The following is a 281,359-nucleotide window of genomic DNA, read 5'->3' as shown; positions in this document are numbered from 1 at the left end:
AATAGGATTTTGTATTCTGTACTTTATTTGTTCTTCTTAACCATCTGAAATGTGACAATCATTTTGTATAGCCATCTTCAATATATTTTACTGATTTAATGGCAAATGATATAAAGGGTGTCCTACAATTTACGCAAGATTTGAATTTGCCACTATTCGGGTGGTAAGTGTTGGCCAGAGGCGGCGGTAGCAGGGGGGCAATTTTCCCCCTGTCTTCAACGTCTTGCCCCCCCCCCCCGAGAGATTGAGAGTCGTCTGCAGAAGTGTTCACTATTTCAAAATGATTGTAGAGAGGTGCGCTTTATCGAATATGATTATTTAGAAACAACCTTAATATATTGTAAACAGTCAAAATATCGAAGTAACGGTTAAAATGCTTTGACTATATTTGGCAAAATAATGGATAGGGTGGTAGGTCAATACTATGCCGTATTTTGTGGACAGACTAGGAACTGAATGCAATGGATGTCGAAGACATTAAGTTCACAGATTTTCATACATCTGATTCAAATGTCTTTCATTAAGCTTATAATTTGTAGTACTTTTGGCAATATAACCGACAAAATTACAAGTGAATAAGATATCGACATGTGATAGTCTCATTTTGCTGGCAATTTTTGGTCGGCCGACTATGAACTGAATGTGATGAATGTCGAAGAATATATCCACAGATTTTTAGACATTGGATTCAAATGTCATTCATCAAACTTTTAATTTGCACTACTTTTGAAAATATAACCGACAAGGCAACATGTGAATAAGACATAAGACATGTCGCATTTTGTCAAAAAATTTTGATCGATCGATTAAGAATTCAATGCGATGGATGTCGACGACGTTAATTTCAATTTCTCAGTCATCCGATTTAAATGTTATAATGTTCATTCAGCATTTAATTTATACTATATTTAGCAGAATAATTAATAAGCTGGCAAGTGAATAAGACGTCACATTTTCCCGACTAATCTTTGCCTTTCGGCTAAGGTTTTATCATAGATTATGGAAAAAAATTGTTTTCATCGGGCACCTCGATTACTTACCAGTGTAATTATTAGAGAAAATGATGCTTTTATATTCATGAATAGGACGATAGAGTTGTTTTCTATAATTCAAATTCATGTTCTAAAATTAATCGTTATCTTATTTATATAATTGTTACTTCCTTGGTAACGAGCTGATAAATTTATTTTATTCATTTCACCATGAGAATTGTCTGATTAAAATCTAGTAAATGGGTATACATTATGGGTATACGAAATGATATAGTACTGAAGGTTGAGCTTATTCTTTCATGTTAAATAAGTTTCATCTTAAGGCGTGCTTGTAATAAAAGTTTTAAATTTGGTTCTTGCAATTAAGATTTAATTGCAGAATTATTTACAATAGAAATTTTTTTATTTTTAAACACTTCTGCTGTTTTCTGCCATATAATTGGATGTGTAAAGATATTGATAGGAAATTAAGGAAATGCATAATTCAGTGAAAAGAACGATGCAAGATTTGCAAATAACTCATCTTATAAATGTTTTATATAACGGATGTATCTATCAAAATTTGGAGTTTAAAAATATTTATCCAAAGAAACCTTTAAAATCAAGTTACACAAAATGTTTTCATTAATTTTTTTCCCAGTAATAATAATCTAGGCGAATTTACTGGTTGCCTAAATCGGCTATCTATACCTATAATAAAGCTGAATGTGTGCGTGCGTCGGCACTTTGCAGACCATGGATCTACTGCTACCAAATTTGGTACATGTATACCTTGGAGGTCAAAAATATGCACCTCAGGGCTTTTTTTTGATTTTTAATTAATTAAAAATTAAGCGAATTTTTGGTGTTTCTTCGCAATAACTTCCGAAAATATTATCGCACAAAAATAATTTTTACATCAAGTTAAAATTCAAAAAACTTTTTTTTAAATGATATGAATATTTGACACATAAAGTAAATTTACGATTTTTAATGAATTTTTAAAAAACATTTAATTGTATTTTTCAACAATTTATTTCACGCAAAATAAAAATAAAATTTTACCTGCACGAGCACGTTACGCATGTTTGGGAAAAAATTAGTTTCTATCAATGTATTGCCATCACATTGACAAAATGCTAATTAATTGTTACTGAAAATTAAATCTATAAAAATGCAATTTTCAGCATGTGTCTTTATGAAATGAAATTAATATAAAATGTAGTATTTTCTTAAAAAAAAAAAAAAAAAAAAGGTGAAAAAGTTTTCCGTTATTTTTAAAATAGCTATAAAATTAATTCAATATTTCAGTTTTATTTCAGGCATGCGTAGATTAATTATACAAAATATCCACTCTAAACAGGGTCCAACAGCTAATTTGTAAACCTTTATAGACGCTAACATACATCTGCTAACAAAATCTTCTAAATGAAGTAAATAATAATATTTTATACTATTTGAATCAATAAGTGTTTTGATGAATTACCAAGTTAAAATTCTTATGCGTATCCCCTGTTTTGTGAGTCATGTTTAATAAAATATTGAGGCATTAATATTTTGAACAACAAAAATTTCTCTCCTTTGCAATTTAAACTGATTGAATTATAAGAATTCGAATGCTTCTATTCTATTTCTATAAAAACTCCCGGTTTTAGATTCTCCATCGAAAGTCTTTAAGAAAATAGCCAATCGGGGCTTGGACTTTTCCTGAGACCGATTATCTAAAATAATGAAATTAATGAAGACCTAAAATAATGATATACAAAGCTTTACATTTCGGTCAAGCTTTATTGCAGAAAATTGAAACGTAAGTTTGTCAAGATAATTTTACTGAATATTTTTTATAGGATCGAAGGATTGTATAAAGTTTCATAATTGTTTCAGAAGTACATTTATTGATTGAAATAAAATAAACATTATTTTCCGGATTTAAATCTTTTTGAAGGTAAAATTGAATCTTATGATGATTCAAAGAAATTTTTATTGAATAATTCTTTAAAATATTGCATAAATTATATATAAAAAAATTAATTTTGTGACACACGTAAGATTACGATGTTGAAAGATTCGATTTTCTGTAGTGATTAAAAAAAATATATGCTTGTTTTCAACAAAAATGTTTTTGTATTTATTGTAGTTTTATATACTCTATTTCAAATTCAAATTTACATTTTACGGCGACTGATAGCAATTTAGACATATATATAACCCAATGAATAAAATAATGTAATGCTTCTATAATTATATCAATTATATGACTACCGAAATATGAAGCTTAAAAATATTTTTCTGAAGAAGTTGTTAAGAGACCAAGGTACATAAACATTTAACTGAAAAATTTTATAAAGCATTAATCGTGGCGAATCAGCAGGTCGCCAAAGGCGACTAGTACTGTATGAAAGAGCTATCATTATTTGTCACTCGTTAGATGCAAATATTATGTGTCTTACATTAGGCTCAGTGATATTTCTGATCGCATGCTCTTTTTTTTATTTATGACATTTAAAGATTTAATTTTTATGATCAAATATTTACTATATATTCATTTTTGTGTATATTTTATGCATATGAAAGAATTTTTTAGAATGTAAAAAAAACTATAAATCAGTCAGACATAAAGCAGCTTTAATTATGATGTTATTAAAATTTCAGTTTGAATATAAATTGTTAAAAAGTATGAATTAGTTACAAGTGACTTTGGCACTTGTAAAATAAATGGTATTTATAAAATAGAATTAGATTTTTGTGAATAGAATTGAAAAAGTAAGTATATATAATCTGAAATAAATATAAAATTTCTTATTCACATTTATCCTTTTCGCAATTGATTCTATTTTGACAATGAGTTTCGTATTTGATTTTAGTATATTTTAAACTTAAATAAAATTGTAGATGTATCATGCAAATGCCGCTGGCTTTCTTGTCTTCGTGCTTTGACAAGGGCGTCATGAATTTTGATGAAGATTTTCTCTTGAGAATAAAGAGAATCATTTTCAAGTAATGACCTTTCCAAACTTAAGTCGTGGAAAATGGAAAACCAATATATTTTTTAGAAGTCTTTGTCAGTACTTTACTAGCAGTGAATTAAACAGTTTGGGAAGGAAAGCTTGACATGTTTCTACTCTGTTTTTATTGTCAATAAATAAAATTTCGTTACTTATTCAGATGATGTTTAGCATTGCATTAAAAATCATCAATTACCATTTCGAGACTGTTTTTTGAATATTGAAGGATGCATGCATTTTAACGATGTAAATGACCCTTTTTTTGGTATTCTAAAATTATATGATCCCTGGATTTTTACTTTCACGTAAATGAAGTACACATGGAGGAGGTATTATAATTATTGAAAAATTCGACCACGAAAATGTAATAGATCTCTATGTTTCAAACTCCTCTGAACGAAGAAAAAGCATTTTTGCAATTATGTTTACCTGCCTGATTGTTTGTGAACACGATAAATAAGAAAAAGTATTGAGCTAAATGTATGAAATTTGATATGTGGTCTTAAAACCATATTTGTAGATGTCTAAACGAATTTCTATTTTAAACGAAATTTATTTTAAGATTTTTTTTATAAAGAAATGAGAATGATAATAACAAAATCCTCAGTGCTAGATTTATAAAATTTAGTATATAAATTTAGAAATTCTCATAATGTTGATCATCTGTCGGTTTGTATGATAGCATGTACGTAAATACCATAATTCAAAACTGAAACAGTTTAAATAATTGAAATTTACTTCGTGATTTTTATTACTAAAATTGTGGTTCTGTTTTAAATTGCAGTTTCAATTGATTGTTAAAAAGCTTCCAATATACTTATTCAGTTTTCTTCGTTATAAAAAAGATAAATAAAAAAGTTATATATAAAAAAGAAAAATCTGAAAAGAAAATCCCGGAAAAAGAAAATTTCGGCTGACCATTCTCGCTATTTATTTTTATTTTACATCATTCGCTTTTGGCGACCAGCTGGTTCGCCAAGTGTAATACCCTCAAAAATTTTCAATTAAATAATTATGTTCCTTGGTTTCTTATTAGCGTCTTCAGCAAAATACTTTTAAATTTCAAATTTTGATAGTCACATAACTCATGTTATTATAGAAACCTTATGATATTTTGTTCATTGCACTATGTAGGTCTCTAATTTGTTGTCAGCTGAATTTGAAATGGAAGAGATAAAAGCTCAATAAATACGAAAAGATTTTTGCTGAAACCAAACATCATTTTAAAAAAAGATGACAGCAGAAAATTGAATCCTTCAGTATTGTTATCTTATGTATATCATAGGGTATTCTTTTTTTATAATTTATGCAATATTTCAAAGAATTATTCAATAAAAATTTCTTTGATTCATCATAATATTCAGTCTTACTTTCAAAAAGATTTAAATGAAGTAAATAATATTTTATTTTATTTCATTAAATAAATTGAACTAATAAATATTTGATATCAATAATTAAAATGACAAATATCTGAAAACAATTATGAAGTCTAAATTTTATACAGTTCTTCGAATTTATAAATCATATTCAGTAAAATTATCTTGACAATCTAACGTTCCAGTCTTCTGCAATTAAACCTTACCGAGTTATAAAGCTTTGAATATCCTTATTTAGGAAACAATTTCATTGTTTTAGACAATCAGTCTTGGGGAAAGTTCCAGCACTGTTTGATGTATATATATATGTTGTATGGAAAGGCCTGAAAATGCGCGTTTTTATAAAATAGAAACATTTAAATTTTCGTAACTCAGACCGTTTTAAATGCAAACAAGTGGAATTTTTTTATTTGAAATATTAGTGTATCAAAAACATTTTATTAGATATGACTGACAGAACAGAGGATATGTATAAATATTTAAAATTAGTAATTCATAAGAACATTAATTATTCAAACTGCATTAGTTATTTATTTCATTTAGACCATTTCTTTAGATATATAAGCTGATTAATACAGTGTTTGAAATAAGCTGTTGGGCTCTGGTTAGAGTGATATCCTGTATAAACCACGTTTGCCTTAAGTAAAGCTTATTTATTGAATTAATAATATAGATATTGTAAATGATCATAGAAACTTTTTCTTGTGTTTATTTTTTAGAAAATATCTTGTTCCTTATTTATTTCATTTCATACAGACACTGAAAATTACACTTTTCTAGGTTTAATACGCAGTAATAGTTAAATTATTTTTTTAATTTCAGCTTTTGTCAACATGATGGCAATACGTTGATAAAAGCTGATTTTTCTTCTTCTAATGGATGTTGATGGGCTGCTGCAGGTTAAATATTATTTTTATTCTGTGTGAAATAAGTTGTTGGAAAATATTTTTAAAATATATTTTTAAATTAATTAAAAATAGAAACTCAATTTATGGGCTAAAACATTAATATCACTGAAAGGATAATTTTTTGAACTATAAGGCAATGTAAAAACCATTTTTGTGCGGTAATATTTTCGGTAGTTATCGCGGAAAAACGCCAACATTTCGCTTAATTTGTAATTAATAAAAATTACAATTAAAATTTAAAGAAATCTCTCTTAGGTGCTCATTCCCGTCCTTCAGAGTATATATGTACCAATTTTGGTAGCTCTAGGTCAAACAGTTTGGCTTGTAAAGCGCCAACACACACACACACACACACACACACACACACACACACACACACACACACACACACACACACACACACACACACACACACACACACACACACACACACACACACACACACACACACACACACACACACACACGAACTATAATTGTACTCACATATCAAATGTTTAAATCATTGCGTTTTTGATTAATAGCTTTTACATGTTAGCGAAAGTATTGATGAAAAAAACGCTGATCTCTTGACGAATTTGATTAAAAATGTTAGATATATCTACACTTTAGAGGTTAAATATATTTATCAAATTTTATCCTTCTAGCTGTTTTCGTTTTATAGTTATTATCTTAACTTAAATCCGGGTAGCTGGGCCAATAGATTTCGTTCGAAATTTGATAAAATATGGAAACTGAATTAAAGACCGTATACCAGATTTCCTCCATTTAGCTCAAAGCATTTTTGAGTTATCATATCACAAATAGATAGGCAGATGGGGGACAAAATTTTTTAAAAAAATGTGTTTTTCGTATTCAGAGAGGTTTGAAACGTGGCTCAAAATATTGAGTTCTGAATTTTTGTTGATTACAATACTTTCTCTTTGAATATATGAGAAAGTAAAAATGTTTAAAGAAAACTGTAGGAGAAATGTCGTTAACAGTGGAGTAGAATGAATGAAAACAGAAATTTGTTAAATGTTAGAAATCAAATCTGATGCACGACTAAAAATTAATAATCCTAAAAACTAGAAATGTATTAAATTACTGCATATAAATCAATGAAATTAATTAAGCTTTTGTGTACTTAAAAAGAATATTTAAGTTTAGATTATTATTTTTTAACACATTTTGGAAGTTTTATAGAACATTATTGGAAATTAATGCAGAAAAGTTTCAGATTTAATATTCGATATTTGAGGACATGTTCTTTGTGATTTTAAATTTATACATTTTTTATGACCTAAAAATTTCAATTTCATTTCTAAACTATACCAATAATTTCCACAGATATTAGTTTGAAAGACAGCAGAAAAATTTCCTGAAGCAGAATTTTTCTTCTTTTAATTTGATAATTTTTTAAATTTTTAGCTGATGCTGAAGAGAATGATACGTGTTTTATTTTCTGACTTATAAATCTCTGTAACGGCTTTGTTAAAACGTAGTGATTTTCTTCCGTAAAGATATCAATTGTAAGAGCTGACAAAAACAGTCACAACAGGGTTGTCCTGCATTCTTTAAAATGATAACAAAATGCAGAAAATAACATTACATTATATTTTGAACAAAAAATTACGATGTAGTCTTAAATTATAAATGTCGTCTAGCCCAACCCTTTCGGGGTTCTCTAAGAGAAAGGGGAAAAAATCACAGACTATCAGCAACAGCTTCAGTTTTCTTAACAGGGTATTTATATTTTCTTTATATATAAATATATTTCTCAATAATAAATTATATTTTTGTAGATTATATTAACCGATTTTCAACAAATATTTTTTGCTTTATATTGAAGAATTCTTTATCTCTTATATTAATAAACTATCCACTTTCATTTTTACCTCATTTTTATTCCCCCCCCCATTTTACATTGATTTCTCATTGCTTTATGCTTTCATCCTTTGTTGTTCATAAATCAAATATTTTTTCTGCTTCTAATGTTGTTTGAAAATGATGTAAAAAGAGTTTGTATTTTCTATTATTTATTTATTTTAGAATTTACAAAATTGCTGAAATGGAAGGCATTTTTCATTCTTCGAATATTTACTGGAGCAGATGTTATGTCTCTATACAAATCGCATAATCATAAGTCAATACTGGATTTCTTATAAATGTACGATTATTTAATTAAATTACTTTTATAATTATTATGAAAAAATATTTTTTTAATAATAATTATAAAACTTTTTTTAGCCTTTTTGACATAAAATAGACATTAGCTTATATATTTGAACGTAAGTTCTGATTTGATATATATTGCAATTTAGAAGCATTATATTCTGCTATTCAAATTATAAATATTTTAATTGAAAAATCAGGAAAGAGGATGGATTTAAACAAATTGTAATTGAAAATTGCCTACAATTTTTTTCCTTTACTTTCCTATGAAGTTATAGAATTTTTGTGCCAATTAATTATAATTTTCCAGATTTTTTTCAAAACTATTTAGAAAAGTATAATAAAATATTTTTTTAGAGTTTAGTTTTTTTTTTTGAAAATTCGGAAACTTTTAAATACTTATGATCCTTTTCCTATTGAATGTAATTAAAGCATTTAGATATTTAGACGAAATTCATATTCGATAATGTCAAAAATTATTAGTTATAAATTTTGCAACAGTTTTACGAACTACTTTTTAATAATAACTTTTTAAGTAAATACTTTCTCCTGCAAATAAAGTATGAGTGTTAACTGTAAAGTATTTACTTATAATGACAAAAGTACAGCCTCCTCACTGTATTAATTCCATTATTTATTTTTTGAAAGCACTATTGTTGAACTTAAACATTAATAATACAATATATTTTAGAAGTAATTGGGGACGGAAAAGGACAAATTGATCTTTACATAGAAAGCCATTATGTGTTTTAAAGTTTTATTTTTTAAACAAGTTCCTATTAATTCAAATTTACCATAATTGATAATAATATGGTAATGTTAATTTAAAGTAAAATTAGAACATATAATTATAAATCAATGAGGAAATGAAACTTGAAAGTAATGTCATTGTGGTGTTGTAATATTTTTCATTGAGGAGATGATAGAGTATGCAGGGAAATATTTATAAAAACAAGTGTGTTTGTGCAGTTAATATTTCTTTTTTTCAGATGTCAATATTTTCGCAACCAAAGGATTTGTACATACAAAATTTATATAAAATTACTTTCATAACCAAAATGTTATGATAAAAATAGACAATTTTGAATAAAGAGTATAAAAATGAAAACATTCTTTAACTTTCCTTAAATTTATTCCTTTTTTAAATTAGTAAGTAAATTTGAATACAGAAAAAAATCACGAAATTTCTTTTTTAATTTCTTAAGATATTCAGAAAATCCTATTAAATAAGTAGTTGGGTCGTATCTAAGCTTCCTGATTTTTGACTCGGGTGTAGGAAGCAAAAGTTGAACAAAATGTCTTCTTTTAATCTTCTGAAATACTCCGGATTATAGAACAACTTTTAGCTATTTGTAATTTTTGAGTAAAAATTTACATTTTTTTCTTAGAATTTTTTCTTACTTAATCTGACGATTTTTTTTTCCTTCAGCACTTTTCTTTTCTTCTTTGACTTTTTCTCTTACTAGAAAAAGATTTTCTCCATTATTAACTTAAGCAGACGATAAATTTTTAATCGAAATGCTACTTAATAAGATTTCTTTTTCGAATTTCAAATAGAATAAAATTGTTCCATTTATAAATTTACTGCAAATAGAAATAATGTGATTTCTAACAAAATTTGAAACTAAAATTATTTGAATTTGAATCATGATAAATTAATTTATGAATTCACAAATTAACTAATTTATGTATTCATTTTCTTACAACAAACGATTTTCTAGGAAGAAACGATTCGATTTATAATCGCTGTTATATATTTTTATCCAGATAATTTAAATGCCAATTTCTTCATTTGCTTTCGATTTTTGTTTTGGTACTTTTTAGAATTTATATAAAAGAAGATAACATATTCAATGACATAAGAATATGCAATGACAACATAAGAAGTGAACTGCAATGAAAAAAAAAAGCAAAACAGAAATGAAATGCAGCCATAAATTAAAAAACAGAACTGTAGAAGTTTGCTTTATTAGAATTTGGTTTTGGATATTTTGAAAGCAGAATATTTTAAGGTAAGTTTTTGAAATTTTACGTTCGAAATTATTTTGATTTAGAAGTAAAAACATTTGAAAATATGGTCGAGAATGATTTTTGTTCGGACACCAAGTTACTTATATATATATATAACTTTACATTTTCTTCTAATTAGCGAATGATAATAAGTGCATAAATGAAATAATTATGCTCAATTATATTTCTTTAATTAGCTATAACAATAAATTATTTCAGCCACTATTTAATAATGCTTTCCCTAGTGATTTTTTAAAAAATTAAGTATGTGTGATTTTAATTTCGTCATATGAGGCTTGATCTTTATTAGCATACAATATTGACATCAGTTTTACTGCAAATAGATAAATGCTTCAAATGCTTCAAACTTTAACAAGGTTATAAGTAACATATTTATTGCATATACCTTTTAACTTACATTCCATACTAGTGTAAAAAATTTTATGAATGAGTATTGATGCGACATATATTACAATTATTCCAAATGACTGAATATGTAAGATAGTACTGATTTTCAGAGTACATTTTGCAAACAATACTTTCAAAATATGCGCATAATATGGATATATATTGTAAAGGTTGTATTTTAATAATTTTGAAATTTCTCTCTTTTAATTATTAATTTTTGAGTCTAATTTACAATCAGTTTAAAGAAGACAACAAATTCATGATTATTAATTTTTTTTAAAATTTAATATTTTTATTTTTTAAAGACAATCTAGCTGATCTTCGTAAGTTAATAAAATAGCGGATAACGTAAGATATTTCATATAAAAATTTGATTTAGATAAAATACTAAATAAGAAAAAAAAATAGCACTGTTTTTTATTTCAGTCAAGACATGAATTAGGGATTTGCTACCTTCTTAAAACGATTTATTTAATTTATTTTATGTCATTAAAAAGTAATTTTTTTAAAATTATGTTAGTGATAGCTTCATTAATTTACTTTTTTTTATGTACTCCAAAAATTCAGCTTATTATCTTTTTAATGATGCTAATATTACTACAAAGGTATTACCTTTGGATATTGTAATAATGTATTCGTAGGCCCGATCATGTGAAAACCAAATAAAGTATTTAAAATTATCACTGAATGAAATGTTAACGCAAGTGTGAATAAATTCAAAAACTCAAAATGTTTATAATTTTGGACTTACAAATTAAAAATGCAGATAAATTTTGAAACCATACTAATTTTTCATTTAAATTCAATTGATTTTGAATGAAAGACACAATACTCGCATATAAGATTTAAAATAATCCCGGAATTATGCGCTTCATAATAATAATTGTTTTCATTGCCACCAGGATAATTTTAGAAAATTATCATAGATAAAAATTATATTCATCACGATATAAACAAATGCAAATTGGAAGCACAAAACTTGTACATTATTATAAATGCTCAGAATAATGTAACAATGCAGTCTATTTTATTATTTAGTGGAGTTAAAAAATTCGATGAAGATTGTTTTAGCAAAGTTATTTGCGTATGGTCTGTTTGAAAGTGTTTAAGTCAAAGCTTAATATTAATAATTCATATATGAGGAAATTAAATGTTGTTAAATGCAGAAAAATATAAATTGATGTTTCAATTTATATTTTTCTGCATTTAAATGATTAATTAGAAAACTATAAACTTTTTTTGTCTAATGTTAAGACAATCAATTTAAAAGGATCAAAATACTAAGCCATAGAAATTAAAAAAGTAAGGCCCATAGATTTAAACTTTAATATTAAGAACTAAAAGGGGCAAGATGGGACTAATGAGTTGCGTTCACTCTACAAATTCATAAAGGAAGTTTCCACTCATCCTCCTGCTTAGAATGTTAAACATTCTAAATTAGAAAAACAAAATATTTCCTTTTCAACCACTAGTGCACAAATTAAAATGGAAACAAAACATGTTGTTAAAATTCTGATGAATATTAAAAAAAAACATTATTACATATTTTTTGAATTTTTGATGAAATGCCTTAATTTAAAATAGATCTCTCAATTATTTTTCTTTAGTAAAGTTGAAGAATTTAATCGAATCATGCATTATTAATATTAAAAATTTATATAAATTACTTTGCTTAAGTCAGAATTAATGAGTTTAAGAAATCTTAGACAGAGAAACTGAACATCTCTATGAACAAGATAGAAATGAGTCCAAATTTTATGTTGGATATCCTAATAATTGTCTTTGTTATTGAAGAAAAAGATGAGCATTGTTCGTATGCTCTACGAATTCGGCACGAGCTCCGAATTTTTCGATATAAAGATCATTTTCGATTTCTTTCTTTTTGTAATATGCTATTTTTAAGCCTCGGGATTGTTTTGCACCTTTAGTTGCTACATTTTATATTGCTACTGCCAGCAAGTATACACACGTTCGCAGAAAGCATAAAATTAGAACCGCTGGTTCGGAAAACTGTGAGCAAAATTTTCATTCGAATAACCCATGTCAATACACATCCAACCTGAATTGATTCGTTTTTAGTTCTGGCTAGGCGTGATTCCGGCATCATTTACCAACCAACCAGTAGAAACCCGCCAGCTCGTAAAGAATATGCCAAAGTTGTCGAGACCAAAGCTTTCAGCACCATTAATTATTTTTGTTCCAAGCTGTGTGAAAGCTCTAGAAGTCATCGAAGACATCATTAAAGATGCGTAACTCGCTGAGAAAGTATTAATTTAGTTCCGCTGAAGAGTTGGTCCACAGCTTCTGTCGCTGGGGGATACTAGCCCATTATTTTTGGTCGGGAAAGGCCATTTACTTCGCTCTTTACATAGTCATGGTGACGAGAAATGCGTTTTCTCGCCAATCGCTGTTACTTCACTCGGGGAGAAGCTGAAGGGTTCTTTAGCTTTAATGCATTAATGCTTTTAGGGTTCCAAAATGTTTGAATTTTAACGCTTCGATTTTGTTAGACAACTTTTCCCGTCTTCTAGGGGAATTAGGAAGTGTCTGGGAAAGGGATTCGATTATTGTTTGGAATATTTTAGAGTTGAACTTTGCTATGCTGTGTAGGAGATAATTTACACTACGCGGAAGAATAAAACAAAAGCAAACGATCTAAGAATTATCGAATAAAGTTTAGCATAAGAATAAAATTTGTACAAAGTGGTGATAGAAATGATTTTTTTATATTAAGAAGCTGTTTAAGATTTTAAAATTGGTTATTTTGAGCAATTAAAATTATAAAAAGGAAAATATGAATTTAAATTTGTTCCTTTTCACATTTACAATTTCTAGATAAAATAAGAAAAAGACAAAAGCCAAGGAAAAAAATTCACAGATATTAAAAAAAAGCAAACAACAACAACAAAAGAAAGAAAGAAAGGGGGAAAAAACAAACAAACAAACAAACAAAAAACTGGATATTCTAACGTAGAACAAACAAGAATGAGCGGCGCAGTCGCAAAATAATTTATGAATTTTTTTTTTCAGAACAAATAAAAACAATTTAAGTAGAATTTTAGAAGTATGTTTAGTTAAAAAAATATTTTCTTTTAAAGAATTATTAGCAATTTTAAATCTGTAATCTTTTAACTTTAAATAAGAATGGAAAATTAAAAAAAAATATATGATTATAATAGTTTACTAAAATTTCTATATTTTAGTAAAGATATGAAATGAAAATAATTTTTATTTATTGTACTTTCAAACATTTAAAACCTTCTTCATTTATTGTTTATGATTTTAAAGTCAGCTTGGTTTCAAATTTTAATAAAATGAAGTGCAATTAAACATGAATTTGCGATCGTTTAACAACTTATGTAAAAAAGTACATACTGGAGCATTTATTTGTAGTTTATAAAATGATCAAAAATTCTCTGTGAATTTTATTTGCAATTTGGATTTTCTGTCATTTAAAATGCTGATTGATTGCTGAAATATCAAGAACACAATCAAATGAAAATGCAATGATTGGTCACCTGTTAGTTTTTATTTTGCTAATATAAAATGAAATCATTATTTTCTAAAGTGTCTACAGTATCTTTTGTAAAATCATAACCAAGAGTGCTTAAAGTTTTTTTAAATTCTGAAGTGTCAACTTGTTTTTAGAATGTAGTGTGCTTTGAGTAATTACACATTTATTATCATGTGAAAACATGATGTTGTTTTCGTTACGGGGTTTTGAATAATTGAAGCTCGAAATTGCGTAGGCAATGAATAAAGCATAAATGGCAATATTCATCTTCATCTGCTTCACCTGCTTTTACCAGTATTACATTATTATTATGTATGCTTCTCTGAAAACAGATGCGTTTTCAAAAGGTTGACTTGCTGTTAGGGACATGGGGTTTCCACCATAGTAATCCTACGGGACTATAGAAGACCCCCCCCCCCCCCATGGATTCATCTACTGCGCATGCGCAGATGGTTTTCGTTATATCCCGTAAACTACATATTTTAGAGACCCAATATGTTCAAGACCTACATATGTTAGACCCATTGCGCATGCGCAGTACGGAATTTGCTTAATACTGGTCAAATCAATGTCAGATCGATACCATAGAGTTCCTATGGATTTTGGGATGTCGATGACGTCAACTTCCAGTTAGATCGGAAGTTGTTATATCTCGGAGTTTATGCTATGTAGAGACGACCGTCTAATACTCGTCTCGATGAATCGAGTCGAATGACATTTTTACCGAAACTCTGATCTCGTGAGGGTCTGAGACTGGCTCTCGAAATTTACAAATTCCAGTTACATTGCCTTTGCTCGTATCGTTGAATAGTACTCGCCGAAAATGCATGTAACAATACAAGTTTCACGTTGCTACTCTAAGTAATTCGCGAGTTACGGGCTTTCAAAGTTGTAAAAATTTGAATTTTCGAGCGAGGTTTCCGACCTCATTTTTGCAAAAGCTCTCTTTACGACTGGCATCGATACACTCTATTCAATGTCCTTCCTCTATTGAAGGATACCACACTTACGTCGCTTACGCTATTAGGAGGCGAGAATCGGAAATGAGAAAGGAAAAAGAATATGATGTTGTTTTGGTTAGGGGGAGGGGGTTGAAGCTCGAAATCACGTAGGAAATGAATAAATCATAAATGGGGGCTTCCTAAGTTTTCTCTCAATGAAGCCTTGCAAAGAAAAAAATGAAAGGAAACGGAAGAGCAAACAGAGACCGGAACAAAACCTTCAATCAAACCTTCAGAGTCAAAACCTGCTATCAACAAAAACGAATGATGAAAATTTAAAATTAGAAGCTGATCGAATTAAACATGAACGTAAAATAGCTTTACAACGGGAACGAAGAAAGCGTAAACGTATGCAGGGGGTTGTAGATTCTCAATCGCAACACACAACTTCAAACATAAAACGTGTCCATTTGGATTCTGAATCACAACCGTCAACGTTCAACGCAAAAAGCCGCCGTTACGATTCTGAGTTTCAAATATCTCTTTCTAGCTCTAAGCAATTCATCGAATATAATGTTTCCATATGATAACTTGAAATTTGCTATAGCAGATTTCTTTTTTTTTTTTTTTTTTTTTTTTTTCCTTTTGGGTATACATGGCACAAACATAGTGCCATTAGTGAACCCAAAAGATGATTAATAAATTCCCTTGTTTTTAGTTTGGAGAAATTCCGAAATGAAAGGAAAGGTTTGCTTCTTCTTATTGTTTCAGTTATATTTATGTTCCTTTTAGTAACATTTGACCAAGTGCGTATGAGGAAAATAAATTGTCACAATTTATATTATATTCCTAGAAATCACAGAAAAATCAACACCAACCTTAAAAACTTGATTTTTCTCATGTGGCTTGCTTTTTGGCCTTTCAAAGTATGATTCGATAATTCTACATATAACTGTTTTATTGTAGTAGAGAATCAAAATTTAAAACCCTATTTTGCTGGGGTTTTTGAGGCATTTACTGTCAAAATGGATATTTTTTTTGAAAAAACTAATTGTTCATTAAAAAGTTTGGGCAGTGTATCCAATAATATATCTCATAAGATAGCGTATGGCTGCAATCTTATTCTATTTTCTCCTACATAAATGTATTTATCGATAATCATATATCAAAATTTTTTATATATGAAAGAATCTTTGCTCATTATGCTTTCCTCATCCCCATAATATTTCTGTACATTTATTGTAGTATTTGAATACACCAGCAAGCAAAAATAAATCAATAAAAGCATTAAATCCAGTATGATCAATGTATTTCTATTTATCTCCAAACGCATATTTTCCTTCCATCTTTGAGTACACGATTGTAATTTTCACGATATCTTTTATAATAAACAATCTGAAAGCAGAGAGTTTGTCATGAATTCTTGATATACCGTATCTAGTAAGTCCGGGTGTAAATTCCTATTGATTTCTAAATATTTATATCCAGACTTTTTGTCACTATTACACGTTTTCAGCGATAAAATGTAACTATAAAACAAATATTATAAATATACATATATTTATATTTATAGTATATATTAATAATAAATATATTTTCGATTTACAAACATATGTGGGCTTCATATTACAAAAGACAACATTTTACTTTTTAAAAAAAATCTATGCATTTTTGTATAAAGAACCAAAAGGACCTGAACACAGAATATGCAATTATTTTTTAACAAATCGGCTTATGTTGCAATCAAAACAAAAAGAGCGAATTTATTTCACAGAACAACAAACATACAGCATAATAGCTATGTTACTTTTAATTATATTACAAAATTAAAAAGCTTTTGGTCGAAATGGACTGCTATGTCAAGCAGAGGGTTAAGCGTTTTGAGAATAGCATTATGCATTGTTTGAATTAAAGAGCGTTTGTTTCATTTTAATTATGACTAAACGAATTCCAATATTTTTTTCATAAAGGCAGGTATTTTAACAGAAAAACAAGAATTTATTTTTCTTTGATTAAGCTTATAATGTATGCAGTCCCTTTAGACAGCGCTAAGGGATAATCTGTTCTTGTTTTCATGGTTTTCCTTTCACTAGAAATAAATCTATTTTAAATATAAATAAAAGTCATTGTGACTATGTATGTATTTCCCATATCTTCTCCTAAGCAACAGAGAGGCAATTTCAACCAAATTTTACACACTTACTATATAAGACAAAAGGAAGAATACTGTTAACTTTTTCAAAAAGCAAATGTTAGTTAAATATTTAATTAATTAGAATTTTCTCCTTTTTTTATACTTCAAATAATTTTCTCTCATTTTTTTAAAACTTTTTTTTTTATTTTAATATTTTTTTGTCAAAGTTTTTTTATTGGTTTAAAAATAGTGATTTAATCATGTTTAAAAGTAATTTTAAGTCAGTTGGACAATTAAGTTAGTTGGCATATTCTTATTAATTTAAATATTCTTATTATATTATTCTTAAGAATACTAATTTCTTATATTTCAGTATTTGCAGTACTAATATTACAAATGTTAATACCTAATGGAGAAAGCTAGATATCGGGCTTTTTTTTTTTAAATCATCTGATTCAGTTGATATTTTTATTTCGATTAAAAAACGTTTTAGAACTGTAAAAGAAATTTATATATCATAATATTTATACAAAAGTAATTTTTACGTTAAAATTCTTGCGCATGAAAGGATTTTAATTCTGAGTAAAGCCGGATATCAACTAGTAATAAATTAATAAAAACGTTAAAATAATAAAATATACTCTCAACATAGCTAAAAAAAATAGCATAAATTAATGTTTATGATTTGGATTAATCCAAACACTTGTTGAAAATGTGAATTGGCCAGTTTATTAGATTTCATATTTTGCATTGCCTAGGCTACAAGATACCTAAATCCGTTTCTGATATCTTAGAAAGATTCATTATATAACATTCTCAGCAAATTTAATCTTACAGCTTGTTTATATAAAACAAAGGCTTTTTTAAAGCTTAGGATACCAATTTTTATACACTAATACATTTCCAAAGTGCCATCTTTTAGTTTGTAAATGTCAATAAATAATTTCAAACTAATTATTTGAGAAGTTAAATTGTAATAACTTTATTCATTAGTTCGTTTTAAAATTCGTATCAAGATATTATTAAATCCTTTGAGCCATCTTTAATTAGGTAAATAAAATATAATTGACTGGAAATAATAAAGTAATTAAATTCTGCTGTAAGAACACGGAAGGAAAAAATTGCTGTTATATTAAATGATGGTAACATCGAAACTCTTTTAGCTAGGAAGCTCTAAGAGGGAATAAATATATACATACATAGGAAATAATATAGTCCCTTTATATATATAAATATATATGGTTACGAAACTTCCGGGTTCGTTTGGATAGTGGGAGTTACATGGTGTGGAGAACGCTCAATCAGCAGGCGGCAGTAGAAAATAAAACCACGACGTTTATTTACACGAAGACACACAGCACAGCACAAAGGCGACAACCATATACAGAACAAAAGACGATTATCTTCAGCCGAGACGTGCAGCATACAACAGCAGCAAACAATCAGACTCTACTGCAGACAGTAGCGCACAGCTTAGTTTAGCACTAGCTTCACTCCGTCGCTGCTCCGCTTATCTCTAGAAGACCACTTTACCGTCGATTCCGACTACTCTCTGGTTCACGACTGCCCAGCAGCTGCGGCTGCTTCCTTTTATAGGTCTCAGAAGGCGGGGCTAGAAGCCTCTCAACCAATCAGGAACGTTCGAGGCGTATCTCGGTTCCTACTGGACGGATCGGGAAAATTCTCGATGTTTCGGGTATAATCTATTTTGGCGCCAAAGTCTCCAAATTTGTCGCCAAGTCGCCAAGCTCTGAGACCTCCTATGGAACCAACTATGCTGGGAAGCCACATCACAGATTCGTAATAATATATATATATATATATATATATATATATATATATATATATATATATATATATATATATATATATATATATAATCTTACTTTATAAGAAAGTTATTCATAAGAAAAGTTAAGATTCTCAAGAGAATGTTAAAAATATCTTCTCAATATTTTTGCCATTTTTTTATAATGCCATACTCAATAAATTGTGTATGGCATTATTTATTGAGTGTATATTCTGAAAACTAAATGTTGATTTGATTTGCATGATTTTATTTTACATCATATTTTCAACGAACCAAACACACTTTGCAAATTGAAACATTCGTAAAGTTACCATCCGTATCGAAAGGGATGCTATTAATAAATAACAATTGCCCGGTTCTGAAGCACGAACTCCCCGCGATCCTGTTTCTGATATCCGCAAAGAAATGCCCAAAGAATAGCCGCCTTTCTTTTATCTCTCTCGCTCGAGTTGATGATGCCCAACTTTCATCCTTTAGCTTCTCTGGGACGGAAGTGCTCACGGCAAACAGCGGAAGCGTGGCAGACCCGTCGCCATGGAAACGGCTTCTCAGATAGCAGCATTTTGTCCCGCGTGCTTGATCCAGAGATGTCTTGGAATAATCTGCAGCCGCGAGGATTTCTGTTTTTGAATCGACCGACCGCTCTCCCAGAAATATATATATGTTTTTCCTGCTCCCCTACTTTCACTTCCTGCGATTGTTCAAGGTATCTGCCAAAAGAGGACATTCATGGGAAAAAGAAAAGCAAAGCATCGAATAGGTCACAGCAATCGTTCGGGTTCCATCCTTTTCTTTACAGCTACGGGTGTTTGAAGTGTACGTAAGATCAAGACGTAAGTTTGGGGGATTTCTTTGTTTGGTAGGAAGAAAAATTTGCGATCAGGCATCGGAAGTTTGCAGACGAAACTGAAACTATCCAGAAAGTTTCGCTGTCGTATTTTTTCATTTTTATTCGAACTATTCGTTCTTATCTATAACACAGACAGATGTTTTCAAATAAATTCTACTGAACCATTTATTGTTTTTTTAAAGCTTCAGGTCATTTTTGTGATATTCATCATTGAAAATCGCTACACATATCACACTATGATGTGACTTTGGAGTGAAATATATTAAACATATATGGGTTCAAAACTCAGTTAACTTAACTAAAATGGGAGAGACCATTTCGGATTTCGATTTTACAGGACGAACATCGATTACAATTTTGTATCTAGTTATAGTAAGTAATTCTAAAGTCTTTTGAGCATAAAAAGAATTCAGAATTCTCTTTATAGATCTTCTCTAAAATTTACATTTTTAGAGAATATGCACTAGATGCAACAATGCAAAGATTACACTAGATACAGTAGACGCAAAGTGATGATTTATAGCACATGAATTATTCACATGAATTATTCATACAAGGAATTAAGCAATTTTAGCTTGTTTCTTGTGTCCCTTCGAATATTTTCGAATAGCTATGTTCCACCATTTTTACTTTAGAAGGATATCAGCCATTACTGAATAATTCATATTTTAGAATAATTTCAAATAACAACAACAATCGTTTTATAGCTTTTTGTGCTGTCTTAAAAAAGTATTAATGTGCAATATACAAATAAGTTACAGCTGATATAATATTCATTTTCAATTTTCACATGGAAAAAGTCAGGTTCTTAAATACTGTAATACGTCATTGAAAGACATAATAAAGTTATAATTTAATGCCAACTTTAGTGCTCCAAAACTAGCATCAATTGTCACTTTATCATCCCCAAGCTCTTCAATCGGTTTATAAATTTACTACAACACTGTTTCTACATTTTTCTCAGTGATTTTCTAAATCGTTCGCGACAACCCGCTCAACCACCTCGCACGCTTCCATGTCTTCGTATTCAGCGTTCCCGCGTCATACAAAATGTGTGTGTGTGTTTTTTTTTTAAATTTTTTTTTATTTCAGAGACATTTCGCGTAACCTGGGTTTTGATTAACTCGAGTTCGGTGAACTGAGATTTTATTATACTTGGAATATTGAATCCCATTGAGGGCATAGCAAACCCACCATCCATTTAGTAGTTGATTTTCACTTCCTAGATAGGTACTTTCATTGGGAGATGCGCATTACGTTTACGAGGCCTGAAGGCTTAAAAAATATGTCACAATTTGATTTTTCAGTAAAAAAACTCCAGTATCACAATATTTGCATCCAAGTCAGTATTCTTCAGGTCATTTGAAAGCTGACCACAAGCATTTTGAGAATCTTCCCTATTTTCTTAACTTAGAAAACATATGTCTGAGCCTTTGAAGTCTGACGCGCAGGCTAGGTTTCACTATTGAATTACTTAGAAGAAGATCGTAAATAAATTTTATTTTGAATTTAGTAATATTTTTTTATTATTAATAAATAATGATTTCAATTTAATAATTATTGCATTTTTTTCATTTCTTAAAGTGTTACTTTAAGTTATAGTGTTATTTATTAAAGTTTTAAGTTTCATTTCTTAAAGCCTTAAAATTCTTTTCAGAGCCTCATGATTTTGATATTTTTAAATGTGGAATATTAAAACTGAAAAATACGTGAAAACTATTTTTTTTTTGTATTTTAGGCAGTAGGCATTAGCACAATTAAGGTTTCTATAAGGCATAAATGTAGTTTTCTTTATGTTTTGTTAAGGTGAAACTTCTCCGGGCCTGAAAGGCCGGATGCATATCCTCAAATTCAGCTATCGAAAATTCAGAAAGAATATAGATATTTAACTAAGAGAGAAACTAAACTCCAGATGAAATTTTTTATGCGGTCTTCTGACTAAATTTGTAGATTTCTGCCAAATATTTTGAACGAATATCATTCATAGAAAGCTTGTCTTTTTTCTGTTCGAATGCATGGTAAGAGAGAGAAAAAAGATGTTTTCTTATTGTAAATTCTGAAAAGGGAAAACTATGACAAATATATGCAATCACAATTATTGAGTCAATTTTGGGAAAACTTCGACCAACTAATAATACAGCATCTGTTTATTATTATTTCAAATGAACCAGGCTATGGCCAAGTTACTAACGTCGAAAACGCTTTCAAACACATCCCATTGAGTTGTTTAGATAAATTTAATCCTGGATATCATTAAGAATTCTGTAGGTAGGTTAAAACTATAAATGCTCCGTGAATAATTGGAGCAAAGTAAAGTTTGTTAGGTTTAAATTTTAGAACTCACGTTCGTCTCACTTTATCTGGAATTCCATCATTAGCGATAGAAATAAACTCTGAAATATGTGAGACTGCATTCGCTGTTCTACGGAAGGTAGAACTGACGAGACAAGTTTAGTTAAAATCCTATTACTGTAATGATCTACCGAAAAGGATAGATTTAATAACAGTTAAAATTCCTGCCTAATTGCGCTTTTCACCGCCAAGTTAGAGCAAACGCAGAAATATTTCATTCAAAGCAACGCTTTAAAATATTCACAAACTGGTTGATTTGGCCTGGAGTCACCTGGACTAAATTATAAAGCATGACATTCGCTTCTTTGCCTTCGCAATAAATTATCATCAGAATCGGATTTCGTACGCCGCAAGGGGGATAGGGATAGTTTGCTGGATTTACAATTTTAGAACTATGATTCAGAATAGGATGAGATTGGAAATATATCATGTCATACACTGAATTTCTCATTTTTGAGGTTCGAAGATTCGAGTCGCCATTCCACTTAAAATCTACAGTGAAAGAGGAGGTTGTGCATGTTGAATCCATTGAGTTCAAGTGCAATCTCGTTGGCAGAACCGCTTTAACAAACTTGAGCTTTCTAGACAAAAGCCAATTAGCGCCCCCTCAGAATCGTAGTAGAAATTTGAAGATCTGTGGGCGTAAGCAAATATTTAATAATAAAAAAAAAGAAATGAAATCTGCTATTCCAAATTTCATGTTATCATGTGAGAATATTATTTTTTAAAATCACGTGGTATGGATTTGAGACAATAAAAAGCGTTAAATTTGAAGAGGAAGACAAGATGATAGACACTCATCTTGCAAGCATCCATGTTTTACATTTTTACAAAGGATAACCATCTAAAATTTTTTCTCGAGGCCAAAGTTTTTTCAGTGAAAAATCAGTTTTAACCGGTTTGAAACAATCACGTGACTATCGAATTACGCAATAGTCGATACTTATTTATTTTTTTTGCTGTTGTGGAAATTTGGCTTAAGTTGGTTTGAAATTATTACGTGACTATTGTATTGCGCAAACGTCACCTTTTAGAAAAACAATGTTTTTTTCTTTCCCGCCATCTTAAAATCGTTGGAGCTCCAAATCATTCTTACCAAATAGAAAAAAATGTATATATATTTATATATATCCTTTAATGTATCACTCTATGAAGTGTTTAAAGCACTAAGCCAGAAGTGGCGTTGCATTAATATAAAATAATTGCACTAATATTTTAATATTTTGTCCCGACGGTGCCCCATAAAAATAGACCACGAAATTTCAATACACTCTTGACTTCGGTAGCTATTGTAAAGTCTAATGATATATCATTCAGTTACATACTTTATTGTAAGAAGGGTAGGTAATTTTTATTACTTGCATAGTTAGGATTTTTTTAACCGATTATCACAGTATGAATACCTGTGAATTGATATAACGGTTCATGAAACACTATAAATTAAATATAGTAAATTATTAGAAACCTGTGGATATATGAATTCTTTGATCAATATACGAATTAGCCTGGAAGTGTGTGTGGAAGTTTGGAAAATGAGAACCTATCTAAGATGTTGATTTTTTTCGTTGATCATTATTTAACATGATGAGAAATGTTCTAAAATAGTTCTTAAATATTTTCAAAAAGGAACACTAAATTTATTAAACTTAACGGACTTAAATATACAATGCACTCCCGAGTATCCGGTTAACGACTATCCGATCTAGTTTTCTTTTATCGTAATTAAATGAGGAAGGCAAAGCTTCTAAGTAATCTATTAAGATCTTTTTCAAAACTTTAAAACTAAGTTTTGACTCTTATCTTAGGGTTACCTTTTCATAGCTGTGTTATCATTTATCAGTGAAAAATAAAATCATTTTGAGTTAATTTTCTTAAGAATTAGGCCTACTAATGTTTTGTTAATATTTCTTTTAGTAAGTTGAGTATTACAGAATTTATGTTAAAATGCGAACAGTTTATATACTTTAATTTACTTTTTTCTCTAATAAATTTTTGAAATGTGCAGTGCAATATATAAACTTATATTAAACTACCAGTACGGAACCTTCTATTTTAACTCGACACGTTACCGGCAACTGCTTCTATGATTCACCGGGCCGCGCTGCTTTCGCATTGAGATAAATGGAGGACTTAGTATTCAATAAGAAGTGAAAAAATACTTATTATGACAGTGAGTTTTGGTATAAAAACGTCTTCTAGCATTGGTAGGCTAAGAAAGGAATTCATAGAACTCCAGCCTATCCAGGTTTTTTTTTTTGTTATCCGGCCAGTCCTTCCGCCACATTAGGCCGTATACTCAGGAGAGTACTGCTTTAAGATTTGAATTAATTTTTAACGATTTTTTTTGTAAATTCAAAGTGATTATTGTGAAAAATTATGTGAATTATTATTTTTCTAGGTATTGTCAATAGCTAGTCACTACCTTTCACATTTTTCTGGCAATATATGAATTCCGCGTCGAAAGAATAATTTTCTTTGATGTTGTCCAATACATCGAATTTCTTATTTTCGCCAGAATGGAAGTGCTGCCAAGTAATGTTCCATGGATCGGAACAAACAGTAATCCAAGGCATTATTATCTGATGAATATGGCGGGTAGATAAAACATTCCATTTCAACGTATCGAAATATCTTTGACTATATGAGTAGCATATAGTTGAGCATTGTCATTTTGAAAAAAATTACTTATTCTTACTTTTTCTCGATTTGTGGCCGTTTTTCCATTAATGCTCGGCTTAATCGCGTCAGTGATGTTTGGTTGTGTTCACTTGCAATAGTTTCACTAGGTTGAAATAAATTATGAAACGCAACACCAAGCCGGTCCTATCAGTAACAGAGCATGAATATTTGTTCCTCCTCGACGTCGATGTTGATGCAAGATCAGGTAAAACTAAATATTCTCTAAATTTAGTTAAATCGTAGCATATCCAGTTTTCTTAGCCAGTGACGGTGCGACACAAAAAAAGAATTTCTTTTTTGACGTTGAAGCAGTTGTTCAACGTTGAACAAACGCTCAGCATCTCTTTGCTTAATTCGTATGAGAACCCAATTTCATTGCTTTTTATATCATACAGAGAGCATTTAAGCATTTGGAAAATGTGCAATCAACATTCACTGATTCAGCAAATTCATCTTGCGTTTGATTTAATTCTTGATCGAGTAATGCTTATAATTTCTCATCTTCGAGTCTTTACTGTTGACCAAGGCGTTCTCTGACAACTGTATCGAAATTACCATTTCAGAAACATCGAAATCAATACTCACACATTTATATCAATGATAATCGACTGCAAATTTCCAATAGCCCTGTATAATTTTCAGTTGCACTTTTCTTTGACTTAAAATAGAGAAAATAAGATTTCCCATAAATGATATTTTGCTTTCTCGTAATTCAATATCTTCGGAACTGATTAAAAATGTTTTGTTAACATTTCAGTAAAATGACACGTAAAAAAAAAAGTAAAGTCTAATGACAGAGCTTTGAGGTGAATATAATTACAGAAGTGTCTGATGCAATACAGCATAAGTTACGCCATCTGTTATAAATGTCTCAAAATTAATTCAAAGTCTTAGCATCTTGTTATGTAACGGAGAATTCATGTTCTCCAACAATAGAATGGCATACGGGAAATGCTGGGGATTCGAGAAATAAATTCTAATGTTGACAATACTCATATTTACGAGTGGTTTTCTAAATTAACGAGCAGCTTACAATAGGGATTTCGAGTCCATAAAATAGTGCTGGTCCTTAATTGCATAAGGGTGGTCCATCGCCATCGCTGTACACCATCTGAAATCTCACAATTCTCTGTTAAAACGATTGTATAGCTAACTGTCCGAATGTCCAACTACCTCATCGTATGAACTACATATTCAGCGGGGGGGGGGGGACGAGAGAAGGGAAGAGCTTAAAGTATATTCTAACAAGGTGTTCACGGTGGGGATTGGTATGAAACTAGGGTGGAGCCCGTCTAAATTAATACTCTGAAAAACGGAATGGTGTGAGTGATCAGGACTGACCAGCCTAATTGTTTGTATATCTTCATCTGTTAGTCTGAAGGGGGGGGGGGAATCTCAGTCCTTGTAGTATTCTCATTCACTTAATTACCGAGCATTAGAAAATAACGCTTTAATGCTTTGAATAATTTGGAAATGAGATGGTAATGAATTAAATCAAACTTCTTCCAACTTTGGTAATTCTCCAGGCTAGCAAAAATGTACAGGTTACAAATTTATCAATTTATTTTTGTATCAATGGTTATATATAATTTTTTCTAAAAATTGCTATAGAAAGTTTTAGGTAATGTTTGCAAAATATTGTGCGATATTTCATGTTAAAAAAATGAGATATATGTGAAATCGCCGAAAAAAATAAAAGATCCAACCCCTTTATGGGTTAAAGTATCAATAACTAAAACATTTTTATATATATATTTTGTAGAAGATTATTTATCCCTGAAATTCTGTTTTCATTTTGCTTCTGCCAGACTTTGCAAAATATGCTTTACTAATAGAATAAGCGTATTCATCATCATAACTAACCTTTATCAGTAGAATCTCTGCCTATGCACATGATTAGATTCAGATAGTGTGTTATTAAATAATTAAGATTTCATCATATCTCTCCATCTTCTAATCACTCTACCGGATGGTTCAACTTTTACTTTTTAGACACAGGTCTTACTCTTGAATGTCCTGTAGAATTGTCATGAAAAATATCAAAATGTTGATAAAATACACAACTGCAATTTTATTGTTTTAAACTATTGCTATTCAAAATAAACATCTGAATTTGCGCCTGGATATGTTACTAGTTAAGTGTGTGGAGGGAGGTGGAAACTTAAACATCCGTTTTTCATGTTTAAATAAAAATTTATTAAGCTAAATATAAGTTTAAATTACCAAGTTGTAAGCATCAAAATCACCTCTGAAATGGGCTATAGTCATGATAGTTTAAATGGATCAGGGATAAATTTAAAATAAATGCAAAAAATAAAAAAGTTTTCATAAAAAAATTTTCAAATAAATTTTCGAATTTATTCTAAAGTTTATTTTGTCAAGAAGAGAATAACAGGTAAAATTGCTCAATCTGCTCAATTTTTGAAAAATTCGATTCTGTAGAAAAAAATTAGAGTTGCTAGAGAGAAAAATGACTATGAATACTTTTCAATCAGTCAAAATTTACAGAGTAAAAAAAAATAATCCTACTCTGTAAGTGTTATTATGCGATTTCAAATTATATCAAAATGGTCAATTTAAAAAAAAAAAAAAAACACAGTGAAAATTCAATTTGGGAAACAAAAAAAAAAAAAGATTTATCTTGTGATTATTCCTTCACAAAAAACATTAGATAGTAGGTTTCCGAGTGAAATGGCGATTGGAAAATAAATTTCGGCTTAGTAATTGAAACAAATATTAATTTCAAATTTTATTTTTGAAATTATTTTTTTAACTCGACTAGTTCGATTTCATTTGAAATCAAAGAACAAATCTTTCAGAAGAGAATTTTTTTTTCTTGATTTTTCTGAATGATAAAAAAAGTATTTATAAGTTACTTGTTTTAAGACACTGTTTTTTTCAACAAAATTGACTTCGTAAAAAAAATAAGGTAAATATTAATCAGAAATCTTTACTTATACTTTCTTTTTATGAAATACGTACTTAAGCAGAATTCCTAAAATTTCACTAAATGAATTTTAAAATATTTTTTCGATTTTGAACTTTTCTAAAATTTACATCTTATTAATTAAATTATCATAATATTCGCCAACTCATTTTATGGATAATTTTAAAATCTACCACTTTGCAATCACATTTTTTTCTTTTAGCTTAATAACTTTTTATTCAAACGCAAAAAAATCGAATTCTCAACTTCCATCCTCTCTCCACCCCTTTATCTGGCAAATTTATCTTTTCTTTCAACATATTCATTTTTGTTTCATTATACATTACTATATTTTGACTATATTGCTATGTTTTACTATATTTATATTATATATTACTATATTTTGACGATGGTTGATCGTCAAAATATAGTAATCAGTAGATTAGTTCCAAAGTATACTAAAGTATGCAGCGTTACTGTGTGAAAGAGCATGCTCTTATTTACATTTCCTATATCACAATTTAAGTTTCTTTGTATTGGGTAATCGCAATTTTTAATGAAAATTTCATTAATAAGTAAAATACCACGAATCCAGAAAGATTTAGGATTTAGATTTATCTCAAGCGTTCATATTCGATACTTCTGCTGCCGAAATAGTTGATGCAGAATAGCAACCTGCATTCCAGAGTAGATGCTATTCTAACATGAACTCTAAATGCTATACAAACAGCAGCTGTTCTATATTCTACCATCCTCATCAAACAGTCATGATTAAAGTACATCGTGATTTCCCACACGATTTCAGACACTTATATTTGCATACAGTGATTAAATTGCAGTTATTGAAATATTTGAGAATAATTTTCAAATTAATTCCGTTTTGACATTCAGCTTATAAAATATCTAATTAATAATTCATTAATAATAAACACTTTAGAGCTTTTACAGTATGAATTAGAGCTGGATATGCTGATGTCCAATAAATACTGCAAGCAATCATATTATTATGAAAGTACAAACTTACAAACTACATTGCAAACTTATAGATTAAAAAAATCATATCTTTGCTTTTCAATATTTCTTATTATGTTTTTAGAACAAAATGATTTATACAGGGTGCAGCAAAAAAACTCGGACAAAGTTATTACATTATAGAATAGAAATTAATTAATTTCTTTTTAATTTGTGTTCATTTCCTTTTGTATACCACTTCAATTATAACATATTTTATAGTGTATTTTTTAGTTCACGTATTGTTTTTTTGACTTTTTTTACAATGCCAAGCAAAAGATATACTATTTTAGAGTTGTTTAAGCAAGGAAAACGATAGTATGAAGTCGTTCGTTCGCTTAATATGCCTCGGCAAACAGTGTCTGATGCAATCTATCGTTTCAAAGAGCTTTGCAATGGTAGTCAAAGTCCAGGAAGTGAACAAAAACGTATGTTGAACAGTTTCAATAGCTGTAAGGTTATTAAAAAGCGAGTTCAATGAAATTCGAGGGTTTCCATGAGAAAGATGGCCCGTGAACTGGGAATATGGGACTGATCAATGCAACGAATGGCAAAAACAGAACTTGGTATAAAGCTGTACAAGTTCCATAAAGTTCAGCTTCTCACTGAAGAAAACAAACTCGTTCGGCTCCAAAGAAGCCGAAAACTTTTGAGACGGGCCGCGAGTCAGAGCTGAGAGAAATTCCTTTTCACTAATGAGAAGCTCATAACTCCTAGAACTAAAGGATCTAGTCTGTAGACACTTCAAGCATTTCAGCAATTTTAAGCATCTCAAAATCCGAAATCGGTCATGGTTTTGGGGCTGTATTTGTGCAAGCGGCAAAACATCTCTGGTTTTTGTGAGGGCGTTAAAATAAATCAAAAATGTACCAACGGGACATTCTAGAAAGTGTTGCATTTCCGTGAGCCAAAACGCACTTCGGCAATGTAAAGTGGGAGTGTCAATAAAAATCCGCACCAGCTCACAAGACTAAATAAAAAGACAGAAGAGTGGTGCAAGGCGAATTTTCAGGTCGTGCTATCATCTGAAGAATGGCACAATATTCGCCGAATCTCAATCTCATGATTATAGTGTATGATCCATTTTGATGTCTGGAGTTTGCACTAAATGGCATAAAAGTTTGGACTCTCTAAAGTATGTAGTCGAAGTATAAAACTACGCACCAGCTCACAAGACTAAATAAAAAGACAGAAGAGTGGTGCAAGGCGAATTTTCAGGTCGTGCTATCATCTGAAGAATGGCACAATATTCGCCGAATCTCAATCTCATGATTATAGTGTATGATCCATTTTGGTGTCTGGAGTTTGCACTAAACGGCATAAAAGTTTGGACTCTCTAAAGCAATGGCTTCGCCGGGAATGGAATAGACTAATAGTAGAGGACTTGCGGCCCATTGGTAAAAATTTCAATAAGCGATTGAGCCTCTGCATCACCGAGAAAGGCGGCCACTTTGAAACAAATTAAATTCATTTAATAGTAAAACTCTACTACTATTATTATTTCTTATATTTTGTTAATTTTATTCATTTTTAATCAAGTTATGTTAAAAATTGTTTGTACGGTTTTTCTGCCTCACCCTGTATTTGTTGTGTAAAATCAGTGGGATTTTCCTTGTTACAAGCGGCAAAGGCAGATCAAAAATTTTATATTATGTAACAAGAAGTTACTACATTTAATTTTTTTCTTAAAAATTAATCTGTTTTGGAAACATAGTTTCTTTTTCAGATTATTTCTTTCGTTTCTCAAATCATTATTATTTAATTTAATTTATTTAAGAATATATTATTTTGTAATTTTCATCTTAAATTAAATTTTAACATGGGAAGACATTTAGCTCAAAATGGTTTATATTAAAATGTCATTATTTCAAAAGAAAGTGCAGAAAAATTATTTTGAATTAATTTCATTCGGTATTAAATTCCCTATTTTTAGTTTTATAAAATAAAACTGAAATTTCCAATAGTTATACATACTGCATTAATAAATTAAAAACCACGAAAACCAATAAATTTTACGAATAGGCTGGTCATTAAAGGTCTTATCACCAAATTCTTTTCAAATATTGTTTCATTTTTATTCTCCGCCAGTGTTCCGAAAAAGATTTAGCGGAGCGAGTTAATCTGAAATTTCTCGTTATTTTTCTTCACTAGACAATATATATATATATATATATATATATATATATATATATATATATATATATATATATATATATATATATATATATATATATATATATATATATATATATATATAAAAGATTAAAAAAAAAGGAAAGAGAAATTACTTAGAAATATGTATATATAAAACGCATTTTGTTTTTTCTTTTCTTCAAAGAATGTGTTTAATACTTGGAAATACTAAGCAAGCACCTCAAAATTTATTTAATCAGAGCATAAATTACATAATTCTGTAAAAAAATACTTTTTGAAAGTTATTTTAATTCTAATAGCTAATTGTTATAGGATTTTTCAGTGCTGATTCTAAAAATAAAAATTAACTTTTTTCTATCAAGTAAGATTTTTCCCCCTCAAAACTGGAAAAATAAATCAAAATATTTTGACAATTTTTTTATGATTTTATTTTGGATTTATATATGAGCTTTGGCACGATTTAAAAGATAAATTAATTTATGAAAACGTTTGCAATTCTTTATTGGTTTCTCTTCGAAAATTCTTAGACAGGACTGAATTAAGAAAGATAATGTTGAATAAATAGTATATCTATATCTATATCTATATCTACATTACATCTATATCTATATCTATATCTACATTACATCTATATCTATATATATATCTACATTACATCTATATCTATATCTACATTACATCTATATCTATATCTACATTACATCTATATCTATATCTCTCTCTATATATATCTGTATCTGTATAGTATCTATATCTGTATCTGTATTTACATTGGAAAAGGATGGTAAAATGTAGGGAAAAAGGAGAGGACCAAACGGTTATTGAATCGGTTTTAATTTGGTTTCTGTTTATTAATTTCAGAGTGTTATTAGTTTATTAGTTCATAGAAGAAAATTACAAATAAATACTAATTCATTTTTTCATAGATTTCATGTATACATATATTGTATAGATTTCATGAAAAGCGAATTATTAATTAAAGTACACAAATATATTTAAAAAGTCCATTTATATAACATTATGCTACTATTAAATATGCAAAATTAGAACATATTTGCATCGTTTGTGATAATTTTTATAAAACTATACGTGATGGAATTTCCGAATTACTTTGAAAATGATTAGTGCCAAAAACCAATCAAAACATTAACTATTTATATGAATTTTTTTTCATTGAACTCCTAGGTTATTAGATAGTAAAATTGAAACTGAGGATGTTATGAAATATCTTTCCTTTGTTGCTCAAGAATCCTAAATATTTCTTAATATGTCGCCACAACTAGCAAACAAACTGTCATGGGAATATTTCGATGAAAACTGGTAGAGAAAATAAGATTCTATGAAATGCACTGGATCCACTAATAATAAATACTACACAGAACATAAAAATCGATATATTTGTTTCACAACCCATAATCGATAACTGTTACAGTACTAAAAATCCATTGTTCAGAATTCTTTACTATTTTGATTCATTCCAGCTCATCTTCAATTTATTAAATCGAATTTTCTCTCAATCTTGCAGAAGTTGTTATATCTATTTTGGTCTTTTTCTCAACTGGATTAGTCTAGGAATTTTTTTCCTTTTTGCTTTCTTTCATGATATTTAATGATAGTTGTTGTGGCAATTGAATTTTTTAGATAATAGAACGGTCGAAAAACTGAAACAACAAACTGTAAGTAATGATGGTCGGTTCAAAGTCCAACATTTGATTTTGCTTTTTATTTAATTTAATGCTTGGGATTATCTTCATTTTTTTCCTTGATATTATTATCTTTGCAGCTGTTGCCGATACAGTCCAAAAACTCGGAGACCTATCCGCTTTTCTTAGAACATGTGATAAGCTGAGTGACACTTTTTGATAGTTTGTATGCAATTTTTATCAAATACTGAGCTGAAAATTGAAGACAAAATGACTTAACTTCGCAATTTTCTTTCGTTTTTTCCCTTTATGAATGGTTGAATTTTAATTTCTTCACTGATATCAAATATCTATATAATATAATTTATAATCTATAACAAGAATAGCGATTTTTTTGCTAAATTGAGTGTCAAATGTAATCATAATCCTATGAAAAGCAAATTCTACAAAATTAGATGTTGCTCTTTAAAAAAGTTACCAAAAAAAGATTCAGAAATAAAATAAAAAAGATTAATTAAAAATAATAATAATTATTATTATTATTTATAAGCTGTAGTAATATCTCTTCATAAAAAGCATTCGAAAAAAATATGCTTAATAATAAAAGAATGCATAGTTATAGTTTGAAAACGTCGTTTTAGAGTTCTTTCGAGACCTGAATTTAACTGAAAAATTATTCTAAAATAGTGATTTTCAACATATCATAACTTGATCAATTTTATTAACCGAAGTAATTTTTTAAATTTAAAATGCTTTAGTGTTAACATTTTTTTATTAAATATCATTTGAAAGGCCGAAAGTCTTCATAAAAAGTTTTTCGGATATTGTGGAAAAATACATTTATTGAATCAAACAACATAAAAATAATTCTTCCCGTTTCTTTAAAGTATTTGTTTCATTTGGAATTAAATGATTTAAAAATTAGCTATTGAACCATGACAATAGCAGACAAGCAGCCGCTGTATATAAATGTAATTTGGTTTATAGAATTCATATACTAAAATTTGCATATCGGAAAAGAGAGTAAAAAATAATTTTTTTGTGCTATTTTACTTTAATTTTTTTTTGAAGAAATGAAAATATAAAATAAAATGCATAAGAAAAAACTATTTTTTGTTTTCTATACCTTTATAACTTTATTCCTCTTTTCAGCTAATTGTTGTTTTGCTTATCAACTTAATCTCATACTATTTTATAATCAAAATTTGCTAGCAGACGCGAGTTTTATGAATTCGAATAAACTATATGGAAAAATGTTCACAACGTACAATTTCTCATATCAGAATATAATTCTAGTTTTTTTATTTGTTCGATGTGGTTAAGAGTTTGTTTATAAGCGTTATCTCATAACGAGTCTATTGACGGATTATTTTTAAACTTTTTTTAGATATTCGAAGTAAATGTTATTTGCATGCTAAATATTGATCTACCAAAACATTTCTACTAAGTAATGATCGTTGCTTTTTCTGAATGATTATTGCTGGGATGTTTTATTCACTTCTTTCCTCTTTACTTTTCCATTGCGATTTCCTTTATAAGGTAAAATAAAAAAATAATAATTTAACCTATATTTTATACAATCAAATGATCTAACTACGAAATAATACAGGTTAAAGCATCTGTAATGGTTTTTGACGATTGTCAATTCCGTTTTTTGGTTTCCTAGCAACTTTTATGTTTATCCATTATAATTTCGAAATTATTATTCAAAGAAAATATTTTTTTCACAAGATTTTAAACAGAAAAAAGTCTATTCAATAATTCAGCTTACTGTACAGCCTTTTTTAGTTTCCAAATTTTTTTAGTTAATGTCGATTGGACATATTTGCACGTGTTTGATATTTAAACACAAAGGAATGGCCATGAGCATGTATATACGAACAATATTTAGAAATATATATTATAAAATACTTTAGTTCATTACAAACACCCGAATCCGCGGTGGCCTTGAGGTGAGATCTTGACTTTAAAACTGCAGAACTTTCTGCTCAAAAACTGATTATACCGAAAAACATTCGGCAGAATGAGGTTCTTGATATAAGGCTAAATGCTATCTCATTGGCGTGTCATGGAACAGAAGGTTGAAAAGGGTGTACTGGCTTAGATGTCGTTATGGCCATCTGACTATTCTTTAAAATTAAGAGGTGCTATCCTATATAATTTTCATGAATTTCTCAACGGAGTGCAAATATAACTAAAACAACGTAATTGGCTTTGGGGCAGTTATTGATTACCATTTGATGCATCCGCCTACAGAATAAAGAAGATTTTACTGCCATCGACGTCAGCTTGAGAAGAAGACATGTAAATTTGTCTTTACCATTCATTTATAAGTATGCTTTGAATATCAGTCAGCTTTCAATCTGGATTTACATTGTTCCTTCTTTTTCTTCTTTTTTATTTGCTTGTATTGTTCCTTACTGAAAGATTTTTAGTACAGGCTCATTGCTCCTTTTGAGTAAGATTTTATGAAGGAGAACCCTCATGTCGAATTATCTTAATTATTTCGCTTCAAACTATTTGAATGATAAAATAATTTTGTAAACATGGCTTATTTTTGTATATTGTATTGAAAAAAAAATTGAGTTTATATTTAGGATCCTTTTTTCATTGAAGTAATTGGTTAATTGATTTGGAGGAATGCGGAAAAATAAGTACATCTGTAGAGGAATTGGAATTGTTTATCATTATTTAAAGGAATGCGTAGAAATCTCAGATTTAAGAAAGAATCTAAAGGTTGAAAATATTGATTTAGGTACAGTACTGATGGCGCCAGAAAATCTTAAATCGCTGAAAGACGTGATGTTTAAACTTCACAGTTTTTTTTACCTATTATTTGAAAGTTTTAAAGTTTTTGGATTTCTTTTGTTGTGGAACGAGAATTTGGAGGAATATTGAAAACTTTGAGGAGATTTTCTTTAAGTGGTGGCCTGCTCTTTGTTTAACAGGGTGATATGTATAAGGGAAGCCGAGGAAGGAGGTCAGTGATTGACCATTTTGTGGATGGGAGCCAACTGCCTCGAAGAGGACATCGGTTCGGTGAATCTGCCGGTGTTCTGGACGAGTTATGATAGACATCAGTTGACCACAACCTGTGGATACTGCTTCGTTCAGTGGTGGCGGGGTGGTCAGTTGTACACAAAAAAAAGTAATTGGTTAAATTTATTTCAAATCTATAATTTTGATGAACAAAACATATGCCAAATAGGCTTTATTTAAAGGCGGAATTTTTTGAGTTTTACATACGAATGATAGAGAGTTATTGTTTTAAATAATACATTTATTAATGTCTAAATAATTGTTTCATTATGTGTAACTTGTGAACAAGGAAAATATGAAAGGGGAGTTGTGTTGAAAGTGTCATCACTGCAAAAATTTAAAAGAAGAAACTGATTAGGGAGGCACAATATAAAAGAAACATTCAAAATTTTATTTCTTTCCTATATACAAACAGTAAAAGACACACCGTCTGTTAGAAGGAAGACATGAAATGCTTAGAGACTGCGTCCACACATAAGTAGATTAAAGCAGAGGAATATTTGAATGATACACATTTGATTGTCGTGATAAAAAATAGTGGAATTTTATTTTTAGTGAAAGTGAGGATATGCACCAGTGCAACCACAGAACTCAACACAATTGAAGCAATATGAATGGACAAATAGAATTAAAAATTTTATTCGCTTTAACAATTTATAATTAATAGTAAAACTTCAATGTTGGCACATTTTCTTTGTGAATTTTAAATTTTCAATGCTGATTTCAAAACAAAATTTTTCTGCTTAAGCTGACCTAAACTGGTGGGAAAAATTTAGAGGACTTTAGGAAAATGAAAATCTGTTTTTTTTTATTTTATCAGAAAGCCATTGCTTGCCTCATATATAAATTCAATAATTTAATATTTGCAGTAGACATGGCATAATATTTTCTAATAGAATTCTAATATTTATTTAAAAGCCATTTCATTAGTTACATATTCATTTTATTCTTTAACATATTTATTGATTTTCCTGAAATTTTTTTAGATGCCCATATTGTTGAATCGTGTATGTTCTTTTTTAGCAATTCAGTATATGAAAATTTCGGGAAAAAATATATAATTACTACACATTTTTAAACATATTTACTTTTAAACTGTTTTATAACATTCTATATTAGATGGCTGGGTTAATGGTTTTATTTCAATGACCAAACCAAACGGAAACAAATCGAATATATCTAATTTCTTTAGCTTAATAAAATGTGAAAGTTCTTAATTAGTTATATAATGTTTAATTTAAAGTTAAGAAAGTTTCAATTTAAATGGCATAGGATATATGAGGTTTTTGTTAAAAGATGTAGACCTTTAGTGTAATAAATTATCTTTATGAAAGAAACCTGTCTATGATCCAAGTGTGATACTAATTATAAACGTTTACAGGCTAGAACTTTATGGTATGAACAAATTTTAAGACACAGCACTTTAGTTGAATAAAAATAAAACTCATTTGAGAATAAGATTTAATGTTAAGGAAATACATCGAATTAATTTCGAATTCCTTTTTAGTTACGACGCACATAAAAACAAACCATTTTTGAAACAACAAACACTTTCTGAATTTTGAACTTTTGTGATCAGTTTAAGGAACAGCATAACCTCTAATTCAACTGCATGTTAAAAAAGAGCCAGTGATTTAAATAATATCTCGAGCTTCGTTTTTCCTTGTGAAAATTCGTTACTCTACTGATTTGTATTTCTAAATAATTATTTTTAAGTTTTTAAATTATTTTCCACCAAAATGGTTTCTTTATTTAAGTGTGATGGGGAAAAACAAAAATATTACAAAATAATAGTTTTTTTTATGTCAATGCATTTAATGCAATGAGAAGTTTATAAGAGCCTCGTTAATTCGAACAAATTAAAACAAGAATCTATAGAAAATTAGACTTCAATTTTAAGAATAATCATCATTTTTTGTAAATGTTTGGATTGAAATCATGCTCGCATATTACATGAATGTCGTAATGCAATCAAAAACCAATAACCATTCTTTTTAGAATTCAGATTCTGTCGAAATTGCGTTCGAGTATAAGTCGTGTATCAGGTAAAAATGACGTATTTCCAATTTCTTGAGCATCAAATTGGAAATTAACTATTGAATTTTGAATAAAAAAATGTGGCACCGAAATTCTTTTATATAGTGTTGATAAACCGATTACATTCCAAAATATGAATTTAGAATTAAATCTAAACTGCTTTAATATGTTCATATATTAATTGCAAGAATATAATATAGAGAGAGAATTTTCAACATTAAACATTTTCATAAATATATCGAGAAATTCTTCAACATTTTATAATGTCATATATAGGCAATCTCTACTAACAAAATTCGACAAATAATGCAACTGTCCTGTTGAAAAGCCTGTTTGAATGGTTCAATACGCATGCGAACTTACAGGAAAGAACTTGTTAATACCGTCAATCAGGATAAAAGAAATTATTTTTCAGCCAGAGTATCGCATATCAGAAACAGATGTTGAAGTGACTGTTAAGGAAAGCGAAATTAAAACGAACAAGGATTCAAAGAATGCATTTTCTGAAAACTAGTTTTAAAAAAGGTTTATAGAAATGAAGGTGTCTTCTTATAGTTTGTTTCAAGGACATTTTTTTTTGAATTTCTAAGAAAGAAGTAAATAATGTATTCAAAGCTATAGACCAAAGTAGACAGTTAGTTGCAGTACACACCAAAAATAAGAAAGGGAATCAATATATATTACATTAGTAAAATGAACTTTTAACTGTATGGTACACTGATAATTTTGTATTATAAAAATTATGAGACATGTTATAGCACTAAAATCTCACTTTTGTATTAAATAAACATGGATATTCCTTATAAAGTATAAATTTTTCAATTAAACTAATTTGATAATTTTAAGCACTCCTTAGAACGGTTTGGTAGAAATTTAATGTGTTATAAAATTTGAATTTAATATTTTTTTTATAAGACTCACAATCAATTCTAATGTAACGTAGAATTTCTAGCAGGCTAACTGCAATAGATCCCCCCCCCCTTCCTACTCTTTTGATTGAGCTTGCATTATAATTGTCATCTGAGTAAAAGGGATACTGAAATATTACATTTATATTACTGCAAAGATTTGGTTTTATTAGATTATTTATCTGTTTCTTCGCTTTTTGGTTATGCCAGTAATAAATACGCCAATGCAAAGAATCCCTGTAAACATCTAGAAGCGCAATTTTGACTGTCTATATCGATGCATCGATGAATTTTGGAGATTCGTGTAATCGTTCTGAAAGATATACTATGAAAATTATTTTATGCTAAACTCTATCATTGGCTTCCTATAAGCCGTTTTCATTAAATATACTATTATGTTATAGAAATTCAAACGTTGATTTAGAGTTCTTATTAAGGGTTACTCTATTTCGATTTCTATTTATAATATTTTAGGTTTTATTCATTGGTCTAGAAATCAAATTAGAGGAAAAATAAATTGGATAGGTATATATTCTTTTCTTTTGAAAACTATTAAGCAAATGTTTTGCAGTAACCCTCGCCTTTTATGTTGATAACAAAGGGTGTCATATTCATTATAAGACAACAAAGAAAAAAAAACAATAATAAGCATTTAAAAGAATTGTCGTTATATTCATTTAATTTCTTGAGTAACGAAGAGGCAAATGATAAAACTTCCACTGATGAAAATAAACAAATTGAGTTTCATTAATATATTGTATTGTTTTAGATCTTAGTTTTTGAGCATTACAGTGCTGCTATAAATATTAATGTTGTATTCAAGAAATAATGTTTCAATATCACATTAATATATCATTAAAATTGAAGGTTGTTTTTATAAACACCAGAGATAATTAAATGCTATATGCTTTTAGAATTTTATTTTTAAAATATGGCTAATCTTAGTTAATAAATATTTTTATTTTATTTTATTACTTCTACAATAATGTCATACTGCATTTTGTCCTAATAGTTTTTACATTCGGATTAATGGGGCTCTGATATATAATTTTTTTTATCATAAACTTTCAATTTGTGAACTCTCAATTATACACCAAACGAAACGTTTGTGCAAGGATTTTAAATTTACACTTTCATCAAGTCTGGGAAAAACAATATTATTGACACTTTTTAGATGGCCATTGAAAATTTGTTGAATGGATTTAAATTTTATATTTTCTAAATGTCATAGCATAAAAAAATGCTTACTCCATAACTTTTCTCGAGTTTTTCTGACTCAGTTTTATTACAGGTATTATAATTTTGCTTTAATGAAATGAAATAGGTGATGACTAGCATCATTTTATTAACCATGATTTCATGAAGGCGCAGCACTACCGGAGAAATTTTAGCAGAAATTTCACTGCTTTGATGAGTAATTATCCATATTTAACGTCAACTTATGCCTACAATAAAGTTATTGAATGGTACTCCAAAGATTCTATAATAATTCTACCATTTCAACTTCTACATTAGCACATTTTTTTGAAATATAAAGATCTTAGTGAAACTGTTTAATTTTATATAAAATATGAAGATTAGCAGAACATGGAAGTTTATAATTTTTTCCTTAAAGTATAAAAGCAATGCAGAGGACGTTCTATAAGATTATACGTTGCTCATGAGGATAATTTCAACTTCTACATTAGCACAATTTTTTTCAAATATAAAGATCTTTGAATGTATGAAAATTGTGGTATAGCACTTTTAGTAGCACATGGAAGTTTATAGTTTTTGCTTTAAAATATAAAAGCAAGCCAGAAAACTTTCTATAGGATTATACGTTGCTAATAAGGACAATTTAAGTATCAAATAAAGAAATGTCCAAAGAATCGAATGATTGAGGCTTATTATATTCTACAAAAATGAGTTTTATGATTATAAGATATTTTTTTTTTATCAAATTTTATTGATTTTGTGCGGTGTATACAGCGACACCAAGATCTTTGGTATGGCAAGCTGCAGCATGTGTTATATGTTTTTAACATATAACACATGATGGGAGATCAGGCTTTTGATTTACCTTGATAAAATGATAGTTGATGAAATGTTGCTAGTTTTTTAAACATACCACATTTCAGTTTTCTTTTACTTTTAAAATATATGGAAGTCACCTTTATTCATATAATTAAAAATTTTATTCTATATAATTGGTCCTTCGACACATACATTTTAAAGATTTAAAGTTTTTTCCTAATTTTATAATATTTACAATAATGTAACAGATAAAACGTGTCTAATATATACACAGTTACAAGTAAATTTCTTTACAAACTTACACTGATTTGCAACACGAATAATGCAATAAAAAACAGAGTTATTAAACAATTTGAAGTATTACTACAAAATAAGTTGCTTTTAATTTAATGACAAGTAAATATTTATTAAAAGAGGCACACATAAAAATATGCATGTGCAAATGAATCAGTGCAACAGTCACGGTAAACATGTAACATGGGATCAAACATTCATCAATATTTTTTCTATAATAAATCTTAAAATGCTTTTTTATAAAAAAACATAAGTAAAATGGTTATAACGTATATGACAATCATTCTGCTGATTTCAGAAACACTATTTCTAAAAATCTTTTGCACAGCAAAAAATCAAAGAACTGAAAATATAAGAGGGGAAAAAAACAGCAACAACTAAGCCTTTTCTAAAGGATAATTGTTAAAAAAAATTGTAAAGATTTCTTAGAGAGAAATTAGAACAATAATATGAACATTCAAAATAAAAAAGAAGCAACTTTATGTGCTTTTGCTGTGCTAGGTCATATTTAAGTCCATATTTAAGCCCTGAAGAATTTATCAAAATTCAGTTAAACAGCCGAATCATGTTTTGAACTATTCAGTCTTTTTTACTAAATGACATCATAATTCAGAACATATGGTAGAGTTCCAAAATAAGTTCGTTCGTAACAACTGAAAACCACAGATATAAAATGAATACATAAAAACGAATCCGCTGTGAATTATCATGCATCTATTTAGAATTAGTTCTTACATACACTGATTGATTGTTCAGAGCAGTGTTTCTTGCCACTAGAATAGCTGCATTGAATTTTAATCAAAGCATAGAGATTTCTGCATTCTTCAATTTGATTTCAAAAAACATCTTTTTGCTGATAAGTTGTATATTCAAGTGTCTTCAAAAAGGCTGCAAGTGGATTCCATACTTGGAAAGTTTCAAGCCAGTACTTGCACTAGAACATTCGTTGGTTAAGAAAGAAGAAACCAGGCTGTCGTGGAGAACACTTGGACAAAGATGGCAGCGTAGTGAATGGAAGCTTTGGCAACGCATATGAGCTGGTCGTTCGAAATCTCTGCTAGAGGCAAATTCTGGAAGTCTTCTGGGGTCTCGCATTTGGTCTCTTGAGCCAGTTTCACTACGCTCGCGCCTTTGTTCTGCACCCAGTCACGAAGCCAAGCGATTTTGCAGTCGCAATGGATTGGATTATCTGGAAATATCAAAGAGGTAAGAACACAATCATTATTGATCTTTGTTGTTATTACATAACAACAATATTCTGCGAAAAAAGTTATAAATAATTGGAATCATTCCTTATTTTTCAAATGCTTTTATTTAAGTATGCAGCTGATGATGTGAAGTTAAAAAAATTTTACTTATGGGTAACCAAATATTTTTAAATGTTATCAATAAAAATATCCCGGATTCGAGCCCTGGTTCGGGCATGGTTGTTATTTACCATGTGTTCTATTGGTGAGGTGTGTGAAAGAATCCCCTTGTAAAAAGAGGCTGTGCAAGCGAGTATGTGAGTGTCATCTTATTTATGAGCTACAGTCACACTTCTGTCCTCGAGTGCTCAGGAGTCTTTACTCTCAGAAGCTACCGCACCCCTCTTTCTCGATCTCTTCGACTTGGTCTGAATTGGTGTTCGATCCAAGGGGATAAGCAACAACAACATAGTTTAAGGATATTCAGAATTAAATTTAACACTGATATATCGCTATCGACGTATTTTATCTTTGCTGATGTTCAACGATCAAAAGAATTTTTATTTCTATTTTTTTTTATGTGGCCTGTGTACAGGGTACATTTTAAAAATCCTTATAAGCCTTTTAAAACTCAGAACGGCGTTTCATATAACCAAGAAAATAACGTGTACCTATAATAACATGCTTATGCTGAATTTATAGAGATAGGTTACATTAATCGAGAGATAAGGAAGCTACTCCCCCCCCCCCCAAAAAAAAAAAAATTAAATATCGATAAAAAAATCCAATTAAAAATGTACGTTTCCTTTCTCATAATCTGAAATATGGGTGATCCTTTTAATATTTATTTTTCACTAGATTGTTTTGAAAAAAGATAATTAATACATAATAAAATGTGCTTTTGAAGAAAAATTTAAAAATTTTGGAAAATTGTTTAAAAGAACAACATTTTGTTACATTTCAATTATTACAGTTTTGTATATAAAAGTCTTTTTAGAGCTGTGTAGAAATATCAAAATTCAAGCCTATTAACATGCGTTCTACATTTTTTTAAAACTCCTAAATGATCAGACTAACAATGTCAAAGTACTGATAAAGGAATTTTTTTTTCCTGCTTTTGACAAAGTAATCTAAGAAGAAAAAATCAGTCAATCATAATTTAGCTATAACTCAAATATCCGTGAAATTTTCGGTGATATATAAATTAGAAAAGCTTTTCCCCCCCTAAACAAATTAATTAGTTTCATGTTTGAGCTCAAAATAAATTGGTAGATAAGGCTTACATAGAGAACTGAGCATAAAATGTCTTTTGAGATATTTTTCTTATGGCCTTACTTCATTTTAAATGTAACTAATTTCTCAATAAATAATTTCGAAATGGGACATTTTTATTAAATAAAATTGTATTACTTCAGATTAAGAAGGTGTTCAAATTTTATGAGATGGGATTGGGGATAACACAAAACATAAATGTATCGCAACAGACATTGACATGTGTGAAAGCATGGTATTCATATATATCTATCTAAATTTCTTACCGTGAATATCAAATACTTGTAGCGTGTTCAAGATTGGTGTGTATGTTTCATACGGGAAAGTGTTCAGTTGGTTCGATTGCAAATGCAGCCATTCCAGTGAATCCAATGAAACAAAAGCGATTGGATCCACAGTTGTCAACCTGAAAAATAAGTTTTAAAATAAATAGTTAAAAATATATTGTTAAAAAAATAAGTGAAAGAAAAAAAATCGCAAATAACTTGAAAAAAAAAATCTGCCAGTTTATTATGTTTTTTCCAATGTTAATAAAAGAACTTAAAATGAGATGTGAATTAGTAACAGGAAAATTTTTTATTCATTTTTAGAATTTCTTTAAATTAAAAATACAGCATAAACTAACTTTGAAAATTACATCAGAAACATTGAAAAATTCATACAACCAAGAAAATGCAATAGTCTAATAAAATATTTTATTAGGTATTTTATTTGTATACACCATTATATATATATGGAGAGAAACGACAACTTTTTCATCAAGAATTTGAACTTAAAATGAAAAAAAGTTAATCAATTATTTAGAAACAAATTTTTGTTTTAAATAAAATGTTAGTAAAAGAGAAAATATTTTTCAGAATAGTCATACTCAACAAAGGGAATATCAATTTTCGTTCATTATTTTACCAAGTAACCTTCAATGAAAATGCAGTTTTCTGTTATGTTTATTTTCGTGTCTAATTCATGCCTTTACTTTGTAATTTAGATTCATTATTTTTTGTAATTTAGATCGCATATTGCATATTTTGGGATAAATTTCATAAGCTTGAAGCTTTATCAATTGGATATAACGACATTAGAATATCTCCTTCATATTTCCCTATAAAACTAACTGAACCTTAATTGTTTATTTATTATATTGGAGTTTTTAGATGCAATTCTATCACATTTTTTTGTTATAGAATAAAATAATGAACTAATATTAAAACTAAAATACAAGGAGAAGATAGATATTTTTAAATAGAAAAGGCGAATTTTAAATTGCTTGAAATTTTATTCTAAACGTCAGAAAATTCCACAAGAAAAAGACATACGCTCTGGCACATTTTTTTGATGCTAGGAATTAAAAAACAAATAAAAGAACTTCTTAAATAAAGTAGACAAAGGCAACATAAATTGAAAAGTAATAGAAATTTGAGCAAGCACTTTTGTCGTTTATGGATATTAATAGCAATTTTTAAAATTTCAAAAAATAAATTTTGATTTAAGAATTAATTTTAAATTAATTCTTAAATTTAATTAAGAGAAATTAAAAATAGGAACAAACTTTTTATTTATGATATAAATCATAAGAAGAAATTGAAAATAATGTAAAGAATCGTATTAATATTTTATTAATTAGAAATAGTCATAATTGAAAAAAGAATAAATTACCGTTTGAAATGGGAGCTAAGTGTACATTTCATTTGATAGAGTTTTTAATTAAAAAATCTTAATATCTGATATTTTTACCAAGATAAATATATTTTAAATATTAATCTCATAACATGAAATTTCTTTATACTTATAATCGCAATTTATAATGATATGATTGAAAAAAATCACTGAACTCCTGTATCAAATATACAGCACATTTAAAATTATTTTTAATGGTATATTAATTAAAAAAATTCCATAGAACTAAATTAAACCATTTAAATCTTAAAAAGCAATTTTTGTGTGTGTGTTTTTTTTAAAGATATAGATTCCTATTTCAATGTAACTCAATTGTTGAAGTCAGATATTACGTTAGTACAAATATACAGATTCGACAGAAATGTATGTTTATATAAGCATATGTAATAAGAGAATTCATGCAGATAAATTGTCATTATTTTATGAGTTTGGATTCATTAAATGAAGATAGTATAAAAATATGCACATTTTGCCGTGCAAGAGTTATACAAAATTTATCCAGTTTCTGTCCGTCACGTAACAAATAACAATTCATTCTAGAAAATTGCATAATTTGAATTTTTGAAAAATTTTGCGAAACAAGCCAGCTCTTTTGCTTGCTGTCAAGCTATATTTTAAAATTTATTACCCTTCGCATAGTTTCATTTTTTCTAGAAGGTAATATAGACATTAGGAATTGGTACAAAACCTTTTACAACTAAGTAGTTGTAACATTGCATTTTTGAGTTTTTAATTAGCTGTATTCGGCAGTTATTGTAAAAGAAGAATCAAATTGATAATCCAAATAACACAGCTAAATTCAGTTAGATAATAGCTCTTACCAGTTGTTTTGAAGGTAAATGAATTTCAAGTTTTTTCCATATGGTGTAAAATCGTCCTCTCTGACTTTGGAGATATTGTTTCCCCTCAAGTCCAGTTGTCTCAGTCGACTCAAATTCCTAAGAGATTGGGATGGTATTTCCTCTAGACGATTAACTCCTAACTTTAACCACTCCAAAGAATCTGCAACAAAAGAATTCGATGAAAATTTTATTGACTTATCATAAGGAAATTTTACTATTACAAAAAATATAAATTGGTTAATTTAAAAACAAGATATTTTTTAAAATAGATATTACTCTAAAAAAGAGGATCTAAATGAGTCGTCTATACTTTTTCATGTATGAAGTATACAAATAAAAAATATTGCAATCGTCAAAATATTTCAGATGGAGAATTTCATGAAACTTCATTTTAAGATCTTTCTGAGTCTGAAAAAAAAACCTTTTTGGAATCATACTTTTCTCTTTGTTTGCATAAAACTCAAAAACAGGATTACAAGAAACAACAAGCAAATCTTAGTTTCAAACTTTAGACGAAATACATTTGAGAGAAGTCTGTCTGCCCTTGTAAATGTCAGCAAACAAGATCAAAAAGAAAGGAATTAGTTAGTGACATTTAGAAATAGGTTTTTACAATAGAATTGCAGATTGAGAAGACATTTTTCTTGTTTTTTTTAAATAAAATGATCTTTATCATTTTACAACTAATACTTATAAAATGCTATCTTCTTATAGAAAATGTAAGAAAATATAAAAATACTTATGCCAAAAGTTAAATTTTATCTTTTTTTGCTATTTAAATTAATTTTGTGAATGAAATGAATTTAAATTTTATTCATTTATATATATATAGAGAGAGAGATACACTTTTCTTTTACTTTTTCAATAATTTTTGCGTAAAACAACTCGTGATTAGAGAAAATTCCTAGATGTAATTGATGTCAAGTGCTCTGAAATTAGAGAAATGTTCTTTACCATATCACGTAGCCAATGAAATTTTGATAATTTTATGAAAATCGAAACTACTCTCTGCACACTCATATCTGCAAAAATTCTTATCGAACTTAAAATTTTAAATTAGGAAAAATAACAATATTTCGAAAAACTTTCAAATATGTGTTAGAAAAATTAAAAAAGTAAAACTAATCTACGAATATTTAATTAGCAAATTATTTTAAACTAAACAAATTCCATTAAGAGGCTTTGCTTTTTAGGTTAAGTAATTTTTTTGATAAATTAATCAACAAATTGGAAAAACTTATTATAAGTGCTTCTATTGTCATATATTCAATATATTTAATATAATCAACATAGCCAATATATATTAAATGTAAGGCATTAAAAATATTAAAACTGCTGCAATAACGGTTGAAGTTGAATGAATTTTAAGAAAATATTTTCAATTAGTTTTAGGAATATTGTATGAGTGGTGTGTGATTGTCTTTATGTGTACATACACACACATATACCGATAAAAGTTTAATTTTCAGAATAATATTAATTATCTTTTAATTTTCTTACTGTGATTTCTTAAAGCATTCATAACTTTAACTATATTTAACCCTTTCCATTCGGACTGTGTCTTTCACTCAGAATTCGAGATGGTGCATCATTTTGAAATTTTGTTTTTAATTTTGATTTTTAAAAAATACATAAAGAATGACTGAAAAATGTAGATTAATTTTTTGATAAAATTCAACTTAAAATTCATAAATATTTTTTTCATAGCAAGACCTTGTGTTAGCTGAATAACTTTGCATCGAATTACTTTTCCAAGAGCAAAGGGTTAATAGATAAATATTCTAAATGACATCTTTTTTACTATCGAAAATGCAAGAATTCTTGTTGGTTAAATAATTACTCAGATAAGCTTTATTCACTTGCTTCAGAATTGTATTTTCTTTTGTTGAATTTCTACTAAACAAATACGGCCGTTCGTTCCTTCTTTTAAGCTATCGATTTCGTATAGAAAACTAAACTAATTATTGAAAACAAATGTTGGACCATGTTTGACCTAATTGTCGTCAAGAGCTGCAGTTCATTACGGAACTAACCACTAGCAGTGGGTATCACAACAATTACTCATAATTAAAACAATTACTTTTCGAACGGAAGCGAATTTATTAGGGGATATAATGAATCGATTATCATCAATGACGTTTTCCCTACTGAGAATTATAATTAAATTTACATATTTCCGGAACGATTTATAAAAGAATAACTAGAAAATATAATGAGGAAAATTATATCGGAAATGATTTATAAAAAATATACTTATGGATTATTTCATTTACAGGAAGCTTATAATATTTCTGCCCAATAAAAATCTTACATAAATTAAATATTAGAAAGGTTATAGGTTTATAACAAATATTATAGATTTAAAATAGCATTAAATATCTTGAATATTTAGATTTTATAATATGCTAATCATAAAACTTTGTAAAATACCTTTCTTTACATAAAAAAAAAGAGGAGAACTTTAGATATAATTCCTGTGAATAATATATATTGTTAAGTATTTTTGAAAACTAGATAGTTTTTTTGTGTGCATATTCTTGATAATTATTAACCGGAATAAAAAATGTACACAATTAATTTTTTACCATTTCTGTATTTTGTCTTTGAAAACTATAGTTGAATATCGCAGAACATTCTATTAAGTAGAGTAATAAATTTGATATTGAATGTTTGATGAATTTACTATTTTATATAATTGTACTATTCAATTCAAATGCACATTAGAATGCAAAATTAATTCGATTAGATCTAGAAATTGCTCTCCAATTATTTTTCAATAGCTACTTCAAAGATGGTTCAATGTATTTCTGTGTAAATAAGTTAGAAATATCTATTTGTTACCAATAAAGTTGTTTTTGTGTGCACGAACTGCAAAAAAAAAGAAAATATAATTTCAAGATTGTGAAAAATATCAATATTTTATGCCTCACAGACACTAGAAAAAACATTTCTGGATATACATCTATCTGTGAACATTGTGATTAAAGTTTGTGCATATCCTTTAAGCCTAATTTGTAGGTCTATATAAAATTAAAGAGGAAACCCGCTGACAGGAAATTATCCGCTTCATTTTCCGTGTGATGTGAACATGATAATACGAAAAGTTAATTAAATGTGAAATTTGGTACAACCTTGTACCAAAATTGCAGATTTGTGTCAAATTTTAATCTAAATCCATCACAAAGAATGCCATGTTTTATTCTATCAATTCATGCGTATGTTGATGTAGTAACTCAAAAATTTGACCGACAAGAAAAAGGAACTTCATTATTTAGTATAGTATTTTATTTGTATTAGTATTATTTAATATAATATTTTCATTCTTTGCCGTGTTTCGGTCTATCAATTAATGCATATGTTGATGTAGTAAATCAAAAATTTAATCAACAAGAAAAATGAATTTCATTATTTAGTATTTTCTCTATAATTGCTGATCTATATTAAATTTCAAAGCAGGTCGTTAAATTGGAAAACATTTAAAATCCATAATGAATCTCTTCTTCATCCGATGTAATGAATCCGAAACGTAGTGTACTGTAAAGTCGAATGGGGAACAATCCCAAGGGTTGTAGATTGCAACTACTCTTGTCTTAGAACAATATCCTATCAGCACACGATAATAAAAATATCAAAATCATAAAAATAAAAATATAAGAATCAGAAAATACCATAATCATTGAAAAATACTTTTCTGCCATTTAAAAGAATTGGCAAAAAGGATATCTAATGGCACTTTACCCAAGAAACCATTCAGAAAATTCTTGTTTAAAACTCATCAGTTTGGGAAGCATGTGAAAAGCTTCTTAAGAATAAACTGTTTTACTTAGGATGTTATGATGCAAGTTGATTTCGTCATTTTACTTTAAAACATTCTTAAGTAGCCAAGGATTTCAATTTATTTATGCATAATTTTAACATTAAAGATATTGGATATTTGCATAAATCAATTTTTCTTAAGCAACTACGGCCAAAAAATAATTGTTTAAATTTTTCTTTTCTGCAAAAACCAAGAGCTATAGAGTAATGAGTATTTTTTTTTCAAAAGTTAAAGAAAGAAATTTATTCAGACATTCTTCTGATATGGCAAACATCTATTTAAAATTTTCTGCCAAAAAATAAAAGAGTTTTTTCTCTTAAATAACAATTGTTATATATATATATATATATATATATATATATATATATATATATATATATAACAAGTTTAAAAATTCTAGAAGTGTCCTTTTTCTCATACAATTTCTTTCTTTTCGTTTTGATTTTACTTAAAAGGGGTGCATGATTATGGCTATCTATTATGCACCCATAGATTCCTTTCTTTTGTCTATTGAAAAACTTTTTGCAAAAAATAAATTGCCTTTTCCACAAAGTATCTGTTCTCAACTTTCCGATTTCATTAGACTGATATTTCGCATGTATAATTTCAAAATATAAAATCCCTTTCGAGTTAAAAAATATTATAAATTGAATGATGACATTGTACAATGAAGCTATTTTTTAAAAATTTCATTTCTCTAGGTTTTTTTTTTTAATTCGTTTTTATTTTAGCTATAACATGGGCAGTCTTAAAAGTACATAATATTTTCCCTAGAGGGAGCTGTAGAGGTCAAGTAAAAATAATTAAAAAATGTATGTAATATTTACATTCAATGAGAATAGAGACATGTTAAAATAAAATTTATAAATATGGCACTTATTGTATCTCTTAATAGATCGTTGAAAAAAATAAAAATTGTAGAAAGTGTTCCACTTCTCATTCACAAACTTAATGCAAAACTTGAAATTGATTTATCTTTTTGAAGTAGGAATAACATGTCAAATTTTATCCTTTTGGTATTTTGAATCGTTATAATGTGCAGAAAGGAAGACAGACAGGTATGCACGTTTACATAATTCTTAAAATATTTTATTTTGGATTCATTGGAACTTGAGAGATTTGTCAAACTATCGAGTGTAGAATTTTTGACGTTTGCTATACTTTAAACACGAGAACATAACAATATATTCTTTGAAATGAGAGATTTGGAAAAAATCATTGATCTGCAAAGCATACCTTCAATTCCTTGAAAAGCATGGATGTGGATTGTTGAAATAAGATTCCTTTCTAAATCCAGTGAATTGAGGACTTGCAGAGACATGAATGCTCTCGGGGGTAATGTCTGGACCCTGTTGTTGGCCAAATCCAGCACGTCTAACGATTCCCCTCCCATGATGGCAAACTCCTCCGGCAGCAGCGCTTCGATGTGGTTCTCGTGCAGCTGTAGCCGCTGCAGCTGGGACAAGTTCCTCAGGGGTCTGGAGGGAACCGCAGTCAGCTGATTAGCACCAAGGTTGATGCGGGTCAAGTTCCTACCAACGCCCACGAAAGCCAGGTTATCGATGAACTTGATTCGGTTGCCGTACAGGGACAGACGCAGTAGGGATTGAAGACCCTGAAAAGGATGAAAGCTCGATTCTGATATGGGGTAGGTCTTTATTTGGAAGTAATAGAGTCAAATAATGAGGACAAAAAATAATAAAATTAATTCAACATATGCAAGTAACAGTCTTTGAATCCAAGACAAATTGATTGTATTTAACATATGTTGATTAAAGGTAAAATAGTTTATCAGGACTCTTTTATTCGGTTGCCCGGATTCAATTCCAGTCGAGAAGCTTATGTTCCTTCTAGTATGGATACGTTATTGGGTGTAAGTTATGGAGTAACTTTATGCAGAATCATGTTAAAATTCGCCAAGTACGATAGAATGCAGCTACAATTTCGTGCGTATTCTAAAGATAAAATGCAAGAGCTGTTTAGAATTCAAACTTAATACTTTTTACTCTGTATTCAGTTTGGGAAATGTGGATGTACGGTCTACAGTAGAAGCATCCATGAATTGATGGAATATAAATATCAAGTATTTTTTTTATTATATGCAAATTTTAAAATGATTTTACATTGTCCTGTTCTAAATAACCAAAGATGCTTTAGAGAATGATAACTTTGATAAACACCATCCACAAATAAGAATTTAATAATACCTAAACGCTTTATTCACTTTAAATGTATACTGGCATCATAATCAAGACAATATGATAACTCTAAATTTAATTGGAATAAAAAATTCGATTTACTCTTTTTATAGTAAACAAAAAAGATATATATTAATATTTAATTTTTAATTAATAACTCATTAACGTTGGAAACTTTTTAGAACAATATAAGGCACGACAGCTGCTTATATTAAAAATAACCGCTTTAAGTGACCATTTACTAAAAAAATATATTTAAAAAAGCATGCAAAAAGATAGGAATGAAATAAATTCCGTTTAAGCAACAATCAACATTTAAATTCATGTTTATATAAGAAACTGTAATTGTCTTTGCAAGGTTGTTGGTTATGTATTTATAAATTAACATTTATAAAAGTGGTAAATTTTGTTCCGTGGTATTTTTTAAGCCTATTTGGAATAACTCTTAAACATTTTTGAATCGTTAAAAATATAAATAAATTAAATAAAGACTTTCTCTAGAAAAGATTGGAGCGCTTTTGCATTGATATTTCAGGACTGTCAGAAAACGAGCAATAAAATATAACATATACTTATCTTACTGAAAAAATAACGACTATTTTTAACAAGAAAATGAGCAACGGCAGTAAAAGCCCATTAATAGGAAAAAATATAAATATTTGCATATATTGTTTAAAAATTTGTCGAGTTTTGTGAACTTATTATGCAGTTCAAACATCTTAAATTATTAATTTAATTTTAGAGAATTGCTATTTTCTTTTTAAAGGTGAATTGCCAATGTAAATTAAAACCAATTTCTTTTCAATACAAAAATTATTTGAAACTAAAACCAGACATACCTTAAAAGCCTCTGCATGTAAGATTTCCAGCCTGTTGTAGTTCAGATTCAATGATACCAAGGCAGTCAAATTCTCCATTGCATGACTGGGCACTCTCTCGAAGGAATTCTGGGCCAAGTCCAGGGTTTCCAGTTTGTCCGCGATACTGGAAAAGGCTAACTCATCCACAGACGACAGGTTGCAATGCAAGGCTATGAGATGTCTGACATCCAGCCCCACCATGAGATGCGCGGGGAGAGTGCCTAAGTGGTTGTTCCTCAACTTCAGGTACCAGATGGCCTGCTTGGTCTGTGCCACGCTGGCCAGAGCCTCCCGCAACTGATCCACCTTGGCGTTTTCGCACGAGATGTCCAATCCTCGGGACTTCTCGTTGCAAAGGCAAGGTTTGATCTGGACCCGGGTGGGACAGCCAAAGCGACCGCACTGGCAGAGGTTGAGGGTAAGAAGTATGGCGATGAGAACTGGCAGCGTCATGTCCGTCACATCATCAGTGGGACCTGTAAAAAATGATCATCATAATAAACATCATTAGTGGGACCTGTAAAAAATAATCATCATAATAAGCATCATCAGTGGGACCTGTAAAAAATAATCATCATAATTAGCATCATCAGTGGGACCTGTAAAAATAATCCTCATAATAAACATCAACAGTGGGACCTGCAAAAAGTAATCATTATAGTAAGTACTATCAGTAGGACTTGTAAAAAATAATAATCATAATAAGCTTCCTCAGTGGGACCTGTAAAAGTAATAAGCATCAACAGTGGGACATGTAAAAAATATTGAAACAATTCTTGCTATTTTTCAGTAATGATTTTAATGAATTAGTTATTAACTCTCTACATTGAGAGTAAGTATCAACTAAAGTAAATTTAAACATTGAAAACTTTTATTATGTCATTATAGTTATTAATAATTCAAATATTGACAAAAGTTATGAAGAATAACATTATTTCTATTTAATAGCCCTAAACATGATCTTAATGTATTTAAAAGTATTAGATATATTTGAATATGGTCTTAAGACTTTCATAGAATAATTTATTCTAGGCGTGTTATTTAATTATTGATTGAACCCCTTTTCCCTTTTTATATTGAAAGATGTGATGAATTAATTAGCAATAATAAATATAAAATAGCAACAGAAATAAATAAAAAGAATGTCTTTCAGATTTCTACTTAAATTTCATTAAAAATAAATGTCTAGCACAAAATATACAAGAAAATTAGAAGTGTATTTATTAGAAAGTGAAAAAAGATTAACACTAAACGCGATAAAAATAAACATTTTTTAAAATCTTTTCTTTTTGCAGTTATGTAATAGATAAGAAAGCTTATTTATTATTTAGCTGCGGTTTGGTCACTTATAATATATTTTTTAAAGTTTATATTTTTATAGAAATATAGCATCATCATAGGAGTTACCTTTCATATATTGTAGACTTTTTTCAGTGGAAAATAAATTCTCTCTCAAAAAGATTAAATGAAGAAAAAAATCATATATCTGTGTTTTTTTTATACAGAAATATTGATTAAAAAAAGAATCAAATCAATTGCAAAAAAAAAAATAAAATAATGCATACAGATGCGTAAATGATATTATAATTATGTTCTTTAAATTTTATTGAGTTAAAAGGGCACATGTATCTAAATCAGGATTGGAATTATACGATTTCATTTTGCTTTAAAATTTATTGGATACTGCACATTCAAACTAAAATCCTTTGTCTTCACTGAATTCAAGAAAATAAATTTTTCTCACCAGATTAGAAAAAGCTGAAGTGATTCCGGAACATTTTCTTATTCACCAAACACGTGCTTTAAACAGGACGAGCAGATAATTCAAACCAATTTAAATTAATCGAAGAAACCAAAACAACATCTTCACTTTCGGTATAAAGCATCATTTTAACATTTCCAAAGCATGAAGGAATCTATATTCTTTCATTATTAATGGTTTGAAAGGCCTTTTGTGGGGCTAGTGGAGTACGTATCAGATGCAAAAAGGAGGGGGGTGGGAGGCCACCGATGACGACAACATCCTGATTAACTCAATCAATTCAATAAAGCCGAAAATGTTTAAACTGGCAGTTCGCCATGCTTGTTAAAAGATTATTTTGAACTGATAGATTTATATAACTGTTTAATAGAATAAAGCTGACTTTGCTTAAAATTTCAGTTTGGCAATTTAATAAAATTTAAATAAACATTATTTGTTCATGTATATGAACAAATTTATCAAAGCAAAAGTAATTTGATTTAAGATTTGCATTACCTTAAACATTTCAGAGAATCTGAATCCCAAATCAAATTTTGGAATTATTATCATATATTTGTCTCTCCAATTCTTGATTGAAGAACATTATAATTTGTTGAAAGCCATAAGTTATTAATGAAATTTCTTATAAAGTCTTTAGAATAAAACTATAGGTCAGTATTGAATTTTTGGTTGAATCTGCTTACGAGAGAAATATTTTTTACTTTCTCGTAAAAGGCATATACAAAGAGAAAGTATTGTAATCTTCTACGAGATTTTGATTACTCTTTCCGTTTCAGATTTCCCAGAATCTAGCACAAAAGACAAATATTTGGAATTATATCAATCTGTCTGTTCTCGAAAACAACTCAAAAATACTTTGAGCTAGACGGATGAAATTTGGAATATGGACTTGAAACCATATTTGTAGATTTCTGTAAAATTTTGAATGAAATCCATTTTAAGGAAGTAGCTTGTTCAGTTCCATTTTAAAGAAGGAGTTTGAGTACAAAATTGAACACTATAATTACGAAGTAACATTCTAAATGAATAAAATTTGGCACCCAAATTTAGCATCTAAAATGTAGATTCGTATCAAATTTGGAACCAAATCTGTCAAAAATATAGATGATATGTTGATCTTTACTTTTGCATGCATGCAAAGGCCATAAATCAAAAACAGAATGATTTAAGTAAATGAAATTTAGTATATGATCTTGTGACTGTAATTCGCCGTGGCATTCACAATCTCTCCAAACTCCACAATTTTATGCGGTGGAAGGAAGATTAGACAAGAAAGTTTTAGGAAGACTACTCTTGCAGATATAAAGCATAGGAGGAAATGACGAAAAATTGTATGAATTAATTACTGTACATGATATAATTATGTTACACGCTAGTCGTTTTGATTGAAAGCAAATAATTTATAGGAAGGAAAAAATACAAAGCAAATTAAATATCAGTTGTTAAACTAAAATGCATCGTTTGTTACATGATTAACCTATTTCCACCTAGGCATTTAATGGATATCGGATTCCATTGAAACAATTATTATAATTAACAGTCTTATTGGGCACGTCAATAAAATATAAAGCAGATATTAAGCAAATTTTTACAATAACTCAAGTAAATCTTATGTTTTTCTACCATGTAAATGCCTCATTAAATTCTGTAAGGCCAATTTCTTTTTTTAGCTGCTGTGGTTATGTAAATGTATTGAGAAGAGGTTAATTAGTGCGTTGTCTTGATCATCTGATCGCAGCTCATATTAGCTTCTATTAGAAATATTTATCTAACCAGTTGAAATGAATGGTTTAAGTTTTAGAAATATGTGGTAATCATTCGAGCATTGTATTAGAAAAAGAAGAAACATCTATAACTGAATGATGTTGGAAGAATTTTTCTGAAAATGCGTTGAGCTTAAACTTAAACTTATTCGTTTTTCCAATTGAAATATAAGCAGAAAGATATGAAATCAATATTTTAAAAAAAGAGTTAAAGAATGAACAATCGAAGAAAAGTTAGTTGATGTTATTTGAGTAAAAAAGTAGCTATATGCAAAGTTTTTTAATCCTTATTCAAAATTTCTTATTTATGTTTACAAACATTAAATATTACTTAAGGAAAACTTAGATGGTGCATGACATTTAAGTTTTAAAAAAACATCTTGAAACAATTGGAATATTCTGAAAAAAATATGTCGCTCAAAATATTCCTACGGTTTCAATTACAAGCATTAATTTTTAATATTAATTCTATAAGATTTAAAATGAACTGAATAAATGGAAAGTAAGATGATGTGAACAATCGAAAAAAGTATGAAAAAAAAAGAACTTAAACTAGAATCACTTATCGTTTCAAATTCTAAAGGGTTCTTTAGATTTAAATGATGATAGAAGAAAGTTTGATTGAAAATGAAAGGATTTTTGAAGATGATTTCGTGATACAAGATAATTTGATTGATACGGCATTTAAGATAGGGCATTCTTTCAAAAAACTATTTAATTATCTAGTTATATTCCTTCAAAGATAAAGACGAACCACCTGAAAATATGGCTGAAGAACGCTGAATTTTGTTCTGATAATCACATATTATGACTTACATTTCGAATTCTATGCATGTACTTATTTGACTTAACTGCATTAAATCCGGAGCTCATAAATTCAATTCATTAACATATCAAGAAAAGAGTTTGTTACATTTTCTGTTCAGACAGAAATGAATGTTTAATGCCTATCTCGCCATTTGGAATTAAGCAGATACGTATTCATATAGGACTGCAAGAAATTTATATTTTTTCTTTTATATTAATATAAATGTGTTTATACATAAAACATAAATAAAACGTGGGACAGAGAGCAATTTGCAGGGTGTCATACTTAAGAAGACACAATTAATAGAGAAATAATAAATAATCATAATTAATTATTATTTCTCTATTAATGGATGACATGCAGATAATTCGAAATTTAGATTAATTCTTTAACAGGAAGATTATCTATTGGAACAATTTTCATAATGCAATTTTGTGAAAATTCCCACACACACACACACATATATATATATATATATATATATATATATATATATATATATATATATATATATATATATATATATATATATATATATATATATATATATATATATATATATATATATATATATATATATAAGTAACCAATCTAAAGTAAGAAAAAGTTTGAAAACGAAACTAAAATGAAAACGAAACAAAACAGTTTCGAAATCGCAACTAAAATTTATTACCTATTTAAACTAAAACCAAAAAGGAACTTCATAGTATTTAGAGAGCGCAATTGCAGCTACTTCTAAAACACAGATGAATTGATACAAAAGTATTAGAATCAAGTTAATAGGAAAAACAAAAACCAAATAAAAATTAAACCAAAAAAATTATTAAAAAATATTAAAAAAGAATCCGGCCTGAAGACTTTTTCAAGGGTCACCCTCAGGCAGGGATTCAAATAAAGGGATTTTTTCTGTGAGGACATACAGACATTAAGTCTAATAATGATTCCTCGTGACCCGAAAATCCCCCGAAATTATGCTCAAGAGTATACCATTTTAACAGAAAGGAAATACAAAAAAACAAATTAGAAAAAAACCACAAAGTAAAAATACAATAAAAACAATAACAATAAAAACAAAAACAGCATTAAAATTAAAATTAAAATTAAAAACGAAAAGGCCAAGACATACCATCCAACAGTGAACGAAACTTTAAACAATCGATTGTGATTTCCTGTTTTTGAAAGTTAACGGTAAATTATGTCACAATCGATTGTTTAAAGTTTCGTTCACTGTTGGATGGTATGTCTTGGCCTTTTCGTTTTTAATTTTAATTTTAATTTTAATGCTGTTTTTGTTTTTATTGTTATTGTTTTTATTGTATTTTTACTTTGTGGTTTTTTTCTAATTTGTTTTTTTGTATTTCCTTTCTGTTAAAATGGTATATCTCTTGAGCATAATTTCGGGGGATTTTCGGGTCACGAGGAATCATTATTAGACTTAATGTCTGTATGTCCTCACAGAAAAAATCCCTTTATTTGAATCCCTGCCTGAGGGTGACCCTTGAAAAAGTCTTCAGGCCGGATTCTTTTTTAATATTTTTTAATAATTTTTTTGGTTTAATTTTTATTTGGTTTTTGTTTTTCCTATTAACTTGATTCTAATACTTTTGTATATATATATATATATATATATATATATATATATATATATATATATATATATATAACACACACACACTCACTAATCCTATATATCTATATATATATAAACAAGAAAAAGAATTATGTTTATTTTTCAAAGAGCAAAAGTTAATTAAATATTCAGTTAATTTGAAATTAACCGGAATTTAAATATTTTTTTGTAGTAACTTCGGAAAAAAGGATCTTATATGAAATATTTCAATGCCTTTTTAAAATTTAAAATTTTACTATTGCAATGAAATCAATTTCATTTTTATGCATATTTCTCCCAATTATCATTAATTTAAAATAAAATTTGAATGAGTTAAATAAATATTAATTTTGAATAATTTTACTACTAATTTTTTAATTTTTGTTTTATTTAAATAATCGTTCTCAGCGGGCTTTCATTTTTTTCAAGTAATGATTTAGCAATGTCTAAAGACAGGTGTAAATCAGTAGTAAGAAAAGTAAAGTCTTATGAGCAAATGAAACTGATGTACACCTACAGCAGGCGTTTAAAACTATAAATTAATTTATATTTTTCTTCTTCTTTTTTCTCTGTAGAAACTTGAAAGAAAATTATTCGAAAGGAAATTGAATCATCAGGAAATCAGAAGTTTAACTTTTTAACGATACCAGTTGCCTTTTTGGGTAATTTTTCCAATGTTATCAATTCTTTAGAAAATTAAATTCGGATGATCTTGAAATTAAAAGATTTATACGTACTTCTTTGATAGGCAATGTTGAGACTTAATTACTGCCATTATGTTTTAAAATTTTAATTTTATTTTATGATGCCTTTTAACACCATTTTTGATGGTATTGATGTAATATTTTATGATTAATTAAAAGCCAACATAGGCCAATCGCTCAGCCGGTGGCTGCATAAGCAAAGCTTTTTAATAACAAATTAAACAAATGATCAAATTTAACAGCTACATGCATTGAGAAATTAAGTTTTGTCTACTTTTTATAATAACTTTGAAGAAAATTACCGAAAAAATATTTTTATATCATTTTAAATTTCCAAATATTTTCCTTTTCAACGTATCAATTTCATTTCTATGCAATTTTTTTCGATCAAAATTACTTTTTTTTTAAATTTAGAGCAGACGATTTTACAATAAGGAAATTTATTGGTACTACTTTGCTAGGCAACAATGAATAAACTTCTCTACCACTTACATTTCTTTTGTTTTAATGCATATCTATTAACGGTGGTGTTTGCTTGTTTTAAATTAGTGATATATAACGCTGACCAAAAAGAAACATAAGTACACTGCTCAATTCAAATTTCGGAAAAGAGTTTTAACAATTTGTATCAGAAAAAATCGTTGTTCTAGCTCATTTTCATATTTTTTATTAATGAAGAATTAATTACTTGATTAATTGTTTCTTAAAATGATTTTTTTTTGTATATCAGCATTTGTGAACAAAATTTATTGGACTTATGTAACAAATATTGAAAATATTTGGAAAACAAAATTAGCTATCGGTGGTTTTTAAAATCTTCTGCTTCAATTCATTTTTAATTAAAAACATTTTAGACAACCAAAGGATTTCGTTTCATTGGTATTGCAAATGGAAAGATATAATACTGAAAAAAAAAATAGGATTCCTGGGTGATAAAAGTATATCTTATAGAAAAGTAGTTTTTACGTTGAAAAAATTATGTATGGAAAGGTTCAGGACCCTGTATAGTTTTGCTATAAGTGCTGAATTATGCGATATTAATGAAGTCCTTATCTATGATTGTTTTAACATAAATTATTTCTTTGTTTTTACCCCAAGGATTGGAAGGGATTTCAAAATATTAACATTGGAAATAAGGAATCTACTTATACCTTCTATTTTGCCGAGATGAATTGATTTTATATTTTTTTTGTCTTATTCAATGTTTAGCAATTTTCCTATTAATTCTTTTCAGAAAGATAAACTTTTTGAAAAAAAAAATTAATGACTAAAACGATAATCGGTAATGAATGAGATTTTTTTAACATTTAACAACGTTTTAACAACAACAACGTTTGCGTAAACTTACTGTTGTTCATTGACAATTCTTAGGAAATTAAGCTAAATAGACAGTTCACCGATTCTTCTTAGGGATCAACATCACTAAAATACTGCATTCACTAAGACTACTCTAGGAACTGATGCTTGATAAATGGTAAATTACTCTTAATATCTAATAGTGGACATCACCTAAAGGAAAAGTTCACTGCGATTTCTGTAAATCAACGTAATCTAAACTGAACATCAGCTGTTAGAAATGAAATCACCTGGACAAAATATTCCTTGTCATTCACTTTGAACCTATGTCACTACTGATTATTCGTGCCTATGAAGTTCCTTTTTTAATAGAATAAAAATTCCAACGTCATCTGTGTGGAATGTTGGTTATTGTTCATTAGAGATTGGTTAGGTTTAGGCATAGAACGCAAGAGGAGTTCGTTTCATTCTTTGAGAATCTAGAAGGCTTCAAAATCTATTAGATGTATATTGTGTATACTAATAGACTACGAATTCTGGGCACAGGGAGGGAGATTTGAAGCCAATTTTATGTTTATTGCCTAAATATCCGCCACGTGAGTTAATGCAATTTTGAAAGTATTAAATATATTAAATTCGATGCATTTAAAATTTAGAAAGGTCTTCAAAGTTATCTATTTTATGTTGGAAAAATGGATTAAAATTTCAGTTTGATTTGAAAAATTATGCATGAAACTTCCTAACTTAGGAATCGAATTCTTTATCTTCAAGATATTAGTAAAAACTGAGTAAGATATTTTAGTCATTTTTAAAAAACACAAGGAATGTTTTATCTATAAAAATTTATGTATCATAAAATCTGAACTACTTTAAATATTAATTTATTAGCACTGTTTAAAAGTTAAAAAAACCTTTCATCTCATTTGAATATGAATTATCCTTTAAATAAAATAAAGTAACGTTTTTCATATCCTTTAAAAAAGAAAAAATATAACAAGTAAGATCAAACATGCTCTTTCTTTCTGTCTCACCAACTAATTTTTCATGTCCAGTTAAATTGAAGTGCTTAACGAGGCATATAACTTAACTTTATACTTCCATGATGTTGGATTAAATTTGATAGAGCATTTTTAAAAAGACTTCATTAAGATTATTTCTGATTTCATAAAACAGACAAAAACAATTTAAACGAATGAATTAAAAAACAAAAGAATAAAGCGTCCTCTGGGAATTATAATACTAAAAGAAAGTAATAGAATAAAGAAAATCTCCTGCCTAGATGTTAATCCTCCAAATGTGAAAAGATTTATGTACAAAGTTTTGGAAGAAGCTTAATTTTTATCTACAAAGCACTATAACTGTCATGATTTGACAGTCATGGGGCAGTGGAAAAAAAAGACAGCGGAGATTTTTGAGATTTTTTGTTTCTGTTTTAGATTGATGATTGATGAGGCTAAACAAAAATCTTTAATCCTCTTTTAATTGAAGACGATACAAAAAAAGTCTTATGAGTATTTTTTTTTCATGGATGATGTTTCATTTATCGCTTTTTCGTCTGACTTTATCTCTTCGTTCTTAATAAGAACGATTTTAATTTGATGAGAAAAAGTTGCCTTTATTTCATTTCTCTTCGCCTTCTTGGAAAAAATTCATTTAATTCTTTTAAATAATGAAACAAGGGATCAGTTAAGAGCACATAATACGGAACATAAGTGCGTTTTTTATCGTGACAATCGAGACGTTTATTTTCTTTTGTGGTAGCAAAAATTTGACATTTTGAAAGAAGAAGTTTTTCTTTTTTGTTCTTTTCATAGACGGATGAAACACAAGTTTATCTGTTTGGGCTAGTTTATTTATTTGAAGCGGAGGAGAAAAATACTGAAACGGAATTATATTGAAGATTTTATTTGGGAGAAGTTGTTTACTACTTTATTTGATTTAGTTTCTTAAAAAAATTATTTTCAGTTGTTGACAGCCAAAGGTTTATCGTGATAGCTAAACATTCCGGTAAACTGATTATTTGTATTTCGTAAATCAAAAGTGCTGTTTTAAAATTTCAAATGGAGTCACAGATAAAACATATGTCAAGCGATTGTTTTGCTTTCATCTTTGAAGCCCAATATTTGATTCGAGATTGAAAAGTTATTTTTTTATTTTATTCGCATTTAATTTTTTATTCATAAGACATAATTTAGTTAATTTGACAACTTATTTTGAAGTAACATGAGGAACATATGTGAGTGAGTGTAATTTTGACCCTCAATCGAATGATTATGATAGTCGAAAGACATTGTGTTATTGCATTACAATGTAAGAAAACATGCCGCGAAACAAACGTATGGACTTCTGAAATAGTTTAGGCAGGAAGTGTGGGATCACCCTCCTTATAACCCAGACCTTTCACTTGTTATTTCCATGTTTTTGGTGCCATGAAAGAAGAACTTCAAAGCGACGATATCACTCAGATGACGAGGGGAAAGTTGCAGCCCAAGAATAGTTATCGGGTTTTGGATGGGATTTCTTTGCAGAAGGTATAGTTATAGACTGACTACTCCAATCCGCCCGAAGTTACCCGGAAAAACCTTGAATGACTGGACCGACGCAACAGCAATACTGTCGGGAACTGTGGTTGAATCCTGAGGGCCATCAATGGCCACGGTACAATCTTTCTCTAAAGAAGTACGTTCCATCATCGATGGGAAGTAGTCAACCCCCATCTTTTAGTATACCCACAAAGGTGGTGAGAACCAACCACCATGACGGAAGCTTCTCATCCTCAATTACGAGTGCCTCTCTTCCATGGAGCTTAAACTTGTACCACACTTCGAAAATATTTAAATAACGGAGGTAATTACTTGAAAAGTAAATTTTGAATGAAAATTTAAGAGACAAATAAAGTTGTTGTAAAATTTCTATCCTATTTTGTTTCTTTAACCCTTTAAAGGGCCATTTTTTCTAGTCGTATTACGTTAAAATATTTTCAGGCTTGAAATTAGAATAAGAAAAAGGATTTATTTAGCTTATTAGATAAATTTAATTTGATTAATTAATAATTAAGTAACAAAACAAGACACATCATTTTGTCTGAGATAAAGAACTGAAGCATCTAAGTTTCTGACTTACTAAAAAAATTTGTCAGAAATTATGCCAACCTACATAATTTCATACAAAGATTGATAAATTTGGTGGAAAGCATACTTCCCACGGCCCTAGAAAGGATTAAGCAATGCAATTAACATTTTGTCTGAATCTCGTATTTCATGAAATATTTATCGCTCAGTAATGATATTGTAAATATCAACATTCTAGGTTTAGTTACATTGAAAAAAACACACCTTGTTTTCCTTTTCGTCGTCATTCATGAAATTAGTAACATGCTTAGTAAGAATTGAAGATGAAAGAATGAAGAGAAAATATTTGAACCTTAGTAAAAGAAAATTACGTGCCAGAAAATATAATTCCAGCTTTGATATTTGCCATCTATTTCTGTATATAACTTCCTGAATACTAATCCAATGATATAAAAAGTTTGAACAATGTTCTGATTTCGATACTGATATTGAAAAAATGAGCAATTAAACAGCAATTTTGCATATCAGTTTTTTTTGTTTACTTGGTTAGTTGTGGTAGTTCATTTTTATCTAATATATATACTTATTCTACGGATCAATGATTCATAACAAAAGGAAAGTTGTTTGTTGTAGATCAAATGTTCTTTGAAACTATACCACCGAAGTGGTCTGATTTAAGTTCAATATATGAAGGTACGTTAGCTTTCTGGAATTCTTTCAGAGAAAATGAATTTATTTGGTATCAATTTATTAATTTTTGAAGAATTCTCAATAAGAGCAATCCATAAAATAAAACAACTATATCCTTCTCCATTTAACACGTGTTCCTTTCTATGATATTCCAGTCTTAACTTATTAAGCCGTTGATGGTTTATTCAGCTTCTTGTATCTTGTAAAATCAACAACACTCTCAAATTTGTTAAAAAAAGTATATAATCTATTAATTAACAAAGTGAGATGATGATTTATTGAGATTAATGTTATATGAAAGTAACTATATATATAAAAAATGCAATTTATGCGTTCCGTTATGGTGAGTGAAATGAAATTTACCAGGAAACTGAAGATAATTTCTTTTATTTTTAATTGAAGAAACATTTTCACTTGCAAAGTTAGTACCCAAACGCTTAATTTATAATATGGTAATGTTTCCATTTAAGATAATTTTAAAACATCTTTTTGTGCAATATATTTATTTATTAAATTTTTTTAATGAACATTTGAACAGCATTTTAAATTTCATCAGTTATTTGCGATAATTTGCATATAGCAATAACAGTCCATGTATTTTTTTAATGTCAGGAGCGACAAATTTAACCAAGCTGGGAATTAGTCTGTACTTTTTGATATATAAAATTTTTCATTAATTGAAAATTGTCAAAAATTCAGAACCAAATTTATTGAAATTTCTGTAATAATTACTGATTTATTATACAACTATTATTATTATTATTATTATTTAACATTTCCTTATTTAGCATTATGTAATCTACCAGTAATAATTAGGACATTGAATGAAATCCTGACGACAGACTTACAGAGTTTCGGTTTCGAATTCAGAATGTGAGGGATAAAGTCGGCTTCATTCCAGATTCACATATGCTTAGTCTTGATGCATAGTGAATCTGGCAATGGAGACCAGACATTCCCCCACTTGTGCGGTAAGCAAAATTTCAGACTGGGATACTAGTTTCAATATCATAATTTTCATTAAGTTATGGCCTATTATTATGAAAACTGTCTCGAAAAAGCCTTTTTTTGTAGTTTCTAAGTTGGAAGTTTACTTAAGAAATGAGTTAAACAGGAGTGAAATGAATGGAAAACAGCAACAGCATCAGTAATTATTGCTTTTTTTAATCTCTCGAATTTTAAAACTGAAAAATTCGTAGCTCGAAATCTAATTCTTTCAAATGTCTTTTATATATGTAAGCATGGTGAAAGCTAAATTTGACGTGTAGGATCAAATGCCATCAGGCTGTTATGGGTGGATGTTTGGCGACGAAATTTATACTCAGATGCGGTCTTCATATGAGCACATTTCAAAATTAGACGCCTTTAAAAAGCTCTCATTAATATGATTGTATATTATGTATTGTATTAAGATTGTATTAATATGATTGGATATTAATATGATTGTATAGTTAAACAAGAGTGAAATGAATGGAAAATAGCAACAACATCGCTTTTGTGATGACCTGATGATAAGCTTAAAAATTAGACGCCTTTCAAAAACTCTCATTAATATGATTGATATTAATATGATTGTATATTATGTATTGTATTATGATTGTATTAATATGATTGTATAGTTAAACAGGAGTGAAATGAATGGGAAACAGCAACAACATCGCTTTTGTGATGACTTGATGGTAAGCTCTCGAATTTTAAAACTGAAAAATTCGTGCTCGAAATCTAATTCTTTCAAATGTCTTTTATATATGTAGGCATGGTGAAAGCTAAATTTGACGTGTAGGATCAAATGCCATCAGGATGTTATGGGTGGATGTTTGGCGATGAAATTTATACTCAGATGCGGTCTTCATATGAGCACATTTCAAAATAGCTCTCATGAGGCGTACAAACGGGATATTAATATGATTGTATAGATGCTAGTTTTTCTTTAATGATCTTTAAACAGCATATCAGAAAACTGCGAATGACCACTCATTATAAATGAAAAGAGAACAAAGTAACACTTTATAGGATTTGCTACATTGACTATCAATTGCAAACGAGGAATCTGCCGCACGATCTCTGTTGGTTTAATCCGTGTTAGAAGGGTCAGAGGACACACGAGGGAAATTGGCAAACACCATTCCTTTTGATGGATGGAACTGCGGCCCCCGGCTTCCATTTATCAGGCTAACCTACTCCGAGGAGCGATGATTAATAGCGCTTCTTTTCTGACGGACGTTTTCAAATGCCTCCGTGCGCCCTCTGTTAATGGGTCGGTTGAGATTAAACGTAAGCTGATGAAATAAACGACTTCTGAGGACGGTTCACCGCAAAGATGTGTTTTTTTTGTCTCGTCTCTTTTTGATTTACATTTTGTTTGGGTGGTGAAAATATAAATGTAAACACGGTGGGATTAGGATCTTATTTACTGGCTACTTCATTTTCAACGCAGAGTAAGATTGATTGGCTCGGAAATTAAAACTGTGGTTTATTTTGGTTTAGAAGAGCAGAGTATTGGGTGAGTTATGAAAACAGTTTTTTTTGGGGTGCTCTGAGGATTTCGTGGGGAAGGAATAAGCATTTGGTGTAGGTAATTTATCCATTAGTATATGAAGATTATTTTTCGGAGTTGGTTATTTAAATAAATAATTGCTTAGGAAAATTATTTTTAATCAATTAAATTAAAGAAGTGACGTTCTTTTATTAAAAATTTTCTTAGATTTTCGTTCAGTTTAAAATGATATTAAAATTTCAGCTAAACAATATACATATTTATTTTGAGGAGAATTTCAGTCAATCATTTCTACAGCTATACAGCTTTCTTTGATACTGCATGACGAATTACTTTTTTTTATTTCCCTAAGATATAAGATTTCTGTCGAAAGAACAATCATTCATTGGATTTTTTAAATTTTACTTTAATTTTTTATTGTTTAAGTTACATTTTAGTAATACTGCTTTCCATTAATTCAGTGGAGGATTTATGACTTGGCTGCTGCTAGAGCCTTTAGACTAAGTGGTAACAGAAAACAGGTCGATTAAAACCACATTATTAGTCTAACTGGTAAATAAATAAACTTAATTGAGTGATTAATAAAATATTATGCTAATAAATATTAATACTTTATCAAGTACTAATGATCAGATTCTATCTGTTTCATCCCATTCATTTCACTCTTATAGCATTTATGAGATCGGGTTGACAGTTGAAAATATCCATAGTTTTTCTTCAAGTGAAACACAAATATAGGATACTTCTTCCTGAATATCCTTTAAGAAGCCACTTACCCTCATATGCAGGAACTATTTTAGATTCCTATGTTAAATACATATCTAGGCATTTCGGGTCTTCTTTATAAATAAAAGTAATCACATTCCCCTTTTTATCATCAATATGTAACTAGTTATGCTAGATGAAATGAGTTAATACCAACACATTTCTAAGAGAAAAAGTCAGAAATTTTCTTCTCTTCCAGGAGCTGCTTATAGTGTACCCGATGAGTTGTTTTGAAAGTACACGTAAGGAGAGACAATAATAGTCTTGGTAACCACCAGAGGAATTTATTCAATAACTGGAGACTGCTTTCAGTTACTTGGTGATAACAAATGTAAAAATATGAATTATCGATCCTGGTTCCTTAATATTCTCCTTATATTAATTACTAGCCGCCTTTGACGACCAGCTGGTTCGCCAATCTTAATGTTCATTTAAATTTTAATAATTAAATATTTTACGTAATTACCACTTTAATAGATTCTTCATCAAAATATTTTAAATCTTCAAATTTTGATAGTCATATAATTCACTCATAATATTATAAAGGCCTTCAGTCATAACGTAATATGTATTTCTCTAATTTTCTGTTAGCTCCCGTAGAATTTATGCTTTAAATAAAAGTGGAAAGAATTAATCTGCAATTAATATAATAATATTTTTTACTGAAACAAAGCATTTTTTTATAATATGATTACTGATAACAGAGTCACTGAGCGTTTAAACTTTATGGGCACTAAAGAATATCTCTCTTAATTTATGTAATATCTCAAGAATTTGTCAACAAAATTTTCTCAATTCATCATGAACAGATCGATTAATTAACAATGTTTAATTTTAAATGCATCAAACACTAAAAAAATAAAATGAATTGTTTATAATAATCTGTCGAAAACAGGTTTAAAAAAACTACTTAAAAAACGATATACTTAAAACTATAAGCATATACAAAAAATATATAACTAACATAAATACAATTTAATTACAAAAGCATGCAACTAACCTAAAAATAATTTAAATCAAGAATCATCCGTTGATAATATTGTCAACAATCAGAACACAATGCGCATGCGTGAATTTTCTACGCCAATTACAGTAACGCAAATGCGTGAATTTTTCTACGCCAGTTGGGGTAACGCTATGCAGATTAGACATTTTTAATTTCCTTTATTCTGTGTTATTTTAATTCAAAAGTACTTCAGAATGAATCTGAAAGATCGATTAATTAACAATGTTTAATTTTAAATGCATAAAACATTAAGAAAATAAACAGAATCGTTTGAAATAATCGGCCGAAAAATGTTAACCCTAGCCTCATTACTGTTTGAAAAAAATAAAAAAAAATAAAGCCTTACTCATTTGACGGTGGGGAAAATGGAAGATTTTTTAGCGGGAAAGTTAGCTTTTAATTAATAACTAAAATTCTAATTAAAAATCCAAAAAATGGGACCCCAGGTGCACACTCCCGATCTCTAAGGTATACATGTTCTAAATTTGGTAGCTGTAGGTTAAATGGCCTGACCTGTAGAGCGCCAACACACACATTGAGCTTTATATAAGTATAGATAAGGAGAATAATAATAAGAAGAATACTGAATAAGTAGAATATACTTAATAAGGAGAATAATACTTAATAAGGAATATCTTAATAAGGAGAATATACTTAATAAGGAATATCTTAATAAGGGGAATATACTTAATAAGGAGAATATACTTAATATTCTCCTGGTTCCTTATTATTCTCCTTATCGATCCTTGATATTCCTATTTGTAAAGAAATATCTTAGAGTAATAGGTTTATAATAAGAAATTACCTTTTTTCTAGCTATATTCTTGAAACTGTGAAGGATTTCTAGGCAATACACTTAATTTGAAATATAGATCACCCTCTCCAACATAGTCAATATTAGTTATAATTTTAATCAATCATAGTCATATTTTTCTTTTTAAATATATCCTCGAATAATTTTGAATATATGCTTATTTTTTAAAAACAATTTTTCCTAAGCATGGCTTAAATAAGAAGTTTCCAATTTCTCAGACATGTCCTTGAAATTATTAAACTCATCTCTGAACTATGCATATTTTGTAGAATAGATTTTTTCTTTAACAGAACCGAGAGTAAAGGATTTTCAATTTTCTAACTTTTACTTGAAATTGTGAAACTGTTCTCAATTGGGCAATTTTAGTTGAGTAATTTGGCTTTTACAGGAAATTATGTTATCATAATAACCAGTAATTTGAGAACACCTTAGGAAAACAACCGACGTTCTTTTTTATTATGTCTCCGAATATTTTTTTTTCCCTACAATACCAATCTTTGCATTTTTAATCTAATTACCACGATGATTTTTTTCTAAAAAAATGATTTCCCAAGGAATTTGTAGAAAAAAAATGAAGTTTAAATAAAACATACGTTTTTTAAAAAAATAAAATGGATTTCACCAGTTTTTTTAAGACAAAACTGTGATGTCTTCAACACACATGCATATATTTAATAATAAAAAAATGTATATTTAATCCTCTTTGTCACTTCCTTAAGAGAAAATTTATTACGTTTCAGTTCATAGACAAAAAGTCTTTTCCCTAAGTCTTAAAAAGGAGTTAAACAAGAAATATTATTTGTTCATTAAAACTTAAGTAGTTTTTTATATTTCAAATCTGAATGCGATTTTATGGATAAAATTCCATTTAAATTTTTTTTATATGATATAAAAAGTTAGAAATAAGATTCAATTATAATAATTCATTTATTTAGGAGCTTTTATATTTTTTGACTGCATTTATTCCCCTTTGCTTTTGCCATAAAAGTTCAACAACTAGCATAATTCTTTTTAATTTCCTTATATGCTGCAATGCATTTTTATTTTTATAGATGAATTAACGCGTTTCTAATTACATCACGTTAGAATATTTTAAATGTGAATTAAAAAAAAAGGAAACAAATGAATAAAATAAGTACTTCTAAAAAGTTATATAGGATTAAAAGAATTCTCCTTGTAAGTTCGTACTGCAAAAAATTAGTTATCCTACATAAGTAAGAACTAGTGCTATATTTTTTTATAAAAATATTAAGAACATATTCGATATAAAAAATATTAAAGAGCTTAGAGAAAAAAATATTTTTTTATAAGTCTATAGTGGTATTTGTGTCTGTCTATGTTTAAATATAGCGAATTAAAAAAAATCATGTTTAACATAAAAAATAGCCTGTGATAAGCGGAAATTTTTTCTAAAGAAGATTCAAACCTTTATCCCGAATATTACAGCATAATAATACTTTACGCTTGATTCGTCTTTATTTTATCTTTTATATTTCCTGTACCTATCTTTATTTTACATTCTCTAATTCCTTCTATCAAACAGTAATAAAAGGCTCATAAAATATATCTAACATAATTATACAAAATTGAAAAACTGTTTTTCTGAAATGTTGATTTGCCGTTGAGAGTTTTACTAAAAAGAAAGTTTTAATTGAAATTCTTACTGGATGCTAAATGAATGCTAGGCATCGTCCATCGGCTTGGAGACGAATGACATTCTTTTTTCTCACTAAAGTTGCCAGATTCCTTATAAAAATCACTATACAACATCATCAAACACATATGTGTACATACTTCGAAATATGCTTAAGACATTAAAATGATTTACTAAAATTAAAGAAAAAAAATATTTTGAAATATAATAGCCATTGCTGAAAATCTTGTCTTTGAATTTTAACTACGCATAAAAATAAATTTTATGCAATTTTTGAGAAAATTTTTAAATTTTGATTACTTTTTCTCAATTTAAAAATTAAATTAACAAAACATTTTCGGACTGAGCATCAAATACTCAAAAAAAAAAAATAATAATATGTCAAATTCAGCAAAATTAGATTTGATGCTCAGCATTCTATAGCAGTTCGAACAATTTTTTTTATTATGTTTCAGGACTCAATTTACAAGTAATATGTCACCTTTAAATTTTGTAACTCTAAAAAGTTTATATTTGTGCAGATCTATAAAAAATATACTATTCTATCTTGTTAGTATATTTTGTAAATTAGGGTATATTTGATAACACATATTTAACAAGATTTCGGAGTAAAAAGGATCTGTTTTACTACTTTACAATTCTACGGAATGAACGAGATATTGCTAAACAAAACTGTTATGGGATACTTTTTTTTTTAGTTCTCTTTTATATGAATTTTCATTTATTGTTCATTTTCACCTTGATTATGGATAAGATCGATCATATTTAGCAAATGTTTATGTCAATATCCCTATTCAGATCTTTGAAGCAACATGCTTTTGCACTATGATTTCAACTCATCTCGCGTTCTAATCTACATTTCAGATTCTAAATGTGCCAAATTCTTTTTTACTTTTGAGCTGTTTAGTAACTAAATAGCTTCTGTTCAGCCCCAAAGACTTCATTTTTGACAGCATCATATTTAGCTGCATTGCTTTTTTAAAGATTGATCTATATTTTCTCTTTACCATACCAACATATCCAGCCAATTTCATAAACGTAGTAATTTCGAAAAGATAAAAATGGTTTATTTTTTCCATGCTATTTTTCTACTTACAACATGTTTTATATTTGTTTATGAAAAATAAAGTACCCAGAATTGGTCCGAAATTGTATTGCATCCCTTGGTCTCCGATGCATTTGAATGGACATTCACCATGATTAGTTAACACAGATACTAAATGATTAGTTAACACAGATACTAAATGATTAGTTAACACAGATACTAAATGATTAGTTAACACAGATACTAAATGATTAGTTAACACAGATACTAAATGATTAGTTAACACAGATACTAAATGATTAGTTAACACAGATACTAAATGATTAGTTAACACAGATACTAAATGATTAGTTAACACAGATATTAATATAAGTCACCAAATAGCTGGATTATGTACAAACTTTTCATGTAGGAGACCGCCACTACCCGCCAATAGGTAAGAAGTATATGACCATACACCATTACCATACTTTCCGGGGAACTGAGATCCCCTTACTGATTAGGGTACTTCACATTACCTTACTCATGTTGCTTCCCTGTATTTAAGGGAAAAAATGTAATTTCACAGGTTATAAAATGTTCAGTTGTAGAATTTGTATGCTTTATTCTAGATGCATATGAGAGTTAATACGAACGGATAATTTTGTTCTCGTTTGTAACATTATAAAGTCTTTTTTATAATATTATGGGATCTAAATGAAAACCACGTGACAGAAAATGAAACAAAAATTAAAAAAAATATTTAATGATATGTTTTAGCTAATTTTTTTGGAATATATCAGTTTATTTAATATATCCAAACTTAAAACACTCGTAAATTTGATTCAATATAATATCATACATTTTGCTGTTTATGTTATAAAACCCTTAATATTAAATCAGTTATAGGAAATTCTTACCAACATATTAAATCAAGATTTAATTTAAAAATAAAAGGATGATAAAAACGATTTTTTTACAAGCCACATATGCCCAAGCAACGAATTTTAACAATTCGTTAGAAGATAAGATTAATTTCCTTCTGCATTAAATAAAAAAAAAACTGAAATTAGTAGTATATTATTTTTTTGTTAAGTGTTTTATCATAAGTTCGCGCTCTGCATTGGAAAAATTAATCTACGATTATTAAATTTCTAATTAGACACTATTACAATGTCTTTTATTTGTTTCTAACCAGATTTTATGATACTAATTAGTATTTGATGAAAAAAGATAACATTTAACGAGTATTTAATTAAAATTAATTAACGTACATTACATTCTACGATATATCAAATTAAGAGAGGAAAACCAAGAAAATTACTTCTTTAAAACCAAAATAATTTAACTCACGCCCTAAAACAAATATTTGAAATATGATGAAGAGGTTAAATTTAAGCGTAAGCACAGGCATAAAAATAGAATTGCAGTTTAGTATTTAAATTCACGAAGGTTTATTGAATTTTTTTTGTTCTTTTCATTTGCTAACTGCAACCGATATATTTCATTCTAACTTCGGAAAAAAATTTTCATTTTGATTTTCGTTACCAATAAAAAAAAAGAGAAGCTTTTGATTAATGAATTTTACCTTCCAAAACGAATGATAGATAATCTACAAAAACTGAAAAATTCCGACCAACCAATAAGAAGAAACGAAACGAAAGAGGAAAAAAAAAAAAAAAAAAAGAATTCTACTTTATTTCTTTCAAGCTCTACTTGTTACTTGAGCTTCGAAATGAAATGAGCCATTTTGAAGAAAGAGGCTTGACTTCTAGCTCGATAATCATTAGAGAAGATGATGGCCAAAAGATTATTAAGTAAACTTGGAGAATTAGAAAACCGAGTGTGCCATGCAAATATTCTAAACTAGGTCATCATCTTTGGGTCTACCTTGATGACCAAATAATACGATACGTTGAGATGAAGATATTTCTCCGAGGGATTCGGTAAGTTGGCCATGCCTAATCTTTACAAACGATCTGTGGAATTGTGTGCTTAGCGATCGATGCAAGCAAACATTGGCGACTTTTCTTGGCTGTGAGTTTCTCCAGTTTGTTGACAATGAAAGTGGTGTGTTTGACCTGGCGACAATTTACTGGTGCACAAGAGAAAAAAAGTATTATTTGGAAACTTTAGATTTTGAGATTTCTTTTCTCGTAAGTTTATACAAAATTTATATATCTTAATATAAAATATCTTAACAAATTATAATTTTTACAATTTAAAAGTTTCGTGAAGTATTTATTATTGTAAAGCACAGAATTTGTCTTTATCGATTCACAGCCGATTGTAGATACATTTATCAATTAATTTATTTGTTATCCATATACTCTATTGGATTGAAATTATGAGAAATTTCTCCTAGGGGAAAGATAAATGGCTTTTCAAAGACAGCATATGGGTTAAGTACTTCTTTGCAGATTTTAGTTATTTTATAAGATAAAGAGAATTTCATTTCTTCAGCTTTATTACGATGATAGCGAATATTCATTTATAGGTAAATTCTGTTTGAATTAACTGAACAAACATTACGAGCATATACAGTATATTCTCAAACTGCCACTGAACTTGCTGTACTTTAAACGTTATTTACGCATATACAGAATCTCTTCCAGTGCCTTTCTTTTAAGTAATGTTTACTAAAAGGCAAATAAAAACTGTATTATCATTGTGAATACCAAAATGCATAATTCCCTGATGATTCATAATCACTTTAAGAAGAGAAAACTTTGAAATCGGGTTCTGTCTGTAGTTTACTTTAGTTATATCAAATCCTATTGGAAGCAACGCGTTTGCTATTTTGGGACATATCTCGTAATTCTGAACCAAGGTCAGATGACGGGGACGACACCTGAGCTGGTAGCCCCTTCCAAAACACTGCACCAATAGAAGGATGATTAGCCCATGAGATTTAACATGCACCAGACCTTCAAACACGCCGAATTTTAGCCGAAATCCAGTCTTTACCGCTCACCCATCTTGGACTGGCTGTAAGAAAAATAAAAGTATATACGGTTATTTTATAAAAAGTGTTTATTTTTCTCAAATTTTGATTTAGGATATTAAGAAGGACATTCTAGACCCACGATTCGAATTTTAACTGATCTTGACTTCAGGAACCTGACTTTTTCATAAATAAACAAGTTCAGTTCAATTTTCCTTCTAATTAGAAATATTTCCCTCTGGATGTATAGGCAATACTAATTAGGAATTCTAAATTAAGCTCAGAGCCTATACAATATCTGCCACTGATTTAATGCCTCAATTTTACGTGAAATCATAATCATATCACAAATATGAATGTGCATTTTATCTTACAAACGAATGTTTATATAATATCTTACGATGTATTATATCCTTTCTATGTCTAGTCATGTCCTATTATGTCTAGAAGCAGCACGTTGGCTTTCAAAATTCAATTGGTGGGTGACATTTCGCGTGCATTATTGTGCTGGAATTGATCCAATTTTTATATCGTATATTTCAATTCTAAGGACAGTAATCCCAACAAGCTACGCTATTATTATGAGAGTAATTGTTACTTTGTTACAATATTCTATTCTGCTTTATTAACATAAAAAGTAATTCCGCCACATATAAAATATACAAATATTTGAAGTAATTATTCTTTATAAATTCAAAGTTACTAATTATTCTTTATACTGAAATATCGATTAAAACGGTTAATGCCAAACATGATTTATATTGCATTTTTAATGAAATTTTCTGTTTATTACTTCAGCATATTTGGAAACAGCTAAATTCTCATTAAAATTGACTTTATTGACTTAATGTGCTTAAATTAAAAGCATTGAAGATTAATTTTGAAATGTCGAAATGAAAATTAATTTTAAATGTAAATGAAAATGTGAAGACTAATTTTAAAACTTCGGAGATCGTTTTCAATGATATATATTTACTTTTATTAATTTAAAAGTTTTAAAAAAGCACAAGAGTCGACTGTTATTTTCAGGAATTTCTGAAGAAAAATAATAAAATTTGAGGAAGAGGATATATGCCAAAGTGACGAATCAGTCATATTCTATAGCTTTAAACTTTTATAGCTCCTTTTCAATCCATAAAACGAGTTTATTGTCGGGATAATTTATCTGAGTTTACTTTTAAGTTTAAAAGTCCAATAATTGGGCCATTACTGCGGAATAATTCTAAAGCAAATTCCGATAAGAAGTTATTAAACCAAAAATTAATCGATCAAAACTATTAAGCTAAGTTAAAAAGAAGACACCTCTCTATTCATTGCTCTTATAAATTAGAAAAAAAAGTTGATAGCTTATGGAAAAGCGATCAGAGATATGCTTCCATCAGTGACTATTTCAATTTGGAATGCATCCAAAACAAGAGTTTCTTCGACCAGTGGATGTAATGTGACTAAAGAGTGACGTATAGAGTTGCTGAAGTAGAAGAAAAAGAAACTTTTTTTAAGAATGAAGACACGCAAGTTACGCCTACTTATCAAGTTCATTCCAGAAACACGCTTGTAAATAATTAAGTATTCTGCTTCGCATGGACATGAAGTTTTCTATAAAGATGATACATTTACAATATTCTAAGAGAAATTAAAAAAAGAATAATTTTCTTTTAAAAAAGGAAATAAAAATTCTTTCCTGAATATTTCACGAAAGAATGAATATTTTAATAGAACTATTTATTTAGTTTTGCAATAAAACTTATATGAAAGCGAAGTTAAGAATATAAAAAATAGGAAGTCTCTATAATATAATAATGAAAATAAATATATTAATAAAAATTAGTCGAGCGGAATAATTTCAAATTGTCACAAATTGGAAATCTCCACAAAAATTCAAAATATTAATAGGAAAGATAGTTGCGCAGTAATTTACAATCGTTTAAAATAGATGCTTTTAATCAACTTCTAACTTTAAAATGGCGATTAATAAATTTCTACTAATAATAAAGATGCATGAGTGTGTTGACGCTCTACATGATAGACCATCAGATACACAACTGCCAAATTTAACACATATTTACTTTGGAAGGAAATTAAAATAAAATCGCTTCAGGGTAAGCTTTGTGCACTTCGAAGCAATTTTTTAAAAATTTGTTTAGAATTTTAATTTATTAAAAAGGAAGCTGAATTTGGTACTTTTATCTGTGATAAGTTATGAAATATTATTTCATATCATCACACAAAAGTGAATTTTATATTGTTGCAGAGTTTCAAAAATATCTTTTTAATGACATTAATTTAATATTTGAACAAATTTTGGCAATTAAATTTTTTTCCAAATTTCCAACGACAAATTGCATTATTGATTTGTATTTCAAATCGTTTTCTTTCTTTTATCAATTATCTGATAACGTCATTTTTTCTCATTGATGAAAGTTAAAGAAGGATTTTAGTACTTTAGGAGGCAGATAAAAAAGTGAAATTAAAATACTGCAATATTTATAAGATAAATAAATTGCAAATTTACATTTTTAATAGCGTTATAACGTTATGTGACTAGTTTCCATTAGAAAGGTCCATGTACGCAATAAACAGAACTTACTAATTAAGACAACCCTCTTTAAAATCCGGCAATTTAGCTGACTGTGGAACTGAAGTAGTATCTAAATGATTTATTTTTAATTAAATATAATAATTATTCCTGCCGAATAAGCTATCGCCCTAATCTGAAAGTCAGACGACTAGTTGTAGTAAAATCTACCTTAAATGTAGTCACCTCACCTCATTCGGGAATGGACATCAGCAGTCATGAAGAGATACAGAAAATGGGAAGCATTTCAAAAGAAAATGCAGAAAGATAAATTGTATGAAAAAAACTCGTAAATTCTGTGTTCACTTGTTATCTTGACATAGTAGATGAGGATGCAATTATAAAAATCAAATGGAAAACAATTTGGTTAATAGTAAGAAAGATAAACGCTGTTTAATTGATATTTATGAGTGCAATTGCACGAGAATAAACTGTGCTGCTCCCCCCCCCCCCTCAGTCTTTGTAAGTATGACAATGTTGAGAGCTAGGGAGTCTAGAAAAGATATCTCTTTTCACTGATAAATTTAATTATGCTATGAATTTTTTTGCCTGGAGAGGAAATTGCTGACGACTCTTTTCAGCCATTCTTGTTCAAAGCTTGGTGATGGTTTTTTTCATATGCCAAGAGATTGTGAGGATGCATTCCGTAGCATAATGAAGTGCCACGCCGATCCCATCACAATTGCATCTCTGGCAGATTGAACATTTTGAGGTAAGCTGGAAAAAGGCATGTTCTGAGAAGAAAATAATATTCTCTCTGATCCAGTTAGTGGGATGAAGGTGAACTGAGGGAAGGATATTAAAAACCTTTCTGCCTGTATCACCATTGTTCCAAAACCTTTGCCGTTCTTCTAACAAGTTTTTACGAAGGATGTTTTTACATGTGGTTTAGGAAGCTTTGTTTGCATATATAGTTGCCCATTTCGCATTGCGTCCTCCACCAGTTGGTCTGCTTTCTCCTTACCTATGTTGCCTGAATGCACTTATACCCATGAGACTTTTACTGCTGGGTTTGAAAGGGGGATGATAACAATTTCTCTTGCTATTTGGTTTGTACTCTTTGAATTAAAGGATGCCATGATACTTGTTCTATTGTCGACATGTGTTTAAAAGTGCTGATGTTTGGAAGTTGTATATTTAATTGCTTCATGAAGTGCGGTGAGTTCAGTTTGAAAAACAGTATTGATGTCATTCAATTTGGCAGACCAGTGATAGGACCAGATGTCATTGATCAAGACACAAAACGCTGCTCCAACTCTGTGTTCTATTTTCCAGCCATCTATGAAGATATTAATGTTATTCATTTGAGATATATTTACTCCTTCATCTTCCAATGATATTTAGTTGGGATTGAGATGATGTGAAGGATGAGTAGGCTAGCCAGTTCCTTTTTTCTCTAGTTCTTCCGGTTGGATCTCTGTTATGTTATACGCAAGAGGGATTCTTAGACGATATATTGAAGTTAGTCTGGCTTCACAATATAATTGCATGTGCAAGAATGGAATGCCGAGTATGGTTTGTAGCGCTGCCTTTGGAGTTGTGCGATATGAGCAGAAATAAAGAGAAGATATGGTTTCTGAATGGAAGAGAGTTTCCTCTTCATTCTGTAAGTTGGGTTTAGACACCACGCTGAGGAACCATGGGCAAGCATTCTCTCAACTACTGTCATATAAAGAACTCTCCTGTGTTTCTAAGAGATTCCCCAAATGCTGGCAGCGATTCTTTTGAGGCTTTGAGGAATTTTAATGGACTTGACCCTTGTTTTTCTATATGTACCAGTCAGTTGAATTGGTCATCAACATGGATTCAAAAATATTTAAAAGATTTGATTCTCTTGATGATGTCTCCATTCCATGTGATTCTGGGGCCTCTCGCCATTTTTCTGAACAAAATATGGGTTGTTTTTTCCGTGGAGATGGAAAATTGATTATTTGAATATCAGGAGTTAAATTTGGCTATTGCAAGTTGTGTTTCTCTTTCAAGGCTATTTTTTGTATCCTATTCGATGACCATTTTTTGTATCCTATTCGATTTTGTATCCTATTCGAATCTGCGAGGGTTTGGATATGTACGTTTGCTGGCCAGACTTGCTGAAGAATTTCGTTAGCTTCGAGATTCCACAAAGCTGGACCACTGCATCATCCTTGAAGGCAGCCTTGTTTCTGGTCTTTCACTGCCCTACCTTCTGGAGTCAATAGGGTTACTTTCCTGTTCTGGAGGAGGCTATGAAAGAGACTATTGATGGCTAATGATATAATGATAATGAGACCATTGCATCTAAACTTAAGAATCGCTTTGTGTTGCAAGTTGTCAAAAGCTTCTTTAATATTAATAGAGAGATATGCTTGCCCTCTCTTTTTGCAGCTTGAATTTTGTTTTTCTGCTCATGGATGACTGTATCAACTGATTTGCTTTCCCTAAACCCATATTGACACTCCCTAAGTCTTATTGGTGGTCTCAAGATTGTGTGTTAACCTTTGAGTCATCAATTTCTTCAGTACTTTCCCGATTGTTAGCAGGAGTGAAATGGGCCGATATGAAGATTCCAGAGTCTGGTCTTTTCCTTATTTCTGATATAAAATATTTCCTATTTTCAAGAAATCTGGGAAGTAATTTAATTCTAGGCACTTGTAAAAGAGGGTTCGAAATATGTTATGAAAACGCTTGTAGATAATTTTAATAAGAAGGCTTTCAATTCCATCAATACCCTGGAATTTTACCTGACAGAAGACGGTCTATTACCATTGAAATTTCTTGGAGGGAGAATGGAGGGTCAAGTGGCTGCGTCGAAGTGTTTAAGTTATAGTTAATTCAAATAGTAAGTGATGTAAAAATCTGGTCCAGGATGGTTTGTGCTACTTCTTTCAGACATCCTATTGCGTCACTGTTTATCAGGTATGGGATTTGCGATGGGAAAACTGATTTCCAATAAGCGGTTTTGTAATGCTTTCCATATGAGTTTGAGACTGTATTACAGAAATTTCTCCAGCTCGTATTTTTTGCTTGTTTAATATGCTTTTCGTAATTAATTTTCTCTTTCTTGAAGACGGTATTTCCATTGCTTTTCAATTTCTGGTGTTCTCTGAGCTCTTTTTCTTAGTGCTTTAACTTTCTTTTTATGTATTTATAACCTATCTGTACATTAGTTTGGTTTCATTAATAATAGATATTTTTTAATCTTGAAGGTTTTGTTGCAAGCATTAATAATAGAGTTTTGAAGTACTATTGTGGCGTCATTTAGTTTTATAGAATTTCTTGCTGTTTCTATTTTATTTTCTAAGCAATAAATTTCTTTATCAAGTATATAGAGAATGATTCCCATGATGTGTCTTGTATCTTTTGTAAAATTGGTTAGCTAAAGTAGATACTATTGTTGTTTGTATATATTTATGATCACTTAAGGAAATATCATCCAGAACCTCCCAGTTAATGGAAGTGTCTATAATTGATTGGGAACATAAGGCCAGATCTGGCGAGCCAACGCTGTTATTTCTTTGGAAAGTTGGTGGAGCATCTGATTTATTTAAAATATATGTTATTTGCTAAGATAAAATCCAAGACTTCAATGCCTATGTTATCATTGAACCTATACCCCAGGACTGTTGTGTCCATTGATATCAGCACCAATGATGATCTCTTCCTTCGGCAAGCTGGTAATGATTTCTTGGATTTCTTGTCGAGTTGTGCTGTGAGGAGTAGGCAGAAATTATTGTAATGGGATAAGAGGATCTTTGAACTTTTAGAGCCACCATGTTGACTTTTGTTTCCAATAGAGCAGGTTTTAATTTGGCTGACGGGATGCGAATTGAAGCCTTCTGGTTTGAGGAACTAAATGTTTTCCATGATTTTAGAATTCCGGGGATTTCGTTATTATAATGGCATTGTTCTTGCACTAGGATGATAAAGGATTTAATCGCGCTTGCTGTCAAATGAAGCTGGTTGGTGGATGCTTTAGCTCTAGCTAAATTTATTTGGAGAATTTTCAGTGGGTCTTGAGTAGAGGCTGAATCGGATATAAAGCGATATGACGTCATAGAACTGATCTCCATTAGAAAAGTTCATTTACATAATGAACAGAACATATGTAAAATGATTAAAATAATATGGCTGATAATTTAATGGAATTGTGGACATAAAATTTTATCTAATTACATTTTATCTAGCGATATCTAAATGACTGAAATTAAATATAATATATCCGGTGAACCAGCTAGTAACTAAAGGTGACTAGTACTAAAAGATTTATAAGTATTAACAGTCTTTTTTTCTTTACTGCTTTTAATTCTTCATATTCTTTTTATAAGAGGCCAAGTAAATTTTTATTAATTTAAATTTATTTTTACTTTCCAACCTAAATTTTATAATTATAGTTTCCTATATTTTTCTAATCGTTTAAATTTATCTCATTACCCTTTTAACAGATAACGCTTACTTTTAATAATTGTAAAATTGCTTCTTAAATAATTGTAAAATTGCTTCTTAATAACCATGCAAAATTTTATCTAAATACAACCTAATGTCGATGAAGCGATGGATAAAGTTTTATAATCTAGATGTACTATAAAGTTCTATACTGTTACCGTTGCCTTTATGTATTCAATTAGATTAGCTTTAGCTTTTTAGGGTTGGAATCTAGTTAATTTACCTCGCTAAGGATGCCAATAGTGCCAAATCGCCAAAGTTGAAAGTCAAATTGTCTAACAATAATTGTTTTATAGTATTGTTATTCTAGTCTTCTTAATTGGCGACTTGGCATTGTTGGTATCTTTGGCGAGGTAAAGGAATCCCATAAACTTCTTTTAGCATTAAATGTATGTTAGGTTTAAACATGCAACATTGAATTAATTATATAACTAATATAAAATAATTAACTAATTGACTGTATAAACTCATTAACTAATCATATTAATATAAACTCTTATTAATAATTGAAATTAGTATTAGGTTTAACACTATTAGAATTTAACAGTTTACCCAAAGTCTCACGCATTTGGTAGTAGAACCATATTGTGTTTTCAAATCTTTCTCATCAATATATTATCGAAAAGAATAAAGTATATGCAAAGGAAATGTATTGTAATTATTACAGATTTATATATGTAATATATATCCCCCAACATAAAGTTGTAAAAAAAAACACAAATGGAGATTACTTAATACAGATAATATACCGTTGCCGATACTGTCGTTGCAGATACGTTGCCGATACTGTCATGACTCTAAATAGAGTTTGTAAATAAATTTATTTAGGATGATGATTATTGAATGAGTCTGGAAGACACTATTGATGATTTAAAAGTTGTAGATTTGATTTGAATAATGATGCAATTCAGGTGAGAATTTCAGATTGCATGCCTGGCTGAGCGCGCTTGCTAAAAAGGTAGGTTTACACTCAACCAATTATAAGACGGCCAGTAAGACGACGCATGCGCAGAAAGAGACTGATTTAGGTTTTCCATAATTTCTTAACATGGATTCAGGTATTCCACGCTTGGCTATAAATTGCCGTTTTGGCGTTCTTGAATTTCTCTTTTCCACTGTGTATCGTATTAAAATGACGGATATTTACACACACACACAAAAAAAAGATGGAAAAAATCTATATACCTAAATTTGGAAAACTATAGAAAAGAAATGGCAATTAAAATGAAAAATATATATATATATATAGCCTCGCTTCAGAAAAAACAAAAAGAAAAAAAAAATGTCGAAAGTAATCTATAATAAATAATCAATTTTTCAAAAAAAAAAAAAAAAAAAAAAAAACGCCGATCTTTATAAACGCATGTGCATTAAGGGGGAAAAAAAGAAGAAAAAATACAGCGGCATGTTGTCCAATCAGGACAATTACTTGCCATCGACCAAACAGTCTCAGCCTTTCCGCGCATGCGCTGCGTACTGGCAGTTTTATAACTGGCCAAGTATAAGCCCGGCATTTCTGTCTGTTTTATTTTCGTACGCTGATTCAGTATTGTACGCTTTTTCAGTATTGATTAAAATAAATATTTTTTCTTTAAAGATAAGACGATGGAGTACAATTTTCTTAAACAAATTTATTGTTTATTATACTAAATTTCAAGAAGCTAAGGAGGAGGATGGAGATCATAAATGTCCGAATTCCATAAAAGCAATAAATGATACCAAAGAGTCGGTTTGTTTTTTAATGGAATTATCTGATACCCGTCTAGTAACACATGACTAAGAAAATCGGCAGTCACAAAAAACTTATAAATGAATTTTGATGAGGATACAACTATATCAGGAGCAGTGGACTCTCCTTCTCGCATACTCTCCAATAAACTTGTCATGCCATGTACGAAAGGGATTGCGTACAATATGCGTGTATTTAATATTTTTACTGAATCTATTGTATCATCCTTGGCGAGGATTTTGGCGATTAATCTGTAGCATACCGTTAAAAGTATCCGAAAAACGAATTTGTACTTTACACACGTTTTTCACAACCGATTGGAACAAAGATTTGGCACAAAACTGCACATATAGTCACAAAGTCCAGTTCCAGATTTGATGTATTTAAGTAATTGCTTCTTTAAGTGCTTCTGAAAGTGCAGACGGATAGACTATCAACCCCTTATTCTGTTTGGCTCAACATTTGAAACGTGTCTAGATTTTAAATCTTAGACCGAATCTTATCTATCTAAGTCTCTTCGTTTTGTAGTTATCTTGTAAAATTATATTCGAACAACCGGACAGACAGACTTTCCCTGAGTAGAAAAAAATTTGACAGAAATATGCAAATTTTGGTATAAAGGCAGTATACCAAATTTCATCAGTCTACTCAAAGCATCTTTGAGTTATCTTTGCGACAGACAGACGGAGATTTTTTAAAAATGTGTTTTTTGAAATCGGAGGATTCTAAAACATAAAGATTCGTCAAAATCTCAAGTTCGAGTTTTTGACGATTGTGAAAAACATATCCTACGTATGCAACAAAGTAAAAATTGTCAACACTAAAAAGAAATTTCCATAACTATGAAATTAGTAACATTAAAAAAGGCAATTCTAAAAATTTTCAAACAAAGTAAATATTTTTGTGCAATATTTTCTGAAATGATCATGGAAAGACGCCAAAATGAAGCTTAATTTTGAATTAATTAAAATTCTATTTAAAATTTAAAAAAAAAATTCATGTTGTGATGCACATTTCCACACTTCATTTTATATATATTCCAAGTAAATTGTAAGACAAACATTTGGTGTATAACTCGCCAAGACACACACACACACACACACACACACACACACACACACACACACACACACACACACACACACACACACACACACACACACACACACACACACACACACACACACACACACACACTCACACACAGTTTTTATTATTAGCAATGGTTTCATTATATAGTAAACTAAATTTTTATGTTAAACTGTTATGTTATATATCTATGTCTTCTATCAAACTTTGTGTTTTATTTTGTCCAAAAGTAGAAAACTAATTTTCAATGAATGAAGAAATCCATTGTTAATTAATTTTGAATTTATTAAAAATATATAAATAATTAAATGAAATAAAATAAAATTAAATTCATTGGGCCTATATTGTTAATTATTTATAGGGACAAGAATGGTGATGGTGATTTCATGGTGTGATTGGCCGTTATATCAAATTCAAATCACGAAATATCTTTGAAACATGTAGAGTTTATTTTTCCAGATTGTCTTTTGTATGAGATAAATTCTGATTATTGTTTTCTCCATTTTTCATTATTTCCTTTCTTGTTATGTCTTCCACTATTTAAACAAGTAATATCCCAAAAGCATTTATATCAATAAAAAAAATCCTGTCTTAAAAATGAGATGACAGAAGGGCATAATAAATCATTTTAGGTTAGATAATGTTGCATATGCATATACATATTATGCTTTAAAAAATGCATGAACTTTTTTTAAACAAAGTTTCTAAAATTTGTTGTTTTCTATATAAACTAGTTTGAAAGAGGAAAAAAAAAAGCGGGTAATAAAATTTGAACAGTAGACATAATTTAGAATAGTGTGATATTGAGCATACTCAAATATGTGAGTGCTATAAACTTTAATAATGATATAAATTGAAACGGCAAATGTATGAACATATATTTCTTTAGATTGTGTAATAAATTCATTTGATTCATATCTAAGGAAATCCGGATAAATTTTGAATTTCAAAAAGTATTGTTAAACAAAGAATTTTTCGCTTTTTATTCTGTTTACATATTGTAACAATTCTATATTTTAGAACGTATGATGCAACTTAACTATTCTCAGATAATGAGGAAGACTTTGAAACTTTGAATTATATCTCATATATTTTATCAATAGAAGGACCTTTAACTCTGAAGAAGAGCCGCGATGACCTCTTAGGCTCCTCAGAATTTTAGTTTCGTGACCGAAGGGTCATGGGTACAAGACCAAATTCCAATTGAAAACAGCAACATGTGTGGGACTGAAGAATGTTAAATATGTCGAAAAGGAAATGTCTATTCCTTGATGTAGTATTAAAATTTAGTAATTCAGGTACAGTCCTCGTGATATGATTAGAACACCCAAAATTATTATTTCATATTTTACTTTCATATTTTTTTATATTTTTACTTCATATATTTTATTTACTTCATATTTTTTCAAAATGGAATTTTGATATAAAACTAAAATGATATTTGCTTTTAAAGGATTTATTTGGATCTAGTAGCCTTTCTGCATAACGGATTCATGATGAAATAATGCTTAGAATCTGCAATCTTCCACTCTGAGGCCGAGATCATGTCACAAGGCCACCACAGACATATGAAAAGAATCAGAATTTTATGAATCCAATTTAAAATTGGAACTTTAAAATTTTAGTCTCAAATATTTTTTGGTTTCTAATAAAATTTACTGAAATGAAGGACTTTGTATTTTTTTACAATCGCAGAATTAATAAGAAATTTTACTTAGGAAAGAAAAGGTATCTAGCAAAATTGAACTGTAAATTATTTAATGAATTTAATTAATATGCATGCTGCAGATGCTTCAAATATACCAGGACAAGTTAACTTTAGAATCCATTGTGCATTTCACCAGTAAAAAAAGCGTAGACTTTAATGAAACATGTGGTCTACAACGTGACATTCAAATTAGAGGATTTCAAAATTTCATAATTTATAAAAACGAATTATGTGAATAAACTTATTTACATTTGCATCGAATTCATTTCAGTAAATTATACGTGTTAATGGACACCTCATTCGCCGAAAAAGTTTACTTAATTCAAACGCCTGCAATGTTACTAAAAAATCTAATTTATTTATGATCTGGTTTTAGTAAATTAAAAAAAAGTCAGTAATATATAAAAATATTAAACTATTCACTTTAATTTTAGAGAAAGTTCATTGAAAAAAATTAAATAAGTTCTAAAGGATGCTATCATCGAAAACTCGCCATCTACAGATTAGGAAATACATTAATTTTTATGTTTGAAAGGAATCATTTATTCAATCTATAAACAGAATAGATGAAAAGAAATAAATGTAAGCATTTCCTTACGATTTCATTCAAGCAAAATGTAAAATAAGACAGAAACGGCTTTAGAATCGGCACTTTAGTGTAAAATTTAAATTTTTGCGTATATTTTCGAAAAAATAATACTTTTATTGCACATAAAAAGTTCAAAATTTTTTGCTTATTATTTCATAAAAAGTCTTTTCAAAGTATCTAATTTGTTTACGTGTTAACTAAAAGTTTAAGTTTAGGATTGAATATACAAATTTAGAAATTATGAGGATATTTAAAAATTAGAATTTTATCATAATATTCACCTATAATTTGATAGTCAAATCTTTTCTCGAGATATATATTTATAAATGGTCTAATTCAGATCCCCCTTTTTTTGCATAATTTGTGTTAATGATATGTCTTTTTCATTTGTTTAAATCCAAAATCAACAGAAAGGTAATATGACTGATAGAGAATGCTCTAAAAAGGAAAACTAAAAGTTTTGATGTCATTCAATTTAATTTCTTTATAAACTAAGCGATTTTATTTTTTCTGCACATTAAATAGCTGAATAAATAATATAAATATTTACTAAATAAATTAAATAAAGAGAATAAGCAAAACAAGTTTCATAATGTTTTTGATAAGTTACTGTGGAATCAGCATTTTAGAATAATTCTTAAGTTAAATAACTTAAAATGATTTAGAATATCGAAAGCATTATTTAAAAAATTTATCGTTTCTGCGACACAGCTGGAATCTTTTTCATTCGTTTCATTAAAAACCAAAATAGGCAAATACTTTTTCATTTAAAAAAGAACAAATCTGAAAATAACCAACTTACAAAATTTATGAATATTACTGTAATTTTCTGAGCTTAGAACAAATTCTGTAACAATTAAAAATTAAATAAAAAATCCTTTTAATTTGTTAAAGTAAAGAATTTTGTTATTAACTTTTAGAGATTTAAAAAATCATTCGCTCGTCTCATAGATTTAGATAATGTTTATTAAAATCTATACTGTATTAAAAATTCTATATTTTGTTGGTTATTCATTAAGTTGAACTAAATTTTGATATAATTTGATAAAAACTACTTTTTAATGATTTGAATAGTTTTAAATATTATCAAAATAAAATGAAGTAAATAAAGTGGAATAAAATAACAGTAAACCTGGCATGCTTTGTAAAATTTGTGAAAATATCCCTTGATATTATCTGTTGGTTTTATGGGACAAAATGTTTGAAACTATACAGTTTTTAACAAATTGCAAGATCTCAAACTGAAAGTCATTCAAGATTTCACGTTGGAACACAATAATAATTTGACGAGACAACCAAATGATTCATTATTATACAACACTAAAAGGCAAAGGAACATATGTCTTTCTTCTTTGTGAAATAGGAGAACGAAAAAAAAACCCAAATGCCACACTTTTCTGTATAAAAATTATTTGAAATAGTAAGAAAATATTAAAACAATTATCTTAGAATAGCATCGAAATCAGAACTGAGATCAATACATTTGGATTTTTATACAGCAACAGCATTGGCAATCATTTCCAAAAAGATTTTAGCAGATAAAGATCATTAATACTGGGTAGATTCTATAACAAACCAAAAATTGAAAATTCAAATAAATAAAATAATGGAAGGATATGAGGGACTGAATTTAAATTATAATTACTTTGTAACTTGTCTACTTCAAAACTGATGGGAACGCAAGACAAATTCGATTTATTGAAAAATTCGAATTCAGAAAGACAATATTTAAAAATATCTTGGCTAAACAACAACAGGAAAAGACAATTTTTATACAAAAAATAGCAGCAAATGTTTGTTTTTGTATTTTGTAATTTAATATATAATGAAAAATTTTTACAATTTAATAAAAAATAAATAATGTAATAGGGATTACAATTGAATTTTTAATAATTAAAAAAATAAATTCTATAAATAAGTAAATAATTTTAATATAAAATAGGAACAGAGTACTTTGAATACAACAACATATAAAAGAATTTCTGAATGAAAATTCGCAGTAAAATTACAGCAATGTATTCTAGTTTTTCATAAAGATAAAAAAAACCCTTTTGTTTATCGTTTTTAATTTATTGAATGCATTTTCTAGTAGTAAGATCTTCGAATAAGACTTAAGTGGTTATTCACTAATGAATTAAGGGTGGACATAGTGCTATCATCTTTAATTTACAAAAAGCTATTCAGAATAAGATTATTAAAATTCTAAATTTTGAATAAAATTTAAACAAAATAAATTTATTAAAAATATTTTATCATTATCCTACAGAAAGTTTAAAGGAACAGAGAGAAAAAAAATTGAAATTATTTAAGAGTTTGTTTTTCCTATTTTTCAACTCAATAACTTTTTCAGCAAAATAAAAGCATATAAAAATAACATGATCATTTATTTTCGTGTCTCTAGAATAGTTAAGGAAAATACCACAGAAATAGATTAAATACCAATGACTAATTATAGAATATCATCTTTGAACAAATCTATTATTTAACCAATAATATAGAATAAAATACTGAAAAATATCAGTAGCTGATAATATAAAGACGTTACGTTGATATTATAAAGACGTTCAAATGTAAAGTAAGCATTAATCATTAAGAATGAAAATTAATAACGTCAAAAGCATATTATTTATAATGCAGTTACCATACAGAGTCACTTTACACCTGTAAATTAAATGCGCTTTTAAAACAACTTTTCCTTCAAATTCTTAAAAGCAAAAGTGTTGTTTTCTCAAAATTTTCCGTGTTTCTCTTCTATAAATTACATGTGGTTTAAATGTTTCAAATATTTCGTAACTTGTTTGTCAACACTTTTTCACCCATGCGAATAAACATTCGCAACAAGCCTTTTAACTCTTGCTTGTACATTTTTAAAAAAGCCGCTTGTCTTTATTTCCTTGAAAAATGTTTCCAGTGGCGCAGGCAAATTCTCTAGTAATTACCATGACTAAAATTTTAATTACTAGCATTCCTTTCACTTTCTTCCTTTCCTTAAATTCTGCCATTTAAGCATTTTATTCTTTCGGAAGAACAGTTTTCACCTACAAAAAGACGCTCATTTTGTTCTAAAAGCAAAATGGGTAAATGCCACGGTGTTTCGAAAATCATTTTGACTTCTCTGGAGACTTTTTTGAAAGAACACAATATTTTTTTCACTGAATGAACTTCATATTTTTGAGTTCGCTGTCTTGTATAAGGCTTTTTCTATAGAAACGATTTTTTTACAAAGAAATAAAAGATCTCATTTCCAATAATATTCCATAAGACAAAAATGAACTGATGTTTTTCTCCTAATCCAAATTGTAATTGATTATATCAATCTTACTATTTTAAAAGAGCAATTCTTGTAGATATATATGAATTTATTTCTTACATCTTGGAAACGCTTCTAACGATTTGAATCAAATTTTATATTTAGATAAGACTTTGCTTTTTAAATTTGCCAATATAGATGTTCAATAATAGAAATCGCGATTTTACACACACACACACACATTTTTTAATAACTAAATATTGTAACGAAACTTGTTCTAACATGGCGCGGACTGAATGGCTCAATGATAGAATGCCATGAGCTGAAATTGACAGCTCGCAAGTTCATATCTGACTCTAGACAAGTTGTCTAAAAATTGTTTTGTTATTGATTTACTTTCTGTTATTTGTTGTTTGTTCTTATAATTTCTGTATTTTTCTAAATCTGTAAGATTCGTGTCATTTCGTCTTGTGAATAAAAACAGATGTAAGGTTTCGTTCCTTGAATAAAGTCTCGAGTTGAGATTAGCGAGTGTTATCTTTGACTTTAGCTAACACGCGCTTTATCTACGCTAAATTCCTCTATGCGACAATGTTGACATGTGGCTGTACATGACCAGCGCAAGCGTAACAGGGATATTGTAGTGGTTAGGGCTTCGAATTCCTATGCGTTTTTCTCTTGTTCTATCTAGCATTTGCAATTCAATTAGATTTCACCTATAACTTTAAACCAGCCATAGAATAGGATTTTATTTACAATTTTACAAAATAATAATAATAATAATAATACCGAGCGAAGCTTGATTTTCGAGATATTATTGACAAAATTTAGATCGTTTTCTTGAATAAATATTTTTTTGTAGATGAGGCAAAAGGGAATTAATGCACTCGTTTCTGTGATTTGGGTTCTGCTTTGAAACTGCAATAAGGCAAACTTGGAACAAACCTCGTGATTTTCATAAGTCATCAAATGAGCCATTTATTTTGAAAGTGAGGCAAGTCCATCTTTGAAAAAAATGGAGATAATGGCAGTTATAGATAAAACTTTTTATAATCTTTTTATGAGTAAAAAAATTATAATAAAAAAAATATTTAGTTTCTAGTATTTTGGAGATTTGAAGTTTTAGCTCTTAACAGTATTAAAAATCTGTTTATTTGAAAGTGGTCCATTAAGTCCATCTTAGAGTGAAATTATATTCGACCGAATGTATTAAGGCAAAATTTAGCTCCGGTTGCTCTATGGTGTGGCCGTTTGACATCATGTCTGAAATCTAGGGTGTTTGTATTTATCTATTTTTGATATTGAAAATCGGTGGTTGTACAGTATTTTATAAATAATAAAAAAGCATATCTTAATTTTGTGTCGATAATAATGTTTACTTCCATCACCGATTATTCAGTGCAGTGACAACGAAATAAATATCATTGATCACAAATTTTATTGTCAGGACATTCATTTCTACCGAACGATCGTGATTTTGGAGTGGAGCTTTCCAGTAACTATTCAATCCAGAAACCAGTTCCTTGCATATTCCCCAGGATTACTATAAAGTAATACAAAATTGTCGAAAACATAATAAATTTTTAGTACATGAAATTAAACATGGAAATTTATTTTCAACCCAACCTCTGGAAAAAGCGGTTTTAAAAAGAAAGAAAAATACCGATGAAGAAACCGTGAATTGATTAACTATATGCTGGATTAGATTTACAAGGAATGCACCATTCAAAATGTTCAACAAAACTTCGATAGAACGAGATTTTGAATTTAAAATTATCGATTTGTCAATGCAACGAGGGAGGTAAATAATTCCAAGAAATTTCTGAAATAAAAAATTATCTTTTATGTAAGAAAAAAATAGAGATTTATTATATCTGAAAAATACAAGGATATGATGGATTTATTACCATACATACCTCCAGTTCATCATGAATTTTTTAAAAATGTTAAATCTTGAATAAAATTCAAATTGATTATACCTACATATAAATTGAAATATAAAATTTCATTGAAATTCTTAATAAAACTGAATTGTTTATTGTTATGTTATATTTTCTACTAGAATATTCTTGGTTTTTTTTCCCTTTTTATCAAATGAATAAATATTTATAAAAATTTGAATAGTATTTAGTTTTTATTCTTAAAAAAAAAAGGCTGATGCAACTGAAATATTATTTCCCAATTAAATGAATAATTGCAATAATTCTTTAATTTTGAAAGTGAGGCAAGTCCATTGAGTTATAATGGAACTCTTATTTTTTAGTGAACACTGTAAACACTATTAGATTATAAACCTACATTATCTGTTACCACAAAATACAAAAAATATATCTATTAATACTTACCAATATTTTTAAATTTATTGAAACGCAAACCTTTAAATATCTCGCAATAACAAAAAATGGACTTGCCCCATTTTCAAAAAAAAAAAAAACGGCTCAAATAATGACAAGAGCATCTGAATTAGCAAACACTTTCCCAAGGACCGATTCTGCAATCTTCGGTTAACAGTAGTTTTCGCAAGATTCAAAAATGGTTGTATCTTTGATGCAGTTAGCAATCTTCTAAGGAAAACGCGTCTGTGTACAAATAATTGCAATGTTTTTAGAATATTTTTTTCTTCTTCTTGGGAGATTTCCAACATATTTCCAAAGATTTGAAAGAATGCGGGAAAATAAGTGCATCTGTGGGGGAATCGATACTGTTTATCACTATTTAAAGGAATGAATAGAAATCTCGGAATTAAGAAAGAATCTGAAAGTGGAAAATAATGACTTAAGTACAGTACTGATGGTACCAGTAAACTCTGAAGGACATGATATTAAAAATTGGCAGTCTTTTACCAACTGTTCGAAAGTTTGAAAGTGTTCGGATTTCTATTATTGTGAAATGATAACTTGGGGAAATACTTAGAATTCCATGATATTATCTTTTAGTGATGGTTTGTTCCTTGTTGAATAGGAAGATGAGAAGGAAGGTCAGTAATTGACCACTTTGTTCCAATTACCTTGAAGAGAATGTAAGTTTGATGAATCTGTCAGTGTAAGGATGGACAATGCTAAAGATAGCAGTCGGCCACAACAAATCCTGTCGATACTGCAATATTCAGTTGTGGCGAGGTGGTCGGTTGTACACAAGAATAAGAAGGATATTTGTTTCTTATATATATTCTTCTCAATTATTGGTTGTGTTCTATTTTATAATCAGAAATTCTAATTATTCTATAAATGGAAATAATAGAATATTTTATCGATGTTAAGTGTTAACATTAATTGCTATTTCTCTTACATTTTAACATTAATCACTCCTGAAAGCATTGTTTTCTTCTCATGATGAAATCGATACTTATTTTCACTATAAGTGTTGTGTATAAGTCACTGCTTTAGACTTGCCTTTTCTAATGTAACAACTTTATTAGCACCGAATATAGTACGACATCTTCAAGAAATTGCTCGATCTGAAAGCCATATAATATCGTGATATCATTTAATATTCTCGGAACATTTTGTGTTAAAAAGAAAAAGTGCATTACCATTATTCTTACATTTTCCAGTATTTTTTTTATATATATCTTGAAGTGCATAACGAGGAAAAAATCTTATTTGAAACTCAAAAGTTAATTATCAGGACTGTCAGCAATTAAAAACCAAGAATTTCGAAATAAATTTGTAAAAAAACATATCTGACATCATTTAAACGAATTCTGTTTAATAAACTAGGATCATTAAATAAATGTACATAACCAGTATCAAATCAACTATTTCATTGAAATAAATAACTTAACCTAGTTCATTCGCTTAATGATGAGTGGTGGAATTTAAAATTAAAACGAGTTATCATGTTTTAATTCAAAATTTGATGAAAAATCTGAATTTATTCGCTAAATATATCAATGTAGAAAGTAAGCGGATTTTATTTAAAATTTTACATGAGTTACTGAAATTAAAACCGAATTTGCAACTGACTGAAATTAAAACAAACTTTTTGTTCGCTAATGAGAGTTTGTTACTTGAGTGTAATTTTAAATTGATGGGAATTGATACATAATAACAAATCTTACAAACAGCATTAAATCAACATACACCACAGAAATCAGTTCATCAAATCTCTCCGCTTACTAGTGAATAGTTGAATTTAAAATTAAAGCGAGATATTCTATCTAAATGAATAATTTGATTGAAAAATCTGAAGTTATTTGTGGAATATATTTGAGTAAAGCATGTGAGCGGAATTATTTAAAATTTATTCGTGAGTTGTGGAAGTTAAAACCACATTCGCAGCAGAAGGAATACAATATGGATGTTTTCTATTCGTTAATGAATGCTTCAGCCTAGAGAATGTAATTTTAAATGAGTAATGAATGATAAAATAAAGCATTTAATTTTCATTCATGTACTTAGAGTTTAATATGTTCAGCTTTAGAAAAACTGTTTTTATTTAAAACTGTTAAAAGTATTTTTGGTAAAACTATAAAAAAATAATTAAATAAAGATTTTTTAAAAATTGGGTTGTTAGTTTGTTGCTATTTTGCAAACAGGGTCTTAAATAAAGGCTGGAGTTATATTTCAATAGATCTTATCTAGTGAAATAAGTAACTTTAACAAACAAATATTTCATTGTGAATCTCATAAATACACTTTATTTTTGCATCATTTACCTTCATTTACCATCATTTACCTTTGCACTATTATTGAAATATTTACCTTCACATTTCCATTGATTATAGAGAAATTAAAATGATTCACAAAATTCACTTTATTATTAAAATAGGGAAAAATTCGTGGAACAGTTTTGAACAGATTCGTACTTTGCTATCTACACCTCCATTATATTTTCATCCAGAATACCACATTTTTTTAAAGAAATACATCTAAAAAGACCATGGAATCATTCAAGAACCCCTTTTTTAAAAAATATTGTGCTTATGCGATTATTTGTGGAGTTATGAATTTTTTTAAAAATTTATATAACTTTGGTCGAAGATCCCGTATTTTCGAATACTATAAATGGAAAAATGATGATCTATATTGTTGATCTATAATGGTGATAATGGTAATAGTAATAAATGGTGAATTATAATATTTTTGTACAATCATGGATAAATATAATAAATCGAGAAACTGTGAAATGTAAGGGACAACAATAATAACGAAAAAGATGCGAAATTTTTCTTAAGCCCATTCATTAATTTCTTATGAAAAAGCAAAATGAACAAATTATTTTCATTTTTTTAAAGTTATAATTGTAAAAAAAAAAAGACAGGTTGAAAGTTATGTCAAGCTAACTAAACACAATTATTTATAAATATTTCAAAAATCATCTTTACTTGTAGGTTTAATTTTAAAATATGACTTTCATTATTTAATCGTATAATATGTAAGGAAATGTCTACTTTACCTATGAGCTGTACAATTTAATACTTTAAAATTTTAAAGAGGAATAGACTGTTTTAATGTTGGAAAAAGAAAGAATTTTGCCTTCATGTTTAAAAATATGAAATTAATGCTAGAGTTCTGAAATTTTTCTCTTATGTGATCTCGATGACAATATATAATTTAAACATTTTTCTGACTTAGCTAGTAGTCAATCAATTAATTCAAAATTTTATTTTCACACTGTGTTGAACTAGAGACAAGAATTTTTTAAAAATTATTAGACATAAAGAAAGATGATATCGTTTCGCCAATTTTACAGATTTCACAATATTTTCATAACAAGTGTTAGATTTTAAGCAATTTAAATATTATATGAAATATGATTAATCATTCCTTGGGAAAAAAATTGCTTTAGTGTAATCTTCTTTAGGTTCCATTATATTTATAATGATAAAGTGTAAACTAAATACTAAAATGCAAAAATTATTAAAATCAATATTTCTATCTTTTGGAACATTAATTCTTTCAAAATGAATTTCAATTTAGTTTGAATGCATTAACGTGAAAATGTTTGAAACTATTATGTTTGAAAATCGCATTTGACTACTAGTTGATTCACCAGGATAAATACTTGCTCATAATTTTAATATTTTGTGTAACTTGTTTAATAACTTCCTTAGCAGAATATTATGAACTTCCAAAATTTGATAGACGTATAACTCAAACTATTTTAGAAAACCTTACTCTATTTTGTACATTGTTTTATGTTATTTCTTAATTTTTGTATATCTACTTATATTATAGAAAAGCGGAAATGTTTAAAAATGTGAGAACTTTAAATATTGTTCACTATTTTTTTATTTCTGACATTCAACATTAACTGTAATACAACAAAATTTTAAAAATATAATTAAAAGCATGCCCTATACTGAAGCTTACTCAACATAGAAAAAATAAACCGAATTTTCATATCTTCTCTACTAACAATGGTTGAAGAGCCATAATGAAAATATTAGCAGTGTTAAAAGAAAGTTATTTGAATTCAGCAATAAAATATATTGTTCTAAATTATGCTTAGAATAATTTTTAAAAATTAAGTAAAAGTAAAAGAATATTGAGTGAAAATTGGCGAAAATGAATATACCAAATGAAAAGATAATTTCTTGAATGTTAAGTTAACGTAAAAGTTATTTAATGCTGTAATAGTTTTGGAAGTTTTCATGAAAAAAGCGTCAAATAACTTTAAAATTAAATTTTAATCAAAAATTCAAGCAAATTTGTTCAAGATGCACCTTTTCTTTTTCCCAAGTATGTAAATATTATTTATGTTTGGTAATTTTGGATTAAACGATTTAGCCAGTAGTGAGCCCCATACACACTTTCATCATCATTATTAGTAGAGATAGAGATTAAAAAAGATTTGTATGTAATTTGCATATTACAGCAGAAAAGATAAATAGACCGAAATCATACTGGATATTTTCTTTGGTCAATTTGAAAGTATTCACAATGGAGAAGTAGAAGGAAGCCGTATTCTCTAAATGTTCCACAAGAAAGAATTGAGCATTCGCTATTCTATCATTTAAACCATGTCACGAGGTCAATTTGTGAACGAATTGCAACTTCCTTATTTGAATCGAGCTCTTTGCTGTTTGTTATATAAAAGAACGAGTTAAAATATTTGAAATGAAAGGGCAAATAAATACAGAGCTGGAAAGAGCATTAAGAATTTCCGAAAACACATAAAAAAACAGTTTTGGTGACAGTTTGATTGACGTCATTTCCACTGAATAAAAAGACATTTATACTTAAAGATTCAATTATTACCTGAATGACATTCATCGAGAGGAGAATTACTTTTATGAATGAAAATTGAAGGTGAAAGAATTCTTAGTGGAGATTGCTTTACATGGGAAGCAAAAATATTTTTATCCAGTTTTCTTTAATTTGACTTGTTATGATCTGTTTTATGCCTGTAAAGGAGGAATTTTGTAACCGATTTTTGATTCTCTTTCTAATGGGCTAAAATTTTGAAAACTTTGAAAGACAATACTCTGTCTTAATTTTTCAGAACAATTATTTAATCAATTAATCTAACTTAATCCCCCCCCCATTCGAATGGTTAAGGAATTTGAAAAAAAAATATATGATTTTTCATAATTTCATAATATTTAATACTGAATTATAAATTAAAAGTTAAAGAGTAAACGCTTACTGAGATCATAATCAAATTTATTTTTATTACTCTAATGGAAGTGTACTTTAGAAAATGGATATGATGATGATGACAAATTTTACGATATTTATTACAAGTATTCACTCGAATGCAGAAAATGTGTTGCCATAATCTCACCTTGGCGCGAAAATGCATTGGGCTAGAGCCAATTTTCACCATCTGGTGTTTATTTTTTTATAGTAGAAAAGGAAAACGTTCATTCTTCAGAATCACTTCCATCTTCATTTAAAGACATTTATGTACTAAGATGGCCTTCTAAGATCTTGAATTTCAACTTGATTAAAAACGTATGCAGTGCCTTTGTTCGGGAATGTTAAGCAAATGGAAATCCCACAACATCAATGAAAAATTGAAAACAGTCACAATTTATAACTAAAAGAATGGCAGCTTGTAATCTGTAGCAATGACTTAGGGGATAATAGATTTAAACATAATTTTAAAAAGAATACATTTTTATTAGTGAATTAAAAAGAAGATGGATTTAATATTATTTCCTGCTTTTTAGCTTTTAACTTTTAATTTATTATTATCCATATTAATATATCTTAGAAGCAAGTATTTTTGAAATTTTTTAATAGATGGAGCCACTTATTTGGAATCAAAATTTGTTTTGGTTAATCAAGTAATTGGTAATCAAGTTCTGAAAATATTAACTAACATTGAAAATATACAAGTGCACAAAATTAAAAAATTTTAGAGCAAGTTCGGTAAATGAATTATAAATATCGGTAGATCAATTATAGTTACAACAAAGTTAAAAAAAGAATGTAATGAAAATAATTTACACATTAAAAATCCCTTAGATAATTAACCTTCCTTCATCTGAATGTTAGTTGGCTGTAATATTTTAGCCAATATATATTCCATAGATATAAAAAATAACTACAACTGAACGATATGAAATATAATCAAAATTTTTTGGGATAATATTTTTGAAAAGATTGGTTAAGATATCGATCATGTTATTAAAAAGTCTCAATATTTACTTTATTTTATCTTATCTTATTTTAAGATTTTTCTGTACTTATCTTATTTTTTTTCTGTTAACTTTAATATTTTGTCCATGACTGCACTATACAAAAAGATCTTTAATAAATATAAAATTCGAAGCATATGTGAAAATAAATAATGATGATGATAAGTGTTATTTGACTTTCAAATGACATTAAATTTGCTTCTAAGATTTTCTATAATGAAGACATGAAACTACTTTCAAAGAAATCTTTCAGCATTACAAAAAAGGCATAGCTTTAAATATTTTTAAAAAACTTCGATTAAAACCGTTTGATTCTATCGAAATAAGATTTTGTCTTCAATATGTTAGAACATAATTCAGAACAAAAACACACTTAAGTCGTTTTTAAGCTTTGCCTTGGAGGAGATTTACAGATTAAGTCGTGTTTGCAAAAAATTCTGAAGACGGTGTAAAAAAAATGTAGAAGAAACATTTCTGCAGAGAGATCAACAATTCCAAGCAGCGAATCGATTTTGAAACTTAATAAATAATGATTTATTGGATTAAAAGTGACTTTGAACCTTTTTTTTAAGTAATATATTCAAATCTCATTCGTTTTCTTGCAAAGTTTTTATCTTGATAGTGAAAGATAAAAAAAAAAGCCCACCTGTATTTATGTTTGTAGTTAGTTTTTAAAGTACTGGGTATTATTGAGTATACTTTATTCAAGTATACTTTTATCGTACTAACATTTGTACACTTTCAATTAATTCAAACTTTGCTATTTGTAGAGCTTATCAATGCATGAAGAATATAATACATAACAAAGCGTTGCTTTGCTGCGAGTATCATGTTAATTAAACTAATCAATACGTTACTATGCTTATCTGTTGCTAATAAAGGGGAATGTGGGTGTATGTATTTCTACTCCTGTGGGTGAAACTCTACAGACCGCTCGTTTAATCTAGATGTACTATATTTAGTACGATTATATTATGCAATGTGGGAATATATATCTAGGAACAACACTTTAAAAAAATTATTTAGAATTTTAATAATTTAAAAATCAAGTTAAAAAGTAAGCTAAGGCTTTAAATAATATCATCCGCAGTTTTAAAAATCTGCCATGAGCGTTCTCAATAAATGCTATTAAATACCATTAATAAATAATATTGTAGACGAATCTGCAAATTTGATCTCTTTTTTATTGGATTACTTGACGGTAACTATTATATAATTCTCTAGATATCTTACAAAAGATTTTTATAACGACATTATAAAAATACATTATAAAAATAAATTATCTGAATCCGGCCAGGATTTATAAAGTTTGCTAAATGTGAACTGCTTGGAGAGTTTCCCATGTACAGTGATAGAGAAAAAAATTTTAATAAAAAGTAATAAAAATTTTTATAGTATATTTTTATGAAATGCACATTAAACTCGACAAATCAGTTCCTTAAAAGTTTATGTCATGTCCAATTAAAATAACTGACATCTAAGTTGGACCCAATTTTTCTAATTTGGGGAACCAACTTATTTCAGTATAATGAAACCAAAAATAACTAAAATTTACACAGCATATTAACATAAACGTGATACTATATCAGTTTTTATCACTTCTGCATACCTATACATTTAAAATAATTAGGAAAATCGATGAACTAGTCACCCAGCATGAGCTACTGGTCAGATTTCGTCAAATTTTGTGTCAGATAAAAACTCCTGATTTTTATATATGTTACCAAGGATCGACTGTATTTCACCACCTGCTATTTTTTGAGAAAAATTGAATAAACGAATCTTCGTTGCGCATTCTTTGTACAGAAATTCAACTACAAAGTTCACCAAACCCAATTACTGGAGCTATCTTAAAGAATTTAATTTTATATGAAAGCTCAGCTTCCCTAGATATATCATCAACGGTTATCCCTCTCCCCCTCCCCCCCCCCCTGCCGATCTCAGATTTCGAGAGAAATCGAAAGCACAGTACTTAATTGTTCATTTTTTGTATCTGTAAAATTACATAACCATTGTTTATTTTCTCCACATTTCATCGAATGTCATTTCTCTTTTTTTCCTTTTCTTTCTTTCGTTTTTTGCTTTGGTTGAAAAGTGAATATGTCCCACTTAACATTAATGAAGACTTTTACTAATATTATAATTTTTTTGGAGTTATATTTCAGCTTTATTTTGACATTCCAGTTTGAGCTTTTGTATTCCAATCTAAGCAAGAAGCCTAATCTTACCCTGAAACTGTATTTGTAAAATAATTATAATATAGTTAACAAATTTTCTATCTATATTTAAAATAATATTTTTTGTAATACCTTAAAACAACGTTATTAAACTATTGATATCAAGATCTTAATAATAGAGGTTCTCTAATCGTAAACCGCTTTCTCTTAAAATTGATATTACATTTACATAGTTACAATATAATTTTCAATTTTACTACCCAGATATCAAATAGAATGGAAGTTACCGGTCCAATTCCGATATTTGCATTTTTTCATGAAAAGATTTCTCTCCCTTTAAACTTTACATGTTGTTACCTATTTCTTTTTCTCATTTCAGAAAAATTTAGAACTATATTTTGGGAAACAGAAAGTTAGAAGTTTATAGCTATCTACAGAATGATTAATGACATTAGAGATTTGCTATACGAAGGATATGAAATTCTTATGACTTAGTTTTTGATTTTTTTTATCAACTTCTAGGCAAAAAAAAAAAAAAAAAAATCACTGGTAATATTATTCTTTCAATCTTATCATATACTTTCGGCACGATGTATTTTGTATTTAGTTTCATAATATAATCAAGTTCGAGCTATCATTTTAGATATTTTCTCATTTATCATTTGTATCTAAAATTTAAAACTGGTTTACAGTTCTGGCAGTAACAACCTCATCCCAATTTCCATCTGTCTACCTCAATGCATTATTGAGTTTTATGCTGACTAAAACATTAGATAAATAATTATATTTCCCACAACCGATTTAATTTACAATTTGACAAAAATCTTCAATGTTTACATAAGACAGAGTACTAAATTTTTTCTACCATCTTTGGTGCTTTTTTTTTGTTTTCCTCTGTTTCATGTCGATTGATTTATAAATGAACGTAATTCCAAATAAATTTTCTTTTCAGATTAGAGGAAATTTAAATTGTAAAATTCATCAAAATGTAAAATTTTTGAATGGTTACTATTATTTATCTTTGTATACTTAGCAATTGAATAAACTAAAATAAATCGTAGTACAGCACTGTCTTTCCAAGACGAAAAAGTTAATTTCTTTTCAAAAAGAGAAAACCGTATAGTTTGAAATTTTAAAAAAATTATACGCGGCTGGTGGCACTGTTAGAAAATTAATCGCTAACATCCGGGCTATTGCCCCATCTCCATCCCCTGGAATGGAGATTAATGTCGTCGTAGAGTAGTGTTTCAGAGAAAAGAAGAGAAGCTGCCCGATTTACGTTGGGGGTTAAAGCTCTTTAAGAAGAAAGAAAGAAGAATGTGTCCTTTCTCCGTATGGCTTTGGCGAAGAATGGAATAAGAAGATGGGGAAACAAGAGTCATCTGTTTTCCAGTGTTTTCGAATTGCTGTTAAAGTGTAGATCAGTAGTTAAGAAAGAGGAACTAAAGAACCTTCTTAGGTAAAGTCAGCTTTCGGAAGATTGAATGAAAGTTTTTGAATAAAATCTACTCAGAGCATTGTAATTACGATATAAATGGTTTAGGTTTGTCAGAAAGATTTAATAGTGAAAGAGTCAAACCTATCCAAATTGTGCCAAATGATTAGATATTAACAGTTAAATAAATTTGCTAACAGTGAGGTACAAAATAAGATAAATTCTGGTGATTTTCAGACATCTTCAATTCATAGAACCTTGAAATTTACTCAATGAATAATATGAATGGATAAAATGTTTCTCATTAAATGGCAACAATAGTGGTGTAGTGATTGGCGGAAAATTTTGTAACTTCTTCCTAAGAGCTGACAAAAATATAAACTCCTATCATGAAAAAAAAAAAAAATACTTAAATTAAAATACATAGTCTCTTGCAACTGATCTGGAGTTGAGTACTTATTATCTATATACAATAAAAGATACTTAAGAATTTTAGTGAACATTCATAAATTTTCTCCTATATGTTTGTTATTGTCTATTATTTCCAAACTACCCCATATATTTTTTTCTGTTGTTAATATTCCTTTCTCTCAACAAATATAAAGTTTGCAATGATAGATAAAGTATCGGTAGATAAGAGTTTTTACCTATTTCTTACATAATAAACATAATTTCTCACATATAAACAGATTATATAAGCTTTCATTTTTTGTTTAACAAAAGAAAAGATACTGTAGATTTATTTTAATATAAATTAAAAAATTAAAACAAGCTATCAACATCAAACGATGCAAATATATTACGATATAAATGACCTTACTAATGTAGCCGACTAATATGATCACCAACTTGTTAGTTGGGAATAATGATTTCGTTTTATTTCGATGGAATTTCTTATAAATCTTTAATAATCATCTTTAATCTTTAATAATCATGGTTCTCCTCAACAAAGTAATTTTAAGATTTAAATTGTAATAGACAATTAAATCTGTTCATTTTAGTAGCCTTACACTTATTCTGTTCACTAACTACATGAACGTCCGTAATTTAGACATAATACCATGGAACTAGCCACGCACATTTTACAGCTAGCGACTTGTTAGATGAAATAAAATGTTTCCTAAACAAGACTATCATCCCTTTTGCAGCTATCATTTTTTAGCTTACTCAATAAATATACTTATGATCATAAATGACACTGCAATCAAATTTTAAAAAAAAGCTGAAAAACGAAAAAAAAAAGTTATTAGGATTCAATTTTAGTTTAAAAAACTATTCAGCTTATAGATATGGTAATTCTGATTTGTGATATAACCTCTACTATAATTGACATCGTTTAAGAAGATGGATAGAGAGAGAATGAGAAATGTGAGGGATTCTCTTCTATTTTTCGTAGTATTATTTTTTCGTTAACGTTATTTTTCACAGTAAACTTTTATTAAAATTGTGGTAACCAAACTCTTTAAGTACACCATGGCATGAATAACGGAATCAGTTGTAACAATGTAAGTAGAATTTATTAAACAATTTATCATGCATGTGAGTGAAAAGCTAATATAACTAGAAACACGACTGGACAGGGATGAAGTAATTAATGGAGAATGTCTCATTAGCTGATAGAAAACTTCTGGAAAGAATGACTTTGCTGGCAAATAATGTATGAATATGTTTCAAGCATGGGTATGTTGAAAATGAGACACTTTTATCTAATAATAAACGCCTATATATTACAAAATATATTAGAAATATACCTATTTTTACTGCACAGATTGTCACGCTTCTAATCTCCACATAGCTGTTCTCACCTCACGGCTGAAAGGAGATGAACTGAAGAGGGAGGAACAGTTGAGCGAGAGCGTGGTGCTGATACCGGTAAAGTTGATGGGAACTCCACGAAATAAGTTAAAATTTAAATTGGATTTTATTTGTACATATGTAAATAGTTATGAATAATTTAATCCTTAAAACTTAATAAACATGTGTTGCCAAGAAAAGTGTCGTCACTTGTATTAAAGCACGCGACACAGATCATTATCTCAAAAATCCTATATAATCACTAAATTTCGATATCAGCCTTTTTATAAGTAGTCGCAATCTCATTTTTTACAAATCGCAATAGCAAGCAGTACTATTTGTGATTTTTGTATAGTATTATTGATATTTTTTTAATCGATAATGGCGTGATTTTGAACTTTTCTAACTAAAATCTATTTGTGAATGACATATACACAAACATTTTGCGTCACTATTTTTAGATATGTAGAATCAAGCAAATTCAATATATTGCTTTTAAAGTTAGATATATTTGTTTTTTCCAAGCAAGAATTTATATTTATTATATTATCTGTTAAATTTAAATGATCTATATATTATTTGTTAAAAAACATATGGTAAGAAAAACATACTTTAAAATCATTTAAATTTATTACATACACAAAACTCGAAACATTTATCAATGATAACAAATATTTACATTGATTTCTAGTTATTTAAACAAATTTCTTTTTTAAATTTGTGACTATGAATACGTGTTCACTCCTTTGTGTCACAGTTCTGGTTGAATTGTATACTTTTTTTTTGCTGCCTTATTGCGCTGTTATTAGTGTGCATGTATAGTCATATAAAGAGTATCCATCAATTCAGGTAATGTTTTATTAAAGTACATTAAATAATGGCCGAAGATGCGATTAATTGGTGTCTTCCGTTTACTAGAAGTCTAGCTTTAAAACTGCATTCTATATTCAATTTTAATGATAAATCAATACATTTTTGAGATAAATAGATAAAAAATATATTTTCACTTTTGTAAAATCGAGTTAATAATGATTTTATAACATTACTAGTTTTCATATCACATTTAAATTTAAAAAGTTAAGTTTGAATTTCAAATTCTATGTTAATAAGCAAGTATGTTCTTTCACATAGCCATAGTGGAATATATTTGGTGTTGAAAGTATTTTCTTATCAAAGGTTTTTTTAAAAAATATAACTAATACTTTAGATATAAAATATTGCATAAAATCTTCTTACTGATTTCTTTTTTATTTTCAGTTAGAATAAGAATATTAGTTGTGCTTAACAATTTTAAATTTCACAGCTCTGTGAGAAATTTCAGAATGTATCAAGTATTTAATAATTGACAACAAATAATTTCTTATGTTATCAATTATTTGACTTCAATTTGGTATTTTTAATTATTTTATGTTATTAATTAAGCTATAAATAACTTTCCACGAATGACATGAAATTTATTTAAATATTGTGAGTGGCAATACGAATACAAACGAATAAATAAGTTTTAAGATTATATTCTTTTAATACGAATGATAATATTCCTGATAAATTAATGTTTTATATATGAGAAACATAAAATCATTATGATTTTAGTTAATAAAATATTAACTAATGAATTTTCATGGAATCTTCATTGAAATTACCTTTATTCTTAATAATATTTATTAAGAAAAACGATGAAAATCTAACGAATTTTTCAAATTTCTTTCACTTATAAACTATTGATGAATATTCACTTTTATTCCTATTGTCTGGAGTTCCTCTAAAAAAATAAAAAAAAAATTAACCTTCTTTTTTTTTTTTAAATAAAGAGCAAACGATTTTGTGACTAATGCCATTTCTTCCCAAAATATGATATCCAGAAATGCATATCTACAACAAGTATGATAGCCATTAAACAACTGCTTCCTTTCCATACTAAAAGAGGAAAGAGTGCATTTGAAAGGGAGAGCAGTGAAATGCCCGGCTGTAAACGGCCTGTTGAATCACCAGTTTTCTCGAACGCAACGTTCCATAGAATTGCCTGCAGATATGACTGTATTTTCATATCCCAACAGAATAGATAATACAGTCAGTCCACGCAGTATGCTGCTCTGTCCACAACAACTGTTAGGCAAATATTGTAAACATTTCAAGAACTGCATCTATCTATTTGGAATACATTTCAGAGAAGTTTCTTAGGGTTATGGTTGAATCTGGAATTTGGCGAAGAATGTTGCTGAAATGTTTAAACTGATATCGGTTTCTCAAAATGGTGTTTATGCATGCATTAAATGAAGCTAGCAATGATGCCAAATCACTTGAGCGAAATGCTTAGTGTTTATTGTTATAATTAGTTCTAGATGATAAAATTGCAATATCAAACGGAAATATAATTTGATGGAGTAGGCGAATGACTTGAACTTGCAATGACTTTACGTAGTGAATAAAACCATCTTGTAAGTGAGTGGAAATATGAGAATTCGAGCATCTTATTTTGATATTTTCAAAAATATTTCGCGGTTATTTTACGAATTCTGGATAAAAATAGACTTTAAACACGAAAATTTGTTTACCAGTTCGTAAAAATATGAAAATATTGGGCCTTTTTTTACATACGCACAAGAATATATTAACAAATAAACTACATCGAAAAATTCTGCAACAGTATTGATAAAAAATTGCAGTATTTTTATTAAAGAATGCTAAAAATACCATTTTAAGTGGTTATGAATACGATTTTATACTTTTAGAAGTTACTTTTTATCATGAGTAATTTACTTGTTTGTTTTCCTTAAAAGTAATATAATTAGAATATAGCTATCTCAAATAATGCTGAATAGAATTATTTTATTTTCTATCTTACAATGACATAGCCTATGAATAAAAATAAATATGCATTTATTAAATATGAATTAAGAAAAGAAACTAACTAAATAAAATTCATAAAAAAGTTTGTTTATTGAAGAGAAAATATCATTAATAACTTAAAATTAAAAATATAAAACCTTGCTTATCTCTAATGAAACTGCTAAGAATTACATAATAAACTGAATCCTTGGAATTAAAATATTTTGCTTCAAAATGTAATAAAAACACTACTGATAATCATGTCTTCTTAATTACGTAACTAATCGTAGTAAAAAAAAATCCTGAAAGAAGTGAGATGTAATTAGTATTTCCTACAAACGTAATTTAATCATTTAAATTCCCGATGAATCTTATTTGGAGTTGTATGCGGTATACGAGTAGAATATACAGCGATGAATAATATATAGAGTGTACACTCTAATCGTGCCCGAAAGTCAAACTTCTAAAGCAATAGAGATAGTATATATTTTCAGTTAGAAAAAAGCTTTAAAGAAAATAAATCATTTTATAAAATGAGGTTTGAATAAAAAAAAACTGCACAAAAAATTACAAAATTTAAATATTTATACTTTTTCTAGATCTTATTAGCTGTATTTATTAAAATATTCTTGCCACATTAACATTTTGAACAAAAAAAATCTTTTTTTTTACCCATCTAGTCTGAAACAGAGTTACAAAATTTTCAATATCATAATTTTATATTTTTCTGTAGTTACCCTGAATAAGATTAGCAAATCAATTGCCAGCGCCTTTTCTAAACTGACATTATTGACTTCAAATGTTAAAATTCAAATATTTGTAGTTTGCAAGTTCTAAATATTATTTAGTAATTTAAAATGTTACTATACTAATAATAGAAGTGGATAATTGTATGGCCTGGTCCTAGTGTTATTATTATGCTAATTAATTATAAAAATGCATTTACATGCAAGCATTATAAAATGCATTTTTTCATGTCATTTTACGTATTTTTACGAATTTGTAATGTTGCTAAACAGCAAAGCTAGTTCTATTGTATGAAAAATAATTTTACAGATAGTTTTGATGGATTTTTTTTATGAATTTCGAGTCAATGACTCCCGGTCTTGACAATTTAAGGATGAATTTGCAGACTTTGGGGACAAAATCGAAAAAAGTTTCTCATATTGCTGGAATTTTGGTAATTATCGATTTAGACTTGAGTTAACCCTTTAAAGAGCCATTTTTTTTCTAGTCATATTGTGTTAAAATATTTTTAGGCTTGAAATTAGAATAAGAAAAGAGATTCATTTAGCTTATTAGATAAATTTAATTTGATTAATTAATAATGAAGTAAAAAATAAAGACACGTCATTTTGTGTGAGATAAAGAACTAAAGCATCTAAGTTTCTTTCTTTCTAAAAGAAATTGTCAGAACTTATGCCAACCTACATAATTTCATACAAAGGTTGATAAATTTGGTGGGGAGCATACTTCCCACTGCCCCTATAAAGGGTTAAGGCAATCTTTCCAGAACCTTCTATAACTTGTTACGGAAACTACAAAAAGACGGGAGACAGTACTGTAGTTAGTCAGTGTGGAGTTTGAAGTGAATAGTTGGTTGAGTTCAGCTCATACGAATAGCCAATTGAAAGTACCAAACGATCGGAAGATGTGAGTACATGAGCGAATTCTTTTACTTCGGTAGGAATATTACTATTATTTCCTATCGAATTTTTTTTGCTTGTGAAATGCTGATATTGCGTATAATTCGATTGTGTTTCGTTGCATGTATATTCATATTTCATGTGGATTGAAATGACATTATTTGTTAGAACCCGTTTGGAATGTTTCATCACATCACATAATGCACCGGACTTTGATTTTTGGAAAATTTCCATTACAGTATTTTTAAAAAAAAATTGGAATTATACGACTACTTCTAGGGATATTAAATTCAGGATATTGGGCACCATATTAAAATGAATACTGCACGCGTTGTATAATAATAATTGCTGAAACCCTAAAGATGAATTTGAATAACGATTAGAAAAGTGAGGTGAAGAATTCTAGATTAAAAGAACTCGCTTTTTTTCCTAAGCATTTTTTTCTCTCTTTCATCCTTATTATTCATATCCTGAATATAGAAATATATGCCAATACAATTTGACGTCATTATAATAAAAATGTTATCTCTAAAGGCATTTTAATAGAAATACTAAAATTCCAATACCCAAAATAAAGAGATAAATTTAAAAAAAATATAATATACATATATTCAAAACTTTATGTCAAAATTATTCATTCCGCTTAAAAAATGCAAAATAATAACTAATATAATTTCATGGTTTTAAAATTGTAACCTTCGAGATATAATTCCTTTATAATTATCACCATTAAAAATGAAAAAAAAATATTTAGAAAAAAAAAACAGTATTTTTTACCAACAACAACAACAAAAAAAGCTTTAGGTATGAAAATAAATCATTTTAAATCTTATGAAAAAAACGTGATTTTTACATAATTAATAATTTCTTTTACAAAGAGATAAAAAAAAAAATTGTGAAAAATGTAATATTTTCTAAGAGGGAAAAAATATTTAATTGGATAAAAATTGCATTTCGTTAAAGAGATTTGAAAAGAAAAATAACTTTATTAATTTTCATCATCAGATGCATTTTTTTACATTTTTTACCAGTAATTTGATAAAATTATTTACTCACTTTTTTTGAACAGAAAATGAATAGTAAATTTTAGAAACAATTTTTTGCACTTGTGAATATTTTATTTCTGATACATAACTTAATCACAAGGATTAATAAAAAAATCTGAAACAAAAAAGCTATAATGTTTTCAAATTATGAGTGAATGAATAAAACAGCGCATATTTAATGTATTCACTTATGTTTATATTATGTAATCATATTTTTAAATCGAAGCGAATTCAAATTCATTTGATCCAATTCAGTACAAGGAGTTCAATTGGAGGAATCTTCTAATAAAATTGTTTTTCTTCTCCAATAATTATTGCTGACATTTACTAAGATATATTATCACATTTAACAATACAAAATTTTAGTTACAAATTGTAAAAAATATTGATTTATTAATAATTTATTGATTTATTAATGATAATAATTATGACAATAATAATTAAATCGTGGAAGAAGAAGGATACTGAATGCTGATTTTTCCATTCATTATTACAACGATATTACGTATTTGTTTCTTTCAATATCTGCTCACTATTACAGAAAACAATCAATTGTCAATAATGTTTCCTGAAGTAGAATTTTTAATAATTTTTTTTGAGAAGGAAACCTTGTATTAGATGAGAGCAGATTATTTCCAACAATACAACCTCATCAAAAAGACTTTAATCTGACTAACTATGATCAGATCTGATTCAGCATCCAAAAACAAGCTTCTTAGAAAGGCTAACATAAAAACCATCAGGATCTTCCTAAGTTTGTTGTCTGCAGATTTACCTACTACTGTCTGTTAAAATTAATGAAGAACCAACTAATCCGTGGCCTGTTGATATCACAGAATTTCCAGGTGCGCCTCCCTCGTTTGAGTTAAGAAGTCTTTCTCAAGGCACATTCCTTCGAAACAAGGCGATTTGATTAACTATCTCCATAAGGAACTTCTGAACTTGCCTTATCTCACAATTATGACAGAGGGGTCTTCGAGGAATAATTAGTAGATCGAACTCATTAAGGTGTGTCATTAAGCTCTTGCGATATATTTCACATTAAGTATAATTTGGGGATAGCGTAGTTAAAATGTTTCATATTATCGATTTATGTGAAGTGTTAATAGTTTTATACAGGTTAAGTAATGCAGTCTCGTGAGAATAAAAATGACTTAATAACCATGAATGTCTGTGAAAATTATAGGTGTAAAAATTTTGTTTCATTATAATGCGTTTTTTTGTTTATTTATAATGCTATAGAAGCTAAAAATGTGAAAATTCAGCATCAATAATCTTTTTTTATATTATTAATAAATAAAATATTGGATATTTAACAAAATTTTATATAATTTAGATGCAAAATAATGGTTTTTCAGTATTATGACACCACTCTCATTCGTCTATATTTCAAAGCTACAAAAAATATTGATAAAATAATTAAAAATGTTGAATAATTTTCATTTATGAAATTTAAGGTTTTTTCAGTATTATTATGTTTATGCTGATTGAATTTTGCAGAAATAATTTTTTTCTATTAGTAGTTTTATACAGAGAGCAACTTACTGTTATCCAAATTGACTTTTAAGAATTTTTAGACAAAAATGCATTATTTTAAATTCAGTGAATTAAGAATGATTAGGAAACAACATCAGTGACAGAAAAATTAGATAAAGAACTAAAATGTCCATTAAAATTAGATAAAGAACTAAAATGTCCATTAAAATTAGATAAAGAACTAAAATGTCCATTAAAATTAGAAAAAAAGTGTATATGTTATTTATTAATAAAAAAGTTTGAATTTTCAAAAACGTTTAATTAATTTCATAATTTAAAAAATATAACAAGAAGATATATAGATATTCAATGGAATTTTTTTTACAGCATATCGAATCCTCTTATTCCTTAGTCTTTGAATCACCCTATTTCTGTACAAAAAGCTACAAAAGTCACAAAAGCACTTTTAGAAAAAGACATTTTAAAGAAATGTATACAAAAGAAATGTATTAGAAAGGATAAAATAAAGGTATTCTGAAATAAATTCGTCAAAACAAAAAAATATTTACAAAATCCATCATACCATAAACAATCGACACAAATATGTAATTTTTTTTTTTTTATTAAAGAATGAATTATATAAACAAATTGGATTATTGTAAATACCAGTTTTAAATTTTATTCTGTTTGCAACTGAAAATTCCCAATTCCAATCCACGAATGTTGCCTGAGATAAATTAAAAAAAAAAAAATGCTATACTTTTTTTGAGGATAAAATCCATAATTTTCTTCAAAACTATTTTAATTATTAATGATAATTAGATGAGAGTTTTTACTTTTATTAATATAAAGAGAAAAAAAAACACTAATTCTTAGTAATAATAATTTGTACTGTAACGCGAATTTCAAAAGTATGCTGTTGAATCATATTCATTAAAGTTTATATGTATATATATATAATTGAAAATCTGTTTGTTTGTTAAAAGCGTATACGGTTCCACACCTCTTGATGAATTCAAACGAAATTTGGTACACATATTCCTTAATGTCTCATATTTTTGCCTTTTTTTATAGATTTTAATGCGCTCTGCTGACATAGATGTTATTTTAACTGAAACGTTTTTAGTGTGAGTTCATTAAATAAGATTTTATTTCCCCAGGTGTCTTAGTAAGTTTTTACTGCATTTATCATATATTTTAATACCAAAGTTTGAAAGTCATAATACATTTTGTAAAATATATTATAAGATGTTCCCTTTTAGTGTTTCATTTACTAACTATAAAATTTTGTGTTTTCTTTCGCCTAGTATTATCTAGAGTTCATATTTTTTTTTTGTTTCTATTAACCATTGTTACATATCATCAGGTTTAAAATCTAAGTACTGGGCTTTGAATATTTGATGCATTCCTTATAGAAAATTAGAAAAACGAAACTTCTGTAAAAGAACGGTTACGAACGCAAAGCAGAAAACCAGCAACAAGTCAAAAATATTTCCGCACAGAAGTCAATAAATATAACCCAACATATTTTCTGTATATACGTTCAGTTACATATAAACTGCCATTATTCAATGCATACACTGAATTTAATCCGAGAAAATTAATAAATTATACCTTATTTGAATTTTAAATAGCTGGAATTCTTTTTTTAGTCGCCATTAATTTCGAAAACATGCGTTATTACATCAAATATTAAATCATAGGCCTATGTGACACTAATATAATAACGCTAATTTATCGGACACTAATATAATAATATATAGTGGAGGGTCAATCCTATACTTTATAGTTGTAAAATTTCTTGTCTTTATCGACGATTCGTTTTAGGTTTTTATTGATTACATGTTTTTAATTTAAGTTCTTTTTTTCTTTTAGATTAATAATCTTTCATTTAAACGTGACAAAATGATGCTCTCCTGTAAGTGTAATCCCTCTCCTGTAAGATGTATTATACAGGGGCATACATTATAAATCCAACTCAACAACTTAATGCTGTTAAACTTCTGTCATGCCTTTTTTTCCATTCTAAAATGCAATCGAATTTGACTGTTATGTCACGTCTAAGGACAATGTGGCTTTTTGTAAAGATTTAAGATATTTCGTGTTAAAATATCAGTTTCAATACTGGGTTATACAAGTCAGAAGCCCAATTGTACCGAAGGACCACCGTGTAAATAATTTTCGTGCATGTTAAATCTGAATTGTTAAATGTTCTTCCACTGTTATGGTACGGACTTATGGAAATGGTATGGTCAGGTGTTGGCCTCGTCATCCGGATAGGATTGCACATATTTCGCATTTTTGTACTGCCGCATCTATTAGTACATATTACACATCTATGCACATAATCCTTATTAGCCATAATGTTGCTTCAGAATGGAATATTGATAAAATTAGATTAAAATTTTTTCAAGTTTTATCCTGTTTGGGGGTTTTCAAATTTGGGAAAACAAATTTTGTGCACAAAATGGAAAAAGAGATTTTTAAAATTTTTTATTTAGAGCACTTATTGTAGCGATATTTGTATTTGTGTCATTTTTGTTACTATGTTCGTAAATCAATGAAAACATTTATGAGTCAATGAAAGAAAGCAGTACTGTGGATAAATATTTTTTTGTTTATATTTTATGATGGAATATTCTATTTTTTTACCTGAAGGAAAGTTAAAATATTATATATTATTTTTAAGTTTCGTTTCTGTCATTAAAAAAGCATGTATAATTTCGTATTTTATTTTGTCTTGTCAATAAATGTTTATATTAAGATAAAAATATGTTATATATAGTTTGTTAGGTACAAAATAGTACTTCTATTTTTTCTTGAAACATTGGTGATCTTTCAGCTTTTAGTTGAACCCTTTTGTTAAAAATAAATCGGTATTTCATTTCGACTTCCCTCAATCTGCTTAGCTATTTTAGTTATATATATTTTTATATTTTGATTATAAAATATTTTTGCCTAGGGCGTATGATTTTCTTATTCCCTAGTAGTTTTTATTGCTTAAAAATAACTTTTTATCACGCATTTAAGTATTTAAAAAAACTTTATAAGTAAACAATACACTCAACATAGTGAAAACTTTGCAAAAACTTTTATAAAAATGACTAGAAAAATAGTAAGTAAAGGATGCTTACACACAAGGACACATACACATCTACATACACAAGCCGTTCAAAAACAATTTTCAGTTCTAATATTTTTCAAATACACAGCAAGAAGGTCTACCAACTATGTAAGCTTGTACTTCAAACCTTTAGTTAATGATATGGGGAGTGGTTAACCAACCGAGGGAAAAGGAAAATAAAATTTAAAAAATGTTTGGAAAAGTTAAAGAAATTCCATTGCAAATTTTCATTCATTTCGGGTTATTTACCGTTTTTAACCATATTTATACATATCTTCTCCTTTACAAACTACTAACTTACACATAAGAGTTTAATCAGATTCCCAATGTGATAGTTATCAAGTGATATAAGAAATATAATTACTAATTGAAAACAAAATTCATGCTGGTATTTCAAAGAAGCGTTCAAATTTTGATACGGATATAATATTTCTTATTATTTACTAAACGCAATGAATTATTTTTAAAATGGTATTCTAATACATGCATTTATTATTAGGACAAAATACCTAAAAATAATCATAATATCTGAAGGAATTGCCGCCATTCAGAATATCGAACAATATCACCAAAATATCGTATAATATCTTGTCTAATAGGAGTTTTGAACAGTTTTAAGAATACAGTTAGAAACAAAACCAAATTTAGCAGTACAAAGCAACATGAAACAAGCTTTGAAAACAATAATAATTCCAGACCTTTGCCAGACAGAAAGAAACATTATTTTCAAAGATAACGGCGTTTAATAATAATTAGAATTAAAATTCCTAATGTCAGACTAAATATGCCATTCTTTGAGTCCTCTATATATAAATAATTCAAAAAACCCTCGTTCGCCAAATGAGCTTTACTTCATTACAAATGAGACTATTCCATGCAACCCATGCCAATCCTCGTAACAGAGACCTTCCTCATTCAGACATCTTGCTTTGACAAGTGACAGACCGTGGGTGGTCGGCAAAAGGAGGGGGGAGGCTGGCTTCCTGGGCGTGGCGGAAAGGGGCTCACATGGAAATCTAATTAATTCCAAGAGTTTTACACACTTCTCGGTGGAGTCACACCAGCGATGTTCAATTTTAGTCGGGGTAGTAAGGTTCTGACCTCTGTGCACGATTTAAATTCCTGGTGAAGTGCTAATGGAAGGAGAGTAAGGCGATTCACTGCTAACTGCGAACATATTTCACATCGCGCGACGCTTTGAATTACTCTAACTGGTGATAACGAAGCAGCAATTGTGAAGTGGAAACAGTCGGTGTTTGGGTGGATTCCCCCTGTAGTGGTTTTGAGTAGCTTGAATACCTGTTTGTGGTAAAGGCTGTTGAGGAAATCTAATGGTGCTTAGTGTGATGATGATTTATCTTTTCTCAGCTTTGCGAATGAAAATGGCATGTTGTAATTATAAGTATTCAATGTTATGTGTGAATTTTTTTTTCAAGTTTGGTTTTATGGTTACTTAAAAATATTTTAACCTTAGCATATAATATTTTATCTGGAAATAAATATTGATGTTTTATCTATGAAAGCTTTTACAGAATTTTTATTTCTAGCCATGTACGGAAATTTAAACTATAATTCCTTCATTTGGTTAAAGTCACACTGAAATCAACTGATGGTAATTTTTGTATTATTTTTACTTTCAAAAGTTGAAAAGAAGGAATTAAAAATATTTTATCATAAAAAGAAATTGACTTGAAAAAGCGTCAAAATACTATTCTTAATTATCTAGGATACACCTCGTCTATTCCGTTTTAATACTGGAATTGATATAGGTTCAGAGTATCGGAATTTTTTTTATCATTCCGAATTCGACATTTGACACTTAAAGTTCTTCTACAGAAGTTCAACTAAAATGATATTGGAAAAGGCAAATGAAAGAAAAGTTTGATGAAACTAAAAAATAAATAAATTAATTTCTTTTAATTGCCTGAACTTTTTTCTTAATAACTTCTTCAATTATTTTTTACTAGGAGTAAACACGCCATTATGAAAAACTATCTGAAATTTTATTAACTCACGTTCAATTAATCCAGCATGTAAACAAACACAATTTCTTTCATTTCAATATACTTATAAAATGGTCTCAGAATTTTTTCGCCCATGTTATCAATAAGTATTCAGCATTTAAAGTTGAAAAAGAAATCTAGATTAAGAAAATTTTCTATAAATTCATTTTAGGTAAATGCTCCTCAATCACTTAACAGAATAGAGAAATATTGCAACGTCAATAAATTCAAACTCGAGATTTTTGAGGCTCCTCGATTTCGAAAAACACAATTTTATCATTGTCTTTCTATCGATAACTCAAAAAATCCTTTAAGCTAGACAAATGAAATTTGGTAAAATTCTCTCCGTTTTTCTAACGCATTTTTGGCATTATGTTTATCTGTCCGTTTCTTTGTTAACACGATAACTCAAACATACTTTAAGTTAGACAAATGAAATTTAGAATATGTTCTTTACATCAAATTTATAGATTCTTATCAAATTTTGAGCTAAATCTATTCGGAGGAAAACTATAGGAAGAAAATTTGGTTCACAGATTTTGCATTTAAAATGTAGACACCTATCAAATTTGGAATGAAATTTTTCAATTTGTTGGTGAATTGTTCTGAAGCATGTACATATGCAACTCAACGAAGTAAGGAGTTAAATATACGAAATGTGTTATGTTATTTTTTTGACTACAACTGTAGTTCCATTTCAAATTTTGTTTTCAATCCATTGGATAAAAATGCATTTTAGTCAAACATTTGATTTTCGAATAGTATTAACCGTATGCCAGGGATTAAGATTACTTGATATACTCAGTAAAATTGCTAAAACCTTGCCGAAAATCAATAATTAGTAGCTATTGTTCGCTAATTCTATGCAAGATAATCGCAAAAGTCCAGAATTTTATACATGGGAGGAGGATAACTCTTTTTTAGAGATTGCGTGATAAAGTTTTGGGGAGTTATTCCTCCCGATTTTTATTAGTTTTATCTTGTTTTATAGATAATAAGTTCTAAAAATAAACTTTTGAGTAAAAATAATTTATAGAATGTATGTAAACGTATTTATAAAATGTATTATAAAATGCTAAAATTTATAAAATATTCTTGTAAATAAATTTATATATCTCGATTTAGATTATTATTTTAGGGCATTTTTCTGATCCGATGGATGATCAGTTTTTAAAACTACGTTTCACATAAAAATAATCTGCTTAATACTGATAAAAAACTTTTGTAAATAAATGAATATCCCAATGGAATGCCTTTACATTTTCATATAAATACTTTTTTTTTATTTAAATGCATTATTTTATCAATAAAAATAGCAAAATAGCAAATGCTAAATAATCATGTATGAATATTTTTATTTTGCAATATAATTTTTAATTGCTGACAGTTGGAATTCAAAATTATAGTTTGTCACCTGAAATGCATATTAGATTATTAGAAAAAACTGAAATTTTTTGCAAAAGGTATATTGATATTCATACAATAATCTTTCAATATTTCGTATTTGGAATTAATAGCAGATGGCTGCAATTCAAAATCTAAATTAAGATGGTTTGAATTTGGAATATTCAATTTTCTCAACAGTTCAATTTCTTATAGTCATGAATCTCCAACGACTAAGTTTTTTATATTTATTTGTAAAATATCTGAATATTTTAATATTTATTTCTGTAAAAAACATAGAATGTTTATTATTTTTTTAAATCGGCAATATTTATATCTGAATAATGAGGGAATGTTTAGATCTCACCATCTGAAATATTCTGAAAAAAAAAAAATATTAGATTGAGCTTTATCTCATTACTGTTCGGTAGAAAACACTCATTAATTCTCTAAGATTTAGAAGTTCTGAGAATTTGATTCAGAATCAAATGTAAAGATTTTGAAATTCATACCATTCTTGTTTTTTTTCTATGTTTCTAGTGCAAAGCTAATGCTTGTATTTAACTGGGTCCGACATAGATTTTTTAATTTCCACTTTGATTCTAATAGCTTCCATCATTAATTTGATTTCCGTAAACGGTTTCAGTGGATTTAAATATTTTTCGTTTTTTTTCATTTGAAATTTTTTTTAGATTGTTACCGTTTTTCTTTACCTCCAGATTTTTGTCTACTTTCGAATGGCTCCTCATCTTCATCGTTGCTCTTTTTCAATTGATAGAGCGACCCACGGTCTTTATATCGTCACAAAAAAAAAAAAAAATACAATTTCAGAAAATATTTTCTTCTATTTTAAAAGGTTAAATAAAAAATAAATAAATATTAAAGATTAAAAAAAATTATAATAAAAATATATATTTAAAACCCCATGGAGCTTTAGAAATTTTTAATCTAATCATTTAAATGTTGTCTATTTTCACTCATTTATTTATTTAATTAATTAATGGGACAATAATTAAATAAATAGATTATAGTTTTATAAATTATTCTTAATTTAATTTTTAATTTTCTGATTTAATGTTAATGTTAATTTTTATTCATTAAATTTTGGTTCACATGCATTTAATTATTTTTGAAATAAGGAATAAGCGTAGAAGTTTTATTATTTGTTTAATGTTGCAATACTTATATCTGGCCAATTTTTTTTCGACAATACAAAACCCACTCATATTCTTACACGATAATAAATATAAATGTAATGTTCTCAATAAAAGGAATTTGTACGGGGTAAAATATTACTGATATTTTAAAGCAGATTTCGGTGAAGGAAGTTACATTTTATTTAATTATGCCAACTTCTGTTTTCATCATCAAAATGCAAAAACTATGAGGAATTCCAAACTGTTACAAATCGCACAGTGAGAAATTTTGAACTTTGACCACCTTATGACCAGTAAATGATTCAGTTACAATTAATGGATTGAATTAGGAATGCTCTTATTACTTTTTTAATTTTATATTTGATTATATTTAGCTGAAAATACGACATTGGAAACTGTAAGTCATTGAATTTTCCTTTAATCAAAACTCAATATTTCTCTTATTGTATTAATCGATTTGTTGCTTGTACTCAAGCCCAATTTTATGCAAAGTTTCAAGCTCACAAGAATTTTAAGTAGCATTTTGTGTATACCTTTTAAAGAGATAGACTATCTTTTTTAGTGGTATTAACAAACAGCTTTTAACAACAAGTTTAGAAATGAGTTATATGTGTTTATTTTCCAATGCGCAAACAAAAGCTTATCTCTTAAGTAATTTAGACAATCCTTAATATTACTACATTGTTTACTTTCCAAATAACTACCATTCATTGCTTTTTTTAAACACAAACCATGATTCCTTATTATTTGAGTTCAACTCTGAAAAAAAAAATAATCTCATCGATCGCTAATGGACTATGCGGTTGCAAGATATCACTTTCATTATCTCCGTTCTTTTAAAACGATGTTTTTAAGCATATTATTGAAGGTTTTTTTTTTATTTGAGAAGAAATACCTTGGTCGTTTTTTTTCAGACTCTTATTAAACACCAGATGTCATTGGAATGTTTCATTTTTTCCTTACAACCTGCATGGATACGACATAGCATGGTATTTAAAACACGCTATTTTTTAAGTGCATTTAATTTACAAATATCGCTTGAAAAACAACTTCATTACCCTGTCATTTATCCATTAAATAAGTTCCCCTTTGCAATTTTTTCCCGCCTTTTTTTTCCTTCTTCGAGATATGGAACATGAAATAAAAAAGAAGAATGAATTTTATTTTAATCGACTGAAGTTCAGACAGAGATATATATAAAAAAATAGCACCACGCACTGAAAGATATGAATTTTCTTTTCCTAGGAGCTCAAGCAGGAGGAAAAAAAATTACCCTCCCAGATACAGAACATATTTCTTTCTCTTAGTGTTTTTCGATTCGGTATGGCCAGTTAAGTGGATTTTCCTGTGATAAAGTATTGAAAACTAAATTGAGTTTTGGTCTTGACAAATAAAAAAAAATAAAGAAGAAGGGTTATTATCAATGATATCAGAGCAGCGAAAAAAATCTAAGAATAATAATAATAAAAAAAGATACGAGAACTCAACAAAGAGGAAGCAGGCAGAAAAAAGATGATAGAAAAGAGAACTTTATTTTTTGCTTCTAAGTGATAAAAAATTTACCTTATAAAGATATGGGAATTACAAAACTCCGTGTGGCTGCATCTTTTCTGTTGCCCTATTAACTCAAAAATCGCGTAATATGCTTTTGATAGAGCAAATCTTTATGGAAACAAAAGGAAAGTTTTGGAAAGAGAGAGTTCTCCGCCTTTGAGGATAAAATGTCTTTAAAGAGAGGAAAATAAGGCTTTCGTTTTTATGACCGTTGATGCGATCTTATCGGCTTCCATTTCATGCTTTCTGTGGAAGTGAAACATAATGCTTTCTTAAACAAAACTCTACTAAGACTTAATTAACTCCGAAAAAGGTATTTTTAGATAGAGAACAAACCAAATATTCCAGTGATGAGAGCAAAATGAAGAGGAAAAGAGCGTATAAATTATTAATTAGAATTTTAAACGAGGATTGTTTATTTATTTATTTTTAAAGAAATGGAATCACTGGACTGCGTGGATTATTTGGGATATGTTTTATTTTGATGACAAAATTTAATTGAATTCTTCTTTCAATATTCAGAGATCTGTCTCTTCATAACCGATAAAATGTTTATACTTTTGCGAAAGTAGCTTTGGAATGTATGACGTTGATGAAGAAATTTAAATTCCGTTTATGAAAAGAGTAAAGCCTTAAAACAGATTTTAAATAAATGAATCTCACATTCCAAAAATGTTATTGGGAAATGCGTCACAGTTTTTTTCTGTTAGGAGAGAATTGAAATTTGGAATGGCTTATCAAGATTCCTTTTGAAATTACATCATTGTTGTCATTAAGTAACTATCAGTTTTCACCATAATGATTCATTTCACCTTACAAATAGAAATATTAAAACACAAGAATACTGAAATATATTTCACATCATACAATAGGATAAAGACTAAAATGTCAAAAAAATATTTTTCTTATAACATTGTATTTGATTTTTTTGTACTTTGAGAGAATGATTAGAACATTAAAGAATCACTGTAAACACCAATAACAGTAAATAGACACCAATCATTTTAGAATCATTGCGAACCCTTTTAAAATAAAGCTATTTAGAAAAGCTCACATTATATCAATACCACTTTCTTTTCATGTTCAAAAATTCCATTTAATGGGTAGTTGAGGTTCTCGTATCTTGGTATGAAATCGAATATTAAGCTCAAAATTCGGAATTCATATTTGATATACAAAAACAATTTTCAGCAGAAATTCATCTGTGTTCACTCTTCATTTTAAGATATTTCAAATTGTCACTCAAAAATAAAATGTTTTTATAAATATGGTCCCAAAATTATCGCTGAATTAAGATTTGAAATTGCTACTCTTCTTGCAGTAAAGTTTGGCAACCCTATTTAAAAAAATATTTGACAGCTGATAGTTAAGAGTTAGTAAAAATGGAGTGTTACTCCATAGAACAAAGTGTTTTCATTGTTCAACAATATTTCAAGAATAGTGAAAATCTGGAGGCCTCAGTTCGAAAATTTGAGAATTGGCCCTATAGATCCAGTGATTTAACATCATTGGATTTCTATATTGAGTTACTTGAAATCAAAGGTCTATGCTAATAAGCGCACAAAAACGCGCGCATTCAAGGAGGCAATTCAAAAGTACATCAATGAAATTCAGTTACATTTTTGCAAAATGGTCATGGAAAATTTCGACAAAAGAGGAGTGCGTATGTGCCAGCAAAGCCGTGTTGGCCCTTTTGCCCTATGTATTATCCCATACATAACCTTATCCTGTGTACTTTATGATAAAAAAATAACAATTTAAAGAAAAAGAACTGCGTTTGTTTTATTTAATTCAAATCTTGCGTTAACACATTGTTCTATCGTGCAACCCTCCATTTTTATTAACCCTCAACTTTAGTTGTAAAATGGATTTCTTTAAATAGGGTTGCCAATACTTTACTGCTCGAATGGTGGCAAATTAAAATCTTGCGTTAATTTTGGGACAACCTTTATAAGTAAATAATCAAGCCCATTTTTAAGCTCTTATTTCCTTTTTGGAAGGTGACAGCTAAGACTTACTGCAAGATACAAGCAATTCAAATGTGAGTTCTTCGAATTATAATAAATGTACTGACGTAACAGAAATTTGGTTATCCACACAGACGAGAAAATAGAAAGAATAAAAGATCGCACCAAGAAACTTTTACAATTTTTTTACGGAATTTTCCGATTTTCCAAATCTAATCAGTTCTGATCTTCTGATTATTCCCAACAATACTGGAACCAGTTTTTAATACAAAAGCCACAAAATGATTCTTTTCTCTGAAGCCTCTATAATATACTTCTCTTGCAATGACAGACATATTTCGTCTAAGACTCCTTAACCTTTCAACTGGGTAATTAACTTATATTCAACTCTTTTTTTAAATTCAAATATTCGGGCTATGTGGTTAATGGGTTTAAGTCTTGAAAAAATCATACATCTAGCTCCAATTGTCTATATGATTTAATTTTTGTCTAGTGTCTTTTTCTTTCTTTATTCATCTTATTTCCTATTTCGATATTTTGGAGTGCCTCCTTATTAGGGATAAAGCTGTAATGAGGATTGAGAAAAAATGCCTAGCAACAGCACCAAATTAAGTCTTCTAGAAGCTCTAAAGCAATACAAATGTCAATGTCTCTTTTCCTCTTCAAATTCTCGAAACCAAATATTTTTTATCGATTTTATTTTTATTTTTGAAGTTTCAAGAATTAAATTTTGTCATATTGAAATAACAAAGCTATTAATTGCTCATCACTTTCTTACATTAAAATTTTCCAAGTTTTAAGGAAAAAACTCATGCAAAACTCTTATTTGTAGCAATTAATTCCTTTCTTTTACTCTTTGTGAATTCATTTCAGCCAAAACATGAGAGTGAAAAGCATTATGTTTGAAAAATAATTCAAATGGATATTTATTGTGAACTCCAAGTGTGAAACGAAACAACACAAAGACCACAATCTGAATCTTATTTATCAAAAAGATTGAGCATTTAAAAAATTATATACTACATTTTTTTTAGATTTATAACATAAAATAACATGAAATACGCACATGTTAATTAACTCAGAATATTACTTGAATAATGTTTCCAAAATCAGTTTTGATTTTAATGTGGATAATTTCGATTACACGGCCTTTATAATTATATGAAGGCGTAAAATTAACTAATTTTCAAAATACAGCACCAAAAATATCTCAAAACTCGAAGCTCGGATGTTCTTGAGCGGGGTTAGGGAAAGTAGGCAATTATCTACTTTGCCTAATCCAGCTCAGTCTAATATTGGTATTCATATATATATAAGTCAGTACTCGTTGTCAGAGAGAGCGCAAATAAATACGTTTAGTATAAATTTTAGAGAACATCCACATTATTGATTACAATGTTGCTCTGGTATCTCTTGAATTAATTCAATTGATATTGATATCGATTCTTTGAATTAATAGATTTGATATAGATATATATGAGCTAGTATTCGTCGTTATAGAGAGGGTAAGTAAATACTGTTAGAATAGAATTTAGAGAACATGCACATTATTGATTATAATGTTTCTCTGGTATTCTTTGAATTAATTCTATTCACCTCAATGCCGCATATTTGACTCTAAGCAGCGACTCATATAATTTCTAATGTGATAAAATGTATAGACTAGACACTATCCATAATCTGAGACACTCGCCAAGCAAAAATTGTTTATAAATTTATATAGAACAGGCAGTTGGATTTAAATTTACCAAATATAATAAGCAGTCGTTTCTAGGATAATAGGTTATAGTTAAGAAACTTTTTAAAAATATTTTCATTAAGTTGGTGATGAAATTGCTTGCAATACGGAAATTTTTACTTAATAACTTTGAATCGCATTAATGCATAAAATCTTTTATCTAAAAGTTATTTTTAAAATTTAAAAATAACTTTTCTGTTATATCAGTTTTATTTAGATACAATCTTTTTCTTCAACTTTAATAAATATTCAAAGATATATTTGAGTATAATCTAGAAAAAATACTTTCATTTTTTTAATTACTGTACTTAAACTCATTCCCCTATGAGGAAATTTAATCATTTTAAAATAAAATTGGACTAATAATTGTTTTGAAATTTATGATTATCTATTTTCCTAAATTATAATCCATTATAAATATATATTAAAATCCTATGTTTAATTTTGAATTTACTACAAAACAGAGTTTTTCATATGCAATCGAAATCAAAATAAGTATCGATTAAATGGCAATTACATTCTGAAAATATCAAGACATTTTATTGTCGTAGGAAGCATAAGGACATATTATAATTAATTTTACTGTAGATAAAATTTTAGAACTCTAGTTTATCAATAATATCTTTATTAGAGAAAAATATCAATTACAATAATCTTTTTACAAAAAATAAAAAAGTAAAATGAAACAAAAATATATAAAAACCTAGTAAAAGAGTGGAGTTTATAATATTTTATTCAATCAAGATGGACTAAAAGATCTGGGTCTTCTAAAAATTCTTTAATTTCATTGAGAAAAAAAAAACTCATCTGTTTTTGAAAAGTGTATTATTTAGTGAAGAATGCCTCAAAATACAGTCCTCAAATCTCTGAAATACCTAGAAAGTTGAATGGAAAAATGTTGGAAGATCCCTACAGAAATTGATTGGAGGAAAGTTTTTTTTTGATAAAAATCCTTTGCGAGAAGATATAATTTTTAGTATTTATGGTAAGAGGGTAATCTTAAAAATACGATCTCCTTCTTGTATGGATAAATCGGATTATGTGATGTATTTTTAGTCCGAGAAGAATGTTTCAACATACTGGCAAGAGGTTTATTTTTAGTTCCATTATAAGGTTAAGCATGACGAAGATGTATGCCATATTGCAATGTGAAAGCAACAGTAACTACAATTGTAGTTCTAACTTGAACCTATGATTATAGTAAGGAAGGTCCTTAGGAATTAGAAATAGATCCTTCCACTTTACTGTTCAGATATGTAGCTAATTTTGGACAGAACAACACACGAACAGCCACTTACAAATGAAAAAAAAAAGATTAACAACCATTTGTGGATATAAAGCATTCATAATAATGCAAATTTCTAAGTTGATATTTTTTAGTTTTTGCAACACTTCAGAAGAGCATCAAAGGTAGGTGTTTGAGACGTTTCATTCGATAAGAGTAAGAGTCCCTTCCCTAAGTCTTTCTACAAAAATAATAGCAACAAAAAATTAATTTCCAGTATTCGAAAATCGATAGACGAAAATTTACTTTTTCCCGAGATATTTATCTAGATGTTTGCTTGCATTTGTAGTGTGTCCAAGAAAAGGCTTTTGTTATAAAAAAATATAATTCAAAAACTAATATCATTTTACACATTTGGAAGTATCTCTAAATAAACGAAACGAATTGCTAATGGTTAGGTTGGCAAAGGACCAATTAGAAATTCTGAAGCCAAATCATACTCGATCAATTGATTAAATTGGACAGATGTTTGAGTAACTTTTTGATAATAACATGTTATAATATATCATAACATTTTGATAATAACATCCATGTAACTTTTTCATAATAACATGAATGTAACGTTCGAGTTCAAATAATGAATGAAATTATAGAATATAAGATGTATTGATAAAATTATTGCAAATAGAAAAAAAAAGCTCTAAAATTTTTAGTTCTCACTTTACCAGAACTATATTTAAAAAAAATTCTTTTCTTTTTATCTATTCGGAAATACTATTTAAACGACTGTCATGAACTGAAATTTTGGTGTTACGTTGTTTTTTATACCTTTGCAATTTGAAGCATTAAGACTGGGTATTAGGTGAAAGTTAAGAATTTTAGTTTAAATTTAGAAAATCGAACATTATATTCTTATTTAATTTACATTATTGCTTCAGAATCAGCGCAGTGATTTATTTTAATCATAACTAACAGCTTCTTCTTCGAACTCAGCACAGAAACATTTTACTGAAAAAAATAATATAAAAGACGAGAAAAATCTAAATTCAGATGGTAGAGTATAGTAAAAAATATTTTGAGCAGAATTTCAAGTAAGATCTATTCTAGATTCTAAATTTTATACACATTTTCAATGATTAAAAATTACAGCTAAGAAATGCATTTTCAATATGTTTTTTATAAATCAGCATCTTAAATAACTCAAAATTTCCATCAAAACGTCAACTAAAATTTGTGATATATCATCGAGTATATCAGATTGTAGAAAACCATTTTCATTCAAATAGCTCTGAATGAGAGACCAGCACTATCGTTAGCACCATTAACATTGCCAAAACTACCTTTACCACAAACAGGTATTCAGACCACTCAAATCCACTACAATCCACCCAAACACCGACTGTTTCCACTTCACAACTGCTGCTTCGTTATCACCGGCTCAAGTAATTCAAAGCGTCGGGCGATGTGAAATATGTTCGCAGTTAGCAGTGAATCGCCTCCCATTAGCACTTCACCAGGAATTTAAATCGTGCACAGAGGTCAGACCTTTAACTACTACGACTTAAAATGAACTTAGCTGCAGTGAATTCAGCGCAGAAATGGAGAATGATATGGTAAAACTCTTGGAATAAATGAGATTTCCATGTGAGCCCCTTTCTGCCACACCCAGGAAGCTAGTCCGCCCTCTCCCCTTTAGAAGACCACCTCTCCCTGTTCCATCACTTGTCAAAGCAAGATGTCTGAATGAGAAGGGGTTCTGTTATGAGGATTGGCATGGGTTGCAAGGAAATGGTCGAATTTATTATACAGTATGGTTCATTTGATAGAGGAAGAGTTTTTTTTAATTATACATCGTCAAGTTAGAAGAAAAATAAATCTTGTCATGAATTGAGCAGTTTATCTTAATTATCTTTAGTTGCATATTTGTGCATTTATCTAAAATCATCATTGTTGTTAGTTGTGGACAAATTTATATATATTTTTTCCCAATTTGTAAATGTAGTTGTATTTGCATAGTTTTAAAATGACATAAATATCTTTGTTAATGATGAATCTATTGTGAAAAGTAGTTTTAAATATTAATAAAAATGCATTATGTTTATTGAAAACTGTTCTAAATATAATTTGAAAATACTAATAGTACCCAGAAAAATTAATTTTAGCCTTTCAACTGTAGCGTAACTAGCGCTAGCTCTCTTTTTTTTTTATATCAAAACATTGAATGAGAGAGGAGGCAAAAATTCATTTTTATATAAATACTCATATTTTATCAATATTCTTTTATTTGTAAAAAAATATTAAGATTTTTATAAAAAAATTAACAAATAAAATTGTAATATACCTTTTTCATTTGATTATACGATATACTATATTTCATATGCTTCTTTGGACTTTTTAACAACGTCCCGTAAATGTCAGCAAATTCATGAAGCTTTCAGAACGTTTTTGAAATTTTAACGGCATTCAAAAAATTACTAAAGTTTTTCTGAATATATACTCCTTAAAATTCGAGGAAAATGGTCTCCCTGACAATTTTGTTGAAGGTTTAACTTCATCAAGTCTTTAGTTTGACAAATAAGATAGGCCAACAAAATTTCTTAAAATTTAATAACAAAATCCGCTTTTTTTTCTGAGAGACTGAATTAGTATTGATTTTTTTCTTTATTATTTTAGTCCGTCAGGGAGATACATGCATATCATGTTTCATACAATAACCCTGGCTGTATCATGTAGATAAAGTATTTGATTATATGTATTTATAATACTACTTCCTTCTCTCTATTCTAAGGAATCAGATTAATTTATCCATATAGCGTTTACAATAAAGAGAATATGTGAAAAGTTTCATAAAATTTCCTCTGCCTTTCGGAAATAATACTGGAACAAGAATGCTCATAGAATATATGCAAAGCTTGAATTATACATGCATAATTACAATAACTGATCTGTGTTTAATCTCAAAATCTAATTGCAGTCTAAGGCTGAGTTTTCACTGTCCTATAATACTGATGGCTGCATTTAAAGATTTATCTAACAATCCATTTTATTCAATTTTGAAACGAGAGAAATTTCTTTTATCTATAGTCTAGACCATGTTGCCAATAGTATTGGGATAATGGTCAATAGAACAATAAAAATCTAGAACCATGTTTCTTCTTGCTTTGAACATTTCAATGGGGAATTTCGCATTCTGCATTCTTTAAGTATGGATTGAATAATTTAAGTTAATATTCAAGAAGAAATTCTTTTTCATATATTTAAGATAATGCAACAAATTCTTATATAAAATATTTTGGATCACATATTACTGAAAATCTTTTGAAAGATATATATAAATATATATATCTATTATTGAAAATCTTTTAAAATATCTAGTATCTGAATTCATATATTAGTATTCAATCCATACGAGATAACTAATCTCTACCCAACAATTTGTTTTGAGAAATTTTGCCCACTTAGATGTTGAATGAAAAAAAAAATTAATAATTCTTTTCCCTATAATGCTCAATACACCTACGTATATTTCTATCATTTTATCTAAATGATCTTATGCATTATGCATAAGATCATTTCACTTCTTTTTATATACATCTGCATGCCAGAAGCATTTGGTACAAATTTAGTATTATTTAATTGCAATTAGAAAAAAAAATCTAAATTTTTGTATATAAACAAAGTGCTCTTAAGAGTCTCTAGAGTAATCATTTGAAAAATAAAATTCGAATATAACAAGGAAAAGAGACGACGAAAAATGTTTAAACATTTAATGAGGAATTTATTAACAAAAACCATGAACTCCACAAATTATAAATAAAATAAAAAAAAGAATTAAAATAAGCAATCTCTTTCATTTTTGAATTTGCAAAAAAGTGCTTGTTTCTGAACTCCTGCAATGTTCTTTTTAAAACATGAAACATTATAGCAAAATAAAAGGTTCTTGATTTTGACCAGATGCTTGATCACGTTATTCTCCAACTGCGACTGTTTTCTCATCATTACATACAGTTGTATGTGCATAACAGTCTGTAGCAGGAGTCATTAATTCGCTTCATTCAGATAATATAGCTGCCTTTATCAGACCAATTCGGATATTAAATTCCTCTTAATTATACTTTATACCCATTCATAGATGCAAGACTAGTATTTGGCATATTTGCCACCGTTGGCAATCAGCTTGTTCATCTGGAATATTGTCTTTCTGTTAAGCTCTTCATATAAAATGCATTTATAATTAGAATTTAATCTTGTTATTTTATAAGGTTTAAAAATAGGAATTAGTTATAATAAGTCTACGATAAATGACTGTACGAACCAGTTAAACAACGTATAATAAAAGCAGAAGAGAAAAACTTACTCCGATGTTAACAAAATATTTGTGAAATAATATTTTTGTAAGATAAAGCCGAAAAACAACAAAAATAAGCCGTCACAATTTTTTAAATTAACATATTTTAACTGAATTTTAAACTCTGAAAGGTCGGCAGAGATTTTTTTCTGATTTCGAACAGCACGTGTACCAAATTTTATCAAGTTCGGTCCAAAAAGAAATAAAAAAAAAACTATACATCTGTACCAAAGACATATAGACAAACACTCATCTTTACATATACAGATAAGAAAACTATAACAGAAAGTTGCCGATTGATGTAATCATCATTAAAATTAAATCGATTGTCGAATTATTTAATGGTAGTTGTTTTAATTTAAAGTTTTTCAAATTTCTAGTTTTTTCTCCCACCGATGTGTTTCTAAAAAAGAGATGCATCATGATTTTAAAAACTATTAATACTGAAAAAGCAGTCTTTACTGAAAAAATAAATAAATCAGTACGCTAATTTCATAATTCCTTTCCAAAAATATCAACTATTGTCTAGACCTAATTAAAATCATTTCTTTGTAGTCATACAAGACATAGTGCGTTTTCATCAAAGTAAGAGTGATTTTATATTCACTAAAAAGATAGGGATCTGTTGCTCTGATCTAAGCTTTTATTAAGAATGTATAAAAGTGATAAAATGATTTTTCCAATCAAAGCTGATTATTCAGTATCAATAATTTGCAATTACGATGCATTTATTTTTAGAATTAAGCAGACAGTGAAAAGGCAAAAATAAAAATTACTGTCAATGATATTTGATCTAAAGACCAAAACAAATCGTTTAAGACATAACCATGGACCCTGCAAAAATAGAGAAGTTTACAATATATGTAAATATACCTAATTTTTTTTTACTCGCATTTTCAGAATTGCCTGCAAAGCGAGTTCTCAATCATTATTAAGATCAGTTGATACCTTAATAATGATCAGCACAAGCAATTAAAATGAATCAGATCGGAGAAATAAATACTCTTTGTAAGTGAACTTTTTTTTACAGACCTGAAGAGATAATATTCGTTTGGTGCCAAAGATAAGTTGTTCATCAAATATATCCCAATAAAATTACTAAAAAATATCTTAGGTGCATTTATTAGTGCGGTATTTGGTAAGATTATCGCTAAGAAGATTATGAAAGAACTCAGCATGCCCAAGCGATTATTTTGAATGAATCAAGCACAGTTTTTAGCCATAGTTTTTCAAAAATTGTGTAATAGAATGCATTTCAATTTTTCGGTTTATGTTGAGGACATAATAATTGCAAAACAGCCTTCTAATTCTTCCTATTAAATTCAGTGACATTTTTAATGACACTATGATATCTCAGGACTTGATTTCATTCAGAAAGTTCATGCACGCAGTAAGCAGAACCTGTGTAAGATTATTAAAATAACACGGTTTTAAAATCTGTCACAATATGATGCTGAAAAATATTTTTTATAAGGGACTTGAAAATAATAAGTTATTCATAAGAGATTTAATTAAAATTGAACAAGCCATCCTTCCTAATACATATTTTGTGATGATGCAGTTTTCAAGGAAAAAAATTTAAAAAGTACTACTGTTACATTTAAAAAAATTAGTTTTTGCTTCGAAAGTAGTCTGTTGTTTAATGGGTTAGAGTTAGTTCAATTTAGCGTTGCAAATTAGACATATTTAAATGCAATTTGCAATAGCAAACCCAGTTCCATGAAATTTTGGTTAGTTCCCAATTGCCCACCGCATGCGTGCAGCTAGTTAACAATTCGTTACATAATGCTGTTAAAAGGAACAGAAATAGAAGCGATTAAATATAGAAAGAGACTGTCTACACGACATTTTAAAATTTTCCAACAAAACAAGAATTTACTAATTGGGTTAATAACAATGAAGAAAAATTTCTGTCTGAGGGAAATATCACTAATTAATTTCAAAATAACATCCGAAACACCAGTCTAATAAACATTGTTTAACGATTATTTTGACAGAGCAGACAATTTGTGATAACAGACATTATGTGCAATGAGCATTTTCATACTGTTTTTGTATTATATTAAATGTAAAATTCTTTGTAAAATAATATATAATTATTCGAAATTGAATGCTAATATTTTTTAAATTTTCTGAAGTGAATGCATTGGAAGATTCTATTCAATAATGTCAATGATATAGATGAATAGGTTTAATTCAAGATAAATATCAATGTTACATTGCTAGATGGAATTAATAAACATAAGCTACCTGTTTAATGCTCATTTTTGAAAGTGCAAAACAGATGTAGCTTCAGAACTAAGAGAAAGCATTGTCAATTTAAATAATAGAAAACTTTTTCAGTTATTTTTACATATGATTGAAAAAGTCACATATATTAATTACTTTTCAGTAAATTTATTTTAATGTGAGAATTCTTTATTAATAATGAAGATGAAATTTTACAGTTGCATTTTTAAAATTCTTTTTTAAATTTCTGAACTTTTTGCACAACACTCTATTCGGGACGACAGTATACTATCTTAATATTTTCAAAATTAATAGAATTCATTTTTGTTAAGTATTCATTAGCATTTATAGAATCATTTTTGTTAAATCATTATTTTAGCTACATTTATTGTTAGGGAATAATAAATTTGAAATTCGAGGGAAAAACTAACTGCACAGTATATAATAAAATTATTGATGAAATGTAATAAAAGAGGTAAAATTCCTAACATTATTTAGAAAAAACTCTTTTATTATTGTGCATAAAAGTAGAAAATAAATAGTTTATTCAAAATCTGAAGATTAAAATAAAAGCATGAGGTCTTGAACACTAATAAAATTACAATTTCTCACGGATATCAAGAGAAAAAAAATTCCAAAATTTGTAGTAAAAATTATGCTATGCTACGAAAAATGACTGAAATTCCATTTTATTTTATATATTTTTTAATAAAATTTTAATTTTTAACTGCAGTGATAACAGCGCATTTTAAAATTTATTTTTATTATCTTTTTCTGATTTAGAGAGCATATCAGTACATATGAACTTTCTAAGTTTTCAAGATATATATACAAAAGAAAACTTGAATGCAATTTATTGTTGATTTTTGGAGTAAAATAAAGAAAATATACCTGGCCACTTGACTGATATTCAGTTTTTGTTCTGTTGTGACGAAAAAATGGAGTCAAGGTATATTTTTCTATTTCTGAAAAGAAAGAAGGGTGCAACTGACAGGTTTTGTACTGAGGGAGATTTCTAAAGAAGTGTTCTTCGATTCTTGAAATTCTCCTTTGTCCTGGAGAGAACTCGAATACAGAGAATGTTCTGAAAATAGCTGAAACTACATTTTCGATAGATCTAGTTGATAAACTTATGATATAGAACAAATTTTGCCCTGAATTCGAAAATGTAAATTTTTTATTAAAAAAACTACTGATAGAATCGACGTGAGACATAGTAAAACAGTTTTTTTTTATTTTTGCAGAGAAGAATCTATATATGCCAGGAATGTTAACTTCAACTATATCCATATAAAATTTAGTTAAAATTGTTGACCTTAATTACTGACAAATATCTATCATTTAGTTATAACAATACGAAAATAAATTAACCGAAATATTCTTTTTTAATTTTCCATTGCATGCATCATTAATTACTTTTTTTATTAGTTTGAATAATATTAAAATATTTAGACGCTTTCAGCTCCTATCTACTTGTTCACGTATCAATCAAGCAATGAGTTACTAATACTTACCAGCATTGATGAACTACATCTTATCATAGCAAATGAAAATATAATTTTATATTATACTTGCACAATGAGCATTGGACGCTTCTGATTGGTTTATTATGTAGTTACAGAATTAATTGGCCAACAATTAATGAAATGATTTGTTGAAGTAAGGCTTCTTTAAGGTTTTTATTTTGTGATATCTCTGGATATAGGATGATAGAATTGGCAGACGAGTATTGATGACATATATATGGATTATCAGCTTTCATATAAAATAAAAAGTAGCGAATTCGGTTCGAAATGGTTGGGTTGGAGGATTGGTTCTTTATATTTTCCAATACTTTAAACGAGAAGATATCTTGATACTTTTTTTGAAGAGAAGTTGAAAAGTTTCTTAGAAAAAAGATTTTCACCAATAATTAGATATTTTGTTTTATATCTTTATTTTTTAAAACTTTTTTAAAGGATATATATAATTAATATAGTAAAATAGAAAAAAATAATATAATTTGGCTCAGAAAACAATAACATTTTTTCTTGCAGAGTCTGAACCAAGCTCTTTTTCAATTCCTACTATTAGCTCACATTCTCTCTCTCTCTCTCTATATATATATAACTTGTTCAAATTTTCAATCGTCAATAAAATACTTTTTATTCATCCACTCAAGTTCAGATACATTTTTTTAAACTTGTAGTGATGACACTTGATGTTAATACAGCTTTTTTCAAATATAAATTAATTAATTAAATTTGTCCAATAATTTCTATTTGGTCGCCAAAGTCGGCGAATCCGGGGCATGTCGTCAAATGGTAGCCAAGTTTGTCGCCAAGCTCTATTTTGCCACTTAATATTGTAATTCTATCATATGTACATACATATTTATATTAATTGTAATTATTTAATAAAAAGTAACTAAAATAATTTTTTGTTGTTGTCCTGAGTAGGAATTGACTTAAATTTTTTTATATATATCACTTGTTTTAGGGAGTGTCGGCAGCCGTATTAGAATTCATGTGATGCGAAATGATACTCATTTGCCAGTCAAAATTCGGATATCAAAGGCATCTATATATTATATTTTTACCAAAACTCCTATCAACCATTGTACAAAATGCATATGCATATGATTTCGCCGTCAGGCTGTAGACTGATAACAAAGTTTCTTTGAATCATGTGTTTTCATATTGTGGAGGGTCAATGTATCTGAGTAAACAAAATCTGATACAAATGCTTACATAGAAATGGCAATGGCGTCATTCATGCTTACGTGAATACATTTTCAATAATCGCAATCGACTACTTACTCATACTGAGGCTCACGGAAAAATCTGCGACAGCACTTTCGGAAGCAATAACTAAATACGCTCACCGGCATCAGTACAACTTCTCATATAGGAGATATCTCCTACAGGAGGAGTTGTAGCCATTATGTTCCATCACTCACAGGGGATAGCCGATGTACTACTATGCGGGGAGCTTCTCTTTCCCCGTGTATAAGGTGCCCTCCGGGGGAGGGGTGATAAGCTTTCAATAAGCCCCAATAATTTAATTTTAATTCTCATCCTGTATTTTTCAAACAAAAGAAATATACAATCACGGTACAATGTAAAACAGAATACAGTCAGATCTTTGATTTTATTGGCAGTGATGCTGCCAACAAGACTCTGCGTCTTAAAATTGTTGAATGTATGCTTAGTTGGAATGTGATGGAGCCATTTTGCAAATAAAATAAAGATATACAGTTACAGGATGGTGCAATCAGATATTTGATCACATTATAGTGATATTCATTACAGGACTTTATTTATTTACCTACACCGACACAACCTTCCCAGAAGGAGTATAGCGCTATATTACAACAGAACTTTATGTGAATTGATGCATGTCTTCTCAGTTGCGGTGTGCTGGCACCATGTGAAAATTAAATTAATATTTGCAGAAGCACGCATGCGTGAATCAGTAATAATTATAATATTCAGTTAATAAGAAAATTACGGAACAAAATTTGAAATTTATTTGATATATCAATTAATTAAACAAGATCATGTTTAATTAATTATGATTAAATTAACTAAGATTTATAATTTGAGATGTATCTCAGTTAGATTTATCTCAATTAATTAAGATTTTTACAGAGAAAGTACTTTAGTCGATGGACGAATCATAATTTTAGCTACCTAACGAAACGAATAATCATGAGTTAAGCCATTTTTAACAATTTTGTTGAAAAAAAAAACAATATTGTTACAGATAAGAAAAAGTATTTATTTATAAAAAAAAAAAAAAGCTCTGTGTATCTTTAAAAAGTAAAATATTCTCTATCTACCCTAGGGTGTTTTCTTCAAAACAAACCTATAATTAACGGTCGCTCGTGTTTTTATTTTTAACAGAAGTAGCAAAAAAAAAAAAAAAAAAAAAAAAAAAAGCTTTTGCGGCTTTGCAAGTTGAGTGAGTTCTTTAGATCCTAAAGGGGTAATTAAAATAATTGCAGCACAGAAACACATAAAATAAAGGCTTTTTAAAACAGAGGATGTTTTAAGAAAGGTAATAATTAAAACATTCGCGAAAGAGTTTAGTTTTTTAACGATGATGATAAATCTGCAAGCGGAAAATATGGGAGGTGCTTTAAAATGCATTTTGTTTCTTTAATGATCAAGCATAAAAAAAACACAAATGATCTGAAGTATTTTTCTGTTTAACTGCATTGCATTTGAAAGAAAAAAATACTACTAAGATATTTTTAGTAATCAAGATTTTTTTCATAAAAAACAAATGTTTAAATCTTTACATTATATTTTAAGAACATTACAAAGGGATAAACATTTTAATTATAATGATTTTTTAGCGTTTAGTTATTTCTATTTTGATACTTTTACTCTTTCGAAACTTTACATTGATGCCATTTTAAACTGGTAGAGCTATTTGTTCCTCAACACATGCATTTAGATTTTCAGGAAGTTAAGATATTTTTCATATTCACACACTAACAGGCAAATAAGCAAATGAATGTAAATTCAAAATTGCATGGATTTATTCTCACTTTGGTTTCTTAGAATATTTAAATATGCGTTTTGTGTTTAACTTCGTTTTATAATGAAGAGAATAATTTGCATTTTAATCGATAGGATTTGAAATTTGATCAAATATATACTTTAAGTCTCAAAATCACGGATCGAATTTCATTTGTCTAGTTCTTATTGTTTTTGAGTTGCTGTGTTCCCAAATACATGGATAGAAAGTTGTATTACTATTCTAGTGTAAAACTGTGCATCGAATTTTTTATGAATAACGATTTCTTTTTTGATTTATAATATGCACAAACAGACTTAAATCCAAAAATGGTTTTCATTGATTTAAAGAGAACTAAAATGTGGAAATACATCAAAATCTCAGGATCGAATCTTTTGATAAAAACTTCTGTATCTATACTTCGAATATGAGAACTAAAAAAAAGCACAATATTTTTAACTCTTGTAAAAAATATTAAAAAAAATAATTTTCATGTTTTTTTTACATTTTTTAAGGAAATAATAATGAAGTGAATCTTGATGATTTAAATTCTACTTTTTTGGCATTTTAACATTTTTTTTTATGAGAGAAACAAATATAGTATATACAGAATTTTTTTCTTTTCATTCAGTTTTATAAGATTTTTGCAATCTAAATCTTATACTATCCTTTCTTGTAAATAATCTAGGTTGCTAAAAATCACCCAAGAGATTAATTTTCTCCCCTGTATTTTAGCATGAGTCATTATGGTATGAATATATTCCAAAATAAATACTAGTGCAATACTGATACCATAAAAAATATTCGTCAATTTTAATACAGCCAATGTCTAAACGGAAAAGAAGACAGATCCTATTTAAAATTGCTGCGAAAAAGAGAAACAATAGTATATGTATATGTCTCCGAAATTCCCGTTTCACAAGGGTGTTTGAAATCTTTTTCAGTTTTGTTTTAAAATTTAAGGAAATTTTGGTTTGTTATTGTAAATAATACATCAGAAATGTTTTAATGATCTAAATTGCCTATATGCTATGAATGCTTTTTAATTTTACCTTTCAAATAAAAAAGCACTTAACTATCTAACTTTTAGCATCATAATCAATCTCATAAACTTCGCAATTCTCTTAATCTGCTGAACTAATGATTTCTTATCAGCGACATTTTAAAATGAGCTATAAAATGTCTATAGAGGTCGTCAAAATTGACTTTTTCCCCTGCGATTTGACAATAAAGGATATTTTATACAGTTTCACCTCGTAGATTGAAAACGTCTTGAGAGAAATGCATATGCAAATCCATTTCACTCTGAAACTTTATTTTTTCGTGAATATCAAAATTTATTTTCCAAATAAAACAGTAATATAATAAGAAAACCACTTAAGATTATTTTTTATAAGTTGAAAAACTTTAAACATGGCGCCAGTACTATGGAAAGTATAATATTCATGAGTTTCGTTGGAGTTTAAAAGCAGAAATTTATTGAACACGTTATGTACAAATATATGATAGTTAAACATTATATTGAAAATTATTCAAAACAGTTTTCTGAGAGACTTGATTTTTGGAAAGTTAAATTTCAAGTAGTGATTAAGTAAAACATCCAGATATTTATCCTTACAAGTGAATACCAATTATGCAGAGTTTATTATCACAATAAAATTATTGTAGTTATAATGTGTTGCATAAAATAACGTAGATTACGAGGAATGTCTCAAACTCTATCTTCTAGAATAAAATTTTTGTTTTAATACAATCAAGAATGGAAATTATAGCAATATTGGCAAGAAAATAAGAATAATCTTACTAAGAGAAATAAATATCAAACAACAAAGACCGAAATACCAAATCCTTTATTAAACTAATTATTTATAACTGCGTCTCATACTGTTATATTCAAAGAATCATTAAGATTCCGTTTACAAATTTGAAATCCTAGACACCATTCATTAACTTGACTGGTTTACATGAAACACATTTAAGAATGCGATCTCTTTTGCTGTGAGGTCCACACCCAAACGAAATCGCGAAGGAGTTCATTTCTAGTCGATTAATCAACCAGCGGGTTAATCTAAACGAGATTACGATTGCTTCGCAGACAGAAAACAATTCAACCCGAGTGCGTGCCTTCTGTCTAAGCTTGTAGAGCGTGACTGAATAGTTCATTTTAGAACGAAACACGCGATTCCCGGGGTTTTTGTTAGAGAAGAACAAAAATTCGAGAACATTTCCTGGGTCGCAGGAAGTAAATTTATCGTTTTCAAAACGAGTCTATTTAAGATAAAAACATGCACTGTCCGTGTTATTATTTTTTCGTTTGGGGGACTCTAAAAATTGTGTTTTGACAAGGCAAAATTTGTTCTGAATACAATTTTCTTAACGACAGCTGAGTTCTGGAGTGTCTGTCACGTAAAAGAAAAGGAAATATTTAGTTCGTGTTGGTATTAGAGAAAAGAGTTTTGATTGTCTGCTTAACGATTAATGATTAGTTAAAGTTTTCATGTCAAGTAAAATTTCCATATATAAAAGGCTTAGCCGCAAATGCAGTTTGCAAATTATCTGGGATATGGCTATTAATATTTAAGCTGTATAGAAGAATATTTGGAGTTTCAGATTTTTAATTGCTTATATAATTATCTTTAAAAGAATTTTATTTGCTGAATTTCCAAACTTTGCTGCCTTTTATGACCTATCAGAAATAAGAAGAAAGTTTAACAAAAATATCAAAAAAAAAATGAACTTAAATGAATGATGTGAAGCTAATTTAATGAGTGTTTGATACTAATGATTTCTGAGAAAAAATCGTTCTGAATATGCAATATATATTAACAGTTTTTTTTTATACAGCAGGGTATGCTTATTACATTCTCATATGTCGTTTCTTAAATTCCATATGCCACAGACAAAACAAGAAATCTAAATAATATTAGAATTTCCATTATCATTTATTTTCACTTCTCTTAGTTGAATGAAGAACTGTATGTTTTTATTTTTTTTTTATGTTTAATATAATTACATGTAATATCATATAACAAAACATTAATTAAAGATAGGGTAGAAAACCATGATGGTATAATATATTGCTTTAAAATTATTCAAATGTATTACTTTAAATTGAATTTGAAAAGATTTTCTATCGCTTTCCGCGTTAAATAATTTTAAATTTTAGTAAATAAAATTAAATAATTATAATTTCCACTGTGGAGTGCACACGATTACAAGACAAGATTTGAAAATACATACATGCAAGATTTGACATCGTGGATCAAATCAGTATCATCCTTAATACGTTGACAAATTGTATATGTGCTATATGCTCATTACGAAGAGGTTTATGATAGTTTAGAAACTGTTGCAAGATTATCAAATCTTTTAAATTTACTTCCTACATATCTAAGAAACCCTATTAAATCTAATATTGTTTACCATAGCTAATAAATTATATGAAGACTAAATGTACAGTAACCTCCCGAGTATCCGGCCTGATGTGGCGTTGTGGCAGGCTGGATAGGTCGTAGTTCTATGAATTCATTTCTTTGCCCACCAATACCAGAAAACTAAATTTTTATACCAAAACTCACTGTTATAATATGTATTTTCTCGCTTTTTATTGAGTACTAACCTTCCATTTACTCAAGCCACGAATAATGTAAATTTAGCCACGGTTCGGTGAATCATAGAAGCTTTTGCCTGTAACGGGTCAAGTTCAAATAGAAGGCTCTGTACTGATAGTTTAATATGTTTATATACTGCTCTGCACGTTTCAAGAATTTATTAGATAAAAAGTAAGTTAAAAGATATAAACTGTTTACATTTTAACATAAATTCTGCAATGCCTAACTTAAATTCTGGAAACATAAACAAAACATTAACGTTAATCGTAGGTCTAATTCTTAAAAAAATTGACTCAAATTTATTTTATTTTTCATTGATAAATGATACAACATACCTTCAGATAAGAGAAACATAAATTAACATACCTTATATAACAAACCTTACCTTGAAAACATACCTTAAGATAAGAGTCAAAACTTACAGTTTGTAGTTTATGAAAAAGCAGGCTGAATAGTATGGAAGCTGATTTGTCGCGAACCGGATACTCGAGAGTGTACTGTATATTATTAAAAGACAATTTTGCTGAAATCCAAACAAGTCAAATAGTTACATTAGTTTTGTTTTTCTTTTATATCAAAGTGTTATAAATTAAGTCTTACTATTTAGAAAGGATTAAATATTGCATCCATCCTTTTCTTGCATCAAAAATGAAAAATTTTATTTATTTATTCGCCATTTATTAAATGGCGGGAGCTACTCATACTTTTATCTGGGGCTTCAAAATCTAGTGACTCGAAAAATGCCTCCTCAATTTGATACTGGGAGATTATTACAGAATACTGCCATTTGTGCCGCATTCATCATTTGACTTCTGATCTAAATTAGCCTAAATTCTCCCTCTTTGAGTTACAAATGATCTGAATAAATCAAATCGCAGAAATTTGAAGCGTTCCTTTACAGTGAATAAACAAATATCCATCTTTACATATTACATAAAACAATCATAAGAAATTAAAAGCACTATTACTTACCTTTTTTGAGAATCATAATTCTGCTTTAGGCTGATATCGGTCGATTCACACGATTCCGTATACTTTTGAATAATTTCGCTGTTTTCGGACAATAGGAACACGCACAGGAAATCGCTGGATTCATTCTCCTCCACTCCTGAATAATGGATGTCTTGTCGTTCAGCTTCAATTAGTTGATTCTGAAATAAATGAGAAAATTCAAATCAGATGAAGAATTTAAGAAGAGCATTTATTATTCATAAACATACTCAGAAATGAAATTCAAATAATTGGATTTGAAGTTATAGCGTCGTCATTTGCATTTGTATTCGAATCTCGCCCCGTATTTAGCGGGAATCTTCTAAATTTAATCGCAATGGCGATCATTATTTCATTTTGATAAGATGAAATGAAACATGTTTGATTAGGTGTAGCCATAGATTTGCCGTAGCTGATGTTTGTACAGAGTTAATACTTAAAATATACACATCTTAACGGCAATGTAAACATGGTGATATTTTCTAGAAACCTCTATTTCTTTTGATAAATGGGGTTATATGACTGTGATTTATACTAGCAAAAATGAAAAGATAAGGGAGTAGAAAGTGAAGTGATTCTTCGGGAATTGGATCCATCGATTCACAATCAGTGATAATTATTGTTTTGAATTTTAAATCTGATCTGTTAGGATAATTCCACTTCCATAATAATGGAATTAAAATGATGATTATAATGTAAAGATTATAATAACTGCTATACTAGGAATAATACATTACGTCTTCTATTATAAGTTTGTACACTAATTACATGAATAATCTTAATTTATCTATGACAACAAAATATAGATTTTAAGGCTTATTTAATTTTGGTATGTTTTTAGAATAAATTTCTTAAAAAACCCCCAGGAAATAGAAATGTAAAATTATTTTTATATTTAAGTGTAAATATGCATACAAAGTTATTGCTATAATGTATGCCCTAAGATAAGCAGTAAAAAATATTGGAAATAACAACAATCTACAAACAAGATACATCTTTCAGAGATTTTTTCTTGTCAGTAAATATCAGTGAAAAAAATATAAAAATATATTTTTCGAAAAAAAAAGAAAGAAAAGAAAAGAAAATACTTATAAAAGTAGTAATACTTTTCTGTGCTAGTTTCTACCATAGATCTGGTTATTTACCAACAAAATACAGCATTTTTACTAAATTCATAAGAAAAATTATCGTAGGAAAGCAGATTTTAAAAAATAAACTTCATTAAAAGGATTAAGGTTTATTCTATAGACTTTACAACCACTGTATAACAGTTACATACCTAATGTTATTATTACTCGTATTTGCATGAGAAAAAATGAAATATTCAATTAAAATGTATGAATTCATCAAAGAAGAATACAGAAAAACAATCATAGATAATTTCTTCCTTATTTTGACGTGAGAAGAATGATTTTTAGAAAAAAAAAATGTAGTGAACGTCAATGAATATCTAGAAAGTATTCAATTATTTTTTCATTGTTTCTATTTAACAAAACATCCTTAAAATTAAAGATATTGGAACTGTGTCTAATAAATTCAAAAACTACAGTGATACTAATATCCCTCAAGAGACAAGCGATTTATTTCATTAATACAAATAAGAATAGAAGAGAAAAAAATAATATCTTTGATATTGAATTTCAACATACCTTGTTCACAAATTTTTGAAAAGAAACTTAATTAATTCGATATTAAATCTTAATGATGCCCTAACATTAAAATGTTTAGTAATCCCTCCATACTTCTATTAAGAATTTCGAAACATTAAGTACTCGCCCAAAGATCAGAGAATTTTCGAAACACTATTTTTTGGGGCTTATTCGAGTACAAATTTAAACCTAGTTTAGTAAGAAATTTATCTTAAATTACAATATTTAATAGTTCGAAAAGATTAAAACTGATGTAAAAATGATTTTAATTTTAATTTGATAGTTTAAAAGAATTTGTGAACATTTATTTTAATTTAATTAATTAAGCAAAATTTATGTGAAGCAGATGTTCTAATAAGAGAAAAGAAAAAACTAATTCTATAATTCCAAAATAAGTTTTTAGAACTGAAATAAACTTTCCACTAAGTAATGTATAAAAATATGCCATAAAATCTAAAATGAGAATTTATTTGTTATATGATAATAAAAGGAAGTAACACGAGAAAAGTGGTGTTAATGAATTGATGATACAATGAAATGAAAACTAAAACATAAGATAGAGAATGATGACAACTGTCAACCGTGCTATTCCTCCCCCCCCCCCAAAAAAAAAAGCGCGTTCCTACGCACGCTTGAATAAGCAATAGTAAAGTTTAAATTTCAAAAAAAAATTTACATAGACAAATTGAAAATGTTTCAGTATTTATTAAAAAATTTTTAAAGAAAAAATTAAGAATCTGGTGTTTTTGAAGAAAATTTTGGAAATTATTGATTAATTTTAAATACATTTTCTATATAGACAAACTCAAAGAGAAATATTATTGTTTGTATTGAGATATGCTTTTAGAAAAATTAATATATTAGTTTGCTTCTCAGTTATTACTTAGGCTTTAATTAGAATTTTTTTTCAATGATTAAAATTTTATAGAATAACATTTCAATTTTTATTTTTTACTTAGAGTGGATGCACCTTAAGGAAACAAATATTTCCACATACATTATTTTCATACTGATTTCAAATCCTTATTTTTTAGTTAATTTAAAATGCGCTATTTTTATGCTTAAATGACATAACACAGTTATATCGAAATGTTAATGACCATGAGTCCAATTTTAATGCTTTTGTGTTACATGATACATTCACTTATTAATTCAGATTCTCAATCCTAAATTTCACTTTTTAAAATTTTATGATCTTAAACTTTACTTATACATTATTATTTTCTTATATGTTTTCTTACTAAGCGTCAAAATATAAACTGTATGCCATACAACCAAAAATAATAGTTTGCTTACATAATTTGTCCCTAAATGATTCTAACTTTTAAAATAAATCAATACTTGTTAAGAATCGATTTTACTAAAATTTGCATCCCGTAAAATTCTTCCTTTTAGTCTTTAAAACACTGCTCCCTGAGTATCTTCCACTAATGCCTCCTGGGAATGGCATTTTTAGGACTGAAATTAAGTCTTGTGAAGAATTTTTTTATTTTTTTAAATACTCATTTATTTTCAAGACAGATTTTAAAGATGAAAACAAGCATGAAGTTCGAAGGTCAGATTTGGAAGTTAGATACATTATGTTACATTACTTCTAATCCTTACGTAAACAATCCATCTGCTATTTAAGTAACCGTAACGTAATTAATGTATTACTCAGCGTTCAGGGAACGATTCAAATATTTAACTGCAATGTTATTTGTCTACAGTAAAAATTATGTGAATGGATTTTTTTTGTCATCTAAATCATCAGGATTTTATATCTCGTGAATATCTAAACGTTGATCTGGAAACCCTAACTCTCATCTTTTCGATATTAAAATCGCAGTCGACTCTTTTTTGGATGAACTTTTGCGAATGTTCTGCTCAATTTTAAAGATGTCTACCTTTTATTGGTTTAGTGAAACTGGTAGAGAAATCAAAATCATAAACTTGTTGGAACATATAGAATACTTTAATAAAGCTACTTCGTCCAATTTTTTGTAAAATTTCTAACAAAATCACTGCTCTTTCATTTTCATAACGTAAGTAATCGTCAAACGCATATACACACACAAAAATCTGCAGATATAATCTTACGGTTGAGGTTAGAACGGAATTGATAGGACGAATTAATGCTGGAACAGAAATTTTTGATTTTCTTTTGTGTAGACTACTTAATAGTACGAAGTATCCTCTCTCTATGAAAAAATAAGATGAATTCTAATTTTTTGAACAAATTATCCTGGGATTATTTTTAATCCTATTTAATTGTATTTAACATCATTATTTTCGAATTTATTCATGTCTTAATAAGATGCCATTGGTTTCTCAAATCAAGGCAACTATGAATGAATAACCCGGCAGCCTAATTTTTAATTTCGGTTCTTTCATTGCAACAGACTAGTGATTAAGAAGTAATCGTGAAATAACATCATGTACTCATTAGAACTATTTAAAATACAAATGGAACTTTTGAGATTATGTTATTTTTTTCACAAATTTTAATTTAATTACCATAAATAAAGGGAATTAAATAAAAGAAGTTAATCTATAAGTTTAAAGGCTCAACAAATTCAAAGGGACTTTAAGGTAAAAATGTGAATAGAAAAACTTGTTAGCAATTACAGAAATGAAAAAAAAAGGATCTATCCCTTGATGTTAAAATTTTTGAGAGTAGTTAGAAATGAGAGCGGAGGAGGGGGGAGGCTATTAATCGTATTTACTCGGAAACAGCTGCATAAAGAGATTAATAACCAATTCAAGTAAAGTGGTGAAATAGATATCATTGTTTTATTATTTTAGACTGTATATAAGTTTTATTGATGGAACAAACAGATAACAATAAAACGAGTTAAAGCAAATGTTTTCCCTAGAAAAGTCATTTGAAATTTTCCTTACTAATAAAAAATAAGAAATATGATATTTTAATGATAAATCGTAGGAAAAATTTCCTTTTTAACATTTTAGTATAAAAAATGGTATAAGATGTCAAAATGTAATTTTAACTTGCTTATAAAAAATTAGACAAATATCTAAAGATATTCTTATCTTAGTTACAACATATTTCATCAGATACCCTGTCTAAGCATGGTTTTTGTAACTTTTTCTCAATTCCTACACATATGAGTCTCGTATCATTGTTTACAAAATATATTGAAATTTCATGTTATTTGAATTCCAGAACAATTCTTGAATTTTAAAATTATAGACTGAAAACAGAACGACATGGCACATGCTTTTATTCTATAGGTATATTTTCAAAATCACAAACACTGCACTCAGTTGAAAAATTAAGTACATTTATTCGTCGTTAGGAGTAATAATAATTTTGTTTGAAAATTCATAATATATCCTTAGTTATCATTGGGAAATACTTCAATTAGGAAAGGAAAAAAAACTCTTTATAATACAAAATAACAGTAATTCTGTCAGAATATTTGAATTTTATCGAACTGTTGAAAAAATTTACAATCTGAAAGGAAGCATCAACAACATACTAGTTATTAACTCAATTTTATTACTTTCTCGTATACAAGGGAAAAAAAGATAAATTATTGGCCTAAAAATTACAGCTCAAGGTTTTGATGAATCTTAAGGTTTCAAACATCTTTGAATTCGAAAAACACATTTTTGGCATAATATCTCTCTGTATGCGAATCAAATAACTCAAAAAAACTTTGGAATAGATGGAAAAAATTTGATATATTGACTTACAACTAAATTTTAAGATTTATATCAAATTTTAAACGAAATACACGCGGAAGAAGTCTGTTTGTTCAAGTATAAGTGAATTCAATAACCACAAAAATTATAGAGCGAGAGAGATAAAATTTCATACTTAGTGTGGCATCTAAAATGTAAATTCTTATCAAATTTTGAGTCCAATCCGTGAAACAGATTTTTTTTCAATTTGTTCTTTCATTTACATGTAGCGCAATAACTCATAAACTTAATGAAATTCTATATATTATCTTGTGATTACAACTGTAGAAAAATTTTGATTTAATTCGGTTGGCAAATAAGTATTCAAAATAATATTCACAGAACAAATTCAGTAAAAGGTTATATTCAAGCCAAAAATCAATATTTCGTAACTATTGTTCACTTAGGCCACACGCAAGGTATTGGCGACCTCCTTCCAGATCCCCAATATTCCGCTAGGATGGGGAATAAGATTTTAATCGGAAAGTAGGCGAAAAAGTTGGGAGAGATCTTTTCAGCTGATTTTTAGTTGAACTCTTCTCCATGTGTGTTGTTTCAGTTGTTAAGTGCATAACGAATACCTCATAACAAATGAATGAAAATTAAAGATGAGTAATCGCATTGAATTTTAGACTTTTAAGTTTCTTTTTCCACGAGCCTTTACTGCTGATTTTATCGACGTTAATTTATTGCATTCTTCCGGTTATATTTACTGTAATTTTCGAAATTACAAAAAAAAAAAAAAAAAACATGGTACTCATTCGGTGGTTGCAGCGATACTTGGCTAGAACGTGTAAGGTCTCCAGTAAAATTTCATTTATCCAAAAATTTGAATTATGTACAACTGAATCGAAAACAAAGTATAGCAAGGGATAATCAAAAGTTATAGTTTTAAGTTAAAGAGTACAAAATAAAGATTTATCTTTATTTTCAACCTTGTTACTTTATTATAACCTCCAATAAAGTTTTTTTTTTCCTCCTCAGGTTGTATGCGTACTATTTTCAAAGCATTCAGGCTATATTATATTATATTATATTATATTATATATATATATATATATATATATATATATAATATAACCTGAAAGCTAATCTAACATGCCATACATTATCTCGTTTGCCATACTTTATTTTCAATTACATGAAATCGTTGAAGATGGTTAAATAATTAAGCATTAAAGATGTTATAATACACAATAAATAAATATATTTAAACTAAATAATGCTATTTAAAATTAAGAATTAAGAATTTTAATAAGTAAATAGTATATAACACTTTTAGAAGTATTATTTGACAATGAAACTTTAAAATAAGAAGTTTGATTCACATTTAGCATATTTAAAGCTGTGCTAAAATGTGAAATTTTTTCTGATGTTTTTTAAGTTATATACATTGCACGGCAAAAATGTTCTTAATTGAATTAAGAACCTTAAAACACTATTATTTTATGATTACTGAAGACGCAAATTAACAAAATAAATGAGAAATAAAAGCAGTCTTCAATTTTTTGTTTTGACTTTTGAATTATAGATGATATTTTAATATTGTTTTAACTCAAAGTTCAGTATAGAGAAAAATTTGAATTATCAACAACTTTTAATTAAAAACCTTTGAATTTGTCTAAATCTTCTGCAGTTCAAAAATGCGATACGAAATAAACAAATTAATTGAGCTGGAAAGAAGAAATTGTATTATGTACAGTATTTAAAATCAGCATTCTTCCATATTTGTGTCAAATGCTAAGGAATATGAGTTTTAGCCCTATACAAAAGCTGAAAGAGTTTATCCAAGATTAAAATGTACGTTTTTTTTTATTGAGAGTGATACAAGTTCCTTTGTATAAATTTTATTAAAACACTTTCATCTAATTTACATAGAAATGTCTATTATGAGATACATAGATAATTATGTGTCACAATGATAATAATGTGAATACTTAAATGTAAAGATTGCGATTTTTTAGAAAAGAAAGGTGATTTATTAAATGCGATTATATGAATATTTTAATTGATGGAAACACAAATGAGTCTTTCTACTTTAAATTATTTAACACAGTGAAGAAGGAAATTTCATAATTATAATTTTAATTTATATTAAATGTTTAAAAATTTATTATCTGGAGTAAAAGCCCGTAAAAACTTCATCTTAATAAAAATTCACTTTATCGTAAATCAATAGCAATCACATATTATGTCTATCTCTTCCCTGATAAGATCTCATCTGTCTTCTATTTATGGAAATCTTTTTCTTTCAATATTTGTGCAGTTCCATTGTGCAAAGAATATAACAAACAAAGCCAGACTCTCACAACAAAGCTGAAATACAAGTGCTTCGTAGGATTCTAAGAACAATACCCAAAAGAAGTGGGACACAAGACGATGAGGGTGTGAGGGGTGGAGTGGAAGGGATCACTTCTTATATCTATTACATCGATACTTTTCTCCCGGGAATGGTTGCTTTCTTAGTTTCTTTTTTGTCAAGAATTGACGAAGTTTATCAACGGATATACACTGCAACCGTATCCGTCTGACTTTCATGCACGTATTGATCATTCAGTTTCCTATTGCGTGATATAATAAAGTCAGTTGGTTGTACCATGTTTTTTTTTCTACTTAACCCCCTTGTCGATGGGAATGGAAGCCGCTGGGGTGTTTCTGTCCTCATTAGATTTGGTAACTTACTTGGGGTTTACTCCCCTTTTACCACTCGTTTCTCATTAAGAAGTGTGGTGGCGAATACTGATGCAGAAGATAAATGTGTTGGTTACTTCCTGGATAGGTATTCCAGTGCTTGGGGATTATGAATTTCATTGAGGTTAGTTTCGGTGGGCTAGTGCTGGTAGGTTGTGTTACTGGCTTTATGACTTATGATGTGTGTCCACGTTAGATTACCTTTCTGGTAAAAAGTTTCTAAAATGACTTGATTGCTTTCTATAAGAGTAATTTCTCAATATGTCCTGAGCTTTTTCTTTTTATTGTTATAATAATTAAACAAATAAATATAGTGTGAAAGGAACAGTGGTTGCCATATGAAAAGACAATTCAGAGTTTGGGTATTATGATTTAATTTCAATGAATTCAAATAGATCAGAGTGTATCTATAAAGCTATGATTATGATCCCAGTTTATTAAAGGTACCATTTCCATTAATAATTCTTAAAAAGTTATTCTTTAATTAAAAAATAAATTTTTAGGATACTACATTCTTAAAAACATAATTATGTAATAAAAGACTAATAATGTAATTAATGTAATAAAAGCAGATAAATGAGGTATAAAGGAAGATAAAAATAGAAAATAAGTGAATATAAGAAAGGATATATAAAGAAAAATATAAAGAAAATGAATATATAAAGAAAATGAAAGCAATTTATCACTTGGAGATTACAGAGTTCTTTCAATCAGTAGGAATGCGCCCAATAAATTACTGTTTTGATAAAATTTGCCTTTGTTTGATTTAAAACTGATAAATTGATATCTGTATAGGAGAAGAATTTGTTCTTATTAAAGGTATATAATTTTTACTGATATGATAATTGTGTAAATAAATTTGCTTTTTTATATCCTGGAAAGGCGAATGAGTGATGAGAAGTTATTAAAAACTTGGTAATCAATTCATATATACCATTTTTGAATTTTGCATAAACTAAACTACACAAAATTTGCATAAAATAAACTACGCAAGTACTTTTATATTTTTGATGAATTATTATCATGATTCAAATGTCTTACATTTGTATTTAATGATAAGTCTAGGTTAGTTTAGTTAGATTAACAAAACTTTTAAGCAAAGAGAAGTATATTTTTGGATCGAATACTTTTCAACGTGGTTAGAAAACGAGGACAGCAGTCTATATGAAATTTTTTTTAACATTAAGAACAGTAAATATTAAGCATTAAAACATTACTAACTTTTAAAGGCTTTTTTTATGAACCAGGCTCGTATACATGATCGAGTTTCAGCAAAATGCAGTTTCGAATCAATCTTGCACATCAGACTGCAAAGAGTTCATTGTTACATGTAATGTTCTATTTGAAAGGTATATCCATCGAAAAATAAAGATGTTATTATTTGATGTATTGTAAAATTGAATAATTTTTCAACTTAATTTTGCAAAAAGGATATCTTTTGTGGAAGGAAATAATCAAGCGTCTAACATGTCTTCGTCAAAGAAAAAAAAAATGTAGATGCTTTTTTTAAAAAATATTTTCAAATCTCAATATTTAATTGCAGATTTAGTATGTTAAAAGATAAGTAATCCGATTATTAAATTAACAAAATTTAAATGAAAAAGGAAAATAGAATGCTTACACAGAGCAAGGTAATGGATATAATTCCTACTCACTGAATTCTAATAAAATGTATCAAACTAATCTTAATTGGAATAGTACACACAGATATAGGAGAAAACAATGTTATGAAATCACAGAATAATGTAAGACAACTTAGAAAAAGATAAATAACATGCGCAATTATGTTTGTCATCTGACATCAATTCATTCAGAATATTTTCGCAGACAGAATCAATCACGTCTACGCTAACGATGTTTGGAATGAGGGTTACTAGTATTTAAGTATCCTTAATTTTAGTCACAATAAACTGAACAAATACATAATGCGCAATCGTTCAAAAAACGCCATAGGTAAAAATTTAATTGAATAACTAAAAATGTTTATCGAAAAGTAGTATAAAACAGAAAATATATCTTCCTTATCATTTTTATTGCAGTTATAAATCCAAAAACTGTCATACTTTTCCGCAATTTCTCCTCTATAACATTTTAAAATGTAACTTTCTTCTTCAACATCTTCGACTTTTATAAACACAGCAAGTTACTTTAAAGCTACAAATAAAAGAGGCGAATAACAGAATAGACCAGTCGTTCCTTTTTCAAGAAACTGCCTTCCATAACTCTACAGATTCAGTTTTTATCAGTATTTCTCGTCGGTGAAAATATTACTGCCGAGACGAAACGGAAGACGCTGAAAAAAAAACTCAAATCGATAAATATCGCGAAGAGTACACATTCACTGCGACCACAGGAGGGAAAAAAAGGCGGTAAAAACGACGAAATGTTCGGGAATGGTGAGTGATTTTTGGTTTAGGAGATGCGATCTGGGATTTTCGGAGACGGCGTTACGATAAAGAAACGGGTTACCTTTATCTGACATTTGGAAGACTCTATTTTGGTGTCTTCTGCCGACTGAGAATTCTGGTAGTTGGCAAAGAAAAGATGATAAAAAAGGATTTAAAATATTATAAAATTTAAATTACTCTTTGTTTACAACTACTGAAAGGACTAAATTTAAATTACTCATTGTTTATAGCTACTGAACTGGCTAAATTTAAATTACTCATTGTTTGAAACTGCTCAACTGACTAAATTTAAGTTACTCCTTGTTTACAACTACTGAACCGAATAATATAATCAATCAAATCAGATCGGTGTTGCTGAAAAATGACTGCTGTTATACTTAAGACGGAATTCTTTTCATTTGCCGAGCTTCGGGAATTTCACTACACCTTTCCCTTAGTTTCATTTTCAATACATTATGAATATATTCCACTCCTTTAATTTTCAAGATGTTTAAAATGTCTATATATATATATATATATATGTTAATGTCTATATATATATATATATATATATATATATATATATATATATATATATATATATATATATATATAATTTATTTTTTATATTTATTAATGATCACTTCATCATCTAATTAGTCTTTTTATAATTTAAAATTGCAATTAAATCTCTTCAAAATGTTTTTCAAAAATATTTGTTACCGATTTTAGAAAAAAATAAAAATAATTTTTACTTTTCTGTCCTTTTTTCCCCCCGATAAATCAAATTCACAAAGTATGGTAATTTTAATAAAATATCACGCGAATAAACCCAAAATAAAGTTCTATGTTGAATTTTATCAAAAATAGTTCCCAAAATAGAAAATAAAAATTATTTTGAATATCCGAATTAGTTTAATTTCAAAGGAAAAAAAAAATAGTTTGCTATAATTAAATTTAAATAACTCCTCATAAACAAATAGCTATAAAAAACTTTACATTTATAATGCGGATAATTAATTATTAAATGTGATTAATTTCTTTGGTTTATAATAATGGGTTAAATAAAAAACAAGATAAGATGAATTAATTTTTATCTTTACAAATTCTTTGAAATTTAAAAAAAAGAGAATTATATTTTTAATAACAGGACAATTGAAGTTAACAAGATATCCTAAATTTAAAAATAATAAACTACTCTAAATAGGAATGTCTTTGTCAATTTTTGAAAAAAGTTTGATCGGACCCCTAATGAATTCCCAAACCAAGAAATAAACATGCAAGTTTTTCACAGCACAGAATCGGTATTAGAAGTATTAAGCAGCCCTTTTCTTCACTTACTTAACATGTGTTTTGGTTGTCAAGTCTTTCGAAAAAGTCTTTTTATTCAACTGTAATTAAACAAAGTTATATATTTTGTTTCAATCAGCATATAACTCCATTTTAGATTTAAATTTTATGTTACATTTCGGTTTAGTGATACAGCTAGGCAAAGTTGTATTAGAAATCTGGATAAAATAAGATTACTTTGTCGAGTTAACATTTTGCCTTTTTCACCAATTTTGTATCTTTTTTTTTTTTTTTTTTTTTTTTTTTGCCAAATCCAGTGTTTCTGTGCTTATTTTGTAAGTACTTCAGGTGCATACATGCATTAGTATCAAGTTGGGAAGTCACAGGTATCAAAGTTATGATGATATTACGCTAAATTCTACTCTTATTGTTGTGATTAATAAGGAAATGACAAGTGGAAAAGCATTGAAAAATTAAAATAATCATTAAAATTAAAATAAGTATCTTCATTAGAAGGAAGCAAAATTCCACATTTTATTGAGTACAACAGGTGCTCATTTCACCTGTTATACTATTGTTGACATTTGAGGTGCCAACATTTTAGGTAAGGAAGTTGCTATTTTAAATAAAGAATTTTCTTGCGCAGGCTAAGAAATGGGTTCATTACTAAATTTTACTAAAAGTACATGATATCGTATAGATAAATGGCCCTTCTCATAAAGAAAATCTGGGGAAATTTATCTTTTCTGTTGAACTTGTAAAACGTTTTTAGGCTTTGGGGTTTATAACTTTTAGCTATTCTAGCTTTTATATTTCTAATATTTTTTCATACGTTTCTTTACTATAAAAAGTTAATACTAATTTGGAAAATGATTTTATAGTTAAAAAACTTTTTTTGTTATGTTGTGGAGGAAGATTCTAAGTGATTTAGCAAATCAAAGTTTTCTGTAGCTTTGCCAAAGCTGTTTTCTTATATTTTTTAACCTATGAATGCTTATTTAAATTACCATGTTGCCATAAATTGCAAAATTAGCAATATAGACTAATCGTGTATTCTGGTTTCAAAATATTTTAATGCTCTGGTAGTTTACAAAACAGTTGAAAGAAATGGTAATATTTTTCCCTTTCCCCCCTGTATCCCAACCTCTTATTTAACAATGAACAATGAAGATTATAATTTCAGTCAAATTTTCGAAAATTGTAATATGGTCTCGGTGAATGATGACTTTTTACAATGTAAATTTTAATTCATGTTTTAAAAAAAAACGTGCAATTTTTAGAAATCTTATTTGGATATATTTCATTTTTTTGTATAGGTAGTCATAACCAATTTTTTTTAAAACAAGTAGCTCTATTTAGATCAGTTGAATACAAAATAACAGAAAGTGAGGGAAATCAAAACACAGTTAAAAAGGTATGAATATGTGACACAAAAAATTGCATTCATTTTTAAAATCTCAAACTAACAAAACATTTGATTCTTTCATAAAGCGATGCGAAGTAAACTGAAGAGAAGTCTAATAAAAATTCCAAACTTTCCGAAAAGCTTAGAAAAGGCTTCTAACGTAAAAAAGTACTTTCTTTCCAAAATAATCCAAGGCAGCTTATTATAAAACTTACTGCAAGACGATGAATTTTATTTAATTGCGAGGGAAATAAGAGAATCATAACCTGCGTCGAAAACTTTACCCAAAGGAAAAATCCGAATAAGCCTAAAAAGTAAAAAATATCGCTAGATTATAAAAAAAAATTATAATTTTAAAGAATCTTTGTTGAACTATGTTATGAATTTCGGTAACATCTTAATTTTTAATAACCTTTTATGTACGTTTGGAGGAAAGGTAATTTTTCACTACACGCACTCATAAAGTTGCCAGCAAGAAGTTATTTAAAAATGATGAAAAAAAGAATTGTAATTAGTTTCTCCTTTGTGAGTCTTGTTTATGAAGCTAGAGACCAGGCCTCGTTTTAAAAATGTTTCGCTATACGCAAGATGAATGAGTTGATTAATCGTAATTGAATCTGAAAATAACTGTATCATTTTAGCAAGGGTAATTTGAAACAAGAACCTTACTTTAAAGACGAAAAAAAAAAATTAAACTAATTCTGCTCTATATTTCAACAAGGGAAATATTAACAATAAAAAAATACCTCGCAACTCATTTCAAAGAGTTTATTTATGATTAAATCGGTGGAATACAGTGTAAGATAGCCAAAATATGAAAAATGACTAATTTAAAATTTTTTTTATCCATTATTTATTGCTTTAAAAGGAAATTGTATATTTAAAATATAATCATGAAATATCAAAAGGATTTTAATTTAGGCTAAAATGTTTCTTAAAATCTTCATAAATGGGATGCCTTGCATCATTGATAAATTTGTGATAGCACTTTTTTTTTTTTTTTTTTTTTTTTTTTTTTTTGTATTTTGGAATAAGTTTTCATGCGAGTCACAAAACAAGCTCTATTTGTTGATCATTGAATGCATTCAAACCTAATTTTGTGCTGTCCTATTTAACGCGATTTTTTTATTAGGTATATGAATTCCAACCGTGTTAGCATTATAATACCGTTAATGGTAATAACACTACTCTGTTGTTACATCAGTTACAACAGTATAACTGGTGTAACATGTAAGTGTTGCACCAGTTACACTGTAACATTTACATGTTACAGTGTAACTGGTAATGCACACTGGTAACATATAAGTACTAGTGTACACTGATATACAACTGGTGTACACTGGTAATAGTAATAACATTACCATTAACAGTATTATATGTACGATAGTAATGTTTTCTACCAGTGTACAAATGTACTCTAATACAATGCATGTACATATCAATTCCAATGTTCCAAAATAAAATAAATAATATATTCTGAAAATAAATCAACTCTAATATATTTTCAAGTGATGAAAGAGATTTTGAACCAGTTCATCACAAGATGTGCTTTTTGGATTGCAGCTAGTAGTATTAAATGATGTGCCTTTTGAACATTTTTCCATGTTTAAAATGGGAAGTTAAATTTTAGAAAAAGAGTTTCGATGAATAAATAATTTATTTTATTTGAAAAGAACTTTCTCATTTATTCTTAAACCCTTGATAGATTTTGTAATTAAGACATCTTTTTATGCGCCCCCCCCCCTTCACTGCATAAAGAATGTTTCTTCAATATATTGTAAAAAAATATCTGTTATAACTATTCATAGAATTTTGGAATACTTTTTTTGTTCAATATCTTTCATGCGTTCCCTATCTACTATACAAAAACATGTTTGACTGTATTCAAAATTTATAAAGCTAATCTTATGACGATATATTTTTATAACTGAAAATTACTATGATATTTTTAGAAGTAATTTTATCAGTGATTTAGGTAAACTTTTCAATGTATAAACTTAACTTTTTAATTTATGTTACTTAACAAGCCGCCTTTGACGATCAGTTGGTTCCTCCGAATTAATGATAGCTAAACTTTTAAATTAAATATTTTGTATAACTTGGCTTTAATGGCTCTCTCAAAATTGCTTCTTCATGTTGCAACATTCTATATTCTAAAAAATATACAAGAGATAGAGAATATTATTTGATTGTCGACAGAAAGCTTATAGACAGGAATACTATCTACAAATAGCATCATGAGACATGCTCAGAAAAAAAAATCAAAACACATTGAAAATAGCATCGATGAAATAATCAACAAGTAACTACTTCTTTCATAGTAGGTTCTAAGAAAAGGAATTTGTTCATTTCAATTAAATTTTTATTTAAATATGAATGAAAATTTATAAATTTACCCTCAATAACATTTCAATATATTATTGTAAAAACTCCATTTTATACCAATTTGAAATTTTGAAAATAAGATTTTCAATCCTACCAGATTACTTCTACACAATTGTTTTTCCAATTTTAAGAATATTTTTTAACAACATTTTTCATCGAATTTCTTACTGGGTTTACATTTGCAAGCAATACATTTCTAAATACAATTTTTATACTTTTTTAATCGATGCTTTAAAATTAAGAATAAATTTTGAAAATAAAATAAAGAAAAATAAATTGACTCTAAAACATTATCATGGTGTGACACTTTGGATTGAAGATTTGAGTACCCTTTTAATATTTTCTTATTTTTTTATTATCTATGAATCTCTAAATAAAGATATTTTTACTCTACACATGCTGAAAATATATTTAAATAAAGGAAGAATTTTTTAATATTGAAGGAGAACATTAATATCAACATATAAACATGGTCGAAAGGTAAAACCACTCTTTTGAAATGAGAAAAATGTTTGACATTTTGAACAGCACATTTTTTCCAAAAAAAATTCTTTTCTCAATTTTAAAGACAAATGAAGCTCGTGTTTTCGAAGAAAAGGTAAACTTTCGCAACAACAAATCCACCAAACCTTCAACTAGTCAGAATTTAAAACTTATTCTTCAACTTGAAGACACAGTAAAAACTTGAAGGTGAAGCCATTATTCATACACAACTACGGAGAACCTCTGAAAAATATGATAAACAAATGTAAGGCTAAAGCGTATCCAGGGCTGTGTTGAGGGTATTTCTGAAGTTTTATTCAGTTTGACGAATAGTCGTTCGATGCTATCAGCACCTTCAAAGGTGGTTGAGGGAAATCGTCTGCTTTTTCATGTGGTAGCCCCCACCAAGCGGAAGAAGGATAATTTATTATACATTCTGGCAACGGAAATAAAAAAAAAAAATTCGAATGCATCTTTTCACACCAGGAACACTCTTGAGGGGCAGGTGGATTCATTTTGGAGATTGTGAATCTCTTCTTACATTTTTTTTAGACAGTGGTTTAGAATAAAATACGATGCAGAAGTCGCACATTCGAAGTCTTTGATTTCAACTTGAAACAATGGATTGCTTTGTAGGTTTTTATACATAAAAACTAGTTTGTTGCATAAGAATGTTCAATAAAAGAGTCTGGTATGTGGTTTAAACTGAAGAGTTTTCTTTAAATGAATTCCTTTTTCTTTGTCGCCTCTCACAATATTATGTATGTCGCCTCTCACAATATTATTCTGAAGCTTCGTTCGAATTCAGAATTCTATGTATTTAAATTTTTATGCTGAATCAACTGAAATAATAATTCGTTGTATTATTATTTCAACGTATTTATGCAGTAGGACTTTTGAGAGATAAAAATCTTGTCAGTTGTTAAATGAGAAATATAAATAAATTATAATTTAAAATAACTTTAGGAACACTTTTCAACTACATTTAGAAATTAACAATTATATGAAAAAAGTACAAGTTTGGAAATAATGCACTTTGAGTTAGCATAAAACACAATTTCTAATTGTAATTTTTTCTCTGTGCCTTGATATAATATTATCCGATAACAAACATTTGTTAAATAATTAATATAGATTACGAAAGAAAAAATCTCAGTTTACTTATCATAAAGTATTTCTTAATTTAAAAACTGATTTCTTCTAAATTATTTCATAATAATTTCATATATAATATCTGAGTTGTTAAAACAAGGATATTTATACAGCTATCCTTGAAGAACACGAGCAGTTTAAAACAATCAGATTAATAGGGAATTTAGCGAATTAAAAAAAAATGATTAGAAATTTTGATGCCTCTACTTTTTATTTTTATATTAAAGAGCATTTGTTTAGAAATTGCTTTTAAAAATTATTGATTTTTTTAAAATTACTGCGTGCCTATGACATCACTAGAAGAAGGATAATAAATTGCGGAACAAAATCCATCACTGATGTTGAAAGAAGGCTTAATAATCGGTATAAGAGAAAATAACCTCAGTGAAATTCTATATCAGAAAGATGAAAAATTTTGTTTACTAAAATCAAATTTACATTCTTTTTCACCGAAGCTAGCAATTTGTGGTTATTCGAGAGAAGCGTCAATTTTTAAATTAATTCTTTAAAATTAAAATTTGATGAAAAAATAATTATCTGCATCCAACTTTCTAACTATTTTTATGAATCCTTACTCTCATTATATTTTGAATGAGAACGAAAATAACTTTTGGTTACAAATTGCCATAAAATTAATTATTGCCAGGCTATTTTTATAAAGTCGGCGCCTTTTGTTTAAATAACTCAAAATATTCATATCCCTGAATATTACCTTTTCTGAATCACTGTAACTTTGAAAAGTTAGAAGGCAGCAACATTGTAAACGGACTCATTATCGGCAAATAAAATGCTTCAAGACAGAAATAGCCAATAAAAGCAGTATTGTGAGGATGAAGCGTGCATTTAAAAAGAATCTCGATGCTGATGTATTTATACTCAAATCTTTTTATAACAATAAAATCGTTATATAAACTTTATTATTTACTTTATATATACAATATTAATACAAAATGGTTTTTTGTCAGATAAAAAGGTAATTTATTTCGACCCTTATCTGTAAAAGCGTTTTGCAATGTAAGAAACCATTAAATTTTACCTTTGAATTTTTTTCCTTTGTAAGCATGAGAAGGTAATGCCCACAATTTTGAATGACTTTGTAAGTTTCCTGCATGTGGTTGACTACTGCCTCACTAACTACTGCTGCTAGTGTTGGATTACCGTTTCTGAGTTTTGCTATAATTACATTCCATTTCAAAGGAACACAAGAGCTATTTAGGGTTGGTAATTGTAAACCAATGAAAGATAACGAGGACGACATCGAAGCCGATTCATGTCTCTTCCGTTCCACTGCATCGGACAAAAAGTTTCCCTGACAGATGTAACCTGTACCATACCCACATACATGGCGATTCTTTGGCGTAATCGGATTTCAAATCCAGAAACCTGATATTCATCTTGGTAAGAAGAGAACTTAACTAGGAATTGAAGTAGTGCTGTCTTACAAATTTAAATATTGAACTGAAAGTTATTCTTCATTCATTCCTTCTTATTTTCTTTTTCTCTGTCTATAAATTAAGGTAATTCAAACAAATATCATGCTCCCGAGAAGTCTAATTCTAGTCAGAAAATAAAATTCCCCATATTTAGGGAAATTTAAAATGCATTTCCCATGTTAATTTTAAACATTTTAATAAAAATTTATTTTTAGCTATTGTATCAAATGTTTGCATCGTAAAAGATTTCTACATAGAATTGTTTTCACTTGGTAGGAAGAAATCTGTGTCAGGAATTACTTTTGATAAAATGAAGTGTGCGAAACGTAAGAAAATGAATAAAATTTAGATAGTTTTACACATTTTGAAATAAGATTTACAAAATAATTGCAATTTATTAAAATATATTCAAAATATTTATTTTATCTACATTTTCTACCAAAATTTATCATTTAGACAAATTTTGTTTTTAAAATGATTTAGATTTGTATTTAAAAGGATTTACTTTTTGAAAAAAATTGGAATAATAAAAGAATGCCGCATTATCAAACAAATAAACATAACTTTCTAATTTGAATCATAATATATTTTTTTGAATTCGAAAAAATGCCACCTCATACCCCTTTCACCTTAGCTGTTATAGTTATAGTCCAGGTAAGTTGAAAATGCTAGTCGTCAAGTTTCTTGAAAAAAAAATCATATAGAAAGTTTTAACATATTTTTACATTTGCAGAGAAATCTAAGTAAATCAGTTCTTTAGAATTTGCTAACTTTCGAATTTTTAGTGGCTTGAGTGTGAAATATGGAAAAGTGCTATTATATGACTTTTATACAGCTTAAAAACGTTTCACATGCAAATAACTTATTGAGGAGTTTTGAAAATTTGCGAAATGTTTTCGAAGTTTTCCCATCAAAATGGATGTATATTAAAATTATCTGCACAACTTTCCATTTGCACTTATGAAACATTTTCAATTATATTCTTAGGAATATACTTTTAGAAACTAAAAATACTTCATTCTATTATTAAAATAAAAATCACTGTTTCAAAAGATGAAGTTTCTAATCAATTATTAATATATTTAAAATAATTCGTAATTTATAAACATCAAAGATATATCTTGGAGGAACCTGTTCTTAATCTTTCGGCTTGGATATTAGTTTAAAGTTAAAAACCCGCTCCGATCGAAGATCCAACATATATATGTTGGCTTAAACATTAACATTAAATAAGTAACATTAAATCTAAAATCAAGCACCAAATATACTCCTTCTGATGTGACGTAGAAGTTTGGAGAAAGGATACCCAAATAGAAGATGTCCTCATTATCTGCTCATGATTTAGAACTGCGAAATCCATTCGAAAATAACTCTAGTGAATTTTAAAATGGAGCTTTAAGTCAAACCATATAGAAACATTGTCAATTTTTATTAATTATATGTTAATAGGTATTATTTTTAAAATTTTCAAATATTGCTTGAAGAATATTAATTATATGGAAATGCAATTAATTTTGAAGCCTCAAAATTCGATTGATTTGAGAAGATAACCAAATACTTAAAAATTAACATCGATTTTACAACATCAACAAAATGCAATAATTCGAAATAAATCGTTGCTAAGTTTGGGTGAAATGAAAAGTAAATATTCATTCTAACTGCATTTGCTTGAATGCCATCGGGAAAATAAAACATTGAAAAAACATTGTGACACTACACGTAATCAATGCATTCTAATTTTTCTCAGTGAAGACTTAGAAACGAAAAAAAATCTCATCTTTCTTTTCTGCACAGAAAAGAAGAAACAGATAATGAAAATAAAATATAAAAATGTTTTCCTTTTTTCTTTGAAGGGAAAAAAAGCATTCTTGGCTAAAATCTACTGCTTTTTCAGTGAGGTCGCCAGTCAATAATCTTTGAAAAATGGCTTGGATTTCTTTTGTACCTTAATCATTAAGTTTCATTTAAGCCAAAGAGAACTGTGATATTCTCCGATAGATTCGCGCAGTTCTCGGAGCGTCCAATTTGCGAAAGGTTACCAGTATATATCGGTTATTTTTGTTGGGATGCAAATAAGTCACAGCTCTGTACAATTGCATTTTAGATTCTGGAAACACTCTCCAAGAACTAACTCCACCGGCAGCCAGCGGCCCATATTGATTTCTTGTTCTCGAATTATTCTGTTTTCAAGCTTTGGCTTATTTATTTTATTTCATTTTTCTCCCGGTTTTGATACTGAGCCACGTCCTTTCCCGCTATGAAGCTGAGAACGGAATCTGGGGGAAGTTTCGGCTCTAGTTGTCGGCGTTAACAGACGTAGAAAGGGAGAATGAATATTTGAGCAGGTGGTTTTATTTTCGCTTCCTGTTTGTTTGCTGAGCCCCGAGAGACGAAGTTTCTAGCATTTGACCACCAAAATGATAAATGATATGACCGTCTGGTTTATTTCATATGCATGTGCTGTGTGTGTATCGTGCTGGTGGAAAATATCTGTTTGTTTTAAATGCCATTTTGGTAGAAGAACTATCGATCCAAAGTCGCCCTGCTTTTATATCTACAGTAAAAATGCGTTATAACAGCAGTCTACTATTGCGGTGAAAATTATCCTTGTGTGAGCTATTGTGTAGTTACTCACTATATTTAAAAAAATTCTACATCTATACTTTTTATCACATTATGCACCCTGGGAAAACTTATTTTGCTTATACTTTCGTACAAATTGACTGCGCATTCTTTGATTTGTATAATGCAGTAATATTTGTGCAGGAATGTCTGAATAATTAGAAATTAACAAATAATAATCAGTGCTTCCATAAAATCCTTTTGCTGTAAAGTTTTCATGACTTATTAATTTATTTTTTCTTCTCCTGTAGGAATCATGATCAAATTTAACATTGGTCCTATTTGCCCAAGGATTGCTACGATTTATATATAAAGATTTAATCATTTAATTTTTACCTTGTTGAAAAAGAGAGAAGAAAGATTCTTATTTATTATTCTCGCAGCTCATATTTCAAATAAGAAAGTGAAATTACATTACATTATATTATGAAAATAATCGAAGCACAGTCAGAAATAAATTATCCAGAGATTTATGGCATTACAATGCACTAAATTGTTAGAACAAGTGAAAGACTATTAAAATAACATATTTAACATCTCCCTTAATTTGATACTTAAACATAGACTGTTAATATTATCATAACGCCAAGTTAAGCACAAGTGATTTAATTGAAATTAAGTATAATTACATTTCCTAAAAAGCATCTGTTTTCAACTTTATTACAAAATACTAATCTGAATCAGATGCCAATCAGGAATTAAATTAATTGAACAAAATATTATTGCTAATTGCTGAATTACAAGCCTAGAACTTTATCAGAATGCATATAATAAAGTATATAAAGTTAATTCTTTAACAGCTTTTTTAGGAACAACTGATGAATAACTGCTCTTTTATTTTAAAAATCACCAATGAAACGTTTATCTTTAACTAAGGAAGAAGAAATATGAAAACAGACGCTCTTTATTTACTGGCTAAAAGTTAACAAGTGATACATGCTGTTTCGATTTTCTACTCCCAAAAAAAATCCTAAACATTTCCGCCACAAAATACTGACAAAAACACACGTATTTTCGGAATTGTTTTCATTGATTTATGAGTATCGAGTCATGTGCGCCCTCCCTCAAGTAATTTTGGCAATTTTATAAGAATATAAAGAAAACGTTTCAAGAGATGTTACTGTGTCGTAAAAAAGCAAAGTAATGCTGATGATTGTTTCCGTTCTGGAGATATTCGTTCCATCCGCCATTTTCCGATTGAGCCCCTGAGTCTAGAAATGGACGAGTGGGTGAAAAAATGAGTCGAATCAGCAGATTTCCTTTTTATTTGTTAAGATTTTTCTTGTTTTTTCCGCTTCCATTTTGTTTCTATCGAATTCTTGTTTTGATCATGAAAAGCGCAAGCAATTGTTTGTCAGAATGAATGGATGACCGTCGTTATCGTCGGAGCAGACGATTTTTTATTGCCATGAGAACGTGTTTCGTACTATTTAGTCGGTAATCAACAAGTGATTTTGTTTTCTTCTTTTTTTCCGTAGCGAGAATTTCACAAATAGTTTTAAGAATTTTGATTCAAAATATTTATTATATTTAGGAATATTATTAAATCTAAATTCTTAAATAACTGTAACTCTGTTAAAGAGAATGTATTGATTGTCAACACGACGATTATTTTATGGAGAGCTATTAAATTTGACAGAAATATACTTTCGCCGGCATAAAGAATATATCATCTAGGAACGATGTCTTTTCAATTATAATTAAAGTCTTAATCAATTAATAAATCATCAAAATTGTTGTATTTTCCGATAATTTTCAAGGTTATAATCTCACAAATTTATTGTTTAAGGCACTGTAAATTTTAAAAGACTGTCTTATCAATAATATGAAGTTAGCTGTTTTAGCATCTTTTTCCCTTATTTTATCAATTAAAAATATTTCCATGCAATCTTTGCAGACATAATCATTGCTTATGCAATGAAAATAAAGCTATTTTCTCCTGTCAATATTTAATGCGTATATCCTATTACTGAGGAGAAATTAGAAATGAACATTTTGTTTATCTTTATATTCATTATCATTATGAATATATACTTCCTTATTTTATTTTAAACATATTTTGAGCAATCTTTTAAAAATTTCTCCTAAGATACTCAGAAATATATCCCTTTTATTCAAAGACTACGCAGGTTATTCTTCTAATTTCTTATTAGGATATATTCAAAATTCCTAGTATGCTGTTTGATGCTTTTAATAATACAAGTAAAATCTGCTATAACACTTTGATGATGGAATAAATCACCCATTTTATTTGAGAAACAAGAATATCACTGAATTAAACGACGCAAAGTTAGATTTTAGATGACTTTGACAGTTACAAGCGCATGCTAATGTAATTTCACTCCATTAGGCAGGTTTATATGCATAATAATCAAAACAAGTAAAACATATGACTTAATATAATGTTCCTGTTCGTAAGCTTATAAGTTTATCACAATTTGTTTAAAAACGTTGTCCTGGGCTAAAATAAATATAAAGCTAATAATCAAAAATACTAAGCAAAATACTAACTCTAAATATGCATAAAAGTAAATCTAATTCCATTCACTAAAATTCTGAAAAATCTTAACACTTTTAATCAAAAACATATATTTAATCAAGATGTTACTTAAAGCACTTTTAAACATTGAAGTGAAAAAAAAATAATAATTTGTATCATATGTTTATTTTTTTATTATATAAAAGAATGTTTCTTTAAATATAGGAGCAATTCATTTATATGCAGTACAATATTTAATTATTACTATATTTTTTAATATTATACTTTATATACTTTATACTATATTTTATGCGTAATAGATAATACTAAGAATTAATAATTATTATAAATATAAATCCTTCTGAAATTAGTCAGCTATTTATTCTGCTATAAAATTTGTAACCGTGACTATGTAGTTTAATATTGCAACGCTCTTAAAGTATTTCCTATTCATTTTTTATAGAAATAGTTTCCATTTCAGTAATAATAATTTTTCTATTTATCTAAACCTGCTAAATAAAATTGAACAACAGCTTAGAAGCACCACATGAATAAATAAACGCTATCCATAAATAAAACACGCTCAATAGGAGCAAGAAAGAACATTAATATATTCACTAATGACGCATGCAAATTAAAAATACCTTAGAGTCCAAACTAAAGTGAGATAATAGTTCACAGCGAAGTGCTTCACCCATAAAATGGATGTTAAGCAAAAGACATCTTAAAAAGCAATTATCTTTTGCAGCAATGGAAAGCTTCTACTATATTAAAAAATCATTGAAAGCATATTAAGGTCTCAAGCTAGATTTCATGAATTTTTTAAATTCGCGAGGGATGGATGCCATAAGTGATTACATGTTTTTGGCTTTTTGAGAAAATTCGAAAAGAAACCGCATTCTTTCCAATCCTTTTTAAAACCATTTTTCGCCTTTATTTTCATAAAAATTTAAGTTAAGTTATTTAAAGTGTTTTAGTATTATACTAGTATTAAAAGTTTTAATTAGAAATTTTTTGAAAATTTTGTTTAGCTTAAAGATTACCATTAACAAGCTTAGGATTAAAAGATAAAATTATTACAACTTTTCTTTATTTAAGTCCAAAAACTTTAATCAATTTGAGACCTTTTCATTTACTTTTATTAGATTAAATATTTTTCTTCAAGAAATATAAAAATTGATTTGATTTAAAAAATTTCAAAATTATGACTAACTTATTATATTGTACTCTTTGTATACAAATTATTCGTACAATACAATAAGTTAAAAATTTGTTCAACAAATTTTTATCTTCATCAGTTGCTAATATTTTTGTTTATTATTCTAGTGTTGGTTTAGATAAACTTTGAAACAAAGCATAATTAGTTCAATTTTATAAATGTTTCAATAAAGATCTTCATTTTTTTAAATCTTTTTAAATAGTCAGAAGTCTTATTCATTTTTCGAAAACTTTTAGAAAATGAAAGTACACAGCAGAACTGGATAAGTAAATTCATTCTAATAATTGCCTATTTTAATTAATATTTGTTATATCAAAATATTTGATTTTAATTTCAATTTATGGTCTTATATTTTTTCTTTAAGAATTGAAATTTAATGTTTATTTTTAAATCATTTCTCAAGAGTTAATTTTTGTAACTGTAGAATAAACATATTTATATTTAGAAATAGATAAAGAAACTTTATAAATTAATATTATTAATTTATTTACATTTTATCAACATAGTTTACTTTATAATACAAATAATCTGAATTATTACATAAAAGTTTTTGAACATTAAATTATATTGTTGCCTAAATATTTTAAAATAAAAAGGATAGTAAGGAAACTTTAAATAATAACGTTTTTAACTCTCTGGAAAATAATTCTGCATCTAACTTTTTTTAAATGCAGAATATAAATTTTCATTAGATGAACTTACACACATAATAAAAATTTTAAAAAAGAAAACGATTAGAATATCTTTAACAGATCAAATCAAGTTTTTATCTTAACAGATAAAAAAAACAGTTAATTTTTATATTCATTTATTAACAAAAATCAAAATAAATTTATTTGAAAAACAAACAATATTCAGGGAAAATTTGCACTCCAATAAAATAGGTACAATAAAAAAAAACGATTTTTTTAAATTTGAAAATGATATAAAAGCCAGTTTTATACAAAAACATTTTCGGGACTTACTGTGGAAAAAAAAATTTAATTGTTTTAGTTATTAAAATCTTTAATAAAAGTTAAAAAATCCTTCCTATATTTTCATTATCGCTCTACAAAATATACCTTTAGAGCAAATGAACTATTCTATAAAGCGCCAACACATATATATTTTGTATCCTACATCCTTTTTTCTTAGTATGTAGAAAAGAGAGACGTCGAAATGCTTAACGGACTTTAAAATTCAAATCAGCATATGAAACTTTTTAAAGAAATCACATCATTGAATATAAAAAAAAAATTATAAATATACTGTCATTGTTAGCTTATACTTCATCACATTAGAAATAAGTGGAACATTTAATTTGAAATTTAAAAATAATAATATAGATTTTTCCATTACTTAATTTTATTTTAATATTAACAATGAGAAATTATGGTTTCTACTTCTGTTCTACACATTGAATGTCTCAGATACTCTCAGCTGATTCATAATAAAATAATTTTAATCTCATATAATATTCTTAAAGTGATTTTTTTTAAATAATTTATATTTGGTATACTAGCTTAGTACTAAATATGTCGATTGAGATATACTGTCCGTCTGGAGTTCTTTATGTATATGAACACTCTCAGAAAGCTAGATAGATAAAATTTAGTGCAGTGGTTTAGCATCGGAAATATAGTTATCAAATTTTGAGCCAAATTTGACAAAAGATTCATTGTCTATTGTCCTGTAATTTTGCATGAATGTGAACGCTATCGTAATTCAGAAATAACAATCCAGTAAAATGAAATTTTATTTAGAATTTTAGAATCTTCAGTATAGATTATTATTAGATTTTAAACTAAATCTGTCAAAAGGTTGACCATCTGTGGGGTCTGAAATTTCACATTTATGTATATCTAATAATTATAAAGAACGATGACTTAAATAAATGAAATTCAGTAGGTGATCTTGTGACTGTAATTGTAGTTCCATATCAGATTTTTATTTCAATCTGTCAGAAGAAAGGCATTCAAACCACTTATTTGATTTTCTGGTATTTGGATATTAAATGCATATGAGCGATTAATCGCCAGAAAAGATCGCATGCTAGATTCAGTAAAAAAGATAAATCAATGTTGAATATAGATATTTCGTAACAATTATTTCTCAATGCTTAACAATTAATATACAAATACCGTTTTCTTCTACCGCACACAATTCTCATAATTCTGTAAATCAAAATCCAAGCAAACGTAGCATTCACAACCTTAATCCAGGTCCGCAATTTTATGTGGAAAGAGGGGAATATCACCTTTATAAAAGAATATCCGAGAATATTTCGGAAGAACCGTCCCAGTAATTTTCTTTCTCATTTCGATCCAACATTTACATTACAACTTATTAAATAAATATTTTCTAATTTCTCTTATTATAAATCGACTATTTAGATAAATCTAATCGTTTTCCACTGAAAAAATGAACTTATTTTGGAGTATATTTTGATAACAGTGTTTCAAGATTCCCTCAGTAAAGTGCACATTAAAATATCTTTAAAGATGTAAAATTTTTGAATTAAAACATCAATTTTTGGTTTCAACAAAGTAGAAAGGAATTTTTTGAAAATATTTTTTGTTCGTTTCGATTTGTTTGTTTGTTTTTTAATTGTTTTTGAAATAATGATCTGTACTGGTTCAATTCAATTTTTATCAGTATGATTTCAATTAATATTCGAAAATTATTTCTTTTTCAAAATCATGTTTTTTTATTCATTTTTTTGCCCATTTTCTTTAATTTAAAATTGTAATAATTCTAATTTTGTAATTGATTTTTTCTAATTTTTTTTGTACTAAAGTAGTGAAACTTTGGACAGTTGTATTTCTAAATACATTATAATATTTGGATGTTTCCAAAATTACTTATTAACTAATTGACTCATTTTAAATTTAATTTTGAAATGTAATACTTAGTACTAGAATGTTTAAACTACTTTCAATAAATCCCACTGTTCACAAACATTTATTTCTATATCTAGCTGGAACATATACAGCTAGACAAGGAAGAACATGTTGCAAACAAGAATGTAGACGATGGTACAGTTTCAAATAAGCATTAATAAATTCTGCAAGTGAACAAAAAGGATAATTTAGAAAACAGCCGCTTCACAGACAACGAACGATTTCCGTTTAGTTATGAATCAATCGATAAAATTTCATGAAATTTTGACTCCATGTAAGTGGCGCCATCTGATGTTTAATTTTTGAAAAGATTAATTTTAAGATTTCAGTATTTACAATTGCGACTTATGAAATATATTAAAGATTGACAAATAAAAAATAAATAAATTAAAAATTTTTGAAGGCCTATTTTTATTTGAAAATATTAATAATATCTAAAACATGTATAAAATTATTACAAAACTAAAACCACAACAAATATTATAAAAAAGAAAAGACTTCTAAATATTTCTCAACAATTAAAATAATTAAGATTCCAATTTACTTAAAGTAATTTATTAGTACCTTACATCGTTATGATTTTTTTGAGATTGTTATTTTTGATTTTTAAAAAATCTGTATTTATTTTATGATTGAAAGCTAATTTTTTTTAAATATTTCTTATTTATTTTATTTCAGAAGTTTTCTTCACAATTTCCGAAAATGTGAACAGTTTTTTGTGAGCACAAATTAAAACTTAATCTTTAAATTATCGTATTACTTTGCCTCGTGAGCTTTTAGTTTAGCAAAGACACAACTTTAAACGCTGTAAATGTATCTCACGTCTCACTTTGCTTTAAATAAGAGTATTTTAGGCGTAAAGTTAAAGTGCAAAAGAGCAGATGAATATTTCACAGGTTTTGTTGCCGCTGGTAATTTTTCATGAAGGCAGGTGTGTGAATTCTACTTAAGAATTTAGACCAGATGATTTGTTTAATGCAGTCGCTTCTTAATTGCTTTTCGAATCCTAGGAGAGGATACGGGAAAACTGGAAAAGAGGTGCCGCTCATGGAATATTTAATGGTTTTCTGAGGAATTACGCTAAAGGTGTTTTGGGAAATATTTGTAGTGACTTGTGAACTTATTTATTTGCAACTTGTTGAACTGAAAATTACAGTTTCAGAAATGTGTGATACTAAATAGGAAACGAACGGATAAATGAAACGATGTGCTTTAAAATGAGAAGAATATTAATTCAGTTTACCAATTAATTTTATAAAACAAGAATTATAATAAGTCAAATAACAGGAATGATGAATTAAATATAATGTTCGAAATAAGCATGTTAAATCATTTTTATTTTCTTGTATATTGCAGTAAAATTGTACTTCCAGATTTTGATGAATCTGTATGTTTTTAATCTCCTAAATCGGGAATCTTTTTTATGAAGTTATGCTTGTCTGGTTGTGAACAGCATGATTGAAATAAGTATTGAATAAGGCGGAGAAGATTTCGTATATTATCTTTACTCCTAGTTAAATTTTGAATAAAATTCGTCCATGGAAAGTCAAAAATTTATAAACATGTTAACATAATTAAAAAAATATAGCAGAAGCCATAGTGAAATTTGGCTCAGTGTTTCATTATCAGATATGTAGATGTGCAAGCACAGAGGAGATAATCTCTACACTGCCTAAGCACCTGACAAAATTTGAATAACCATTATCTTGACCATGGATGGGCAATTGAATTTAAACTCCGAAGAATCACAACCAAAATCGTTCTATTCATTACAAAGGAAAAATGACTCCCATGTGAGGGATGTCGAACAATTGGAGTGATGTTATTGGATTTCATAACATCAGTTTATCACCAGGAAAATGAAAGTCTCTTTATTCAGACAATAACTTTCAATTTCCGTTCTCATGATATATTTTTGGTAGGGTTCTTTTTTCGTATGTACGTTTAGAACTTTTTACTGAATCCGTCATAGATTTCCTGTCTGTTTTTTTTTCTTGTGTATACGAACACAATAAATAAAAATTGCAACGATAAAACTGAATCTTTGTACGTAGTCTTAATATTAAAATTGCATATCTGTATCAAATTTTGGATCTTATTGGTCAATGGAATATTATTCCAAAAGTTACATTTTCTATTCGCTTTATTGTGCAACGATGCTAAACGCAATACGCGTATGTTGAAGATTGAAGATAGAACAATTACGTAGAAATTTCGAAAAAACCTTCAAAATAATTCCAAAAGGTTTGATTTCCATTGCTTTTCGAATAATTTTTTTCTTCGGAAATCTCCTTATGATATCATAACATCGATTAACACACACACACACACAAAAAAAATGTAAAGCTCCAAACAATTGTTAGAAAAAAAAAAGGGAAGCATTCGAGAATGATAGTATTTTGAATGTGTAAGAAATAATTTAAGTAACAGGCTATAAGTCTTCTCACTAATAAAACTAAATTTCTTCCATCGAAATTTTTGCGTTTTTAAATTATTATGTTTAAAAATAAGCATGACTCTAATTTTTTTTCACGTAGAAAGCTCTGAAATGTGGGACTTTATTAAATTCTTGCAACCCTAATTTTTGACTGTGATATTGCTTTCTATTTTTACTTTCTCGTATACGTAGATGAAGATGAAGTATGGTAATGGTCAACATATTCGAACTCGAGATTTCAACGAATTTCCACGTTTTAGATCTTGAATTCGAAAAACACATTTGTGGAAATTGTCTCTCTGTCGTTCTGCCTGTAAAAAACGCTTTAAGTTATACGGTATCACACCAAATCTGCAGATTTCTATCAAATTTTGAATAAAATCCGCCTGCCCGACTGTTCGAATATAAGTTAACATAATAATTGCAAAATAAAGAGAGCTCGATAGACAAAATTCAGCACATAGATTTAACATCTTTTTTGTAGACATATATCAAATTTTGAACCGATTCTAGCAACGGATTCACTGTCTGTCGGTCTGTACTTTCAGAAACATGTAAACGCGATATTTCAAAAGCGCATTGACTTAAATCTATCAAATTTGGTATGAGATTTTGTGACTACAATTGCAGTTTCATATAAAATTTTTGTTACAATCGGTTGCGGAAACGTGTCTGAAATCGGTTTTCGGATATTTTTAATCGTAGTCAGAGATTAATCGCCATATAACTCGCCAAGGATGGCACGAGAGATTCAGTAAAAATGCTAAAGTCAAGCAAAAAAATATTCCGTAACTGTTGTAAACTAATACAATGTAAAGTTTTGTCTGGCATGATTTTTAGAGAGTATGTGGGGAAGGGTTTGGAGAGATTACTCCGCTGGTTTATTAGGTATACGAAAATGTAAAAAACATATATTATCATCTTGTGGAATTATTAGAAATGAATAAATTATTCCATATTCCTATGAATATACCTTATTTCAAATTTTTCTGGAATTATAATGCATTCAAAACTCTCTCTCTCTCTCTCTGTCTCACACATACATATGTTTCCCATAATATTTATCGCAAAACTTTTGATTGCTTTCCTATGTTTTCTCAAGCTCAGTCGTAAAACTCAAGAATTTTTCTCAACGCATTTATAGATATATCTCAGACAGATGAAATGAAGATTAATTTTCCAAGGGAAAAGTATAGTATCATAAAAAAAAAACCCGATGCTATACATTCCCGGACCACAAATAAACATCTATGTTTCCTTTTTTTTTCAATTTCGCGTGAAATTCAATATCTTGGATATATATTTTTTTTATCAGAAAATATCTCTCGGCTACAAATATAAGTGTTCAAAATGCATAGTTAGGAATTTTAATAACATCACATTTCGTCAGATCCAAAAAATGGGGTGTCGCATCAAATATCATATCAAATATAAAAAAAAAACTAAATTTAATAACACAGATTTCACAGATAAATGTATTCTGCCTTCTCCATCACGGTATAGAGGGTAGACGAAATGAAATTACGACACATCAAACGATTTTTTTTTTATCAATATTTCTGCATCGAGATTTTTCTGAAAATACGAAAAGTTACCTTTATTGACCTCTATCTACAGAATTAAAGAGGGCAAAAAATATTCCATCCAGTGTCCCCCACTTTCGAAGAGGTAAATCGTTTTCAGGACATTATTCGAATTCTTCCATATTTGTCACTCCCAACAAAAGATTTAGCAATTTTATTTTTATCGAAAATCGTTTTGGAACTCCTGGATACCATTATTTTTTTTCTTTTCTTTTCTCCATCAATTGAGGGTAGTCGAATTGGGAAAAAGAAGAAAAAAAAATGAAATGGATGGGGGGGGGGAAGCAGTACTATTTCGTTTTGCATAATCTTTTCGCTTGTGCCTTTGACAGATGTCTTAGGAAGTATTTCATCATTTTTATCGAATCGCTTATATTTCGCCAACATATTCATGTTCGATTTTTTTATTGCTTGTTTATTTTTTTATTCTCAGTCCTTCGGCACCCCGATATAAAGTCGTCTGCAAAAATCCTCTCTTTGTTGAAAATCTAAAGCCGGAAATATAAATAGGAGATCATCTGTGCTTTCGAACGTGACGCAATATTTTCACCACCTCTACACCCCTTTTAACAAAACTGTTCTATTTGCAGGGGAGGAATATTTTCGACTACCTTCTTCAAGAATTCGAGTACCAATCCACGGGGAACAAATTCGAAGTGCCGACGAAAGCTCTTTGAAGTGTATTCGGTCGCAAACATATGGATGCCCTACTTATATAGAGTAAAGGCTGCATGAAAAGCCATGCGTAGAAATTTGAAAATGTGTATTTATTCGATTGTGTTTAGAATGCGCTTTATTTACTTGCTGTAGGTAGAATGATGGATTTCTAAAGTAGATTAATATTTTATTTTATTATTGACAAATATTAGACTGTGCTGCTTATAGTTTCGGTAATTTTTATAAATTATTGACTGAAAGAGAAAATTTATAGGAAAATTACCTGTGAAATTAGATGAAAAATATGATATAAATCCACTATCAGAGAATCATCAGTATAATTATTTATTATCTTATTTAAGCAGTTAGTACAAAATATGTTTATCAACGAAATTCTTTATCTACATAATCTGATTCCAATTATTGTTTAATAGCAAAATTAAAACGTTTTCATATTTTAAGTTTAAACTTTTACAGAACAAAAGAAAATGGAATTCTTTTATCTTGTCATATGGTATCAGTAAAAAGTTATTTTTGAATAATGTTATTAGTAATTATTTACACATTATCAATACGTCAATGTTGATGTACTGCAAAAAGCATATGGTCTTAATTCTCACATACCATCCAAATTTAATGCTGTGTTAGTCATTTCTTTCTAAACATAAGTTCGACATAAAAAATCTATAAAATATCAATAAATAATCCATAAAAAGCAATATGTCATTTTTTTAATTTATAAAAACTTACAACCTTTTCATTACCCGGTTTACATTATAACGAGACATTATGATATTATCGCAATAATCATATTTTGAAGAAGATAAGCCATTTTTAATTGATGAAAAAATAGCACAGAATACTACTCGAAATTTTAATCTCTAAACTCTGTAAATCATTAACCATTCCCTCTATGATTGTTCCCTTGCATAATTCACTCTTAATTAATTTTTCTTAATGTTTTGTTGTCAAGTAGCTCGTGTGAGGCTTGCGTGCATTAGAATCCTCATAATAATATTTTCAATGTAGCTGCTATGATTCATACATTATATAATTAAATAAAATATTTGTTAGATAATAGAGACTGGGATAGCGCCAATTAAATTTTTCTATTAGAAACTGCATTCATTGGTAAAAAAAAATTACAAATCTCCATGTATTCCAAACATATTTGGGTCTTTCTAAATTGTGGTCAATCCTATTTTTTTTTATCGTTTGTTTAATGTTCATTAAAGTCTAATGAAACTCTTTCAAAATGCAGAGACAAAACTTCCGCGATGGTTAACATACTGGTTAATATTCATAACTGCTCCCACCAAGCCATATATGTCGGGACATGCGCAATAAAACAGCCGTTTCTTTACCGATACTCTCATTACTAGGCCAGGCGAATTCATTACTTTTCATTTCTCACAATTCCGCGTTTAACCTCACACCGATTGAAGAATAATTAACTTCCTCTCTTTCTTTTGTGATCCCCGATATATTTCACTTCCTTTTTCAGCTCTTCCCCTTTAAATGCCGCTCTTCGAAAATGAGATATTTGCAAATGAAAACAGGTGTTACTTGAATGGAAATCGTTTGCATTCTCATTTTTAATATTTATGATGATTCCTTTGACGACTTCACAGGGAAATCAGCATGCACGTACTTTAATCGTAAGGTGTTATTCCCTTCCTTTCTCTAAGAATTTCCTTAAATTCTCATTTTGAAGGAGGTTTGCGTTTTCTTATTAAAGATTCGAACAAAAAGCATTCTGCTGTTTGAAAGTAAGAATTAAAATTTCAGAAAATGCTTAAAAAAAGAGATTTAGTTGAATTACAAAGTCTGAAATTTAAATTTAATTTGCAATACCGTATGAATTTTGAGAATACATGTAATGTGCACTTTCGTTTGCTAAAATAATTTTCATTTTATTTCTAGTTTTAAGTTTCATTTACAGTTATCTCAAGTGTTTTATAATTTATTAAAGTAGATGTAACTTCCCGCGGTGTTTCCTTATATCTGAATGCAAATAATATTTTTTATCTGAGCTTCAGTACAATAATCTGATAGTATTGTCTTTATTTCCGGGATAGAGATATGTAGCTGCAATTCTGATACTTCTGAAATTCACTATATATCTGCAAACCTATTGAAACTTATATCTACTTATGATAAAATAACTTTCTGCCGATATCGAGCTGTTTTTTCAGTGGTTCAGGTAAGGGAGTTTAAATAAAGGCGTCTGATCATTTTTCTTCTTCATTTATCTACGGATCAAACTTAGAATATCTGTTCAAAATAACTATTCTGTAGCTTAAAATCGGACTATAATATCGATAAATTTAAGTGAGAATACGTTTGTCTGAAGTGCAGTTAGAATATAAAATGTCCTCTCAGTTATTGTCTTTCACGCTTATCTATGATTTACAAAATTGAGGTTCATATTCAAACACCCTCGTTATAATGTCAAAATTTATCTAAAAATTAACGATTGTTTCGTGACAGTTCTTTTTTTAATCCTTTTTCAAGAATTCTTGGTCAACAGCTTTTTGAGGAAAAATACATAATTTTTTGTTTGTATTTATCGCCATAAAATTTGCCGCTTCAAAAGACGATCGAATCACAAAGCCTAATTTGTTTAAAAGATGAGAAAAACGTCCTTGGTTTTGCCCTGAAATCTGTCTAGTAGGAAAAAAAATGTATGAATAATTATCCCATTTTCATATTTATGAATGAATTATTATATGAAAGCATTCGATTACTTTAGTTTTATAGTACATGATGAATTTAATCAATGATTTAAATGTCTTTAGATGAAGCTATAAAGGAAATTAAATTATCGCTTCTCCGTTTTTTTAGTTTAATGTTATTTGAATTTGATTCTAGTTAAATTAATCTTTTGGAGAAATCATACTCTCGAAAGTATCAAATAATCATCAGAAGATTTAAATATTTGGAGATATATTCTTAACCGTGTTATCTCAATATCAATCTCCATGATTGTTGAATATTCGAAAGATATTTTGATTGTCGGATTAAATAAAAAGATTTTTTAATTATTTCGAGAGATAATTTTTGTGTATTTTCATCCAAAATATTTCTAAATAATAATAAAATAATAAATGATCTTAAAAAATATTTTGAATTATAAAAGCAGATTATTACTTCTGTATAGATCAAAATGTGGCAACGATGAACTCGGGTTGTAAAGCGTTTATACCCTGTAAGAAAAAAACTTGAAACAAAAAGTTTTTTTTTTTTTTTTTTTTTTTTTTTGTGATTACATGTGGTGATGTATGAAACTTCATGCAAAAAATGATAGTTCAAGATTCAACAGTTGAAAAATATAGCTATTTAGAATGTACACAGATGTAAATACAACTAATAAACATTATGATAAATGTACTCAAAAATAATATAAATTATTTACTTGTAATGATGAAATTAATTCTTGCATTGAAATAATCTCAAATATTGATAATTTCTGTATATTAACATTTGTCAAAGCAAAAAAAGCTACTGGGAGGGGTTATAACAAACTGCAGAATACTTGTAAAGTTTAATTCAGCCTTCAGGAAGATTATGCTCCTTCATAAAAAAAGACCATGACAAATAATAAAAAACCCATATGATATATGAAACAATAATTTTTTATGTAATAGGTTACGTAAAAATAAAACACATTTAACACTCAATTAATTATTAATTTTTCTTGAATGTGTGTCTGTTCATATTTTATAAAATTTTCAATCATATCATCATTAATCATTTCATCATTATAAATAAAATTTATAATGATTGTATTTAATTAAATACAAAATTGATAATATTTATGATTTTGTATTTAATTTTTTCACAGTTTATAATATATTCCTTAGAAGAATTACAAAATATTTCTTTCGAACTGGATACAATTATTGAATCTTGAACCAACTCCAAATGCTTTTTTTAGATAAAGATATTTTTTCAAAATATAAAAGAAAAAGCTTTATTGCTGCTATTTTCCCAATATATTGAGTTTGAAATTCGTAAATTGGCGTTGGTTCCCTGCCATTTTATAAATTTTAAATCAACAGACTATAGAATTTAAAACAAGCACTTGCTATTTAACCAATTGTTTTCTCCCATTCTTCACCATAGAAGAGGCTGAACGCATGAATCACGTCACTCAAAGTTGTGAATAATCACAGATCCACAGGATCCAACAGCAAACAATCCAGATAAAGGAGGGCTTTCTTTGAAAAATGCCCATTCCGCATCGTTTCGAAGTGAAATCGCCAAACCATTAATCTCTTCCCGTCCTAATTTGTTGTGAAAGTCTTTCCAAGCAATCTTTCCCAAGGGATTAATCTCCACCGGATACAAGCCTCAGGTACAGCTAACCTCATTGAATTCGTGGAAGGCCTTGTTTTGTTTGATCTGCTTCATGGAATACCTTTTCTGGAAGGGGTAATTTTCATGGAGCCAAAAACACCTTACCCACCCTTCAACAATCACGATTGTATAAAGAATCGATGTTTGTTCAGCTGTTAGCAAGTTTAGGTTCTTCTTCTTCGTCATCGTCTATTTCTTCCAAGGTTTTTTTTCTGTCTCTGGTAGTGGAAGTTTTTAAAGGGAGATAAATTGTTTCTGCGCCCGATGGGAAATATGAGAGGGATTAGCTCAAGATTTAGAGCAAACAAGAATGTGGAGTGAGTCAACAAAAAGCGACGCCATGATATTCTGCTCTGACCATTCGTTCCACTTTTCAAAGACTTGCGCGATTAAAGATTTCAGGGCTTGTTGAAGGGGTATTATGTTCGTCGTAAGTGGTTATTTTGCGTCAAGGTAAACTTCGCTGTAAGTTAAAGAATTTATATTAAAAACTGTAGCATAAGTAAACACGCCAACATTGGTGTTGTTTGAGGCCTATCATGGGTTTAGAAAGTCTGTTGCGGAAGTTTATGGAAAAAGTCAGGACGTGATGGCTACTTCCCCTGTGGGATTAACAGGTTGTAGACGCGGACTGATGAATGCGAACATGAAATTGACTGCTATTACTTTGATAAAAAGATTATTTTGTTTGTAGAATATAACAAGTAAAAAATAAGGTTAAAATATTTTAAAAATTAGGTAGAAGAAGATATTTAGTCTCAAATTTTTAAATCTAATGTAAACAACCATTCACTTTTCCTTGCACTACTATTTAACCCTTTTGTGTCACCTTTGATTTCACTTTTAATGTTATTAGAATTGTTAGATTCTCACCATTGCCGTAAAAAATATTTGCATTTTATGCATTCAGTGAACTAACTATCAGATCAACTTCAGAGTTTTATACTTGCATTGATGGATTAGCTTATATTCATCTAAAAGAACCATTAAGAAGAAAAATGTTGCTAAGTGAGACTGATATCCACCAAACAGAACAACTACCGAAGGTTTAGCGTGTATATAACGTGTATATAATATAGTATAGCTAAATATAGAAGTATCACTGAAAGACGCATCAAATTTGTATAAATGAACAACAAAAAATAGATAAAAAATCGTTTACTAATGAGGACTGTTATATTGCCGAAACATGAAGATCAATATTGTCGATGGCAATCAACTGAAATCGAATCTTAAATTCAATTACTTTGAGCTGATAATCATAAGCGAATGCATGAATTCAGGTAGTCATATCAGGTCGCTTAGGGCCTGCATGCACTTATTAAGCTGAATGATCGTTATAAAAACAAGCGTTGCTGCTGGAATAAAAAGGTTAAATTTGAAACGTTAACAGCAACGAGTTTTCAATACTTGAGACATTATTGCTAATTAAACAGCTACATAGTTTTAGTCTCATTGTAATCGCATTCAAATATAAGTCTTTTTTTCATTTTGGATGAGAGTGAAAACAATCGATAACAGTAATTATAAGGCTTCCAGTTGACATTTTGGATAAAATTAAAAAAAATGAACTGCCGCTTTTTTAATTTATTAAATCTGTTTTATCTTTGGTTAAATGATGGTAAGAGATAGAACTGATGAAAAGTGAAGTCTTCGCCAATTATCTAAACAGTAGCCATTTTTTTTTAGTTTACGGAACAGATAGCTTCATTCCGATAGAATATTTTAAGCTGAAAAACTAGTAAAATACAGATATTATCTGTTACGAATTCATTTTATAATCCTTTAGTTTAATCATTTCTATTTCCTTATAGCAGTTATAGGTTGGTGAAGTATACTGACATTTTGTAGTTTTCATGTTAATATATTATCCACAGAATGAAACAGTGTTGCAATACTTCATCGCTAAATAACAATGCTTAGCGATCTATAAAGATTTTTTGTAAAAAACTTTTTTAGAACCAATGAAAAAAAGTAATAAATCCTTTCCTTTCTCAATAGTAGCAGAATAATACTAAATCTTTTGCCTAGCTTTGTAACATATTAAAAAAAAATGCACATCATACATTTTGCGAATGGATCTTTTCCCATAATTCGATTAATCAATATCTCCTATCATTTACAATTTAGACGCTTTTTCAAGTACTTTTGAGAATCTGAATACATAACCTTAGACATAACTATAAAAATCACTGCAATATCATAATACTATAATTCCCGAGATAAGTCCAATCTTATGCATATTTTTCATTTATCCATAAATAATTATTCTACTGAAGTCTTTCATCTTCAGAAACTCAATTACTACTCTCTAAAGGTGTTTGAAAACTGCACTACATGTATTTTGTTACTTCTATTTTAATTAATGATAAATCGCTACTAACTGTTTTGTATCAGATTTCTTTTGACATATAATCATATCAGTCAGATCTCTAATTTCTACTACGTAGAATATGCGTCAATTGATATACAATACCACTTTATTTTTGTTCATCAGCCTTATTTATGTCTTTATATATCGTTCACATTAAGTAATGGTTATTTTTATTTCGTTATTCTGTTCCAAAAAAATGATATTATGAACCCTTTGATTAAATAAGACTACAGAGTGAAATTCTAGTTCCTCCAAGAATTTCTCTTTTATAACATATTCGATAAGCAATGGTTAGACAATCCCGATGGCTCTTTACTTCTGACTTTGTTTTTGATATAAGATAGTGGCATGGTCAACAAATTTAAGTAACAAATCCGGAGCTTCTCTAAACTCCGTAAACTCTTTTCTCCATTTGTAATAAATATGTTAACTCTTTGAGAATGTTCTAAAGAGGTTTTATCAAAATTTGAAATAAAAAAAATTATTCCGTAAAACTTATTTATTTGTTTACACATTTAACTCTTTCAATATTCCGAATCCAAAGAATTCGAAACACTCGAATATGCTTGCAAAATTCTCCTCCCCCACCTTCATTAAGTTTACTTGATTCAATACCCAAGACGCAAGCTTTGTTAGTTCATGTGCTATCCTGAATAAAGAAAGAAATACTGAACCTATCTCCTTGTACTTCTCTGGCTATCATCTAAGCAGAATCAGCTTTTGCCCATCAAGACTTTAACACGTGGTTGTTACTGTGGCTTTGAACATAATTTCACTTATCTCTCAAAGAGGAATTCGGACGTTTTCGATATTTTTCTGTACCAGAATTTCTAGGCTCTTAAATATTGGAACGTTAAGCTGCATTATTACATATTTTAAGTTTTTCGCACCTCAATTTTCCAGCCAATCTTTACAATTTTATTCTAATAGGTTTATTTATTTCCATAAGCTTCAATTTGACTAAAATTTATTTCATCTTCAGATGTCGATGGCTCTTAACAAAATACCTTTTGGTTATTTCTTTTATTCATTTTCAAATTTCAGAAGAATTCCTGTTTCCCTTACCTATTGACGAAAGCTCTTGGTCAAAACGTATGCAATCCATAAGGTACCTTTTTTTTCTCCAGGTATTTTCTAGGGAAGGGAGTTTTGCTTTAGATCAATCACCTCAAGCAATTTCAGGAAAACGATTTTCAGATGATGGATGAAGCAGGTTTCAGAATTTAGCGGAAGGAGCAGATAGGAGGGGGAGGGGCAATCATTGGAGAAGAGCAGCAACAAAGAAAGAAAAGCATATTCTTTTATTTATTATTTATTATTATTTTTTACCGTTTTAGAAATATTGCTGGAAACAAAACGAACATTTAACCATGAAATAAGAAATTTTGAAATACGGGAAATTTGTTTTTGGAAGATGCGAATATTATTATTACTTTATTGCATTTACTTTTCTATTTCGCGTTCGATTTGGGTAGACTTGATGATATGTTATCGTTTTGTACACCTGTCATCATATCGTTTGCCCTTAAAGTGGAAGACTGAATCTGAAGGAAAAGAGTTGCAGGTAGTAAGTATATTAAACTGAAGTGATTATTTTTCTTTTAAGAAATTGTGAAGAAATCTTTTAAAAATGTTGATTTAAAGAAATTTTTGAAAATAAGATATACACATTACTTTTTTATTTTAACGTAAATACTAATTAAATTCATAAAAAGGAAAATAAGAAACATTGATTCTGGTCTCTCCTTAAATAATTTTTACCTCTAAATTATGAAAATTTAGGATTTACTTTAATCTGCAATGAATAGCTTTGAGTAATTTTTAAGTTCTGAAATTTTATTTACATAATTTATGCTTTAATATATATTTTTAACACCTTCAAGACAGACGTTCATAATACTTTGTGTTTCTAAAGTCGTTTTTTTTATTTAAATATTTTCTTATGAAATGATCTTTTAATAATACATAATGTTCTTTCAATAAACAAAGAAATTATATTTTCAATAATACCAATTTAGGCATTAAAAATTATTTAATCTAGATTTAATAATTTTTATTTAATCAGTTTTAATCATATTTTTATGTATATTACAATATTTTCATGCTCCGAATGTAGTCGAAATCGTTATCATTGTTTCGTATAGCATTATCATATTCAGAAATGCTATTCAAATAAATGCAAGGATGTTTGTTACTAATGTAGTAAGAAAAACATACAAGTTTGCAACGCAAAATACAGAACTATGACAAGATCAGGAGAGAAATTCCAGGCATTCTGCCTGAAATATTGTTGACAATGTCCGAAAAAAAATACTCAACTCGCACGAAATGGAATCCTCTCTTTCCAGAGTTATCTCCCTTTGCGTCTACTATGGCTGTTTGTCCATAGATTTCGGGTAATGCGACTTCATTATTTTTACACTGCGTGGCGTAGCATTGTGACTGAGGCTCAGGAAGTCACAAAACGCTTCATGGAATAAAACATTATTTATTTTTCGGTCGTCTTGGGAAAAGATGGGGCCTGTTTGCGATGCCTGTCGACACATGTGATCCGGTATGTCAATATTTGATATTTCTTCTTATTTCATGGGATAAAAAAAGCGCCTTGAAAAATTGTCCCCGTGCCACAGAATTAAATTCTAGGCTTCGAAATCCATTTTAGAGGCATTCCGCCATTTTATTTTCTATCCGGGAGCGAAGGAATGGGAACAATATTTGCCAAAGGAAAGTAGTGACAGATTAAAGGTGAAAACGCTTTGATGATAAATGGGATTTACTCTTCACCGAACTCGTATAAAGTCGATAGATCATGTTCAAATTCTTTTGGTCGGATACGGTGTTGTAGGTTGTATCAATTCTGTCTAACTTGCAAACAGTGGAAAAATGTTTTCGAAACTTCGCTAGTATTTCTTCATTTTCGACAATCGATGTCAATCATAATCGAAGATCTAAAATCGCCAACTAATTTTGCTTTCTCATATATGAAGTTCATATTTTGACGAATGCAAATTTGAGATTTGGACAAATATTTATAATTTAGACTTCTCTGAGCTTTGGTTTTCGGAAACTCTTTTCTTGCAATTGTGTCTATCAGTCTGCCTATACGTGAAACGATAATTCAAAAGATGCTTTGATCTCGAAAAATTGAATTTGGTATACGCACTGCAGACCAAATTTGTAGTTTTCTATCAAATTTTGAACGAAATCAATTGGGAGGAAGTCTGTTTGTTTGTCTGTTTAATTACAAGTGAATTCGACAGCTTCAAAGCGCAATGTTCTAAATAAATAAAATTTAACACACAGGTTCAGCATCTATCTTAAATAGCTTAGACATTCTTATTAATTTTTTTTAAAATCTATCAAAGGGTTAATCATCTGTCTTACGTTTGCATGCATGTAACTGCAATGACTTAAGTCAAAGAAATCTAGTATGCGATCCTGTAACAACAGCTACAATTCCGTATCAAATTTTGGCTACAATCGGTCGAAAAAAGACGTCCAAAATACATATTCGCACTACAGATTCTTTAAAAATGTTGGATTCTCGCCAAAGATCTGTCTTTCGTAACTATTATTCGCCAAGACCAGAAAGGAAACTCGAGACCTCCTGCAGAGTTCAAATTCTATGCGGAAAGATGTTTTTTTTGTAGGGTATGAGAAAAAAGTTCGAAGAGGCCATTCCCGTTGGCTTTGTTTCATTTTCTTAATAGATAGATGAAATACAGTAATTATGAAAATAATTTCACCGGTTTGGGAATTTGATGCTTCGGCACGTTTCAGATTTACCTGAGAAAAAAGTATTTTGGATTTCAGATTTGTATATTTGGCTATCCATGTGTATTCAAATGCTCTAATTCAATTATAGCATTTCTATACAAGTAAATGATGTGTGCAATCCGTGGACTAATATTAGTGATCTTTATTAAAATTATAAACCAAATCCATCAAGAGAAAACTTTGTTTTATCTTAAGATATATTAATTCATTTCATAATTAAAGAAAACTACTCGAAAACATGAAATGTTCCCAAACATTATTTAAGCCTATTCGTTGCCATTCTGAACAAATGAAAATATTATATGCAATTTTATAAACATAATACATTTAATTTCTATTTCACCAAAAATATCAAAGGAGAATTTTATGCGTATTTCTTCCATTTCGCTTTTCTCATGAATATAATCATTCACTAGTCATTAAATTATTACATACTTTAATTTATACCCACGTTACATTGCAGTATATCAGTAAATGAATCATATAGGAGAGCGTAATGTATAAATCAGTGTAGGAGAGTGATATCAACAATGAGAGTAATTTATCACAAGAACCTTATCAGATCATCAAAAATATGTTTAAGGGGCACATTGTATTATTTCAGGAATGACGCCTATTATGTCCATATAAAGAAAAAAAAATACTTTTAGCCATAATCATTTATGAAAAGTTTTAAATTCTATAACCATATTCATGTTTGAGATAAGCTTAAGATAATATTTAATTTTACATTGACATTATTACTTAAAGGCAATACGCTTGTTTGTTTCATTATTTTACAACTAAACAATCTTAGAAATTACATTGCTTTAATTAGGATATAGGAATTTAATTTTTTGAACTGGAACATCAGAATAATAAGTAATTACTTTTACGATGAATTTTGCTTTTATAAATCTGCTTTTTTCAATCATAATTCTATAAAGCTAATATCATATTTGAGTGAATAGTAAAACATATATTAACTAATTTGAAGAAGACATTCTGATTTTTAAATTTAGTTAGATGTGATAAATTATATTTATTTACATTTTCAATATCATATTCATTTGCAATTCTTTAAATTATTAGATCTCTGTATCTACAAAACGTGCTCATGGAAAAATAATAAATAACAAAATAATTTTTTACATCTTTAAATTCAAATGTTAGACATTAGAGCTTTAAGATCAAATACTTTCTATGGGTTAGTATTTAATGGGAAACCTATTTTGGAATTCCTTTGAATAGCATCTAAATTATTGTTAAACACTATCATAAAAAATTTCATATTTTAAGAAAAATATTAAAATAATTAAATACAAGTGTCAAGTGGTATGAAATTCTTCTTTGTCATGAATCAAAGCTTTAATATTTTAAGGATCTTATAGCATTTTAATGCATTATTTATAGATTATATTTGTATGTGAATATATTTTAAATTATCCAAACAATAGTATTGATTAACATCTAACTGTGAAAAATTTTGTAATATTCCTACATCAGTTTAAATATCTAAGTGATACAGATGAAATTCGAGGTACCTAATTTCATTCACTGATAATTTAAAATCGATTAACATTAAAATTCAATTAATTCAAGCATTAAAGAAACAACATTAAACAAATTAACAGTAAAGAATTTAGTATTTAGGGAAAATGTAGAACTTCATTAAACAAGAATGGAAAAAATATAATTCTTCGAGTGTTTTGTCGTAGCGTCAGCGAAGAATTTGTGAAAGTTAGAAATACTTAAAAAGCATATTCAGATTAGAATTAAATTGAGGCTTCTTTGAAAAAATTGGACTTATATGCTAAATTTCTTAATGGAATTTAAGAAATTTATGTAATTAGCTACTTTTTATAAAAATTTATTTTAATATATAAATGTTGTTCTTTAAGAAAATATATTCAAAACTTTAAAATTGTACTTAAATTACTAATACAAATAACCTAAAAATTGCATGCGAATTCTAAATAACTGCTAAATAAATAATAAATAACATAATCTAAGCTTCATTTCTCAATTTAGACGATTGCAGAATTTTGTCGGTTATTGGAAGCGTTGATTTTTAGTCTCAATGCAAAGAATGTCAGCATTTACATGCATGTTCTTTTCTTGAATGATTTCAACTCGTTTATTGTGGCTTGTCTCGAGTTAATCTAAACATTAAGTTTCGTATATCAAGAGGAAAAGAAATTCATAGGAGTGAGATCCGAAGAATATGGGGGAAGATAAATATTACCTATTCGTTCAGTTCTCTGATCATCAGTATTCCATTAAGATAGGTTCACATACTAGCAATATAGAGATGCTCCATTATTCTGGAAATCACGTTTTTATTTTTAAATTATTCCTTAAATGGATCTGTACTGGATCCATATTATTAATTCTTTAAGTATCATAAGTGAAAGTATGCTCATTGATAATATATATATATATATATATATATATATATATATATATATATATATATATATATATATATATATATATATATATATATATATATATATATATATATATATATACAAAAGTATTAGAATCAAGTTAATAGGAAAAAACCAAAAAAATTAAACCAAAAAATTATAAAAAAAGAAGAATCCGGCCTGAAGACCTTTTCAAGGGTCACCCTCAGGCAGGGATTCAAAGAAAGGGATTTTTTCTGTGAGGAAAAACAGACATTGTCTAAAATAATTCCTCGTGACCCGAAAATCCCCTGAAATTATGCTCAAGAGATATACCATTTTAACAGAAAGGAAATATAAAACAACAAATAAGAAGAAATTAACCACAACAAAGTAAAAATACAATAACAAAAATAACAATAAAAACAATATATATATATATATATATATATATATATATATACTAATCCAGTTAGCACATTATAAGTTTTTTTTAGAGTTTCATTGTCATTATAAATTACTTGTGATTACTTGTGTACTTGCTCAATTACTAATCATTATCATTTTAATGTAAAAAATTTAGAATTATTTCTTTAACTAATATGAATCTTATATGAAATGCTGCACAAAACTTCAAACTGTCAATACGATTTACATCTGTTTTAATTAATTTTAAATAGGACATTTTAATATAGGATGTTAAAGGCTTATATGACAATTATGAAAAATATATAAGCATTCTAGAGCATCCAGGTGAAAATCTTTTAACTAATAAAATTATTAAATTTAAACAGTTTAATTGATGTATTACATTTCAATTGTTTCAGCTGTATTTTGTCTTTTATCATTTTTTGTAGTTCCTTGAAAAAAGAATGAAGCGCCAACTTTGACTGTCAGAAAGTAATTAATGTGTAACCCTTATCTAAAGAATGTGTTAATTAACATATTCGCTTTTAAAATGAGCACATAAACCCATTAAAGAACAACAAAATTATTCTCGATTAAAAATATAAAGATAAATTGTAACTTAAAACAAGTATGCTTATTAAAATGCGCAGATTAAAAAAAAAACCTTCTATTAACTCAACACAAGAAATTTGGCACTTTAACAAATAATTTACAATCCTTATCTTCAAAATACGATTACAATTAATCCCAAATAATGCCTAAAATATCAAGAGCTCTCTAAAAAAAATTGAAATTTCCTAAATAAGGGATATTTAATTTTATGGCAAACAGCTTATTAAGATTTCTCGAATACAGAATACTTCGAAAAGTAAAAGCTGACCTAGTGCGCGTGCTCTAACAGTTCAACATTTCTTTTTTCTTGAGGATAGAAAATATTTTAAGGAATGCGATTTTTTAAAAAGATTTTACTTGAGCTTACTTGTGTTATGTTATCTATCTCAGTACTTAAAATAATAACAGCTACTAATTGATTAAAATTTTTAATATATTTATATTTGGATAAAACATTAAAAAAAATTGAATTCTTGGAACATATTAATCGGAATACTGTATTGTTGATATTTGTTTAACTCATATTTTTGCTTTTGAAATATTAATTTTGAGTAATTTAGGGATTATTTAATAAAATAATTACTAGAAATAAAGATAATTAAACAATTGAGATATTAATCATTTATTTATTAATCTTGACTAAAAATTAATAATAAATAAAGTTCAAATTTTATTTTATTTTCTAAAATTACCTACATTTTAAATATCTATTTATTCATTTGAGGTAGAAAACAAATAGCACAATGTATACTTACTGATTTTCAAATTTTGTTAAGAACGAATGCAATGTATTATTTACTACGCTCATTTTAAGCGAATCTGAACGCCACAGTAATTATTAAATAATATTCCATCCATTCAAAAGTATATCAATTATTTATAACTAAAACAAAAATATGGTGAAAATACAGAACACGACTGTTAGGATTTGCTCCGAAGCGGGGAAACCCCAATGGATTTCAAAACCTTCGCCTTAACCACTCGGTCACGATTGCCAGACGATGAAATAACGATCTTCTCTAAATAAAAGATTATTTTCATTCTGGAACCAAATATTAAAGGACCGTGTAATAAATAATATGATTTTATTGTCTGCTGAAGACTATGCAAAAGGAAATATGCTGGTGAGAAATACAAGGCTTACTTATGAAAGAGACATACATATGTAACTCTGAGATAAATAATTTTGCGTGAATTAGACATACTGCTGTTCCATTTGAATTACAATATAATTTTAACGCACGTTTTCTTGACTTAGATATTTGTTTGAATTCTAGTGCCATTGTACTTTTCCTCATTCTTAGTATAAAAACCAAACCAAATTTACTATTATCCGTTTTTTTTGCACTTTCATTAATTAATTTTACTAAAGCATTAAAACTCTTAGCTTTAACTTTTATGTCAAAATTTTAAACTAATTGGAGAAAAAGTCAAAAGTCTAATTAAATTTTTCAAATTAAAACTAAAATTATTTTTAATATAAATAAGTTGAATTAACCACAACATTTCAAATCAATGTTTCCTTTCACATTTCATTTATATTGTAGTATTAAACTTTAAAAAAAGAAAGAAATAATAAGTTACTAGTATAATGGATTAATAACTATCCCAAGTATTTCTATTGTTGATTAAAAATTTTTGAATTTATCAGTAAGCATTATAATAAGATAACTTTAAAAGCATGATTTTTAAAAAATTTTGGATGAAAATTTTCCGAAATAATTATTTAGAAAATGAGAATTTTTTTCTTTTTTTAATACATTAAAAAATAATTAAACATTTATTCATGAAATTCATGTAGAAACAAACAATGTACACAATAGAATTCTGTAGCACCAGGCATAATACGTGTTTACAAAATCAATTTTTTTTTTTAATTTAGCGAGTTTGATAAAAGTAAAATATGCATTGTTTGCATAAAAGTGCTATATGCATAAAAGTTTTTTAGGACAAGATATTTCATTTAATAACAATAATTTTATTTAACAGCAGAAATTCACATGTCACAGTCATAGCTGTTTTTCGTTTTATTTTATTCGCGGATAAAACAAATGCAAATATACTTTTTTAAATTCCATAAAAGCCATTGTTCAAATTTAATAAAAACTATGCTTTAGATTTGGTGTTTATCCTGAATTATTAAACCTATTCATAAAAATTTATCTTATTAATTTTAATTCTATTTTTCATTGGGAAACTACGAAATAAAAGTTAAAAATCTAAAATTTGAATAAAAAATAAATGTTGAAAGAGCTGATAGAAATAATATGCAGAATCAGCATTTTGTTTTCTGTAAGAAATTATTGAAGCCTCAGGAAATTTTGGATAAAAAGATGTCAAGTCAGCGAATATTTAAAATTCAAGAAAATACGCCCACGATTATTCGGTAAAGCCTACGCAAAAAATGGATTTAGATATTATTCCATGCTTTCGTAGGGCATTGCGTATTTTTTTTCTGTGCATTTCCTGCAAAATTTTGAAATTGAAAAATTTAGTTCTACTTTATAAAAAAAAAGCATTTTTGAGAAAAGCACTAAAGGAAATACCATAACGTTATAATATTAATTTTCTTTAATCCGATTCAAAGGTATTTTGTCATTGTTCAATCAAAAAGCAGTAGACAATACTTAATTGACAATGTATAGAGCCGAAACATCCATTTGGCTTATAAGACTTTAAGCCGATAATATCTTTAAGAGCATATAAAATTTTTTCAACTTGCACAACAATAGATATAAACCTCTTTATTCTTAAATCATTAGGTTATTATAAATGGATATATATCCTAAATTAATAATTATAATAATATTGAAGAGCAAAAATAAGAATATCCATTCAGATAATTAACTGCGTAGAAAATAAGCATATCGAAGATTCATTCGAATTACTTTTATTCGAAGCAATTTCGTTTTAAAAGTGGAAATAATGATGCTGAATTATCTAAATTTTACCAATATTTGATACACAATTGGCAACTATAACATTAAATGGTAATTATTTTTTTTAAAAAAATAAATCAAGATTAATAAAATACGACCTTAAGCACTAACATACTAAATATTTCAAAATTCTAATTTTGCAAGAAATTTCATGCTGATCGTAAACTTCTATTTTATCATATATCTTATAATGTATTAAAAGTAATTTCAAAAATAGCTCATAAACAGTTAGAAAAATATATGGTTTTGTTTATTGAAAAACCTTTGTGCAATACATATGACCAATCGTTCCTTCTTTTCAGTTATTTCATCGTTTCAAAGAGAAGTAAAATGTTTTTCTGACATAAGTTATGAACATACAACATAACAAAAATTCTTTTTACATTATTTTCCCAAATTATATTTTATAATAATTATTCTTTGATTTTGATCCAATTTCCCTAAATTCTGTAACATTTTTTTTGTTTAAATTTTGAATAGTTTCAATGTCAAATCACCTCTATCAATCACTCAATTTTATCAAAGGCAAATTTGCTGTATTCGGACACCTACATGTTTCATTTTATTACCTAAAATAAGTATCTACAACTTTTTCGTATTTTTTTAACGTGCCCAGTTGACATATCTTTCATAGTAGTTTTTTTAAATTAATGTTTATTTATTTGCTTAGTTATTTTTTGTAGTAGTTTTTTTTTAAAATTAATGTGTATTTTATGTGTAATATTTTTCTTACTCTGAATACTATTTTATGCTTCCTTTAATTTTATTTTTCATTTAATTTTGATGGCAACACATTTATAAAAATTGATAGAACTTTAATTTTCTATTCATATGATTTACTTTTCTTGAATGCTGTAAATAAAAAAATGTAAAATATATTTAAGAAATTTTATTTTATATATTAAACAGCTTTCGTTGCTTTTCAAACTCTAAGAGAACGATGCAAATAAGGTGACAGTTTTTTTTGTCATAAATTTAATTGTATCAAATTCAAAGTTATACTTTTTAAGAAGTCTGAACGGTCATTTTCTCTTATATTTGCGTTTTTGGAGAACAAATTGGTGCTTCTTTTCAACTTCGTAATACATAATAATTACAAGAAATTTGTAATTATTATGATATAATCATATTTAATTTTTATTCTACCAAACGTTTGTGCAGAGCTCATTTTTAAAAGAATTAATGCGAAAGATCTCAGACATATCAAAAAATTATTCATTTCAAAATTTTATGTCTAGCATAATACTTATAACTGCTCTCATAAATATAAAGGAAAGGAGTGAGTGTTTACATTCTTTGCAATTTTCTTATCTGATATGATATGTTGTTCTGTGCTACCAATTTCCAGTTAGTTTTTACTTTTACGCAATAGCATTGCATAAGATTAAAGTGAAATTTCTTAATTTATCGATATCAACCTACAGATTTGTCTCTTTTTTTCTGAAGACGGTTTTAATTTGCATGATCTAGACTGGCAAGTACTCATTACATAAATTGACTAAAAGTATTTTATATTCGAAAACTACAGAGTAGCAATGAATAAAAATTGCAAAATAATAATTAGAGATGAGGAACAGGAAACAATAACAAACTTGAAAATAAAATCTGAAAACTGTAAGATATAAAAACGTATGTTTTTTTTATTAGTTCATAAACTATGAAGGAGTAAAGAAACATGGCCACAGAGTCTTGTCTTTAATGAATTTAATTCTAAAGCATCGCTGCAAATGTTTTAACAGTAGTTGCCATTGGAAATATGAGATATTTATCGCGGTAAAAAATAAACTTAAAACCTAATTCCTTTCCTTATAAAACAAACTTTCATTTGATCATGCGCATATAATCATCTTTTACTTTTCCATCTCTCTGATCCCTCCCCAAATCAGAATTTTCCAAATTAGAATGACAGCAAAGGGGAAAAAAAAAGATGGCGTCAAAGTTGATACAGCGGAAGTAAAAAACTTTTTTCTTGTGGTGGCAGAGTTCATCAGTCATAAGAGAGCGATGAGTGTCGAGAGGAAAGTTTAAAATCCACCCTCGCACCATAAACACAGATAAGAGCCTTTCGACACCGGGATTACCTAAGGCTGTTTCAAGAGGACAACAAGAATAAGTATAAAAAGAAGAATAAATTTGGAAAGAGAAACTTTCGGTGATAACTTTTAACAGAAAAAAAAGAGGTGAGAACAGATTAGATATATTTACTTCCAATAAAAATGGTACTATGTAAAGACATCCATTGATATATATATATATATATATATATATATATATATATATATATATATATATATATATATATATATATACAGGTACAAAAAATAAAAAGGAACCTCCTATTTTCGTTGCTGAAGTAAGCTTTTTTTTTAATCCTTTAATTATCTTAATTGGAGGTTGTTATATTTCAGTGACTTCATTTATTTAATTTTGCTTATTAATCATGACAAGATTTCGGTTACTCTTTTGCCATATAAACTATTCAGGAATATGATACGATGATTTTGCGCTTTTATTTTCTTTTATAGTAGAAATTTCAAGAAAAATACTTTGAAATATCCATTATTTTCTACAACTTGCACATAAATAATCAGGATTCTAGAAATTTTTTTAAAAATTGTTCCTTTATTCTTTTGTGTAAAAAAAAGTCAAGAAAATGAATGATACATCTTTATAGATTATTGCAGCAGTTTTCCAGTTTCTAATATTATATATTAATCTCCCTTTTTCTATCGAAATTCTTTGTCGATTTAAAAATTTATTATAAAGATCAGCAAGTTTTGGGATATTTTTCCTCACAGATCTCTTCCACCCATGAAAAGAAACAATAATTTACAGTTATTATCATGATTAAGTATCTGTCACCAGGGAAAGTCTTCAGATGGTTAAGTAGAAATCGCTAGACGAAAGATCAGAATTGATAATAATTGAACGAATAGTTTTCAGCCAAAATATATTATTAGACTGAACTTGATTCAAAGAATTGGCAGGCTGTGGTAAAAATATTTATTGCACATGTGCAATTTTCAATATTCCGAAGTGAAATATTTTCTTTTAGAAGAAAGTAGATTTTGAAAAATATAGTAAATTTACATGAAAAAATTTGGAAATTTACATGAAAAAAATCAAATGAAAAAAATTTACATGAAAAAAATCAAATTAAATTGCTGTATTTCATGAAGATTTATAACAGAGACACTAGCATTAAATCCTGATGCTCAATGGTTTCGATATTCCATGATAATTAATGTTCTTATATATACTCTAATTTTAGAGAGTAGACGATAAAATAATAAATTTGCGAATGTGTCTCATCACTGATTACTTTCACAGGTTTGCGAAAAAATTGCTCCGAGTCAGTTAAAACCAGATGCTAATAGGCACAAACTTCTTTTAATTTAACTTTTAGTGTAAAGAAAATATTTCATATTCCATCTAATTTGATGAAATTTAGAACAAAAAGGGTGTTTTATATGTGATTTCATACTAGTTCAACGTCTGATTATATTTAAAACCCATCATTGAATCAATAAATCTACAAAAGCTGTGGAAAAAATACAGAATTTTCAAATACCTTATTGAAAGACTTGGATTTTAGTAATTCGCTTTATTTAAGCTAATTTAGCGTTCCTATCGACAAAGTTAAATGACCGTTCCTTTTATTCTTTGTATTTTCTTATTTTGCAATACTTGTCTCATTTTTCATGAAATGATCGTGGTTTCGCAATATCTTTAATACAATCAATTTTCTAAACATCCTTTTCAAAGTTAATCAACCAATGTTTATCCCTAAACTAAACTTCAGTTAAAGCATAAATTAAAACTTTGCCGTATAGTGCGAGGCACCAATATTTTCGCTCCAGTAGCACAAATCGTTAGAGAGAGCGTTAATTGAGACAAAGGGCGAGGATTTCGCCAGAGAAGCTACCTTTTTTCCTTGCTTACCTAAGCCATTAATAAAACTCTAAGCTTCTGTTTACCCACCTTGTTTTCTGTCCAGTTTCGTGCAGAAATGAGCTCGTTAAAGAAGATCTATAGCGACAAAAAATGCGAAATAACCAGCAAACGAGCTAATTCATAAAAATCTATGGATCGTCTTATTATACAAAGCTACGGAAGCGAAAAATATCCACATAAAGCTTTTATTATTGTCATATGCAAGAAAATTATGCGAAATGTGCTTTAATTTTTCAACGTCTGATATTTTTGATAGAGTTAAATAATATAAGTGTTATTTTAGTATCAAATGTTTTCTCTATGAAATATCTTGAATAAAAATGTATTTTTTTTCAAAATTTAACACAAATACGCTCTTAAAATGGCTTTAATATTTTTAAATGAAACGTGATTATAATGATTGTTATAGTAATTGTTTATATCTGTAGTAATATGATAGATGAAATTGTAATATAATAAAAATAAAGAATTTGCAATGACCATATAAATAGAAAGACTCAACGTTGCTTTTATTTTACCTATAAACTCCTGTTGTCAAAATCATGGTAATTATGTTCTGAAAAGGATTTTTTTAAAGTACAATTTGATTGTTCTGATCCGAATTTCCGATAAAAAAATGTTATCCTACCTTAACAAAATATTACGTTTTTTTCTAGCTAGGTGCAGTATTTATCGATGATATTATTCGTTCCTTCAAATTGATATTCTTTTTCTTTCTAATAATGCTTTAACATTGATAAAACATTTTTCAAATTCAAATCAATTATTTAGCAATTTTGTAATAATAGATTTATATTATCTCTTTAATTTCGTAAGTAGCTTTCAGCAAAAAAGCTTATATGCTTGCAATTATATAATAAGAGAAACTCCACATATTATCTAATCATATGCTAAAATATACGTTTTCTTACATTTTGGTGAGACGTCAGGATCTTTTTATAATTTAATTGTATACAAAATGCAGCAAGAGAAAGAATTGGATCGACAAAAAAATGGTAGCATATTTATTTGCTAATCCTGATAATTTAAATCTCCTGTAATTCGAAAATATTTTTAATTTCCGTAATTTTTAAATTATTTTTGAAATTTGTCTGTGGACGTGAAAACACAAAAATACCTATGCATTGAAAATTAAATTTGATATATTCTTTAAGATTATAGATTTCTGAAAAAGTCTGGTCAAAATCTGTTCATGTAAATCTGTAATTCAATCGAACCTTTTGTATGCAAAAAGATAAAATGAATACTTAAAGATGAACTTAAAGGAATAATGGATCAAACATATTATATTTCATAAGTTGTAGATCATTGCCAAACTTTGGGTATAATTCTTTAAAGGATAATTATATATCGTTAAGTTTATTCATAGAAAAAGTAGATCGTAAATCTATATTAAACTATGGACTAATGAATGAATGGAAATAGATATTATTGCAAATTTTCATAAAAATATTTTATTACTCAGAGGAGTTTATATAAATTTTGATCTATTGCAGATATAAATAGACTAGAATATTTAGGAAACATCATTTCAATTGATTTCTTTTTTTCAATTTTTCTTTCGTGTTTCAATTCCCTCTGCCCTCACCTTTCCAAATGTTTGATAAGAAGTAACGCTTTTCATTCTTTACTACAAAGTTAAAAATGTGTTTAAAAAATTATTTTTATTTTAATACTATAAATGATTACTTTTTATGCAACGGTGTATTAAAATATTTTTGAGCTTTAAAAAACACCGAAATTTTGAAATTAAAGAGAATATTTTAAGAAACAAAATACAATCAGATTATAAGCCTGAATCAGTTCTTTCAATAATAATAATAAATTAATTATTAACAAATCAAAACATATCACAATGGCTCGAGAAAAAAAAATTGAATCACCCATATCATTCTTTTTATTGAAAAATCTGATGTGAACTTACGCCAGTTTTCTTTTCACAATGGCAGATGTTGGTCAATCACTGTCACCGAAAAACTATTTTATTATCAATTTCATTATTGAAATTACATCATGTGACCTAAATTCGTGTTAGAAATTTTCATGATTTCTTAAATTAGCAGAAAAAATATTTCGAATCAAAATTTGTAAAACAATAGCTTACCACAAATATCAAATAAGGGAAGAGTTTAATGTTAAGGATATTTCCATATCCTAGGAAAATGTAAAATGTAGTGGCTTAAGAAATTTAATCCAGTGATACGAACAGCAAAATGCAAAGAAAGGCACATAAATTTGTAATTCTTTAAGAACTTTATTCCTAGGTCTTTACGGAGCTTCTCTTCACCTTATGAAATTCACCTTTTTGCACAAATAGAGGATTTCAGATTCCATAAATCTCATTCAGCAAACTTTGCCTCTAAACCTTTTTTCGGTAAGGCCACACGCGCAAACACTTTTGGAGAGTTTTCAAAAGAGCTTTAGTAACATTCCCTCGAAAAATTTACTCAGATAAACACCATTGCACGATGTGTTTTTTTATTGAAGGATAGAGAGGTTTTGAAATTGACTTACACAAGTCAATTCTTTTCAGATTTTACAAAATGAAAAAGGCTTTATATGTGCAGAGGAACTGAAGTAGATTCTTGGATGAAATATATTTATTCATTTTGTTATGTGGTTCAGTCTGTCTTTATTCAGAAATCTTGGATAAATTTATGGTACATTTAGAGAAGCTTTTTTTTCTCTTTCTGCATGCAAATTTTGCAAAATACTTTATTAACTATTCATATTAAAAACAGTTAATGTTTCTTTTTCGCATTTCACTATGTGGTAATTGAAAGCGTAACAGACACTAGTTACGCTCAAATTTTAGAAAGTAATATGATCCTGCTTTGCGAGACAGAAACTTTGCAAGACAGACAAGGACAGCTACAAGGACTAACTCTGTTGTTACTTTAAAAAGCAGCATTACGAGACATGTCCTAGAAATTCAGAAGGAAACATTAGGTGCTACTGTGGATCAAGCTGTCTTGCATCTACGGCATTTAACGACTTGAAGGATTCCATATTGAACAAATATTGTAATACATTAAGCATTTCATATTTTAACAAAGAAAAATGTTATAATTACAATGTATAAAATATTGTCATGAAAAAGCACCACCTATGACAAAAAGTTGAACTATTTTTTTTATTGTGTAATTCATTTCCCCTTGTTATAAATATAACATATACCAAATTTCTTCAACATACTTCAAGTAGTTTTTATTTTACAGTTCTTCAAACACTTGCACTTTAATTATAATCACCCTGTATTTGATGTATACAAGGCGCTTGAAACACAAAAAGTTTATTTGTTGGAATACCAGCTCATTTTATTGCTACACTAGAGAATCCAAAAACGGGTCTGGTAACTTTCAACTGCGTTCAGTTTATGAGGCTTCTATTCTATACTATTCAGAGAAAGTTTCTCTTCCAATTATGAAAAAGATTCACACGAATGCTGATTTCTAATTTACACATAATATGAAGCAAGTACTAACAAAAATAACAAGTAATTTGTATACATCACTTAACACAAATAGCTTAATTTTTATTTCTAGTTTGCCATAAGGAAAATAAAATGAAACAAAAATATTTTTAATTTAAAAAATTAGTTTCAAGCAATAGGTATTACCATGAATACATAATTAATTTGGATTTTATGAGTATTCCTATAAATAAGGTAAAGTAAAAAATAAAATAATGTATGAGGAAAATATTAAGCGAATTTAACTCCAGGTAATATTAAGTGAACAGAAGCATGAAACACATATTATCATGCTAAGCACTACATGCCAAATTACTTAATGTAAGAAATAGGAAATAAAAGAAATAGTAAATCTTTACTTAAATTTCCGTTCTTCGAGGACAAATTTATCTCGAATTCTTGAAAGAGTATATGATATAATTAATTTATGAGACTTAATAAGGATTATTTTAAATATATTAAGCATGTATGACTGAGAAAATGATCAATCTTTTTGCAGGTAATCGTAGAGAAAGGTCTGACTCGCCATTAGAATATAAATGTTCAAACCAATGTGGATAACAACATAGATAATAAAAATCATCCAAAATAGAATACATTAAGAGGAATTCATGCACAAGATTCTCAGAAGACGTTAAGTAGGTACGCGCTGTCCACAGGAGTAATCAGTAGCTCAAGAAACTGCACACTTCTTATCTCTTTATTCAATGTTATTCTTTAGAAGGATTTTTCTGAAACATTTTCCTTGGAATAATTAATAAATCTATAAAATCTATATAAAGTAGCCTATGAATTCCAGTTTGAGTAATTATTCTTTGTTCTGGTATTATGCAATTAAAAATGCACTTCTCATTTGTAACTTGAGAATTATTTGTTTTTTCCCCCAATAAAATAAAAGGAAAAAGAGTTTTGATTCTCCTTCTTGCATTAGTGGAAGATAATTGGCTAAAGCATCTATCCTTCATAGGAAGAAGACTCTATGTAAGTATTGCAACTCCTTATTCCCTTTATACGAATTCTATCAATTAAAGTCAATGCTCTCATTAAAATTTTCCTTTAAAAGTCCATTGACTCAAGTTCATTGTGAATTATTGTACAAGATTTTTGTCTCCTAAGTTTCATGTTATTGAATTCTTTTCATTAAAAAGTGCTTTAGTTATAGAATTTGGCCTGTTCTTTTTGAAGTGAATTTGACGTGAAATATAGAATCTAACTCTTACATATAAAAATTTCAAACGGTGACCTAGACATGACTTCTTATGTTTACAAATTTTCTGATACAAAGCATGCCAAAAGAAGTTGTCGAACAAAAGATGTCTCTCAAATATTAACTATCTTTCTACATACTATAAGACCATTTTTTGGAACAAGAATTCTTTGGCATCTTATAAATTTATGGGTGGAAATTATGATGAAAGTCTCTTCATTGATAATAATTAAACGATGTGAGTTCTATTCTTATAAAAGATGAATTACAAAAAAAAGGGCTATTAGAATTTGTCTTCATGAAATATGTATAATTGAAATATTCCTAGCACATTTCTCATATCATATATTTAGTTGTAAAAGCAGTAAAATACAAAGACAGAAGGATCAGATTAAAAGTTATGGGATATTCTTTTGTTTCCATAAATAGTGAAGCTCTGACAGCAAGCGAACTGGCTCAAGACAAATGTTTAAACATTCAGATATAGAGGAAATATGAATCTGTTATCATCCGAAAATACGTATCAAATGGATAAAATCCAAATTTCTCTTAAATATAAACTAACACAATTACGTACAAAACCAAAATAGTCAAACAGAATAAGAAACTGAAATGTAAGTACTCACCAGTTTCATTTCTGCTAAAAAGAAGTTTAGTTTTACAAGACCGGCACTCACCTTTTAACACTAAGAGTCGAATCAATTAATGTTCTTTTCTTAATTAGATAACAATCTTTTAACTGTCCCGGAATAATTTAATTTTTTCAATCCTCAATGAGATTTTAAATTGCTCTTTATTTACTCTGCTAATGAACGAGCTACTTTTCGCTAATTAAACTTCACAAGAATCTACGCACAAAGCATTTCGTAATTACACTCAGCAAATTCAAAAGCGATGCTTTAAGCTCTCATCACCAAAAAGCATTAAAAGAATGACAAATATCGTTAGAGAGGCAATTTTGTGATTAATACTAAAAAAAAATCTTTTAAAAATATTGAGTCATATCTCAGTTTTGGAAGAGAGTTTTTCTTATTAGATTTAATATCATCTCATTTCTGAAAAATAAACGAAGTCACATTTTTACTTCATTCAGAATGATCAGAAAGTAAATATAAATGGCAATAAGCACTTTCATATAAAACGGTGTAAGTCAAAGGTTTATAATCTTTTAAAACTGTGTCTCTAACTTACTAAGTTCTTTTTTGTAACGATTTTTGTTTGGCTTATCTCTTTCTTTCAATGAATATTTGAATTTTTAATAATGCGTTCTTATACCATAAAACAGGAAGAATAGAAATAATTTCAGTTTTCATTGCTATAAAAAAGCTTTTTAAAAATAAAAATATAAAATATTGTATAAAAATGAATGTCTTCCCTTATCAGTATTTTGTAACAGCTCAGAATTGGAAAGTTTGAAATTCAATAGAATTGAAAAGAAAGTGTGAAAAAAATTTGTACTTAAAAATAATAATACATGGAAAGAAATTGGAATTGAATTATTTCAAAACTATGTTTTTAGATTGCTTATTAGTGAAATGCATGAAATGTTTGCTAATTTTTAGTTCATTTTCAATTAATTTTCTATGTAAATTAAAAAAAGAAAGTAAATAAGTAAAGAAAGAAGAAAAAGTAAATTAAAAGAAAGTAAAAAAAGAAAATTAAGAAAATCACAAAAGTCAATTATAGTGAAAGGACATATATCAATTACAAATGCCTCACAAATTTCGAAAGAAAGGAGAGGGAGGCGTTAAGGCGTTGCATAGAAATTAATAGATTAAACGAAAAAATATAGTTATTTATAGTCCTTTTATTCTAGTCTTATCTCTTTAATTATATAAATACAAATGAAATGCAGTGATTGATGTCAACTCATCCTCTTGTAATATACACAAAATGCTTTGTGGTATCTTATTTTTTGCATATCCATCATAACACAATCGATAGTAAAATCTTAGATGGTATGGTCTATAAAAGTATAACAAGAAAACGATTTCATATAAATTAATTCTATTTTTTTCTCATATTAATTTTCAGGTGTTATTATTTTGCTTTAGTCTGAATTACAATCTAAGTATCATCAGTATTCTAAATTAAAAATCGATGTATATCTGTTTTAAACATTTTCAAAAGAATGGTTCAAATTCATTTAGACGATCAATTTCATATAATGTGCTTTCTTTCTTTAATTTTCTTTTTAAAGCAGTACATATATATCCTTTCATCCTATTTGATTTTAGAAAAAAGATTTTTTTATTGAATATCATTTTTTAACTTCTTATCAATCCTTATGACAAAATATAACTTCTGAATAATTTTTAATTACGTATTAATATATCACTGAGAATAAGATTCTATCATTGCAAGATTTTTTTTCTCAAAATCTTTTATAATTCCATATCTGTAAAGACATTTTGAGGATCTTCTTTCAAATTGCATATTTCCTGATTTCAAAATTTTATTTTAATTTTTTATTATAAATACGTAAAATAAATTTATTTTGGAAAACAATCTCATAAAAAAAATTGATGGACAAATATGTTCCAAATGTGGAAAAAGGAGCAACTTTTAATAAAATGTTATTAAATTATAAGATTCTTCAAAGAATATTAAAAGGAATTCAAATTATAGCTGATATGTATGCGAAAATAAACTTGGGTATAAATTTTGAGTATTAAAAACCAAAGAAGTTTTAAAAAAATTACGTAATGAATATAGAAATTTTTGTTTCTTATCATTTCTCGAAATAATAGCGTTTTGGCAATAATTTTGAATCTCATATCATTTAAACAGAATCGACGGAAAGTGTAAATTTCGACCTGTTTTTAATAATGGATATATTGCAGTGTCAGTATACTTATAGGTAGAATATGCTGTCACGCGAACGAGAAGCAAGGACATTAACAGGTATTTATATTTTCAATAATCAATTCATAGGAAATTGTTAGTCAATCTTGCGATTTTGATGTATTTTGTTCATATCAATATGTGATTAATCCCATTTTCTCAGAGAACAAAGAAGATATTTAAAAGGGTTCGAAAAAATTGGAAATGATTTAAAGAACAAAGGGCACACACAAAGGGCAAACAAACATATATATTCAGGAGATCTGACAAATTTCCAATGTTAAATGAAGAATTAAATAGTTTCAAGGAATTCATGACTTTATAAATATATTATAGAAAAATCAGTAAAAATTTTCCTTTATTTTAAAATCTTCAAATGTTTAAAATGTTATTAAACTGTTGAAATATTACTGAACATTTTCTTAGGAAAGATTAATATAATTTCTATTTCTGTTCTTGGTAAACTAAAACTTTATCTAAATAAGGATTTTAATAAAAGATTATTCAAGCGAATAATTAATATGCATTAGAAAATAAAATTTTCATATGAAATATTTCCTTTTTCAAGTAACTTTTGAATAGAAAATTCAATGATTAAATTTATATGTAATTTTAATTATAATTCAACAAAAATTGATTCTTTTAGTTTTAACTTGAATTGAATTCTGCAAATAAAAATTGAATTTAATGCTATAATTCTAAGAATTCTGATAAAATGTTTCATTTTATTCAAAACCAAATATTATATTACTTTTTAAAAATTGAAAATGAAAATGTTGGAAATGGGTATCTGATAATCAAAGAATAGTTTGCAGTTAATAAAAGGGCAATCAAATTTTTATTGAATCCTTTTACATCTTTACATTGATGAATTTTGTTCTTGAATCGGTAGATGCTTTCATAAAAAAGACAAAGACGCTTAAGGAAAAAAAGCACTTTTTGTATTTTTATTAACGAAAGATAAATCCGAAACTGCTGACTTAAGCGAAAAAATGTTCCGCTTCAACGAATAGATAATTTTAAAATAAATATTTTTTTTTCTCTTTCGACTTGTAGCTTTATTCCGTGCATTTAAGATCACGCTTAGATTTCTCTAATTTAAACCTCCTTCTACTTTTATAAATATATATATTTTTTAACTTTCTGCATTTTTCTTGGCTATATCTATAAAAGAAACTGAAACTTGATGCTTTGCCTTATGTAGTTTAATTAACAACTTTTGCCTTATGTAGGTTTTTTAACAAAGGAAGGAGCATTTTCTGGATATCACCTCATGGTGAAAAAAAAGAGAATTAATGATAAAATATAGTTTTTATAGAACAAATTCTTATCTTAAAGGATTATTTTAAAACTAAATTAGAGTTTCGTTTTTTGGAAAGATTTTTTTTTGATCGGAAATAATTAATGATGTTCCAATGTTACGTATCCAATGTCCATTTAAAACAAACAGTTATTTCCTGTTAATTATTGTAAAATATTTCACGGGTATAAGAGAAAACGTCAACGTTCTAGAAATCCTTAAAATTTCGTTATTAAAACCATAGATTTCTTTTGACTGAAAAGAAGCTTTTTCAATATTTTCTAGTGATTATTTTTAAAATGTGTTACATTCAAATAGAAAAAGAAAATATGCATTTGATAAGTAAATTTTTATATGATAAAATATTTATTGCATAATAGAAAGGGGAAAGGGTTCTTTGATATTAATTATTTAACTTTTACAAATTCATTGAAGCGAGAGAGGGCATAGTTCAATCAAATCACAGAATTGGGGGAAGTGACTAAAAAACACGCACACATCATTTCAAATGAGCATGGTTTCTAAAGAAGCACCTTTTTTCATTAAAATTATAATGATTAGTAGCTTTTTTGAAAATTATGGCAATTTGCATTGATTTGCTGAACTAAATTTTTTTATTTCATTATTAATAATAGCAAACAAAAATTATGTTTAAATTCGCTTATTAAATATGAAAGAATTTTCATTTGATAAGTCAATATAAATAATAAAATAATGATGAATACGAAATTAAACGTTAAATATGAAATTAAATACGTTTTTGAATTTTACTAAAGAAAATATTATACCTATCTTTAAAATAGATCATGTCTAAGCATAATTTAGCATTTATATAGAGTAAAATATTCAAGTAATGATTAGTGTAAATCGGAAAATTATATTTCAAGCTATTAAAATTTGATCTTAAAATAATTTGCTAAATTTTTTTTCTAGAACTAAACTTAAATGACTGAGTGGATAAAATTGAATAAAATTTATTTCCCACAGTTATGTCTAGTTAAATCTTTTATTAAAATAAAATTTCGTTTTAACGTTAATAAGTAATCCTCTTTAAATTATGTATTTTGATTCAAGCTTTTCAAACAGAATATTAGAATTTATTCGATTGCCTTGACATTATTTTATATTAATCTGGAATCAAAAGACAGAAAATAGTGCTCTAACTATCTGATAATTTTTTTATTCCCTTTCGCCTTACAGAATCTATTGAAAATGGTTATCAAGTTTTTATTAAATCCTCTTACATTTTTACATTGATGAATTTTGTTCTTGAATCAAACGAAGCTTCTAGAAAAAGACAATAACTCTTAAGGAAAAGAGCATTTTTTCCTACTTTTATCAGCGAAAGATAAATCCAGAACTGCTGACTACAGCAAAAAAATTCATGCTTCGAAGAATAGATAATATTTTAAAATAACTTTTTTTATTCTCCTTTAGCTTCCAGCTTTATAGTGTTTTTCACATTTAACATTTTTCTAATTTCAAATTTCTTTTAATTTCATTATTATGCATATTCAAACTTTTGCGTGTAGTCTTCTTTTAATTAGAAAAGAAACAGAAATTTGAGACTTTGCTTTTTGCCTTTCTAGGAAAGAAGAAAGAAAGAAAACATCGGATATTGGCTAACAGTTAAAAAAACACTAGGGATGAAAGTTGTTTTTGTAGAATATATTCTTATTTTAAAGGGTTTTCTTGAATCAAATTTAGTTTTCGAAAGATTTTGCTATTAAAATAATTTTTTTTGGAAACCAATGATGTTTGAAGGAAAGTTATACAATGTTTATTTAACTTAGAATTCTCTTTTTTCATTTCGAAAATTATTAGGATATTTTTAATTCATATTAATTCTTTAAAATAAACATGGAATTTTCGAAGAACCTTTTAACAGAAATTATGTTAATATTTATTTAATGTGTTAAAAAGATAAAAAATATATATTAGCTACAGACATAAAACAAAAATTTCTTTTTGTGTTTAATTTTTTTTCTAAAACTGGAATAAATCACATTTTCAATTTTGAACTGCGGGATAAAATTCATAATATATATGCTTTACGTAATGTGATTAAATTTTCCTTGATCTATGACTAAAAAAAGTTTTTTTTTTCTGAATAATTACATATAGCTAATATATATATATATATATATATATATATATATATATATATATATATATATATATATATATATATATATATATATATATATATATATATATATATATATATATATATATATATATATATATATATATATATATATATATATATATATATATATATATATATATATACAAAAACACTGTAAGAATAATTTAATTCATGAATATGACTTATTTACAAAATATGCAGTTAAAAGAAGCATTCCCAAAAGAACAAATTTGTAGTTTAAAAATTTGTCCACCCCAGGATCTGATGATGACTTTCAAACGTTGCAACATTCGTTTTTATCTACCTGTATCGATGATTATTTCCAGAAGTCAAGGATCACTGGTTGATCGTCTTTCGTTGGTGAGAATACTTCAAACTTCCCAAATCTCAAAAAGAGAAATTAAACTTTCAAAGATCATTTGTTGGTCTAAATTCTTTGTTGAGAATTCAAACTGAAGAACCGTTGGAATTCTTATCCAGAATAATTTCTTTCAGTAAGAACTTTGGCTGACCTTCCTTGTTTGACGAGAACCAATGATACAACATAAACAAATCTATTCCTTTCATGATTGAGTATAATATATCCGTTGATTATATTAAAATTTATACGTTTCTTCTAGTATAAATTTTTAAAATAATACTCATCGTCCGTTAAACCAAACTATCATCCTCTCTTCTTTCTTTCCTTTTTTAATTGAATTTTACCTTGTTGCCAAACTTGGAAAAGAAATTAAAATTGCTTAACCGCTGTGGAATAGTTTCTGCAACACGGCGAGGCATTCTCTCCTGATTATAGTCCTTTTGAGGGAATTGAAAACGAGGACCTTCCGTCTTTGAACAGAACACAGTTAGTTTTATAATAGAGCTGCAGTATGAAATTTTATAAATTTATTTCCATATTTTCTAATCTATATTTTATCGCAGCAAAATAGTTGAAATAGTTTAAGAAGTAGATAATAACTCAAAATAGTTGAGGAACAGTTGAAATTTCAGACTCTCTCTTCATTAATCTAAAACTGCGCTTAAGATTGTATATTGCAGTTAAACGATATGCGACAACAATATAATTTCATGAATAATAACATGGAAAGCGTGTATTAACTCGTGCAGAAAATCCGTGACAAACTAAGAATAAGCCTAAAAAAATGATTGAATTGGTAAAATTGATGAAATTTCCTGCTTTCTATTCTTTTGTGTACAATTTGTATCGCTATGTATGTGTGCTACGGTGTTATAGTGTGCTATCGGGATTTTGTATTTCATACCTATATTGATCTCCATGCCTGGTACTATCTTGCCCTTTCGTTAATTCACTCTTTAACAGCCATCATTAGTGGTTAACCTTATTTGGATAAACTTATAAATATTACTAACAACTTTAGCACCCATAAAAATATCGAAAACTGATTGGAATAAAATTAGATCACCTTTCTAAAAAGTGCAAAAATTGTTTTCGAGTTCTTTTTAAAATAATTTTCATGCTTATACGCAAATAGGTACATGGAGAAGTTTTGACCTTTTGATTAAATATGGAATTAAAATAATTTCTGCTCAGCGAGAAAATTTATGAGAAAACTAATTTGATGCATTATATAAAATTTTATATTGTTACAAATCTGTAATGTTGCTTTCCAGATTTCTGTAATGTTTCAATGATTAGATCAATCATTGAAAAGACCATTTTACAATCAATTAACTTGTATCACTAACTGTTGGATGTTGATCGGAGGCCGAATCATTGATCTCAGAGCTTGGCAACTTGGAGACCATTTAGCGACGAATTTGGCTACAGAATAGATATTACTGGAAACTTCCAGAATTTTAGCGATTGACCCAATAGGAACCGAGATATGCCTGATTGTTCCAAAACCTCTTGCTGTCTGGCTGCTTTGTGTGCTGTGGTTGTTATTACTACCGATTACTACTTATAGGGTTACTGTTTGTTGTAGTGTGCGTTGCCTGTCTTCGTCTCGGCTGTATATTTGCTGTCCTTGTATTAGTGTCTTCGATAAAATAAAAAAAGTCGTTAAGAAAAATCGTCGTTCGTTATTAAAGGACTTTTTATTTCATCGACTAACAAATCGCAAATAAACCCCGGAATTCCAGTTACAATATCTAAAATATTTCCAACCTCCAATCAATGCAATCGAATTTTGGTTTTATGAATGATTCTATCTTAGATTCTATATTTTATTTTCAATTTATTAGATGAATGATTAAATATTATTCAGTTGCTCCAAAAATTGAAAATATTTTTAAAGGTCAAAAGAAAATTCTAAAAATAGAATTTATTTTGCATGAGAAATATTTTCAACTTTTGCTTTCACAACGTTTATTAAAATTGAATGCACTATTTAAATTAAATCCTCTTAATTCTACATTGGTGAGCTTTTCATTTGAGAAAACCTTTGAAAAAGATAATTATTCTTGAGAAATAAAGCATTTTTTCCCTACATTTTTATAAGCGAAAGTGTAATCCGAATCTGCTGGTAAAAGAGAAAAACTGTTTTTTTTTAAAGAATAGGTAATATTTTAAAATAAGCCTTATTTTATTCTCTGTTAGTTCACATCTGCATTTTATACAGTTAAAATCACGTTCAAGATTTCTTCAAAAAGGTTTTTTTATGATTTTGCAATTTGAACTTTCCCAGTTTGCTTCTCCATATTTGTAAAAGAAACAGTGACTGGAAAATTTGCTTTTGGATTTCTAGCGATAATTAGCAAAAGAAAGAGAATACTGAATTCTGTTAACAAAAGAAAAAGAGAAAATTATTTATTAAGGATTATTTTTAAAAAAGATAATATTTCATATTACAAGAACTTTTTAAGACAAAATCTGAACCTCCAATTTTCGATCATAAGTCTTCCAATATTTTTTAAAAAAATAATGAAGATAGAAGAAGAGATATCCAGGGTTTATTAAACTCAAAAAATCATTTTATGACACTTTGTAAATTTTCTAATTTTATACTTGGGTGAAACGAATTTCTGGATAAGATCAATGGAATTTTTAATAATTTGTAATTTTTTAATAATTGAATTTATTTCGCGTTTTAAAGATTTTTTACTGAATAAATCTAACAGTTCAATAAATAATAACACCTGAAACGATTCGTTATTATGAATTTTAAGATTCGTTTCGATAAATAAAGGGGGTGGGGGTGGTATTTCAAATTACATTAATAAACTATCAAAAATCAGTTAATTAAAACATCAGTAATCATTAGATTAAAATATAAATTTAATTAATGCGATAAAATAATATTTATCGCATCCAAAACAAAAATTTGTTACATTGCAGCATTAGGAAAATTACAAATTAACTTTTACTTATGCTTGAATATTGAAAGAAAATATTGAAAAAATAATTTAGGATTTTAGATAACATAAAAATAATTTATATATAAGTTATATTTAAATAAATATTGATTTTAAGAGCAGATAATTAATTTCACAAATTGTCATTCAAGTATTTAATATAAAATTGAAGATAGTATTTATGTAAAACGCAGAACAAAAGTATCCGGATAAATTTTTCTTTATAGAAGAAAAAATCATCATGGTAAATAAAAAAACAAAAATTTATATTATAAGAGACATAACAAAATAGTAACTCAATTTCTTATTTTTCAATTGCTTGTATTGCATTTGGATTTTGAGTTTTTTTAAATCTTTCAAATTTCCAATTTAATTCAAAAAATTATTCAACATATTTAAATGAAAAATCAATTTTCTTGGATAATAATGAATATAATTTTAAATTTTGAAAATCTATAAAAAACAGTATGGCCTTAAAATAACCTGTGGAAGTAATTTTCTATCTTTCAGCATCTATTAAAACAAGCACTCGAACTTACACCAAGTCCTTTTACACCTTTACATAGCTGAGTTTTGTTCTTGAGTAGGCTGATATCATAAAGAAAAGGAAAAATTCAGAAACAATTGATATAGCACTTTAAGACGATATGTTCATGGAATTTGGGAAAATCATTCGTAGTTGATTCTAATAAAAAAGTTATAAAGATTTAAGAAGTACTCAATCTTTCTTTCATTGTGAAATCATTAAAGTAAAATATAGAATATTTAAAATAATAAATATTTTTTTATAGAAAATAATGAGTGAATGCACTGAATATTCATTAAATGAATTAGCAAAATAAGACTATTCTATATCTACTTGGTATCTAACTTAAAAACGCCGAAGAATAGATCACATGGAAAAATTTATAGATGAATGGTTAATAAATAACTAAAGATTAATTTTCCACACATAATTAAAATATCTTCTTAAGCCCTTCTTAGAAATAAATTTATATTTGAAAATGAATTGAAAAAAAATGGAATTAACCTCACAATCTCTTTAAATTTATTTTTTATTCTTTCAAAAGTAATGGAATTTTGAATAACAAATGGGTAAGTAATTCAAAATTCAATTCCGCATTTTAATTTAACTTTTTCATTCAAAGCATTCAATTTATATTATGGTACTAAAAACTATCTTGTTCTTTCAAAATCCAAAAAAGAAAAGAAGATTAGGCTCCGGCTATCTAAGAAATGAGGATTTCTTTTCTCTTTTTCAGCGTCTATTAAAAATCGTATAAGTTTATATATTAAATCCTCTTTCCATTTATGAGTTATTGAAAGAGAAATCTTTTTTCATATATTTATCGACAAAAAGTAAATCTAATATTGCTGACTAAATTCTTAAAAAAATTTGTTTCTAAAAGCAAAAAATAATATTTTTTAGATGTTCCTTTTATTTCCGAAAATTCATAGTTTTATTTTATTCGTTTAAGTTTGATGTTTAAATTTATCATATTTTGTGTTCATGTTCCTATATTTTACGGTTATGCCTCTTTATATTTCCACATTTTGTCATATTCTATTTATAAATTAAATAGAATTTAGAGATATTGCTTGCCAATAAACAAACGAAAATAAGTGATTGCATTCTCCCAATAGATTAGATTTTATCCCAGTATTTTTTAATGATAATTTATAACTTCAAGCTTCGAAAATAATATTTAATAACAATACTTAAATAAACAATGTCTTTTTGATTTGATCTTTAATTTGATTCAAAATGTTTGAAACTTATATAAATTTTTTTAATAACAACAAAATTAAAAACTATATTTCAATTCTAGTGAATTTAATTTTTGGAAATTCTAAAACAAATCTTAATTGAACTTATTCCTAACTATGCCAATACTCATATATGAAATTATTTTAATATTTTTTGAATGAATTAAGATTTATTAAATAGAGGAGCAAAAATAAAAATTTATATATGATTTAATTTTTTCTGAAATTTAAGAAAAAAAGTCTCCTTGAGTTTTGGATTATTTAATAAACTGTTAAAGAAAAATATTTTAAAATAATTTTCAAATTAAAAATATAGTTGATATCATTTCTTCAATAAGAATTTTTTTTAGTAAATTATCAAAATATTTTATTATTGTATCCTTTCTAAGATGAAATCATTAAGACGCCTTTGTTAATATGCGCATTTTTTCTACAGATTGTAGACCTCATTCTTGAATTTCAATTAACTACGCATGCTTTCAATTCTGTTCTTATATGCCATCAATGAAATACTTACACATGTTTTAACTAAAATATATATTTATCAAAAACGTTAAAAATCATGTTCCTTATAGTTCCTGCCCTTTTAATTCTGCTCTTTTTGAATGAAACAGATATAGAAAACTTCGTTTATTATTTTATGTACTTTCAATTAGTTCAATTTCGCATTCTCCATAACATTAGAATGATGAAAATTAATTAAAAAAATCTTTCTATTGAATAAATTATTATTTTATAGAATCTTTTTAAAGTTAGGATAAATTTTCACATTTTTCAGAAGCTGTTAAGCTAAATATGGTGAATAGAATTTCTTCCGTTTAAAACCTATCTCTATTGATTATTTTTTAAACTAAATCAATTTTTCTAATTGATGCTGATAAGGCTTCTAGTTCCAATCTATAAAGCCATACATATTTTTAATTAAACAATAAATTAATATAAATTATTAAGTTAAAAATTTTTTGAATAAAAATTGTTTGAACTTATTCCATATTTCATCGTCTAAAATTATTTTAACACACTTTTAAAGATTAAAAAGTACAGGAGATACAGATGTAATGGGAGTATTGTACTATTTTTTAGTTAACAAGTTTCAGTAAATTTAAAAGGTAAAAAGGAAGGGCACTCAAAAGTGCTTCATAAAATTAAAAATTCATAAAATAAACAAAATTAAAAAATAAACGATTTCAGTGAAATTTTAGCATTATTCCTGTATTCAGAAAATAGAAAACAGAAAAAAAAAATACTGCCAACTCTGAAAACTTTCTCCAAGCATAATTTATTTTGGAAGACAATCTTTCGTTGATTTAACACGTTCCATAACCGTAACGCCAAAATTCGATACAACATAACTTAAGGCCAATGTGTATTATAAACTGACTTTTATCAAGCAAGTCTAACTACAAAGTCCCTATCATTTTCTTTTATTATTAAGTCAAGTGGTGCTCAGTGTCTCATATATTCAACTATTGAAATTTCATTTCTAGTTTTCATAATGTGAAAGAGTCATTATTATACGTAAGCAAAAAAATTGTTTTCTATTTTATTGTGTCAAAATATGCAATTTTCAAAAAGTTTGACATTTGTATTTGATTTCAAATATGCTAGTTTACCATTTCATTATAAAATTTAACACCGCATCTAAAATAACTTCTCTTCAAGTATAGTGGTATTTGTGAATGAATTCATAAATATTATATAACAGCCTTTTCTATATAACCCATATCCCTGGAGGATCATGTTTATCATTTGCAATAAAATATTATTAACATGGGATGATTTATTTGATCTGAGAGTTATTTGAAAACTACACAAATATATCGAAATGGTATGGATCTGAACAAGATCTGATATCGTAATTTTAAATTTTAGTCAAATGCCATAGTCAATTCCTGAGGCAACACTCTCCGCACTGTATCAGTGGAAGAACGTTCGACTCAGATAAACTTGATACATATAAATGATTTATCTTTTATGGAATACACCACTCTTTGAATCCAAATCCGATATTCTGATATTAATATATCTTTTTAATTTAACCTCGTATATTTAGCCTTAACCTTTATGAAAGAACAGAAAGAATGAAAATGGGGTTAACTACAAACAATAAAAATTAAACAATTGCTTCCAAAATTATTATTAACACGTTCCATTGCAATATTTTCTTAAATTTCTTATTTCTAATTCATAATATCACTGTATTTTTGCTGAAATAACACTTTCTAATGGAAAAGATTAAATTCTTAAATTTATTTTTATAAATCATCGTTAGAAGTTCGTCGATAGAAATATTTGCATATAGACAAAACTGAAACTATTTTAATTGACATACTTGGCATTGCTCTGGATTAAAATCGTTTCATGTGCAATATTTTTAAAGTTAAACCCCTTTTTGCGTAAAATATAATAATATACAAAATCCTTTTATTTAAAATTAAAATTCCTATTGTACCATACGATTTTTAGAAATCAAAAATCCCCGTTAGCTGTTTTTCTTCATAAATTATGAATATTTGTTATATTTTGAGCGAAGACTGTAAAATATAAGACGAATTATCTTCTTTTAAGCAATTGACATGAAAACATAGTCAAAAGTTGTGCTAAAATAACATAATTTTTTAAAAATTATAATGGTCAACTAATTCAAAATGTGAAAAAGACAAAGTGTTTGTTAATTTCGAATTAATTGAATATTTAATTGATTTCTGTACATTTAAATGTTGAAGGTACGTTTTTTCAGGTCTTATATAATGAGTATGCACAATTTGAATGAATTCTTTTCATTTGTTTAAAAAGCAACGTGAAACATAGATGTAGCCACAATGCATTTTATTTGTTTTAATTATAATTTTGGAATTAGAAAATATTTTAAAATTAATATAGAATATCAATATTTGTTTAGCTTAGGGGTGCAAAGTTTTATATGGTGGAAATTTCCACACAAATTAAATCTTGGTCCTTAGAAAAAAAATCATACAACCATTTTATAAATTATATCCTTTAACTTTTCTTTAATGTTTGATTAGACATATTTTTTAGTTTTAGTTGTTTGAAAAATTCAAGATTTTCTTTATTTTTATTTAAAAAATTTTAATTTTTGAAATAACGTTCTTGTGGATGTTGAATTACTGTTTGCAAAAGCCAAGACTCATTTCAAAGATAATTGGATGAAAGAAAGTAGTATTTCTTTCAACTCTTTTACGAAAATGACTGGAACGAATTTATTAATTTCGCATAAACTTAAGTTAATTGAATTCCACACTTTTCATTGAAACTGAACTAAATAAAATCAGGATAATATTTACATTTGTATTTTGCCTCTTAGAAATAAATAAATTAACTTCATATTTTTTAATTCGCCGTTTTATACCAAAAGTACATAATTAAAAATATTAAATGGTTTAAATTATTTCTATTATTAGTATGATTTGAAATTCATCAATAAAAACAGATGTTTTTCGTTAGCTTTTTTTTTCTTTTCATAAAGGAGGGGTTTCCTTTTTCCTCGTATATGGAAAAATATTATCTGTACGTAGAAATCGTTAAAGATGCTGAATTTCTAAATCTATAGGATTTCAATCTCCCCTTCTTCCCTTTGAAATTACTCGGTGCATCCTGTTATAATTCTGTTTTACATTATTTGATTCGAGATGAAAAATGATTAAAAGATTCACGCGCTTGGAAATATCATGAAGGAAGACAAGAATAGATAACTCTAAGAGAGAGAAGTATAATGATACAATACAAGAATAGATAGCTGTAAGAAGGAAAGAAATCACGTGAAAAGACAAGAAAAAATAACTCTAAGAGTGAGAAGTATAATCGCAAAAGACAAGAATAGGTAGCTGTAAGAATGGGGGAAATCATGAAAAAAGTCAAGAACAGATCCTTAAAAAGACGAAATATCTAGAGGAAGACATCTAATTAATTCTACACAGAAGATCTTATTAGATATCAATATAAGTTGAAAATAGGAAGCGAGCATTTTCGTAATTTTTCATTAAAAAAATCCACATTTTAAAAATTCATCCCTTATCTTACTATAAATTTAATTTAATGAAACATCTTGAACAAAAACTAGAATATAAGGAAATAAAAACTATGCTTAATTGATTCTTCTAAAGTGGAACTTTTTTATCTATTTTAACTAATTTTAACAATTTTTTTTATCTATTTTAATCTATTTATTTGAAATTTTTGCGATTTCATAATCAACAAAACATGTATATACTATAATCCATTTAATTGCTCTTCGAACAAGAGTTATTTTTAAAAATGTTCGTATCGTAAATTGATCGACAAAGATCTCTTTCACCATTTTCCTGCGAATCCCCAAGTCTTTCGCAGTGATTAATGGTTATTTGCTTTTAGGTTGTTTTTTTTCTCCAGAACCAGGGCTGTGATTACTAATTTAAATTCTTGCAGAGTTTTTTCATGGACATCCAATTTAATTATAAAAATCAGTGGTCTTATTGCTATGCTCAAGCGATTAAGTAAGCTTAATATTAGAAAGTTAATATATGTAATACAATTTTCTTGGCATGCTTATTTTGTGTAAAAGTTTCTTCCTTGGTTATTTGAAGAGCGAAACACATAAGTGTTAATTAGTATTTTGTAGAAGAACTATTATGAGATTACTTGGCTTAACAATTCATTGGGAGCAAAGACTTTTCTGCAGAGTCATTCAACTCAAAAGTAATTTCTGTATCTCTATCAAGATGATTTACTTTCTGCGATAATTTAGAGTCAATCTAGACTTAGGATTAGATGAATCATCTAAAAGAGATGGTTATGTTGTTATATTCAATATTTTGTCTCTAAAGCAAATTTTATATTACCTTATATAAAAAGATAAGATAATTTTATATTACCTTGATGGCAGTTTGAAAATGGGTTACCAATTTTCTGATTCGAGTTGAGAGCTGTATTTCAAATAGCTTTCGAATCTTTTCGAAACCTGTCTTTAATGTAACAAACTAAATTGAAATTATTGCCTGTATCAAATAGCAAATTGTTTAGCATGTTGCATTTAAATGATAAGTTAAATTGAATTATTCCCATATTTATTTTTATTTTCCTGAATTTCATCTCTCTCAATCTTTAGAAAATGACTTTTAGTAATTTCCTGAAATGGGATATCATTTTCTTGGATATTTTAAAATTGTTATTTTTTTATAGTTTGCATTTAAATAGTCTTTTAGTGTAATCCTGGAGAAGCTGAGTGCATATAATCACATTTCAGTTTGATTGATTAGAATTCGAAATATATTCACGATCATCGTTATCAAAAATTATAAAAATGAAATTCAGTTTTAGACTCAATTTTATCCATGAAAAAAAAAAAACTGTAATTGGTAAAATTAAGCTAACTAATTTTTAAAAAATGTGTCTATATAGCATTTGGAGCAGAGACATATAATTATGTATCTTTTGAGTTTTCTGTGCAAACTATAATAGATTCGCAATGTTATTTCTAATATTATGAATCAGTTTTGGTTGAAATAATATAATTTAAAAGCCTCTTGCTGGTCTAATTCCTTCCTGAGAGAAAAAAGAAGGAAAGATACCACATAACTTAAAATACCTCTTTTGTTAGATGTTAGACGAGTAAAACGAAATTATTTCAGTGCGCATAAAAAGTTGTTCATTCTTTACATTGCAGTTGTACTGGATCTTACTCAAAAGTCTAATTCGGGTTCTGGAGTTCAAAGACGCAATTCTTTTAGTTCTTTTAGTTTACAAATCAAAATTCTATAAGCATTTTATTTGAATACAAGTTAATCATTGCAACTTTCTTCATCTTGAGTGATTAAAGATCATCAGTTTTGTTCTACAGTTACATTATTGTACTCTTTTTGCATTAAAATTAAATTTCTAGTTTGATTTTTTTTCAATATTTTAATATAGGAATTAATTTCAGAATTTGAATGAATATAAAAAAAGTTCAAAAAGAAGATTAAGACCTAAAATTTTTAAAACTGAATCTGAATTTGTGAAAAGACGATCAGTACTAATCTGTCAAAGTACTGATCAATAACTAATTCTAGATCAATTTTAGGTAATCAAATTTCACGTTTCGACAGTTACCGTTCTTTTATACTAATTTAAAGTTAAAGCATATTTAGAATCAATAAAGAATTTGGTACAGTGCTAATTATTCATATATTGTTTTAGAACAACATTTATCAAATCGCCTAATCAAAAATTGCATAATTTTGATACAGCCTCCCCCCCCCCCGTTCTTCTATTCAGTTTTTTGTCCTTCAATTTTCGGTAGAGATGTGATTTAAAATCTTTAAATATTTTCTCATCAATCTTGAAAAAAAAGAAAATTTTGGATTTTTGCTTTTAATAAAGTTGCGTTTTATGAAATTACTTACCATTACAATGTTACAGTTTATAACTATTAATTTAAATAATAATGAGCTTTATAAATCAATTGAAAGAAATTATTTCATCGCATTATAAAATGCATTGAATTTTACAGCAAATTTCTAAGAAACGTTTCGCATGCTTTATAACATATTGTTTCTGAAGTTGAACTGTACATGAAATTACCGAATCGCGTGAAATTTACAAGAAATGAAAACCTATCATTGATGATAACTCTACCATCATTCTGGCCTAACATTTTTTTTTTCTTTGACAATATAATTAATGAATCACAGAAGTTCATGATTAATTTCCAAGATTTTGCTCAAGATAATAAATCAGCTCACACATTCGAATTTTGTTAGCTAACCTATGTTTTAAACATACTCATTGCACTCCGGATCATCTACTGGATGAAAAACTGGAACTGTTACACTCAGACGGCATAATCCCACCACCGCATTCGAACTCGTGTCCGTTCCAATAAACCTGACTTCACTGCGATACATCCCGGACAAAAATCCCAGAGAAAAAAAAAAGGCTGAAAAAAAAAAAAGAGCTTGAATGAGATATGGAGTGGAAGGTGCAAGTATTGAAAGAAATGTAGTGGTTTTCAGCAAAGTGGTCATAAAAAAAAGAACAGAGGAAAAACAGGACTCCCCCGCTCCACCCCGCTTCGCTCTACATCCTCTCCGACATGTCTCTGGTGACGTGGAACTCATCAGTCACGATTAAGCGAGTGACGTCGTTTCCTCTCCGAGCAGAAACGATCGCTTCGAGCGAAGAGGAAATAAAGAATTATACACGACCCCGAATAAAGCAATTGATTCTCCCCAGGGTGGGACGGCAGGGCCTGTTTTTTTCGTTGGGGGAATTTCTGTTGTTTTTTTGTAGCTAGCTGCATTATTGGGTATTATGTAGATAGATATAAATAGAGATTGGCAGATGGAATAGAAATGTGAAATCGCATTAGGGAGGTCAAAGAAAAGAAGCAACACTGATTTCTTGAAAAGTTAATGATCAGAATATGTTTCCATTCTTCTTTCCTGAAATATTTATCGCAGTAATTATTTGCTCGCTTTAGCACAATAGTTGTTACACTCATGTGGTACAAAATATATTTGTTTGTAATAAATTTAGCTTTCTATTTGCCTAGTAACTTATATAATAATTTCGATAGAAATCATTGATAAGGACAATATTTCATTTGACTCTATCGATTGATAAGGCCGCCAACTCAGGTGAAAACTGTTCAATAAAAGTGCATCATGAGCTGAAATAGAATGATCCAACACTATACCTCAGCAATATCCTGAGAATTAGCTATTTGCATAAATACACTGTCTTCAAAATTTCTTGTATTCTTGGAAAATTATGGATTAAATCATCTCATCAAGGCTTGCAATCTTACTGAGATCTTTGAAGCCTCTTTGGAAACTTCCACTAAACACTGAATTTATCTTTCGATTTCGGTTTGAATTAACAACAATTGTTCATATTAATAAAGAGATGACTTTTAAATTCATATTAATAAAGAGTTGACTCGGTGCGACAAATCAGCTTCAAATTTGGGATATTTTGATGGAAAGAATGTGAAGCATTCCTTGTTTTTGGTTATTCCACAAGATAATTGAGAAAAGACCGGACTGGATTGAGAAGTATGAAATTATGAAATAAAGAAGTTCTTTATTATATTTTTGGAATAGATTTTCAGTGCAGTCTAGGACAATATACAATTTTGGTAGTATGCTAGTAAGAATTATAAAAGGATATACAATCAACTCTAGCAGAAAGCAAAAAATTTGTCGATTTGTAGCATTCGCATTTTAAGTTCAGATAACTTACCAAGGAATCAAAAATTATAGATCAAATACAATAATCATCAATCAATTAGACATCAATTAAGAAAATTTTGTCTTATGTATAACTCAACTGAGACATTTATGCCTTAATTGAAGAAGAAAAATTGGAAATGATAGCATTCTACTTTTTGAGAGGAATCTAATGCCAGAATTGACGTATATTTCATATAATTTTAATATTGAATCTGAATCATACTGTACAACTGGCGACGACGAATTTATATAAACACCAATGCTTTAAAATAAAATATCCCAAATCCAACAGCCCCCTTTAGTTTATGTTAAAGATCGTTTAAACACATTTTGATTGATATCAGTCATAAGAGAGCCACAATAAAGCAATCATTACTTTACTCCTTCATTTAAAGGTGTATGTCACCTTAATAAGGGTTCATGGTATATTAACTCCTGATACTCTGCTTGTTGAAATTGTTTCATATTTTCAAGGACAATAAATTCTTATAACAAGCATTTGTTTCTCAAGTAATTCTTATAAATTAAAATCGGAAGGTATCTTGTCATTCTAAATTGGAGATGATAAGTCAACCTTCTAACTCTCCGACCCGCCCTAAGGCATCCGGATTTAAACCATAAAACTGAATGACCGAACCGCTGCAACAGCAATTGGCGGGAACTGTGGTTGAGTCCTAAGGACCGACACCGGCCACGGTACAACCCTCCCCGAAGGAAGTACGTCCCGTCATCGATGGGGGAGCCAGATCCCCCACCTATTAGTGTACCCTCCAGGGTGGCGAGATCCAACCACCATGCCGGAAGCATCTCATCCTCATTTCGAGGTGCCCCCCCGAGGGTAAATTGGAGGTGATAAAATAAATTGAAAACTAAATATTAAAAATTTAAAAAAAATAGAATACTTGGAAAGAACTAAAATCAAAATTTAAAAAATACACTTTTGCAAACATCTGCATAATCCTTAAATACACTTCATGGATATTATAAGTTTTCTAATAAATATTCATAAAAACTGAATTTGTAATTCAAGGAAATAAGACAAAAGATAAATAAATTACAAAGTTCCTGGGTGTTAAAATCTCGACAAAAACTATTACAGAATTATAGAATTATTTTGTGTTTCAATAAAAACCAGCTTATGATTCCCATTTATCAGACATAAGGAAAATAAGGAAAGTTGAAATAATCCACTACTCTCTAAATTAAGTCTTTAAGTATTTCCATTTCATTGAATATTTTTAATAATAAAACCAAGAACGCATAAAAGAGTATTATAGACTTGTTCGATAAAGAAGAATTAAAGCAGAAATTTAACATCTTTTGTAAAGTACAGAGATATATTTTACTTGTTTCTTCATTCGGTAATTAGAATTTCTACTTGGTATAAGTCATTCGAAAGGCATGATGATTATGACAACCGGATATAAATTTGCATCTTTTCCAATCCTTATTGCTTTCTAATATAGATTTCAGCACTGCAGCAAATTAGTGGCATTAAAAATAAAAAGGCTGTTCTAAGAATTTAATATTTTCAAGAGAACCAAATGTCCCACAGATTTTCAAGGGATTTAAATAGGACAAAGTAGATGTTAAAGACATACTATCAAATTATTCTACCGTCTTTCAAGAAATCGTCTACCAGGAATCAAACCATATAATTGAATTTAGTTTAATGATCAACAATTCACTTTGAGGCAACACAAAATTATTTTATTACGAATCTCTTAGTTTTGAAACTTAAATAGAAGATGAAGATGGTATTTTAGTGGATACCCCCTCTTCGAACAATCGCATTAAACTTGCGGGAAAACATTTGAACCGCAATGTCTAACTTCGAGTCACAAAGTTGATACGCACGACAGATTTTTAGTGGAATAGACCTGGATATATGTATCTGAAGGATATTGTAAAGTAAAAAAATCTCATAAATCAGTCCGTGGATTGTAAGGTGAAAAGAATCCCAAAAGCATAGTAAGAAATAACGGCGCTTTATTTCATAAGAAATCACGAATTTTCAGCTGCAAAATATAGCCGAAGCGAACATACTAACAACACTTACAGTAAATAGCAGTGCTCAAGAAGCCAAATAGGTAACAAAGGGCCATAGCAGCGCAAAACGCTAATAGAGAATTCGCAGGAGAGAGACTTCGCTCAACTACATGTCTCTCTTCTCGCAAGCAAAATTCTACTGACTCAATACCGACTAATTTTAGCTCCATCTCTTGGATTTTTATTGATTTCGTGAAGGGAAAATCTTCCAGAATAATTGCCAAAATTCTATTTCTAATAATTATGTCACTAATACTTGTTGTTTCTGGAATACTTGTTTGTCATCAAATGGCCAAATGAGCGTCAAGTTTGTAGTGAAGTCCTGGAATCATTGACCGGCATTCATTCAGCATTCTCTAAAGTTATCTATAAAACTATCTTCCTTACCAGGAGACTTACTTAGCTGGGAAACAATGTTACAAATTGGTTATAATATAGTAATTGAAACGAGAATTTTTCGACATTATCATAGAGTCTTGTAGCTGAGACATCGGTATTTAATCATATCAATTTATCTGAATTTAACTAGATTAAATGAAAGTATAAACGCATCAAAATCATTCAAAGCGGCTATATGGAAAAACAAGGTTCCAAGCATTTCCGCATAATTAATTTCTGGGGATATATAAACATTTGAATCACAAATTATTTTCCATGAATTAAATAGATGTTTTTCTTCTACCGTGTATAATTTCAGAATCAAATTCGAAACAGCAAAATCTTTCATCTCTTGCATCTTCCATTCAGAAGTTTGCTGTATAAAGAGCGTTTTATTAACCTCAGGACTGTCTTGGTAGATCTCGCTTCAACACGAATTTTACAACTGCAGTAAAAAGAAATAATGCCAGAAAACAGCAACAAAAAAAATTCCTTATAGTCTTTTGATGAGAAATGGAAAAGAAAATCTTCAAAAAAAAAATAAATAAAAGGGAGAGAGAGAGAAAAATAAATCCTTTTTATAATTTCATTTTTTTTAAATATGACAAATTTTAGTTCAAATTTGTGATGATTTTTTTATAGTCGCTTTACTTTTTAATGTTAAAAAAGTGTCAGGGTTTGAAATAGTTTCATAATGAATGCATTTAAATTTCATTTCATTGCTTCTATTTCTGCATAAATTGCTCCTATTATTTGTACAAAATTATCAACATAAAGATGACTGAAGCAATATGTGTATATAATAGACATTACAAATTAAATTTAAAGCATTTTAAGCTTAAAAGATTTTTTTAAATATTAGGTCTATTTTCAGACGGATTTCGTAGTCTTGAGCCCCAATCAACTGTCGAGGATGACACCTGCGTTGCCACTTCCCTTCCTTTCCTAATTCTCCATTACACCAACAGAAGGACCCTTGGTCCACAACGTCAGATTATAAGGCACTATAGCCGCATACACGATGGATCTTTAATGGTATCGGATTTTGAACCTTAAGTCCTCCGACCCCGAGATCAGACATAAGAATTTGAAAGAACACATCCTATGAAAGTTTCATATGTTTTTATTCAAATCCATTTTGATTCTAAAATGCAAAATTATTTAGCCCTTCATTAAGTCGATGCAGAATTTATATTTTAATTTGATAATCGAAGTTTAATCCATTTAGAATTAAATCATTAAGGATTTTTACAATACAGGCAAACTGCAAAATTGAGCTTACTTATATACAAAATTCAGAAATTTAGCAAAATAAAAGATTTCAAATAAAAATTCTTAAAAATATCTTAAGTCCATACTATCAGTTCTCGTCAAATTTCTAGATGGAGAATCTGAGTAAAGATATCTAAACGAGTAGCGCAAAAAAATCCCTCTCTGAGCTTAAACGCTTTTTATAAGCTTTTATGCATCACACATTTTATTATTCACGTTTTATTTCTCTCCACAGAAAAGTTTTCAAAACGTGACGTGGGTTTTCTAGCCCCGAAAACAACAGGGCACTGCGGAGAATGTTAATGTGCCTTTTCAAATAGAACGTATTCCGAGAGAATGAGAAATAACTTGTAGAAATAGATTGTAACGTTTTTAGAAAAGAAAACAGATATTCAATTGGGGTGCGTTAAAATTTTATTACTGGTGAAAGCAAATAATTACATTTTCGAGGATAAATATGCTGATTAAATGGTATTATTGATTTTTTAAAACTATAATGCAAATGATGTATTAATAAAAAATATTTTCCGTTCTATATGAAATGGTGTATATGTTGTATAAATAAAAAGTTTATTACTTACACCGAAGAAATGGAAATAACATACAGAAACAAATTATAACGTTTTCTAGAAAAGAAAACAGATATTACATTTGAATATGTTGAAATTTTATTACTGGAGAAAGCAAATAACTACTTTTTCTAAAATAAATGTTCTCATTAAATATTATTGCTAATCTTTGTCTAACCTTTGTATGGATTTTCTAATAAAATATTTTTCTTTTGTATGAAATGATACAGATTTATTAAATACTATATATATTATATACTCAATGGAAATTGGAAAATGATACATAATTTTTAGAAACAAACTTGCATTATCAAGAAAAGTAAATATATATTCGTTTAGAGTGTGTTTAAACTTTATTATATAAGAAAGCAAATAAACACCATTCCAATGATTAATATGCTCCTTTAACGATATTGCTAAATTTACTTATGCTACAGATAATGTGACAAGAAAGAAGATTTGCCCTGTGCATAAAGTCGTATTGAGTTCTTAAATTCTATGATGATAGATGAAAAATAAGATAAAATTTTTTACTTTTTTGTATATAAGATATACAGAAAGTACTGTAATTATCAAAAAATTCGAATTTGAAATTTTAACGAATCTCCACGTTTTAGTCCTCCCGAGTTTGAAAAATACATTGACTTTATGCCTGTTTGGGATAAAGATAACTCAAATATACTTCGAGATAGACTGATGCAATTTGGTATATAACTTTTACACTAAATATCTATAGTTTTGTCTATCATGCATTTAGTTCCAATGTTGTGCTACAAAAGAGTCTTTTAAAATTCGCTTCAAATTAATATTGTGATTCATTCTTTAACAATCAATGTATATAACGATATTTATATGTTTTATTTCTTTACTGATAAGTCTTTATCTTCAATATTTATTGGCCTAATAATTTTGAGATAGTTTAAAGAAGTTATTCAAAGATCGGGCAGACCATTAGTAAATATTTCGTTTTTAAATTAATTTATTTATATGAAACTATATAAAGTATATAATATATAATAGTAATAATATAAAGTATATAATAATACAATATATAATATAATAAAGTATATAATATAAAGTATATATAAAGTATATATAAAGTATATAATATAAAGTATATAATATAAAGTATATAATATAAAGTATATATAAAGTATATAATAGAAGATAAAGTATATAATAGACACCAGTTCATCAAAGTCCAACAAAAATAAATATCTTCAAGGCATGTTTTCAACAGTTCACTTTCACTATGGTGATATCTTTCAATTTAATTTTATTCAGTTTATTAAAATCCTTATTTTTCTGTGTCACACAGCCTTGCAACAAAACAAAGAACATTCTATTATTCAAACGAAATTTAAACAGAGACATTTTCTGTTCACAAATCCTCTTAGCTGATTCAAAATTCTATTATCCGATGTAAAAAATTTTTCTCGCTATCTTTAAAAAGCATGCACAGCTCTTAACAAAGTGAAGTACAAAGTTGAATAAAGTCTATTTACTTGAAAGCGGATTACATATGCAAAAGTATATGCCAGAGAAAGAAAAGTGCAATGAAATTAAAAGGTATAATAAGTAGAAAACTGAGCAAATGGACTGAATTAGTATATAATTCCCAATAATTTTCATTTAAATCCCACATTAACATCATTAACTATAATATTCATATCTTATATTTTTATATCTAGCGTTATTTGCACAAAAGCGTTTTTACAGTAATTGAACTTTAATGCTTTAAGGTTTTGCATTCACAATTTTATTATAATGGACGTCGCTGTAAGTGCTCTCAGTTAATATTATCATTCGCCTTATGTTATCAAAATCCTCTAGCCCCGAATAGATCCATTAAAGTTATCAGAAAAATATTCACTTAGTATGATCACTATATTGCTCAATGTAGTGATCACACTAAAGTGCCAACAAATAAGTAATTAAACGATATTTCATTTTCACCCAGCGTTAACAATTGAATTGGCGGAAATTTTTTCTCCTCTTTGATCTTGATATAGAAGGTTCTAGATTGTTTTAAACGTATAGCTAATATCTGCAAGAGCTGGCTTGAAATGTGTTAAACAGCCATAAACCCCTGTATCTGCAATTAAATTATGATATCAAAATGGATTAAAAAAACTGATTAGAGTTTTAAAGACACAAAAGAAGTTATTAAGAGACATAAAAACTAACCTAAAATGAATCAATGCTAGGCCATGGAGCAATTTAACATTTCTATGGCTCTTCCTTATAAAATTTTGAAAATCATGATTTTTTCAAGAGCAAGATCAACTGATAAACGTTGATGATTTCGAAAGAGAAAAAAGTGTTGAAAAATGCTTTCCAATTAATACTGGAGTGAATCATGCACTGGGAATTTTGAAATCCAACTTTCAGCTTCGTTCCATAAATTAAAGAAAAAACAGCGCAAGTACGACCAATATATAAGTTAGCTGTTAAGGAATAATTGTATATAAGATCAATATAGAATATTTTAGAAAAAAAATTATAGATAGCCCAAAGATTAGTGTTTTTTTCTTCTTTTTATTTATACGGTCCCTCGGAGGAACCTAATAATTGAGTACGAGAAGCTTCCGATATGGTGATTAGTTCTCGCCACCCTTGAGGACATACGGAAGGGTGGGGGTGGCTATTTCCCATCGATGACGGGACACACTTCCTTAGGGAAGGATTGTACCGTAGCGGTGATGCCCCTTAGGACTCAACTACAGTTACTACATGTTGCTGTCTCAGAGATCTGGTCATTCAAATTTTTCCATGTGTCTTAGGCCTGGTCGAAGTAGTCAGTCAATGATTTAATCTAATACAATTAAATACTCTAATTTTTACAAAATTCGGTTATTGTTGTCAATAGGTAAATATCATCAAAATTTTAAGTCACGAAAGGATCACATTAAGCGGCATTTATTACATTTCTAATTTCAGAAAATTTCATCCATTCGGCTGTTTTTCCTGAATTTCACATTATTAAGTCAGTAATCAATATCACTGGAAAGCCCATCTGCATGCTCGTACCTATTTGAGCTAGAGAACATGATGACTCAGCATACGAAGTCAGAGTCATGAGTCAGATATATAAAATTAAGTACTTGATTATATCATCAGAGTTCGAGAAAGTTGCAAAACAAATAGAATTAATTTGTTTTATGGTCTTAACAAACAAAATTTATATCTGTAATATATGCTAAACTCAATTGTTTAATAAGAAATAGCTCAAGTACATGTTCTATTTACTTCAATGAACCAAGCATTTAGTGACAAAAGGAATCATTAATCACAAAAAATAAATATATCATTCAATGATATACTTATTTTTTGTAAATAAATATATCACAAAGTAGAAATGAGAACACTTATTAGAAGCATTCATATATTCTTTCAAAACAAAATTATTATATGTCACAATTTAACTGCGCAGTTTGAAGTTAAATTATTTTTGAATATTTTTCAGAAAGGAAAAAATAAAATAATCAGTTAGATACAACATTTACTTTTGGCATTTGACTGTGAAACTCTCCTAATTATTCCAATAAAAAAGACATGAAAACAACCTCATAGCAAAAAATCTTCATCAAAATTAATCAAAGAGAAAACCCATTCTATTGTAAAATATAGTTGTTTTGCAAACCATAAAAGCAGTAAAATATGTCCTTATAAATGGTATTCAATATATAAGAATAAGAGTGCAGAATCCATATGCAAAATATTGGCGCAATAAGCTTTAAGAAATGGTTACATCAATATTTAACCTCAATTAAATCTGAATAAAATTAACAAATCAGTTTAAACAAATATCTTTTATTAAGATATTTTTAACAAATCATTATCAAATGATAAAATTTCAAACCTTGCTCAGTAAAAAAGATGCTGAATCAATTAAAAGGATTTCAACTGCATATTAAATTTCATTAAAATCTTCTCAATTGAATGACAATTTTATAGATATATATTAATATGAAAGTTTACTGATTTCATGATTTTGATTTATAAAGTTTATGTACATATTATTTTTGATAAATAATTGCATTAAACTAAACATTATCATAATAACCAAATTAAGCTACATCGCTCAATATAATTGTACGTTTACTTCGTTGTAGAAAAGAAGCAATTTTATTGATTTTGATGTCGAAAGTAAGGTATTTTATCTTAACTCAAATCAAAAGTAGCCATTGTTTTCTCTACATTAATGATGTTTCATATCACATCCTTCTGTGCTTAATAATAATTAAAAAAAATTGTAAATTATTTTATGACGGAAACGTTTTAAACGACTATCTGATATTCAATCTAATTTTATAAAGTATTCTAAATCATATACGAAAATAAGACAAAAAATGCCTACATACTTTAGACGAGCAACTGCTAAATTCCTCCTAAAATAAAACAAGAATGCTGCCATTTCTTATACCTTCTTCGTAAACAAAACTCCTATTTCAGCATTCCGATCTCGTCTTTTATGCCTTAAGCTGCCGGCCTCCGTCCAATAACAACTTTCAACCCAAGTAAACGGCTACTTTGTTTTAAGCTCCCGCTATTTTTGTGCTGCGATTTGCTTGTGTAAACAACATCGCCGAAGAATCATCTGTTACTGGCAAAGCTTTCAAAAGGGGCCTTCCAAGTAATTGGCCATCGAGACGCCGAAGCCGTTAAGCTTTTAATAAAACCCCTGTCACAGATGCGGAGTGACTAATCCCCTCATTAGGCACTAATCCCTTGGAATAGTCGCGACCCTCTTATGCCGATAAATAGTCCTGATCCTTATAGTCATCAATTCCCACCCTAATACGATACCGCTTTTAATGCATTTCAAACCCGATTGCGTTCGGCAATCGATGGCGATTAAATAAATATAACTGGAATTGTGTATCCTGAAGCTATCAATTTGCCGGTTACAATGGAAGGTTCTGGTAATCGTGCTCCTTAAGTCTTTGGTCCGGAAAATATGGAGGGAAGTGTCTCCAGTCCGGCAACGAATTAAACGGATTATGATGGGTTATCATCGTCTTTCCGGGGTGGTTGCTAAGTTACCAAAGTGGATGGAACGAGTGGATGGTGTGATGGAGTAGTTTTGGTCAGTGTCTCACTAAATTGATGGTTTGGGTCGTGCGGTTTAAACGCAGTGGAAGCTCTTAGCGATGAAGAGTGGCCGCCTCGCTTATCTGCCGTTGTAATCGGGAATTTATAGGAGTGTTTAAGCTGTGAGGTAGTCAGTGGTAAGAGATATATTTAGAGCAGAGATGAGGCATTTTCGGCGAGAGGGAATTTTCTATTATTATAATGAAACACCTGTTATACACGCAAGTCAGCTATGAATTTATGTTAAATGTTAGAGATTTGCACATTTTAACTTTTCTTTTATATCTATGATTTTTTGGAGGAGAGTTCCATTAAATAAATATAATGTATGGAATCCTTAGAATACTTTATCCTAGTACATTTTAATATTATGATCCAGGCAATATCATGAAAAAAACTATTTTATAAGAATAAACGCTGCCCAATGGAAATACTGCTCTGACAAATCCGCAAAATCATATGTAACATACAAGAGGCCCACTTAAATATCTTACAACCCTCTTTACCTTCTGAATGTCAGAATCTACAGTCATGAAAGTAGCATCTAGATACAGAAAACGGCTGTGCGCTAAATAATTCCAATAAGCGCTTTAATAGTGCTATCTGGTGGAAAACTCAGGAATTAGCTTCTTATCTAGAATAGTACTAGATGAGGGAGGGTGTCAATTACAAAGTTGTAAAGTGTTTTTAATTCAGCACAAAAATACACCTGCTTCACATTAATAACAAAATACCCAAAATGTTTGTTTGTGATTTTCGAAATTTCTGACGTCACAAAGCATGTTAAAGAGACAGAGAAACAACCAATCACAAGAACTGCTCTTCGTCTTCTTCAATACAAACTGTAAACATACTTGAATTTAATATCTGTATACTTTTTAGCATGTTGGTTAGTGCATATCATAAACAATAATAATACATCATTAAAATTCAATGTTTGAAGAAAGTTTTATTTGTTGATTGAGTAACTTCCATAAGAAAAGATATGTTAAGGTAATTTTCTACTTTTATTTTATCTTGTTCTAAAAGTTTAAGCAAACGTGTCTGCAATTTAGCGTTCTTTTCTTAATAGTAATGTGCAAAATGTCTTCTTCTACTAAATTGATAACGTCCTGCAAATTTGTAACTATGTACAATCCTTATAACATAATATTTTCGAAACAGAATTCCACAATTTTTCGTCTTCACGTTGAACATAGCCGTTTAATCATCGTTGTTACTTTTGCCACTTGCCATATAGAAGCCCGCTGACGAAGCAACAGATTTGAGCCGAGCTTGTGCTGTATCTTCTGAGGGTAAAAGTCTGTGAGTACCCGAGGGCACAAGGCTGACTTCTAGCTCATGTGAAGATGACATGTGTTACCGACTTGCATAGCCCCTTTTTACAGGGGTGGTGGTGCTCTTTCACATGCCTCACAGATCTGTAAAGAACGACCATGTCCGAACCAGGACTCAAACCAGGGACACCCAGATCACGGGGAAGAAGCGCTACCTTTAGGCCAGAACGCCGACGGCGATTAACTATACAACTTTTATGACTATAGATGCCTTCATTCTGAATTAAAGGAAGTTTTAAAAGGATTTAAATTGGCATCTTGTGTAACCGAATCTTGAAAAAATTACTTAGAGAAAGATTTTTGCCAATAAAATTTGATAATTCTTCATTCATTATTATTTCCATATTAATTTAAATATAAATACGGTTACAATTGTACATATTTCTCTTAAAGAACATGATAAATATTTTTAATATAAGTATTAGAGTCAAATTATAAGAGTGTAATAACTTTTAATTTGAAAAATTGTTACGGTTGCAGGCATTGTAAATGGGAAAAGTGGGAAATAAATTATTATTCTGGCCACTTAAAGCTGCCAGAATAATAACTTTGTTTTCAATATCTTTGTGAAAGATGATGATGCTAATAATAGATATAATATGGAATGTAGTGCTCATTTCAAAATTTATGTCTCTCAATTTTTGTTCAAAATCTGCAGATTGAAAAAATATTTTGCCAAATGTTTATTAAACTGTGTTAAGTAGTGTCAATAAAATTTTTATTTTCAGAGAATAAAAATTTATTTAATTTTTCGATAACTATATATTTAAAAATTCGTTCAAAACAGAAAAGTAATGATATGTATTTCAGAAGACCTTTCAACTACTGAATTTTCTTTATTCATGATGACAAATAGTACCTATTTTCTGAAAGTGTATTATATATTAAATATTAAAAAAATTACCCCACGATGATCTAAGCTGAATAGTTTTATCAAACTTTAGGTAAAATTCCTCAGTCAACATAAAGAGCTTATTTCAATTTCAGCATCAGCAAAAGAGAGAAAACAAAACAAAATAGTTATACTATCACAAACAGTTCTGTGAAGTTTTCCATCTCGAGCAAAAAAAAAAAGTTTTCAAGACTCACAATTTAAAAAAAAAGCAACCGAATAAACGTAATAGTTCTTTTTAGTGTTTTGAAAGATGCTGCCTGATTTTTATAAACCAAATTGCTCTTTTGCAGCACAACACTTACTTTAAATCAAGCCCCTCGAATTCTCCATTGAGAAATAAAAGCCAAGCATCGAAACTTCTGGAAAGTGAAGGGTTCTTGAGATGATTTTAGAGCCGCCATCGCGCGAAGCTGTGGTAAAAATCCCATCAGTGAAGAGCGGCTCATTAATTAACACTTGAGAAAATTGCTTCGAGAAAACCGAGTATGAATTTTATGCGATAGAATAAAGTTTAATTGGGCAAAGGAGAATGTGGCCCTCCTTCTTTTTCAATCTCGACGCAGTTGACTTTCCTCTTCCGAAGCGTGTAGCTGGAAAAAACGATGACAATGGTGTGCTATTGGAAAATGTGTCGTGCAGCATCATTAGATTTTATTTATTCCCTTATTCAGTTTATTTTGTTTACAACTACAGAATGCGATTTAGTAGAGAGCTAAAAGAAAACTCTTTACAAAGGAGAAAAAGAAAGAAATTGCTTTTGAAAAATGAGAAAGTTCAAGAATTCAAAGAGCAAGATTAAAATTCTTCTTTTATCAATCGAAAATAGTTGAAAGTTGATTTTAAATATAAATTTTATTTCCGCATTAAAATGAGATCTAGAACTCAGACATTCTATAAATTTTTATTGGAAAGCGAACGAGTTTAAAATTAGAACACTTAAGGAGACCTTTATAAAAATCGCTAGATTCCACTGACTCATCCATTGATTAAAAAAATCAATACTAAGAAATAAATTTTACGTTTTTTAGAAGAATAGTTCCTTTCATTAAGAATAAAAACTGAATTGAAGAGGTTTAGTAGTTTATCTGTAGAAGTAAAAGACAAGGTCAGCCGTAATCATTTAAGAAATGGAAATGCAGTGTCAGCAAAATGTAAAATTGAATCTTAGCCTTTGGGCATTCTTGAATCTTAATTAGGATTCAAAGAATGCCCAAAGGCTTAGAGTAGAATTTGAATTTGCATTTAATATTGGGAACAAATTTATTGGTTGTTTTCAGAGTAATATTAATTGCAATCAATCAAAGCTTCGCTTTTAATATTTTATTGAAACTATTCATTTCTTCAATTTATATCTTCTTCTCTTTCGAAAACGTTTTTGAGATGAAATTGCTGTGCTTTCCTTACTCGTAGTTACGTTTCATTTCATGTCAAAAGTTTTATCGATGCACAACAAGAAAAAAAAGCAGCAAATTCGAATCATATAACCAAACCATGTCCGTGTTCATGCTTATAATTTTTTCAATATGCTCTTTAATATTGTTACAAATCTGTAATATTACTTCCTTGCGTAGTTAGTTTCATAATAAGAAAGATATTTTTATAAATATTTGAATAGAGCCAGTTGAAGGATCTCTGCTCTATTCGACCATTCTTCAAATTGGTCAGCATATTGCAACAAAAATGAAGATTTGGAAAATTACAGGAAGCAAGGCGATATCTCTACTAGGAGTCAAGAGGTAGACATTTTTTTCTAGATTTTTCGATACTCTGCCGACAATCCTATTTAAGCGGGAGATTGATCAGGTAGAATAAGTCAAATAAATTCTGTTTTCAGAGTGTTGATCAGGAAGCCAGATGGCTGTCTGTTGCCACTTTGGTAGAACACTTTTGTGCTTTTGCTGTTGCAGAGAAACGATTTGCTTTTTGTGGGTATTTTGTTGACTTTAGCTGTGTCTTTGTGCACTCTCCAAATGTGTTTTGCTATCTTTGTTTCATGTTTCCTTATCAAATAAGGAATATAGTACTTCTGGCACCATATACTAACCCGACGATTTTTCTGCAAAAATATTATTTCTGGATATTCAAGAATTTCTTTTAGCCGTAAAATTCCATAAACTAGCGTCATCTCAAAATGCTATTGAAAGAATTTGGGGCCCAGTTTTTAATGCCAAATATCATTAAATTTGTTGCTAACCCCAAGTTATTTCTGACCACTATGTTATGATCCATATTACAGATAATCTGAGAAAATTTCGAGTACATTGGTGAAAGAAAAAACTTATAACGTGATTAATCTGTGAGCGATAGAATTACCTCATGTGACACATGGAAAATTGCAAGTTTTAACACATAATATGTAACTCCACATTGTCTACCATTTTTAGATGCTTTTATGTTGTTGTTTTTAATCTGGTGAAGAATTTCCGTATTAAATTGGCTTATCAAACTTTATCTCTCTCTCACCATATATATATATATATATATATATATATATATATATATATATATATATATATATATATATATATATATATATATATATATATATATATATAATTTGGTAATAAGCTAATTGCTTTCAACTCGAGAAAAAAAATTATGTCGAAATGCTAGTAACATATTGTGACACATGCACTAGTAAGTGTTAATTATTATAAATGGACTTACAATCTTTAAATGAAAATCTGTTACAGTTGATTCAAAGAAAACTACAAAATGGATCGTTTCCTAATTTTCTTTTAGTAAAGTATTTTTTTATCGCAAATTATTTTTAAACTATTCTATACATTTTTTTTCTTCTTATTTGTAATATGCAGTTTTACGAAAAGGATCGAAAACAACTTCAGAAACTAAAAGTTTTCTTCGCTCAAACTGCTGAATTTTACAAAATAATACAGCACCTCTCTTCCAGTGTTAGGTAGAATAAAGAATATAATTTCATGCAAATTTCAACTAAGCGGGGAAAATAATTTATGCGTTTCTTGGCAAAAAAAAGCTTTACAATTAATCGTGTTTTGATGGCGAAAGGTTCAGAAGCACTAAGTGGTTCTTTAGAGAGACGGAAAATTTACGATGCCGACGCTATTGAAATCTCATAAATATGCATGAACAAAAGTATATTAATCGATGCTAATGTTCAAATGAAATTTCAGTTTTCCGTAAAGAATAGTTCAAAGAATCCCTCTTTTGCTAAGGAGTAACTATTTATTTCAACCGTAGGATTACTAAGGAAAAAATTTTCAATTAACGATGTTGCAGAATCTCGAAAACAAGTGAAATATTTTTATTCATACTGCGCCATTGTATAATTTTAATTTATTTGTTCTAAAGAAATATTTAAAATTCCAGAATTTTAATGAACAATATTTAAAATAACACATGCTTCATTGAGAATTCATAAGCTTTATTTGTTCTATAAACGTTAAAAGAATTATGGGATTTTTGTAAGAATATTTGGTATTTTTAATATGAATCAGAAATGAAGTGCATATTTTTCATATTTCTGAAATATTAAAAATTTATATATATTAGATTTCCTTCTCTTGTTATAATTTCTTTTGATCATAGGAGTATTTTCTTTAACATTTTCTTCAATTTTTTTAGCTTACTCAAAATCTGTATTTATTAATTTTTCTCTTATCCTTTTCTAATTTACATCAAATATATATGTTTCCACATAACTTAAAAAATTATGTTTAAAACTTTGAAATCGCTTCAAAGCTATTAAATTATATACATCTGATTGTCTGAAACCACCCAATCAATCAATATAAGGTTAAAGAAAATAAGTAAGTATAAAGAAAAAATTCTAGCATTTCATATCGAAATATTTTGCTATAAATTAATCCTGTTCGTTTCCTTCCAATCAATAAATTCACTAAACCTCACAGCTAACTAATTGACTTATAACAAAATTTTATTAAAAACTTCCAGTATATTCTCTATTTATATTTTTGCATGAATTGTACTTTTGCAATAATCGGAATCTTTTTTTAATATTATTAAGATCCCATTTTAAAGCAGCACTATGGTTAATTTGGAACGAACCTCAAAATTTTGAAACGTGATCAGACGACGAAAACGACACCTAAGCAGGAAGTTCCCTCTGTATTAAAGACTTTTTTTCTCTTCATAACTTTACAGAACACATCTGAAGAGTTTCGTAAATTGTCCTTATACTGCTAACTAAATGTGCTCTTTGAGAATTTACGGAACAGTTTATCTTTTTGCGATAAACTGCTTTTGTTGTTTATAAATATTTTTATATATTTATTAATTAGTTTTTAAAATCCCTTTTATTTATTTATTTAAAAATATATTTGAATGTTCTCTCTATATAAAAATTTAGTACATATTTTGATAATACAACTATTATGAATTTCAATCTTTTTCTTTCTCTAATACAAAAATATTTTAAGAAAAAGTATTGCAATCTATAAAAAATAATTTAAATGACAGATTTTAATAAGTCTCAATGATTCAAACCATTCGAGTTCGAAAAACACATTTTTCGAATTATGTTTCCCTATCTATGAATACAATTACTTATAATCATTTTCCTTAAATCGAAAATAATTTGGTTTGAAAACTTTAAGACCACACCAAATCCTCTATAAAATTTTAAATGGAATCCATTTTTTGAAAATTGGTATATCTGTATGCTTGCACTATCACAAAGGTACACAATAATTGCAAAATGCAAATATCTAGTTAAATAAAATTTGATTCCAAGTTTTGAAATTTAAAGTGCAAATCTGCATCTATTTATAGTTCAAATCCTTCAACAAGTCCATTGACTGTCGTTCTATATATTATCTTGCAAGCACGACAATTTAAATATATAGCTGAAATTTGGCCTGTTACGTAGTTAAAATCATAGTTCTATGCCAAATTTTGTCAAGAAACAAGAGTTCCAAAATGCAATCCCAATTTCCTTCATTGTAAGACGAAGCATAAAACTCTCGTGTGCGAAAGTTAAAAAATAAAATTCCGAACATTCGTGGCGTTTACGGTCTTGCCTAAGGAATGCAATTTTTATATGGGAGAGAGGGAGGATAACACTTTTGTTTGGGAGTATGCGAGAAATTTTCTTGGAGATCAATCCCGTTCTTTTATTAGAAAAAATGTGCCCGATTTCTGAAAAATAGGTAATCACTTTTGGGTCAACCTGTACAATTGTACTGTACTCTGCTTCTTTAACGTGTTCAACATACATGAAATATTAGCATGCCTGACTAACAAAAACTATTCTGTACAGGAACAGTGAAACTAAAAGTATGTAAAATAAAATCATATTTAGCAAGGGTAAAATGTTAACACTTTTTTTCTCTCCTTTTTTATGCATCCACACCCTTCTCTCAAAAGTGGCATTTGGCTTTATTTTGCACAGATCACGTTTTGGTTTGAGAGTAAGCGGGAAAATGGGCGGAGCATCATCGCCACCCAATCCTTTCCCACAACGCCTTGGGGTCTGGAAAACGGCTGTTTTATTCAGTTGTTTTTCCTGAGGCACGTGACGCAATGTTTGATGTCAGAGACACAAACCTCTCTCTCTGTACTTTTCTATTTTTCGAACAAAATTCGCAAAAGGGCGATTGATACCTCGGGAAAGGAAAGGATAAAGAATAATAACGGGGAAAAAGTAAGAAAAATGCGTCACAGTTTCACTTAGGGAATAGCATCCGATCAGACATGCGATTTTTCACTCTTTTCTGTAACTCTTTCGGCGTGAAATAAGTTTGTCACGTCTCACAGAGATGTGTGATTCGTTGCTGTGGAAAAGAACGCTGTGTTTGGAAGAATTTTATTTATGCGTTTATGGTTTGATTGGAAAATAAAGATACATAGTTTCAGAGTGACACTGAAATTCAGCATCTGCGAAGTTCCCTCATTTTAGGCATTCGTCAAATAACGTATTCAAGAGATCACTCTGATTTTCTTGGAGATCTATATTTCAGTATTAGATCATTAAATTTGTATTATTAATCAGTTGAATGCGTCAAAGTAAAACCAAATCTCTCTCACATTCTCTGATTTTTCCAACAATTGATGTATTCTAATAAATTTAGGGTAATTAATTCTTCCAGACTAACGAATAATTTCAATTAATTTATTCATAGGCTAATTTAGTCAATATGGCGAAAGTAGCATCATAATGAAATCGGATTGTCAAATTAAAGAGTCCCAATTTAATTCTTTGGAACAGAATAGAAACAAAAACTAATTAACAGTTATTAACAAAAAAACTATATTTTAACTAATTTCTTGTCCTATTCATTCATAGATTTTGAAATGTAGAAAATTTAATACATGATAATGAATATAAAAACTTTTAACTAATAATTAGAATAAGGCACATTTAATATATATAGTAACAACAATATGCAAATAAAAATATTTATTATCTCTTCAATGCACGTAAGTAAAATTCAAAAATTAAAACAATGAAAGTATTGTTGTAAAATATGCTTAACGATGCTTTTAAAAATATTTAAAAGAAATTTTTTTCCGAAAATAAAACTGAAATAGGTGAAACAACTTTTTTTAAAAAAATTGCCCCAAAGTTATTATGTTAAAATTTAGAATAATTTTTGATTAAAAACTGTAATTAAAATTTTCAAAAACCTTCAATTAATATGTAATTGCTACTCAAGTTTTAATTTTATTTTAAATGTTGTAATTCACGCTCCAAAAATCTGACCTGCAGAACGTTTTGAATGATTTTTTTACCATGCATAGCGCATGATTTAGTGTACAGAGAGTATAACAGCCTGTAAGCCAAACTATGTTAATTAAGGGTCATAAAAGCAAAATGTTGAATATTGAAAAGACTATTAAATTTGTGAAACGATTAATAAGTTTTTAAAAGTATAAATTCTACGAATCATAAAATTTAAGATAATCATAATATTTTAACAAGTACATAAAATAAGCAAGTTCCTATACGTCTCAATATAATCACTCAGACATAAGAATATTTATAAAAATTCTTATAACTTAACTTAGTTAATTCTTCTTAGTTGTTTCTTCTTTTAACTTAGTTATAAGAATATTTATAAAATCTAAATTCTGCTTCAAAATTATTGCATATAAACATAGATGTTGCCAATTTGGAATCGTAATAGATAAATAAAAACAAATTTTCACCAAGTTAATAGAATATAAAAGAAATAACAGAAACATGCAAAAAATGAGTATAAATGTAAAGCTAAATTGGTCAATTTATTAAGAAAAGTACCTCTAAAATGAGGAATAATAACAGAATGAATAATAACAAGGATGAAAATAACATATTTATATACAGGTGGTTACCAAAATAATGGAAACAACTATAGATAATGACATTTAAGAATGCGTTTAGTAAATATTAAACTATAATCCTACTACCTACTATATTAAGCTAAATAAAGTTTTTACCTATGTACGTACTCAATAATTTTTTTTAATATAAAAAGTCTATAACATTTTAGGTAGCTTTAATGAAGATTGTATTCGTAGTTTTATTAAAAGCTTAAAATATCAGATCTCATAAATTTCAAAGAGGCCAAAATGTAGGGGAGGGGCTACTAGTTAGGGCAACTATGACCGAAATTTCCCATCTTTTAAGCGTTTCTAGAGGAACAGTGCCTAAAATCTTGTTATAGTACACATAGAGCTGTAAGCTTGAGCCAAGCTTGGCAAAGCAAAGTAGTGTGCGGATGGAGAAGTTGAGTGAAAGAGACGTGGAAATGTATTAAAGGGGAATAAGATGTCTAAAAAAGAAAACAATGGTATCCAAAGATATCACTGAGCTCAATTACCATTTAGATTCCCCAGTGACAAAATTATAGTTTGGAGACACCTTCACAAGCAGAGAATTTACGGCAGAGCAGCGATTCCCAAGCCATTAATCATAGAAGTTAATCCAAATACTACAGTGGTATTTACACGTAAGTGGCTGTACAATGTCTACAGTATTGATACACATACCCTTTCCGGTTTGTAAGTGGAATACAGTTATATGGTCAGACAAATCATCTTTCATACTTTTCCTGAAATCGGGAAGAGTACATGCTTGGAATACACTAGCACAAGCGTATGATCGTAATTGTCTCCTTCCACCTGTCAGGTATGAAAGTGGATCTGTCATGTTATGGGTAGCTATATCATGGATTTCTGTTGGCCCAATCATAACCCTGAAAGGAAGGATCGCTGCGGAGAAGTATAGAGAGGTTTTAGGTGACCAAGTACATCCTATAATGCTGACTTTGTTTGCTGCATTAGATTGGATATTCCAGGATGATAATGCTCTTATTCATGGAGCAGGACTTGTCTGGTCATCGGTTGATGAAAATGAGGATAAAATGAAGTGTTTGCCTTGGGCTGTACAATCCCCCCTCCACCTCCATATAAACGAATCCTTATGGTCTATATTAAAATGTTCAATCAGGAATCGATATCATTTGCCAACATCTCGCCCAAAATTTTCAGATATCTCCATAAAGAATGGTACAATATCCCTCTAAACATTATTGCGCGTTTGTATGATTTGATTCCAAGGCTTGTATGATTCAATTCTGTATTACTTGTCAAAGGTGGTCCTATGCCTTATTAATAAAGATTCTGGTATTCGTTCGTAGTGTTTCGATTACTTTAATAACTACCTATATATTTATAGTGAAAATTTATCACATTTCTATTTTTGTTGAAAGAGTTGTAGTTTTTGTAGCGATTTTTACTTAAACAAAAAAAATTGAAATAAACATCTGGAGTTTCTAAGAAATTTTATATTTCAGCAATTAGATTTTGTCTTTAAAATGCCATAGTAGTAATGGTGATTCATAGCAGTTGTCGTACCAGTTTAAAGTTCTCTGCAAATCAATTTTTCTTCTTTCACTGGTTGTATGGAGATAATTCTCAAAATAAATATAAGTCTCACATCGTAACAAGCCTTTTCAAAGTAAAATTTCAAAGTGTTGAAGAGTGAAAAATATTTTTTTTGTCGAGTTGGATTTTAAAATATGCAAAGATCAATATATCAAAGACTTTACTCAATAAGATGTTTAAACAGAATTTGATTTTCAATACAATCATTGGTAGTCTATCAGTTGATGTCGATTAGCGTAGTGCAATGCCGATTTTCCGATTAATCTAAATCAAGAACTGTAATGACGTTATATTTGTTTATTTCAATGGATCTCTGTAATCAGCTTTAGAGACAAACAAATTATTGTGATAACAGCCGAACTGTTAGTATCTTTTCCCTTCATGATAGAGCAATACAGAGAGCACAGATTATAGATGGTTATTATTATAGCTTTATAGACATATTTTCCATTTTGAAACAAGATGGAGTGAGTTAATAAGTATTAGAATTTTAAACCGTAGGATAATGATGAAGATGCTAACCAGCATCCTAAAACTTGTCCTTTGCCGGCCCTCATACGTATGAAAATTCTTTTTTAATTTCTGCAATAAATCTCTATTCTCTCGACGTCCAGGGAGTTTTATTAATTTTGCATTAACAATGAACATCTTTTTTTAAAATTGAAACTTAATATCAAGTCTTATAAATAAAATGAAAAAAAAACTCTACTTCAAACCAACATATTGAATAGCAGTTGATCAGTAATTTTATAACTCAATATTAACTTCATATTGCTGATTTGAAGATCCAGTGGTACTTATTTAATTGACTATCAATGTTTTTAGTTTCTCATCATGATATGTAAATAATATTCTGTCTTTTTATGGTAAAGATTACTCAAATCTGCTAATGATTGAAAGTTATATTCTTTTACCCAATGAATTTCATGTACTTCCAAAACAAAGCATTCTGAACAACAGCTTGCTAGATTTTTTTTAAATATGCCTCACTAACAAAAGAAAGTATCAACAATTATTATTTAATAAAACATAATATAAGGACTTATAATCTAAATTACAGTTTTTTCTGCATTGAAATGAATAAAACAGTTTGTATAAATTTAAAAGATTATTTGATAATATGATGTGCATATTGTGTATCTATGTTCAATATGAAATGCGTATCACACAATTTTAGAAACATGTATTAGAATCATATTTCCAGGAAATTACAATATTCTGCATTTAATTGAGGTTAAAATATGGCCACAAATTTTAGCTATAGAACAATTTGCAATCGTATATAAATCGCTATGTTCAAGTTTGCACTCATATAAAGAACCATGCCGACCATATGAAGAAACCCATAAGTTATTTTATTCTTCATGATTTTGTTTAAAAAATGTATAGGACAAGATGATTGAAATTATTATTTCAATCTCAAGGTACTTCTAATAATCTATATATTATTTTAATGAACGTGATATTTTAAAATTTGAACTGCGAAATTCCTTAGCGTGGATTTCTGACTGGATGAAAAGTTCTATTGATCATCTAACAATAGTTTAAGAAAATAAATGGTGATGCCTAAAATAAAATTAAAACTAAATTGACATCGGCATGATAACCTTAAGCGTAAAACAAAAATAAATTCCAATTGTACGTGTTTATGAAATAAAAAAGGGAGAAAAAACTAACTTCATATTTTAGTTATAGTTTTTGTTTTTTCCACTTTTTCAGTTTCAAAATTAAATTATCAATAAATCTTAGATATCGTCTTTTGATTGAAAGCCATTCGATTTCATTGTAATGAGTGTTAAAAATCCTATTTCATTTCAAGGTAAAATAAATATTCTAAATTGTTGATTTATTGTTAAGTATCAGAACTGGTTTGAATTTCAGAAACTGTATCTCTAAAACATTTTTTGTATACTTGATATGGCTAACTTTACATACTTAATGAGTTCGTGTTTAAAATTTATGATACCGTTAGTAGTTAGATTATAAATTAAGCTTGGAAAATATTTTGAATAACATAGAATTTTTTGAAATAGTACTTGATTAACGAATTCAGTTAATCGAACAAAGAATAATTTCTTTTTGATGAATGCTTGGAAATGAGGATTTATTTATCCTTAAGCATCTCAGCGATCTGGAAAATAACTGTCTTGCATAATTCAGGTAAGCACTGTCTTAATATACATATGCATTCTCAAAACACAAATTTACTATTAACACTTTTTCTCGATCAATGAGAGTCTATATTCATTATCATGTTATGATAATATCCAAGAACTTCAAATCTTTTATTAACTGAAACAAAATGATTGGTATTCTTCAACTCGGAATTTAGATGTAGTCTCCTTCCGAACCTTATCCAAGTTTTCTTTCGCATTCCAAGGTGCACGTGATATTAGAAAACTTAAGTGGAATGAAGAAGGAGTCGAAATGAAAATAAAAAGAAAAAAGAATATTTGAAGTAAGCTGAGATATTTGGATGGTATTATGCCTTGATTAAATTTTTTGAAATCCTACGTTTTTTTCTTTTCTTTTCCCCCTTTTTTTAAAAGAAAGTAAAGCAAGGTGACCTTTTCTTTGCTTTCGGTCTCTCCCTCTCGGCAGTGTAACTCCAATTAAAGCTGCTTATAAACTTTTCATAGAGTTGAATTAAAACGTAACTTCTTTATTTATTTGAAGGAAAGTCTTTCAAAAAGAGAATTTGGAATTCGGGACGATTGTAGTCATTTCATGTTCACATAACGCTATGCTTTCATTCTTTTTTAATGTTAAATTTTGAAATGAAAATAATATATTGTGAAATATATTTTTAAAAATTATTATTATTATTTTGCTTTTTTTCATCGAACATTCTGTGTGTTTTTCAAACATACTTTTATAATACATGTCACACTTAAATATTTAGTTTGATGGAACTAAGTTATTTTAAATAACAGTATAACGTAATATTTGAATGATAAAAGAAAGTAGCATTATAAGAAATAGAACTGTCTTTTAAAGCTTACAAATAACTCTTGGCAAAAAAGTTTCCCAGGAAAATATTTGAATTTTTTTGATTCTTTATAAGCATTGAAATTTATAAATATTGTATTGTAAGCTTTGTTCCTAAAGTAAAATTTTAATTATGAAAAAAATTCAGAAACGAATAATTTAGCAATCTAAAAAAACAACAAATTAAGAAACAAAATTTAGCGATCAGAATTAATAGTTGTTATGAAAAATATTTTGCAGCATTTAATTTTTTGTTAGACTTCTTGTTATTGACAATTATATTGATAACACATATAATTAAAATTATTTGTAATTGGTTTCTTTATGTACTTTTGCACATATTATTATTTCTGAAATTCATTATCATTAAATTAACTAAATTGCAAATATTGTGTTTTACATACACACACACACATACATACATATATATATATATATATATATATATATATATATATATATATATATATACATCATGAGCAGTTTTTCTTATTAGCAAGAAAATAAACAATATTCTGCCATACGAAATTCTTTTATTGGACCAAACATCTTCGTTATCAATATTTTTCATATAAAAATTTAAATTTGTTTGAAGCGTAGATTCATTTCGTAAAACAATAATTAAAATTTTGTAAAAATAATAATTATTATTAAGTAGGATGAAAAATAATAAAAATAATTGAAAATTGAAAAATATCTTTCAAATTATTTCATATTTAAGCATTTTTTTCTATTTTTTCTATTTTTTTTTTAAAAAAATTTCTTCCATATTTTATTAGTTTGGAGAAAATATTTATGTTATAAATGATGAATGTAAATATTATTTATAATATTCCTACTGTTTTCAATGCATTATTTTATTAAAAGTACTTTTAATTAAATACTTCAATTAATGGAGAATAAAATCATGTTATTTTTCACGAACAATTGTTTCAAATTACATTTTTGTGAAATCGAATAATTACCGTTTACAGTTGTTTGACTTTGTTTATAAATATTTCGCTTCATTTAAATTAGAATAATAATCTTGCATTTTTCTAAATGAGTTATAAAACTGCACAGGAATAAGTCCGAATAATAAATGGTAGAAATGATTTCCATAAACAGCAGCTGACTTACGAAAAGCTGCTAAGTTACAGTTTTTAAATATTTAATCCGGTTTCAGTCATGTAGGGTTAACTTGAAAGGATTCTGTGTCAAAAATCCACTTTCATGGATTTTAAAATAATCTTATTAAAAATTAAGGAAATAATGGCTGTTAACATCTGATAGAAAGCTTTTAAACAATAATGTGGTCCTTGATATCTTTTATCAGTTATGTGACATTTGTTGTAATGATTGTAATTGTCAGATTCTTTAAATTTAGATTATTTTTCTAATAATTCATTACAACATTATCAAACTTTTAATTTAGAAGAATGAAAGCATATGTGCACTTTTGATAAAATTAAGAAGTAGCGAAATTAATATAAAAATTCATTCCTAAAAATCATAGTTTCTATTTGTTAAATGCAATTTGTTAAATTGTTTTAAATGGTATACATATTTATATAACATTAATTAAAATGTTGACACTTATTGATGAAATTATGAATTTGACGACACAAAGGTTTTGCCAGAATACTAATTAAAACATTTTTACTTCCAAAAAAAAAAAAAAGAGATTTACAACTAAACATAAGAAATTGTGAAATTCACTCAAGAAATTTAGGGATAAAAAATGTTTAATTTAGTTATATTAACGTCCCGTTTTAAAGTAACTCTAGGGATATTTTAGGACGGACCTCGTAATTTCGGATTGCGGTCAGATGAAGAGGAAAACGCCTGAGCTGGCACCCTTTCTCCAAACTTCCACACCACAACAGCAGGTATAAAAAAGTGGAGTGATATTTGAAATTACATTTTGAGACCACTTAACCACTTAAAATTATTTGGCCACTATCATTTTCTCATTCCAGTGTTGATGATTTAGTTGACACCCTAAAATGTGGTTGACAATAAACTTTTATTTTTTCAAGAGTTATTACCCAACTTTTCGCGGTATATGACATTAGGGAAGTTATAGTAATTAATTATTTGTATATTTAACAGAAATATTTTAAGTATGATTAAACTGTTATTAACTTTTTTTATTTGCATAAACTTATTATTGACATAAGGATCATTTTAACATAGTCTATAATCGCTCGGTTTTGCAATTCAAAGAAAGGTATAACTGACGCATGTCTGAGAGGTGAAATAACTATTTGAGTAGTTAGAATATGATACTTCTAAATTGCTTTTTATGACATTGACTTAAAAAAAAAGAAAACTAATCAGCTTTATATCTAATAAAATTTAAAGACTTTGAAGAACTCTAAAAGATAATGCAGTTTCGATTTCTCTACTGTAGTAAAACCTATGCTCATTTCTGATTCTATTTCGGACCTCTTTATGCGATTCCTGCAAAGTTTTGTTTTGTTTTGTTGTTACTTAGCCCTTTAGTACTAGGCTTCTTCTTTCTTTCTTTCCCCCTTTTTTTTTTTGAATACTTCTGTTGGAAATTCCTATAAAATGTTCATTAACACTAACACTACATCACACCAAAACTATATAACACTAAAACATATAAAAGCAAACAAACTCGACGGATGAAATGTGCATAAAAACAGAAGATGTGGTATAAATAAATGGTCTGTAGGCATTTCAGTCACAGTTGAGTGATCCTGTTACCACCACCCCAAAACTATTTTTGATCGTTTGTCAGTAGCAAGAAATTGGAGTAAATATTTATCATCTGGTTGTATATAATTGTACTTTGTAAATGCAATAAATTTAAATGGTTTTGAAAAAAATAATCGAAATTTTAAATCTGCAAAATTAATAGATAATTTGTTTCCTGCTTTGGTTATTGCCCCGAAAATTTCCTTTCATTGCTTGTACACTATTTCAAATTTAATAAAAACAGATTTGGATTGATACGAGCCAAAATTATTTTGCCAATTTTAGCTCAAATATTGAGAGGCTTCAGTCATTAGCTTAAGGTTAATGTAACAAACCACGTTTCAGTTCTCCAGCATCCCCCCCCCCGTAACTGAGGATGTGAAGCTTACAGCATGGCTGTGGTTCTCACCCCCCTGGTGGATTCAAAAAAAGGTTGGAGTCTTGCTTCTCCCATCGATGACGGGACGTACTTCCCAAGGGAAAGGTTGTACTGTGGCCGGTGGTGACCCTTAAGACACAACCACAGTTCCCGCTAGTGTTGTGTTGCGGCTGTCTGGTAATTCATATTTTTCCGTCTGCCTTCGAGAGGATCGAAATAGCCAGTTTAAAGTTTTATTTTCCTGAATACCATATAAGACCACATTGGCTCACAATTAATAAACACAATAAATTCAGAGCCTATATTATTAATTCCATAATGTGAGGTTTTTTACTCTAATTATAGATCAAGTATTTCACAATAAATGTTGCTTATGACCAAAGTTGATTATACCTCAATAATAGTGAATAAGGCTGTTGTTAATCTTTCATTATTTTTTGTAAGCGTTCTTTCATTTTAATCAGTCAACATTTCATTTATAAATTTTTTACTATGAATACTTAATAGAAAAGATATACTGTTACAATGAAAGTTACTCTATTGAAATTAGTCTTTTAAAATGTCCTGAAAAAAGGAATTGAATTATGTCAAAATAGAGAGCTTTATTCAACCAGGGGAGAGCTCAATTAATTTTACTTTATCCAAATAATACTTTTCACATGATGGCGCTACATATCAGTAAGAAAACAGTGATCGGCAAATAAACAATATGCATATGCAAACTTGAAAGGAAATCTAGCTAAATTTTGTCTTCATAAATTTATTTTAATATTTTATTCAGGTAAATTATGTCAGTACATATTAGGTTTAATATATAATATAGGCTGTTTCAAAAAAGAATCCCCGTTCATATTTTTTTCTACTATGCATTTTTACTTAGCAATAACTTAAATCCTCTTTTTGTCAGAAAACTTAGAGTTCACCTCGCAGATATAAACATAAAATTTAATCAAACGGGGAAAATGATCGAGTAAATCATATAAAAAATGAATTAGCTAATAAATAAGTTAATAGAATACAAAATATATCTTCAGTTGCTACAAGTAAGACGCGGCGATATTCTTTCTTCCAATAAAAGATTTCTTTCCAATTATTTTGTTAGCATTCAGTGTCACAAATTATTTTTCATATATTTCTTTTTATATATCAGTTCTTTATTCTAGTAATTCTTCATATAATTTCGAATAATTTATTTTTCTACCCTAATGAATGCTCAGTAATTATATGCAATGCTTTTCAATAATTAGTACTACGTTATATACTATTTAACATTTATTATAGTCTCTTTAATAATGCCAAAGACTTTGTATAAAATTTAAGATGTTCTGCTACTATTGATAACCTAATAGCTGATTTTTTAACCATTAAAAATAAGCATATTCTTCCAAATATAAAATTGCTTTAAATTATGCAAAGAATTATATAATATATTTTGAGTCAATTAATGTGCTTCTGAAAAATTTACGAATGTTAGGTCGAGGATTCTTGACACGAGGTTCTACTAGTAATATTGTCGATGCACTAATTTTTTCATTTAAAAATTCCACACTTCTGATATTACAGCTGATAACATTAAGAAACTTTGAATTTATTGCTTTAAGTTAATCAACTGCAGTCTCACTCAAATACCATCAACATTTTTTTCTTTAGGCAATCAATGGAATTATTAAAAATCTTTTAAACTAGAAGCATTCAAAGCTTTTTAATTAGTTACTTTTAGTCACATAAAATAAGAATATTTTTATTCAAAATGTTAGCGTGTCAAAAATGTTTTATTAAATATAATTAATGGTACATGAGGGTGGTATAAAAAATTTAAATTGCGCAATTTCATCACTTGGTTTATTTATTAACTGAAAAAATATTTAAAAATAAATAAATCTCTAAGTCATTTGAAGTTAGAAGTTTTATTCAGATTTCTTACTTTAGAAATTAGCTTTGGTACAAAGTTAAAGTAAATATCCTGTATAACATCCAAAAAAAGAGCAATTTATGAAATATCAACATAATTTGTAAGATTTTTATTTAAAAATTAATTTTGTTTCCTTTTTTAACTGTAATTATTAGTTTGTTGATATCATAGCTTAAATTTTTATCTTGATATGCAGAACAATTATTGATAACAAATATAATTTTTAAAACCCTTTAAAATATTTTTCCATTAGAAGTTTATTAGAATCCCTAATGGCTTAGAAGTTAACTATTGGCTTCAATTAAAGTGTTAAATATATATTCATGTTTAGAATCCAATTTAAATAATTTTATTAATACTATTTATATCTATGCAAGAAAAACAAAATTTTAAAATTGCATTTAATTTTATTAAATAAACATATTTCTATATAATCATACGAAATGAATGCCTTCCAGACGTTGGAAAAAATAATTATAATTCATAAATATACTGCCCTCATTATTTACTCATTCAGTTTCATTAGTTATAATTTAACTAACCGTACTTCCATTCAGTAGTTTTTAAGGAAATGAAAATTTTGAGACGATAAAAATACCTAGACATGCATATTTCTGAAAAACTAAAGCTAATTAAGTTTACTGACAAAATCCCTTCAAAAATGAATTACTTTCATTACTTAATACGGAATTTTAAATTTAAATACATCACATTTATTGATGATACTTTATCTAATAAATCAGATGTGTGGATATAGGAAATATGACACAGTAATCCCATAAGAATTATGTTTGTTATTGCTCAACTCTTGCCAAGATAAATTAAAATTTATGCTGCTCAAAAATTAGCTTAATACCCTGTTATTGATAACTATTTTTTATCTTCCATGATACCCAAATGAAACTACAAAAATTTTATATTGGAGAGATCAGGTAGGTAATTATAAATATATATGTATAAAAGAATACGAATTTTATCGATTTAAATTGTTCAGCCCATAAATTAAATTTCCTTCACATTCCTTTATTATTATGACTATCTCAAAGCAGACGATAGGATTGTATTTCATCATTAACTTCATACGAAATGCTTAATTTATAAAATGGACTCTAAATTGTTTTCTTTTAAAACTAGGAGCGCCCGTCTAGACAGACTGTTCTAGTGTTAATCAGAGACAATCAGATCAAAAATATTGTTAACTAACGAAGAGCATAATATGAAATATTATGCATATTGGGCAAGTGAATAGAAAGAGAATAATTTGTAATGCAATTAAGATGTAATATTCAGCAGTAATAAAATTAAATATAAACAGTAAAGGCTCTGAAATCAATGAACTAAAATACTTTACGAAAACGTTACAAAACTAATCACGAAACAAATAATGATCTATTTCTAGAAACAAAGTGCATTGATAAACAAAAAAAATTAAAAAATACTGAAAGGAAATATTAAATAAAACGTGAAATTTAGATGCAATAACTAATTTTTCTTTGTACTTATTCACATACTTTCACATTAATATAAATTAATCTATCACTTTAAGCAGAAAAAAGAGTCTTTCTAAGCTGCTGGTGCAAAACAGAAATTAAAAAAATTTGAAAAAAAGTTTAAAAAATGTTAAAATTAAAGAAGTTTTAAAATCTGCCCGGCGTTACAAACGTCGGTAGGCGAATATGTATACTGATGATGACCCTCTTTATTTTCTGATTTCATGTTTCCTGTTCCCATCACCATTTTGTTTGAATTTGCATGGGATACATTTTCCTCCTTTTTCTGCGATAGTGAGGGTCTTAGATTTTAAAAGCTACTTTTACCTAAATAATTTAAACACCAGTTTTAGGAGACCAGTTTCCTCCCTGAATATAAGCCTCTCTATTAAATCTTTATTAAATTTCTATAAAATCTTTATTAAGCTTCTTTATTAAATTTCAATGCATAAGTATTTAATTTTTTATAAGATTTAAAATTTTAAATTAAATAAAAATTGAAATCTATACAAAAAGAAATTAATTTTTCTATATTTGCTTTCAAAATAAGGTATCTATATATTTAAGAGAATACATGAAGTTATGAACCAATCATCCAGCCACAGTAACTTCTCTAATTTCTCAGATATTCGTACATATGAAAGCACATTAACTCTACATGTGTCACTAATAATCGCCTGCCTACTTATTCCCGGAAACATTTCAAGAAAATTCCAAAACACATGCATTTTAGGGTTTGACGGTTTTTCAAACCCGGTTTTAGAAAACCGATTTTTTTAAAGTAAATTTGTCACATTTGAAAACCGGTTTTTAAATTAAGAAAAGGGTTTAAAGAATTCATATTATTATGAATATTAATGAATGATATTAGCTCTTCTTATTTGTGGAATGAAGCTGAATACCCTAAGATTTTAAAACTTATAAAGTCTTGGGAACGATTCGTCCAGCAGCTGAAGACTTAGGGCCACAAGATGCCAATTTAGTAACAAGTGAAGGTATATTTGAATTTCTGTTAAATGAATTTCTATTAATTCATATACTGAAATAAGTTTGAAATTATTATATGCTTTAGAAGAACGAATTCAAGAAAGAAGGCAAGTAGAATTAGCAACTCTTTTGCTGTATTAGTAAAATCAATAAAATATTTCTAGTTCAGCGAAGAAATCTAGTATACTTTCTTTAGTTTCAAAAACTGAAATTAAGTTATTTGGAAAGAAATTGTCTAGAATATTTTCAAATTCTTATGTGGAAACCGATTCTGATGAAGTGCAAATCGAAAAAACTACTCATCAGAATAATGCTTTTTTAAAAGAAGAATCAATTCATAAGTTTCTTGAAATGCCTGAAGAAAAACTTACAAATCCAATGGCACTGAAAGCTGAATTTTCATTATTTGAGGCAACGAATAAAAGAACAAAAAAACTGTTATTGATGCCATGAAAACTATAAAATCAAGTTCAGCAGCTTGTGAACGAGTATTTTCAATTTCAGGCATTATTTTGTTCAAAATAAGAACAAAACTTCAGCAGCCACCGTTCAATGGATATTTTATGTTTAATAAAATCGCATTTTCTTAGGAGAAATTAAAATTAGTTAAAATATTATAAATATTATTTGAAATATTTGTTTGAGTTTGTTATTTTGTGAAATAATATGTATATGTAATCCTTATATATATATATATATATATATATATATATATATAAATATATATATATATATATATATATATATATATATATATATATATATATATATATATATATATATATATATATATATATATATATATATATATATATATATATATATATATATATATATATATATATATATATATATTTAACAGAATGCAAGCTATTTATTTTGTCAGTATGATTTAAAATATGCTTGTGCAATAAAATGTAAGTTGTCAATGATGGTTGCAATTTTTTAGTTAATGCTATTAATATCATGAACGGTCAAATGTGTCTGATTTTAATAATGACTATAGTGAATTAAATATTACAGTATACCCATATATAACAGCACAAAATTAGCGAGCGAGTAAAGTTTCAAAATGTTTATACTATTGAATCAAGAGAATGAAATGACTGAATTAAGAGAATTGATTGAATCAAGAGAATGAAATGGTGCTTTGAAAAATTACATAAAATAAAAAATAGGAAAATAATATCAACTGAAAAAGGAAAAGAATCATCCTCCACCCAAAAAAATTAGAATCTAAATATTTTTAAAAAGAAAATGTTAGAATTTTTCATATACTAAAATTTGTGAAGAGTGGATGTTTGCACTCATTTTATCCTTGATTAAAATTTCAAGGAAGAAAGAAACCTAGATTGTAATAATTGTAATGTTAAAATCAGACCCTAAATATGTAATTGGAAAGGGATGCAAGTGTATTAATGCTTTCATAAAAACTTTTATTTTGAAACTGAAAATAGAAATAAAAAAAAATTACGATAATAAAAATAAATTTTTATGCAGGAATAAACGATATAAATGAGGAATAAAAATAAGTGTAAGATAATTTTCATAAAAACTAGCTCAATAAAAAATAACATTCAAGAAAATTCAAAATCTGTTTTATTTTAATTTTTTTTTAGCTAACTTGTGCTAAACTTCCAATCTTCTGTGTGTAAAGACTATATTACCAGTGTTTAAATAAATAGAGGAAACATCATGATAATAAACTTTAAACATATGATAATAAAAATGTAAAAATTGTAGAGAAACGAATATTTAAATGGTAATAGAAAATAAAATAAGATTTCTCTCCAAGCCTCCTGGCTTATTGTATAGTAACTAAGATAGTACTAAGTTAAAAAATAGTTCTGACTGAAAGTAAATTTAAGCAGTATATAAAATAAATCACGAGGGAAAATTTCGGAACCAGATTATTGATGGAACATATTTAAGAAAAGTACTTATATTAGTTTAAATATCACTTCGATGAAAGTGCCTTTTATAATATAATTAAATAGTATTAGATTGCCGAGCAATAAAATAATAATATGAAGCAGCTTACTATTTTTATTTGAGATATTCTTTCCAAATTCTCTTTTTTAGATAGAAAATTGTAAATGCGTATTCAATTTTTTTTAAAGCATTTGTTTTTTAATAAAGCAGACATTTTATTATAAAAATAGAGCGTACTTGCGTATCGTATTAAACATTGTAAAAATGATTAACTAATTTTATTTTATTAACAGTCGTATTATGTTATTTTATATTTGAAGGCAAAAATCGTAACTTAAGTGTAAATAAAATTTAGCAATATAATTAATATTACTAAAAATATTAACCATATTGCTTTTACTTTTTTACACATTACTCTTACATGGATATAAATTAAATAAATCCTTTTTTGAAAAATGTAGATTTCATTTGACAAGAAAGGGCACACATGTTTCTTTCAAAGCGAACATTTCATGAGACAGCGGAGTCATTTTGTTTGATAAATACGTCTCTACTACGTTGTTTCTGGAGATTAAGCAAATGAAAATGATCTTTTATTTAGAGGAGAGCTGCACCAATGCGTGTCGCAGTCGTGGCCGAGTGGTTAAGGCGATGGACTCGAAATCCATTGGGGTTTCCCCGCGTAGGTTCGAATCCTACCGGCTGCGTCATATTTTGATTATGTTATAGTGAAAGACCGATATCAGGCAAATGTCGACTTTCTCCGATAAGTGTCAGCGTTCACGGAGTAATCATTTCGATGAACGTGAATACTCACAGCGGAATGTTAACATTCTCTTATTTCAGTCTTTCATTTTAACAATTATACTTCAAGTACTCCAAAGCATTTGTTCGTTAACGGTTTAAATAGATAAGTTATTATATTGCCCAGATGTGTTTAACTGAACATTGATATAAATAAAGGTCATTGTAATATATTCCTCATTTCTCCCAAAACAGCTGTTCATATTTCAAGGAATTTTCACACACTTATTATATAAAGTAAGAGAAGAAACACTGAAAATCTTTAAAATAAACCTTAAATTAATTAGAGTGAAAGTTAAAGTCAATTGTTCAATTTATATGAAGACAACGTTTCGTATACTTCAACGTTTATGAGCAAAATTTGCAACATTAATTTTAATTAAAAAACGTCTTAGAATATATTAGAATTTTGTATATTATAACATTTTTTATAAAAGTACTTACATTAAATATATTACATATGAAAGTACTTTAACCCTGAGGAAAGCTGGATATATCCAACAATTTAATAATAAATTTCCGAACACTTCTGTGATAATTTTCAATTCTGGTCATTATAAACTACGTTCTAAGTATAGAGACGTTATAAAATTATATTGCTATGTTAAAAATCTTTTATCTGTCCTTTAAATATATAAGAGTCTGTAGTTATTTATATGATTCTTGATGAGAATCTCCTAAGTGTAGAGGTAGAAATATTATTAGACAAAAACATAAAAATTTACATAAACTGATTCATTATGCTACTTAACATAAATTAAAGCTCGTTTTAATTTGTTTCTTAGAAATATAATTATCCAAAAAACTGAAGAATCATTTTCACTAATTGACACAATTTTTAATCTAATATTTTCTCTAATTGTCACAATTGTCAAAAATATAGATTAAATATTAAAAAAATATGAATTATATTGACAGTAACTATAATAAACCAAAATATGTATTCCTAAAACATCTTATCCAGAAAAAGTATCCTTCATTATCATGCAGTTTTTCTAACCATATAGTAATTCCATTAAAAAAAATCATACTTTGACAAACACGCATGAGCAGTGAAAACAGCGCTATCGCTTATTATGAATTACAAAATTTCAGTCACATTTCTGCAGCCAAACATTGCGCATATGTGAATACTGCGTCACCTTCTCAGAAGAAATAAATATTTCTTAATAGTTATAAATTATCGTCTATGTCTATTTGTTTACGTTTAGTAAGTGTTGTAAAATTAAATCATTTTAAAACATCTAGTTAAACGTAATAATATTTGATTACTTATTATAAAGTATCCCTAATAGATAAAAGTAATATCTCACAGATACTTCATTTGTAATTTATTATTATATTCACTTCTTGATATGACTAGAATGTGACAAAAAGAATATTCTTTCCTATGATTTTATTGGTCTCCTCACCTACACTGTCAATAACTCCTAAAGATATAATTTCATACTTGAAAAATTTTAATCCCATAATAGCCAAAACCCTAAAACTTCTTGTCCCTTTCTTCAATAATTCTCAGTTCGATTCGCTTTCCTTTCAAGCAAGCTTTACAAAAATTTAAAGCGATCTAAAATAAAAAGCTCTATTTAAAGGAGATCTCGCCAAACCTCAAACCTGAAGAAGAAAAAAAACGCGAATCCACTCATTTACAAAACACTTCCTCTTTGTTAATATTTAGTTATCTAAGCACGCGCGTCTGGTAATTTCAAATACCTTGGGATTGTTGAAAAATAGAAAAAACATCGATAAACCATTTCTTCATTATTATTTTTGTACCTTTCTTCGCGAATGTTTAAAAAGAAACGAAACGCTGATTATTGGATTTAGGATTACGTGCTAAATGTTTCATTAATCAGCAAACAAAACACCTGCTCCTCTTTTCGAAATTGTGCTTTTTCGTTTTCCCTTTTTTTTTCTTTTTTATTCAAAGATAATTTCTGAGACATCGTTAGAGACGTGTAGCAATTTGGCAAGAAAATATCGATTGAAATGTAATCGTTTTAACACTCGGTAACCAAAATGTCTCTGTAAACCGTTTAATTGTAAGACATAAAGCACCTGCCTTTTTTCTGTTTCTTATTATTACATACATTTACAAGTTATCGAAAAGATTTATCTAGACGGTTTTTTTAGTTTACAGGTTGTTATTGCATGATTACTTGCATCACCTAGAAACTTCAGAATGATATGTTTTCAATACGTATTATATATTTAAAATAAAATGTGCAAAAATCAAATGTATCAAATAAGTGATAAGCAGAAGCCATAACTGCGTCTCCGATGAGGTAGCGAATGCGATAAAGTTTCTCTTCGTATGTCAGTTCTTTGTTTAAAAAAGAATTCATAAATAAGACTGGTGGAAGAAAAATATGAAAATGGAAATATAAGCTTCAAGTTTACCATAGATGAATCAATTCTATATTTGAAATTATTACAAATACGATAAAAAAATATTAATCAGAAAAAATTCTTCAAAGTAATAAAAGCATTCGTAGAGAGAAAGACCACCACAAAAATAAAAAACACACACACACATTAGACTTCTTTCTAATGGAAATGACTTATCGTAAATGCAAATACATTTCACTGTATAAAATAAGTAAAGTTCTGACCCAGTCAACAAAGGAAATGGTAGCCATTCCAAAGCATTAATAATATTGCCAGATGCACCAATAAATATACTAATCGAATTAAATTTTGACATGGAATAAATAAATTTTTGGACCTCGATATATTGAAATAAAAGAGACACGAAAAGATACTTATAATTACCTTTCTATCTGTCCAAATTCACAGAGTGGGGAATAAATCATACATCTAACAGTACTGTACTGTAATTTGAAATAGGTTTAATAGAAAAGAAATGAAAATGAGTGCGTAGAAATTAAAATTTATTCCTTCGAAAAATTATTATTCCTGAATGCTCTCTTTGCAAAAAGTTAGCTTTAAAATTAATTTTCTTGGTCATATAAATATCATTTGAAATTATAGGCAACACAGTATTTTGAATAATATTTTACAAGATTTCGAACTGACAGAAAAATATTTGTCGATATTTTCCAACAATTGTTTCCCCGACTTTTTCTTAAAGTAATGCTTAAAGTATCGTTCTGAAATTTTAACCACATCTGTCTTTTTGTTTATGCACAGTGTAGGGGAATTGCGAAAGATTCCGCAAAAAAGTTTTTAAATATTTTTACTTTATTTCAATTTTTTTAATTTATTTCTAATTTAATTATACTATCTTAACTTCCGATGGCTATTTTATAAGTAATTAGACAGATATAATCATTGTATTTAAACTTTCCTTCCCGGTTTATAATCTTTTATTGATATACAGAAAGAATCTATCTTTTAACTCTTCTTTAATTTTAATAGGCTCATTTTGGATGCGGGGTATAATAGAATATTTTGGATGGTAAATATCAAAATTTAAAGAGATAAAAAATTATTATAAAATGTTCACACATAGTGAAACTTTTGAAGACAATTCCATTGGGCTAAGCTACTAATCAACATACAGGACTCCTATGAAATATCGAAAAATAAAATTAATCAATTACATATTTAATGCATTAAAGCAATACGGGTGTAATATTTTATCCAACAAACAAATAAAGCAATCTGCTTTTGTTAATTTAGCCATCAAATATGTAAAATATTCTTTCTCTGCCACCCCCCTCCTCATCAGATATCTAGATGTTGATCTTAACCTATCCAAATCACTCAAAATATTTATACTTTAATAGCTTTTCGTTTACAATATAATGCTAGATTTTCTACAATTTTTTTGACGTTTGCATCCTTCTTTAAACATTTTTTTTTAATTATGTTATTATTACTAAATATTTTTTCAAATTATTAGATGATTTTGATTATTAATATTTATGTCCAAACTCTAATTAAAATAATAGATCTTACTTTGTAGCAGAGATTCTTAGATCGAATATAATATGGATCTTTAAAGGAGAGAATTTCTACATAAAAATCTCAAAAGATAGGTGTAATTTCGTATTATTTCCAATAAAGGAATGTTGGATGTCAAAAAAGAAAAAAAAAGATAAAGGAAATAGGTAAAGAAATTTTTACTAAATTATTAGTTTCATTTCATGCATTTCTTTAGCTAAGCCTTTCTTTATAATACATTTCAATAAGAATATAGCAAATGTATTTAAATAATTTTAATATGGTCACTGTGTTTGTTACAATCTACTTAGTATATTTTTATTCCGATCTACACAATTGCTTTGAAAAATGTAATATAAATCTGATGTCACATTTTCTTTTATTTATGGAATACCTAATTTAGAAATTACGCATTGAAATACATACATTTATTACTTTTTTATATGTCTTTATTGTTTAGGATTGCAATTTATTGGCCTGAAAAATCGAATAAAAATACAAATAATTGTAATAATCTATGCGTCATTTTTTTAGTTTTATTGATCAAGAAAGATGGTGATTTTATATACAATTCTAAATAAATGTATACAGTGATGAATGCATGGCAAATTAAATATGCTTAGAAATATGTCTTATTTCGAAAGTATAGTTAGTCAATATTAAGAAAGTATAGATATCATTGAAGGCATTTTTTTCGTGCAAATTTTAGATATATTTATTTTTTTCAATTTTAAAGGAGATAAATATAGAAAATCCTTTTATCCGAACTAAATTATTGCCTTAATTAACATCTTAATGAAGAATTTCGCTATTTTGCATCATCTATTAATGTAATCGAATCTGTTCCTTTTTTGAAAATACAAAAGTTTAATGGCACTGGATTATTTTGCTTAATTAAAAAAAAGAGCCGATAATTCTTTTTTCTAACAATTTCTCACAGGTAATATAATTTTTGTAACCTGCCCATTGCTGAAAATAGTATCTCAGAAGATTCCTTATTGGTGCTTTCACTGCTTGTAACAATTGTTAATCGATCATTTCCTTGATCCAATTGATGCTCTCTTTCAAATGATAATCAATGATCTTCACAATTTATTAATAAGATTTTTTTTCTATAACTATTGTAAGTATGATGCTTGTTTTCTATGATTTTTTTTTCATTATTCATATTTGAAATGCGTAACACACTTTATAAATAAGAAAGCTTCTTATGGGGAAACCTTATATTAACGCTTTCAACACCACCGACGAGATATTTCGTCTTTCAGATACTACCAATTAAATTTTAAAAAATTGGAAATTAAATTGGTAGCATTAAAAAGATTATTTTTTTGTATCTTAACACATACACCGCTATGGATGAATTAGATTAAAACTCCATGAAAAGACAAATATCAAATATCAATGGAAGCATCTGAAAAACGAGATATCTCGTCGGTAGTATTGAAAGTGTTAAGCCATCCCTTACGGGGAATCTAAAACCATTCTTTCTATAGTAATAAAAGCATCTATCAAATCTATTGGACATACATGAATTGTCTTACAAAAAATAAAATCAAGTGAAAAGCGTAATTTAAGTAAATATAAAAAAATGGATTTATATCGATTAATTTTTATTTCTTGGAACTCCATTTGTTCTCATTCTAGCGATTAACAACATGAAAACCTGTTGGCTTAAAGGCAAAATGGTTACCAAGCAGTGAAAAGCGATTTGTGTTCTCTGAAACAAACCCTCTTAAAAAAAGGTTCAGAAGCAATTCAAACGTGAATGCAATAAGTCTGCGTTGAAAACAATCAGTTAAAATGACAATTAAAACAGTTACGAAAGATCGGCGTGTTTCTCGCAAAGGGAACTAGGTAGACCAAGCCTTAATGAAGAAAATGTTTATGCCATTAGTAACGTGTTTATTGCACCGTCCCAAGAAATCCATTCACCGTGACACAATACAAAAGGTAAATTTCAATTCAACTATTCATATAGTTGTTCTACAATTAATTAAACTGACTGTATATAAATTTTAGGTTTATCTGCAGATTCAGACCTAATGTTCGAATTATTCGTAAAGAATTCTCTGTAGCTCTCTACCTAACTCTATGCTCTACCTAATTAATGATGGTGCTCAACGTCTTCTGAAGATTGTAGTAAATGAAGAAGCAACATTCAATTTTTAGGAAAGCTTAACTATCATAACTACAGGATCTGAGAGTTGGAAACCAAATAATTTTCAGGAAAGCATGCAAAAGATAATCTAATTAATACTTGGTGCACGCCAACTCATAATGAAATAACTAGAGTTCTCTTTTAGCAGAAATATCAATTCATACAGACGTTTACTTGGATGTGAAAAAATTGTTATGTCCTACTTCGATTACTAGATATATAGCTAAATGTTTTTTAGTATCAATGTGATAAAGCTTCTATCACTGGGCTAAACATGTACGTAATTTCCTTGATGAAATATTCTCAAATTGGTGGATCGATAGTGGTGAATACTTTTTATGTGTCCAAGTTCTCTCAACATTGCACTATTCAACTTCCTCTTCTAAAAATACATAAAGAATCTATTTTATAATGCAGAGGTACGTAGTATCAAAGAATTAGGGAATAACGTCATAACAAAAACAATTATTGTGACTTGGTAAATGCTTAATGGCATCTGGAAGAAAATCCATAACAGACATGATATTTGAGAAGGAATTAATAATGTTTAAGTATAAATACATAATTTTTTTGAAATGATTAATCAAATTCAATAAAACTTTCTTCTTATACCTTATTGCCTCATTGTATTAATTATAAAAACTCTGATCTGATGAATGATTGAGAAACACTTTGTGATGAAATAAATAAAACAATTGTAGTTTTCTTTGAATAAAAAAAGTTAAAATAAGACATGAAAAGATTGTGAAATAAAACCAATAAATGAAAGTGAATTGTAAAAGAAATTAAGCAGTATTTTAAATTTAATAGTTCTAGTTATAGTTTCATTTATACAAATTTTGTTAATGTTTGCATTTTTTTCAGTTATTCTATAAGTTCATTCATTTTCAGTTGCCTAGAAACTTTTGCTAACTGTAATGAAACAAATAAATTTAATAAAACCATAACAATAAATGTAGGAATAAATGCTATACGAGGAATGTTTCTATTATTAAGTTAAATTGAATGTAATCTGTATTGCAGAAGCTCCATCGTGTGGTGTTAGTTTTATCAAAGTATCATACTGTAGTACAGCGTTTCTCAACCTTTCAGTATTCGTGGCCCAGTTTTCAATCATAATTTTAATCTCGCCCCGCCCTCCTCCGCTTACAATAAAAAGTATATAGTGATAAAATGTATATTGAGTATTTTGTATTCTGTTTTTAAATTATTTTTAACTAACTGCCAATAAAAGAGTAAAAGCGAGCCAACATTGGCGATAAACCACATCTGGCATTTTGCAAAGTGGGCAGTGAATAGATGAAGCGAATGAAAGTGGGGAAAATTTAAATATTATATTTGAAATGAAAGCCAAATAGGGAGATAACGTTAAAAGAATATGAAAGTAGAAAAATTCTTTAAAGAAAGTTAACCTAGATGGGGTGAGCTAAATTTAGAACTGGGAATACATTTTTTCAAATAATAAAAGAAATAAAACAGAAGCATGACTAAAAAGAGAAAAAAATAAGTAATGTTTGGGGAAGAGAATCCGCACTACCGATGCCATCTCGAACATGCGCAGATGTTTTCTCATAGGAAGAAGGAAAATGTTTGATAACACAAGTTTCAATTCCAGCCAATCTCATTAGAGTCGATCCTTCTATCGCTATCGAATATATCGTGAATGTGTATGTTATATATGTTTTCATATTAATTGCAATTCACCATATTAAATATTTGTGGCAGCAGATTTATGCAGACTTATGGATAAATTTTTAAACGGAAGTAAGCGAGCATTAGACGACAGTCAAGCATCAACAAGTACACAGACGAGGGTGGTTTCGAAAATAAAATCAAGAAAATATTCTCAAGAATGCTTAAATTTTGAATTTACCAATACTGAAGTAAATGAAGAAAGGCCCCTGTGTATCATTTGCTCAAGAATGTTGATCATAGGCAGCATGAAACCTAATAAACGACATTTGGAAAAGCTTCATAGTGAGTACGTTAACAAAACACAGAGAATTCTTCGAATTAAAATTAAAATCATATAAAAAGCAAAAATCATTTTTAAAGAAATTTTGTCTGTGAATAAAAAAGCTTTAATTGAATCTTACAAAGTTTCATATAAAATAGCCAGATGTAAAAAACCTCACACCATTGGTGAAGAACTTATTTTGCCAGCAGCAATTGAGATTGTGTGTTTTCCTTTCAGTTAGTTAATCAATTTTTTTAAATAATATTTTCTCTTGGATATTCTCGCTCCCCTCTTCTAGTGTGCTCGCGCCCCCCTAGGGGGGCGCGCCCCACAGGTTGAGAATCGCTGCTGTAGTAAGAAGATCGAAATTAAGTTCTAATAAAAAAATATTGTAAGCAATATGAAGCATTGCTCTTAATTATTTTCTATATTTAGATATGATGAGGTTTCATAAGTCCGATTTGCTATCCTAATTTTTATTAACACGCACATAAAAATGCAAGGATCTGAGGATTATCTGGCCAATATTCTTTCCCCAAATTCATGTATCTTAAGGGGCCAAAGCTAGCCTTTTTCTTGTTATTCCAGCATGAAACTAAAGCCATTAAAATGGTGTTATTTTATAATTGGAAAACCGTGAATTCCGTTCATTCAAAACCAAATAAAGTTCAACCCTTTCGTTACTGAGCAAGAAATCGTGGCTTTCTCCTAAAATTAGAATATTGCATGACACTTGCAAAAAACCTTAATTAATATCCTAATCAACCAATTTAATAGAATTGTAATCATCGCCAAAAAAGCATAATAGTATGGTAAATGAATTTTGTTTTTCTAAAAATACGAAAAAAACGCTAAAAATGGAAAATGAAACGTGCTACAATTGAACATTGCTCCTATTTTAGAGAAAGCACTTATTATTTCCTTGATTAAACATCGGTTGCTTTACTATCTGCCTAATAGATAATTTTTTTATTACTAAATAAGATAACATTATTAAAAGATTAAATTTAAGACATAAGTTACGATAATTTTTTATTATTATTTTAATGCACTAAGCGTATTACATATTTGCATTCTTGATCATAATTATCTGAAAGCATTTTTTATGATAATAAAATTGTAAAAAAAATATTTCTTTATTTTACAAATGCTGGCTACACCATGATACTTGTTAAAAATAAATTTTCTAATGAGAATAATTTTAGATTTTTTTTATTTTGATTTTTTTTTCAATATGTCAAATAACAGCATTTATCGCTTAATAATTGTGATACAGCGTTGATTTTTCAAAACTATTGAGAATGTGCAACGATTAAGAAAGCTTTTTCAGTAATCTCTTTATCGAAGATCATAAGCCGAAATCGAGCGTTGTTTTAATTAAATGGATTATGTCAGGTTTATTTTAATGTCTACATTTATGCATTTAACATTAGGCTTTTAATAAATTTCGAAAGGTAAAATATTATTGTTGGAACTTGAAAGTTTTCATGCGTTTAAAAATTATAAACAACTATATAGTACTGAACTATATAGCGCAGAAGTCACAATTATTAATTTAATTTAGTTCTTTTTACTTTATAATCTTTTTTTAAGTGTATGGTGGGTGAAAGAATTATTGCAAAAGTGGTACTGCACGGAATGGAATTTTTCTCTAGTACTTAAAATTTTAATGAGTAGTATTCATATCAAATTTCATGGATACTTATACAATATCACGTTGATGATAATGCCTGACATATAATATTCTATTTTTGATATTGCAAAAATAACTTATTTTAATCGTTTGTGTATACTAATTACAATAATCTTTTTAATAATTGGCGAAAATCGTAATTTTTTAAATTAAAAATATACTTTCTAAAGTTCGAAATTTTATTATTTGTCTTTTTCTTTCTCTCTCTCCTTAGTATAAATCGCGACAAGTCAAAATTGTATACTAACATTTCAAAAGGCAGAATAAAACAATCAAAACGACCAAATAAATCGGTGAACTTTTACTTTAAAATGAATACTAATTTCAAAAGAAATCAAGATTTCGTAGAACATAATGCATGATAATGCATTATTAAAACTGAGAGTGTAATAATAATCAAGTTATTTCGATTCACAATGAAAACATATACTGTAGCATTCATCCTTGCAAATGCTTTTAAATGCTAACATTTTAAATCTTAAAAATATTATTGACATAAAAAAGAAAAAAATTAGCTTTTAAGTAAATTGTCAGAATACTTGATTTCTTTTTTATTTGGTCTGTGATAGGAAATTCTCTCAAGTCTGTTAAATTACTTTTTACAGTCTTAAATGGAATGAAAAAACCTTTAAAAATGAAAACCTCCATTTTCAGTTCAAACCCGATAACAATCTGCATCTATAAATGCAATCGAACTTAGTCTTTTTAATAAAAAATTACTCAATAATTTTCAAAGCTTCAGAATTCGATGATTTAAAAACAGCAATGACTTATTTTATTATATTCTGTTTCGATAAAAGTCACATCAAAATATTTAAAATTATTTGGAGAAATTAAATACGTTGTAGTTTATTTTTTAAACTTGAAAGTTATTATAAATATTCCCTTTTATTCTGTTCACTATTTTCAGATTTCGTAATAAATTTTTAGTCAATTTAAAAATTGAAATAAGCCTCAGAGGACTCTATCCAAAAAGAAAAAAAATTACTTCAGCTAAAGTTAGGTTTAAATTAAGTTTTATAATACTTAATTTATATTTCAATTATTATTAGAAAACCACAAGTATTGTGACTTTAAATAAAATTGTTACGTGCAAAAGTTAAGAAACTCTACTGTATCAAAAGCATCACATTTTTTTTTGTACAGTATATATTAAAATCATTTTAACATTTATTTTATATATACACATTTTTTCAATAAAATGGGGTATATTTTGCATAATTTATTTCGATTGTATAAAATACTTAGCATAAATCTTTCCATTAAATATTTAAAAAATAGTATAATATAATTTAATTTAAGTTTCTGATCTTCTGAAGGAATAAAAATAATGCATTTATACAGAAAAGGAGTTTTAGAAAATTAACTAAATAATCTCAAATGTTTGCGAATTTTTTTTCATCATCCTTTTGCTCAAAGCTGTAAATAATAAAAGATAATAAAAATCCACATATATATTTAATAATCTTCATTTCGTGTATTTTCATTAATAAAATTATTTCCTTCCATTAAAATAAATTTTAAGAAGTGTGTCCTACATTTTCCCTAGTTTTTATTTACAAATAAGTTAAAATAATATTAACCTTATATCAAAACTTTGCCTATTAAGCAAATATACATAACTCATAAATCATTTAAATATAAAAGTTGAAGTAAAATGCTGCATCGAATAATTATATTTCATTTATTTTAGTAAGTAATAATATTTTCTAATTAAAAATTGCTTCCCTTTCTTACATTCGTCTTATATTTCATCAGAAAATATAGGATGAATTTACGTATTAAGAATAACAAATGGAAGCAGAAATTGGGTATATGAAATAAGCAATCAGAATGTTAAGATATATAAATTTGGTATATAAATAGTCCAAAACAATTTTTCAAAAATTCTTCCATATTGATGTTTTTCACTTGAAGCTTTCAAAATAATGCAATTATTTTAATTAAATTTAGTGCCAATTATTCCATTAAAATGTAAGATAACCATGAAGTTTGACATTACTAATTATAGCGAAAACAAAAACTCCTTTTTTCCAAAAATTAACAAGAAAAAATTCGACACTATTTTTGAATCATACCTTCATATCCGAAATAATTTCTTGCATTATAATTTTTTATCACCCTTAATGGTTCATTTAATTTTAAATGAGTATTTTACTAGGAATTTGAACTTTGCAATTTTAAACCATTTATATAATTCGATATAAATATGAAACAATGAAAATGTAAAGAATCAAATTCTTACCTGTTACCTTAGACAACAATGAAAACTTTTATTCTCAGAGTTAAATGTTCTTCGTGGAATATTGTTCGGTAAAGAGAAAATTTCTGTCAAAAAACACAAAGTTTCAGTTTTTAAAGAATCCGTTTCACGAAATATCTTTCTTTTCAAAACAGAAAAGGAACTAAAGTCATCTTCCCGACAATGAAGCACAAACAAGCCTTCTGGAACTACTTGCACGTCTCTGAGTTCAGAAAAAACTTTCCGGCCGAAAGTTCCCCATCGCAGAGGCCTGTTCGAGCAGTGCGTTCTATGCGAGGGCTGAGTTGCCTTCTATTTTCAGCGCCCTGGATTGGCGGTTTAAGTAGATTGGTGCACGCCTCTCCATAGGCTCAGGCCATCTTGCGGGCTCCGCTATAAGTAGTCGTGGGCAATTTCTTCCTTTCTTTTAGTGAAAGAAATTGTATACAATAATTTACCGACATGGCCTTGTGCTAAGAGCATGCTAAGAGATTTCTGAAATAATAAAAAAAAGAACTTTGTAAAACACATTTTTAAAAACATTTTAAATAGTTAAACATGATTCTGATATTCAGTTCGATTTACAGAATACCTGCCTTTAGTTTCAGTCATAGTTCAATTAAATGATGAAATTAATCATTTTTCAAAAGCACAGCACACGTAGAATGCATTCTAATAAATATAACAATTTGGAAGATACAAAAGAAGTAAAATTTCGAAAAGTCAAAAATTAACATTAATGAAGTTTATCAATTATGTTATTCTTTATTTTTCTTCGATAATCAGGGAAAATTGGTCATAAGGAAAATACAAGGCTTGACTGTGTTTAGTTAAAACTGTAAATGAGATAAAGAAAAGAGGTTTACTGTAAACTATAAACTGGGGATGAAATATTGAAAAATGTACGTGAGTTTGAATATCATATTAAAAAAATTTAAAAAAATCATATAATAAATAAATTTTAAATCATTAACAATCTAAAGCAATTTAAAAATACGATATTTTATACAATTTATAAAATTCTGATAGCGAGTTTTCGTATGACACTCTCGAAAACAATTTCATTAAAGAAAAAAAAGTCATGATAATAACAGCCTATACTATAAAACATAAATTGTAAATTTTCGACTACTTTTGGCTGTTAATTTTGAAATGCTTCTAAAAATTTTGAATAAAACATTTCACAAATTTTCACAAATAAAACAAAGATATTTTAGTATAAAATCACAAACAAGTGGGCTTTCTTCGTAAAAACGCTAACAAATAGAATAAATACATAAATATAAAAAGCATAAATCTGGCGTTTTTATTATAACATGATTGCATGCGTTTACCCTCTTCTATAAATAAAAATGTTAACTAGTATAAATATCAACATTTTTCAAAAAATGTTTTTGCAAAAGAATCCAAAAAATTAATCTCTTAACTGTTTTGTTTCCTTTGTAATCATATTATATCATACGTTAAGTTCAGATAATGCGCTACACTAGTGATTCAACTAAGAATCAATGGAACTCTTGAGGTGTTAGGGGACTATGTATAATTTTTCTATCTAATTATAGCGTCTTTGAATGATTTATTCTAGCTCATAATTTTGAGAAGCGATAATCGATTGTAGATATGATATACGTCCTCCAAGTTTAAAAGGGTTAATATTTTATTTTATAAATATTGCACCAGCTGACAAGAGATAAGAATTAATGTCTTTTATCAGAAACAATGGAATGATAACGAACAACATTAATTTGCCATACATGTCAGCAATTTGTGAAATAGTTCTGAATATCTTCACAACTTTGTTTTAATCGCCAATGATCCATATCACTTGTTGCTATTTTATTTAACCTATATTTAAAACTGAAAGTAATTTAATTTCAAAACCAATTTTTATAGTCTCAAAGGCATTTAGACACGTGCAGCAAAATACCATCATCTATTGATATCTCACAATAATAATTATTCGAAAGAAAAATGAAAGAAAGAAAAAATATTCTGTGATTAAAAAAGCTCAGTGTGTGTGTGTTGGCGTTCTACATGCAGACCATTCGAACTAGAGCCATTAAATTTGGCGCATGTTTACCTTCAGGATTGAGAATGTTCCCCTCGGAGCTATATTTTTATTTTTAATTTTAATTTTACTTAAATGAAAACTAAGTGAAATGTCAGTGTTTTTTCGATAACTTCCAAAAAAGTCAACCTATCAAAAGGATTTTTACATCAAGTTAAAGTTCAAAAAGTTATCTTTTTAATAATGTCTATGTTTTAACCTGCAAATTAAATTTCTATTTTTAATGAATTTTTTAAAAAAATATTTTAACTACATTTTTTAACAATTTATTTCGCGCAAAATAAAAATAAATTTTGACTTGCACGAGCACGGAATGCGTGCAAAAGATTAGCTTTCATCAACGAATTGATAAAAGCTCAAATTAAAAAATAAGTTAATTGCTACTGGAAATTAAATGAAGAGAAGTGTAATTTTCAGCATAGCTATAGAATACGGAATTAATATGAAATATGATACTTTCTAAAAAAAGTGAATGAGAAAAAAAGTTATATGTGACGTTTGACGTTTTAAATTAGCTATAGTTCAATATTTCAGTTTTATTTAAAGCATACATTGTTTAATATATATAAGATATCCGCAACTAATTTGTAAAACTTTAGTAACAGAAATACATCTGCAAAAAATGGTCTATATGAAATAAATAATCATATTTTATGCAGTTTGAATCAATAAAAGTTTTAATGAATTATAAATTTTAAATTTTTATGTGACAGGCTTTGTGAGACAGGCTTAATAAATTATTCTTGAGACAAAAATATTTTAAATAAGAAACATTTTGCAATTAAAATTGACTGAATTATAAAAATCTGAATGCCTCTAATCTATTTCTATAAAAATCGCGATTTTATTTGGTGAGTGCAAAAATTCAACCCGTTTTTAGATATGCTAATTTGCAATGAAATTGATGTCACACATGACATTGTAATGACGTAAATCGTCAGCCAATCGAACGTGTGTATGCCTCACATATAAATGCATTGTGTCTCACAAAGTTAATTATCTCAAAAAAAAAAAAAAATCTCAGAAGGTGTAACATGGAAAGTGAAAAGGAGCATATGTTTGTTATACGTTCTATAAAAAGAGTATGGCAGCCGCAAGATGTCGCAATGTTTGTCAAGTTTATGGGGAGGACGTAATAGACAAAAGCACAAGTCGTCGATGGTTTCGTAAATTTAGGGTGTCAGAAAGGAATCAGAAAAAGAAGGGGAGTCAGAAGCTGCCAAGATCATGCTAGAAGTAGACGGCCTTCACACGTTGGAAAAGACGATATTTACCAAGCCATAAGGAACAACTCAACCCTAACCGTGCAAGAATTAGAGGAGACCATCAATAAAGCCCGTATAAAGGCCGAGAGACGGCTGATTAAGTTGGGTTTTACGAGAAAGTTGGATTGTTGGGTTCCACATAACCTGACAGCTAATCAACGGAATGAGTGAATTGCACCTGCGTTTCCTTTCTTTCCTGGTACAAAAACAACCTATTCTTGACATGAATTGTAACAGGAGATGAGAAGTGGGTACCGTAACGTAAAGCGTCGTAGGATTGTGTATCGTCGTTCTGATTCGCTTGCATCGACTTCGAAAACTGAACTTCATTCCAAGAAGGTGTTATTGAGTATGTGGTGGGATGTGCAGGGAATAATTCACTGGGAGGTCCTGACACTCAACCAAACTTTCAATGCTGCCTTTTATTGTCTACAGTTAGACAGAACTACATTCAAATTTGGTAGCAAAGCGGACAAGTCTCATCAATCGTTGCGACGATATCCTTCATTATGATAACGCCTGCCACATGCTGCTGTCATCACTCGTGAAAAATTACTGGGCTTTAGTTGAGAGGTTTTACCCCACCCACACTATACTCTTGACTTGGCACCAACTGAATATCACACATTTCTTCACGGTCGCTGATACGTTGAACAATTCCTTCAGTCAGAAGATCTTTGATTATCTTGATGCTGTGAAAACTGTCATCCAAGACTTTTTTACTCGAAACCACCGGAATTTTGCTGCCATAAGATTCATCTCCTACCAGAAAGATGATAAGAGGCCATATATAGCAATGGGTACTATGCGCAAAAATAGGTACTGTTCATTTTGTGTTTATTTGCTCTTCTTTATGGGTAATAAAAACGGGTAGAACTTTCACACTCACCCAATAGATCTCACCATCGACCATTTTGAAGAAAATAGCCAAGCAGCGTTTGAATTTTATTTTCATTTTTGATTGTCTAGAATGATAAAATTGTTGATTGTCCTAAAATAATGATATTCAAAGCTTTATAACTCGATCAGGCTTGATAGCAGAAGATCTGTCTAGATAGCAGAAGATCGTGATAGCAGAATTCTATCTCAAGTTAGATTGTCAAGATAATTTTACTGAATATGATTTATAGGATCGAAGGGATGTATAAAATTTATACTTCATAATTGTTTCAGAAGTGCATTTATTGATTGAAATAAAATAAAATATTATTTACCGCATTTAAATCTTTTTGGAGGTAAAACTACATTTTAGGATTAATCAGATTGATTTTTATTCAATAATTCGTAAAAATATTGTATAAATTATAAAAAAATATTTTGTGGTACACATAGGATTACAATGCTGAAGAATTAAAATTTCTTTAGTCATTTATAAAAATATTCTTGGTTTCAGGTAAAACGATTTCGTATTTATTGAAGTTTTCTCTCTTATATTTCAAATTCAAATTTCAACTTTCATGGTCGCTGATAACAAACAAGAGTGATATATAGTATAATGAACAATATATCGTAATATGATTTATGTCAACATCGAAATATAAAACTTAAAAATATTTTGCTCAAGAAACTGTTGAGAGACCCAGGTACATAAATATTTAATTAAAAACTTTAGATAGCATTAATACTGGCGCAATGGCTGGTCGCCAAAGACGGTTAGTATATATATATAAAAAAATATGAACCAATTCTATAATTAAAATTTAAACTAATAAATAATTTTTATATAAACTGATTTCACAGTATTCGATGTTGACATTCTTATTCCAGTTATAATTTGTTGAAATATTTGATGACAGTAAAATTTAAATGTCTTCAAAGAGTATAATTTGTTAAGAAGTTCGTTCGAAAATATCTCGGGGGGAAAAAAGATGATGTAGAAAAAAAAATTATGTAAAAACTTTCTTTAAGTTGGTCAAAAATAAATAACCTAAAAAATTATTTATTGAATTCCATCTTATAAACCAAAACGAAATTATTAATGTTTTTTAATGTTAATGTTAATTAATGTATTATGATAATGTTAATAATAACATTTATCATAATACAGGTCCGAAAAAATTAAATTCCTTTTGGAAATTTTAATTTAAAAAAGTTGCGAAATAACAGATTAAAACGAAGGCATATCCCATAAAGTTATTTAGAGAGTATTAATAAAAACTATTTGAAATTCTTAATTACCATGGTATATTCTTACAACAAATGAAACTGATAATCCACAATATTACCGAATTTCATATTTATATACTTTGATAGAAAAAATTGACATTCTATGGATATGGAATCGTTATTCCCTGTTAATACATACGAAAGAGAGCAATATAGATATGTTCAAGTATAATCATTTTATAGATAAATAGAATTTTTAAAATTTTCAAAAATAAATTTAGTAAACCTATAGAGCATTTAAAATTACTAAATCAGTATGAAAGCAAAATGAAGAGTGGTCCTGTATTCTGTTCACGTACAGAGTTACAAAAGTTATTATTAATTTTTTTCATCTTTGTTTCACAGATTTTTTTTGTTTTGTTTACTAAATAAACTAATAAAGTTTTATAAAAATATATATAGAAAGAAATACTCTGAAAGAAATCTCCATAGGATCTTTATCAGAAATATAGAAGAATTTGTTCGGTTTATTAAATATTCAACTGAAATTTTGGCTCAATAAAATAAATTCATGTTTACATGATTCATATTAAAAATGAATTGTCAGTTTAAATTGAATGTTCCATATTAATTTTGTAGGAGGAATGATTGTGTAATATGCCAGGGATTCTATTTAGATGTTATGTCAATTGCCTCATTCCATAATTTATCATAACTTATATAACATCTAATTAAAATAAACACAACTTAATAAATTTAATTTATACTACAGCTTTTAATCTCAACGAAATTCTAACTTTACAAATAAGCTAATCATGTGTTTTTTTCATTTAAAATTCTACTTAGCAATAACTGTTTGTTATTTTAAAGATGCGATAAGCAAATATTTAAGATAATTACATTCTAAGCAATATTAAATAATTTCAAAATTCACCTAATCTTATAATTTCAGATAAGGAAGAAATGCAGAATTAAAAAGAAATATAGGAGGAAATAAAAGGAAAAAAATATAGAAAGTATAAAAATAAAAAGGAATTTACTTACATAAAATCGTTGCTTAGTTTGATCTTTGCTCTACAATACTAGCTGGCTTTGCGTAGTTAATGCTTTCCATTTAGAATCAGAATTTTATATTAATTTAAAACGATCCAGAGAAAGAAGAACAAGAGCAAAAAAAATTTTTTTAATATAAAAAGCAATGATTAAAACAGGATCATATATAAATAAAAGAATTACTGAAACAAATATTTAACAAGCGATATGTTCTCTTTCAATATCTCAAAGTTTAAGCAAACGACTTTTTTTTTATCGTTTTCTTATAGAGTTGTTAGCTTAGAATCAACATTGCATGTAAAACAGAATGATAATGTAATGAATAAAAAATATTTTCCTTTTCATCTTTTTTTATGAAAGAATAATTTATTCTCTTTAAAAAGAATAACATTATGTTTCATCAATAAAATTAAAATGAAATAAACACAACTTTTTATACAGTTTATAAGAACTCATAAATTAATAATTACGTAAATCATCCCTTGAATTAATAACTACGCTTTCAAATATTTTTGTTTTGTTTCATCTTTGATATGTATAATATAGACTCTTAACGTTTAGTGCATTTGAGTTTTACATTTTCTTTATCCACTTCTCTCTCTCTCTCTCTTTTTTTTTACACAATTTTCAGATGGGGAAGAATTTTAACATTAGTGATGTAACAATGGTTTACGCATTTTTATTTCAATACTGATGAAAGCAGGTATATCATAAACATAGAATAAATGATTAAACAAGTTATATGAAAAACTGTTTTTCTTCTTTCAAAGAAATTGGACTTCTGTGAAAGAATAGTGGATTTTCCTTTCTTCTTCTTTCTTTCTTTTGTTTTCTTCTTTCTTTCTCTTTTCTTTTTCTTTCTGCACTGAAAAAATTGGTGGATCCATCATGGCGGCTCTGCGATTGCACATAATGTCTGTCCTACTTCGTTTAAAGAATCATTGCAAAATCAACATGTTATATCCTTTTTAAAAGTCTCAAATAAAATAATTACTTATTTATTCTCAAGGGAGGGCAATTTTGTCAAGTGATGAATATCAGAATAAAAGCATTTTATTTATTTATCAGAAATAAGTCAAATCATTTTCAATGAATAATTCAGAAAATATCAATGTCGTAAAATGTTTGGATATTCTTATATTTTTTGAGGCATTTGAAGAAATTAAAATCATTCTTATTCTTCATTCATTCGAATCATTCTCATTCTTCATTCATTCGAATCATTCTCATTCTTCATTCATTCGAATCATTCTCATTCTTCATTCATTCGAATCATTCTCATTCTTCATTCATTCGAATCATTCTCATTCTTCATTCATTTGAATCATTCTCATTCTTCATTCATTCGAATCATTCTCATTCTTCATTCATTCGAATCATTCTCATTCTTCATTCATTCGAATCATTCTCATTCTTCATTCAGTCGAATCATTCTCATTCTTCATTCACGACTGATCTCTACTGGCAACTGATTAGCCGAGATTAATGGTAGCAAAAATTTTTAAGGTGTATGTACACATTTGAAACTTCGAAAATCGTTCAAAATATTAAATATTTTTTGTATTGATTAATAATGTTCCCTGATCCTTTAGCTTTCAAACGATACCAAGATGTTGTCGATATTCGAAATATTTCTCGAGTTATAATTATTTTTCTTGAGGTGCTTTCATTAAAAACTCTAGTTACGGTGTTTTTAAAACTCATTTTATGAAGAATGATATTTTTCCACTATGTTGCTTCATTCAAACAATCCTAACTCAACAAGAAATTAACCAAATACAATTATTTATATATCAAAATAATCTGTATGAAATAGCGGATGTTTTGTGCCTCAATCAAAGTTATATTTATAGAAATAAATTTTTAATAGCTGTTTAAAAGTTAAAATTACACAAAAAATCTCGCTTTTTCTATTCATCGTTGATGAAAAAATTGTTTAAAAAAAACTATATATTTTTATAACTTGTTTGAGGCAGACAACACGAAGACTAATATTAGGCATAATTTCCAACTAGAATTGTGTGTCTGTACAAATTAGAATTTAAGATATCACATTTCAAAAAATGGGCTAATTAGCTCATTAAATATTATTTAATTAATTTATAATTAGTGTAATATGGTTTTTTCTCACTGAAACGAGTTTAAACATATATTAATAATTTACTGTAAAAAAACTTGATTTTTAAAGTTAAAATTTAAAAAAAATCTTCTAGTGTGTACGTACACCTTAATTAAATATTTATGTAGCATGATATTTATGGGTTCTTCAAAAAAATATTTGTAAACTTCAAATTTTGATAATTATATAACTTAAACTATTTTAGAAACTTTAGATCATTATGCTCATTGTCCGCTGCACCCTTTTGTCATTAGTCTTAAAATTTAAACTTAAATTTGAAACGGAAGTGATCAAATTTCAACTAATACATTTTTACATGCTTTTTTTTTTAAATTTTAAGTGCTGAAAGTAAAGCCATTCAACACTTAATTATTATCCATACTACAGAATATTTTTTTAAACTTTATTCGATTTCTCAAATATATATGATTTCATAAATTTTCCTGAATCACCATAAAATTCAGTTTTCAATTTTATTTCAAATGGATTTATATTAATGTAAATAATAATATTTTATTTTGTATCAGTAAATAAATATATTTCTGAAGGTCAAATATTATACAATGCTATGATACATAAAATATTTTTCGCATTCTAACTATTAAATTAAAAAAAAGTTTCAATCTCTGCAACAAATCTTTCCGTGTTATGAGGAATATCATTATTTTAGAGCAATCGACAATTTCATTATTTTAGGCCAATCAGACATGGGGAATTCCGAGTGTTTATTGGCATATATTCATCCAGACAGTCAACGGAGAGGTCTAAAATCGCGCAATTTTACAACATAGGAATTTTCATATTTTTATAACTGAAATTAGATTTTGTCTCAAGGGAGTATCTTAAACCTTAAACTAGCAACTTCAATCCGCCCAAAGGCACATGGAAAAATCTGAATGACCGGATCGCCGCAACAGCAACACTGGCGGGATTTGTGGTTAAGTTCTAAGGGCCATTGCCAGCCACGGTACAACTCTTCTCTTGGTAAGCACGTTCCGTCATCGATAGAAGAAGCTAGACCCCCATCTTTTTGTGTACCCACCAGAGTGGCGAGAACCAAACACCATGCCGAAAGCATCACACTAACAATTACGAGGTGCCCCCTGTGGGACTCTCAAAATAAAAGATTTTTTTTTATTACAAACTGAAGAATATTTTATTAAATATGACTCACAGGAATGAGAACTGATATAAAAAAATGGAATTTTGCAATTCATCAGAATATTTACTAACACTTAAACAAAACTAATTTTAGGAATATGTATAAGAGAATATTAATGAAAATGTATAATAGGATGTCTAGTAATAATACATATACTTTTTATATTAACATTCATACCTGAGGATATTGCGTTCTAATTTTTTCAGTGTAAGGCTCATAGGCTGTAATTCCAAAACCCATAAACGTGAATCACGTTTTAGAAAAACCTCGCTACTTAAATTACGCATTAAATAATTATGTACTACTGTATTAAATGACATGTGTAAATGTTTGAAACTCAGTATACTTTACAGGCTGTAATTCCAAAACCCAAAACGTGAATCACGTTTTAGAAAAATCTCATTACTTAAATTACGTATTATCTAATTATGTACTACTGTATTAAATGACTTGTGTAAATGTTTGAAACTTTGGATTATCACCTTAAAGGATAGATACATATTTTTATCAACTATTTTCACCGAGGTATGAAAAATATTCTACAAAAAGATTTGACTTTTTTATTGCTTTTGAAAAATTTTAACGAATATGATCTACCATGTTACATAACATATCATCATGATTTAAATATTTAATTCTTTTTACTATAAATATTAAAAGGATTTTTAATTCAATTTATAAGATTTTTATTGAAGAAGGGAAAACAAATCTTGTAAAATTACTTACTGGAAAAAAATTATTTTGAACATCACTTTGATTACAGAAACCTTCCTCTGCTCAAAGGAATTTGTTCATGAAAAAAAGAGCAGTGAAGAGGACAATAAATCTACATTTTAAATGAAATGTAGTAGTAATAAAAATTTGTTAGTACAGCATTTCTAAAGTGCTTTTCAAATTAAGAGATGCAGAAAATCAAAACTATCCGACCAGAATTTAGAATACTTCTATTAGAAAACCAAATTTTTATAATATGTATTACAGAATTTTGTAAATAAAATAATCTTTATCTTAAAATGCAACACTGCAAATCACTATACAGAATGCATGTTCCTGTTGAACAATTTCTAATTTCACATTCATTCTTCTTTTGGCATCACGAAAATATTTTTGTCTCTAGAGCTAATTATTTGGAGTTGTGTTGTCGTAACTTTCTAAAAAATAAAAAAAAAAGTATTTTTAAAAAAACTCTTGATTTGTGTACGAAATTGCCGAAATTTTTCAATTTGGCTATTTCTTTAAATCTTGAAATCAATATTTCTCAACCTCATTATCAGGTGCATCACTGGTACAAAATCAAATTATGAGCAAATTTATTATAAACTGATAATTAAACTATGAAAATATTAAAATGTAGTATTTCAATCAAGAAACTTAAGGAGACTTTAAATCTTGGACACCTCAGAAAATGAGTAATTGATTTAAACGAACATCAAAACAAGCCAAATTAAACTGAAAACTTTGAAACTATCATTAATCAATGGAACTTTAATTTAGCTGATCCAGTTTTTTTCTGATGATATTCATTCTTTTTCATATTGATCAACATTTTTACAATTAACGATATTTCTCTTTAAATTTACTGTCACTTTTAGCCTATACTTTTATTTCACTTGATTTTTCTCATGTAAATTGAAGCAGAATTCTCAATTTAATTTTTTACTCTTTTTAAAGTGAGTTAGATATTTGAAATTTTATGAACCATTACTAAATTAATTTTTTATAATAAATAACAATGGGATATTTTAAGGTTAGTAGAACTTAATTATTAGTAAATCAATAAATTTAATTACATTTTGATTTGGTTCCTGATACCAGATGTCAGGTCAGTGAATTTCATAAAAAAGCTATTCGAAAATTCTATAATTTTTTAACAAAGAATCAAAAAATAAACCCTGAAAAGTGAAAGAAAATGGAATATATTTTTAGCACGATAACATAATGTTTAAAAAAACAATTTTCATTGTTTAATTTATTAATACTTTTATTTATGTTTTAAGAAAAAAAATTATTTGTCTCTCTCTGTATGTCTGTCTTAAAAATAACGGATTTTCTTTTACACAACAAAACGATAACAGATTACCAATAATTATTTTATTTTTGCATTTGAAAAAAATGATGAATCTGATTGCACGTACTGGAACCTGGCCTGTGATGTCGCGTTTTTTTTCTTGTTAGAAAACGCAATAGTGAATTTCAGAATTAAAATGGTACACGGATTTAATCTGTTAAAAATTTATGAGTTGACTATTCTAAATTAAAAAGTTTCAAAGAAAAATTTCGATATTTTAAAAAAATAAATGTTTTTTGTAAAATATTAATTTAATATACTGAAAAAATCAGCAATCACGCATTATTTAAAATTTTATGTATTCTTTTACATGAAAAGCAGCTAAATATTTTATCGCGATGTATATTATTAATAATATTTTCATAACGTGTTTTTAATTCATTAAAAAACAATTGCTTACTACTGTTAAAAAAAAGCAATTTTCTGTGGAGAAACATCAAAAAACAAGCAATGCTTTTAAATCATTACTGAAAAAAAAGCGATTTTGTGAAAAAGAATACTTTAAAATAAACAATGCTTATTAATTGCTTCTTTAAAATATCTTTCTTTTTATCATTAGTTTTATTTTTATTGTAATATAACTTAAGAAATTATCTTTTGTTTATGCAAAAAGTGCAAAAAAAATTAAATATTTAAATGAGACAAATTTTTCTTCTTTTTTTAACCAATGCTTCAATTAATTATTCATTTCACATAACTACTTGTTGATTCTTTTGAGAAAGGAGGAAATTTTCGCCAAACAATGAGCACTGAATCGCCAAATTGGCGCATCCTTTTCCGGAGTGTTTTTGTTTCTGGAGACGGAAATTGAGAACGGCGTATGTGCGAAAGGAACAGAATTTACTTTTCCCCTTATTCAGGTGGGCAAAGACCGGTTTTCCCCTTTTGTTCTTGGGGGAGCCGAAACTGAAATAAAAGAATTTAGAGGGAAACGCAATTTATTCTTTCTGTAGCTTCTTATTTCGTATTCAAGAGGACTTGGTTTCGGTATAAAAAATCTTATTCTCACATTTTCACAAATTTTAGATGTACATTCTCATAGATTTTTCTTTTCTTACAAGAACAATTTTCTTGAATTTAATCCAATCAATATACTTATCTGATTTCTCTTATATTCACTCTTTGAGGAATTCTTATTATTTTTCTTTTAAATGTTTTCTTCTCATTCAATTTCCACAATTTTCAATAGTTCTAGTGAAAAATAAAATAAGGGAGTAATTTCTGATAATTTTACTTTTTTTTTAGTAGATCAATTCAATTTGAGCACTAAGAACACAGACGTTTTCTAAAAGTTATTGCAAATAAAATAAACTGCAAATTATCTGCGGATGTTGATCTCAAAAAGATTTTTAAAAACTTCGATCAGCAAGCGGAGTCGTTAATCATTGACAACATAGCCCCTTCATTTCTGATCTTCTTCTATCCATCCATGCATACACTGAACAAAAAGAAGGGGGAAAATAATACAGGAAGGTGGAAACAAACCCTCAAAAGTCACTGTAGTCCGCAAGCGTAAAAGCCCTGTTTCCCTATTTCCACGTGCAGTGACGCAGTATATGATGTTTTGTGCCTGATAATATAATGGAGAAAACCGATAGCAATAAGGGAAATATATGAATTATTAATTAGGATATAGGCTACATCGAAAACAATAAAAAAATTATAAATTGTATTTTGAGAAATGTATACCGAATATGGAATGTGGCCACCGTGCATTGCTATACAAGTTTCACAAGGAACCGTCATACTGTCATACAAGGCATTATGATAATACATTATATTATCATCATACAGCTTGCGACAGCAAATTAAATTTCTCTAAAGGGGCAGTCTTTAACGCCTGAAGAGGCTTTAATTAGTGTTAGGTGAAATTTCGCATAATGTTTTATTCCTAAAAATGGATAAGGATGACGTCGTACAGTGTCATTTCCTAGACCATCCCAAACACATTATATTGGATTGAGATCCGGAAACTTCTTAAATAAGTTCATTTGGAAAAACTCCTCATCTTCAAGAAAATCATCTACGGTGTTAATTTTCAGTAGCCTCAAATTATCGTTCATAAAAAAAATCCGATTTTGCAGCCTGTGTGAAAAAGTCACTGAATTTATCGCCCTTGTGGAGAAACTTTCACTCAGATTTCAAATATCTCATCTCTATAGTTCTGTGTAGTGACATCACTCACCTCAGAGATCTACAACATTTTACGAATGACCAACATGATGTCGACCCAGACAAGGAGTCCTCAGGCACGAAAATAGCGCTTTTCCTTACTTATGAGGAATGATAGTGAGTTCCAGCTTCTCTCCAAAGATGAAGACTCGTTTATAATAATTTTTAAAAAAACTAAACTAACGAGCTAAAACTCGACTTATTAATGGAAAGTACATTCCCGCCTCCCTCCATTATTGGCGTATCCATGATCCAAAGAATAATGTGTTCGGCTCCATGACAAATGAACTATCATTGTGATACGTTCAGAGGTTTATACTCTTACTGAATGTTTTATATTTCATACCTTTACTGATTGTTTTATACTTTATACTTTTCTGAATGTTCGGCATCAAGTGCGCTTTCTATTGGGCATCTATGTACTATTTGCACGAAAATTATTCTCCCAGATGCATCAAAAAGCTCACGAAAACGATGTAGTTACTGCCTGCCTAAGAAGCCGAGAACCCAATAGCAAGCAGCGATCCTGTGAAAATGTCATTGCTCTTGGGCAGCGTTTACCGAGTCCCCTATTGATAATATCACATGTTTGGAATTGATTGGAATTCGCAGCATGAATGCCACTTTCGTGCTGCTTGAAACCATCAAACGACATCTTGCTTCGTTTCAAGTTTGCCAGTGGCTCTCTACTCCATTAAATCATTTAAATGATTATAAGAACTCATTTTCACCTCAAATGGTAACAGGTGTGGCTTTTAATGCAATTTTTTACAATACAACAGTCCAAAATTCCAGATGCTGAGATGAACGAATTTCACATATCTGCCAAAAATTCTACTAAACATCATTTATTCAAATCGAGAATCTTACATTACACTATCAGTTCTTCCATATATATGCAATGCAAATTTTATATGTTTTAGTGGTAGCAGTTTTAAATAACTGTGGAAAATAAGTTTGTGATTTTAATTTTAGACATCAATGCATGTGAGAGCGGTAACTCAAAAACAGAACAATCTAAATTTATTGCATTTTTGACTTGAAATCGCAGATATATATGAAATTTTTATCCACTCGGTCGACGAGAAGTCAAAACGCAATCTCAAATTACTTCAGTGCATTACGAAGCTAAACACAAACTGGTCCGTATTGTGGTAATATATAAGAAATATAAATATGGATAAATAATTTTTTTTTTCGCATACTGAAATTTCTTCTTTTTCTATTTTATTAGCAAAAAAGCCATGGTGTAACTTAATTTAAATTTATTTAAATCATAATTTTTACGAGAATTATTCATGATACATATTTTTTTACATTATTAATATAATCTCTCTTGTTAGCAAGATTTTAAAAACCATCTTCAAAATGTTGGGTTAATTGTTAAAAAGTATACTTAAGCGTCTGCAGTTTGCATACAAAAATGAACCATTTGCCAATCATCACACAACAAATTAAACATGATATGAGAAATAATTTTTTAAAATTTTAACAATAGAATTTTTCTGAAACGTTTAATGTCTAGTTTTCTATAGCTTAAATTATATTTTCCACAGTCCCTACTCTATTTCATAATTGCATAAAAGTTATGTAAGATTAAATATCGTGATGAAACGTTGGATTATTTTAATTAATGTGTCTTGGAATTATTTTCTATAAAAACAGTCTCACTAATTTTAAAAAACTTTTACTCTATAATTTTCATCATCATACGCCAATTTATTAAGTTTTAGCTCTCAATTAAAAAAAATTACTGACATGATGTGCTTATTGCGGTTTGTTGAATTTACGTCACTCAAAACTAGTTACCTATCTAGAATGAACAAGATAATAAGAGAAGACAGCTAGTTTATTCTACAAAATTTTTAGCGATATTAGGTATTATCGTGAAATTTTTAAGCTCTTTCCTCTAACTAGAAAGATTCTTCAATTCAGGTTTATTAAATAAAAGTTTTATCTTAAGATTAAAATCTTTCTGGAAAATAATTACATGCCTATGTATACTTTCAGTTCCAAAAAAAAGTTTTATGATTAAATCCTTTATATATAAGAGATGTGTTCTTAAATCTTCTGAGTACGAATAAATAATTATTAAGAAAGAAATGGAGTATTGAGAATAATGCTATAACATTTTTACTATGGAATAATCGTGTTTTAATTTTTCCTAGTCCAAAAGTTAGTGGAATTCGTTCAGAAATAGGGATTTTACATTATTATAAAAATGGCATCAATGTCAAATACATTATTGGTACCGTGAATTCAAATCCATCATTGCCTTTTTATGTCAGTTTTGGGGTTATATAAGGAAAAAATGTTTACGCCACCTATTGAAAATACTCATGAACTCAAAGTTAGATTCATGGATGCTATGTCTAATGTGATGCTTAAAGTTACAAGGGATGTGCAAATGAAAAGGTACGGAACTTCGTAAGAACGTAACCATTAACATGTTTGCCTATGCCGCTATGGGAGGACGTAGTGAGACATCCAGGGATGCGCTTGGAGTCTCTGTCGTAGATCGGAGCATGGGCAGGAGAGAGTAGAGGCTCTTATAAAGAGTACCGTTCAATTGACGTTGCAGTGCACTATTTGTTGAATTCCTCAAGCACAGAAGAACCATTAACTCCAATGTGTACTGTGAGA

At 28.1% G+C, this 281,359-nt stretch overlaps 2 protein-coding genes and 1 non-coding gene across 4 annotated transcripts; 2 read left to right on the top strand and 1 right to left on the bottom strand.

The window, feature by feature from the left end:
* Positions 1 to 41,044: 41,044 nt before the first annotated feature.
* LOC129965373 (nyctalopin-like) lies at positions 41,045 to 265,002 on the bottom strand. Of its 2 annotated transcripts, XM_056079205.1 has the most exons (7): positions 264,707 to 265,002; positions 141,564 to 141,742; positions 52,970 to 53,466; positions 51,169 to 51,547; positions 46,095 to 46,275; positions 43,866 to 44,005; positions 41,045 to 42,329 (listed from the first exon to the last, which is right to left on the bottom strand). In XM_056079205.1, the coding sequence occupies exons 2-7, from the start codon at positions 141,577 to 141,579 to the stop codon at positions 42,091 to 42,093; spliced, it is 1,452 nt and encodes a 483-aa protein (XP_055935180.1). In that variant the 5' UTR covers positions 141,580 to 141,742; positions 264,707 to 265,002; the 3' UTR covers positions 41,045 to 42,090. The 2 variants fall into 2 exon arrangements, with proteins under 2 accessions (XP_055935180.1, XP_055935181.1); XM_056079206.1 differs by lacking the exons at positions 141,564 to 141,742; positions 264,707 to 265,002 and adding an exon at positions 54,735 to 54,953.
* Positions 238,628 to 239,188, top strand: LOC129966271 (uncharacterized). Its single transcript, XM_056080686.1, has one exon. It carries the CDS (start codon positions 238,628 to 238,630, stop codon positions 239,186 to 239,188), a length of 561 nt encoding a protein of 186 aa, XP_055936661.1.
* On the top strand, positions 252,566 to 252,647 carry Trnas-cga (transfer RNA serine (anticodon CGA)). The gene has a single exon. It is a non-coding gene; the product is annotated as a tRNA-Ser (tRNA).
* Positions 265,003 to 281,359: the final 16,357 nt, after the last annotated feature.

The sequence above is a fragment of the Argiope bruennichi genome, chromosome 4 (assembly GCF_947563725.1).
Source record: "Argiope bruennichi chromosome 4, qqArgBrue1.1, whole genome shotgun sequence".
In the NCBI taxonomy this organism is placed as follows: Eukaryota; Metazoa; Arthropoda; class Arachnida; order Araneae; family Araneidae; genus Argiope; species Argiope bruennichi.
The sequence above is the reverse complement of the archived record's forward strand: the minus strand, read 5'-3'. Positions and strand labels throughout refer to the sequence as shown.

Bases quoted from the DNA above. Each gene is read 5' to 3' on its own strand.
- LOC129965373 (XM_056079205.1), bottom strand. The intron at 44,006-46,094 runs GTAAGAGCTATT...CTTATTTTTCAG, and splicing joins ATTTACCTTCAAAACAACTG to GTTGACAACTGTGGATCCAA. The intron at 42,330-43,865 runs GTAAGAAATTTA...TGATATTTCCAG, and splicing joins ACAAGTATTTGATATTCACG to ATAATCCAATCCATTGCGAC.
- LOC129966271 (XM_056080686.1), top strand. From the start codon at position 238,628: ATGTCTACAGTATTGATACACATACCCTTTCCGGTTTGTAAGTGGAAT.